Below are 245,055 nucleotides of genomic sequence, written 5' to 3' on the forward strand. Positions count from 1 at the left end.
CTTACAATAGGCTCATTCATCCCCCTCCTCTCCCCTGTAACTATTCCCCAAGTCATGGCTGTAAATGAGAATATTCTCAGTCAATTTACCTGGTAAACTAACGGTTAAATAAAAACAAATAATGGTCTTAACTGTGCTCCAAGGGACAAAACCTTTAATCTTTTTATATCCAGCCCGACTTGTGCCTTTTCACAATTTTATCTCATGGATCTTTTGACAGTATCTTTCCTACCATAGCAGACTCTTTGCTTTGAATTGCACTACTGAGCAGTGGAGTCCTCTATAAAAAACTGTTTTTATTCTGAACTGATCAAAGTCCTAAAATGGATCACAGATGGAAAACAAGTTTGCAATTGTAAGGGGTGGGGGGGTTCACTTATCCAAATAGGGTATTTTACTGTTTTACTTTGAGTTTAGAAGAGAAAGATTCACTTGGATGTTGTGGGTTATGGTGTGTAAATAAAGCTGGGAAAAGTCTAAATGTATGTGTTTACATTTCAGGCTGTAAAGCAACAAAAGGTGAACATTTTGAAAGGGGGTGGTGACTTTCTATACCCACTGTAGGCTTCAGTTCAGACTAATCACAATCTTACAGTTGAATCAAGTCACAAAACTATCATGCCGAAGTTGTGTACCTCTCAATATAAACCAGTGACTGTCAAATAAACTGATCACAACATAACAATAAGCAGATGTTTAATCGCTGAGCCGTCATTTCTATAGAAAAATAAAATGGTGCTTAAATAAGGTTTACAGTTGGTGTTAATCTCTTGGAATCTCTCAAATTCAAAATGATTATCATTTGATTCCAATTCACAGATTATCAAGCATATGATTTAGTCAATGGTATGGCAATGACTCATTGCTACCATAACATATGAAACCACTGTCAGTAGGCATTATGCAATGTTGCCCAATCAACAACAAAAAATGTTAAGGTGGACAGACCATCCATACAATAATCCGTTAATACACAAGACTTAGTGCAAACAATCATTCAAACAGTAGATGGGAAATGTTTAACAATGCATATGAAACACGTCTAGTAGGTTACATTTATTTATTCCCACTGTGGGAATAAATACAAACAATTCACTAGGACCCCCCCCGTCTGACACACTCAACTTTCTAGTAGTCACAGTCCACAGCCCCTTATTCCAATCTCTTGATTGTACCTGTTCGTGAGGGTGTTTGCTTTCCGGGTAAGCTTGGACAGAACCGTGTGTAGTCCGGTCAAATGATAATGAAATTGTTTCTCCAAATCATCATCATCGGATTCTATTCTGGATATGTCCAACGCGGTCACCCCCATTTTTTCTTTCCGCCTGTCGTCGGCTTGTAGGACCCCCCATTCGATGTCATTCCTGATCGATTTTAATAGCACATAGTAATTGTACATGTCCCCGTCCTGGAAATAGGTGGTTGACCCATTGCTGGCGGTCCTAATCGGTGATATCGTTTTCACCTCTTCTTCCTCGTATAGAGGCACGTCTCTTAGCAGACTAGGAACCATCACCGTCTGATCCATGTTATTCACAGCTCCAATAAATCGGTTCATTGCATTGAACAATGAATTCTTTTGATTGTACGAATCCGAAATGTGCATCATTTTTGCGAGAAACCTGACCGCGTACAGACAATCTAGTTACCTCCTGTCACCGATGATAATGCAGTTTTACTCTTCTGTCAGTCTGAAATCAACCTTAGCAAGCTAACTAGCTAATGCTCTTTATCGGATTACAATTACAAATTTAGCTGCTGCAAAAGCTTACTCAGCCCGAGGAAACGTCCAGACTTCTCAAACGTCTTGCCTGCCTTGTGAGACTGTACTACCTAACGTTACTCACTAATTGACTAACAAGTGTCTTTTTTCTAAGGGCGTTCCCGGATCTGTCTCAGTCGAATGTTTTCCCCTCAGGCCAAAGTAACAGGATTGCACGACCTGAAATATGAGACACCATACGGTTAGTTACTTCAAGTAACGTTATTTCAGTATCATTAGTTGCATAGTAGGCCTACCAAAAATTAAGAAATCGTCACACTGGCCAATAGATGCTTCCGTTCTCAACTCACTGAATTAACAGCTAACATTAGCTAGCCATATTTGTAGAATACATTTAGCTCAAGCAGTACAAACTCACCGTGATGTTATCGTCCCTGGTATTTTTCCGAATAACCACTTCACCTGTTAAACTTCTGTGGAAGGCATAAAGTCTTAATTTGACAACCTGTTGTGAGCAAAGCGACCGATTGCAGCTTGCTATCTTAATAAATCCTCAGCACCAGCAGGAGGACGGTGAGATGCAGAGTGGCGTACTTGCGTCAGCCCACAAACCGTAACTCCGTTTTCAGCCAATCAGATTTTAGCCCGGTCTCTCACCAACCCCGCTGATTTTCTGGCAAGTCAATTCCCGGTTAGAACATGTTTACTTCCTTCAACAAAAACACCTATCTTTACATTCCTTCCATACTTCCTCTTTTGGAGAGATTATGAAGAAAAGAACATAATGTCACTTCAATACTGATGACTCAAATGTGTACTGTGACAAACTTGCTTTCACAGTTTTAGTAAAACCAGGGCTCGTGTACGTTTGAAATTGAGGGTCTCAAATGACATCCTTTCAAAGAAATACGGAGGCGAGGAAGGAATCATAATTATGTCATTTGAGTTGTGGAATAGAGCAGGCACATCTGAGGAAACTGGCGACGTGTTGAAACAGGAGTTTAATTCAGGCGGGGGTTGCGTCATTCCTGCCCACAAAAACACTTTAAGTAGTAGGTGTACTAGTGACAATTTTAACAATGTATACACTATCAACAAAGTAGTTAGTTGTTTATGCTGTATCAACAAAGTATAGTTGCTGATGCTGTAACTAGATTCATGATCACGAATACTGATGTCCATTGTGTGAATACGTTACATTGTAACAAACGGTAAGGATTTCATTTGATGTTGTTCTTGTTCGTAAATTTTTTTTGTACAGTCAAGCCCATAAAAATCCTATTAAATGACTCTAATTAAATTATTCTAATAGCTAATTATATGGTCAAACCTGCCTCACGAACACCCTTTCTAGACGGGATCGCGAATACGTTTTTCATAGATGTGATAGTGACACCGTGGGGTAAAACATATTATTGCTACCTGTAAATTATATTGGATCTATCAGGGGCAGAATTAATTAATGACGATTAACTACCCACCTTATTATCAACAACAAAAAATACTCGGTTCTAGAAACAAAAGAGAGAGTAAATATCTCACAACTGAAACGATGTAATGACCATTTTATTCATAGATTCAAGATCACAATTGTTCACAATATCAACATATATTTGTTGGCATGCTAGCTGGTGATGCATTTTAAAACGTTCTCTTTGTTTTTGATACAGTCTTATTTCATCTGTCCAATTTTGGATTGAGAGATAAATTGATCATGTACATTGGTTGTATACTGATCCCCGAAAACACAGAGCTACTTCAGAATGCTCAAAACCCCAAAACAAACAACAAAAACCTAAAAGAATCCTAGTAATTACAGAAATAGAATCTTGGAACCAGTTTTCTGTACTCACATGGCAATTGAATGAAACCAGTTACAGTGTCAGTGACCTCAGTGGTCTGCCCCACTCCATTCTACCCCCAGGCCCTCGCTAAAGCGTAGTATTCCTACAGTCATTCCCACCTAAGTGGTTGCTGTCATATTACTGATTCTCCATTTAAGTAATACACAAAAGTGGCAAATCTTCAAAAAGTGGTATTTCATTTGATTGTTCCAAGCCAGAGCAATGACAGACCAAATCGAGCTCGAACACCTCAAGTCCTGCCACTGAGAATGAATCTCTCTCTCTTTCTATCACTGGACAGACATTAATTCATCGTCTATTCCACAAATTACGTGGAAACAACGTTGATTCAACCAGTCTGTGCCCAGTTGGCTCTCTCTCTGTCTACCAATCCCATATAGTGAGAAGCAAACGGCAACAACAAAAGACAGGAAGTAGAATAGTCTTCTCTCATCATCAGAAAGCAGTGCTGACTCAGTGAAACTCTAGTTTGTGCAGCGATATGCGTCAGTCAGGGGGGAGGGTGTTGGAACCGAATGTACTGGGGTGTGGCGGTGGAGAGAGAGAGAGAGAACTGGATGTGTTGGAGAACGGACAAGGATAGTCAAATAGAGTGGGATCTCAAGCAGAAGGTGAATGTGTAAAAACATTTGAACACCAAAACTGGGGTTTAAACCAGAAAAATGGCTGTGTCTCAGACTACTGTTATAGAAACACACATGACTAGTTAAGACTTTTAAGATGAAATGAAATATTACAACAACAAAACAACATTATGACTGATTATGACTGACAGACAGAGGGCACAGGGGAGGGAGTGGCAGAGATCACCAAGTACAGGACTGAATACAGAGGATCGAAACGCATCACAAATACACATCCACAGAGAGCAACTTGCACAAGGTCATTTAGAGTGATAGTCATTAGAAGCAGGATGTAGGTTTACTGTAGTCCATGTAGCAGCAAAAAGCAGACGGTGTGTGTGTGTGTGTGTGTGTCAGTTAGAGAGACTCAGTCCCTTCTGAGTGAGCTCAAGTTTCTTTCAAAAACCTCATATTGGAAATTCTGATGGCATCTCTAAAATGATTTCCAGGAAATTTAGACTGGGGAAGATAGCTCCTCATTCCACTGCTATGTTGCATCAAGGCAATTTCTTAGGAATATTGTCAACTTGTGTAAGTGAAGATTGGTAGTGTTTGAAGTAGGCATGGCATGCCTGGATCAGAGCATATGGCTGAGGCAGGTGCTAATCGACAACCATTCATTTTAGAAGAATTAAGGTCTTGAAAGGTAAATTTTTTAATTATGGCATGGTGGCATATTAAGGAATGTGTTCAAAGAGATGAAAGAGAGAAAACGAGAGTGATAAAGTAAGAAAGATAAGGAGTGGAAAAGTAAGAATGGAGTGTGCCAGCGTTTGGGTGTGTTCCTCCCCAGTTTCCAAGGTGTCGTGTACTCTCTCCTCCTGGTCTCCCTGGAAGGAAACAAGAACAAAGGTGCTGACAATCACAGAGAGACTCAACATGATTGTGTGGGTACGTGTGTCTCTGCGCATGTGTGACTACATTCCCTGAAAACACCATCACCTCCACCCATAATCAGTGACAACGAGGGGATCCTCTCTTTTGGAACTTGTCACCTGAAGCTTTTGGAAGACAGATCTCCCTGAGAAGTCTCTGCAGGGCCGCCACACAGCCAGAGGGATAGCCATTTGTCTGCTGTAATGAGCGGAGCCTTTGGACTGTGATGTGTGTAAGAAGCCTAAATGCCACTCTCTCTCTCTCTGCACCTGTGGAACGCAGTCTGTCGGTTAACCCTCCCGGAGCCTCCCGTGCCAGGCTTCTGGTCTATTTAGAGCCCTGAGGCTTCTGAAGTGACAAAACAGCCAACCAGTGTCTGGTGGATAGGAGCCAGTAACAGTTTCTGCAAGCTTCGAATTGACAATGACGCTCTGGTGAAGCTCGGCCATGCTAACCGCTAGCAGGCTAAACCCTATGAGGCTAAACCCTATGAGGCTAAATCCTATGAGGTTAAGCCAGTGTGTCATAGGGGGGAGAAGTGGGGGATTCTAACTCTTTAAGGCATAATCACGCCACACAGCCCTGCCAACACGGTATAAATCAGTGTTTAATTGCGAGCCAAACAGTTTTATTTATAATCCACAGCAGCACAGTCGGGGACGGCCAATTAGAGGGGCCTGCTGGGAAGGTGTGAGCTAGCGATAACCACCTTGCATAGTGAGATCACGATTGTGTGTGTGTGTTTGACTGTGACTTGCAGGGGGTTGTAGGGGTTCCAGCCATGGAGGTCTGTGACACAACCCCTTATTACACTGGATGCATTGCACTTAGTCACAGAGACAAATAGCACTACACAAGAGTGTGTGTGTGTGTGTGTGTAGCACTCTGGTACCCTGCAGATAATGACCCATTTTGTATTCTACATGAGTCAAATGAAATGGAGTCCATTGCCCATGTTGTGAATGGCTGGGGATCATACAAGGATTTATACATTGCTAGACATGACCGTCTTGTTGACCTGATAGCCAGCGAGGTGGGACAAGTGGTCTCACCAACAGCACGCATGCATAAACATTCTTGTGTGATGGAAGCTCATTTGATATTGATGACGATGGGTTTTCCTGTGTGCCAGATGTTGTTGTTGTGGGAGGAGACCAGGGGGAAGTGTTCGTTTTGGAAGTGGGCTGCTCATTGGATGGCTACATGGAGCAGGCCTTTGCTGAGAAGCTGCTTAAATACCAGCCCCTCGTGGCATGCTGGGACAGCCTGGGGTGGAGGTGCAAGCTGGTGGGGCTGATATTTGGGAGTCTCGGCCACGTACACAGGCTTGCAGTGCGTGGCCTCCAGATTGCAGGCCTGACAAAAACTAGGGCAAAGCAATTGGCTAGGTACTGCTCTGTTTCAGCTGTCATGGGCAGCCTAGCTGTTTGGAGAAGGATGTGCTTTCTGTACCCTTGAGTGTCATGTATACAGGGACCTTTGACATGTTTGGATCCTTTTTTTGTAAATTTGATTGGTGGATTGAAATAAAGTATTTGTGTGTGTGTCAGACTCACCTGCACCTCACTGCTACACCATCTCATATTGGTTGGCAGTGATAAGCCTCGACAGACAGCATGCCAACAGCATACCAATTGACTGGAGAGAAAGAGAGAGAGAGTGAAAAAGAGAGAGTGGGAGAGAGAGAGCGATAATGGGGGAGAGAGAGAGAGTGGGAGAGAAAAAGAGAGGGGGGTGGTGATGAAAATGAGTCAGTTCCAACAGCACACAATAAATCATCTCTCTTTGAGGTCCTGTCTTCCCTCCATCTTCCCTCCACCCTTCCCCTCTTCCCTCCACCCTCCCCCTCTTCCCTCCATCCTCCCCCTCTTCCCTCCATCCTCATTGCCGGGGGATGGAGGGTGCAAGGAGGGATCAGGGAAGGAGGAGAGGAGGGATCAGGGAAGGAAGAGAGGAGGGATCAGGGAAGGAAGAGAGGAGGGATCAGGGAAGGAAGAGAGGGGGGATCAGGGAAGGAAGAGAGGAGGGATCAGGGAAGGAGGAGAGGAGGGATCAGGGAAGGAGGAGAGGAGGGATCAGGGAAGGAGGAGAGGAGGGATAGGGAAGGAAGAGAGGAGGGATCAGGGAAGGAGGAGAGGAGGGATCAGGGAAGGAAGAGAGGAGGGATCAGGGAAGGAGGAGAGGAGGGATCAGGGAAGGAGGAGAGGAGGGATCAGGGAAGGAGGAGAGGAGGGATAGGGAAGGAGGAGAGGAGGGATCAGGGAAGGAAGAGAGGAGGGATCAGGGAAGGAAGAGAGGAGGGATCAGGGAAGGAGGAGAGGAGGGATCAGGGAAGGAGGAGAGGAGGGATCAGGGAAGGAGGAGAGGAGGGATCAGGGAAGGAAGAGAGGAGGGATAGGGAAGGAAGAGAGGAGGGATCAGGGAAGGAAGAGAGGAGGGATCAGGGAAGGAAGAGAGGAGGGATCAGGGAAGGAAGAGAGGAGGGATCAGGGAAGGAAGAGAGGAGGGATAGGGATAAGATACATTAAAGGGGTGGCTGCTCCTCTAAGAGGTGTCATTGATCTCTCTCTGCCACCCCTCCTTCTCCCCTCGCCGCTTCCCTCCATAACGTTTACGGTGCAATTAATGGGCTCGGGACTGCAGAAGAGCAGGCCGTCGCAGGTCACAGCGTCCACGGAGACACACACACACACTCTCACTCTCTCTACCTACCTCCTCCAGGCCCATTAAGCATAATGGAGGGGGTCGCTGTGACGACGAGCGGCGCTGTGGGGCTAATCGAGCATGTCAGCCGAGCAGGAGGTAACGACCACACTCGCGCAGAGTAAAGAGAGAGAGAGGAGAGAGGAGAAATGAGGAGAGAGCGAAGGAGGGAGAGGAGAAATGAGGAGAGAGGGAGAGAGAGGAGAAATGGAGAGAGAAGGAGGTAGGGGAGAGAGAGAGTGTGCGTGTGTCTGTATGCATATGTGGAAAAGCGAGAGGGATGGAGAGTGTGTGTGTGTGCTCTTGTACTCTGGTCTGCATAATAGTTCCCGAGGCGCGCCTGAATGGTATGTGTGTGATGGAACAGGCTCTGAGTGGCGGACTAGCTGATTGGGTCTGAAGGAGCAGTGGTGAACATCGCCCCAGCCGTGTGTAATCATTAATAACCTGCACTGGGCGCACGCTCACACACACACACACACACACACACACAGAAGGAGAGTGGAAGAACAGCTGGCCCATACTATTACTTACTTGTGAGACCGCTATTCCAAATGTCACTCCAGCAATGATCCCCATGTTAGTCTCAATGAAGTCAGTCACCAGCTCATAACAGCCCTGTAGAAGACAAGACAAGTGAGTGTGTTTGTCAGTGTGTACGGTGTGTGTCTGTCTGTCCGTGTGTGTGTCTGACCTGCTGGTGGACCTTGCTGGGGGCTATGGTGACATTGTGCAGGTCAGAAGCGTTACAGTCAGAGATGCTGGCACAGCAGCTGGGTGGGATGCCGTTGTTAGGGAACCAGATACTGGACAACCAGCTGGTGTAGTTCAACACACCACAGCATTTCAACTGGAGGGAGAGAGGGGGGATGGAGAGAGAGCGATAGAGGGAGGGGAGAGAGAGAGAGAGGGAAGAGAGAGAGAAAGAGAGAGAGAGGGGGAGGTCGGAGAGAGAGATTTATCACAGTCCGTTTTTAATCACAACCCTAATTTGGCTGTCAAAATGACCGTCACTCACACTGCGCTGCACATTGTCCACAGCCAGGCTCCTCTCGTCCTGGGAATTGTAGTTCTTCACTGCCTCACTGAAGGTCCTCTGAAAGGTTCCCTTTATCTGGGAACACAAACACAAAGTTCTTGTTGTGTTCATAGCTTCTTCTGTTGTGAACAGATGGACACTCTGACTGATGAATTCTGCCCACTGGGCACACACTGGTTGAATCAACATTGTTTCCACGTCAGTTCAACATAATTACGTTGAACTAACGTGGAATAGACGTTGAATTGACATCTGTGCCAAGTGGGTGGGTACTCATGATCCTGTGGGTGAGTGCCAGAGGCAGGTATGGCAGGGCCACCTACCTCATGACGAAAGACAAAGCCGGAGATGCCAGCCACAAGCTCTGCCAGGAAGATCAGGGACAGGAACATGGCATACTGCAGAGAGATGGCACACAGGGCGCCACAAAACGGACACTGAGTTACTGTGTATATTTTGCAGACTTTCTCACCCTTTACTCACAATAAGATTCTCGAAACACTGCAAGGAACGTTGAATGACAGTAGGAAAGGAAGACATTTTTAGAAGGAAATGAATCAAAAGCGAAACAAAGACAGAAACAAACCCACTGGGCACACACTGGTTGAATTCCACGTCATTTCAATGATATTACTTTGAACAAATGTGGAACAGATGTTGAATTCTGTTTCTTCCCCAGTGGGAAGAAATAGACAAATTTCAGTTACTCGGATGACAACTTCTCCTAGGTCTCACCAGCTTCTCCTAGCTCTCCCCAACTCCTCTAGCTCTCACCAACTTCTCGTAGCTCTCATCAACTTCTCCTAGCTCTCACCAACTTCTCCTAACTCTCACCAACTTCTCCTAGCTCTCACCAACTTCTCCTAGCTCTCAACAACTTCTCCTAGCTCTCAACAACTTCTCCTAGCTCTCACCAACTTCTCCTAGCTCTCACCAACTTCTCCTAGCTGTCATAATTTTCTCCTAGCTCTCATAATATTATCCTAGCTCCCATCAACTTCTCCTAGCTCTCATCAACTTCTCCTAGCTCTCATCAACTTCTCCTAGCTCTCATCAACTTCTCCTAGCTCTCATCAACTTCTCCTAGCTCTCGCCAACCTATCTTAGCTCTCGCCAACTTCTCCTAGCTTTCGCCAACTTCTCCTAGCTCTCATCAACTTCTCCTAGCTCTCATCAACTTCTCCTAGCTCTCATCAACTTCTCCTAGCCTTCATCAACTTCTCCTAGCCTTCATCAACTTCTCCTAGCTCTCATCAACTTCTCCTAGCTCTCACCAACTTCTCCTAGCTCTCACCAGCTTGAGCATCCATGGGCTCCCGCGGCAGGTAGCGAAGCATCCAAACAGTCCGAACACGATGATGCATGTTCCGGTGCCGATGAGAACATAAGGAGCGTTGGTGGAGCTGTCAGCGATGATAGATATGTACGCACCCAGCATAAACTTTCCCCATAGTCCCACAGCCAAGAGGATCGCCCCCGTGATCTGGACAGAGAGAAAGAGAGAGCGAGAGAGAGAGGGGCGAGAGAAGGTGAAAGAGCATTAGAGCCCTGTCACTAAAAAGTCATCAAGGGCATCACTGGAGGTTTCAGACCCATAGAGATGATCGGTGGCACAACTGTAACACAACCATCACAGCTTCATGCTAAATGACACGTTCATATGATATGAAATGTCAGTGGTCTGTTTAAGCAGTCGTCCATAAAACCAGTCAATTTCTCTGTGTAATAAACCATTAGTTACACTGTAAATGATACACTACCGATCTACTATAATGCTGTTAGTGGCACTGGAGATAGCTCTTTGCTGCCACCCAATGAAAGAAACTGAATCCTCACTGCATGGCTCATGAGACAGAAGAGAAAGCGAGATTATTTTACAGGCTCCTTTTCCGGTTAAAAATAACTAATACTTACTAAGTAGACCAGACCCAGCTGCTGTCAAGTTTTCAAGATATTTCACTTTCAAAATACAGAAATCATACCGTACGATGATTTCTGTATTTTGGAAGATACATATCGTGAAAACTTAAGTGCCGACAAGCAAAACATTGTGGGACAATGTCAACAATGGGTCAATGAAACAAATACCAATTCCATTAAGTAGATGGGAACTGTGAACATTTGTTTCAATGGAAAACAGCCTTTATGGGGTATCTTGATTTTTCCACCATCTTTGGCCCTACTCATGAATGATGACTGGTTCCTGACCATGTGTCGTGACCAGGAAAAACTCCATATTCATAAGGTGAAAAACATTTTTTTTTCCATAGAAGGTTAGTAGAACTTACGCCACAGGTTAGGATAGTTAATGTAGCGGGTTAGGAGACTGAGGTTAAGGTTAGGAAATGGGTTAGGTTTATCGAAAATGCTCTCCTAACCTACTAATGAAAATCACTTTGTATCGAAGTGGCGTGAAAAGAGTGACTGAGTGAATGCAGGCCTTCCAAAAGCCCACCCAACACCAGCATGCATTAGTCGCTGTGGACTGAACACTTTGCTCTCTCTGTGATATAAACACTAGATGACTAATAGGAGACGCTGTCTTGAAGCATCCGCACCTCCATCTTGGCTCTAACCCTGGGTTATGATGCATTTTGTCAGTGCATCATACAAAACAATCTTCATATTCTTTTATGTTGTTATATTTGTGTGTTTCTACTTGTGCTTATTATGTGCACCCAATGATGTATATAAACCCTGGATTGTGAGGTCTATGTATTGGCCATTGAGAGGCTTTGAAGCCACCTGTCGGCCATATTGGCACTCCCCAGTTGGACCAGTCCTCCATAGGAATAAATGGGATGCTACTCTATTTCAGTTAAATGTTTCAAGAACATGCATTTAAGTATTTTTTTGTTGACGTGGGGACAGTAACATTAGTAATAAAACAAATTATACTTATAAGGAAAAAAAAATCATATATTGTTATTTTATGTTTAGCTCAATATAATAGTATGCATAAATGTGTCTGTAACAGAATAAACGAGGCAAAAACAAATGTACACATTAATACATGCATTTCTATTGCTTCGAAAATGTGTTTTACAACAGTGAGGAATGCCAACACAGCGCCCCCTATCAGTCATCTAGTGTATAAATAAATAATTGTGTGCACCAGACTATTCTGTGTAGAGCCCTCTAGTAGTGTGTTCTTGAACCAGCAGATGGTGCTGTGGTTATTGGTAAAGACTGGAATTTGGTATTTGGTATTTTATTAGGATCCCCATTAGCTGTTGCAAAAGCAGCAGAAACTCTTCCTGGGGTCCAACACACAACATGAAACATAATACAGAATGACATAATACAGAACATCATTAGACAAGAACAGCTGAAGGAATACAGCAGTGGCAGGTCCACCTGTCCAGAGGAGAAGATGCCATTCCCTTTGATGAGGAAAAAAATCATACAAACTGTTCTGAACAGTGTGAGATTGTGGGTCTAGAAAGGTAGGCTACTACTGGTACTATCTAACCTCAACGTGTAGCTGGTAAATAATATATATATTTTTTTATATTTATATATCTTTAACCTGGCAAGTCAGTTAAGAACAAATTCTTATTTACAATGACGGCCTACCCCGACCAAACCCTAACAACGCTGGGCCAATTGTGCACCGTCCTATGGAACTCCCAATCACAGCCCATGGTGATACAGTCTGGAATTGAACCAGGGTCTGTAGTGACACCTCTAGTACTGAGCTGCAGTGCCTTAGACGGCTGCGCCGGGAGCCCCACATATACACATACACAAAAAACATGACAGATACAGTGGGGAGAACAAGTATTGATAAACTGCCCATTTTGCAGGTTTTCCTACTTACAAAGCATGTAGAGGTCTGTAATTTTTTATCATAGGTACACTTCAACTGTGAGAGACAGAATCTAAAACAAAAATCACAAAAAAAAGAAAATGTATGAATCTCCTCCATATCATTAAATTAATGTGGAGTGAAAAGTGGGTTAATGTATTCACTTTGGGGATTTGTGGTCCTTGTTCAAAGCAGGGGTTCCACTCAAGGACTGGGTTCTCCATGGAGTTCCTCTCTCTATCTCTCCATTATTATTAATATATGTATATTTTAGTCATTAATTAACATATGTGTGGTAGGGAAGATCAGGAATCAGGATTACATCTAAAATGACAATAACTGGAGTTCCTTTCTTTGTAAAACCAGTTAGCAGTTCGCAGGGTTAGGTCAAGGTTTTCTTCATTGTTAAGGCGGCTAGTCGTCCCTTACTAGCATAGCAATGACATCACTGATGACATCACTGCCCTCAACCGTAACTAAATATGCTTATCTTATCTCACCTTATAGCTTGTAGCCTCTGGTAGAAGCTCACTCCTTCCTTACACAAGCCAGAAGGCGTTGGCTCAGCTGGTGTGAGATGTGAACGCAGTATCATAAGACTCTTTGCCCACCAGTGCTCTGCCATAAATATCAGCCTATTCAAAATGTTCTTTAACCAGGCAAGACAGTTAAGAACAAATTATTATTTACAATGACAGCCTAGGAACAGTGGGTTAACTGCCTTGTTCAGAAAAAGGTTACCTAACCACTGATACAGGGTCAGATATTTTGTCATTCCCCTGATGGTTAAGCTTAGTATAGGAGTTAGAGAGATCTGATCCTAGATCTGTGGTAAAGGGCAACATCTACCTCGAGCAGTGGCACAGCGTCTGCATCCTAAATGGCACCCTATTCCCTACATAGTGCACTTCCCATAGGGCTCTGGTCAAAAGTAGTGCACTATATAGGGAATAGGGTGTCATTTGGGAAGTGTTACCTCCCTGTAGCCACCATGGGAAATGTTGTTGTGATTCTGAGCATGTCTGGCGCTGGCCGTGCGACGGAGGCCCGCTGACACATACAGAGCAGCCTGCCTGCCCCCTCCCGGTCTGCCGTTCTCCCTCCCTCCCTGGCTCCATCCCTCCCTGTCTACTTGCCTGCCTCCCTCCCTCCCTGTCTGTCTCCCTCCCTGTCTGTCTGTCTCCCTCCCTTTCTGTCTGCCTGATTACCCAAGAACACAGCATGAGAAGGAACAGCAACACTCTGACAGATGGAGTGAGTCAGACACAGACACAGACTGAGAGAGAGAGAGAGAGAGAGAGAGAGAGAGAGAGAGAGATGGGGAGAGAGAGTGAGATGGGGGGAGAGAGAGAGAGAGAGAGTGAGATGGGGGAGAGAGAGAGAGAGAGTGAGATTGGAGAGAGAGAGAGTGAGATGGGGGAGAGAGAGAGTGAGATGGGGGAGAGAGAGTGAGATGGGGAGATGGGGTAGAGAGAGAGAGAGTGAGATGGGGGAGAGAGAGAGAGAGAGTGAGATGGGGGAGAGAGAGAGATGGGGACATGGGGGAGAGAAAGAGAGTGAGATGGGGGAGAGAGAGAGAGTGAGATGGAGTGAGTTAGACACAGACACAGACAGAGAGAGAGAGACAGAGATGGAGAGAAAGGTAGAGTGAGAAACAAAGCACGAAAGAGAGGAAGACAAAGGGAGGGAAGAGAGAGTGTATTTAGTGTGAGATAGAAGAGAGAGAGAGAGAGATTAAAGAGAGAGAGAGATGAGTCACTGTCTGACATGTAGCATGACACTTAGACAGCGCTGTAGAACACATCTGAGAGATAGCATATGAGTGAGTTCTCGCTGTCCCCATCTCAAATCAAATCAAATCAAATGTATTTGTCACATACACATGGTTAGCAGATGTTAATGCGAGTGTAGCTAAATGCTTGTGCTTCTAGTTCCGACCATGCAGTGATATCAACAAGTAATATAACCTAACAATTTCACAACAACTACCTTATACACACAAGTGTAAAGGAAAGAATATGAATATGTACATAAAAATATATGAACGAGTGATACCCGAACAGCATAGGCAATATGCAGTAGATGGTATAGAGTACAGTATATACATATGAGATGAGTAATGTAGGGTATGAAAACATTATATAAAGTGGCATTGTTTAAAGTAGCTAGTGATACTTTTAATTACATCAAGATCGCAAGATGCAGTAGATGGTTTAGCGTACAGTATATACATACAGTATGAGATGAGAAATGTAGGGTATGTAAGCATTATATAAAGTGGCTAGTGATAAATTGATAACATCAATTTTTCCATTATTAAAGTGGCTAAAGTTAGTCACTTGTTGGCAGCAGCCACTCAATGTTAGTGATGGCTGTTTAACAGTCTGATGGCCTTGAGATAGAAGCTGTTTTTCAGTCTCTCGGTCCCCGCTTTGATGCACCTGTACTGACCTCGCCTTCTGGATGATAGCGGGGTGAACAGGCAGTGGCTCGGGTGGTTGTTGTCCTTGATGATCTTTTTGGCCTTCCTGTGACATCGGGTGGTGTAGGTGTCCTGGAGGGCAGGTAGTTTGCACCAGGTGATGCATTGTGCAGACCTCACTACCCTCTGGAGAGCCTTACGGTTGTGGGCGGAGCAGCTGCCATACCAGACAGTGATACAGCCCGACAGGATGCTCTCGATTGTGCATGCCGAATTTCTTCAGCCTCCTGAGGTTGAAGAGGTGCTGCTGCGCCTTCATCACCACGCTGTCTGTGTGGGTGGACCAATTCAGTTTGTCCGTGATGTGTACGCCAAGGAACTTAAAACTTTCCACCCTCTCCACTACTGTCCCGTCGATGTAGATAGGGAGCTGCTCCCTCTGCTGTTTCCTGATGTCTACGATCATCTCCTTTGTTTTGTTGACATTGAGTGTGAGGTTTATTTTCCTGACACCACACTCTGAGGGCCCTCACCTCCTCCCTGTAGGCCGTCTCGTCGTTGTTTGTAATCAAGCCTACAACTGTAGTGTCGTCTGCAAACTTGATGATTGAGTTGGAGGCGTGCATGGCCACGCAGTTGTGGGTGAACAGGGAGTACAGGAGAGGGCTGAGAACGCACCCTTGTCGGGACCCCGTGTTGAGGATCCCGCAGGTTTTGGTAGCGGGCCGTGGCAGTGGCACTGTATTGTCCTCAAAGTCTGTCTGGGAGCAAGGCATCGTGGTCCGTGACGGGGCTGGTTTTCTTTTGTAGTCCGTGATTGACTGTAGACCCTGCCACATACCTCTCGTGTCTGAGCCGCTGAATTGCGACTCCACTTTGTCTATACTGACGCTTAGCTTGTTTGATTGCCTTGCGGAAGGAATAGCTACACTGTTTGTATTCGGTCATGTTTCCGGTCACCTTGGCCTGATTAAAAGCAGTGGTTCGCGCTTTCAATTTTGCGCGAATGCTGCCATCAAACCATGGTTTCTGGTTGGGGAATGTTTTAATAGACGCTGTGGGTACAACATCACCGATGCACTTGCTAATAAACTGGCTCACCGAATCAGCGTATTCGTCAATGTTGTTGTTCGACGTTATGCAGAACATATCCCAGTCCATGTGATCGAAGCAATCTTGAAGCATGGAATCCGATTGGTCGGACCAGTGTTGAACAGACCTGAGCGCGGGTGCTTCCTGTTTTAGTTTCTGTCTATAGGCTGGAAGCAACAAAATGGAGTCGTGGTCAGCTTTTCCGAAGGGAGGGCAGGGGAGGGCCTTATATGCGTTGCGGAAGTTAGAATAACAGTGATCTAGTGTTTTGCCAGCCCTGGTAGCACAATCAATATGCTGATAGAATTTGGGGAGCCTTGTTTTCAGATTAACCTTGTTAAAATCCCAAGCTACAATAAATGCAGCCTCAGGATATGTGGTTTCCAGTTTACATAGAGTTGAATGAAGTTCTTTCAGGGCCATCGATGTGTCCGCTTGGGGGGGAATATATGCGGCTGTGATTATGATGGAAGAGAATTCTCTTGGTAGATAATGCGGTCGGCATTTAATTGTGAGGAATTCAGTCAGGTGAACAAAAGGACTTGAGTTCCTGTATGTTGTTATGATCACACCACGTCTCGGTAATCATAAGGCCTACACCCCCGCCCTTCTTCTTACCAGAGAGATGCGTGTTTCTGTCGGCGCGATGCGTGAAGAAACCAGGTGGCTGTACCGACTCAGATAGCGTGTCTCGAGTGAGCCATGTTTCCGTGAAACAAAGAACGTTACAGTCTCTTATGTCTCTCTGGAAGGCAACTCTTGCTCGTATTTTGTCTACCTTGTTGCCAAGAGACTGGACATTGGCGAGTAGTATGCTCGGGGGCAGTGCGCGATGTGCCCGTCTACGGAGCCTGACCAGAAGACCGCTCCGTCTGCCCCTTCTACTGCATCGTTGTTTTGGGTCGCCGGCTGGGAACCGATCCATTGTCCTGGGTGGTGGGCCAAACAGAGGATCCGCTTCGGGAAAGTCGTATTCCTGCTAGTAATGTTGGTGAGTTGATGTTGCTCTTATATCCAATAGTTCCTCCCGACTGTATGTAATAAAACTGGGGTAGCATTGTAAGAAATAACACATAAAAAAACAAAAAAATACTGCATAGTTTCCTAGGAACGCGAAGCGAGGCGGCCATCTCTGTCGACGCCGGAAGTGTTGCCCATCCACCATTTCTTTTCTAGTAATGTCTGGGAGCAGCGGTAGGTTCATTTCCCTGTAATGTACCGTTCCCCAGTCCCCAGTTTCCTCTCCTCTAAAGTGTTCATGTCTTATTCAACGTGACACTATGAATGATTCATGGAGCCATCTGCTGTAGCAAGCGAGGGGCTTCCCTCCCCTACATGCTCCATCAGCAGGGGGTACCATCCTAGGCAGGAGGGATTAAGGGGAGAGGTGTGTGTGTGTGTGTGTGTGTGTGTGTGTGTGTGTGTGTGTGTGTGTGTGTGTGTGTGCGCGCGCGCGCGTGTGAGGGGACTGACAAAAAGAGCACCGGCTAACATGAAGCAGAGGCCCTGTGGGGTGTGTTGCAGTCGGCGACCATATTGGCCTCAGTTAACTCAGCAGGGCTATGTGTTTAAGTATTTATGTGTACTATATATTATCTCAGCTGTGACGTTACACCACAGTCATGAGACATGGTCATAGGGTTTCAACCCTTTATTACCAGTTACACTGCACGTGTTTCGGGTTACAGTAGAAATAAATACAACATCTGAAACACAAATGTATACACGATCCTAGATGACGAAGTCCCTTTACAATGTGATGTACTGTATGTAGCCTATGTTGATTTTGAGTGAACTAGGGCTTTCAGAGTTGGAATAGGTAAGTCAGCCATTTTACCTATGAACACTGAAGTTCCCAGTCTGTTAAAGTGAGCCACTTTTATCAGAGTCCGTCGCGGATGGTGCACAGGAGCTAGTTTCATTTCAACACCAGATTGGAGTCTTCACACAGCCTGACAGAAGTAATGGAATTCGTCAGCTATGACAATTTTCCCTCCGGACATTCTCCTCATCCGTCTAGCGCCGCAGCTGCCGGCCTCGCAGAAATACAAAATGAGGTTTGTGAAGATAGTGGTACAACCACATGCTGTTTTTTACTGACGATGGGTTTGAGGTAATATTTATTGGCAAGCTACCAGCACCCGTATGCAGTCCCAATACATCTGGTTGATAGCAAACCATTTGTGGTTGTTATTAATATACAGAACAAGAAAGGAACTAGAAATAAGAGCACCATGACAACTACTCAGACTTTGAAAAAGGTCCATCCTGATGGGTAGATTCATGTTGTTTTCTGTGACAACAGAGTAAGGCAGACGACAGGACAGCATGGGGTCACCACTGTCACCACTCAGAGGATTAGGATGAACAGTTGGGGATTTTTATGTCATGACGTTGTTCCAAGCAGAGTTGCCACTGAAGGTTGAGCTCTAAATGTTTTTTGATGTCAGGATTGCTCATATCCAGAGACACTTGATGTAGATGAAATGTAATGTAGCGGCCTAGTTGGCTGAGCTAGCTTGAAAAGATCCACAACACCCCAAACTTTTCTAGACAGGACTAGACTTCCAAGAACTGAGGTGGCACGATATGTACTCTAGTGTGATTTCACTTCCACATCTCATAGTGTGATACGTAGAGGTGTCAGAATCCTGTCCTGGAGCTGAGGTATTGGGCCGACAGCAACAACTGTTCAACATGTTTGGATTGTCTTACTTATTGCTCTCTTCTAGCACTCTCCTGGCTCTCCTCAACAGAGTGGCTCAGTGATACCAAGAACATCCACAGAAAAACACTAACAGAAAGAGATTTGTCGCCAAACAATAATGAATAATTGATTAGATTTAGAGAGCTTTTCCAGATGCTCAGACTAGACGCTTCACATTGTGTAAGAGGAAACACACGTTATCCACCACCACTGGGCAGGGACTGTGATTGGAGGTGCCTCTATGTATAAATGAGAGGGCCGGGGCCGAGGGCTACCGAGGGCTGGGGCCGAGGGCTGGGGCCGAGCCCTGACTAATGGTCTGACCATCTGCCCTGGCAGGTGCACTGACGCTCATGCAAACATGAGACGACATCGCACCTTTATGCTGTGCCACTGTGAGCTGCAGGAAGAGCCTTTGAGATAGAGCTTTAGCTTCGGTAGAAATACAGTAAGGGGAACATGATGAAGAGACACACATGCACGGCATTTTGGTAGGAGACCCTCTTGGATCATTATTATTCTGTATCTGAAAGCCAAGCAAGGCACTTGTGTTTGCTTTGGTGTTGCATCAACAGGAATTGCTGCTCTGTTTTGCTCTGTTCTGTTCTGCTCTGTTCTGCTCTGTTCAGCCCTGTTCTGTTCTGTTATGTTCAGCTCTGTTGTGCTTTGTTCTGTTCTTTTCTGCTCTTCTCTGTTTGGTTCTGCTCTGTTTCTTTGGATCCTGATGTTCCTGGAGCAGGGAAGCAGGGGGAGCCACACCCCTATGTTCCCTATAGGATTCCAGCCACTCACAGCAGGATTACAGACACACTCCATCCTCCCCTAGGAGCCAGCTAAACAACCCTGAGCCACTTCCTGACAGATTAAACACAGCACATTAATGATGCCTGGAGGAAACCACCAACAACAACAGAGCAGACACCTTTTAACAAGCCGCTCATCTGGCTCACACCCTCATCCAGCCTTTTTCCTTTAAAAACAACACGGCTACAATCAAACCAGACAGACAAAAGAAGCTGTGGGAGATACAGGGACTCAGTGTGTCCCCAGAACAGTCGCTCACTGGATGGCAGAGCGGGAGAATTGGCAGGGAGGGTGATGTAGAAATGAAAAAAGCACTTTAGATTTCAAAGGGGAAGCGCACCCCTCCTTCTCCCCTTAGCAGAGACATGATCAAAGGTACTGTTGTTCTATGGGCGCTCAAAGCCAGGCTCTTATCGTTGAATCTTGTTCAAATAAAATAGTTTTTTGTTGTTGTTATTTATTTGTTTACTTTAGGATGGGGGGGTTAAAGGGGGACTAGAATCAGTGAAAACGAAACTCCAATCTGAATTCTGTTACAGAAATCTTGACACCTGACTGTGTTTTATTGAAACTCCAATGTGGTGTTCAAGAAATGTTATGTTGCATAACTGACAGCCCACATGAAGAAATACTTACTATGGATTTCTGTAGTACACTGTAGAATACTATACTACACATTGTAGTATCCCTCAATCATGTGTAGTACTTACTATAGAATTGTATAGTACACTGTAGAATACTATAGTTAATACTACAGTATTATCCCCCAAAAAACACAATGTCTGCAAAAACACAACAGTCTGTAAAAACACAACAGTTTTTTAACTGTAGTAACAGTACCGTTTTAATTTACATATAACTTGCCTATTCCCCTCCCCCATATCCCAATTTGTGCCAGACATAAGTGAGAAACCTACATGCCAAGTACAGTATAGACCATATATTGTGTTATAGAAAAGAACTGAAGCTCTCAACTATCCATTCAGACTCCAGTCCTACCTACCTACAGGTTATGGAAAATTTGCTATTTTAGAATTTGTCCAGCAGGATAATAAAAAATAATAAAATAAAAACACTATAGTAAATACTACAGCAATGACTACAAAACACTATAGCAAATACTAAAGCAATGACTACAAAAACACTATAGTAAATACTACAGTAATGTCTACAAAAACACTATAGTAAATACTACAGTAATGTCTACAAAAACACTATAGCAAATACTACAGTAATGTCTACAAAAACACTATATAGTAAATACTACAGTAATGTTTACAAAAACACTATAGTGATTACTACAGTAATGTCTACAAAAACACTATAGTAAATACTACAGTAATGTTTACAAAAACACTATAGCAAATACTACAGTAATGTCTACAAAAACACTATAGTGATTACTACAGTAATGTCTACAAAAACACTATAGTAAATACTACAGTAATGACTACAAAAACACTATAGTAAATACTACAGTAATGTCTACAAAAACACTATAGCAAATACTACAGTAATGACTACAAAAACACTATAGTAAATACTACAGTAATGTCTACAAAAACACTATAGCAAATACTACAGTAATGTCTACAAAAACACTATAGTGATTACTACAGTAATGTCTACAAAAACACTATAGTAAATACTGAAGCAATGACTACAAAAACACTATAGTAAATACTACAGTAATGTTTACAAAAACACTATAGTAAATACTACAGCAATGACTACACAAACACTATAGTAAATACTACAGTTATGTCTACAAAAACACTATAGTGAATACTACAGCAATGACTACAAAAACACTATAGTAAATACAACAGTAATGTTTACAAAAACACTATAGCAAATACTACAGTAATGTCTACAAAAACACTATAGTGAATACTACAGTAATGACTACAAAAACACTATAGTGAATACTACAGTAATGTCTACAAAAACACTATAGTAAATACTACAGCAATGACTACAAAAACACTATAGTGAATACTACAGTAATGTCTACAAAACACTATAGTAAATACTACAGCAATGACTACAAAAACACTATAGTGAATACTACAGTAATGACTACAAAAACACTATAGTAAATACTACAGTAGTGTCCACAAAAACACTATAGTAAATACTACAGTAATGTCTACAAAAACACTATAGTAAATACTACAGTAATGTTTACAAAAACACTATAGTAAATACTACTGTAATGTCTACAAAAACACTATAGTGAATACTACAGCAATGACTACAAAAACACTATAGTGAATACTACAGTAATGACTACAAAAACACTATAGTAAATACTACAGTAATGTTTACAAAAACACTATAGTGAATACTACAGTAATGTCTACAAAAACACTGTAGTAAATACTACAGTAATGTCTACAAAAACACTATAGTGAATACTACAGTAATGACTACAAAAACACTATAGTGAATACTACAGTAATGACTACAAAAACACTATAGTGAATACTACAGTAATGACTACAAAAACACTATAGTGAATACTACAGTAATGACTACAAAAACACTATAGTGAATACTACAGTAATGTCTACAAAAACACTATAGTAAATACTACAGCAATGACTACAAAAACACTATAGTGAATACTACAGTAATGTCTACAAAAACACTATAGTAAATACTACAGCAATGACTACAAAAACACTATAGTGAATACTACAGTAATGACTACAAAAACACTATAGTGAATACTACAGTAATGACTACAAAAACACTATAGTGAATACTACAGTAATGTCTACAAAAACACTATAGTAAATACTACAGCAATGACTACAAAAACACTATAGTGAATACTACAGTAATGTCTACAAAAACACTATAGTAAATACTACAGTAATGTTTACAAAAACACTATAGTAAATACTACTGTAATGTCTACAAAAACACTATAGTGAATACTACAGCAATGACTACAAAAACACTATAGTGAATACTACAGTAATGACTACAAAAACACTATAGTAAATACTACAGTAATGTTTACAAAAACACTATAGTAAATACTACTGTAATGTCTACAAAAACACTATAGTGAATACTACAGCAATGACTACAAAAACACTATAGTAAATACTACAGTAATGTCTACAAAAACACTATAGTGAATACTACAGTAATGACTACAAAAACACTATAGTAAATACTACAGTTATGTCTACAAAAACACTATAGTGATTACTACAGCAATGACTACAAAAACACTATAGTAAATACGACAGTAATGTCTACAAAAACACTATAGTGAATACTACAGTAATGACTACAAAAACACTATAGTAAATACTACAGTAATGTCTACAAAAACACTATAGTGAATACTACAGTAATGTTTACAAAAACACTATAGTAAATACTACAGCAATGTTTGCAAAAACACTACAGTAATTAATTTGTGCGTGTGTGACAGCATGGATCAGAAAGTTTGATTTTGCTTGATGGCAGCCCTAACAGTATTACAATGATTGCTTTGTTGCGGGCCATTAAATTAACTCAGTCTGTGTAGTGAGTGGTCAATAACATTCATCTCTGAAATACAAACATTCTACTCCAGAGAACTTTGGTGTTTCTAGAGTGAATCTGTGTTTCTAATGTAACCAACTGGAACTACAACAATGATAGAACTCCAAGATGACTCTGTAATGCATGTTGATGGGGGTCAACAACAGAATTATCTACATCATTGGAGGTAACGAACACAGACAAAGAAGACAAGACGGGAAGTGTTGTGCTCGTCAAGGTGGATAATGATATCCTAAAATTGTCCTTAAAGTGACAGCCATATTGTGCATCCTTGGCTGAGCACACTATAGGCTTCCTTCTCGGCACTACTCTTCAAACCCAGAGGGATTGACTGTGCTTCCGAAGTGGAAAAGGAAGATGGAAATGATTGCATTTATACTGTACATTGGGGTTGACTACTCTGAGCTATACAGTAGTAGCTGAAACAGCTAGCAGAGACTGAAGGTAAGGGTACCTCTCAACCATGGTTTATATGTAAATGTCTGTTCACTTTTGATTAATGAGAGGGAAGGAGAGGGAGAGAGAGGCGAAGAGAGAGGGAGAGAGAGACAAAGAGAGAGGGAGAGAGAGACGAAGAGAGAGGGAGAGAGAGACGAAGAGAGAGGGAGAGAGAGATGAAGAGAGAGGGAGAGAGAGACAAAGAGAGAGAGAGACAAAGAGAGAGGGAGAGAGAGGGAGAGAGAGACGAAGAGAGAGGGAGAGAGAGACAAAGAGAGAGGGAGAGAGAGACGAAGAGAGAGGGAGAGAGAGACGAAGAGAGAGGGAGAGAGAGACAAAGAGAGAGGGAGAGAGAGACAAAGAGAGAGGGAGAGAGAGACAAAGAGAGAGAGAAACAGGGACAACGAGAGAGGGAGAGAGAGACAAAAAGAGAGGCAGAGAAAATGTGAGAAACAAACGGAGATGGCAGAACAAGGGGGATAGAGAGATTCACATTATTCACTGGTGCTGGCAGGGTTTCTGAGTTGGACTGATCATTAGTTCACTAAAGGCTCAACATGGTGCCAAATAAAGTACGATGCTTGGGAATGAAACTATAAGCTCAACAAGGCTCCCTTGCTCCCTCAGCAAAGCTGTGGGTCCATTCTACAGTGAAGGCACCAAACTAAACCAGGCAATACACAGAACCAACGGGGGAGTTCATCTCCCTGGCAACGGCAGTCTCAGCAGCCCGCCTGCCTGCCAGCCAGCCTGCGTGGCCATGGAGTTACTATTGTGCTGTGTTGGTCTCACTATAACCTGCCATTGTCCCTGTTTTCACACCCAATACTTTTCTTCTGCGCCATGTTGTTATTGGATAGGTGTAATAACAGGCAGCCTGGCAGGCAGTATTGTTGTTATTGAATAGGTGTAATAACAGGCAGCCTGGCAGGCAGCAGTGTTGTTATTAAATAGGTGTAATAACAGGCATTCTGGCAGGCAGCAGTGATGTTATTGGATAGGTGTAATAACAGGCAGCCTGGCAGGCAGTATTGTTGTTATTGGATAGGTGTAATAACAGGCAGCCTGGCAGGCAGCAGTGTTGTTATTAAATAGGTGTAATAACAGGCATTCTGGCAGGCAGCAGTGATGTTATTGGATAGGTGTAATAACAGGCAGCCTGGCAGGCAGTATTGTTGTTATTAGATGGGTGTAATAACAGGCATTCTGGCAGGCAGCAGTGTTGTTATTGGATAGGTGTAATAACAGGCAGCCTGGCAGGCAGCAGTGTTGTTATTAAATAGGTGTAATAACAGGCAGCCTGGCAGGCAGCAGTGATGTTATTGGATAGGTGTAATAACAGGCAGCCTGGCAGGCAGTATTGTTGTTATTGGATAGGTGTAATAACAGGCAGCCTGGCAGGCAGTATTGTTGTTATTGGATAGGTGTAATAACAGGCATTCTGGCAGGCAGCAGTGTTGATATTAAATAGGTGTAATAACAGGCAGCCTGGCAGGCAGTATTGTTGTTATTGGATAGGTGTAATAACAGGCAGCCTGGCAGGCAGTATTGTTGTTATTAGATAGGTGTAATAACAGGCAGCCTGGCAGGCAGTATTGTTGTTATTGGATAGGTGTAATACCAGGCAGCCTGGCAGGCAGCAGTGTTGTTATTGGATAGGTGTAATAACAGGCAGCCTGGCAGGCAATATTGTTGTTATTGGATAGGTGTAATAACAGGCAGCCTGGCAGGCAGCAGTGTTGTTATTGGATAGGTGTAATAACAGGCAGCCTGGCAGGCAGCAGCGTTGTTATTGGATAGGTGTAATAACAGGCAGCCTGGCAGGCAGTATTGTTGTTATTAGATAGGTGTAATAACAGGCAGCCTGGCAGGCAGCAGTGTTGTTATTGGATAGGTGTAATAACAGGCATTCTGGCAGGCAGCAGTGTTGTTATTGGATAGGTGTAATAACAGGCAGCCTGGCAGGCAGCAGCATTGTTATTGGATAGGTGTAATAACAGGCAGCCTGGCAGGCAGCAGTGTTGTTATTAAATAGGTGTAATAACAGGCAGCCTGGCAGGCAGCAGTGTTGTTATTGGATAGGTGTAATAACACATAGCCTGGCAGGCAGTCTTGTTGTTATTGGATAGGTGTAATAACAGGCATTCTGGCAGGCAGCAGTGTTGTTATTGGATAGGTGTAATAACAGGCAGCCTGGCAGGCAGCAGCGTTGTTATTGGATAGGTGTAATAACAGGCAGCCTGGCAGGCAGCAGTGTTGTTATTAAATAGGTGTAATAACAGGCAGCCTGGCAGGCAGCAGTGTTGTTATTGGATAGGTGTAATAACACATAGCCTGGCAGGCAGTCTTGTTGTTATTGGATAGGTGTAATAACAGGCAGCCTGGCAGGCAGCAGTGTTGTTATTAAATAGGTGTAATAACAGGCAGCCTGGCAGGCAGTATTGTTGTTATTGGATAGGTGTAATAACAGGCATTCTGGCAGGCAGCAGTGATGTTATTGGATAGGTGTAATAACAGGCAGCCTGGCAGGCAACAGCGTTGTTATTGGATAGGTGTAATAACAGGCAGCCTGGCAGGCAGTATTGTTGTTATTGGATAGGTGTAATAACAGGCAGCCTGGCAGGCAGTATTGTTGTTATTGGATAGGTGTAATAACAGGCAGCCTGGCAGGCAGTATTGTTGTTATTAGATAGGTGTAATAACAAGCATTCTGGCAGGCAGTATTGTTGTTATTGGATAGGTGTAATAACAGGCATTCTGGCAGGCAGTATTGTTGTTATTGGATAGGTGTAATAACAGGCAGCCTGGCAGGCAGTATTGTTGTTATTGGATAGGTGTAATAACAGGCAGCCTGGCAGGCAGTATTGTTGTTATTGGATAGGTGTAATAACAGGCAGCCTGGCAGGCAGCAGCGTTGTTATTGGATAGGTGTAATAACAGGCAGCCTGGCAGGCAGCAGTGTTGTTATTAAATAGGTGTAAAAAACAGGCAGCCTGGCAGGCAGTATTGTTGTTATTGGATAGGTGTAATAACACATAGCCTGGCAGGCAGTCTTGTTGTTATTGGATAGGTGTAATAACAGGCAGCCTGGCAGGCAGCAGTGTTGTTATTAAATAGGTGTAATAACAGGCAGCCTGGCAGGCAGCAGTGATGTTATTGGATAGGTGTAATAACAGGTAGCCTGGCAGGCAGTATTGTTGTTATTGGATAGGTGTAATAACAGGCAGCCTGGCAGGCAGTATTGTTGTTATTGGATAGGTGTAATAACAGGCATTCTGGCAGGCAGCAGTGTTGTTATTAAATAGGTGTAATAACAGGCAGCCTGGCAGGCAGTATTGTTGTTATTGGATAGGTGTAATAACAGGCAGCCTGGCAGGCAGCAGTGTTGTTATTAAATAGGTGTAAAAAACAGGCAGCCTGGCAGGCAGTATTGTTGTTATTGGATAGGTGTAATAACAGGCAGCCTGGCAGGCAGTATTGTTGTTATTGGATAGGTGTAATAACAGGCAGCCTGGCAGGCAGCAGCGTTGTTATTGGATAGGTGTAATAACAGGCAGCCTGGCAGGCAGCAGTGTTGTTATTGGATAGGTGTAATAACAGGCAGCCTGGCAGGCAGCAGTGTTGTTATTGGATAGGTGTAATAACAGGCAGCCTGGCAGGCAGCAGTGTTGTTATTGGATAGGTGTAATAACAGGCAGCCTGGCAGGCAGCAGTGTTGTTATTGGATAGGTGTAATAACAGGCAGCCTGGCAGGCAGCAGTGTTGTTATTGGATAGGTGTAATAACAGGCATTCTGGCAGGCAGCAGTGTTGTTATTGGATAGGTGTAATAACAGGCAGCCTGGCAGGCAGTATTGTTGTTATTGGATAGGTGTAATAACACATAGCCTGGCAGGCAGCAGTGTTGTTATTGGATAGGTGTAATAACAGGCAGCCTGGCATGCAGCAGCGTTGTTATTGGATAGGTGTAATAACAGGCAGCCTGGCAGGCAGTATTGTTGTTATTGGATAGGTGTAATAACAGGCAGCCTGGCAGGCAGCAGTGTTGTTATTAAATAGGTGTAAAAAACAGGCAGCCTGGCAGGCAGTATTGTTGTTATTGGATAGGTGTAATAACAGGCAGCCTGGCAGGCAGTATTGTTGTTATTGGATAGGTGTAATAACAGGCAGCCTGGCAGGCAGCAGCGTTGTTATTGGATAGGTGTAATAACAGGCAGCCTGGCAGGCAGTATTGTTGTTATTAGATAGGTGTAATAACAGGCAGCCTGGCAGGCAGTATTGTTGTTATTGGATAGGTGTAATAACAGGCAGCCTGGCAGGCAGCAGTGTTGTTATTGGATAGGTGTAATAACAGGCAGCCTGGCAGGCAGCAGTGTTGTTATTGGATAGGTGTAATAACAGGCAGCCTGGCAGGCAGCAGTGTTGTTATTGGATAGGTGTAATAACAGGCAGCCTGGCAGGCAGCAGTGTTGTTATTGGATAGGTGTAATAACAGGCAGCCTGGCAGGCAGCAGTGTTGTTATTGGATAGGTGTAATAACATGCAGGCTGGCAGGCAGTATTGTTGTTATTAGATAGGTGTAATAACAGGCAGCCTGGCAGGCAGCAGTGTTGTTATTGGATAGGTGTAATAACAGGCAGCCTGGCAGGCAGTATTGTTGTTATTAGATAGGTGTAATAAAAGGCAGCCTGGCAGGCAGCAGTGTTGTTATTGGATAGGTGTAATAACAGGCAGCCTGGCAGTTGGTTGAGTATGACAAAAAACAACCCAATCTCTGAAATGGATCTAAATTCATGCAAACATAGTGTATCTACTACAAGGAACATATCATGTTTTAAAAGATAAAGAGGCAAAACAAAGGATTAAAGGCCAGGTGCAAGAGGTTTAAAGGTCTGCTTTCAAAGCAATACAGATTTGGATATATGGCTTTAAATCGTCAACAATGAAGGACATATGCTACAACAACACCGCGGTGCATATTGTCAGTAGGTCTACAGCTGAGTCTATACAGGTGATCACTAGTCTACAATATAATGCTCATCCTGAGTGTTGATTTGTGACAAGCAAACTGTTAAACTACTGTACATTTCCCATAATGACAATCGGTAGTGCTGTGAAAGAGTCAAATGACCCAGCCATTGAGAATGCGTTTGTTAGGTGAGCATCCAATCACCACATGCTGAACATAGCTGAGATGCTAACAGTTGCCTGCTCACTCTACTGTGTTCACTCACACATAGGGAATGATGGAAAGCGATCAAAGTCAATCCAAAGCATTCAGCACCTCCTCCCAGGCTGCAGGCTAAGTTTAGGCCATGTTTCATTACCGGCAACATGTAAAGCCCTGACTAAGAGTCAGAGACACTGTTTGTTCAACGTCTATTGGTTCTAAATCTAACACACCACACAATTACTGGAATTTTCAGCCATCTTGGAATTCCTCAATCACAGACTAATTGGTTGGATGGCCGGCACTGGATGACCTCTGTGGCTATTTCACCTTTGAACCCCACTCGGTTGGAAGTCTGAAGGGAAGTTCTTAATGAGATATTTTCTAGCTGCCTCAGTGATGGGCAGTATCCCGGCAGCTCGGAGAGATCTATACGCACCGAGACCAGAAGTCCATCACTCTAAATCCCTTACTTTCTTCAGTCTCTTGTGTAGTGTTACTGTAGTCCTTGGGCTCTTTTATTAATCATCTCTTCTGCAAGGGAGGCGAGGTCTTATTCATTCAATTCCCCTGTAACCTTCACTCTCCTTGTGTTTTACCCTTTAAATGGGCAATCTGCAGTTGAAACAATAACAAAGTGTGTTCCCCGCCACTGTTTTGGTAAAAAGCTGGGGGTGGTGCTGGAGAAATGTATAGACAGAGCTATGTATGCAAAATAACTCATATCAAAAGTATAATTTAAACCATGTTTTGAGGCTTTACAATGTTTGTTTACATTTACTTTGTTTACAAACATTGGAGTAAAACAAGGTTATATTGTGGTTTATGATGAACAAACCTCATGAGGCTTTTATAAGTTATATTCTTCACTAATCAATGGGTACATATCATTAATTTACAAGTTTAAAAAATGAATGTTGCAACTGCAGATTGCCCCATTTACGTTGTTTTCCCTTTCTGAGAAGAAAATAAATGACCTTTGGACCAGTGTAAATGCTGTCGCCAAGCAACCAATGTAACTAAGCGGTGCCAGGCCAGATCCAGATCAGATCCAGGCAGCTCCTATCAGGCAGATTTAAATGCATTACCCGTTCGTTAACACAGCCGCGGCTAAGCCTTGCACATTGTAAGCTTTAGCTGGAGCTTCTACAGCCTAGCTTTCAGCCTGGAGACCAGAGGTTGTTTCCTCTTGAGGCCTTCAGTAATGGGTTTCAGACAGAGGTGAGCTAGCTAGGCTAATGTCGGTCTGAGGAGGGAGTCCACCAGACGGTGGAGATGATGATAGTGTAGAGGGGGATTTGTAATGAATACTGAGAAACAGATACATGTAGGATCTTAATTTGATCAACCTGTTGCAGGACACCTTTCTTGTAGTGAATTTCAGGTTTAAAAAGGCTTCTGAAGTTTGTAATTTCCACTTTTCCCTTACGAAAAATGTATTAACCCCTACAAGAATTTCCATGAATTATAATCCACATAATAATGAACATGTCCTGTTGCTGCAGGATTATTTTCCTGCTGTAGCAAACTGGCTCAAATGAAGATCTGTATGAGCAGCGCTAACAGAGTGGACAAGGAGGTGACTACTGATACGGTTTCCTGGGAGATGTGTGCTGGGCTGGTGGAGTGTAACTGTTTGTCTCTGTTAACCATACTCCTAGCTGGCTGAAGTAGATGGGTAAAGGTTTTAACTCCTTGTTATTTCAACTTCTCTTGATGACATTTTAACCCATATTTTAACAAAGAATCAACATGAGTTTTTTTATAAAAGGATTTATTTGAAGTTTAATTCACATTTGTTGACAATGATATATGTGCCAAAATTGAATATTGATCTGATGTTTTTGCTCAGTTGGCAGCCTAGCCAATCTCCTATGATTATTTAGAAATAACATTTAAATGCTGTACAATAAGACGCACAATCACATTCTCAGCGGAATAAGCTCCAACAAAAGCCTGGTACAGAGGGAACACAAAACACACAAAACATTATGCTTCTTATTCCCATCTGGGCATTAATAATATGCCTCCACAGCATGAATTAGGCCAAGTCTTAGGGCGTCTGTCTGTTCTTGGCCTACTGAACAAGCTGCCGTTTCTACTACACAGAGAAGCCTAATACCAAGAGGCTATGGGATTGTCTATCAATGTACTGCATCTGTAGTCTTGTTTTAGCAAAGCTACACAGTCTTCAAGATACAGTTCAGAGAAAACATGTATATGAAGGGGAGAAACTCTGCAAACAGGTATGGCCTGAGTGGACTTGAAAACGTAGATGTTATCCATAAAATCAGACCATTTTACACTCTTGGAAAGAAAGGTTCCATAAGGGCTTTGCGGCTGTCCCCAGAGGAGAAACTTTTTGGATCCAGGGAGAACTCTTTTGGGTTCCATGTAGAACCCTCTGTGGAAAGGCTTCTACATGGAACCTAAAATTGTTCTACCTGGACCCAAAAGGGGATGTAGCCATTGTTGGGGTTGGAGCTCTTGGCATAGAAGTTAGAGACAAAAAGAGTAGGCACCCAGAGCAGAATGACAGCTGAGCTGGCCTCAAACAACCTCCCCCTGCCAAGCTCTCAAACAACCTCCCCCTGGTAAGCTCTCAAACAACCTCCCCCTGGTAAGCTCTCAAAACAAGTAAGACAGCAGGGAAGAGGCACTCTGTCTCATCCTGTCTCCTCCTGTCTCTGTTTATCTATCTCTCTCTGCAGTCCATCCTCGTACATCTGTCTGTCTGGCTAGGGAGGAAAACGGCCTCTAATATGTTTAGTTAAGCAGGCCATATGGCTTTCTTTGTCTAAGTGGCCCTCAGGTCAACATCAATGGAGTCTGCTTGTTGGAGAAGGAGTGGGTCTATTTTAATACACGAATAGCTGCAGCGGGTGGCTGGCTGGCTGGGTGGATGGGTCAGGGTGGCTGGGTGGATGGGTCAGGGTGGCTGGGTGGGTGCGTCAGGGTGGGTGGGCCAGGGTGGATGGGCCAGGGTTGACGGGCCAGGGCTAATGGGTCAGGGCAGATGAGTCAGGGCGGGTGGGTCAGGGCAGGTGGGTCAGGGCGGATCGGTCAGGGCGGGTGGGTCAGTGTGGGTGGGTGGGTCAGGGTGGCTGGGTGGGTGCGTCAGGGTGGGTGGGCCAGGGTGGATGGGCCAGGGTGGATGGGCCAGGGTGGGTGGATCAGGGCGGATGGATCAGGGCAGGTGGGTCAGGGCGGATCGGTCAGGGCGGGTGGGTTAGTGTGGGTCAAGGTGGGTGGGTCAGGGTGGGTGGGTCAGGGTGGATGGGTCAGAGCAGATGGGTCAAGGCGGGTGGGTCAGGGCGGGTCAAGGTGGGTGGGTGGGTCAGGGAGGATGGGTCAGGGCGGGTGGGTCAGGGCGGGTCAAGGTGGGTGGATGGGTCAGGGTGGATGGGTCAGGGCGGATGGGTCAGGGCGGATGGGTCAGGGTGGATGGGTCAGGGCGGGTGGGTCAGGGTGGATGGGTCAGGGCGGATGGGTCAGGGCGGATGGGTCAGGGTGGATGGGTCAGAGCGGATGGGTCAGGGCGGATGGGTCAGGGTGGCTGGCTGGGTGGATGGGTCAGGGTGGATGGGTCAGGGCGGATGGGTCAGGGCGGATGGGTCAGGGTGGCTGGCTGGGTGGATGGGTCAGGGTGGATGGGTCAGGGCGGATGGGTCAGGGTGGCTGGCTGGGTGGATGGGTCAGGGTGGATGGGTCAGGGCGGATGGGTCAGGGCGGATGGGTCAGGGTGGCTGGCTGGGTGGATGGGTCAGGGTGGATGGGTCAGGGTGGATGGGTCAGGGCGGATGGGTCAGGGTGGCTGGCTGGGTGGATGGGTCAGGGCGGATGGGTCAGGGTGGATGGGTCAGGGCGGGTGGGTCAGGGTGGATGGGTCAGGGCGGATGGGTCAGGGTGGATGGGTCAGGGTGGATGGGTCAGGGCGGATGGGTCAGGGTGGATGGGTCAGGGCGGATGGGTCAGGGCAGATGGGTCAGGGCGGATGGGTCAGGGCAGATGGGTCAGGGCGGATGGGTCAGGGCAGATGGGTCAGGGCGGATGGGTCAGGGTGGCTGGCTGGAAGGATGGGTCAAGGTGGTTGGGTCTGGTTTGGTTGTTTAAGCAATAAGGCACAACCGGGTGTGTTATATGGCCATTATACCACAGGTAAGGGCTGTTCTGGATACAGCCGTTAGCCGTGGTATATTGGCCATAAACCACAAACTCCAGAGGTGCCTTATTGCTATTATAAACTGGTTACCAACTTAATTAGAACAGTAAAATTTACTTTTTTATCATACCCGTGGTTTACGGTCTTTCAGACAATCAACATTCAGGGCTCAAACCACCGGGTTTATAATATTCAACAAGACAGGTACGTAGGTTGTTGCTGTTGCGCATCATCAAACATCAATCCAAAGCCCAACCCAACTTCAAGAAGCCAATGAACACAGAGAATAACATGTCAAAATTGAATGGGGAGAAAATGTGATCAGAACTACGATTACTGGTCCTATTGTGTCATGATGAATGAGCCAATTTGATTTGTATCCGACTCCCTCCACATTCTTGTATTGTAATGTTGCATCCCAGAGTGAACACAACACCGGTCCACTACATATAATCTGAGCAATTGATCTCATTGGAGTGGGTCTTTCTGTTCAATCACAGTCTAAGTGGTAATGCCCTGTAGTCCATGTACTCCTTAAAGACATCCTCCAGTGATTTTCTATCTTTTTCTGTTGAAAGGTGATAACCCAAGTATACATACACTACCGTTCAAAGGTTTGGGGTCACTTAGAAATGTCCTTGTTTTCAAACAAAAGCACATTTTTTGGTCCATTAAAATAACATAACATTTATCAGAAATACAGTGTAGACATTGTTAATGTTGTAAATTACTACTGTAGCTGGAAACGGCAGATTTTTTTATGGAATATCTACATAGGTGTAGAGGCTCATTTTCAGCAACCATCACTCCTGTGTTCCAATTGCACATTGTGTTAGCTAATCCAAGTTTATCATTTTAAAAGGCTAATTGATCATTAGAAAACCCTTTTGCAATTATGTTAGCACAGCTGAAAATTGTTGTGCTGATTGAAGAAGCAATAATAGTTTTACTTGAGACATTTTCTATTAGGGTATCTTTACTTTTACTCAAGTATGACAATTGAGTACATTTTCCACCACTGCTGCTATGCCTCGTGTAAGGGACTCCAGTCCCACTAACGTATGGGACTGACTGAACCACGCCTACTCTCATCCGTCACAAGCATATATTCCATATGGACCCATGTATGTAAATGGAGAGAGAGGGCATGCCTTGCCCTGTGCTAAAATAGATGTAGACCCCTATCCTTTGATTACATACTGGGTAACTTACTTACCCCTTTCCTTCCTGAAAAGCAATAAGATCATTCATCCAATACAGTGAGACAATTATAGGCTATCTCAATAAATAAGAGGCATAACACCCAAACAGTCTCACACACATAATTCAACCAATTGGGGTGGTGCTACAGGAGAGTTTGCGCCTTTGCTTTAATGTGCACAGTGTGCATCATGGTACTTTGAGAACCTGCCACCATTTGATGCATTGAACCTCCCACCATTGGGTATCACATTATTTGGATAGTCCATCTGGAGATCAGTAACATTTCAACTAACTATCTACTAACCCTAACCTTAGCCCTAGCCCTAACCCTTATCCTAACCCTGACCCTTATTCTAAGCCTAACCTTTAACGCTTATTCTAAACATAACCCTAACCGTAACCTTATGAAGCAGTTGCTTATCAACAGATAGTTTGTTGATAGCATGACCATCTTTAGAGCATCTACAGATGGAAAATCCGGACTATCCAAATAAAGTGTGACCAGATGTTGATTAGGTTACCTGTTGGACTATTCTTAACATTCTTACAACAGCATGTGAATGTTAGTGTCCACTTACAAAATCACAGGAAAAAGAAATGTAAAAAATATATATATAATAAATGATGGCTTCGTCAGTATTAGCGAAAAAAATGTAACGACATTTCACATAATCAACATTTGTTTCAATATTTATAGCCTACTTAATACAAATATATTTCCTAGTCTATAGAAGAAGAAAAAACTCTTCAAACGTTATAATAATGCTAGCCTATAATAAAGATAACGGTCCACGCAGCGCGCCCACTAATAAACATGCACTTGTTCCAAGGCAGCAGCCTGTGCGCACGGCACAACATCCGTTTTTTTCCAACGTAAACTATGCAATCATACCGTTCACAAACTAGATTATTACCTACATATGACATTTAGGACGACAATAAACTATCGCTTTGACATGTCTGCTTACCCAAAACACGAAGGAATAGACGACGAGGAGCGTTTTGAGGCAGGTTATCACTGGTTTGGTCTCCATTCTTCTTGATGCCATTCTACTGTAAAATGGGGCGCTGGGTTTTCAGCGGCGCTGCGTTGCTGTGATTCTCCACTGGGCTTTGTTGGTTCAGTTGATCCACCCGCAGTCTTTCACAGCGCAGTCGCTCTCTCCTCACTGGCCGTAAATGAATGAGCTGCAGGTGGTTCTACAGGTCTCGGACCTCTCCATGCGCCGTCTGGCGGGGTTCACGGGTTACTGTGAAAACCCCGATCAATGATTATTATGGGGTGTATATAACAGGTGTTACAAAGTCAATTAATCATTTTAAAATACGTGTTGCATTTTATGTGAAAGTCGTTACAAAAACATTATAATACTGGTTTAAAGACAAAGCCTACTTATTGCACATAATTAAAAAAAAAAAACGATTAGGGGTACAACTATTGGAAAGAAATTAATCCACAAATTAAGCCACAAGTCTTTTGCTCAATGTAAGATGGTTGGCTGCAAAGGAGGTATTGCCATTTGGAGAATGACTAAAGTTCATGTGATCATCTGACAAGGTGTGAAAAGTGTTCACAGACTGGTAACAGAATTGACAGGCTGGTGTTCCATGTGAGATGCTTGCGATTGCAACGTATCGTGAAACTGCAAGGGAAAGATCTTAGCAACCAACGGGGGCATAGGCTCCACAAACATAGTCTAATAGGCCAGTTAACCTCGTCCAGGCTAACTGTGAAGTCAGGAGGACTTCGAGAGTTAGGTGTTATAGCCAGACTAAGGGAAACCTAGCCACAGAGTTAAAAACCATATTTGGCCATGGGTGTATCATTAGTTGATTCAGTTGATTGTCTGTTGCAAAACCGGTTTGAACGAAACGGGGAGATGCCTAACTGAATTTGTCCAATAAAAACTATTGGTTTTACGTTTGGAGTAAACGGTATCCGACTAATGAATACACCCCTGGCACTGACCGCACAAAAGATACCGGTAACTACCTTACCCTCTTATCTGTCGGCACGTTCCTCTGCCCAGGTGTTCCTTACGCCTGCCACATCTTACAACGCCTGGATAGGTTTTTAACATATCAGCTAACCGCATCATAATGTTATAGCAATCTGTCAGTCGATGACACAATCGATGACGTTGCACGCAACCATTCGTTGACTAAGGGAACGTAACGTATAGAAGTTGATCCCTGCGCTGGTTTTCAGTTTATAATATGCTTCCTCCCCTCTGCCCTGCCTCATTCCCCTTCAGATCTGAGACCACTGGATGAATGTAAGCAAAAAGTGGACATTATTTCTGCCATTTGCTTTCAATAGACGCCCCAGATGTGCGAGGGGGACTGAACAAATGACACAGGGGAGGGTGCGACTCGAATCAAAATGAAACGCAGCCTTGGTTGCTACAGGTGAAATTTTGTTTACATCCGGGTTGTTTCGGACGAAAACAACACACAACACGCATAGAAGCAGCTAACCCTGTGTAGTGTAGTTGCTAAGCCGATTTGACACTACGATGGCAGGGGAGACAGAAGACGAGATACCTGGTAAGATAGCTCGCTATATAGCTAACGTTAACTAGTTAACATTATTCACCCGTTTGAAAATGTTTCGGAATGAACATGAAATATATCGCTTGCTAACGTTAGCTAGTGTGCTAGCTAACATAAACTATCACGCATGAGCAAAGTAGCCAGGCAAGATAACGCTAGTTAAAATTATCTAACAAGCTGGCAACAAGGGACAACCTCCATGTGCGCCGTTGTTTACGTCTGTCACGGAGAATGTCCCAGGAAAAGGGAAAAGTTATCAGTATCTTTGATAATGTGGTTAACAGGTAGTAAGCTATCTAAATTAGCTTCTAGTGGTGTATTATTGTTTGGACTAGATGGATATAGTTTATATCAGAGTGGACTTTGAGTAGCAGGTTATGAGAATTGGGTTAAAGGGCCAGTGCAACCAACAACGTGATTTCCCAGTGTTTTATTTATATATATATATATTTCCATACTATGAGGTTGCAATAATACTGTGAAATTGTGTAAATTATGACAATGTCCTTTTAGCTGTTTGAAAAAACACACTTGTAATTTCAGCCTGCTTTGGTGGGATGGAGTTTGGGGGTAAATTAGTTAAAACACCAATAAGAAAGAGTTCCAAACTTCTGCCAATAACAGCTAGTGTTTTCCCCTCCCCATTCAGACCACACCGACAGTCCTAGTAAAATTGTTTGAGAAATTGCTAGTATTTGCTAACTATTTTTGTCTATTTTAATTGAAAACAATCACATGAAGTTACTTCATTGTTACCCAGAAATAATTTGATAATGAGATAAATAAATAAAAAATGGCTGTATTGGAACTTTTTGGGCTCCCGAGTGGTGCAGCGTCCTAACGCAATGCATCTTAGTGCAAGAGGCATCACTACAGTCACTGGTTCAAATCCAGGCTCTATCACATCTGGCCGTGATTGGGAGTCCCATAGGGCAGCGCACCTTTGGCCCAGCGTCGTCCGGGTTTGGCCGGGGTAGGCGGTCATTGTAAATAAGAATTTGTAGTTAACTGACTTGCCTAGTTCAATTTTAAAAAATAAAAGGTTGGGTTAGGGTTAGCTAAAAATGCATCATTTGACGTCAATTTGTATCCCATCTAGCCATGACTGTGTATTATTAGCCGGCTATCTAGCTGTTTGAAGTGTGATCGATGTTGTTTGTGTTCTAACAGAAACGGGAGCAGTCTTCACCTTTGGAAAAAGCAAATTTGCAGATAACATCCCCAGTAAATTTTGGCTGAAAAATGATGTACCTCTGAAAGTCGCCTGTGGGGATGAGCACACAGCATTGATAACAGGTCAGTGACCGATTACGTTTTCAAATTGATGGTAGTGATCAGAGCCATATGAAAATGGGCCTGCAATTCTGAAGAACATGCAACATCTGAAGTAAGATAAAATAATTTTCTAACACACCTATCACACATTTCAAATACATTTTTATGCAAATGAAATGCTGCTCAACTGCAGCTTCTATTAGAATTAATGTCGCTGTTCCTGTAGCTTTCTCAAGTGGTTTTATTTATTTATTTTTCAACAGAGAATGGCAAGCTTTTCATGTTTGGCAGTAACAACTGGGGTCAGCTGGGTTTGGGATCAAAGACCATGGTGAACAAGCCCACTTGTGTGAAAGGTGGGTTTAAATTTGCTCTCCCTTTGTTTTGGGTCAAAAGCAGTACTCTCTTGTATTGCTGTCATACACAGCTGCTTATCTCCCCTTGAATGTACTAGACAAGAGGGAGTGGGGGACGACGACAGACAATATAGCTACTGAAATCAAATGTCCAATGAGGTTTTTCCCCCACAAAATTTGTTGGATTTCTGTGGCTTAAACTAAGTAATGATGCTGTTGTTTTGTAAATTGTGAATGGGTATTACTAGTAGCAGGAGACAAAGAGAGATTTGTCACTGCTGTAATCCCAATCTGGAGGGGTCTGTAATCTGGAATAATCTAATCTCCCGAGCAGGAGGGCAGCAGAGGAGAGAAAGAGAGGGTTGGCCTGCTATTGTGGCTGATTGCAATCTGAAAATGGGTGTCTTTCTCATTCTTGTTTTTCTCTAAGCTTTGAAGTCTGAAAAGGTGTGGCTTGCAGCCTGTGGAAGAAATCACACTATAGTTTACACTTGTAAGTACACAGTTATGACCACAGATACAATATAAATGATGACATGTACCAAATTATGATCATATTACTAAGTGAAAGTTGACTCTTTGTGTCCTGCAAGGACTATGCCTTTAAGTAAGGCCTTTTACCGAGTTTCAGAAGAAAGTTCTTTGTTTCTGGCCATTTTGAGCCTGTAATCGAACCTACATATGCTGCTGCTCCAGATACACAACTAGTCTAAAGAAGGTTAGTTTTATTGCTTCTTTAATCAGAACAACAGTAATGATCAATTAGCCTTTTAAAATGATAAACTTGGATTAGCAAACACAACGTGCCATTGGAACACAGGAGTGATGGTTGCTGATAATGGGCCTCTGTACGCCTATGTAGATATTCCATAAAAAATAATCAATTTCCACTTACAATAGTCATTTACAACATTAACAATGTCTACACTGTATTTCTGATCAATTTGATGATATTTTAATGGACACAAAATGTGCTTTTCTTTAAAAAACAAGGACATTTCTAATTGACCCCAAACTTTTGAACGGTAGTGTACATACATACATACATACATACAGTGGGGCAAAAAAGTATTTAGTCAGCCTGTAATTTTCATCATAGGTACACTTCAACTATGAAAGACAAAATCAGAAAAAAAATCAGAAAATCACATTGTAGGATTTTTTATTAATTAATTTGCAAATTATGGTGGAAAATAAGTATTTGGTCAATAACAAAAGTTTATCTCAATACTTTGTTATATACCCTTTGTTGGCAATGACAGAGGTCAAACGTTTTCTGTAAGTCTTCACAAGGTTTTCACACACTGTTGCTGGTATTTTGGCCCATTCCTCCATGCAGATATCCTCTAGAACAGTGATGTTTTGGGGCTGTTGCTGGGCAACACGGACTTTCAACTCCCTCCAAAGATTTTCTATGGGGTTGAGATCTGGAGACTGGCTAGGCCACTCCAGGACCTTAAAATGCGTCTTGTTTGGGATCATTGTCATGCTGAAAGACCCAGCCACGTTTCATCTTCAATGCTGATGGAAGGAGGTTTTCACTCAAAATCTCACGATACATGGCCCCATTCATTCTTTCCTTTACACGGATCAGTCGTCCTGGTCCCTTTGCAGAAAAACAGCCCCAAACCATGATGTTTCCACCCCCATGCTTCACAGTAGGTATGGTGTTCTTTGGATGCAACTCAGCATTCTTTGTCCTCCAAACAGGACGAGTTGAGTTTTTACCAAAAAGTTCTATTTTGGTTTCATCTGACCATATGACATTCTCCCAATCTTCTTCTGGATCATCCAAATGCTCTCTAGCAAACTTCAGACGGGCCTGGACATGTACTGGCTTAAGCAGGCACTGCAGGATTTGAGTCCCTGGCGGTGTAGTGTGTTACTGATGGTAGGCTTTGTTACTCTGGTCCCAGCTCTCTGCAGGTCATTCACTAGGTCCCCCCGTGTGGTTCTGGGATTTTTACTCACCGTTCTTGTGATAATTTTGACCCCACGGGGTGAGATCTTGCGTGGAGCCCCAGATCGAGGGAGATTATCAGTGGTCTTGTATGTCTTCCATTTCCTAATAATTGCTCCCACAGTTGATTTCTTCAAACCAAGCTGCTTACCTATTGCAGATTCAGTCTTCCCAGCCTGCTGCAGGTCTACAATTTTGTTTCTGGTGTCCTTTGACAGCTCTTTGGTCTTGGCCATAGTGGAGTTTGGAGTGTGAATGTTTGAGGTTGTGGACAGGTGTGTTTTATACTGATAACAAGTTCAAACAGGTGCCATTAATACAGGTAACGAGTGGAGGACAGAGGAGCCTCTTAAAGAAGAAGTTACAGGTCTGTGAAAGACAGAAATCTTGCTTGTTTGTAGGTGACCAAATACTTATTTTCCACCATAATTTGCAAATAAATACATAAAAAATCCTACAATGTGATACATACATACATGCATACAGTACCAGTCAAAGATTTGGACACCGACTCATTGCGACTGCACTTGAAGTAACTTCCAAAGTTCTTGAAATGTTCCGTATTGACTGACTTTCCCGTCTTAAAGTAATGATGGACTATCGTTTCTCTTTGCTTATTTGAGTTGTTCTTGCCTTAATATGGACTTTGTCTTTTACAAAATAGGGCCATTGTCTGTATACCACCCATACTGTGTCACAAAACAACTGATTGGCTCAAATGCATTAAGAAGGACATACATTCCACAAATTAACTTTTAACAAGGCACACCTGTTAATTGAAATGCATTCCAGGTGACTACCTCATGAAGCTGGTTGAGAGAATGCCATGAGTGTGCAAAGCTGTCATCAAGGCAAAGGGTGGCTACTTTGAAGAATCTAAATAGAACATATATTTTGATGATCTTAACACTTTTTTTGGTTACTACATGATTCCATATGTGTTATTTCATAGTTTTGATGTCTTCACTATTATTTTGCAATGTAGAAAATAGTCCAAATAAAGTAAAACCCTTGAATGCATAGGTGTTCTAAAACTTATGACCGTGTGTGTTTATATATATATATATATATATATACAAATATATATATATATATACAAATGAACACAGGAAAGTGAAGTTTTGCCTTTAATGTTTTATATTATATTGTGGTAGTAGAACTGAGACTGATTCATGTATGTGTCCTGTCCACAGCTCGGGGAAACGTGTACTCTACCGGTGGAAACAACGAAGGTCAGCTAGGTCTGGGAGACTGTGAGGAGAGGACAGCCTTCCAATTGGTGGACTTCTTCAGTTCACATGGACCAATCAAAATGCTTGCTGCCGGCTCCAACACCTCTGCTGCCCTCACAGGTAAGACTCTCCCGTTATAAGTCACAACCTCTGAGTTACAACTATGAGTGTCTTCTGGTTCATTTTGATGACAAACATTTTTACTTCATAGACCAGAGTTGCACTAATTTACTATCGACTGTCTATATTTCTGTTGCTCCTCCTCACCTGGTTTTTGCTGTAAATAATCACGGTGATGATGTCCTTGTTCTAGAGAGTGGGACGCTGTTCATGTGGGGTGACAACACTGAGGGGCAGATCGGCCTGGGGAAGGAGAGCAGTGCCCTGACCCCCCAGGAGGTCGCTGTGGGTCGGCCAGTGGCCTGGGTGTCCTGTGGGTACTACCACTCTGCCTTCGTCACTGGTGAGGGGACAATGGCATAGCCTACTTCAGCACTGTCAGTGTGGCAGGTCACATGATTCCACAACTTTGTAGGAATAGGGAGTTACCCCATTGTGTATGAACATGTCATTTTTCTCGGGTTGGTAGAATAATGTCTAGATATAGATATAAAAATAGGTAAATATGTTAATGCAATTAATCAACAGGGAATCTCTTTTGTCACAGTTGACGGGGGCCTGTACACATTTGGGGAGTGCGACAGCGGCAAACTGGGCCTGGCCACGGGTCAGCTCGATGGACACCGCATGCCCCAGCTGGTGAAGGGCATCACAGACCAGGTGACCCAGGTGGCATGTGGAGGCGGGCACACCGTGGCTGTGACAGGTAGGCAGCTTGGTGTCAACCAATGGACAGTTGACTCTCACAAGGCTGTGGCTTTCAGCATGTCCCATGAACAGGTTTTGGTTCCACTTTGAAAGTGTCCTTAAAATGCTCGTATTTATCCAAATAGTGAAGGTAGGTCATGTAAAGTCTAAATGCACATTGTTATAAGATTTTGTTGTACCTGTTTGTGGTTGTGTACTTCTTTTATGTTTTATATGCGTAATGAAACTGTCTGGGGTTTTTCTCTATGGCACAAAGCATCAGGAGATAGTGGGTTAACCATGTAGCGCTTGGTTTGATTTGACTCTAGAGGAGGACCTGTACACCTTTGGCCTGGGTCAGTTTGGTCAGCTGGGCCAGGGGACCTTCATCTTTGAGGAGAGTCTGCCCAGAGCGGTGGATCACTTCAGGAAGGGCCGAGTACGACAGGTGATGTGTGGGGAGAACCACACTGCTGTCATCACAGGTAAACAGGCTTAGCGGACACAATTTTCACCCCAAAACAGTTATAATTCAGAAAATGTTACAAAGACATTGTAAATGTGCAAACTTTTATACAACAGTGGTACTAGCATTTTATGGATAAACACCATTGCCATTTGCCATGATAACATTGCTCGTGTCTATTAAGTTGACTGACATGTAGTTGTCATGGTTTCAGACAATGGTCTTCTCTATACCTTTGGGGACGGGAGACATGGGAAGCTGGGTCTGGGAGAGGAGAACTTCACCAATCAATTCAAGCCCACTCTCTGTCCACGCTTCCTCAAGTACAACGTCCAAGCGGTATGTACAGTTGAAGTCGGAAGTTTAGATACACCTTAGCCAAATACATTTAAACTCAGTTTTTCACAATTGCTGACATTTAATCCTAGTAAAAATTCCCTGTCTTAGGTCAGTTAGGATCACCACTTTATTTTAAGAATGTGAAATGTCAGAATAATAGTAGAGAGTGATTTATTTCAGCTTTTATTTCTTTCATCACATTTCCAGTGGCTCAGGTTTTACATGCACTCAATTAGTATTTGGTAGCATTGCCTTTAAATTGTTTAACGTGGGCCAAACGTTTCGGGTAGCCTTCCACAAGTTTCCCACAATAAGTTGGGTGAATTTTGGCCCATTCCTCCTGACAGAGCTGGTGTAACTGAGTCAGGTTTGTAGGCCTCCTTGATTGCGCATGCTTTTTCAGTTCTGCCCACAAATGTTCTATAGGATTGAGGTTAAGGCTTTGTGATGGCTACTCCAATACCTTGACGTTGTTGTCCTTAAGCCATTTTGCCACAACTTTGGAAGTATGCTTGGGGTCATTGTCCGTTTGGAAGACTCATTTGCGACCAAGCTTTAACTCCCTGACTGATGTCTTGAGATGTTGCTTCAATATATCAACATAATTTTAAATTCCTCATGATGCCGTCTATTTTGTGAAGTTCACCAGTCCCTTCTGCAGCAAAGCACCCCCACAACATGATGCTGCCACCCCCGTGCTTCACGGCTGGGATGGTGTTCTTCAGCTTGCAAGCCTCCCCCTTTTTCCCCCAAACATAACGATGGTCATTATGGCCAAACAGTTCTATGTTTGTTTCATCAGACCAGAGGACATTTCTCCAAAAAGTATGATCTTTGTCCACATGTGCAGTTGCAAACCGTAGTCTGTCTTTTTTTATGTCGTTTTTGAAGCAGTGGTTTCTTCCTTGCTGAGCGGCCTTTCAAGTTATGTCGATATAGGACTCGTTTTACTGTGGATATAGATACTTTTGTACCTGTTTCCTCCAACATCTTCACAAGGTCTTTTGCTGTTGTTCTGGGATTGATTTGCACTTTTCACACCAAAGTACGTTCATCTCTAGGAGACAGAATGCATGAAGGCTGCGTGGTCCCAAGGTGTTGGTACTTGAATATTATTGTTTGTACAGATGAACGTGGTACTTTCAGGCATTTGGAAATTGCTCCCAAGGATGAACCAGACTTGTGGAGGTCTTCCATTTTTTTTCCGGAGGTCTTGGCTGATTTCTTTTGATTTTCTCATGATGTCAAGCAAAGATGCACTGAGTTTGAAGGTAGGCCTTGAAATACATCCACAGGTACACCTCCAATTGACACAAATGATGTCAATTAGCCTATCAGAAGCTTCTAAAGCCATGACATAATTTTCTTGAATTTTCTAAGCTGTTTAAAGGCACAGTCAACTTAGTGTATGTAAACTTCTGACCCACTGGAATTGTGATACAGTGAAATAATGTCTGTAAACAATTGTTGGAAAAATGACTTGTGTCATGCACAAAGTAGATGTCCTTACCGACTTGCCAAAACTATAGTTTGTTAACAAGAAATTTGTGGAGTGGTTGAAATACGAGTTTTAATGCCTCCAACCTAAGTGTGTTAACTTCCGACTTCAACTGTACCTCATGTTTTCAACTGAAGGCTGAATTGTAATTTGAGAATGTCACTGTGACATCATAGCATCATGGCTGATGCCAAATTGAAAGTTTTGCACATTTATCTCAAGTTTAGATTTTCCCTGAATGCGTAAAAAAGTGATGATAGTTGGACAGTCTTATCTTATAATTTTGTCTAGTGCAAGATTCAGGTCAATTACATGTTGTCTTTGTTCCAGGTGACATGCGGAGGTTGCCACATGCTGGTTCTAGCCAAGCCCAGAGACAAGAGCTGCCAGGAAGTGACTCTGGAGGAGAATGATGTCACAGAGGACTACCTGGAGAAGTCCTACACAGAGCTCTTAGGGGACACCCTCACCTCCACCCCTGCTTCCCTGAACAGTAGCCTCTCTGCCCGGGTCAGGAGGAGAGAGAGGGTGGGTACTGGGTACTGGCCTGGGGGTCCACACATGTAAAAGTGGGAGTGTTGGGAGTCTCAACATCCAGTCCCTGAACCGCCACATGTCCCTGGGATGTTGCGGTCTAGTTCCTCAGATAGTTGTCTGAAACTATTGAGTCAGTGTTTGTTTTAATGTTAGCGGACTGGTTCTCTAAGGAGATCCCTAACTAGACTTCCTTCACCTTTTAGCACTGTCAACAAGGAGCCTAATTATGGGCCTAACAGGTAGTGGAGATGAATAACAACATGGAGCTAACAAGTAGTGGATATAATCATGGGCCTAACAAGTAGTGGATATATAACAACATGGAGCCTAAATGGGCCTAACATGGAGCCTAATCATGGGCCTAACAAGTAGTGGATATAAGTAACAACATGGAGCATAATCATGGGCCTAACAAGTAGTGGATATAAGTAACAACATTGGGCCTAACAAGTAGTGGAGATAAGTAACAACATGGAGCCTAATCATGGGCCTAACAAGTAGTGGATATAACTAACAACATTGGGCCTAACAAGTAGTGGAGATAAGTAACAACATGGAGCCTAATCATGGGCCTAACAAGTTGTGGATATAAGTAAGCTAACACAGCTAACTAACCCTGTGTTCTCTGTTTCAGGAGCGTTCCCCGGAGCAGTTTGGGCTCATGTTCCGGACCCTGCCCCCCCTGACGTCCGGACACCTCAATACCTCCGCACCCCTGCCCGTGTCCAGCCAGACCATCCCCTCCAGTCTGCCCCCCAAGGAGCTAACCAACAGAAAGGTGCACAACGGCATTCACCAACACAGGAGCACTGGGTCTAACAAGAAGGGTATCTACACTGAACTACATTGCATTACATTACATTGCAGGCATATCTGTTTCAAATGTTGAACTATTTAGAAAACACGCATATTCCTTGGTGAAGCATTGCATTTTCAACAGCTAGCATGGTCCCTTTTTCATTATCACATCACAATGCAACTGTTCACCTTTCTCATAACTTCTCGTGAGCCTATATATTCCTTCTTAAGAAGTGAAAAGATTCTTGTGATATTTTGTTGGTGGCAGAAAAGAGGTCAGCTGAGAAGGGAAGGGATGAGGGAGACAGCAGCACTGTGGAGAACATGATGGACAACGAGAGTGTTAAAGATCTGGGAGACACCACGGACTTCCTCAACATGGTGAGTCACCAACCCAATTCTGTCCTGTACATTCTGTGGCGCTTTCATACAGAAGTTATCACAAACGTCTCTTCTTTGTGGCAGACTCATGTGATGAAAATGGACCCCAGTGACAAGACGTTGACGTTGTCCCCTGTACAGAAGGTAAGATGCACACACCGCATAACTGTCAACTAAGGAGTTTTCTTATTATGATCAAGCAGCCTCTGCGCACCGACCGGCAAGCTCCTTGCAAAATTACTCAGCACTATCAATATGTCTTCCTGAACAAGGGACGGTCTGACTGAGGAACTCAGGGCATACACTTTCATTTACGTCACGCTAGCCATTCTGCTTCTCTGTACCATTTACAGTGACTATCTACCATCTGTCTGTGTTTTTCTTTCAGCGTTGAGCTCTATTGAGTTCTTCACTCTGTTTTCTCTGCATGTTTACTATTTTCCTCTAACTCTTTCATATTTTCTTCATCCTCTGCTTCCTGGCGCTGGTGATAGAGGAAGGGTAAGCTTGTGAAAGGGCATGGTAAGGCTGGGGAACAGCCAGAACTCTGTACCCCTAGGAGGGTGGATCCCACCCCGCGGGGGTCACTGCCCACAGAGCTGCTGAGGAGCTCCAGTGACAGGTCTCTGGTGGTAGAGAAGAGACCGCGCCACAGGGCTGCCCAGGGCAAAGGCAGTGGCAAGGAGAACCTCGTTGTGGCTCTGGAGGCGATAAAGCCTGCTGAGCCGAAGGCTGGCCCTGCCAAGCCCTCCAGCATAGGGGACATTAGCAAGGCCAAGTCCAAACCCTGTCCATCCGCACAGAAAAAACAACTGTTTGTCGTGGATTCTAAGGCAATCCAAATAAAGGGCGCAGCCAAAGGTCAAAGTGCAGAGGTCAAAAAGACTCTCTTAGAGGTCAACTCTATATCTACAAAGGTGAAAAGTCAACATGTAGCTGTTAGGAGGACACCAGATAGAAAGAGTGGCAGACATTCACAAGCCCTTAAGCTAACTGATGCACTGCCTGTGGACAAGACAACTGAACCAGACCTGGTGTCTGAAGTGCCACAAAAAACGACGAATAAAAACACAGAAAGAGAAAAGAGCAAACCAAAGACTGAACCACCTGAACAGACACCGCTGCGCAGCTTACTGACCGGAGTGTCCTCTCTGGGGTCAGGTGTGGGACTAGTGACAGCCAGACAGTTTGGTTCTCCCTCAGACAGTGAGTCAGTCCGGAGTCAGAGCAGGGCCCAGAGGTTCAGCAGACAGAGTGCTGAGGATGCCCAGTCTTCCTGGAGCCAGTCATCTGCATCCATGGCCTCTGAACCAGGAGGCAAGAGAACAGCAGTCTGCATCAACATCATCCCCGCCCAGGGGAGCTCTGATCAGGGGGTGGAGGAGGAGCAATGCAGGTCCTACTCTGGTCCCCCAGACAACAGAGAACAGGAGGAGAGGAGAGGGGAGGAGAGTGGAGACGAGACAGGGAGCAGTGACGATCAGACACCGGCCAAGCAGGAGAGTGAGGGTGAAGAGGAAGAGAGTGAGGGAGGGGTTGGAATGAGGAGGGCAGAAAGTGGGGGTGGAAAAGAAGTGGCCAAGAGCCGTGATGAGGTGACAGATGAGGAAAACGTTGAGAATGATGACACAGTGAAGGTAGAGGGGGAGGATGGAGGGATCTCTGAATTAGAGGAGGAGAGCGAGGGAGGAGATGAGCCATGTAAGACTGAAACAGATCAGGGAGACGAAAGTGAGTTAGAGGATGCAGAGAAAGAGGAGAGTGGACTGGAGGAAGAGGAGGAGGGTGACGGGACAAGTAGCCCAGTGGGAGGAGAGGGAGAGAGTGTGGGAGAGGAGGAGGAGGAAGAAGGGGGGGGAGAGAGCAAGGAGGAGGAAGAGAGTGGGGAAGTATCGCATAGTGACACTGAGAGCAAGAGTAAGGAATCCAATTATGAAGAGGAGGATGAAGAAGATGGAGAGAAAGAGGAAGAAGGTGAGGATGAGAGTGTAGGATCTGTAGAGGAGGAAGATAAGAATGAGGCAGGCAGTGGAACAGAGGCAGAGGAGGAAGGAGAGGAAGAGAGCAGTACTGCAGAGGAGAGGGAAGAAGAGGATAAGAGTGAAGAGGAGGAGGAGGATGAAGAAGAAGAAGCCGGAGAGGAGGAGGAGAGTGAAGATGATGAGGAAGAAGAAGAACCTGGAGAGGAGGAGGAGAGTGAAGATGATGAGGAAGAAGAAGAACCTGGAGAGGAGGAGGAGAGTGTAGATGAGGAAGAAGAAGAACCTGGAGAGGAGGAGAGTGTAGATGAGGAAGAAGCTGGAGAGGAGGGGAATGAAGATGATGAGGAAGAAGAAGAAAAACCTGGAGAGGAGGAGGAGAGTGTAGATGAGGAAGAAGCTGGAGAGGAGGAGAGTGAAGATGATGATGAGGAAGAAGAAGAAAAACCTGGAGAGGAGGAGGAGAGTGAAGATGAGGAAGAAGCTGGAGAGGAGGAGGAGGAGGAGGAGAGTGAAAATGATGAGGAAGAAGAAGAACCTGGAGAGGAGGAGGAGAGTGAAGGTGAGGAAGAAGAAGGAAAAGAGGAGGAGAAAGAAGAAAATGAAGCCAGAGAGGAGGAGGAGGAGGAGGAGAGTAAACAGGAGGAGGAGGAAGAAGAGGTGGTTGACAAAGGAAAAGCTAATGAAGGCCAGGAGAGTAAACAGGAGGAGGAGGAAGAAGAGGTGGTTGACAAAGGAAAAGCTAATGAAGGCCAGGAGAGTCATCAGAATGCTGCGGCCAGAGGTAACGGGTCCAAACAGAGGTCAGGGAAAGGGGAAGAGTTCTGGGACAATGTTTTACCTCAGTACCTCAATCTCAAATGATAGCCCTATCTGTTCTGTTCCAAACCAGTGCTGTCTGTCATCTTCTCTCAGGAACACTCTTAATTGAGCATTTTAATGCCTTTTTACAACCCATACCTTTTTGTATAACTAGATTTTTCTCCTACTGTTTTTATTCACGACTTACATTTTGTTTTACTTTATCAACTGCCTTTACTGTCTCACTGTTTTTATTCACGACTTCCATTTTGTTTTACTGTATATCAACTGCCTTTACAGTCTCACTGTTTTTATTCACGACTTCCATTTTGTTTTACTGTATATCAACTGTCTCACTGTTTTTATTCACGACTTCCATTTTGTTTTACTGTATCTCAACTGTCTCACTGTTTTTATTCACGACTTCCATTTTGTTTTACTTTATCAACTGAATGTCCACAGCCTTGTCTTTCAATCTCCTTGTATAGTCCTTTACCATTTTACATGGCAGTTAAGATTTGATGCTAAAATGCTTTTTTTGAATACCCTTTTCAACTTTGTTCTTCTGTAAAGACAATTTACTAACACTAGCTACTATTTTCCAGGCATGCCCTCCAACGATTTTGTTCAATTTTTTCTTTATCGTGATTTGTTTGATATAATGAATATTCCAGAATAGTTTTATTTATGTTTAAATAAATATTTGTTGTTCTAAAACTATCAAAATCAGTGTCAAGAACTAGTCCCACCACGTATGATATCATTTGTGTTGAACACATTCTCTACACATGAATACATAGTGCTGTTTGCATTAAACTGTTCCAGTGGCAGGTGGGATCCCCTTTCTTCCTTTATCCCTGTCTGTAATCCCTTAGCTCCCTGTTGTGACTCCACTATCCATATCCAATGTGAAGCTCCCACCTCTAGTCTTCCTCACATCTCTTTAGTGCCGACTCTCCCTCGTGGGTGTGTGTGTGTGTGTGTGTGTGTGTGTGTGTGTGTGTGTGTGTGTGTGTGTGCGCCAGTGTGCAGTTTCTCCCCTGTGACTAAGTTGTATCTGTTACCTAACTTACTATTGCTTATTTTAACCAGTCTGCCCCACTCATTCTCATCCCTTTTTGCAGGATTTAAGAGCTGAAGAGGGGGAAGGACATAATGATGATGATGAAGAGGAGGAGGAAGAAGAGGAGGAGGAGAACAACAAAGCAGAGGAGAAAGAGAAATCTGAGGACATGGAGGGACAATCATTACAGGGTCAGAGCCAGTCCACAGCAGAACCCTCCAGGTACGCTACCCTACCGATGACCCTAATCTACAGGTCTAGGACCTGTATGTTTGTTAACTTCTAAAACAGAATTCCCTCTTTCTAGGGACCAGAGGGTGTGAAAGAAGAAACTCTCCCAGACGGTGAGCATAAAAGAGATTTTCTGAAATGTCTGACAGACAGGTGAACTTTGTCTTGAACTATGTATGTGGTTAATGCTTTACTGTTTCTGTGCTAAGGGTGGATGGATTATCATGAAGTGTCTGTTGTGTATAGTTGCAGAGGACTCAGGTCAGCCCAGTCCTTTGGCTCTGACAGAGGAGAGCTCTGCATCCAGCACTCAGCTGCAGAATCGAACAACAGAGGAGAAACCCAAGAACCAACCAAGGACCAACAGAAAGGTATGACAGAAAGTCATTGGAACAAAGAGGCATAAGCTAAACAACAGAAAACCACGTCATAAAGCTCTGTGATCGTCAGTGATTGAGTAGGTCAGATCTCACTGTGTTCTCTCCTCTCTACTGCCCTCAGCTGTTGCTGTTCAAACGCCTGTCCTCCAAAGCCAAGCAGACAGAGGACAGTGCGGAAGCCCCAGTAGAGGGGGGCACCGGCATGGGGGAGCTGCCTGCCAGTGCCAAGGGTCCCTCTGCAGGGCTGGAGAACAGAGATCCTTCAGGGACCAGCGCTAGTGGTGCGCAGCCCCCTCTGAGAGCACCCTCGGACTCTGGTGGTAGAGGTGCCCGCTCTACCACCTGCACCCTACTGTGACGCCACTCATTGGGTGTTGGAGAACTGGACTGGCAGCGCCAACAACCAATAAACCCTTGAAGAGGATGCACATTGACTGTACACAACAAACAACCACTCCACTTTGAACACTAGCGAACTTCTCACAAAGTGACCTATTTATTGACATTCAGTTCCCATACTTCCCATATACGAAACATGTATTATAAATGTGTATACTTGTATTTAACGTGCACAAAAATGTCTTTAGTTAACCACAGTGTGTTTTGATTGTGCTTTTATAACGTAGTTGTGTGTTATAAACTGTGAGGATATACTATTTATTGCTGACTGAAATATCCCAAATGCACAATTGCACTTTAAATGTAACCTTATTGTGTGTTTTTCAGGGAAATATGACATTTGTGTGTGTTCTGATATGTTATTTTCATCGTCTCATAAACCGTTTGAACTTGGTTCTGGTGTGACAATCATCTCATGATTTGGATACTAGTAAAACAACTTTATGTGAAAGCTTTGATAATTGTTCACTTTAATCCAACGAGATTGCTGGAAAGCGCCGTCCTCTTTAATCCTGTGTTATTTTAAGGCTCGCCCGCTAGGTGGCAGTGTTCACAGAACCTCAGGTCATTTCTTGGGGCTGTGACCTGCTTCCCTCCACTCGTTAACCACCTGTGACGGCAAACAGGAAATCTCAAACATTTATTAAGCAGATTTTCACTGGAAAAGCATCTATTTCTATCACTTTTAAGAAGGCGAGGATGGAGGAATTTTCTGGTGAAGAGGTACTGAATATGCTACCAACTATTTCGTTGCTATACTCTTGAGTATGAAATCCAAAATGTAGATAGCTAGCTAACTGGCTGGCACAACAACGCCTTTTAGCTAGCCGAGTTATCTTCTTAGCTAGCCAAATAGCCATAGAATTACAGTGGAAAAGACAACTAGCTAGATACTGTTTAAAGTTTAAACTACCTAGACGATCTCTGCGTTACAGCATTTACCGAACTACCTTGATATTACTGCATTTCAGTTTTAGTCCTAGAGTTTTGACCATTCTAACTGCAGTGAAAGGTGTGATGAGTTGAAGAGATGCCAGTGCAAGTCTGACACATCATTGTTTCTAGGGCTCTTTCAACTCTGAAGAGGCCAGTAACTCCGTGAAAGAGGTAACAACTAACGTTATCTATTGATTCAGCATCAATACGTTTGAATAACCAAATGGGAATATGGATATTTAAGATGGATTCTGAAATATAGATTTAGCTAGCTATTACTAAGTGTAAATTGACAGTGAGGTATCATGTGAAACAGTATCCAGTCTCGCAGTCTGTTTGTCCCCTGGTTACTCAAGACAAACACTCATATCCCCAGTATAGACGTGACTCTGAATACAGCACTGTTCACATCAGGTCCCATGCTCTCCCCACATGCCTAAAGGGGCCAGCCTTCTCAGATGTGTGTCTGTGTCCAAACTGTCTGTCTTGCAGTGTATTCAGAGTATCATTGGAGAAGAGAGCTACAGGCAGGACACTGTGAACCAGTGGACAGCCAAGATTGTGGAGCAAGCCCTCACCCTGCTGGTCAAACAGACTAAGTCATACAAGTACATTGGTATGGCTGCCTTCTTCTCCTATTGAACACAGACGTGTTAATTTTACTGTAAATCCAGCATGCAAACTTATTGTATGGTGCCAATGGTGAAAAATATGTGAAAAAAACACAATTGCTTACTGATATTTTGTTAACGATGATCATAATTTGACCCCTGCCTGTTCCTCTCTCTACAGTTAGCTGTGCTGTCATGCAGAAGAGTGGTGCTGGTCTCCACACAGCTAACTCCTGCTACTGGGACACTGTTACTGATGGTAAGATAACAGTCACCACTGCTCAATTCAAAGGGTTTCCTAGTTACAAAATCTTACACCAGATAATGATATTTAACCAAAGATTTTTGGTATCGATTACTGGGAGTTACAGGTTAAGTACTGTTTGGTAGCACAGAGAATTTTTTATGACCTTAAGTTGGTAATACTTCATTCTTGATTCAGCCAAACATGTATATTATGTCCAGTGGCAGGTGGTGTTTTAATTTAGAAAATGCGCCGTCATTAAAAATAAAAAAATGTACTCCAAGTAATCGTCAATGTGTATGTCGCCATCTTGTCTATCTCAAATCTTCTTTCATTCAACAAAACAGGTGTCATCATGACATGGGGCACTTTGGGGTGGGAACCACATGTCTCTTCACTAAACCAGCCCTCCCCAGCTGCCTAGGAAACACTGCTTATCAAACTGACTCATGCACTGTCTGTTCCTTTCTCTCAGGGAGCTGCACAGTGAAATGGGAGAACCGCACCATGTACTGTGTGGTCAGTGTGTTTGCTGTGGCCTTAACCCCCTAGACCAGGACCAACCCTGATACTGCTTATAGAAGGTGCAATGCTTCACCCATCCTGCAGGGGAGGTATTCAGTCATCAGTAGCTCACTGTACATTCTATGCTGAATGGGACAAGCAGCGATACGGCTATAGATGTGGTAAAGGGGTCAATGGAACTCGACCAAAACAATGGAAATGCGTGTAGGAAAGATCCCGACTCTCCTAATTACCCTCCAGAAAAATGTGGTTATTTGTATATTTGACAAGACATGATCATGTCATCGAGTCACATTTTTTATGTCACATGCACAAGTACAGTGAAATGCCTTTATTGCAAACTCAAAACCCAACAATGCAATAATCAAAAACAATGTAATACTAGAAGAAGAAAAACGGACTGACGACCACCACTGATTTCTGTATGCTAGCTATGCTACCAGCTTATAGGAATGGGAGTTAGCATTTAGCGGTCACTTCTTCTAAACCTGAAACGGGACAACTTCTAAATGTTATGCAGTGAAAACAGCCAAATAAATCCACATCGAACTTTAGTAACCACATTGTGGGCCCGTTACAATACATCAATCATAATGGATTTGACAAATATCTACTTTGTTAGATCAGATTTGTTGAATGTGTGCCAATCCTGCGTCCTTCAATCCCCACGGTCTGCGTTCCATTGACTTATTTAATGCATCTATTGAAATGCTCTGGATGGGCTGAAATGCTGTCTACCCTGAAGACACTTTATTCATTGACTTTAAATGCATCAGTTGAAATCTTCCTATTATGACAGCTTGTCTTCGAAGCTACTACCTTACGATACCAATGTTCCAACTATAATGTTGGCTTTACTTATAATGAATAAATAATCATTTTGGTGGGTGCTTATATTTGTCCTGTTGTCCCACTTCCTTGATATAGGGTGAGGAAAAGCAGTGTTTATTATGTACATTATTTTACATCACAGATCAGATGAACTTGCTTTAGGAAATGCTATGTAAACCGATCACAGGATATTGTATACAGACACGATTTCAAGTTGCAATCATTGTTTAAACAAATGAAGAATAAAATAACAAGTTCCATAGAAATATGCCTGCAATTTTGTGGGGTGGAAGGTGCCATCAATAGACTGTAGGACCCATAGCTGAATGTCATTAAACGTTCAAATTAAACCTTTTTATGATGTCCGTGTATAACTTATCAAGTAGCACAAATACAACACCATGCAGAACAACTCTAGCCAAGCGTTATCACAATACTTTATGCATTCTAGTTGATCAGTCACACGCTGCAAGACTTTTCCTCACCAGCACTTTAGCTTTATTTGACTGTGACCTCAGTAAAAAGAGACGCTGAACTCCATGTACACACATAGGACTGACTCAGTGTCTGTGTGCTCACTGGTCGCTGAAATGTATCACTCACTTGGCCAGCCTACAGAAACTCTCAGCTGCTATTGAGTCCAGCAGGAGAAGCTGCAGCTGGGATAACTAGAATATCACATCCCAAACAGCTGCTATTGAGTCCAGCAGGAGAAGCTGCAGCTGGGATAACTAGAATATCACATCCCAAACAGCTGCTATTGAGTCCAGCAGGAGAAGCTGCAGCTGGGATAACTAGAATATCACATCCCAAACAGCTGCTATTGAGTCCAGCAGGAGAAGTTGCAGCTGGGATAACTAGAATATCACATCCCAAACAGCTTTTTGTTGCTGCTCATTTTCATTTTAGACAAACGTTTGCTGTACCTACACACTGAAGAAAGCTGCAAAGGCTAAATGTCTGGTAGACTATCCCCGGTGCAGTGAAAAGAAAATATGATTTTAAATGAAGTAAACTTTATGCATATTATTTTGCTTATACAAACTTGTAAATACAACACCAGAAACAGGAGGAAGTGGAACTAGAGAGTTTTGACACTAGAGTTTCTGTGTTTGCATGTTGTATTGCAGAACAAGAATAACGTTCTAGCCTCTGTGGTAAATGCGGGTAGGTTTGGTCATTTCTTCACAGATTTGTGCAAGAAACCCATTGTGAAATGTCACTGAGGAGGGGTGTGGAAGGTCATGATTAGAACAGTGAAGTTTACTTACATTTTTGTTGCTATGATCTGATGAACTTGTGTGAGATAAGGGCACTTAAGTTTAAAAAAAAATGTGATTCACCCAAAGAATCCATATAAAAACCATTGATTGTTTATGTTGGGGATAACAACACAACAGTTTAGGAATGTGAAACGGCTTACAAGCCAGAGGATACTCTGGGTCTGGGCAATATTGAAAGCTAACTTTGATAAAGTATGAATAATTGGTACTCTTGGAGTGGTGTTGGGGTCTCAGAAGTTTTCCTTGTTGAAGATGAACTTGACACCAGCCTCAGAGTGAGACAGGCACTGCTTCTCCAAGACGTCAGCCAGCTGGGTGGGACCGCACAGGAACACTCCTACTTTTTTCCTGGACACACACACATTAATTACGAATAGTCCACAAGTTGTGAACTATACATGTAACACATTTTACAATCTAAGTACATCTAACTCATGTGTCTCTGGAATATGCCATTTCTGTTGGCTGTAATTTGGATTAGAAGAGGCTGAAAGGCACTCACTCTGGATGCTTTGTCCCAATAGTAGTAAACTCATTGTCCCAGTTAGGTTTCCCATACAGAGTCTTCTGCTTCAGCCCTGTGATAGGGTCATTCTCTGCCTCATGGTGAACTCTGAAGTGAGCAGCCTTTTGTAAAAATAAAAAATAACACTTTTTGAGATTCATTTTGTGATTATGCATTGTCCCACTCTCATCTATGGGCAATAGTTATTCAGTTTGAGACAACGCAGATTTTTTAGCTTTCATCCTTGTACATACAACATAAATATGTGTGTGTTAGTGCTGTGTATCTGTACATCGATGTGTCTTTTGAGTTTAAGAAAATGTTAGTTCTCTTCAGTATTACTCTGAAAAGCAGGGGCATAACTTTCTCTGGGGACGGGGGGAGGACCACATTCTGAAATTGGATTTTTGTCCACACAGTTTTATCATTGGAATGTGATACAAAATGTGGCGAAGGTGTGCTTTAGGACCATGCGGACATCTCCGAGCGGTCGGGTAGGCTGGTTGGAGTGTTTGGAGTGTTTTTTCCGACTGGATATATATACATTTTTTAAAGATGTCCCCCCTGCTTCTAAAACCAAAGGTGCGCCCCTGCTGAAAAGTGTGGTGTGCTGACCTCGGTCTCTTTCCAGCGGGTCAGGTAGATGTTGTAGCTGAGGAAGTCCACCATGCCTTTCTCTGTCATCTGTCCCTCCAGAGACTGCAGCAGGTCAGCAAACCACTCAAACGCCTGGGTCTCAGGACACAGCCAATAGAAGTAGATCTGGCATCGAGGAGATGGAAGAAAGATTGTCCGTTTCACATATTGGACAAAACAAAGCTCTGACGAAGGCCTTGAGGCCGCAGCGTGAAGCTTAATAAAGAGCAGTGATACTATCAAGAGCAGTGTGCGGGTTTCTCCTTTTTCCTCATCTTATTCAACTGTTACCGTGCACCTGCAACAAAGATAGCTCAGATGTGCGAGTGCCTTTTGAATTTTGAATCACAAATTGGACATATAACAAGAAGTAAAGAGCAGCCTAAAAGAACGACGTCAACGTTGAAATAAATTAACATTGCACTCATAGCAGTGAGATTTTCCCTCACTTGATGAAATGAAATAGAAAAGCAAATCACAATGCAATGAAGAACATTTTAGTTGAAACATTGGTGGAATGAAATGGGGAAGTACCCTACACTGCAATTTAGAAAGACAATAAACCAGACAGACAGAGCCCCTCTCTCACTTTCTTGGTGAAGACGTTCTGGTTCTCCTGGATGTGTTTGTACCACACTGACTTGAGGACGGAGGCGAAGGGGGTGACCCCGATGCCAGCACCCACCAGCATGACCACCTCATAGCCGAACACGTCCTCACTGGCCGTACCAAACGGGCCATCTATCGCCATTCTGCATCCAGGGAGAGAGTTACAGTCATATAACAGTTTAAAAGTCTTCTAATTACATTTATATGGTAAAAACATGACAGGATCTAATATACTGGATACTTTCTGGTTAAACACTTACACAATGTTGCGATTATTGAAATGAACTACTGCTGAAAACCACGTTTCCTCTCTTGTGGCACTTCCCCTCACCGTTATTTCACAGTACAAAGAAAACACTACTACCCCTTGGTCACATTCTAAATGACAGCCCACTAACTATACTATGATGTCAAGTAGGGACATGAAGTGCAGAAATAGCAGTACAAAAACCTAATTGACATTCAACCTAATGGATATTTAACCGAAGATTAGTTAAGGGGACGGGGTCGTAGAAAATGTTAGCTCTGCATTCAAGCACATACTTGGGCAGTTTCCATGCCTCCTGGGTCTCGTTTTTGTCCCCCCCACAGGCCTCGTACAGGCCCTGGGTCCAGTCGCCCACGATACGGATGTGGACGCTGAAGTGATCCTCCTCGGGGGCGGAGGTGAGGGTGAAGGGATGCCACTCCAGCTGGGAGACGCAGGGACACTGCATGAAGACGTACTGGCCCACCTCCATGCTGAAGCCCTTCCTCTTCATCTGGAGCTCCAGGGTCTTGGACGGGTGCATCACCACCTGGAGTGGAGAAGGACGGGAGAAAAACAAGATGGAGTCCAAAAGAGACAACTAACTGTTGGATGAGTAGACGTGAACTGCATAGCGCATGATTCTGGTTCTTGGCCAGGGCTGCCTTCTAACAAGGACGACTGTCTCAATCACGCTGGCTTTAAATCTAAAAGAAATGGTCCGTTAGAGAAATTGCCTGTTGGGAGTGTACAAGCTGTCTTGAAGTACAGCACTGACCTTGGTGATGACCACCTTCTGTTGGGAGCGGTAGAATCGGACCAGTCTCTCACACACATACAAGATCATAGGCCCCACCACCCACTTCCATGTCTGAAGAGGAAACCGACAGAGAAAATGTTCTTTACAAAAAAGAAGCAGCACACTTAAGTCATGTAAAAAGAAAAACAAGCTGTCATAGCTCACCATAGGAGGGTTCCCAGCAAACTCTGGCTTAGGGCAGAAGGTCCCGTTCATTCCCCATGACTCAAACTGATCTGCACACTGCGATGGCTTGTTCTCCAGGAGACTTGTAGCGGTCTGCCCTCGGACAATTCGCCTGTGGCAAATCGTTTTAGAGAGATTTAAAATAAAACGGTAGGGCTTTACCTGCAGGTATAACACTTATATTACTTGTTATAAGCATGTATGAACCCTTTTAATATCTTAAAATGAGGCTAATAATATGTTATGTCTCTGTAGGTAAATGTTCAACTGACTCAAACGGGGTATTATGGAGAAACAATGAATGTGCACACATTTTTGTGAGTTTTAACTGACTCACCCGAAGCCGTGGAAGACGAGTCCGATGAAGAAGATGATGAAGAGGTGATGGGTGTACCAGAAAACCTCGAAGTATGACCTGCGGATGACCTCCATGGATGATGTAATGATGAGGATGAGGGCCAAGGTGATGACCACGCCCGTTAACCCCGCGATGGTAGTGAACATCACTATGGTTGGGTTCTGACCCAATCAGAGAAGGGGGATTTCAGAGTAATGCAGTCATGTTGTTGCCTCGGAGGGAGTGTGGAGGCTGTGTTTGGGACTATCTGCTCAACCTATTTAGGGAAGTCGGTAATGTTCAGAAATGCTTCCTTCTGACTTAGCATAATGAACTTGCTTTAATATTACAAGAAGTGGGACATTTGCTGACCATTTTACGATCTGTTTTATTCATATATTATATTTCTCTGTTCAGAGGAGGCAGCCAATGAGTAATGAAGGAGTCATAGTGTGTTATGGGCTGAGGAACATAGAAATACATGATCATTCTATTCATTCTATTTCTATGCTGGGAGATTCCTCTCTGTCATAATCTGCTATCAATTGTCAACATTCTGTCCTTGGTCAGAACTGACCTCTTGACGTAGCTACATTAAATACAGAATACTCTGTTACACATTATGCATTCCTAAAGCCTTTATAGCACTACATTAGAGCGTGTCCTAGGCAGTCATAAACATAATGAACACAGTGTCCTAGACAGTTATCAACATAATGAACACAGTGTCCTAGGCAGTTATAAACATAATGAACACAGTGTCCTAGACAGTTATCAACATAATGAACACAGTGTCCTAGGCAGTTATAAACATAATGAACAGTGTCCTAGGCAGTTATAAACATAATGAACACAGTGTCCTAGGCAGTTATAAACATAATGAACACAGTGTCCTAGGCAGTTATAAACATAATGAACACAGTGTCCTAGGCAGTGACAGACATAATGAACAATGTGTCCCCGGCAGTCATAGACATAATGAACACAGTGTCCTAGGTAGTCATAGACATAATGAACACAGTGTCCTAGGCAGTCATAGACATAATGAACACAGTGTCCTAGGTAGTCATAGACATAATGAACAATGAAAATCTGTAGCTAATAGAATACTCACGGTCTGGTCAGTCCTGATGGGGTTTAGGTAGGAGGCATTGTCTCCGGTGCCAATCTGGGACAGCACAAAGGGCAGAGAGCTGCTGTTCCTGTACAGCTGGGCTCCCATGAACCACTCAAAGTTAAACAGGTGGGCGATGATGTGGACCGCTAGGCAAGGACAAAGGCAAAGTAAAGATTACAATCTGTACAGAGACATCTGCTTGATGAACAAGGAAGACGAATGAAGACGATCAAAGGCAAATGTAAAGCAAACTAAGTGAGTAGGGTACCTGTGTGAAATGCTATCATGTAAGCTACCAGCTTGTGAAAGGTGATGTTTCTGTCCAGTTGTCGAGCAGCTGTGCGACTGCAACACTGAACGTGTAGGAAAAGTTTGAAAAAATGTGATACAGCTATTATTTATAGATGACTACCCATACACATTTGAATGAAACAGGGTCGGGTGTGTCTGTGTTACCTGAATGGAGCCGCGCAGGAAGGACAGAAGGTTCCGGCAGACTGGCAGCAGAATAAGCATACAGTTGAAGTTGAGACAGGCTGCAGGAGCCCTGGCCCAGGAGAGGGCATCCTGAGGGGAGTGATAGTAGGGTTAGATAGAGAGGGAGAGGAAGTGGGAATAATTAGTCGAACAACACCATTTTTTACAGTTTGAATCTGGGGTTTTTTAACTTCTGGTTACTGGTTTCAATTGAAAGGGGCCCTCAGGGACTGAGCAAGAGTGAGAGGAGCGTAGAGTAAAGTGCAGACTCAGTTTCACTTCTGGTCATTGCTACTTTTAGTTTAGCCACCTGGGCTTCCTGTGAGGAACACATAGTCAGTCATACACACAGCTGTAACCACAGAGTAAAGATATCACATCAACTTGTGATTCCTCTTTTGTTTCAATCTCTGTCAGACAAGAGGGGTTAGGCATAATATGGACTACATATATTCAATATGAATGACCTACTAACTGTACAATATACATGTAAATATAAAATCAAATAAGGATAAAGGTCTACGTGCTAAATATGTAGTACAGCAGGCCCTGCTGACAGATGACAACAGTTGGCCAGAGGCCAGCACTCCATATTTGGTTCTGGGTTGCCAAGATGCCTAATACACTAAGAGCAGAGTATGAAATCTTAAATAATTTCTTAAACAGAAAATCTACGGACATTGGTTCTCAAACTTACCCCAAGAAGGACCCGTGTGTAGAACCATCTCTCAGTCAGGAAGTTCATGTAGAACTGGACAAACAGGTAAGCGTTGATTCCCAGCCATACCAACTAAAACAGACCCAATTCACCTGGTTAGATCAGTAGCACATTACACCCCAAAAGAGAAATGTGGAGTAATTATAGAATTGAATTTGACAGACTTACAATGACAAAGACCGAAAGTCCCTCGTTGGCAGCAAAGTTGCCCATGGTGAAATGATGATTGAGTGTGTGTGTGTGTGTGTGTGTGTGTGAGAGAAAGAGAGAGTGAAAAGTGGAAGGGGGACAGTGATGTGCTGAGTTATATAGACTAGAGACCAGGACATGTGGTTTCCACCACTACCCCTGTGAGTGAGGGTGCATCTCAATAGTCTAATGCTGCTTCCTCTTTTCTTCTCAACTTCCTCATCTGTACTGATCTGAAAATAAAGCAAAGGTGAAAGCAACATGATGATTAACTTCATCAGGTATTTGCTTTAACCTGTCCAACTCTATCCAACGACATATGTGCAGACCCACTGGGCACAGACGTCAATTCAACATCTAATCCACTTTGGTTCATTGAAATGACATGGAAACAGCGTGGATTCAACCAGTGTGTGCCTAGTTGGGATGAAGGAAAAGAGGAAAGGAAAGGAAGCCACTTCAGTATGAGATGCACCCATACTGCATGCTATTTCATTAGGGAAGTACATGTAGCAACCTCTTTTGTCATCCCAAAGTATTGCACCATGACAGTCTTTTCTTTCTTTATTTGACCATCGGCTGGACCGCTTTCTCTTCCAAAAGGAAGTCATCTCTCCATGGCGACACAGTGACTTTTATGCAGCAGAAGTGAACGATTTCCACAGGAGAAGTGAAATCTCTAATCAACTTGTATGTAGTTTTTCATTAAAAAAAACAAGTATATATTTAAATGTGTATGTAATGTATGTAAATATATAAAATATGAAAGACAAACTAAACCTACATCAGATAATGATGTCTAGTCATTATGCTTAACTAGTTTGATTGCATTGCTTTTTCAGTCAGACTAAGTGAAAATATCATGAAATATTAAGTATTCCAAAGAAGTAGGCCACAAATGGTGAGCCGTTGATCTAACTCAAGCAGACAACAACCCTGTGAGAGCCCCGTATGACCACAAGAGGTCGCTATACCACATCAGTTTTTCAATGGACTTATCCTACTCTTACAAGTACATGTTCTTGATTCATTTGGACAAGACGTTAAAAAGGAATGGTCAAAGTAGACCTAATTCATTTCACAATTTAGAAGTGTTAATAACTGATGCAAAATTAGATCATCCAATGTCTGTGTATTGATACCTCTCAGCAAAACCCCTGTAGAATTGTCTACTGCGTGTGTCCTAGTAAGATATAGTATATTGACTTAATGTGATTCTACAGATTGATGAAAGGGAAATGGAGGACGGACAGAAAATCATTCATCATCATCTCTTTGCCTTTGAAACCTCAATATAGTTGGAGCCAGTCACACTGTGAGTCACTTAACAGACTGTCATTAGACTCATTTACAGTAACCCTACTTCTATGAGCTGTTACCTGACTGTATTCTTATACTAGTCTGCCATAGCGATAGCATTCAGTCCAGCTGTAGCGCAACATTGTGAAGACTATGACGTGAAAGCACTAGTATTTGACTTTGTACGCATGCCCAACAAAACAATACAGCCTCTGAATCAGCGGAGGCTGCTGGGGGGAGGACGGCTCATAATAATGGCATCAGAGCAAATGGAATGGAATCAAACACCTGGTTTGTTTGATGTATTTGATACTATTCCACCGATTCAGCTCCAGCCATTACCACGAGCCGGTCCTCCCCAATTAAACATTTTTTCAATTGCTAACATGCATTGTCAAAACTTTTCACACAGTCAGCGAAACAGAAATGTATGTGGACCAAACTGTGAATCATTTTTCATTGCTTTCACACAAAATGCATTCAATGATGTCATGTGTGCTCCCTCTCCGGCCTCTGGGTCACCAGGCTGCTCGGTATGGCGCACACCTGTCACCATCGTTATGCGCACCTGCGTGTCATCAGACTCACCTGGACTCCGTCACTTCCCTGATTACCTTCCCTATATGTCACTCCTTTTGGTTTCTTCCCCAGGCGTTATTGTTTCTGTTTGTTTCTTGTTTGTGCGTTGTTAATGTTTCTTGTTTTGTATTATGTTGTGTTTATTTGTTAAAACCCTCACTCCCTCAACTTGCTTCCTGACTCTCAGCGCACATCGTTACAAATGACCACATTCTCTGAAATCCATGAACTCTTTTCTCATTCATACTCATTCATACATTCATTTCTCATTCAAAACTATATATTTGCAGCACATGTTTTCAAATGCAAACACACTGTTTCCAAAACTGTTAAAAACACATTCAAAACAGAATGATGGCAAATGCTTTTCATTTCTGCAGTAACCAGATTGAAGCATATAGAACATCTCAGCAGAATATTTTATAATTCCAAACACAGCTGACTGCAATTTCAGCTGAAAGCCGACCCAAGTGTCCTGTTTTTAGTCTTGTTACCAATCAGACAAAAGAGGACGGCTTGGGAATGATTTAATTTGGAAACATGGATCAAGGAAGACAGGTTGTTGGGGAAAGAAGAGTGTCAAGGAGAAGGAGAATGTGTGGAGGACAAAGGAGAGGAAGAAAAGAGCGGTGGTCTCTGATGAGATGAGACACAATTATTGACCATGTTGTAAACCATGGTCTCTCCTTGAGATGCAACCGTTGCATCAATAGTATACATTTCCCGGCAAAACAACAGGTGAGTTGTGCATCATTCAATGATAATTGAACTACATATTACAGTGCAGTACATTATTTTCACATTTTTACATATACTGACATTTTGAAATATATTGATTCTTTTTGTGTTTTTCAGTAGGATACAAAGGTTGCCTCCCACAGGAGGGAGAGGCAGAATATTATCAGATGTGCAGGAAATTGCCATTGTTGACATGGTAATGGGCAACAATACAATAAAACTGCGGGAAATTCGGGACAGAGTGCTGGCAGACAATACCACTTTTGGGAATGTGAATACGGTCAGCACAACGTCAGTAGAGTCCCAGAGAAACATCCAATAAGGATGAAGCACTGTACACTTTGAGAGAAATGGTGAACGTGTGAAAGAACACCGGTATCAACATGTCCAGGTAAGATGTCTGTTCAAAAACCAAACAGGGTACATACACAGCTATGCATAATGTAAAGTACTGTAAAACTGTGGATTTACTCTATTTTAGAGAGTAATGGAGATGAAAGCCAGGCAAACTGCACACACATCCATCTTTGTGGATGAAGCTGGATTCAACCTGGCAAAAACACGCCGCAGGGGAAGAAATGTGATTGGACAGAGAGCAGCTGTGGATGTCACCGGCCAGAGAGGAGCTAACATCACAATGTGTGCTGCACTGTCCTGTGATGGTTTGCTGTTACACAAACCATTTATTGGCCCCTACAACAGAGAGGCTCATTTATTTTCTGGATGACCTGCATAATCGACTTGTGCCAGCGGAGGAGAGAAGGGCAAGAAACTCCCCTACCTTCGTTCTGTGGGATAATGCGCCATTCCATCACTCTGCTGCAGTCACAGACTGGTTTGCTGCACATCCCAGGATGTCAGTACGATTCCTGCCTCCATACTTTTTCTCTGCATGGAGGTGGAAGGTTTATGACCACCATCGACATGACCAGATGTCCTTACTGGATGCAATGAATGCAGGGTGTGGAGACACTTCTCCTGAAGACTGCCAGGATGTGGAGAGACTTCTCCTGAAGACTGCCAGGGTGTAGAGAGACTTCTCCTGAAGACTGCCAGGGTGTAGAGAGACTTCTCCTGAAGACTGCCAGGGTGTAGAGACACTTCTCCTGAAGACTGCCAGGGTGTGGTGAGACTTCTCCTGAAGACTGCCAGGGTGTGGAGAGACTTCTCCTGAAGACTGCCAGGGTGTAGAGACACTTCTCCTGAAGACTGCCAGGATGAGGAGAGACTTCTCCTGAAGACTGCCAGGGTGTGGAGACACTTCTCCTGAAGACTGCCAGGGTGTGGAGACACTTCTCCTGAAGACTGCCAGGGTGTAGAGACACTTCTCCTGAGAATGCCAGGGTGTGGAGACACTTCTCCTGAGACTGCCAGGGTGTGGAGAGACTTCTCCTGAAGACTGCCAGGGTGTGGAGAGACTTCTCCTGAAGACTGCCAGGGTGTGGAGAGACTCTCCTGAGACTGCCAGGGTGTGGAGAGACTTCTCCTGAAGACTGCCAGGGTGTGGAGACACTTCTCCTGGAGACTGCCAGGGTGTGGAGACACTTCTCCTGAAGACTGCCAGGGTGTGGAGACACTTCTCCTGAAGACTGCCAGGGTTGGATTAGACATTACATGTTGATGAGAACTAGAACCCTCACAGTACTGTACAGTATGAGTGATTTATACTATACATGTTGATGAGAACTAGAACCCTCACTGTACTGTACAGTATGAGTGGTTATACTATACATGTTGATGAGAACTAGAACCCTCACAGTACTGTACAGTATGAGTGATTTATACTATACATGTAGATGAGAACTAGAACCCTCACAGTACTGTACACTATGAGTGATTTATACTATACATGTTGATGAGAACTAGAACCCTCACAGTACTGTACAGTATGAGTGATTATACTATACATGTTGATGAGAACTAGAACCCTCACAGTACTGTACACTATGAGTGATTTATACTATACATGTTGATGAGAACTAGAACCCTCACAGTACTGTACAGTATGAGTGATTATACTATACATGTTGATGAGAACTAGAACCCTCACAGTACTGTACACTATGAGTGATTTATACTATACATGTAGATGAGAACTAGAACCCTCACAGTACTGTACAATATGAGTGATTTATACTATACATGTTGATGAGAACTAGAACCCTCACAGTACTGTACAGTATGAGTGATTATACTATACATGTTGATGAGAACTAGAACCCTCACAGTACTGTACACTATGAGTGATTTATACTATACATGTTGATGAGAACTAGAACCCTCACAGTACTGTACAGTATGAGTGATTTATACTATACATGTTGATGAGAACTAGAACCCTCACAGTACTGTACAGTATGAGTGATTTATACTATACATGTTGATGAGAACTAGAACCCTCACAGTACTGTACAGTATGAGTGATTTATACTATACATGTTGATGAGAACTAGAACCCTCACAGTACTGTACAGTATGAGTGATTTATACTATACATGTTGATGAGAACTAGAACCCTCACAGTACTGTACAGTATGAGTGATTTATACTATACATGTAGATGAGAACTAGAACCCTCACAGTACTGTACAGTATGAGTGATTTATACTATACATGTTGATGAGAACTAGAACCCTCACAGTACTGTACACTATGAGTGATTTATACTATACATGTAGATGAGAACTAGAACCCTCACAGTACTGTACACTATGAGTGATTTATACTATACATGTAGATGAGAACTAGAACCCTCACAGTACTGTACACTATGAGTGATTTATACTATACATGTAGATGAGAACTAGAACCCTCACAGTACTGTACACTATGAGTGATTTATACTATACATGTAGATGAGAACTAGAACCCTCATAGTACTGTACACTATGAGTGATTTATACTATACATGTAGATGAGAACTAGAACCCTCACAGTACTGTACACTATGAGTGATTTATACTATACATGTAGATGAGAACTAGAACCCTCACAGTACTGTACACTATGAGTGATTTATACTATACATGTAGATGAGAACTAGAACCCTCACAGTACTGTACAGTATGAGTGATTTATACTATACATGTTGATGAGAACTAGAACCCTCACAGTACTGTACAGTATGAGTGATTTATACTATACATGTTGATGAGAACTAGAACCCTCACAGTACTGTACAGTATGAGTGATTTATACTATACATGTTGATGAGAACTACTAGAACCCTCACAGTACTGTACAGTATGAGTGATTTATACTATACATGTTGATGAGAACTAGAACCCTCACAGTACTGTACACTATGAGTGATTTATACTATACATGTAGATGAGAACTAGAACCCTCACAGTACTGTACAGTATGAGTGATTTATACTATACATGTTGATGAGAACTAGAACCCTCACAGTACTGTACAGTATGAGTGATTTATACTATACATGTTGATGAGAACTAGAACCCTCACAGTACTGTACAGTATGAGTGATTTATACTATACATGTTGATGAGAACTAGAACCCTCACAGTACTGTACACTATGAGTGATTTATACTATACATGTTGATGAGAACTAGAACCCTCACAGTACTGTACAATATGAGTGATTTATACTATACATGTTGATGAGAACTAGAACCCTCACAGTACTGTACACTATGAGTGATTTATACTATACATGTTGATGAGAACTAGAACCCTCACAGTACTGTACACTATGAGTGATTTATACTATACATGTTGATGAGAACTAGAACCCTCACAGTACTGTACACTATGAGTGATTTATACTATACATGTAGATGAGAACTAGAACCCTCACAGTACTGTACACTATGAGTGATTTATACTATACATGTAGATGAGAACTAGAACCCTCACAGTACTGTACACTATGAGTGATTTATACTATACATGTTGATGAGAACTAGAACCCTCACAGTACTGTACAGTATGAGTGATTTATACTATACATGTTGATGAGAACTACTAGAACCCTCACAGTACTGTACAGTATGAGTGATTTATACTATACATGTTGATGAGAACTAGAACCCTCACAGTACTGTACACTATGAGTGATTTATACTATACATGTTGATGAGAACTAGAACCCTCACAGTACTGTACACTATGAGTGATTTATACTATACATGTAGATGAGAACTAGAACCCTCACAGTACTGTACAGTATGAGTGATTTATACTATACATGTTGATGAGAACTAGAACCCTCACAGTACTGTACAGTATGAGTGATTTATACTATACATGTTGATGAGAACTAGAACCCTCACAGTACTGTACAGTATGAGTGATTTATACTATACATGTTGATGAGAACTAGAACCCTCACAGTACTGTACAGTATGAGTGATTATACTATACATGTTGATGAGAACTAGAACCCTCACAGTACTGTACAGTATGAGTGATTTATACTATACATGTTGATGAGAACTAGAACCCTCACAGTACTGTACACTATGAGTGATTTATACTATACATGTTGATGAGAACTAGAACCCTCACAGTGCTGTACAGTATGAGTGATTTATACTATACATGTTGATGAGAACTAGAACCCTCACAGTACTGTACAGTATGAGTGATTTATACTATACATGTTGATGAGAACTAGAACCCTCACAGTACTGTACAATATGAGTGATTTATACTATACATGTTGATGAGAACTAGAACCCTCACAGTGCTGTACAGTATGAGTGATTTATACTATACATGTTGATGAGAACTAGAACCCTCACAGTACTGTACAGTATGAGTGATTTATACTATACATGTAGATGAGAACTAGAACCCTCACAGTACTGTACACTATGAGTGATTTATACTATACATGTTGATGAGAACTAGAACCCTCACAGTGCTGTACAGTATGAGTGATTTATACTATACATGTTGATGAGAACTAGAACCCTCACAGTGCTGTACAGTATGAGTGATTTATACTATACATGTTGATGAGAACTAGAACCCTCACAGTACTGTACACTATGAGTGATTTATACTATACATGTTGATGAGAACTAGAACCCTCACAGTACTGTACACTATGAGTGATTTATACTATACATGTAGATGAGAACTAGAACCCTCACAGTACTGTACACTATGAGTGATTTATACTATACATGTAGATGAGAACTAGAACCCTCACAGTACTGTACAGTATGAGTGATTTATACTATACATGTTGATGAGAACTAGAACCCTCACAGTACTGTACACTATGAGTGATTTATACTATACATGTAGATGAGAACTAGAACCCTCACAGTGCTGTACACTATGAGTGATTTATACTATACATGTAGATGAGAACTAGAACCCTCACAGTACTGTACACTATGAGTGATTTATACTATACATGTTGATGAGAACTAGAACCCTCACAGTACTGTACACTATGAGTGATTTATACTATACATGTTGATGAGAACTAGAACCCTCACAGTGCTGTACAGTATGAGTGATTTATACTATACATGTTGATGAGAACTAGAACCCTCACAGTACTGTACACTATGAGTGATTTATACTATACATGTTGATGAGAACTAGAACCCTCACAGTACTGTACACTATGAGTGATTTATACTATACATGTAGATGAGAACTAGAACCCTCACAGTACTGTACACTATGAGTGATTTATACTATACATGTTGATGAGAACTAGAACCCTCACAGTACTGTACAGTATGAGTGATTTATACTATACATGTTGATGAGAACTAGAACCCTCACAGTACTGTACACTATGAGTGATTTATACTATACATGTAGATGAGAACTAGAACCCTCACAGTGCTGTACACTATGAGTGATTTATACTATACATGTAGATGAGAACTAGAACCCTCACAGTACTGTACAGTATGAGTGATTTATACTATACATGTTGATGAGAACTAGAACCCTCACAGTACTGTACACTATGAGTGATTTATACTATACATGTAGATGAGAACTAGAACCCTCACAGTACTGTACAGTATGAGTGATTTATACTATACATGTTGATGAGAACTAGAACCCTCACAGTGCTGTACAGTATGAGTGATTTATACTATACATGTTGATGAGAACTAGAACCCTCACAGTACTGTACAGTATGAGTGATTTATACTATACATGTTGATGAGAACTAGAACCCTCACAGTACTGTACAGTATGAGTGATTTATACTATACATGTTGATGAGAACTAGAACCCTCACAGTACTGTACAGTATGAGTGATTTATACTATACATGTTGATGAGAACTAGAACCCTCACAGTACTGTACAGTATGAGTGATTATACTATACATGTTGATGAGAACTAGAACCCTCACAGTACTGTACAGTATGAGTGATTATACTATACATGTTGATGAGAACTAGAACCCTCACAGTACTGTACACTATGAGTGATTTATACTATACATGTTGATGAGAACTAGAACCCTCACAGTGCTGTACAGTATGAGTGATTTATACTATACATGTTGATGAGAACTAGAACCCTCACAGTACTGTACACTATGAGTGATTTATACTATACATGTTGATGAGAACTAGAACCCTCACAGTACTGTACAGTATGAGTGATTTATACTATACATGTTGATGAGAACTAGAACCCTCACAGTACTGTACACTATGAGTGATTTATACTATACATGTAGATGAGAACTAGAACCCTCACAGTGCTGTACACTATGAGTGATTTATACTATACATGTAGATGAGAACTAGAACCCTCACAGTACTGTACAGTATGAGTGATTTATACTATACATGTTGATGAGAACTAGAACCCTCACAGTACTGTACACTATGAGTGATTTATACTATACATGTAGATGAGAACTAGAACCCTCACAGTACTGTACACTATGAGTGATTTATACTATACATGTAGATGAGAACTAGAACCCTCACAGTACTGTACACTATGAGTGATTTATACTATACATGTAGATGAGAACTAGAACCCTCACAGTACTGTACACTATGAGTGATTTATACTATACATGTTGATGAGAACTAGAACCCTCACAGTACTGTACAGTATGAGTGATTTATACTATACATGTAGATGAGAACTAGAACCCTCACTGTACTGTACAGTATGAGTGATTTATACTATACATGTAGATGAGAACTAGAACCCTCACAGTACTGTACACTATGAGTGATTTATACTATACATGTTGATGAGAACTAGAACCCTCACAGTACTGTACAGTATGAGTGATTTATACTATACATGTAGATGAGAACTAGAACCCTCACAGTACTGTACAGTATGAGTGATTTATACTATACATGTAGATGAGAACTAGAACCCTCACAGTACTGTACACTATGAGTGATTTATACTATACATGTTGATGAGAACTAGAACCCTCACAGTACTGTACAGTATGAGTGATTTATACTATACATGTAGATGAGAACTAGAACCCTCACAGTGCTGTACACTATGAGTGATTTATACTATACATGTTGATGAGAACTAGAACCCTCACAGTACTGTACAGTATGAGTGATTTATACTATACATGTTGATGAGAACTAGAACCCTCACAGTACTGTACAGTATGAGTGATTTATACTATACATGTAGATGAGAACTAGAACCCTCACAGTACTGTACAGTATGAGTGATTATACTATACATGTTGATGGTTTTATTGCAGCACTGGAATTTTAGGAATTTGTTTTTTTGTTTCAACTTTTCATTTATTTACAAGTAAATTACTATATGCAAAGATATAGAAAATATACAGGCTATTGAAGCAAATGGCTTTGTTTCTGATTCATTCTTGTTACATATACATTACTTTAGTACAGTCAATAAAGTGAAAAGGTGTTATTCTTATTCTATAATTAAATATGGATTTATGTGAAAAATCATTCAAACTTCAAAGAGAAAAGTTCATGATTTATGTAATGCTCACTGTTCTTAGTGCCCTTTTAGGTCAGTGTGTTATGAGTGACAATGTATGCTTTCTGAGTGAGAATTGTTGCCAGTGTTATGGTCGAACGAGCTTATTTTGAGACATGTATGAAGTGCTTTGGAGGTGAGATGAACTGCTTGGCCAAGATGCATGTTGGTAAGGCAGACTGTGTGAAGTGTTTTGTTGGTAAGGCAGACTGTGTGAAGTGTTTTGTTGGTAATGCAGACTGTGTGAAGTGTTTTGTTGGTAATGCAGACTGTGTGAAGTGTTTTGTTGGTAAGGCAGACTGTGTGAAGTGTTTTGTTGGTAAGGCAGACTGTGTGAAGTGTTTTGTTGGTAAGGCAGACTGTGTGAAGTGTTTTGTTGGTAAGGCAGACTGTGTGAAGTGTTTTGTTGGTAAGGCAGACTGTGTGAAGTGTTTTGTTGGTAATGCAGACTGTGTGAAGTGTTTTGTTGGTAATGCAGACTGTGTGAAGTGTTTTGTTGGTAATGCAGACTGTGTGAAGTGTTTTGTTGGTAAGGCAGACTGTGTGAAGTGTTTTGTTGGTAAGGCAGACTGTGTGAAGTGTTTTGTTGGTAATGCAGACTGTGTGAAGTGTTTTGTTGGTAAGGCAGACTGTGTGAAGTGTTTTGTTGGTAAGGCAGACTGTGTGAAGTGTTTTGTTGGTAAGGCAGACTGTGTGAAGTGTTTTGTTGGTAATGCAGACTGTGTGAAGTGTTTTGTTGGTAATGCAGCCTGTGTGAAGTGTTTTGTTGGTAATGCAGACTGTGTGAAGTGTTTTGTTGGTAAGGCAGACTGTGTGAAGTGTTTTGTTGGTAATGCAGATTGTGTGAAGTGTTTTGTTGGTAATGCAGACTGTATGAAGTGTTTTGTTGGTAATGCAGACTGTGTGAATTGTTTTGTTGGTAATGCAGACTGTGTGAAGTGTTTTGTTGGTAATGCAGAATGTATGAAGTGTTTTGTTGGTAATGCAGACTGTGTGAAGTGTTTTGTTGGTAATGCAGACTGTGTGAAGTGTTTTGTTGGTAATGCAGACTGTGTGAAGTGTTTTGTTGGTAATGCAGAATGTATGAAGTGTTTTGTTGGTAATGCAGACTGTGTGAAGTGTTTTGTTGGTAATGCAGACTGTATGAAGTGTTTTGTTGGTAATGCAGACTGTGTGAATTGTTTTGTTGGTAATGCAGACTGTGTGAAGTGTTTTGTTGGTAATGCAGACTGTGTGAAGTGTTTTGTTGGTAATGCAGACTGTGTGAAGTGTTTTGTTGGTAATGCAGAATGTATGAAGTGTTTTGTTGGTAATGCAGAATGTATGAAGTGTTTTGTTGGTAATGCAGAATGTATGAAGTGTTTTGTTGGTAATGCAGACTGTGTGAAGTGTTTTGAGAAAGTGGCTTCAGTATTAACCGATGCTTGTTAGCAATTGAAAAAAATCTGTAAGGTGACACCAGCCTCCTGTGGTCTGAATGGGAGAGATTGTCTTGAGAAGGGCCATGCGACTGAAACACGTTCAACTCTCCATTCTATCTAAAGGACATATACTGCCCAGAGCCTATACATAATGCAGGTATGTTTTAGAGGTCAAACTAATCCTGCCTTGTGATTGCTTCACATGTTTTGCCATGGTAACGTGTGTTCATGATGTGTAACAACACTGCTGCTGTCTCCTAGCTCTTAGGCCACACACACACACACACACACACACACACACACACACACACACACACACACACACACACACACACACACACACACACACACACACCCTCTCTATCTCTCTCACCCCTTCTAAACCATGCTACTATAGCAATATACTACAGTTCTGCAGCTGAACGCTGTTTGTCTCTCCCTGTATAGACGGCTCAGTTGTAGCCGTGATACGACAACGCTCCATCTGTCTATGAGCCATATCATCTAGGCCTCCAGCTGCTGTTGTGTCTGCCACTTTCAGGTGAACGAGGCTTATCTACCCTCTGCAGAAAGGACACCCCATCTGTAGCAACATGAGACTAATGTCTTCCTCTCTCCATCTCCCTTCCAGTCAGTCTGACCTGACAACTTCCAAAGCTAGAGATTACTCTGTGCTCTTTTCCCTTGACCCCTGTGATGTGTGTGAGATTGTGTGTGAGTGAAAGAGATTGTGTGTTTATGTCCATGTGTCACGAGTCCAATTATCAGTTTAACTGTAACCCACTAGGTTCTGGTACACTATGATGCAGTCCTGCATGAAACATTTCCTAACTTTATCTCAGTAACCCAGTTACTGGATTTAATCAAATAGGGCTTGTACTCTCTGAGTTAAATTGGATTAAATAGGGTACAAATGTCAGTTTCCCAATCAATGCTAAATGACTTATCTTCAGTCTACAACATGGAGGCATTCATTTAGCAAATTAACATTAAGTGCTCCGTGCTCTGTCCTAATTGGTTTCTGATTTGCTCTGATTGGTGGAAGTGGATTCTGATTGGTCATAAGTGGGTCCCTGCTGTAGTAAGCTGGCTGTTTTGATCACGGTGATGAGGAGTACTAGAGATACTGTAGAAGGCATGCTAATCAGCTGGTTTCCAATATGTAGCCATGTTGGGGCCAGGCGTGGGCACAGTTGCACTGAATTCAATGAGTTATTTAGCGTTTCCTAGCGCCGTCTGAAGATATGAGCCACAGAATATGGGAAGGGGCAGGGGGATATTTATGAGAAGAAAGTACTGGAAATGTCTCAATAATTTCTCCCAAATAATCTCACACTATGAGATGTAATGTGCCCACATGTGACTGATTTCTTTCCATTGATATAAACCTACAGGGCTTTTATATCCATGTGTTTTACTAGGTAAATTGGTCTTGGTGCGAGTAATAAGAAGTGATTAACAAGCACTTAAAATTTCATTTCCATGTCATACTGAGATGGGTCATGGCTTGCCGGGGAAATTCCCTAAAGTTTTGTTAAATTCAAAGTTCTTAAAGGTAAAGCAGTCACACAAGGCAGAGGTAAAGCAGTCATACAGGACATCATGTAGACAGAGGTAAAGCAGTCACACAAGACGTCATGTAGGCAGAGGTAAAGCAGTCATACAGGACGTCATGTAGGCAGAGGTAAAGCAGTCACACAGGAAGTCATGTAGACAGAGGTAAAGCAGTCACACAAGACGTCATGTAGACAGAGGTAAAGCAGTCATACAGGACATCATGTAGACAGAGGTAAAGCAGTCACACAAGACATCATGTAGGCAGAGGTAAAGCAGTCATACAGGACGTCATGTAGGCAGAGGTAAAGCAGTCACACAGGAAGTCATGTAGACAGAGGTAAAGCAGTCACACAAGACGTCATGTAGACAGAGGTAAAGCAGTCATACAGGACATCATGTAGGCAGAGGTAAAGCAGTCATACAGGACGTCATGTAGACAGAGGTAAAGCAGTCACACAAGGAAGTCATGTAGACAGAGGTAAAGCAGTCATATAGGACGTCATGTAGACAGAGGTAAAGCAGTCACACAAGGAAGTCATGTAGACAGAGGTAAAGCAGTCATATAGGACATCATGTAGACAGAGGTAAAGCAGTCATATAGGACGTCATGTAGGCAGAGGTAAAGCAGTCATACAGGACGTCATGTAGGCAGAGGTAAAGCAGTCATACAGGATGTCAGCGTGCATATAGACAGAGAGAAAGCAGGACATCATCAACATTATATATATGTAGCATGGATCACCTACCATAACAACGCTCTGGATCTTCTCTATGTCATTAATGCTGTTTGAATCCCTGGTTGTGTCCCAAATGCCCCCTAATCTCCTTTATAGTGCACTACGAAGGCCCACCTGCCTCTAGTCAAACGTACTACAGGGAATCGGTTGCCATTTCAGACACACTCCCTGTATGACCAAAGCCAGAGTATAGACTACAGCAGAGACCACAGCAGAGACCACAGTATAGACTACAGCAGAGACTACAGTATAGACTACAGCAGAGACTACGATATAGACAACAGCAGAGACTACATCTGAGACTACAGTATGAGACTACAGCAGAGACCACAGCAGAGACCACAGCAGAGACTACAGTATAGACTACAGCAGAGACCACAGCAGAGACTACAGCAGAGACTACAGCAGAGACCACAGCAGAGACAACAGCAGAGACTACAGCAGAGACTACAGCAGAGACCACAGCAGAGACTACAGCAGAGACTACAGCAGAGACTACAGCAGAGACTACAGCAGAGACCACAGCAGAGACTACAGTATAGACTACAGCAGAGACCACAGCAGAGACCACAGCAGAGACCACAGCAGAGACTACAGCAGAGACCACAGCAGAGACCACAGCAGGGACTACAGTATAGACTACAGCAGAGACTACAGCAGAGACCACAGCAGAGACTACGATATAGACAACAGCAGAGACTACATCTGAGACTACAGTATAGACTACAGTATAGACCACAGCAGAGACTACAGTATAGACTACAGCAGAGACCACAGCAGAGACTACAGCAGAGACTACAGCAGAGACCACAGCAGAGACAACAGCAGAGACTACAGTATAGACCACAGCAGAGACCACAGCAGAGACCACGGCAGAGACTACAGTATAGACTACAGCAGAGACTACAGTATAGATTACAGCAGAGACCACAGCAGAGACTACAGTAGAGACCACAGCTGACTACAGTATATACTACAGCAGAGATCACAGCAGAGACTACAGCAGAGACTACAGCAGAGACCACAGTATAGACTACAGCAGAGACTACAGCAGAGACCACAGCAGAGACCACAGCAGAGACCACAGCATAGACTACAGCAGAGACTACAGTATAGACCACAGCAAAGACTACAGTATAGACTACAGCAGAGACCACAGCAGAGACCACAGCAGAGACTACAGTATAGACTACAGCAGAGACTACAGTATAGACCACAGCAAAGAATACAGTATAGACTACAGCAGCGACTACAGCAGAGACTACAGCAGAGACTACAGTATAGACTACAGCAGAGACTACAGTATAGACCACAGCAGAGACTACAGTATAGACTACAGCAGAGACCACAGCAGAGACCACAGCAGAGACCACAGCAGAGACTACAGTATAGACTACAACAGAGACTACAGTATAGACTACAACAGAGACTACAGTATAGACTACAGTATAGACTACAGTATAGACTACATCAGAGACTACAGCAGAGACCACAGCAGAGACCACAGCAGAGACTACAGCAGCGACTACAGCAGTAACTACAGCCTTTGAAGTGATCAGGTGGTCATGCATGAATGTGTTGCAGCTCTAATCTATATTAATGCAACAGCTCTGTGGTTCCAAGTCCTTATTGGCTCCTGACACCCAGTAAAAGGTCACCCTTGATTTTAATTTGCCTCAGTTTAACTCAATACCCAGTCGAAAAGATAAGGCTATTTTTGAGAGGTGACGTCAGTCTGGTATGAGATATTACAGTCCAAGGGTGTTGAAATCCATCATGTGTACAGTAATCACATGTTAATTCTGTGTAAGGTTCTGTATTTGTTTTTTTCAGTCAACCTTATGTTCTGTTTCGTTGTGTTCTTGAACGTAGCCCTGTTTCTTTGTGTTCTGGAACGTAGCCGTGTCTTACATTTTTGTTCATTGATTTCACCTGTATTCGTTTCTCATCTGGTCTCATCAGCTCCCTATTTAGTTCAGTTCTTTCTGTTTGTGTCTTTGTGAGATATTGTTCGTTTTGACTCCACTAAGCCTTTTCCTAGCTCGTTTGTGAGAACCAGTTATAGCCTTCAGTCCTAGTTTTGATTCACCTGCCTGTTTGCCTACTTGTGTATGACCATTGCCTGCCTGTGACCACGATTCTTGCCTTCTGTGAAGGCGAAATTAACACCTGCCGTGCTCTGCTCGTGAATCTACACCTTTTTCTCCCTGAGCATTTATTACGTTCTGCATACAAGCTGTAATGATTGAAGAGGAGCTTTATTCAACCTACGCTGTAACCTTGATCTTAAACGCTAAAAGCTGACATGTAAATGTAATCTAAATGACTGGACCTAATGTTCCCCGAGTAAAGTTATACAGTTACAATTTCATTAATGTTTGGTGCTGAATTATCTGGCTCTTCATTTATTTTATGGAGGTAGAGTAATAAAGTTGACTTGACGCATAACTCTCCTTCCTCGTTATGTTCACGTTTCTCATTGTCATGAATATTAACTCTGGTCAGCTCCTAAGAAAGATCCTGCTGATGTATCTTAGCTGACTGACAGAACAGGGCCTGTAAATATTTCATGTCCAGTCACTAACGACTGGAGGATGTCTTTGATGCACTGGAATGTAATGGTCCCCTTGGCACGTTAAAAATTCATTAACACGGGGGGAAACTCCTCTCTGCATGATTAGAAGACCTATCGAGTGTTTCCTCTCATATTGTCTCATATATATTATCTTCTTTCAAATGTTATGTTAACTTGGATGTTTGTACAGTACAGTGCATCCATTGTGTGATTGAGTGTTCAGAAGACGCTCGATACATCACTATCTGTGACCTGGTATGTCTCCACTTTCTAGGAAGAAAATGCCTTGATTTCTCCCCGGTGGTATTTATTAAAACCGGGTTCTGCCTTTTTGACTGCATGGAGCCCCTGCAACATTCTAGCGCATGATGACTATTATCCTGAGGACTCATTAGTATTAGTAGTACCCGCTGTCCAGAGAAACACACCCTGAAGTTCTCCCTTCAGCACCTCCAGGCCTCTACACATGACAGGAACCTGGACGGTGGCACCAGGCATGTCCTTTACCACCGTCTACCTCCGGTTTCTCTGAACTAGCCATTCCTCCTGAGGCTACTCTGCAATCACCATTACAGGGGACTTTGCCCTCCACTGTTGCAGATCTGTCGATAGCTCCAAACCATTTCACCTGAAGCCACTCTACAGACTGCAATCATCAACCCAGCAATCAGCCTGGCATGGCTAAAAGGCTGCCTCCGGCTCCATCCCAAATGGTACCCTTCTCCAGTCTAAAGCCTGCGTTCTGTTCTCTGTTATGTTGTATTTTCCCCCTGTGCCTCTTCATAACCCCATGGACTGCTCTCAGTAGCCATGAGCCTTGATCAAGTCCCACTCCGGTGCCTCCCTAACCTTTGGTCAAGTTTTGCTTATCAGTACTTTCTATTTTAATGTTGGCTCATTACACTCAACAATGTTGGTTTGTGTTTCTGTTGTGCATCCACTAGTACTGGGTCACTGGCCTATCACGCAGTGCCACAGAGTAATACAAGACAGATCAGGTTTGTACCAAATGTGATGAAAAGTCACAAAATCTGGTGATAAGTGCAGTGGTGAACTTTTGAAGCTGTACATTTTGCCCCTTGATTCTTCATCCCTTAAACAATATACGCAATGTAAACACACACATTTACCCCACACTCTCATCTCTACCACTACCACGGTTTGTGTCCAGAACTGAAACGATCTGACTGAAATGAAAAGACCTGAATCCCCAGAGCTTACTTTCATCTGGCCTCCTTACTCCCTCTCTCTTCTCTCCTTACTCCCTCTCTCCTCCTTGTCTCCTCTCTCTCTACTCCTTCTCTAATCTCTCCTTACTCCCTCTTTCCTCTCTCTCTACTCTCTCTCCTCTCTCACTCCAGAACATCTTCCTGATGTGAGAGAATTTCATCCATTCTGACAGCCGCTACAGGGCAGAGAGAGGGGGAGAAAGAGAGAGAGGAGGAGACTGGGAGAGGGGGAGAGAGAGAGAAGAGTACTTTCTGTACAGAAACAAACCAGGGTTGAACATAGATTTAATTATTATGGCAGTCTATTTTTAGAGGGCTTCCACTATCCCAAAACAGCACCAGAGGCCCTACATGGCCAATAGAACCTGGTGATCCAACATATGATCTCTGTGTCCCTGAGCAAGTCCCTGCTGCTGCCCTTGGGAAGTGTGTGTGACCTTCGACAGCAAAGACTCCATCCTTCTCAAGCATTACGAGGGCAGGCACCATCTTAAAGAGAGAGATGGAGAGAGTGAAGGCAACACATCAGGCATTTTATGAGGGAGAGAGAGTGAAATAGGGGAGGAAAGAGAGAGAAAGAGGGGAGGAGAGAGAGAGAAAGAGGGGGAGGATAGAGAGTTTACTCCCTAATGAATCAGAATGCATTAGATCTATCCCCTACTTGCTTTCATCTGTAACCGAATCAATGTCAGCCTCAGGTGTGAAGATTCTCCACAGGTGAGAGAGTGAGATGATGAACAGGACTATATTTGTTGGACTATATTTTAATCTTTCCATAATTACATTCTCCGGTGTCATGTATCATATGAGTGTCTGTTCTGGACACATTGTGTAATAAGAGACTTGCATAGAAAAGCAGCCAAAGCCATTCTGAAAATTGAAACTGTTTTGCAAGCACATACATGTAAGCAAGCTGGTGTCTGCTCCTCCCAATGTCAATGGAGAAAGTTGCATAACTGTACCAGACACATTAGTCATTGTACACGTTCCATTGCTCTTCATGTCTAAAACACAGCGTTCATTTGTTTCTCCATCTAAGCTTCTATTTTGGGGTATACTCTAGGCTGTGCTCTGTATCCCCACACCTTTGTTTACAGACGCTCTATTCCCCACGTATCCTCGTCCAGCAGTAAGCACTAGCCACTGTGTAACCTTAGCGACTCCGTGTTGGGCACTTTAAGTAATCACTCTAAATCCCTGCGTTGATTAAAATCCTTGTTGGAGCAATTGGAGAGAGAATTTGCTACCTGTTTTTTTGTATTTTTTTTGTATGATGAGCCCTGTAATGATGTCCATTGAAATGGTGCATGGTGATAGTCCTAAAGCAGCAGCTGCCCTCTGGAGCATCCTGCGGTCAGAAGGCCTCCCCAAGGCAGACAGGGGAGCACCAGTATATACATCTTGTACATGTTATGTTTTCACATTAATGATTTTGATGAGAGAACTCATATATCTGATTGTTTTTTACATATAAAATACCCACCCTATTTTGATGGGAGTACTCCTACAATGAATAAAATTAAATCAAATCAATGTTTATTTGTCTCATGAAAGACTACAACAGGAGTACACCATATATTGAAATGTATATGTGTGTGACCTATATATATATATATATGTCACGTCCTGACCTTAGTTCCTTATTTATGTCTCTATTTTAGTTTGGTCAGGGCGTGAGTTGGGGTGGGCATTCTATGTTTTGGTTCTGTGGGTTATATTTCTAGGTGTTTGGCCTGGTATGGTTCCCAATCAGAGGCAGCTATCAATCGTTGTGTCTGATTGAGAACCATACTTAGGCAGCCTGTTTTCCCACTATGGGTTGTGGGTAGTTGTTTTCCGTTTCAGTGTTTGCACCATACGGGACTGTTTCGCTTTTCATTTATTCTCTTGTTCTTTTGTGTTTAGTGTTCAGTTAATTAAAGGAAATATGAACACGTACCACGCTGCATTTTGGTCCGATCCTTCATATTCCTCATCAGACGAGGACGAGAATCGTTACACTATATACAATGAAAATAAATCCATCTGTTTTTGATGACCATGAAAGAGTACTAATCTCTCCTATGTATTAAAGAATATTGCGCTATAATACATGACATGGGAAAACTGTTTTTTATTAAATATTGCTGAACCTGCATTCCCCCCTCCCCCACCCCTCCATGTGGTGGAAGCCTTGTGTACAACCAAGCAGGTATGTACTGCAATATCTTATGTATTGTTTTCACAGGAAAACCTGTTTTTGATGACCATGAAATGACGCCAATCTCTCAAAGAAATACATTATTATTTTTTTACTCTGCACACTCCCCCACCTCTCCCTGCTTTGTTTTGAAAGCCTCTTGTACAACCAGACAGTGTCTTTCACCTATTGGAGGTATAGTATATATCGTTAACCAAGCTGAAATGCTATTCGCAGCTTAAAAAGGGAAAAAAATTATGTTTTTAAACATCATCAGGCCTAGAGGACAGGACAGGACATCCGCTCCCTCATTAGCTGGCCTTGTCTCTCGCTTGGCTGCATTCCCATCTCGCACAGGCCCACCAGAGAGCTGGATGTCTTGGATAGGCCCCATGAATCATTGAGCAAAACGCTCTATATCTCATTGGAGTCACATGTCTTTAGACGAATGCCTTGCGTCATTGGTTAATTGGAGTCTGCAGGGATCTCATGACTAGTGGTGCTGAATGTGTGGGTTTGAATATCTTACCTACAGACCATAATAGCTGCAGTGTGGATAGCTCGCAGAATCACGGAACTGTAGGAGATGATTATTTTGTTCACACACCATAATAATGTAACAATTCTCACTATGTGAGCCTAGTGGGTGGCCTTGTGGTTAGAGCGCTGGGCCATTAACCAAGAGGTTGCTTGTTCAAATCCCCAAGCCAACAAGATAAAAAATCTGTCAATGTACCCTTGAGCAAGCAGGTAATTGCTCCACGATCACTGTTGATAATGGCAAACCTACGCTGTGACCTCTCAGGTAGAGTTGGGATATGCAGAGAATATATTTCCTATTCACGCATGCATGTAAAGCGCTCTTGTAAATTGGACAAATATAAGCACTCACCAATTTACTATTCATTTGTTCTGAAATGGTTGTGATGATGATATTGGGTACTATATTTATTGAATATTATATGAATCCTATACATTTAAATGAACAATTTAGGTGCTATCAATTAGCTATCTTTATCAGAGTTAAAATAATCTTTCCACAAAATAATGTTTCAGTTACGCTAATCTTATCTGTTTCTAACTACAGAAACAATTTCAGAAAAATCTGAGATGTTGGCTGTTGAAATCTTTCTTGTGCTTTTTGAGGTGGAACAACAATTTATTATTATATTACAATTCCCACCAACAGGGTTAACGCTATTAGTGCGATACGTAGGATGTTCGCCTTTCATCCCACTCGACCCGGGTTTGCTTCCCTGTCCCACTGTTTGCTACAACAATACCACATCCTGGACTTAATGTACTCAATCACATGAATACACTCAATTAACCTAAAATAGTTAGCAAATACCTATTTCGACAAACACCCGTGATTATCCTCACTGATATGACTGTTATACCATCTGCTTGTATCGTCTTACTTTAATTTCCCGCTTTCGTTGAGTGTGGACAGTGCACAGGATCTTTCATCTTCACCCATTGCAGTTGATTAAAAAAAGACGAGAAAAGTGGGACGTCTAACAAGCCGCCATGCCGGTTTAGCCCACTAGGGCACATTCTCTTATCATTTCATGTAACCACATTTACCTTGTTTGTTTGTTTGTTTATGCATTTCTGTGAATTACTTAGTTAGTAATAAATAAATAATTTAAGACAATTGATGTATGGATGACTCATAGTGAAGACTGGGTTCGTGCAGATAAACAACCATTTACAAAGTTTGTAATGAGACTAATGTGAGGTAAATTAAATAACTCATTAATTCGAAGAATAATTGATCAGATAAAATATCTGAAAAGTTATTTTAGGAAAAGATTGCTTTGTAATCTGAATATTTTTCCTTGGTGCCCCGACTTCCTAGTAATTACGGTTACATGATTAATCAGTCTAATCTCGTAATAACTAATTACAGAGAATCTTTGATAAAAACTATCAGTCTTCAGTTAATAATAGTAAAGACACAACATTTATGGTGCCCCCTGTGAGGAATCTAATATAGAATTAGACTTTGCTGTGGAATTGTGCAAACAATTGGGCAAATGAATTGTGCAAACAGAAGTGTACGAACAGACTGCTTTGTATACATTCAAATTGGTTGTATCCAGTAGTATTCTTTAGCGTAAGAGCAATGAGTGATAAATTCCAGATTTAATCCATTAGGCCAAACGGTACTATTTCTGTCTGTCAATATTAACTTCTAGAGTCAGAAAGGTTAGAGGATAGATCTTCAGCGTTCGAGCTGCTGACTACAGGCATATCCGTATTATGTAGCGTGTCGTTCCGGTCAACATAATGCTAGCAAAGTATGCCGAATGGGTTAATGTGAGACGTCACTAGTAAACCCGCCCTTTCCATGGTGAGAGGACCCTATTTCGTGCTTAGAACATGATATAGCTGGAACGAGAGGCTAAGCTAACAGAGAGGGAACATTTTTCACTTCCTGTGTTCCGTTTAAATTCCTCCGCCTTGCGTGATGGAAGTCCCGCCCTTTGTACTTCAGTTTGATTTCAGCATTCAGCATCACTGGTGGTGAAGAATCGCAAGTACATCTCTTAAAAGAAGTGTTGGAAATCCAAACGTGGATCATGTTCAAATAATCCAGCAATCTCAATTGCTTGGGTCTCATTCCATTTATTTATTTAAATTGTCGGACATACCTTTCTAGGTTCTTCCAATTAAATGAGACTCCTTAAGCTTTGCAATAGTAACCTAGATGAACCAACTTCCCAGGTGAATTTAAAGTTTAATACCCAGATAGCCTATCCAGGTATGATTAATCATTATCATTGATTAATTCAATTTGCTTTTGCAAATTCATTCACGTCCAACTTCCACAGTACTGTCCAGTACTGATGGTGCATTAACGTCTATAAATAGATTAAAATCGTCTTTGCAGCTCCCAATATATTCCAAAACCAAACTTTGGAAAATTAGGAAAAACATTTTTCCTTTCAAAATGTTCTAATAATGTTCTAATAATGTGCAAGCTATCAGAGGGGGTAGGCCCCACTCGCCCGCTAATTAGTGAACCTACACCTGCAAATGGATTAATCTCTGACCTCAGCAGCGATACCAACCCTAACTGTGCCATTAGTGGAAAAGCAGACAACAACGCTTTCCAAAACCAACCATCGGGCGCAGGCCTCGTAAAGATTTTCTCCAGTCTAGCCCTGATGTCTTGCCACCCGAGATTGGCAACTGTCCAATACCGCGGTGCACAGCTGAAGCACGAGCACGTAAGGGTAGACATAGAGGAACAGGTGGAGAGAACCGGGAAACCAATAACAAATGCAGAAAAGGGACAAATTCTGCTAGCTATGGAACTGCGCTTGTAAACTGAACAATTAAATGTAATTGCAAAAACACATGACGATGAACAAGCACAAGCTCTTCAACAAAATCGTCTTCTACAGGAACAAAATCATATGCTACAGGAACAACTCGATTTAGCCAAAAGTAAATATGATGATGTCCACGCCAAACTAGATAAATCTGAAGAGTTATCTACAAACAGGAGCGCTCAACTTGATAACATGCATGCAGTTTTGTTGAACGTTACTCAAAGTAACACGGCTCTACTCAAAAACTCTGCAGACCAAAGACGATCAGTTAACCTGTTAAGCCCACCCAGGCGTCCCATCTAGCCATCTGGAAATGCAAATGCGCTACGCTAAATGCTAATAGCACTCGTTAAAACACAAACGTTCATTAAAACACACATGCAGGGTACTGAATTAAAGCTACACTCGTTGTGAATCCAGCCAACAAGTCAGATTTTTTAAATGCTTTTCGGCGAAAGCATGAGAAGCTATCTGATAGCATGCAACACCCCGAAATACCTGAAGGGGACATAAACAAAATAATTAGCATAGCCGGCGCTACACAAAACGCAAAAATAAAATATAAAACATTCATTACCTTTGACGAGCTTCTTTGTTGGCACTCCTAGATGTCCCATAAACATCACTATTGGGTCTTTTTTTCGATTAAATCGGTCCATATATACCCTAAATATCGATCTATGAAAAGTGTGTGATCCAGGAAAAACACCGTTTTAAAACGCAACGTCATTTTTAAAAATTAAAAAAGTTGACGATAAACTTTCACAAAACACTTCGAAATACTTTTGTAATCCAACTTTAGGTATTAGTAAACGTTAATAATCTATCAAATTGATCACGGGGCGATGTGTATTCAATAGCTCCACGTCTTGAAATCATGTTCGGAAATTTCTCCTCCAAAACATCCTGTCGGAGACCGGAAGGAATGGGCTCTCTCTTACTCGTTTGACCAAGAAACAAAGCCCAGGCAATTGACAAGACTGGCGACATCGTGTGGAAGCTGTAGAACTTGCGATCTCAGCCCTATGTAATTTGCTTTCCAATAGACAATACATGCAAGTGGCGCATTGATATATTTTCCAGATTTTGGTGATCAGTTTTTCTTCCGCTTTTCGATGAAACACACGTTCTGTTATAGTCACAGCCGTGATTTAACCAGTTTTAGAAACGTCAGAGTGTTTTATATCCACACATACTAATCATATGCATATACTATATTCCTGGCATGAGTAGCAGGACGCTGAAATGTTGCGCGATTTTTAACAGAATGTTCGAAAAAGTAGGGGGTAGGCTTAAGTGGTTTTATTGAACACAATGACAAAGTTGGATGACAAATCAGCAGAACTCATTGAAGTCGCTGACCAAATGAATGATGAGAGAACTCAGGTGATGAAGATGGAAATATTGATTTCTAAGCAAGCGGAGGAAATCTTATCACTAAATCTCTCGCTCCGTACTCAAGACCTCTATCTGCAAACCATGACAGATAAGTCTGAGACCGAAAGGAGCAAGTGTGACACTCACGTCTCCAAAATCAGCACTCTAAGCGCTCAAGTGGACTCTGCAATGCAGCAGAATACCACCCTTAGGTACCATCTGGAAGCGTGACTACCAATCCAAGCAACAGGAGCCCTGTACTCACAGGAGTAAAGACGATAGGTTTCAGACCTTGCCTCCCTCGTGTGTCCCTCAGTCTTTTCCTCTTGGCCATTCGGCACTGAGTAATATTGTGCCTCTTGGCCAACAACAACAAGGCTTGGCTTCTCCTCTTGGCCTTTCGGCCCTAATCTCTCCACAGGATGAAGCCAACCCTCTCCGCCCGCTTGGCGCGGAATACCTTGACAAACCCATCAAGAATTTCCCCACCTTTGACCCCGTTCCAGGTCAGCCAAATGATACTGAGACGTTCCTAGCTTACATAGAGGACGTATGATGGCTACTCGAACGCTACGGGTTCTGACAGGGTTTACCTGTTGAAGCGAACATCGAATAGACACGTGACAAGGTTCATTTGTCTACAACAGCAACACGTGCTAAATGACTACGCTAAACTTGCCACAGCTTTGAAAGTAGAATTCAGTGGTTCTGCGACTCGCAAACACGGTAGCTCACTGGCTAACACCGCAAACAAGCTCGGAACGAACCCTCACAAGCTTACTATCATAGGCTTTGTTCAGCTTACTTTGGCCTACTCACTGAAACAGGCATGGAAGACCTGTTACCATTTAAACAAATGTTCCTGTCGAACATGTATCCTACCTTCATTACCTACTTGGGCCCTGCAGCCCACGTTGGCTTGCCTATCTTACAATTCAGAGAGCTTGCAAGCACAGCTTTTGAGGCATCAAAAGCTCGCAACGCTAAGAGCCCTGACCAATCGGTTTTGAAGTTTGACCAGGAGCACTCACTCCAGTTAGAGGGTGCATTATCAGGTATTGGAGCGTTGAGAGATGACGCACAACAACAGTTTCTACCACGAAACTATAATTCCAATAACCTCCGCGGTCTAAATAACTGTGAAGTACGTTGCCATCAACATGACTACCGCTACAATCAACCTGTTCACTACGTTCCTGCACCCAACCCACACAAAGTGTCAGAGCACAAGGGTAACAAAGGGGTGAAGGACGATCAAAACATAGACCAATGTTCTCCAGAAGTTCCACTACGGGAAGAACTAAAGCGAGAACAATTTGAGAAAAGGGTAAAAGATAAGTCACAAGGACTAGACGGGGAATTACCGGACACCAGGTCCGCAGGAATTAACACCCATAGCAAGGACGTTAAAGTTCTAATTTCTCCCGCTCTCAAGACCCAATTCAGGGCCTGCTTGATCAAGAAACAAGCCCCCGGGCTTTGTCTATAGACTCTGATACAAAGGTTACGAAGAAAAAGGTCAAACGCTTCGTTGAAGCCAAGCGCACTCAAAATCGGAAAAGTCAATCTGCTTCCACCTTGAACAGAAATGGCACATCACGTCGTTGCGAACGACCACTCCACTTTGTGGTGAATATGTCCACTAACCACGAATTTAAACGGCCATACCTGGAAACAGTCCTGGAGGACTGCTTAACTCCTCATGCGCTAATTGATTTGGGTGCGACAATATCACTCATATCTCAAACATTGTTTGATGATCTCAAAAGGGTTTTGAAGCCAACTAAACGTTGGTTAAAAGTGGAACGATGCGACACTACACTTCGAGGGGTCACTCAGACTACCTCGTCTCTCACATTGAGAGTCATGCTGAAACTACACTTCAAGGACCTATCGCTCGTTCACCCTGTGTATGTTACCAGCCTCGAAACTGTAACCCTGCTACTAGGAGCAGACTTGATGGATCGGTTACTACCATTGATGGATTGGAAAACCAACCAGGTATGGTCACAGGCCACCGTGCCTCCTCCACTGACCACACTGTCCTCCCCTAACGCTAGCTGCAACGCAGTCATTCACGAGGGGTATCTGTCGAAAGCACCACTTTGGAAAAAGACGTTTAGAAAACACTTGGTGCAGAATCCGATCCAAGGAGATATTACGATATCTCAACACATTCCATCAGCCAACTTGATTGACCATTCTTTTCATGATTTCGACACAGCTGTCTCTGTGAATGAGCAACTTCCCTCCTCCTTGCAGTCGTGCAATACGGTAGTTGAGATGAACTCCTCTTGCCCTTCGGACACTTCCGCAAGCACTCCAGCCGTCTCAGCAAGAAAAACATTGATACGCAGAGTATACTCTGCATCCAATGATACACCTTCCACTTTGTTGGGGACTGTCACCGCTTACAATGACACTAATGGCGTCAGTCCAGCAACCGACCCGATGACTCCCACTGGTGAAACACATATCACAGACCGATGTCCTCGTCTCAGTTCGGAGGTACTGAAGAGGTTGCCACACGCGGACGCGGTGGTGACTGACAGACCTCGACAGCCACTGAGCGTTTTGAAGCACAAACACCAGGAGATTTGGTTGAAAGGTTACAGCCATTCTCATAACAACGCGGCCGCTGACAACTCGTACATAGGGTCCGACCTTTTCGTTTGTGCCTCGGACACCAACACCACCTGCTGGTGGGGGGGTCCGGAGACACAAAGGGGGGGAATAGTAGCCCAGACCCATGATGAGGCTCATCGAGGCCGGTGGGGGGGTCGAGACTAAGGACAACACCGTACGAGGCCGCCAGAGCATAAATCAAATCTAGTTGTAAACTCCCCTATGATAACAGTGTGGAGCAGACAGGCCCCTAGACAGGGATTATCTTAGAACACATCTAAGATAGTACTGAGGTGTTCCACACTGGTCGTAAAGGAAGTCCAGTGGACTTGTCCACCTCCAAAACAAATGGCAACAATAATCATTCCTTGCCATGTGTAGGTTCAACTACAATACAACTAGTAAAATGCTCCAATCATGTGTTCCGGTAGTATAATATTTTGAGAATAAACTTTAATCATTCGATGAACAGTCGTCACATTAACTAATACAACGTCACGACAACACACATGTCACTAATAAATAGCCACACAGTAGAGAGAGAGTAGATTTTCATGGAGAACAAAGGAAATCTTTCCACCTCACAGAACTTGAGGTACGAACAAATTTCATGTTCCGGAGAAAGTATAAAAGATCGGTGAAGAATCCAGCTACGAACTGGTCCGTTTGTCACAACTTGGGAAAGCTCATGGGAGACTGTGTGGCCACATTACCATAACAGCCCTTCATATAATAGCCCCAGATATAAGGTTTACATCTAATTGTTGTATAAGATGAATGAGTGAGTATGATACTGTTTACACAATTTTACAATGTGATTTTGGACTGTTTAATGAAGGAAAACTCAAAAAGGGAATTGGATTTGAACTAAATCAGAGGACCGCCCCTGAGCCCAGTTAGGGTCAGACATCTTGGGACAGCCTTTTCTGCCATTCCAAATAAAAACCACACTCGGGTTTTCGATCAGAAGACCGAGCTTACCTCAATTACGAGATGGCTAAAGGTTGCAGACCATGTTTTTCTCCATTAGGAGGACAAAGGTTGTAGACCATTGCTGAATCTTTTAACCATACCACGTGGTTAAACTCTTAGACTATCGATACCGACAGAATAAGAACAAGTCTTTGATATTAATTACTAGTCTGCAGCTAGGAATTCGGTATCATTGAACGCGAAGAACGACAACCGCCGAAACATCTATTCTATAACGAATGTCACTCTGAACAATCCCCTTTAACCACAACCGAGAGAGAGGGGAAGAGAGAATTCTACAAACGAAATGAACTTTTCACCAGCGATCAAGACGACACACTGAGCGTAAATATATATATTGATTGCAATTGTTCCCGAATGAGTGAGCGTTCATGTGTAAAGGATTAGCATTTCAATTGTTATAATTATCACTCTGTAGTGACTTCTTAGTCGACCCCCACTTCCCCTTTTGTCTAACAAGCCACCATGCCGGTTTAGCCCACTAGGGCACATTCTCTTATCATTTCATGTAACCACATTTACCTTGTTTGTTTGTTTGTTTATGCATTTCTGTGAATTACTTAGTTAGTAATAAATAAATGATTTAAGACAATTGATGTATGGATGACTCATAGTGAAGACTGCGTTTGTGCAGATAACCAACCATTTACGACGTTTGGAATGAGACTAACGTGAGGTAAAGTAAATCATTAATTAATTGGAAGACTAATAGATCAGATAAAATATCTGAAAAGTTATTTTCGGAAATGATAATTTTGGAATCTGAATATTTTTCCTTGGTGCCCCGTCTTCCTAGTAATTACGGTTACATGATTAATCAGTCTAATCTCGTAATAACTAATTACAGAGAATCTTTAACTTCAGTTAATGATAGTAAAGACAAGACAATTACATAAGTGTTATATCATAGTTTTGATGTCTTCACTTTTATTCTACAATGTAGAAAATCGTCAAACTATAGAAAAACCCTGGAATGAGTAGGTGTGTACAAACTTTTGACTACTACAGTACTGTACATATTGTATAAGTTTGTCCAACATGTTTGTCCAAAATGTTTCCAACCAGCCTCTATTAAATTATATAAAGTATGTGACATAATGTAACAATGTGATTATCTCTTGATAATCATGTACTGAGTAAAACTATACTGATTGAGTAGAAAATTCAATTTTCCACATTTCTTATTGTCTGTGCTTTCCCATACTGTGTCAATTATGTTTTTTAACCTAAACACGAATACTTTCTAACCTTTGAACTATAGCCCCAAACATACATATCGTACAAGTTTGTCCAAAATGCTTCCAATCTTATTTCCAGACAAAACAGCCAAATTCCACTGTGAAATTATATAAAGTATGTAACATAATGTGATAATCTCTTCATGATCATGTACTGAGTAAAACCATACTGATTGAGTGGAAAATTCAATTCATCCACAAACGCATCCATAAACTAACCTTGTGAGGACACATAATTCAGTCCCATTCAAAATCCTACTTCCTACTTCCCCTAACCCTTAACCTAACCGTAATCCATACTCTTACCCTAACCCTAACCTTAATCCTAACCATAAACCCAAAACCTAACTTTAACCCTAACCCTAAACCTAACCCTAGCTCCTAACCCTAAACCTAACCCTAAAACTAACCCTAGCTCCTAACCCTAGCTCCTAACCCTAACCATTAACGTAATTCTAACCCTAACACTAATTCTAACCTTAACCCTAAACCGGCCAGATATAGTATTTGACCTTGTGGGGACTAACTAAATGTCCCTAGCTGGTCAAATTTTTGTTTGTTTACAATTCACACACACACACGCACGCACACACACAGGTCCCTACACAATCCCAACACTGTGAACAGTTTGAGAAACAAACCGTGGTCTTTCTCAGAGTTGAATCCTCACTCTCTCAGTGTGGGAGCCTCTGACTGCATCTGTGTGGACTGGAGTGTGCTGCTAGCTGGCCTTGCTGGGACCAGCGCTGAAACAAGAGAGAAGTTCTATCCTAATTACATTTAACTGCCTGGTGTAATCTGCTTTATCTGTTTCAACCAGAGACAAGGGTCTAATTGTGTCCCCCGCAGACGGTGGCAGGGTGGGGGCCGCTCCCTACCAGCCAGCAGCCTGACCCATGACCAGAGAGAATCAGCCAGAGTCAGGAGACTCTCCCCAGGGATACAGGCTTTTTATGAGCCTCCCATTCATCTGACTTACATCTAGACATGTGTTAAAGCACATGTGGTTATGATAAAGCCATCGGTGTGGGGTTATGATAGGTTAGGGTAGGCCGATTCTGTTCCTACTGCTGCAGGGGGACAGATACTGTATCTATACTGTAGCATATATAACCTACCAAGCTTTAAACTTTAAACCCAGCGCTGAAATGTAGGACTATTCCCTCATTGATTTCGGCTACTTTGTGTGGAAGAGAGAGCACTCAGCCTTAGGGTGTTTGTGTGGGAGATGAGAGCACTCAGCCTTAGGGTGTTTGTGTGGGAGAGAGAGCACTCAGCCTTAGGGTGTTTGTGTGGGAGAGAGAGCACTCAGCCTCAGGGTGTTTGTGTGGGAGATGAGAGCACTCAGCCTCAGGGTGTTTGTGTGGGAGAGAGAGCACTCAGCCTCAGGGTGTTTGTGTGGGAGAGAGAGCACTCAGCCTCAGGGTGTTTGTGTGGGAGAGAGAGCACTCAGCCTCAGGGTGTTTGTGTGGGAGATGAGAGCACTCAGCCTCAGGGTGTTTGTGTGAGAGGGAGAGCACTCAGCCTCAGGGTGTTTGTGTGGGAGAGAGAGCACTCAGCCTCAGGGTGTTTGTGTGGGAGAGAGAGCACTCAGCCTCAGGGTGTTTGTGTGGGAGAGAGAGCACTCAGCCTCAGGGTGTTTGACCAAGAAGAAATCCGCCTGCAACTCCCCATTATCACCAGACCTGGGCTCTGAAGCACCCATTCAGTAGAAGCTCAACTGGTTGGACTGATGAGGGATGAATACTTCACATCTATAATGACGAGATGACCTCTGCTTCAACAGCACCGTGGGAATCAAACTGATTGCCATAGCAATGGTCCTGGAAAAAAGGGTCAGGGAACAATATTTCCATACCCAAAACACTTCTATCCAACCCTTTTGCTGACCACAGAGTCCCTTACTAAGGGTGAGGATTACAATATCAACCATCTCAATACCGATCTGTATAAAATACAAAACCTGTCTGTATTGTGTTGTATAGATGTTGATGTTTATATCATGTGTGGACAGTAACACCAAGACAAATTCCTTGCAACTACTTGTTGCATGGCAATAACATTTTCTCATGAATTGAGATTCTGATTAATTGCAAAAGGTGTTATATAAAGATTGACATGATCTAAATTGATTGGATAAGGGTGTCCTTGTCCTCGCCTGCCTGCCAACATGTAAGTCCAATACAAAGGACTTCACCACAGTGTGTGTGTGTGTGATATCGATCTGCCAGGCTGCTGTGTGGTCGTGGAGGTGTATGTTTATCTCAGCAGATCCTTTGTGAAGCAGTGTGTGGCTCTGCATTAATTAGTAGGTGTCTAATGGCAGAGGACTGCAGTGCTTCTCTGGTTAATCATGTGTCAGCACATTGAATTAGTCTCATCTGCTCTGCAGGGAGTGTGTGTGAGTGTGTTAGTGATGACACCATGGTATTTCAGGTATGGTGCACTGTGTGTATCATACGTTTGAAAAGCGCTTTACACCTGAAGTTGCAGTTGTGGTAGCCTATGTCCTGTGCGGTATGTTCATGCCTACACATGTGGACACATGTCCAGACAACGCGGAGACATCCAGGGAGACAGCTATTCATTAGGTTTCACTTCCCTGTCAACTCCCTGAAAAGATGAACCATGACATTCCATAATGTTTTAGTCCATTTGAAACACCTGCTCCCCTCAGAATCAGAACTGATTGGCACTCCCTGCAATCCCCGGTCGTTGATGTATAGAATAGGCCTTAGCTACAGTATGCCATGCGTCTGTATACTAAGCACCTGTCTGTGTACCCTGCTCTGTCTCTCTGTACTCATGCCATGGTGGAATTTCACAGGAGAGCGCTCCAGAGTGTATTCATATGTGTTTTGTGATCAGACAGTCTATTCGAGGTAGACTGAGCGATATGGTACACAAAGTAAACAGCATAGCGGGTCAATTTCCGCAACAACTAAGAGCATTGAATCACGAGGCTAAACTTCTGTGCTGTTTTGGTCTCGTACCTACCACACTCTAGCAGCGTGAAGCGAACCCGCGCACCATCGTGTCTGTGAGAGTGAAGTCCTGTATCTCACTCATCTCAACATCTGCGGTGCTGCTCGTTCTCACTCATCCCAACATCTGTGTTGCTGCTCGTTCTCACTCATCCCAACATCTGTGTTGCTGCTCGTTCTCACTCATCCCAACATCTGTGTTGCTGCTCGTGGCAACGTCATTTTGCTGAGTCTATCTTTAAGGAAATTGTTTGTTTCATGGCCATATGTAGTATAGGTAGTGTGTGACTTGACATGGCCACATTATCTCCCTGTAGTAGGGATCATGGGTTGACATGGCCACAGTATCTCCCTGTAGTAGGGATCATGGGTTGACATGGCCACAGTATCTCCCTGTAGTAGGGATCATGGGTTGACATGGCCACATTATCTCCCTGTAGTAGGGATCATGGGTTGACATGGCCACAGTATCTCCCTGTAGTAGAGATCATGGGTTGACATGGCCACAGTATCTCCCTGTAGTAGGAAATCATGGGTTGACATGGCCACAGTATCTCCCTGTAGTAGGGATCATGGGTTGACATGGCCACATTATCTCCCTGTAGTAGGGATCATGGGTTGACATGGCCACATTATCTCCCTGTAGTAGGGATCATGGGTTGACATGGCCACAGTATCTCCCTGTAGTAGGGATCATGGGTTGACATGGCCACAGTATCTCCCTGTAGTAGGGATCATGGGTTGACATGGCCACATTATCTCCCTGTAGTAGGGATCATGGGTTGACATGGCCACAGTATCTCCCTGTAGTAGGGATCATGGGTTGACATGGCCACATTATCTCCCTGTAGTAGGGATCATGGGTTGACATGGCCACATTATCTCCCTGTAGTAGGGATCATGGGTTGACATGGCCACAGTATCTCCCTGTAGTAGGGATCATGGGTTGACATGGCCACAGTATCTCCCTGTAGTAGGGATCATGGGTTGACATGGCCACATTATCTCCCTGTAGTAGGGATCATGGGTTGACATGGCCACAGTATCTCCCTGTAGTAGAGATCATGGGTTGACATGGCCACAGTATCTCCCTGTAGCAGGAAATCATGGGTTGACATGGCCACAGTATCTCCCTGTAGTAGGGATCATGGGTTGACATGGCCACAGTATCTCCCTGTAGTAGAGATCATGGGTTGACATGGCCACATTATCTCCCTGTAGTAGGAAATCATGGGTTGACATGGCCACAGTATCTTCCTGTAGTAGGGATCATGGGTTGACATGGCCACAGTATCTCCCTGTAGTAGGGATCATGGGTTGACATGGCCACATTATCTCCCTGTAGTAGGGATCATGGGTTGACATGGCCACAGTATCTCCCTGTAGTAGGGATCATGGGTTGACATGGCCACATTATCTCCCTGTAGTAGGGATCATGGGTTGACATGGCCACAGTATCTCCCTGTAGTAGGGATCATGGGTTGACATGGCCACAGTATCTCCCTGTAGTAGGGATCATGGGTTGACATGGCCACAGTATCTCCCTGTAGTAGGGATCATGGGTTGACATGGCCACAGTATCTCCCTGTAGTAGGGATCATGGGTTGACATGGCCACAGTATCTCCCTGTAGTAGGGATCATGGGTTGACATGGCCACATTATCTCCCTGTAGTAGGGATCATGGGTTGACATGGCCACAGTATCTCCCTGTAGTAGGGATCATGGGTTGACATGGCCACATTATCTCCCTGTAGTAGGGATCATGGGTTGACATGGCCACATTATCTCCCTGTAGTAGGGATCATGGGTTGACATGGCCACAGTATCTCCCTGTAGTAGGGATCATGGGTTGACATGGCCACAGTATCTCCCTGTAGTAGGGATCATGGGTTGACATGGCCACAGTATCTCCCTGTAGTAGGGATCATGGGTTGACATGGCCACATTATCTCCCTGTAGTAGGGATCATAGTTTTACATGGCCACATTATCTCCCTGTAGTAGGGATCATGGGTTGACATGGCCACTGTATCTCCCTGTAGTAGGGATCATGGGTTGACATGGCCACATTATCTCCCTGTAGTAGGGATCATGGGTTGACATGGCCACATTATCTCCCTGTAGTAGGGATCATGGGTTGACATGGCCACAGTATCTCCCTGTAGTAGGGATCATGGGTTGACATGGCCACATTATCTCCCTGTAGTAGGGATCATGGGTTGACATGGCCACAGTATCTCCCTGTAGTAGGGATCATGGGTTGACATGGCCACATTATCTCCCTGTAGTAGGGATCATGGGTTGACATGGCCACAGTATCTCCCTGTATTAGGGATCATGGGTTGACATGTTCTCTGGTTTTTAGACGGATTTTGATTGCCTGTTAGAACCTAATGGTTTGATAAAGCCTGTGTTGTTTAGTGCTGCTAGAAAGGGATACACACACACACACACACACACACACACACACTGACCCATTTTGTTTCTGATCTGTGTACTGTATGGTCCCTAGAAAAAACGTTCAGGGAGTAAAGTTGGACCCCAACATTTCAGCGTTGGGTTTAAAGTTTAAAGCTTGGTAGGTTATATATGCTACAGTATAGATACAGTATCTGTCCCCCTGCAGCAGTAGGAACAGAATCGGCCTACCCTAACCTATCATAACCCCACACCGATGGCTTTATCATACCCACATGTGCTTTAACACATGTCTAGATGTAAGTCAGAGGAATGGGAGGCTCATAAAAAGCCTGTATCCCTGGGGAGAGTCTCCTGACTCTGGCTGATTCTCTCTGGTCATGGGTCAGGCTGCTGGCTGGTAGGGAGCGGCCCCCACCCTGCCACCGTCTGCGGGGGACACAATTATACCCTTGTCTCTGGTTGAAACAGATAAAGCAGATTACACCAGGCAGTTACATGTAATTAGGATAAAACTTCTCTCTTGTTTCAGCTCCGGTCCCAGCAAGGCCAGCTAGCAGCACACTCCAGTCCCAGCAAGGCCAGCTAGCAGCACACTCCAGTCCCAGCAAGGCCAGCTAGCAGCACACTCCAGTCCCAGCAAGGCCAGCTAGCAGCACACTCCAGTCCCAGCAAGGCCAGCTAGCAGCACACTCCAGTCCACACAGATGCAGTCAGAGGCTCCCACACTGAGAGAGTGAGGATTCAACTCTGAGAAAGACCACGGTTTGTTTCTCAAACTGTTCACAGTGTTGGGATTGTGTAGGGACCTGTGTGTGTGTGTGTGTATTTAAGCAATAAGGCCCGAGAAGGTGTGGTATATGGCCAATATACCATGGCTAAGGGCTGCTCTTACGCACAACGCAACGCGGAGTGCCTGGACACAGCCCTTAGTTAGCCGTGGTATATTGGCCATATATCACAAACCGCCGAGGTGCCTTATTGCTATTATTAACTGGTTACCAACGTAACTAGAGCTGTAAAAATTAATGTTTTTTTTATACCCGTGGTACAGGTCTGATATATCATGGCTGTCAGTCAATCAGCATTCAGGGCTCAAACCACCCAGTTTATAATATAGTACATAGGAGATGGGACACACACACGTGAACCATCTATAGATACCTAACCTAAATACAGGCTAACGTTGACCTGTCATGCCTGCGAGCCATAAAGTATGCTAACAAAAAATTCAATCCATGTAAAATTATTATTAGGCTACAGTAAGTGAACTGGCTTCAGTCATATTTTACTGAGTGAGTGTGTAGGGAGCTGTCATATTGCCAAGACCAAGTGTGTCAATTTGCAATCAGCAGCAGACACGTTTACTTGACTCCAATTGCACAGATTTGTAATTATGTGTAGACTAATAACTTGGCCGCAGGTCACTCGTAAAAATAAATGGGAGAAAGCCATAACAATGTGTCAAGGTATTGGAAAACACCAGGGGGCCGGGCAATAATCCGTGAGGCGCGCGCCAACCAACCGCCAACCGGTGCGCTGGCTGCAGAGGGATAACGTGCAAATGAAGCAAGGCAAGACACGAACATAGCGAACAACGGTTGACCGCGTACAGACACCGATGGTTTGAGGAGTTTGGCGTATGCGTTACATATTTTGGCATGTCACTGTGACTCGTTATTATTTGAAGAATACATATCTTTAGGACTTCACCTTCAAGGCATAATTACATGAGCGGGTGACTAGACATGGTCTTCTGTCTAACTACCCGAAGATTTCCTCGAAGGTCTCTTTGATAATTCCGTGCGCCATCACTGAGCAAAATCCGCGTGAGAAGCAGACGGTCGCTCAGAGTTTGGGACCAGGGAGATTCCGAAGGAGAGAGGGAACATTCATGTTATTTCTCAGGTAAATTCCCACATCCGGGTGTCACTTTTAAATCCATTGTTTTTGTTTTCATTGCTGTAGTCTAGCCTATTCTTATTTTCTGTTTTGTTTTATCTGTGTGGAGTTACTATTACTGACTGTGCATTGTATTGGCTACATTTTTGCAATGGATTAATTAGTTCTCTGCATTTGTCTAACGCATGCAATAGCCTAACACCAAAAGCAGGCTACTACATACAATAGCCTAACACCAAAAGCAGGCTACTACATACAATAGCCTAACACCAATAGTAGCCTAGTCTACTACATTTCATTGCAGGCGGCTTATAAATTAACAAAGTTGTTTGGTAGAATAGCCTATATTTGATGCAGAATGTTGTTTAAAAATGTGAAATATTTGAAATATGTGAATTTGCATATGAAATCATTTGGAAAGGCATCACGAGCTGGAGCATAGCTATTTAAATGAAGTTAGTATAACATCTGAAAGCTGCCTAATCAAATTCCATCAATATTCATTATGAGATGCAATGCTCTGGTATGAAGCCCTGATGTGAATTGAATGTTTTTGATAGGCTACAATATGTGATTTATTAAGGCAGAGTTCATGTAAATGAGTTTGTAATAGATTTTGTGTGGAAATCAAAAGGTTTCTTCTCTTCAAGAAACAACATATGGGTCCATCCAAATTGATAAGCAGCAACACCGCCGACCAGGGATGGAAAGGAAGCTAGTCCATCGCCAGTGCTTTTCAGACTGGGCTTTTGGACCCTTGGCTACAGAGAATGTCACCTGGGCTAGTAGAAATGTCATTCTACTAACCTGGCTGGCCAGTACCCAAAATCATTAAATTCCCTTCCTGGCGCCAGTATGTGACAATAAAAACACAATAAACTCAAACCACAGCCTACCCAGCTGTATATACCAGCTCCTCAGCTCAGCCAGACTTTAGCACCACATCATAATGTCAAGGAGTTGTACTTGGGTCATGCTAAAACACTTCCTTAACACGGCAGAAAAGTTGCTTTTTCTATGACTTAAATAGCATTTCTTAAAGAAAGGAATCACCTGAACACAATTTAGAGGTGCAATCTGCAACTTCTCTGTCTCGTTTGGCAATAACATGAATAAAAAACACAGCCTGAAATAAATAACATAAAATAACAAACAAACAAACAAAAATTCACAATATGCAGTTAAGTACCTCTTCTCCCATTTTGGAGGACAGAGAGACCCTTTTCAAATCACCTTTAAAACATACCTATTGCAGCAACTTGATATGAAAGAAGGTTACAACAAAAATGTACAATTTCTCAATAATTAAGAGGGAAATAAATGTGCTTGTTTCTTATTTGTAATTCTTTTCAGGGATGACTTCTATCTCTTTGTCAAGCATGTATTCACAGTCCCATGAAGCGTATCAGTAACCAGTTCACAATGGGCCAGGTTGACTGGAGTGATCATGCGTACGATCGTCAACATATGTCTTATACAAGCTGGAACTATGGAACTCTGGGTCAAACATTCATCTTGTTGACACATGGACTATTGAAACACACTACACCCTCAACGTCATATAAATACTTATCTCCATATCATATCCTGTTAGTAAAACATGTAGCATATGATAAGGGTGTCTGTTTAATCACAAAGGGTGATTGTGATCAAGAAGCCTTACAGCTGTTAATACATAACTGATTCAGTAAAATAAGGAGAAAAATAAGTTATTCCAAGGTTTATGTATTGAGTGAGTATAGATCATGTTTGTGTGTGTGTGTGTATGCATGTGTGTGTGTGTGTGTGTATGCGTGTGTGTGTGTATGCGTTTGTCCATCCGTCCGTCCGTGTGTGTGAATATACATATTCAATTGGACAAAAAATATGTGCATCGGAATGCTAGTATATGTGTGTCGATCTATCTACCCACTTGATAAGGAGGCCTATTTTGTCAGCATCAGTGACCCCAAGTTTCTCTGTTATGCCGATCGAATGCCTCCGTGCCTCTGTCTGCCTGCCTGTGTTAGTACACTGCCCGGGGGGGCTGTCACCGTGCTATGGGCTGTGGTTTCTCAGAAACCAGGTGGATAGAGATTGGGTCAATCCGGAGCTCCGTGCTAGTACGTAGACACACACACACTTGTGTGCTAAACCTAACCAGCGGTAGGTCAGCCATGGCAGTCAGGAGAAGGCCAAAGATAGCTGCGTGTAATGTTCCTCTCCAGACTTTTTGGTCTGAGCTAACGGCAGCTCAAGTGAAAGAGTTGGCCATGACAGAGTCCTTTTGCCGGATTCTAACAGACCTGAAGTGTGTGAAGAATAGCTACTGGTCTACTGCAGGACTGATGAGGCTGATGTCCTGACTCTTTCTCTGTCAGTGAGGACCGAGGAGGAAATGATCATTCAACCAATGTGTGTAAGTAAAAAGTGGGAAAATGTGTTGCACATCACGCAATCGTCAATTGTAATATTTGGAACTGGCTTCTGATGATGTGCTGCTATCTCCTCTAGTTACAATGATATGGGGGTTTTGATCTCTGATTGTTTTTGCATGAGCAAAATGGGAAAGTAAACGTGTGAATATGCATGTTTAAACATACTGTACATATATACACGTACACAATATACACATACACACATATATATACAGAGGATACACAGTATACACGTACACATATATATACAGAGGATACACAGTATACTCGTACACACACACATACACACACACACACTTTTTCTAGTCAGGTCACATGGTCAAAAAAGGAGTCTACATATGAATACTAAAACTAATGCACAGACACTAACATTACATTGTAGTTACAAGGCCACTAACATACTCCTTGTCCTGCATGTGTGTGAGCGTGTAAAGCCTTTGAGGGTGTCTTGGGATTACCGTTGGACCATATGTTTAGGTCAGAGACTTATCTGGACTGTGAAACACTTGTTGACCTTCCAAAGGAGCAACTTTCTGTATCAATCAATCAATTGATCAATCAATCAATCAATAGTTTGATTGATTGAAATTCTATTGACAAATCTCTTCAGAGCCACTGTAAATTGAACTTGCCATTTTCCCTTCAAACATTGTTTGAGTCAGTACAACACCTCATAGGTTTGATGGCTGAAAGAAAATCTGTGTGGCTGACATGAAAGTGAATGCCTGATAGCATTGATTCTTAATTGAACTAATGCATTGGCTGGACTTATCAGGTGTAATGCAGGAGTGATAACAGGCATCAGGTCTGTATGTGGTCGGCCTACTCCGTTCTGTACCATCTTAAGCATTGAAATAGCCAATTGCTGTCCAGATAGGAGCTTATTTGATTGGATTGATTGGGTGCTGATTGATTGGATGTATGTGCATTCTCCAGCCAACCCGTGACATTGATTGGTCAATTAAGTGCCAAGGAGGAAACAATTTTATTTTTTAAATTTTTTTAACCTTTATTTAACTAGGCAAGTCAGTTAAGAACAAATTCTTATTTTCAATGACGGCCTAGGAACAGTGGGTTAACTGCCTGTTCAGGGGCAGAACGACAGATTTTGTACCTTGTCAGCTCGGGGATTTGAATTTTACAACCTTTCGGTTACTAGTCCAATGCTCTAACCACTAGGCTACCCTGCCACCCCAATGATAACTGATCTTATAAATACTGTACCTGTGTACACAGTATACTATAGTAACAACATTATAATGACATTTGTATTTGTATTTATTCTTCTTAGTATTTACATGGTAATGGAGTCAAGTGTTTATAGCAGTATAGCAGGGATCATCAACTAGATTGAGCCGCGGGACGATTTCTTTCTTGAGCGGATGGTCGGAGAGCCAGAACATAATTATAGATCAATTGTAGACTGGAAATTGACTGCAAGAATCCCAAACAGATATAATATTTGACTGAAACATAATAATTTCAAACCTTGCTTACATTTCTATACAATCATGCGTCTTTATTATGCGTGGGAATACATGGGAACAGATTTCTAAAAATTAAAATCAATTGGAGCTGATTTCCTGGTGTTTTTAAAGTCTTTTATGTCCAACAATGACAATGTACATTTTTTTAAATAATAATAATAATCTTATTTTTGCTCAGAAAACTTGGGGGGCCAAATAAAACCGTGCTAGTTGGGGAACCCTGCAGTAATAGTAACAAACATTGTAATGCCATTTATATTTGTAATTATTCTGCTTAGTATTTACATGGTAATGGAGTCAAACCTTTTACTCTTTTAGCCTTGTGTTTTTCAGTATGAATATCATGAATAAGATTTAACAAGGAACTAAACATGGGCTTTTTAGGGATTTGATCAAGACTGACAGCTGAGCTGATTCCTCTCCTTGGTCTTGTGGAAGAATGGTTGTTGCTTCCCAAATTTCTGACATTTACAAATAAAATGTCAATAACCAGAGGAGGGATAACAATCTTGTATTTCTTTATTGTTGTTGTTTACATATGAGTTATGCTGCTGGGTGGCCATGGAGGTGTGTTTATCTCAGTAGTTCCTTTGTGAAGCAGTGTGTGGCTCTGAATGAATTAGTAGGTGTCTAATTAATGGCAGAAGACTGCAGTGCTTCTCTGGTTAATCACGGGTCAGCGCACTGTGTTAGTTAGCTCTGCAGGGAGTGTGTGCTTTGGTGTGTGTGTGCCCATATGCCTTTTTTTGTTGGGCTTTAGCATTAGTTTGAGTGTGTGCCTAGCTTTCAGTGTGTATATGCAACCTGTGGTGCATGCGTGCATGTGTGTTTACTGGTTCAGTGCAGCTCTCTGACCCAGACCGGTATGCGTACTGGGCACTGGCTGCTTGCTGGCTGATCCACATGCCTCAGTGAGCTGTGAAATCCCTTCGTACCATATCGATTTGGCTTCCACCTATATTGACAGAGCTCAACAGAGCCGCTGTAACCCCCCCCTGCAACGGCAGAAAGCAAGGCACCCAGATCTCTGATTGGTCAGCCCTGATATCAGTTGGGTACCAGGGGATTTAAGGTCAAGGGTTAAATTGGTCCGGGCCCGCCGAGAAAAAACACATTTGAAAGCAGTTTTAATGGCCATTGTTAAAAGTGGAGTATCACACCTACATCTATGAGCGAACTGAGCAAGCTGCACCAGAGCTTTTAGAGGTAACATGATTTAGGCTCCACGATTCACCATGAACACATACTGTAGTGAAGACTGGGGTTAAGTGTAACACTACATTATAGTGTTTAAACCAGAGTTTATTTGTGACATTGAAGTCATCAATATATTGCAAACTTTTAGCAAGATATTGTTTAGAGTTTGTGATCTAGGTCATGATTAGCCTAATAGTGTAAATGCAGATAGGCAACCCTATGGTTCAGTCTATTTCTTTATCAACCCTATGGTTCAGTCTATTTCTTTATCAACCCTATGGTTCAGTCTATTTCTTTATCAACCCTATCCTTCAGTCTATTCCTTTATCAACCCTATGGTTCAGTCTATTTCTTTATCAACCCTATGGTTCAGTCTATTTCTTTATCAACCCTATCCTTCAGTCTATTCCTTTATCAACCCTATGGTTCAGTCTATTTCTTTATCAACCCTATGCTTCAGTCTATTTCTTTATTGACGGTATGCTTCAGTCTATTTCTTTATCAACCCTATGGTTCAGTCTATTTCTTTATCAACCCTATGGTTCAGTCTATTTCTTTATTGACGGTATGCTTCAGTCTATTTATTTATCAACCCTATGGTTCAGTCTATTTCTTTATCAACCCTATGGTTCAGTCTATTTCTTTATCAACCCTATGCTTCAGTCTATTTCTTTATCAACCCTATGCTTCAGTCTATTTCTTTATCAACCCTATGGTTCAGTCTATTTCTTTGTTGACGGTATGCTTCAGTCTATTTCTTTATCAACCCTATGGTTCAGTCTATTTCTTTATCAACCCTATGCTTCAGTCTATTTCTTTATCAACCCTATGTTTCAGTCTATTTCTTTATTGACGGTATGCTTCAGTCTATTTCTTTATCAACCCTATGGTTCAGTCTATTTCTTTATCAACCCTATGGTTCAGTCTATTTCTTTATCAACCCTATGGTTCAGTCTATTTCTTTATCAACCCTGTGGTTCAGTCTATTTCTTTATCAACCCTATCGTTCAGTCTATTTCTTTATCAACCCTATGGTTCAGTCTATTTCTTTATCAACCCTATCCTTCAGTCTATTTCTTTATCAAACCTATGCTTCAGTCTATTTCTTTATCAACCCTATGCTTCAGTCTATTTCTTTATCAACCCTATGCTTCAGCCTATTCCTTTATCAACCCTATGCTTCAGTCTATTTCTTTATCAACCCTATGCTTCAGTCTATTTCTTTATTGGCAGTATGGTTCAGTCTATTTCTTTATTGACACTATGCTTCAGCCTATTCCTTTATCAACCCTATGCTTCAGTCTATTTCTTTATCAACCCTATGCTTCAGTCTATTTCTTTATCAACCCTATGGTTCAGTCTATTTCTTTATCAACCCTATGCTTCAGTCTATTTCTTTATCAACCCTATGGTTCAGTCTATTTCTTTATCAACCCTATGGTTCAGTCTATTTCTTTATCAACCCTATGGTTCAGTCTATTTCTTTATCAACCTTATGCTTCAGTCTATTTCTTTATCAACCCTATGCTTCAGTCTATTTCTTTATCAACCCTATGGTTCAGTCTATTTCTTTGTTGACGGTATGCTTCAGTCTATTTCTTTATCAACCCTATGGTTCAGTCTATTTCTTTATTGACACTATGCTTCAGTCTATTTCTTTATCAACCCTATGCTTCAGTCTATTTCTTTATCAACCCTATGGTTCAGTCTATTTCTTTATCAACCCTATGCTTCAGTCTATTTCTTTATCAACCCTATGGTTCAGTCTATTTCTTTATCAACCCTATGCTTCAGTCTATTTCTTTATCAACCCTATCCTTCAGTCTATTTCTTTATCAACCCTATGGTTCAGTCTATTTCTTTATTGACACTATGCTTCAGTCTATTTCTTTATCAACCCTATGCTTCAGTCTATTTCTTTATCAACCCTATGGTTCAGTCTATTTCTTTATCAACCCTATGCTTCAGTCTATTTCTTTATCAACCCTATGGTTCAGTCTATTTCTTTATCAACCCTATGGTTCAGTCTATTTCTTTATCAACCCTATCGTTCAGTCTATTTCTTTATCAACCCTATGGTTCAGTCTATTTCTTTATCAACCCTATGGTTCAGTCTATTTCTTTATCAACCCTATGGTTCAGTCTATTTCTTTATCAACCCTATGGTTCAGTCTATTTCTTTATCAACCCTATGCTTCAGTCTATTTCTTTATCAACCCTATGCTTCAGTCTATTTCTTTATCAACCCTATGGTTCAGTCTTTTTCTGTCACGCCCTGACCTGAGTATTCTTTGTTTTCTTTATATATTTTGGCTAGGTCAGTGTGTGAAATGGGTGATACACTGTATGTGTTTTTGTACAACCCTATGCTTCAGCCTATTTCTTTATCAACCCTATGCTTCAGTCTATTTCTTTATTGACACTATGCTGCATCAGTTGGGCTACAGGTGATAATGCTTATTGCTAAATAGCACACCTTTCTGATCAAATGGACCAATATGTGACTTGGATGATTTCTGGATGGATAGATTATATTTTAGATTGGTGTCAGCATAATTTAATAGTTATTCATTTACCTTTTAAAAAGTCTGCAGAACCGACCATCTCACAGTTGTTCAGTATGACTTGGTCCACTGCAGCTATAGGAAAGTCTCCAAGTTTTCCTGTTGACACTTTGATTTAGCTGGTATGCCTGATGTATCTTCAACCACACAGTGGTTTAATAATCCATTTTTTAATTGTTTTGAATTCAGTATGGCTGATAAAAATGTTAAAGGTGATCTGGGGTAAACATAAGGGATAAAAACCCCTCCAGGCATCTTTGGTCTGGATTACAACCTGTTGCTGAGACCAGAGCCATGTTGGAGAGTTTGGATTCATAAATCTTTGTCGTCTATTTCTTTAATTCTTTATTGATTCATTAATCTGTTTGAACACACACATGTGTAAACATAATGTTAAAATAACAAATAATTGAACAAATAATTAAGATTTTTGTTAAATAATAATATTGATAGAAACTTACATAAAAAAATTATCCTTATGAAATAGTCAAAATCCATGGAGAAAAATGATTAGCAGAGAAGAAGATTACTAAATGGGAGAATAGAATATTGATGAATTAGCCGTCCCCGGCCCCATGAGGAGCAGCTAACAGAAAAGCTCTGCTTCATTAGATATGTCGGCATGACTACAGCTAACACACTGTGTGTGTGTGTGTGTGTGTGTGTGTGTGTGTGTGTGTGTGTGTGTGTGTGTGTCAGTGCTAGGCTCTGGCGTTGTCATGGGTTCTGATCCCCTCTCCTCCACCTTCTCAGTGTCTCTGATACATACTGCATGTGTGAACTGAGTACAATATGGACGGTTTATCTGTCAGCCAGGTATTATCATAATGACTACCTATAGAACTCCCTCCTACCCATAGGGCACCTTTACCGAGCCAGTAATTTGAAAATAGATCCACAAACTACGTTTGAGATTGTACCTAGAGGCCAGAGAGACAGAATTACAGTGTGCTCCAGGTGGTGCATCAGTACACATAGAGGACCTCACTTCAACCCATATCCACATGTAAGACCGGCCTAGTCATCATAACAGGTTTAGGATGACTAAAGAGCCCAGAGGGTCAAGTGTCTTGAACTTGATACTAATTTACAATAACAAAAGAACAGCGTAAGATGATAATAATAATATGACAGAGATAATAATGATATGATGATACTGTCTGTATCTGAGGTGATTGGCAGGTGGCCACTGGCCATGCTAGTATTTATAACTATTATTGGCTTTTTATTTATTTATCCAGGAAGTCCCATTGAAGTCAGGCTAGTCTTTTACGAGGGAGACCTGAAATGATTGTATCAAAAGCCCAATAGAACATCTACTCCTTCACTCATTTGCCAATGATCAGATTACTAGACATTTTGTTGCTCTTGCCTCACCCAACCCCTAATACAACGGGTCCCACTCTTCTTTCCCAGTATTTGGCCGATGGCCCTGTTCCACTAGGTGGTATGTCTGTTTTCACACATTTATCTTAGATGATCGTGTTCCTCCTCTCCAGCCATCTGATCACATTACATCATCACTTATAAAACACCAAATACCCTGCAGTTCAGAGGTCACCGAGTTCTGAATGGCATGTGCAGGGGGACTTTGAGCTGGGGCCTTATCATGGACAGAGTGTGAGATAAACATGTGAAAAAAGAGAGGGAGAAAGGAGAGAAAGGGAGAGGGACTTTACAAGAGCTTTAGTGCCACGTGCAGCCAGGCTCCAAGGACATTCCCTCAACTGTCAGCACGTTGTGTAAATCCCTGGCCTTCCAGAAACAGAAACACAGGGAGACAGACAGACAGCAGGGTTATTATAAACAAAATAGAACCACATGTACAGTGCTTTGCAAAAGTAAATTTTTTAAAAACAGATTTAAGTCAAAACTGTAACTTGGCCACGCAGTAACATTTACAGTCTTCTTTAATAAGCAACTCCAGTGTAGATTTGGCTTTGTGTTGTAGGTTATTGTCTTTCTGAGAGGTGAATTCTGTGTCTGGTGTAAATCAGACTGAACCAGGTTTTTCTTTAGGATTTTGCCTGTACTTAGCTCCATCCTGTTTATTTTTATCCTGAAATGTTTTGATGTTTTGTGTTGGATTTGCCCCAAACATAAGGATTTGCATTCAGGCCAAAAATTGTATTCCTTTGCAGCATTTTTTGTTTGTTTGCAGTATTACTTTAGTGCCTTGTTGCACACAAGATGCCTTACTTTGAATCTTTTTTTCTGTATATTTGTATTATTTTCACTGTCATTTGTCATTATCGTGGAGTCACTACAATGTTGTTAATCCATCCTCAGTTTTCTCCCATCACATCCATTGAACTCTGTAACTGTTTTAAAATCACCAATGGCCTCATGGTAACATCCCTGATCAGTTTCATTCCTGTCCTGCATCTCAGTTCAGAAGGACGGTGGTTTGATACATCATCCACAGCATAATTATTAACTTGACCATGATTAAAGAGATATTCAAAGTCTGATTTGTTATTGGTACCCATCTACCAATCACTGCCCTTCTTTATGAGGCTTTTGAATGCTCCCTGGTCTTTGTAGTTGAATCTGTGCTTGAAATTCAATACTTGACTGAGGGACCTTACAGATGTATGTATGGGGGACAATAGCCCCCCCCTCATCAATCATAACACAATACCCCATCATGACAAAGCAAAACTGGTTATTAGACATTTTAGCAAATTGATCAAAATAAAAAAACAGAAATGTCACATTTACATAAGTATTCTTACCCTTTACTCAGTACTAGTGATGCATATGACATTTTTGGCTGATATTTTCCTTGCCAAAAAAACCCAGATACCGATAACCGATATTTAACATTTTAGGGGCCTTTTAAGCATTCTAGTACAGTTAAATAGTTAACACACACACACATGGACGTAGCGGTCTAAGGCACTGCATCTCAGTGCAAGAGGCGTCACTACAGTCCCTGGTTCGAATCCAAGCTGTGTCACATCCGGCCGTGATTGGGAGTCCCATGGGGCGGCGCACAATTGGCCCAGCGTCGTCCAGGTTTGGCCGGGGTAGGCCGTCATAAGAATTTGTTCTTAACTGACTTGCCTAGTTAAATAAAGGTTACATACACACACTGACCAAAAAGTTATTTTGTTGGCATTTATGTTTGTCCCCATTACCTGTAAAACATAATCAAAACCTATTTCTTTCACTTACTTGCTGTGCTGTTTCATTGTTCATTTGTTCAGTCATTTCATTCTCAACCAGGATTTCTATGGAACACCGTTTGGGTCTTTGCGTGTCAATAACACTATTTGATGAGTCAAATAACACTATTTGACTTGCCAAATAAGCTTGTTGACCAATCAGGACCTGAATATGACTGCACATCACATAATAATTTAGCGCGTTCATTAATTTCTTACGTAGTTATTACACATTGATTACACTATCACTCATATTTCATATGTCACAACGATTCATGCTATGATACTGGTAAAGTTGTCTCGCGCACCTACAGTGCTGGTCATAAAAAAAGCTCACAAGTGAAAAATAGCGAAACACAGTTTAGCCTTTTGTTAATCACCCTGTCATCTCAGATTTTGAAATTCTGCTTTACAGTGAAAGCAATACAAGCGTTTGTGTAAATTTATCGATAGCCTAACATAGGATTATGTACACTTAGCATCAGGAAGCTTGGTCACGAAAATCAGAAAAGCAATCAAATTAACCGTTTACCTTTGATGATCTTCGGCTGTTTTCACTCACGAGACTCCCAGTTAGACAGCAAATGTTCCTTTTGTTCCATAAAGATATTTTTTTATATCCAAATACCTCCGTTAGTTTGGTGCGTTATGCCCAGGAATCCACCGGAAATAGCGGTCATGACAGCGCAGACAAAAATTCCAAATTATATCCATAATGTTGACAGAAACATGGCAAACATTTTTTATAATCAATCCTCAAGGTGTTTTTCAAATATCTATTAGATAATATATCAACCAGGACAGTTGGCTTTTCACTAGTGTCACAGGCCGGCTCTTAGCCTGTGGCAAAAATGAGGGGACGCGAACAACAGGTATAGGTCAATTAAAAAAAAATCTTTATTGTAAACAAAACTATTAACTTTAAACTAAGAAAAGGGAATGAGGTGTGGAAGTATCATAATGTAAGGTGTATGTAAAGTGCATGGATGCGTGAATCTGTTTGTTTGAATGACTGAGTGAAAACTATTTATTTTTATTTTTAATTTATTTCACCTTTATTTAACCAGGTAGGCTAGTTGAGAACAAGTTCTCATTTGCAACTGCGACCTGGCCAAGATAAAGCATAGCAGTGTGAGCAGACATCACAGAGTTACACATGGAGTAAACAATTAACAAGTCAATAACACAGTAGGAAAAAAAAGGGGAGTCTATATACATTGTGTGCAAAAGGCATGAGGTAGGCGAATAATTACAATTTTGCCGATTAACACTGGAGTGATAAATGATCAGATGGTCATGTACAGGTAGAGATATTGGTGTGCAAAAGAGCAGAAAAGTAAATAAATAAAAACAGTATGGGGATGAGGTAGGTAAAAATGGGTGGGCTATTTGCCGATAGACTATGTACAGCTGCAGCGATCGGTTAGCTGCCCAGATAGCAGATGTTTGAAGTTGGTGAGGGAGATAAAAGTCTCCAACTTCAGCGATTTTTGCAATTCGTTCCAGTCACAGACAGCAGAGAACTGGAACTAAAGGCGGCCAAATTAGGTATTGGCTTTAGGGATGATCAGTGAGATACACCTGCTGGAGCGCGTGCTACGGATGGGTGTTGCCATCGTGACCAGTGAGCTGAGATAAGGCGGAGCTTTACCTAGCATGGACTTGTAGATAACCTGGAGCCAGTGGGTCTGGCGACGAATATGTAGCGAGGGCCAGCCGACTAGAGCGTACAAGTCGCAGTGGTGGGTGGTATAAGGTGCTTTAGTGACAAAACGGATGGCACTGTGATAAACTGCATCCAGTTTGCTGAGTAGAGTGTTGGAAGCAATTTTGTAGATGACATCGCCGAAGTCGAGGATCGGTAGGATAGTCAGTTTTACTAGGGTAAGTTTGGCGGCGTGAGTGAAGGAGGCTTTGTTGCGGAATAGAAAGCTGACTCTTGATTTGATTTTCGATTGGAGATGTTTGATATGAGTCTGGAAGGAGAGTTTACAGTCTAGCCAGACACCTAGGTACTTATAGATGTCCACATATTCAAGGTTGGAACCATCCAGGGTGGTGATGCTGGTCAGGCGTGCGGGTGCAGGCAGCGAACGGTTGAAAAGCATGCATTTGGTTTTACTAGCGTTTAAGAGCAGTTGGAGGCCACGGAAGGAGTGTTGTATGGCATTGAAGCTCGTTTGGAGGTTAGATAGCACAGTGTCCAAGGACGGGCCGGAAGTGTATAGAATGGTGTCGTCTGCGTAGAGGTGGATCAGGGAATCACCCGCAGCAAGAGCAACATCATTGATATATACAGAAAAAAGAGTCGGCCCGAGGATTGAACCCTGTGGCACCCCCACAGAGTCTTCCAGAGGACCGGACAGCATGCCCTCCGATTTGACACACTGAACTCTGTCTGCAAAGTCATTGGTGAACCAGGCAAGGCAGTCATCCGAAAAACCGAGGCTACTGAGTCTGCCGATAAGAATATGGTGATTGACCGAGTCGAAAGCCTTGGCAAGGTCGATGAAGACGGCTGCACAGTACTGTCTTTTATCGATGGCGGTTATGATATCGTTTAGTACCTTGAGCGTGGCTGAGGTGCACCCGTGACCGGCTCGGAAACCAGATTGCACAGCGGAGAAGGTACGGTGGGATTCGAGAGGGTCAGTGACCTGTTTGTTGACTTGGCTTTCGAAGACCTTAGATAGGCAGGGCAGGATGGATATAGGTCTGCAACAGTTTGGGTCCAGGGTGTCTCCCCCTTTGAAGAGGGGGATGACTGCGGCAGCTTTCCAGTCCTTGGGGATCTCAGACGATATGAAAGAGAGGTTGAACAGGCTGGTAATAGGGGTTGCGACAATGGCGGCGGATAGTTTCACAAATAGAGGGTTCATATTGTCAAGCCCAGCTGATTTGTACGGGTCCAGGTTTTGCAGCTCTTTCAGAACATCTGCTATCTGGATTTGGGTAAAGGAGAACCTGGAGAGGCTTGGGCGAGTAGCTGCGGAGGGGGCGGAGCTGTTGGCCGAGGTTGGAGTAGCCAGGCGGAAGGCATGGCCAGCCGTTGAGAAATGCTTGTTGAAGTTTTCGATAATCATGGATTTATCGGTGGTGACCGTGTTAGCTAGCCTCAGTGCAGTGGGCAGCTGGGAGGAGGTGCTCTTGTTCTCCATGGACTTCACAGTGTCCCAGAACTTTTTGGAGTTGGAGCTACAGGATGCAAACTTCTGCCTGAAGAAGCTGGCCTTAGCTTTCCTGACTTCCCTGAACAGTTGCATATCGCGGGGACTGTTCGATGCTATTGCAGTCCACCACAGGATGTTTTTGTGCTGGTCGAGGGCAGTCAGGTCTGGAGTGAACCAAGGGCTATATCTGTTCTTAGTTCTGCATTTTTTGAACGGAGCATGCTTATCTAAAATGGTGAGGAAGTTACTTTTAAAGAATGACCAGGCATCCTCAACTGACGGGATGAGGTCAATGTCCTTCCAGGATACCCGGGCCTGGTCGATTAGAAAGGCCTGCTCACAGAAGTGTTTTAGGGAGCGTTTGACAGTGATGAGGGGTGGTCGTTTGACTGCGGCTCCGTAGCGGATACAGGCAATGAGGCAGTGATCGCTGAGATCCTGGTTGAAGACAGCGGAGGTGTATTTGGAGGGCCAGTTGGTCAGGATGACGTCTATGAGGGCGCCCTTGTTTACAGATTTAGGGTTGTACCTGGTGGGTTCCTTGATGATTTGTGTGAGATTGAGGGCATCTAGCTTAGATTGTAGGACTGCCGGGGTGTTAAGCATATCCCAGTTTAGGTCACCTAACAGAACAAACTCTGAAGCTAGATGGGGGGCAATCAATTCACAAATGGTGTCCAGGGCACAGCTGGGTGCTGAGGGGGGTCGTTAGCAGGCGGCAACAGTGAGAGACTTATTTCTGGAGAGAGTAATTCAATTTAATTCAGTAATTTCAAGATTAGTAGTTCGAACTGTTTGGGTATGGACCTGGAAAGTATGAGATTACTTTGCAGGCTATCTCTGCAGTAGACTGCAACTCCTCCCCCTTTGGCAGTTCTATCTTGACGGAAGATGTTATAGTTGGGTATGGAAATCTCAGAATTTTTGGTGGCCTTCCTGAGCCAGGATTCAGACACGGCAAGGACATCAGGGTTAGCAGAGTGTGCTAAAGCATTGAGTAAAACAAACTTAGGGAGGAGGCTTCTGATGTTGACATGCATGAAACCAAGGCTTTTTCGATCACAGAAGTCAACAAATGAGGGTGCCTGTGGACATGCAGGGCCTGGGTTTACCTCCACATCACCCGCGGAACAGAGGAGGAGTAGTGTGAGGGTGCGGCTAAAGGCTATCAAAACTGGTTGCCTAGAGCGTTGGGGACAGAGAATGAAAGGAGCAGATTTCTGGGCATGGTAGAATATATTCAGGGCATAATGCGCAGACAGGGGTATGGTGGGGGGCGGGTACAGCGGAGGTAAGCCCAGGCACTGGGTGATGATGAGAGAGGTTGTATCTCTGGACATGCTGGTTGTAATGGATGAGGTCACCCCATGTGTGGGAGGTGGGACAAAGGAGGTATCAGGGGTATGAAGAGTGTAACTAGGGGCTCCATTGTAAACTAAAACATTGATAACTAACCTGAACAACAGTATACAAGGCATATTGACATTTGAGAGAGACATACAGTAATCACAGGTGTTGAATTGGGAGAGCTAGCTAAAACAGTAGCTAAAACAGTAGGTGAGACAACAACAGCTAATCAGCTAGCACAACAACAGCAGGTAAAATGGTGTTGGCTAGGCAGGGAGGGTCGGATTAACTACACACAGAGCCTGAGTGCGGCTGGGGCCGACAGATAAACATAAACAAGCAGAATGGAGTACCGTGATTAATGGACAGTCTAGCATGCATCAGCTATGTAGCCAAGTGATCAGTGTCCAGGGGGGCAGCGGTGGATGGGGCAGGGAAGCTGGACTGGCGAGTGTAGCTGGTTAGCTTCTGGAGGTTCTTGAGTGTGTTCTAAAAATGAAAAATAATGGCGATTCCGTATCACATTGGGTGAGTCAGGTTACCGGAAGGTATAAACAAATAAAAAATCGAAAAGAGATAGAAAGTAAATATGGGTCCAGTGAGTGTTGGGGACGCGGCGATTCAGACGGTTAGCAGGCCTGTGCTAACAAGCTAACAGTTAGTAGGCCAGGGCTAAACAAGGTAGCAGTTAGCGGACCGGGGCTAAACAAGCTAGCAGTTAGCAGGCCGAGTTAGCAAGCAAGGAGATAGCAAGGGCTAGAAAGTTAGCCTTTGGGGGACGTCGCAATGGGGTGAGTCTGTTTATTCCTCTTCATGCGGTGACATCGATAGACCGGTCGTGGGTCCGGATATTGTAGCCCAGGAGTATGCTTCGGTGGTTGCACAGGAGCTCTGGCGCTAGCTTCAAGCTAAGTGGGTGGAAACGCTAGCCAGGAGTAATCATCCGGGGTTGCGGTTAGCTAGATAGCTAGTTGTGAAGAATCCAGCTGAAAATGTTCCGTTTGCGGTGGGAATCCGGGGATAAAAAATAATAGGTCCGTTATGCTCTGGTTAGAGTTGCGTTGTTCGAACTGGCGAGAGCTTTCCGAGCTAAAGGTTAGCTGATGACCAGTTAGCTGAAGACCGCTAGCAATGGTTTGCTGACTGATAGCTGGTAGCTAGCTGGCTAGCTTCAGTTGAGGGGTTCCGGATCCAAAGTAGATAAAGTATATATAAATACCTTAGAAGAAAATAGCTACATTGGGTGAGGCGGGTTGCAGGAGAGTATTTAGAAGTTGAGGTTTAACAAAATGTTTTAAAAGATATGCGAAGAAAAATATGTTAAAAAAATATTTTAAAAACGATATATACAAGGGACACGACATGACAAGACGTTCGACTGCTACGCCATCTTGGAATCACAAAACTACAAAAGAACAAACAAAACAGGTTCATACCTGGAGGAGCGGAGTGAGTGAGAGAGAGAGAGAGAGAGAGGTGATTAGTGACAGTTTAAATACTCTGATCCCAGGTGACTCCAATCACTAACGACCCTCCTCTGCCTGCAGGAGGAACCGCCCCTGCAATGCAGAGGTGGAGCCATGACACCCCCCTCCTTAAAATGAGGGTCCCACCCTCAACCCAACATCCTCCAACATATTCAAAACAATTCAAATTTCCCCAAAAACAAAAAAAAAGGATAGCAGTCCCGGCTCCTAGTAGTAGCCCTGTGTCCCCCAACTGACTGTCCACCCCTCAAACTCGGCAGCCCTGGTACATGGGGAGCAATTTTTAGAGGAAAGAGGCGCAGACAGCCCGTAGGGTTCAGCAGAGAGAAGATACAAACTAGGTTAAAGGAGCACGGGATACTTGGCATTCAGGCCACAGAGTTCAATCTTGGTTTTATCAGACCAGAGAATCTTGTTTCTCAGGGTCTGAGAGTCCCTTAGGTGCCTTTTGGCAAACTCCTTCCTAGCGGGCTGTCATGTGCCTTTTACTGAGGAGTGGCTTCTGTCTAGCCACTCTACCATAAAGGTCTGATTGGTGGAGTGCTTCAGAAATGGTTGTCCTTCTGTAAGGTTCTCCCATCTCCAAAGAGGAACTCTGGAGCTCTGTGTGACCATTGGGTTCTTGGTCACCTCCCCAATTGCTCAGTTAGGCCGGGCGGCCAGCTCTAGGAAAAGTCTTGGTGGTTCCATACTTCTTCCATTTAAGAATGATGGAGGCCAGTCTGTTCTTTGGGACATTCAATGCTGCAGACATTTTTTGGTACTCTTCCCCAGATCTCTGCCTCGACATAATCCCGTCTCGGAACTCTATGGACAATTCCTTAGACATAATGGCTTAGTTTTTGCTCTGACATGCACTGTCAACTGTGGGACATTATATAGACAGGTGTTTGCCTTCTAAATCATGTCCAATCAATGGAATTTACCACATGTGGACTCTAATCAAGTTGTAGAAACATCTCAAGAATTATTCATGGCAATAGGATCCACTAGAGCTCAATTTTGAGTCTCATAGCAAAGGGTCTGAATACTTATGTAAATAAGGTATTTCTGTTTTATATGTTTAATACATTTGCAAACATTTCTAAAAACCTGTTTTCGGTATTGTGTGTAGATTTGATGAGGAAAATGTTTTATTTAATCCACTTTAGAATAAGGCTGTAACGTAACAAAATGTTGAAAAAGGGAAGGGGTCTGAATACTTTCTGAATGCACCGTATATTGCTGTATATAGTTAATACTTTTCACCAAAAGTCCTTGCAGCAAAATACACGTTCAAAACATGGGACATTTGCAGGCTATAATTTTGTAGAGCCAAATCTCACGTAAACACTGGCCAGCTATGTTAACAGCCTGTCACGAGAGACGAGCCTGTCACGAGAGACGAGCCTGTCACAAGAGACGAGCCTGTCACTAGAGACGAGCCTGTCACGAGAGACGAGCCTGTCACGAGAGACGAGCCTGTCACGAGAGACGAGCCTGTCACGAGAGACGAGCCTGTCACGAGAGACGAGCCTGTCACTAGAGACGAGCCTGTCACGAGAGACGAGCCTGTCACGAGAGACGAGCCTGTCACGAGAGACGAGCCTGTCACGAGAGACTGTGTCTGTGTTTGTGCGTGCATCTTTATAATCTTTGGATTATAGGTTAAACGAGTGCAAGACGTTGAGCAGCTTTCCGTGTCAGATGCTGTCCCAGTAACCCTCATATGCTTAATAGAATTAGCACTAGTGGATTGCACCTGAGGCCATGTATTAACCCCCCCCCCCCCCCCCCTCCCGTACTGTACAAAGTGTCCAATCAAAGCACACGATCTTTACTGCTGATTCACAATGCTTAATCGTCATGATACAGAATATGACTAGCTTACTGACTATGGAATAGCATTGTAATAGCAGTTTAGTAACGTCAGCTGCTCCAGCTCTTGGTACTTGTTCCTGGATTTGATTGGTGATAAATAACTTACTTATTGGGGAGGAAAATCAATGTGCTGGTGCGCTTGAATGTATAATAACTATAAGATCTTTGAGGCTTGTTATAAGGTGCTCTTTGGCTAGTCTATGACGTGATAAATTATTATATTCCAATATAATTCACTAATTCAGAATCTTGGAGAAAAATAAAGGGAATAATGACCACTACTTAGTAAATAAAAAAATGTAGAAAAATGTATTGTGGGACTTAATTTTTTTTCTCATCAAGGCACTCTTGTTTTTCTTCAAGATTGCCTTGATATGAAAATAAGCCTCATGATAATTATTTCAAAATGTTTTGTTTACTTAGTGGTGGACATTATCCCTTTTGTTTTTCTCCAAGATGCTTATTGAATTATTGGATTATATTGGAATTTAATCATTTATCCAGAGCGAAATGCCTAACACAATACATAACACAGGACGCATTCCAGATGGGCATTTAACCATATCACTCCTCAGCTTAAATTGTCTCCACCCAAGCTACCTAATAGTTTATCGGTGGCGTATATGTCTAAGACGTCATCAATGGGGCAGTCACATGTGTTTGTGAGACAAAGGTCCTGAGTCCCAGTCTAGATGTGAGCTGGTAAGGGAAGAAGATGTCCGTTAAACAAGCCCAGTGACCTCCTTCACATTATGCACAATGACCTCCTTCACATTATGCACAATGACCTCCTTCACATTATGCACAATGACCTCCTTCACATTATGCACAATGACCTCCTTCACATTATGCACAATGACCTCCTTCACATTATGCACAATGAACTCCTTCACATTATGCACAATGAACTCCTTCACATTATGCACAATGACCTCCTTCACATTATGCACAATGACCTCCTTCACATTATGCACAATGACCTCCTTCACATTATGCACAATGACCTCCTTCACATTATGCACAATGACCTCCTTCACATTATGCACAATGACCTCCTTCACATTATGCACAATGACCTCCTTCACATTATGCACAATGAACTCCTTCACATTATGTACAATGACCTCCTTCACATTATGCACAATGACCTCCTTCACATTATGCACAATGACCTCCTTCACATTATGCACAATGACCTCCTTCACATTATGCACAATGAACTCCTTCACATTATGCACAATGAACTCCTTCACATTATGCAAATGACCTCATTCACATTATGCAAACCTCCTATAACACATTCACAGATAGTAAGATGACCTCCTTCACATTATGTCACAATGACATTATGAGAACCATTCTAGCTAACTCTATAACACATTCACAGATAGTAAGATGACTACAAAGGTCCCCAGGCATTATGAGAACCATTCTACTAAAAACAATCTTCATAGTAATGACAGGTCTGTGATCTCACTACCCTCAAGGACCATCATTATAGTAATGACAGGTCTGTGATTTCTCCAACCTCAAGGACCATCATTATAGTAATGACAGGTCTGTGATTTCTCCAACCTCAAGGACCATCATTATAGTAATGACAGGTCTGTGATTTCTCCAACCTCAAGGACCATCATTATAGTAATGACAGGTCTGTGATTTCTCCAACCTCAAGGACCATCATTATAGTAATGACAGGTCTGTGATTTCTCCAACCTCAAGGACCATCATTATAGTAATGACAGGTCTGTGATTTTAGGATATTGTCCATATATCCAATATTGTCCTACAGTATATCCCATATTGTCTCTATATCCCATATTGTCTCTATATCCCATATTGTCTCTATATCCCATATTGTCCCTATATCCCATATTGTCTCTATATCCCATATTGTCTCTATATCCCATATTGTCTCTATATCCCATATTGTCTCTATATCCCATATTGTCTCTATATCCCATATTGTCTCTATATCCCATATTGTCTCTATATCCCATATTGTCTCTATATCCCATATTGTCCCTATATCCCATATTGTCCCTATATCCCATATTGTCTCTATATCCCATATTGTCTCTATATCCCATATTGTCTCTATATCCCATATTGTCCCTATATCCCATATTGTCTCTATATCCCATATTGTCCCTATATTCCATATTGTTCCTATATCCCATATTGTCCCTATATCCCATGTTGTCCCATATCCCATATTGTCCCTATATCCCATATTGTCTCTATATCCCATATTGTCCCTATATCCCATATTGTCCCTATATCCCATATTGTCTCTATATCCCATATTGTCTCTATATCCCATATTGTCTCTATATCCCATATTGTCTCTATATCCCATATTGTCCCATATCCCATATTGTCCCTATATCCCATATTGTCTCTATATCCCATATTGTCTCTATATCCCATATTGTCTCTATATCCCATATTGTCTCTATATCCCATATTGTCTCTATATCCCATATTGTCCCTATATCCCATATTGTCCCTATATCCCATATTGTCTCTATATCCCATATTGTCCCTATATCCCATATTGTCTCTATATCCCATATTGTCTCTATATCCCATATTGTCTCTATATCCCATATTGTCTCTATATCCCATATTGTCTCTATATCCCATATTGTCTCTATATCCCATATTGTCTCTATATCCCATATTGTCCTATATCCCATATTGTCTATCATATATCCCATATTGTCTCTATATCCCATATTGTCCTATATCCCATATTGTCCCTATATCCCATATTGTCCCTATATCCCATATTGTCCCATATCCCATATTGTCTCTATATCCCATATTGTCCTATATCCCATATTGTCTCTATATCCCATATTGTCCCATATCCCATATTGTCTCTATATCCCATATTGTCTCTATATTCCATATTGTCTCTATATCCCATATTGTCTCTATATCCCATATTGTCTCTATATCCCATATTGTCTCTATATCCCATATTGTCTCTATATCCCTCTATATCCCATATTGTCTATATCTATATCCCATATTGTCTCTATATCCCATATTGTCTCTATATCCCATATTGTCTCTATATCCCATATTGTCCCTATATTGTCCCATATCTATATCCCATATTGTCTATATCCCATATTGTCTCTATATCCCATATTGTCTCTATATCCCATATTGTCTCTATATCCCATATTGTCCCTATATCCCATATCCCATATTGTCTCTATATCCCATATTGTCTCTATATCCCATATTGTCTCTATATCCCATATTGTCTCTATATCCCATATTGTCTCTATATCCCATATTGTCTCTATATCCCATATTGTCTCTATATCCCATATTGTCTCTATATCCCATATTGTCTCTATATCCCATATTGTCTCTATATCCCATATTGTCTATATCATATTGTCCATATCCCATATTGTCTCTATATCCCATATTGTCTCTATATCCCATATTGTCTCTATATCCCATATTGTCTCTATATCCCATATTGTCTCTATATCCCTATATCCCATATTGTCTATATCTATATCCCATATTGTCCCATATTGTATATCCCATATTGTCTCTATATATCCTATATCCCATATTGTCTCTATATCCCATATTGTCTCTATATCCCATATTGTCCCTATATCCCATATTGTCTCTATATCCCATATTGTCTCTATATCCCATATTGTCTCTATATCCCATATTGTCCCTATATCCCATATTGTCCCTATATCCCATATTGTCTCTATATCCCATATTGTCTCTATATCCCATATCCCTATATCCCATATCCCATATTGTCTCTATATCCCATATTGTCTCTATATCCCATATTGTCTCCATATTGTCCTATTCATATTGTCTATATCCCATATTGTCTCTATATCCCATATTGTCTCTATATCCCATATTGTCTCTATATCCCATATTGTCTCTATATCCCATATTGTCTCTATATCCCATATTGTCTCTATATCCCATATTGTCCCTATATCCCATATTGTCTCTATATCCCATATTGTCTCTATATCCCATCCCTATATCCCATATTGTCTCTATATCCCATATTGTCTCTATATCCCATATTGTCTCTATATCCCATATTGTCCATATTGTCTCTATATCCCATATTGTCTATATCCTATATCATATTGTCTCTATATCCCATATTGTCCCTATATCCCATATTGTCTCTATATCCCATATTGTCTATATCCTATATCCCATATTGTCTCTATATCCCATATTGTCCCTATATCCCATATTGTCTCTATATCCCTATATCCCATATTGTCTCTATATCCCATATTGTCTCTATATCCCATATTGTCCCTATATCCCATATTGTCCCTCTATATATCCCATATTGTCTCTATATATCCCATATTGTCTCTATATCCATATTGTCCCTATATCCCATATTGTCTCTATATCCCATATTGTCTCTATATCATATTGTCTCTATATCCCATATTGTCCCATATTGTCTCTATATCCCATATTGTCTCTATATCCCATATTGTCTCTATATCCCATATTGTCTCTATATCCCATATTGTATATCCCATATTGTCTCTATATCCCATATTGTCCCATATTGTCTCTATATCCCATATTGTCTCTATATCATATTGTCTCTATATCCCATATTGTCTCTATATCCCATATTGTCCCATATCCCATATTGTCTCTATATCCCATATTGTCCCATATCCCATATTGTCTCTATATCCCATATTGTCTCTATATCCCATATTGTCTCTATATCCCATATTGTCTCTATATCCCATATTGTCTCTATATCCCATATTGTCCATATTGTCTCTATATCCCATATTGTCTCTATATCCCATATTGTCTCTATATCCCATATTGTCTATATCTATATTGTCCCTATATCCCATTGTCTCTATATCCCATATTGTCTATATCTATATCCCATATTGTCTCTATATCCCATATTGTCTCTATATCCCATATTGTCTCTATATCCCATATTGTCTCTATATCCCATATTGTCTCTATATCCCATATTGTCTCTATATCCCATATTGTCTCTATATCCCATATTGTCTCTATATCCCATATTGTCTCTATATCCCATATTGTCTCTATATCCCATATTGTCCCTATATCATATTGTCTCTATATCCCATATTGTCTCTATATCCCATATTGTCCCTATATCCCATATTGTCTCTATATCCCATATTGTCTCTATATCCCATATTGTCTCTATATCCCATATTGTCTATATCCCTCTATATCCCATATTGTCTCTATATCCCTATATATTGTCTCTATATCCCATATTGTCTCTATATCCCATATTGTCTCTATATCCCATATTGTCTCTATATCCCATATTGTCTCTATATCCCATATTATATCATATTGTTCTCTATATCCCATATTGTCTCTATATCCCATATTGTCCTCTATATCTCTATATCCCATATTGTCCCTATATCCCATATTGTCTCTATATCCCATATTGTCTCTATATCCCATATTGTCCCTATATCCCATATTGTCTCTATATCCCATATTGTCTCTATATCCCATATTGTCCCTATATCCCATATTGTCTCTATATCCCATATTGTCTCTATATCCCATATTCCCAGCTTTATTATTACATTTCCTGGATCTGAAAGTCCTCACTAATCTCAGAAAATATATGTTGGTTTGTTATGTAAGTGAGAGAAAGTAGAACAGGGGATTAGTTGTTTCCAAGTCCATGGAAAATCATCTGTTACATTGATTTAATCTCCAGGTGTAATTGTGTGACCCAGCAATCGCCTTTTGTCCAGATCAGATAAGCCATGTGCCAAAACCTCTAAAAGAGAACATGTTGGCTCCCTGTTGTTGCTGCACAAGAGAGAGTTGTATTTGTAACCATGGAGAGCCTTCTCTTGGTACCAAGGTGACCACTTCTCTTCTTTTGTTTTGCTGCTGGACATGAAAAAAACAAAGATGTTCCATCAAAGTGGAGCAGCTTTACAGTCCAGTAACTCTTCTGGTGAAAGAGAGGCAAATAATACTCTGTGGGCAATATCAACTCCTTCTATCTTATTCAGAGAGGCTGAATGACGTGATGAATAAGGCTAAGTCTGTTTACCAGTGAGTTTTAAAGTGCAGTGGCAATGGTCAATCATTCTCTATAAGGCGTCTTTCATTACTGTCCTCAACTGCCGTTTGTAGAGTTAACTGGGGATGACAAGTTAAGATGGAATTGACTCCAACATACACTGTGTACTAAGCATCCTATGTGATGGCACAGAAAAATTTCAATGTCAGTTGCACATATGTAGTGTATTGGCTTGGACACTCTACACTGGGCCATGACCCTATGCCTTAGGGTCACAGTACTGCATCACTAGACTGTCTACCTGCGTTCTAAAAAGAGATTAAAGGTTTCTGAGTAGGAGGCTATTTTGAGGAGTCTTCAGGCAGAGGGCCATTGAAAGAGTTTTAGTGGGTCAAAATGTCATCAGAGATTTGTCTGAGGACAAAGAGCTCTAATGGAATGTTGGCAGAGTTCCAGTGTTCCCTGAAGTGTTCTATTTGCAGCAAACATGTTACTTAGTTACAATTTCAGTTGAACATTCCAAAATGTCACGGTTAAACGTCAAACAGCCAACATCAGTTGGACTGCTAGTGGTAAGGACCGGCGGTAAGGACCGCTAGCCAACATCAGTTGGACTGCTAGTGGTAAGGACCGGCGGTAAGGACCGCTAGCCAACATCAGTTGGACTGCTAGTGGTAAGGACCGGCGGTAAGGACCGCTAGCCAACATCAGTTGGACTGCTAGTGGTAAGGACCGGCGGTAAGGACCGCTAGCCAACATCAGTTGGACTGCTAGCGGTAAGGACCGGCGGTAAGGACCGCTAGCCAACATCAGACTGATTTTGAGGGGATCAAATAAAACTAATTTCATGTGTCTGCACGCCAAAAGATCTCTCATAAATCTTACTTCATTTTCATTTTCTTTTCGTTATTATTTTCACTGCATCTGGGATAGCGTACACAGACGTTTTGGCTCTGCAGCCTTCTTCAGTGTGTAGGTACAATTTTATTTGAGTTGAGAACCACATTTGCAGGGAACACAAGTGAGCAACTGATGAGTAGCAGGTGCTTCTAATCAGGGTTGCCACTCATCTTCCAATCAGTGATGTAGCTTTTCTGGCCTACCTGTATACACATTACTGTCAGAAAGAAATACAGAATTATAGGGTATTGGAGTGGGCACGATGGGCAATTGAGGGCATCAGGCGTGACCATTCAGTTGAAGAATGCTCATGTTTCTTGCTGTGGAAATCTCTGGCAGACATGAAAGCAGGCTAGCAGATATGATGACGATGATCGATGGCTGGAGACTGAAACAGTTGCAGTAGCCTAAGCAACTATTGGAAAGGTTACCCAATCTCCGAAAAGTTCACCCAGTCTCTCTAGGAAATTGTGGAACTTCCCTACCGCAAAGAATTCGAATAAACAATTAAACAAAATAAATAGGTGAGTGCTTTTATTTGTCCTGTTTCACACGTTTACACATGTCTCATGGAACACCATGACAGACTGACCAGGTGAATCCAGGTGAAATCTATGATCCCTTATTGATGTCACTTTTTAAATCCACTTCAATCAGTGTAGATGAAGGGGAGGATTTTTAAGCCTTAAGACAATTGAGACATGGATTGTGCATGTGCCATTCAGAGGGGAATGGACAAGACAAAACATATGTGTCTTTTGAATGGGGTATGGTAGTAGGTGCCAGGCGCACCGGTTTGAGTGTGTCAAGATCTGCCACGCTGTTGGGTTTTTAACACTGAACAGTTTCCCATTTGTATCAAGAATGGTCCACCACACAAAGGACATCCAGCCAATCTGACACAACAGTGGGAAGGATTAGAGTCAAAAGCATCCCTGTGGAACGCTTTCAACACCTTGTAGAGTCCATGCTCTGACGAATTGAGGCTGTTCTGAGCGCAAAAGGGGGTGCAACTCAATATTAGGAAGGTGTTCCTAATGTTTTGTATAGCACAGGGTCAAGGAGCTAGTTCTGTTCCTGTGACAGTTGTCTGGGATGTTCTGCCGTCTCAGACATTAAGTCCCTGCATAGTTCATCATTTTAACCTACTTAACCATGCAAACCTCATGTGAGCGCCTCCCTCCGGACCACAGTCAAGCGGAGTTACTCATATATACAGTAGCAATACAGTACACTGGTGTCTGGTAGAGCTATGCTTTTTGAATGAAATCCAACTGTTCCAAGGTTCAACTCAACCAACCATTGGCTTTGTGGCCAATGAGTAGACATATTTATAAATCAGTCATAACGCACAGTAATATTCAGACACAGGATTTTTTTTACAGTGTAACTGTTGTCTTTACTAATTGGTCTGTTGAGTCAGGTGGTCAGTTGATCAGTTGACCAAAAAGACATGGAGAGCCCATAGCACACGGCGGAGGGGAGGGCATGAACAGGTTCACTTGAAAAGGATTCCCCTTTCAGGGTAGCGGGTTATTGTGCATCCCTGTGGTTGGCTGAACACTAGCTGTAGGTCGCTGTCACTCATAAGGTGTTACAGGGTGACCAGATAGAGAGACCATATTTCCCTCAGATTACACAGACCCACAAAGAATTTGAAAACAATTACAATTTTGATAAACTCCCATATCTATTGGGTGAAATACCACAGTGTGCCATCACAGCAGCAAGATGTGTGACCTCTTGCCACAAGAAAAGGGCAACTATCAAGGCACAAGGCGAGACCCAAATAAAGACACAGGAGGCAGATGGTTGGAGTCTTAAAATGTTTATTAATCCAAAGGGTTAGGCAAGAGAATGGTCGTGGACAGGCAAAAGGTCAAAACCAGATCAGAGTCCAGGAGGTACAGAGTGGCAGACAGGCTCGTGGTCAAGGCAGGCAGGCTCGTGGTCAAGGCAGGCAGAATGGTCAGACAGGCAGGTACAGAGTCCAGGAGGTACAGAGTGGCAGACAGGCTCGTGGTCAAGGCAGACAGGCTCGTGGTCAAGGCAGGCAGAATGGTCAGGCAGGTGGGTACAAAGTCCAGAAACAGGCAAAGGTCAAAACTGGGAGGACTAGAAAAAGGAGAATTGCAAAAAGCAGGAGAAGGGAAAAATGCTGGTTGACTTGGAAACATACAAGACGAACTGGCACAGGGAGACAGGAAACACAGGGATAAATACACTGGGGAAAACAAGCCACACCTGGAGGGGGTGGAGACAATCACAGGAACAGGTGAAACAGATCCGGGCGTGACAGCAACCAGTGAAGAACAAACACCATTGTAAATACAACACCATGTTTATGTTTATTTATTTTCCCTTTTGTACTTTAACTATTTGCACATCGTTACAACACTGTATATAGACATAATATGACATATGAAATGTCTTTATTCTTTTGGAACCTTTGTGAGTGTAATGTTTACCGTTCTTTTTTTAATTGTTTATTTAACTTTTGTTTATTATCTATTATGTAAACATATGTTTCCCAGGCGAGTAAAGCCCTTTGAATGAATTGAGAGAATGAGAGACAGCCGATCCTTTCTTATCCTCCAGCTCCCGAGGGCAGCCCAAGCTGTGAGGCTGCAGCTTGGGAAGGAGGGGGAGAAGGAAGGGGCAGCTTGGGAAGGAGGGGGAAAAGGAAGGGGCAGCTTGGGAAGGAGGGGGAGAAGGAAGGGCAGCTTGGGAAGGAGGGGAGAAGGAAGGGGCAGGAAGGAGGGGAAGGAGGGGGGAAAAGGAAGGGGCAGCTTGGGAAGGAGGGGAGAAGGAAGGGGCAGCTTGGGAAGGAGGGAGAAGGAAGGAAGGGTCCAGCTTGGGAAGGAGGGGGAAAAGGAAGGGGCAGCTTGGGAAGGAGGGGGAAAAGGAAGGGGCAGCTTGGGAAGGAGGGGGAAAAGGAAGGGGCAGCTTGGGAAGGAGGGGGAGAAGGAAGTGGCACAGGCTTGGGAAGGAAGGGGGGGAAAAGGAAGGGGCAGCTTGGGAAGGATGGGGGAGAAGGAAGGGGCAGCTTGGGAAGGAGGGGGAGAAGGAAGGGGCAGCTTGGGAAGGAGGGGGAGAAGGAAGGGGCAGCTTGGGAAGGAGGGGGGAAGGAAGGGGCAGCTTGGGAAGGAGGGGTCAAGGAAGGGGCAGCTTGGGAAGGAGTAGGGGGAGGAAAGGAAGGGGCAGCTTGGGAAGGAAGGGGAAAAGGAAGGGCAGCTTGGGAAGGAGGGGGAAAAGGAAGGGGCAGCTTGGGAAGGAGGGGGAAAAGGAAGGGGCAGCTTGGGAAGGAGGGGGAAAAGGAAGGGGCAGCTTGGGAAGGAGGGGGAGAAGGAAGGGGCAGCTTGGGAAGGAGGGGGAAAAGGAAGGGTCAGCTTGGGAAGGAGGGACAAGGAAGAAGGAAGGGGGAGAAGCTTGGGAAGGAGGGGAAAAGGAAGGGGCAGCTTGGGAAGGAGGGAGAAGGAAGGGCAGCTTGGGAAGGCTGAAGAAGGAAGGGCAGCTTGGGAAGGAGGGAGAAGGAAGGGGCAGCTTCAGGAAGGAGGGGGAGAAGAAGGGGGCAATTTTGGGAAGGAGGGGAAAAGGAAGGGGCAGCTTGGGAAGGAGGGAGCTATACAAGGAAGGGCAGCTTGGGAAGGAGGGGGGAAGGAAGGGGCAGCTTGGGAAGGAGTCTTAAAAGGAAGGGGCAGCTTGGGAAGGAGGGGGAAGGAAGGGGCAGCTTGAGGAAGGAGGGGGAAGGAAGGGGCAGCTTGGGAAGGAGGGGGAGAAGGAAGGCAGGCAGCTTGGGAAGGAGGGAAGGAGGAGGAAGGGGCAGCTTGGGAAGGAGGAAAAGGAAGGGCAGCTTGGGAAGGAGGGGGAAAGGAAGGGGCAGCTTGGGAAGGAGGGGAGAAGGAAGGGGCAGCTTGGGAAGGAGGGGGAAAAGGAAGGGCAGCTTGGGAAGGGGGAGAAAGGAAGGGGCAGCTTGGGAAGGAGGGGAAAAGGAAGGGGAGCTTGGGAAGGAGGGGGGAGAAGGAAGGGGCAGCTTGGGAAGGAGGGGACGAAGGAAGGGCAGCTTGGGAAGGGCTTGGGAAGGAGGGGAGAAGGAAGGGGCAGCTTGGAAGGAGGGGACAAAAGGAAGGGGCAGCTTGGGAAGGAGGGGAAAAGGAAGGGGCAGCATTAGGAAGGAGGGGGAGAAGGAAGGGGCAGCAGGAAGGAGGGGAAGGAAGGGGCAGCTTGGGAAGGAGGGGGAGAAGGAAGGGGCAGCTTGGGAAGGGGAAGGAGGGGAAGAAGGAAGGGGGCAGCTTGGGAAGGAGGGGGAGAAGGAAGGGGCAGCTTGGGAAGGAGGGGAAAGGAAGGGGCAGCTTGGGAAGGAGGGGGAGAAGGAAGGGGCAGCTTGGGAAGGAGGGGGAGAAGGAAGGGGCAGCTTGGGAAGGAGGGGGAAAAAGGAAGGGGCAGCTTGGGAAGGAGGGGAGAAGGAAGGGGCAGCTTGGGAAGGAGGGGGAGAAGGAAGGGGCAGCTTGGGAAGGAGGGGGAAAAGGAAGGGGCAGCTTGGGAAGGAGGGGAAGGAAGGGGCAGCTTGGGAAGGGAGGGGGAAGGAAGGGGCAGTTTGGGAAGGGGGGAGAAGGAAGGGGCAGCTTGGGAAGGAGGGGGAAAGGAAGGGGCAGCAGGAAGGAGGGGGAAAAGGAAGGGGCAGCTTGGGAAGGAGGGGGAGAAGGAAGGGGCAGCTTGGGAAGGAGGGGGAGAAGGAAGGGGCAAGGAAGGAGGGGAGAAAGGAAGGGGCAGCTTGGGAAGGAGGGGGAAAAGGAAGGGGCAGCTTGGGAAGGAGGGGAAAAGGAAGGGGCAGCTTGGGAAGGAGGGGGAAAAGGAAGGGGCAGCTTGGGAAGGAGGGGAAAAGGAAGGGGCAGCTTGGGAAGGAGGGGAAAGGAAGGGCAGCTTGGGAAGGAGGGGAGAAGGAAGGGGCAGCTTGGGAAGGAGGGGAAAAGGAAGGGGCAGCTTGGGAAGGAGGGGGAAAAGGAAGGGGCAGCTTGGGAAGGAGGGGGAAAAGGAAGGGGCAGCTTGGGAAGGAGGGGAAAAGGGCAGCTTGGGAAGGAGGGGGAAGGAAGGGGCAGCTTGGGAAGGAGGGGAAAAGGAAGGGGCAGCTTGGGAAGGAGGGGAAAAGGAAGGGCAGCTTGGGAAGGAGGGGGAAAAGGAAGGGGCAGCTTGGGAAGGAGGGGAGAAGGAAGGGGCAGCTTGGGAAGGAGGGGGGAGAAGGAAGGGGCAGCTTGGGAAGGAGGGAGAAGGAAGGGGAAGCTTGGGAAGGAGGGGGAGAAGGAAGGGGCAGCTTGGGAAGGAGGGGGAGAAGGAAGGGGCAGCTTGGGAAGGGAGGAAGGAGGAGAAGGAAGGGGCAGCTTGGGAAGGAGGGGGGAAGGAAGGGGCAGAGGAAGGAGGGGGGAGAAGGGCAGCTTGGGAAGGAGGGGAGAAGGAAGGGGCAGCTTTGGGAAGGAGGGGAGAAGGAAAGGAAGGAGGGGGAGAAGGAAGGGGCAGCTTGGGAAGGAGGGGGAAAAGGAAGGAAGGAAGGGCAGCTTGGGAAGGAGGGGGAGAAGGGCAGCTTGGGAAGGAGGGGGGAAAAAGGAAGGGGCAGCTTGGGAAGGAGGGGAGAAGGAAGGGCAAGGAAGGGGCAGGAAGGAAGGGGCAGCTTGGGAAGGGGAAGGGGGAGGAAGGAGGGGGAAGGAAGGGCAGCTTGGGAAGGAGGGGGAGAAGGAAGGAGGGGGAAGGAAGGGGCAGCTTGGGAAGGAGGGGAGAAGGAAGGGGCAGCTTGGGAAGGAGGGGGAGAAGGAAGGGGCAGCTTGGGAAGGAGGGGAGAAGGAAGGGGCTTGGGAAGGAGGGGGGAAAAGGAAGCTTAAGGAAGGAGGGGGAGAAGGAAGGGGCAGCTTGGGAAGGAGGGGAGAAGGAAGGGGCAGCTTGGGAAGGAGGGGAGAAGGAAGGGGGCAGCTTGGGAAGGAGGGGAGAAGGAAGGGGCAGCTTAGGAAGGAGGGGGAAGGAAGGGGCAGCTTGGGAAGGAGGGGGAAAAGGAAGGGGCAGCTTGGGAAGGAGGAAAAGGGGGAAGTTTGGGAAGGAGGGGGGGCAGCTTGGGAAGGAGGGGGAAAAGGAAGGGGCAGCTTGGGGAAGGAGGGGAGAAGGAAGGGGCAGCTTGGGAAGGAGGGGAGAAGGAAGGGGCAGCTTGGGAAGGAGGGGAGAAGGAAGGGGCAGCTTGGGAAGGAGGGAAGGAGAAGGAAGGGGCAGCTTGGGAAGGAGGGGGAAAAGGAAGGGGCAGCTTGGGAAGGAGGAAGGGGAGAAGGAAAAGGAAGGGCAGCTTGGGAAGGAGGGGGAGAAGGAAGGGGCAGCTTGGGAAGGAGGGGGAGAAGGAAGGGGCAGCTTGGGAAGGAGGAGGAAGGGGCAGCAGGAAGGAAGGAGGGGGAAAAGGAAGGGGCAGCTTGGGAAGGAGGGGGAAAAGGAAGGGGCAGCTTGGGAAGGAGGGGGAGAAGGAAGGGGTTGCTTGGTGATGGATGTGGGCGGGGGCAAAAAGCACCAGCCTCTGAGCGGATCAGGGGTTTGAGCAGTGACGTATACTCTTGAAATGGTTCTTCGGCTGTCCCATATGAAAACCCTTTGAAGAACCCTTTTTGGTTGCAGGTAGAACCCTTTTGAGTTCCATTTAGAACACTTTAAACAGATGGTTCTACATAGAACCCCAAATAATTCTACCTGAAACCAAAAAGCGCTATATTTGGAACAAAAAAGGTTTATTCTATGGGGACAGCCGAACAACCCTTTGGAAGCCTTTTATCTAAGTGTGTAGCTCTGGGGATAGGACGGGGGCTGGGGCTGGGGATAGAGGCCGGGGCAGGGGCTGGGATAGAGGCAGGGGTTGGGGGCAGGGGCTGGGGATAGAGACGGGGGCAGGGGCTGGGGATAGAGGCCGGGGGGCTGGGGATAGAGACCGGGGGCAGGGGCTGGGGATAGAGGCCGGGGGCTGGGGGGGCGGGGCAGGGGCTGGGGAGAGGCCGGGGGCTGGGGATAGAGACCGGGGGCAGGGCTGGGGGGGCTGGGGATAGAGGCGGGGCTGGGGATAGAGGCCGGGGCTGGGGCTTGGGATAGAGGCCAGGGACAGGGGCTGGGGAGAGGCCGGGGACAGGGGCTGGGGATAGAGGCCGGGGCTGGGTATAGAGGCCGGGGGCAGGGGCTGGGGTTAGAGGCCGGAGTCAGGGGCTGGGGTTAGAGGCGGAGTCAGGGGCTGGGGTTAGAGGAGGAGAGGCAGGTGACTTGCTTCAGCCACAGATCAAAATCTCATTATCCCCAATGACTGATGACATAGGGACCGGTGGGAGTTGATTGGAGCAAATCTCTTGTCTTTCTTGATGTCCGTTTTAAGCTGTTAAGCTTTTTTGGTGCAGTATTTGTCTTTAGAGTATAGTTCTAAAAAGGTTGATATCTAGGGCTCAAATGCTCACACTTTACTGGGCTTTGTCGGAACACGTGTCACCATGTTCTGACTGCTGTGTCACCAGATGACCCTCCAAACAGCCTCAAACAACCCCCAACAGTCCACCACCAACTGAAACAGTAAACTAGGAACACTGAAATCACCTCAGAATCACAAAACCTGTCCTTAAAGTGAAAGTTTAGGAAATTAGAATGAGCACCTTTGAGTAATATTACAAATACATTTACTTTGCTTTTATTTACCGTTTTATATTTACTTACCGCTGATAACCAGACAGCCAAATTAAATAATTAGCCCCTCGGCGCTAACATTGGACAATGATGGCTTTGTGGCTGGCCGGTCCTACATGACTAAGTGAGCTCTGTGGTCTTTTCCAAGGGGCTTCTATAACTGAATAAATGTACACTAGTCTTGATTAGTAGAATAAGCTACTACTCTCTAGCTCTATTTAACTCCCAGTCTGCCATCATGAATAGTCTTGAGATGAGAGGCACTGGCTTGGGCTTGTCAGACTTGACCCAGGGAATTATACACAGGCACAGGAACACACACACCCACACACACACAGGTCCATCTGTCCCCAGGGGGATTTGAATCAGGGTGTGAACCTAGATGTTCACAGTAGGCCCACAGTCAGATGTGTAACTGTAGCTTGTGTGTGTGTGTGTGCGTGCGTGTGTGTTGGCAGATCGTTGGAGAACAGCTGTGTGATGCTGTGGCTGCTGGTCCTTGTCCTGCCCGGGGTAGCATGCAGTGCCCTGACCCAGAACCTTCTACAGCCAGACAATGACCACAGAGACGGTGAGTCACACAGCCCACTACACCCTGACCTCAAAGTCCACTAGATAGACTGTCTCTGTGGGTGCCTCTGTGTATCTCTGTGGGTGCCTCTGTGTATCTCTGGGTGCCTCTGTGTATCTCTGTGGGTGTCTCTGTGTATCTCTGTGGGTGTCTCTGTGTACCTCTTTTTTCCAAGATGGCATAGCAGTTCAGACGTCTTTTGTCCTCGTCTTGTCGTGTCGTGTATATATATATATTTACAACTTTTTTTTTCACATACATTTTATTTTTATTTTCCATCAACTCATCTTCAATACACTCTCCTGCAACCTGCCTCACCAATTGATATGTATAAATACGTATTATTTACCTCAAATCTGCAATCAAATCTGCAATCCTCCAAGAAGCTAGCCAGAAACTCCAAGAAGCTAATCAGAAGCTAGTTAGCTTCTTTACTGGCAACTCGTTCGTATTCAGCTAACCACGGTTTGTGGTCATTAGCTATCCTTTAACTCGAAAATCTATCGCCAGTTTTGTACGGCGCAGCGGCTCGGAACGGAACATACCGGACCCGATTTTTCTCTCCATGTCCCTGGATTTCAACTGCTCTCTGGACATTCACTCCCCGGATCTCACAGCTAGCTGGCTGCTATCCGTGTGTCTATCTGCTTTCGTCGATTCGGAGCAAACATCAATTACTCGGAGCTAGCGAGCTCCGTCAACCACTCCTGAGCTCCGTCAATCACTCCTGGGCTGCAGTCACCTATCCGGACCCGTTTTACTGCCTACGGGCCCCTCCGGGCCTTCACAACTGGACTGCCGGCGTTATCTACCCGAAGGAGATCCGGCTGGCTCCTCCCGTCGCGGCGTTACCTGAATGCCCATCTGCGGCCTGCTAACCGTTAGCTGTCTTACCGGATGCTCTCAGAATAGACAATCGGACAATTTATTTATTTTTATTATTAACATGTTTCTTCTTGGGCCTCTATAACTATATCTATTGTTTTTATTTTTTGTTGTTGTGTGATTTGGACTAATCCCTCTACAACACGGAACTCCACTAATCTACTGACGGAGCAAGGTGGCTAACAACAGACCTCCATCCTATGCTAGCTTGCTACCGATGTCCTGGCTAGCTGTCTAAATCGCCGTGACCCCCAAACCAACCTCTCCACTCCCTGGACCCTTTTGATCACTCGACTAAGGATGCCTCTCCTTAATGTCAATATGTCTTGTCCATTGCTGTTCTGGTTAGTGTTTATTGGCTTATTTCACTGTAGAGCCTCTAGTCCTGCTCACTATACCTTATCCAACTTATTAGTTCCACCACCCACACATGCAATGACATCTCCTGGTTTCAATGATGTTTCTAGAGACAATATCTCTCTCTTCATCACTCAATACCTAGGTTTACCTCCACTGTACTCACATCCTACCATACCTTTGTCTGTACATTATACCTTGATGCTATTTTTATCGCCCCCAGAAACCTCCTTTTACTCTCTGTTCCAGACGTTCTAGACGACCAATTCTTATTGCTTTTAGCCGTACCCTTATTCTTCTCCTCCTATGTTCCTCTGGCGATGTAGAGGTGAATCCAGGCCCTGCAGTGCCTAGCTCCACTCCTATTCCCAGGCGCTCTCTTTTGATGACTTCTGTAACCGTAATAGCCTTGGTTTCATGCATGTTAACATTAGAAGCCTCCTCCCTAAGTTTGTTCTTTTCACTGCTTTAGCACACTCTGCCAACCCGGATGTTCTAGCTGTGTCTGAATCCTGGCTTAGGAAGACCACCAAAAATTCAGAAATTTTAATTCCAAACTACAACATTTTCAGACAAGATAGAACTGCTAAAGGGGCGGTGTTGCAATCTGCAAAGATAGCCTGCAGAGTTCTGTCCTACTATCCAGGTCTGTACCCAAACAATTTGAACTTCTACTTTTAAAAATCCACCTCTCTAAAAACAAGTCTCTCACCGTTGCCGCCTGCTATAGACCACCCTCTGCTCCCAGCTGTGCTCTGGACACCATATGTGAACTGATTGCCCCCATCTATCTTCAGAGCTCGTGCTGCTAGGCGACCTAAACTGGAACATGCTTAACACCCCAGCCATCCTACAATCTAAACTTGATGCCCTCAATCTCACACAAATTATCAATGAACCTACCAGGTACCCCCAAAGCCTTAAACACGGGCACCCTCATAGATATCATCTAACCAACTTCCCCTCTAAATACACCTCTGCTGTCTTCAACCAAGATCTCAGCGATCACTGCCTCATTGCCTGCATCCGTAATGGGTCAGCGGTCAAACGACCTCCACTCATCACTGTAAAACGCTCCCTGAAACACTTCAGCGAGCAGGCCTTTCTAATCGACCTGGCCGGGGTGTCCTGGAAGGATATTGATCTCATCCCGTCAGTAGAGGATGCCTGGATATTTTTAAAAATGCCTTCCTAACAATGTTAAATAAACATGCCCCATTCAAGAAAATTAGAACCAGGAACAGACAGCCCTTGGTTCTCCCCAGACCCTGACTGCCCTTAACCAACACAAAAACATCCTATGGCGTTCTGCATTAGCATCGAACAGCCCCGTGATATGCAGCTGTTCAGGGAAGCTAGAAACCGTTATACACAGGCAGTTAGAAAAGCCAAGGCTAGCTTTTTCAAGCAGAAATTTGCTTCCTGCAACACTAACTCTAAAAAGTTCTGGGACACTGTAAAGTCCATGGAGAATAAGAACACCTCCTCCCAGCTGCCACTGCACTGAAGATAGGAAACACTGTCACCACTGATAAATCCACCATAATTGAGAATTTCAATAAGCATTTTTCTACGGCTGGCCATGCTTTCCACCTGGCAACTCCTACCCCGGTCAACAGCACTGCACCCCCAACAGCAACTCGCCCAAGCCTTCCCCATTTCTCCTTCTCCCAAATCCATTCAGCTGAAGTTCTGAAAGAGCTGAAAAATCTGGACCCCTACAAATCAGCCGGGCTAGACAATCTGGACCCTTTCTTTCTAAAATTATCTGCGAAATTGTTGCCACCCCTATTACTAGCCTGTTCAACCTCTCTTTCGTGTCATCTGAGATTCCCAAAGATTGGAAAGCAGCTGCGGTCATCCCCCTCTTCAAAGGGGGACACTCTTGACCCAAACTGCTACAGACCTATATCTATCCTACCATGCCTTTCTAAGGTCTTGAAAGCCAAGTCAACAAACAGATTACCGACCATTTCGAATCTCACCATACCTTCTCTGCTATGCAATCTGGTTTCAGAGCTGGTCATGGGTGCACCTCAGCCACGCTCAAGGTCCTAAACGATATCTTAACCGCCATCGATAAGAAACATTACTGTGCAGCCGTATTCATTGATCTGGCCAAGGCTTTCGACTCTGTCAACCACCACATCCTTATCGGCAGACTCGACAGCCTTGGTTTCTCAAATGATTGCCTCGCCTGGTTCACCAACTACTTCTCTGATAGAGTTCAGTGTGTCAAATCGGAGGGTCTGCTGTCCGGACCTCTGGCAGTCTCTATGGGGGTGCCACAGGGTTCAATTCTTGGACCGACTCTCTTCTCTGTATACATCAATGAGGTCGCTCTTGCTGCTGGTGAGTCTCTGATCCACCTCTACGCAGACGACACCATTCTGTATACTTCCGGCCCTTCTTTGGACACTGTGTTAACAACCCTCCAGGCAAGCTTCAATGCCATACAACTCTCCTTCCGTGGCCTCCAATTGCTCTTAAATACAAGTAAAACTAAATGCATGCTCTTGTGATCGCTACCTGCACCTACCCGCCTGTCCAACATCACTACTCTGGACGGCTCTGACTTAGAATACGTGGACAACTACAAATACTTAGGTGTCTGGTTAGACTGTAAACTCTCCTTCAGACCCATATCAAACATCTCAATCCAAAGTTAAATCTAGAATTGGCTTCCTATTTCGCAACAAAGCATCCTTCACTCATGCTGCCAAACATACCCTTGTAAAATTGACCATCCTACCAATCCTCGACTTTGGCGATGTCATTTACAAAATAGCCTCAATACCCTACTCAACAAATTGGATGCAGTCTATCACAGTGCTATCCGTTTTGTCACCAAAGCCCCATATACTACCCACCATTGCGACCTGTACGCTCTCGTTGGCTGGCCCTCGCTTCATACTCGTCGCCAAACCCACTGGCTCCATGTCATCTACAAGACCCTGCTAGGTAAAGTCCCCCTTATCTCAGCTCGCTGGTCACCATAGCATCTCCCACCTGTAGCACACGCTCCAGCAGGTATATCTCTCTAGTCACCCCCAAAACCAATTCTTTCTTTGGCCGCCTCTCCTTCCAGTTCTCTGCTGCCAATGACTGGAGCGAACTACAAAAATCTCTTAAATTGGAAACACTTATCTCCCTCACTAGCTTTAAGCACCAACTGTCAGAGCATCTTACAGATTACTGCACCTGTACATAGCCCACCTATAATTTAGCCCAAACAACTACCTCTTTCCCAACTGTATTTAATTTATTTATTTATTTTGCTCCTTTGCACCCCATTATTTTTATTTCTACTTTGCACATTCTTCCATTGCAATACTACCATTCCAGTGTTTTACTTGCTATATTGTATTTACTTTGCCACCATGGCCTTTTTTGCCTTTACCTCCCTTCTCACCTAATTTGCTCACATTGTATATAGACTTGTTTTTTTTTTTTTTTTTTATTTTTTTTTTTTTTTTTTTTTTTTACTGTATTATTGACTGTATGTTTGTTTTACTCCATGTGTAACTCTGTGTCGTTGTATGTGTCGAACTGCTTTGCTTTATCTTGGCCAGGTCGCAATTGTAAATGAGAACTTGTTCTCAACTTGCTTACCTGGTTAAATAAAGGTGAAATAAAATAAATAAAAATCTCTGTGGGTGTCTGTGTATCTCTGTGGGTGTCTGTGTATCTCTGTGGGAGTCTCTGTGTATCTCTGTGGATGTCTCTGTGGGTGTCTGTGAATCTCTGTGTATCTCTGTGGGTATCTCTGTGTATCTCTGTGTATCTCTTCTGTGTATATCTGTGTCTCTGTGTATCTCTTTGGGTGTCTCTGTGTATCTCTTTGGGTGTCTCTGTGTATCTCTTTGGGTGTCTCTGTGTATCTCTGTGTATCTCTTTTGGTGTCTCTGTGTATCTCTTTGGGTGTCTCTGTGTATCTCTGTGGGTATCTCTGTGTATCTCTTTGGGTGTCTCTGTGTATCTCTTTGGGTGTCTCTGAGTATCTCTGTGTATCTCTTTGGGTGTCTCTGTGTATATCTGTGTATCTCTGTGGGTGTCTCTGTGTATCTCTGTGGGTGTCTCTGTGTATCTCTTTGGGTGGCTCTGAGTATCTCTGTGTATCTCTTTGGGTGTCTCTGTGTATCTCTGTGTATCTCTGTGGGTGTCTCTGTGTATCTCTGTCAGTGTCTCTATGTATCTCTGTGTTTCTCTGTGGGTATCTCTGTGTATCTCTGTGGGTGTCACTGTGAATCTCTGTGTATCTATTTGGGTGTCTCTGTGTGTCTCTGTGGGTGTTTCAGTGTATCTCTGTAAGTGTCTCTATGTATCTCTGTGTTTCTCTGTGGGTGTCTCTGTGTATCTCTGTGGGTGTCGTTGTGTATCTCTGTGTATCTCTGTGGGTGTCTCTGTGTATCTCTTTGGCTGTATCTGTGTCTCTCTGTGCAGTAGTCGCAACATTGCGGTCCAATTGACATTGGATTCTATTTCTGGTGCCTCCCGTTCCACTTTGTTTGGGCAAAGGAGGTAATTCCTGTCGTTCCATGGGTTCAGTCTGTATGGCACCCATTTGTTGTTTGTTGAGCAGTGTTCAGTTCAAGAGAAAAATGTCTAAATTCTCAGAAGTGGACACAGAGAGCCCAGTGTGCATCATTGAATCAGCCACTGCCATGCTTAAGACCAAATGTCTTGCTGGTGGCTCTCTCTTTAGAAACGGTCCAGGGACTTCCGATGTTGTTTGTTCTTTTGTAGTGTGGAATACTTTACAACAGTGTTCTTCAGTCCAGGTGGTACCCAGGTTTTAGTTACAGTCAGTGCATCACCACTTGATTAAACTAATCACGGGCTTGCTGATTAGGTAAACCAATAGATAACTAGATAACTAGTTACATTTATAATACATTGTGTTTATTCTAGGATGTAAAAATGCCTCCACAGTCCACACCCTTGTCGACCAGGACTGAAGAGATTTCCTTATTCAGTCAATTGTGTTTATTATACAGCATTTTCATCCTTTCTGAGGAAAACATTTAACTGAAACAAAAGTAGGCAGTGCTCCTAATTATGTTGTCTCGTTCCCCTCCAGTCTGAGTAACAGATGTGGGGCAGGCAGCAATCCTCTCATTGTGGAACCTGGTCGTCAGCTTGTCATTTGTGTGATACCCTGCTCTTCGCTGCTTGTTCAGTGAATAAAACAGAACATGAGTTGTGAATGATATATCAGGACTACCTGCCTGCCGGCCCCCACGGACATAGCAACGCTGCCTCTACAGAGGGAGGAAGACAGCTGGTCTGGATAAACCTTGATATCGGTTTATGGAAGCGACTGAATAATCATATATTTAGCTGAGCTGCCGAAGTACCAGTTTGTTCCTGGTTAAGCCATCTGCTTAGCCTGCTAGTTGTTAAAGTAAGGCAGCAGTTGTTGAGCTAAGGTAACGGTGTATTAGACTATTTCCACCATCTTCCCCTTACATGAGTTTATCATCGTCAGATAATGTGTCTGCATGTAAACTCATTCAGGGAGAATAGGGTGGAGAGAAGGACATGAAGTCTATTCTACTACGTCCTACACGGTCTGGTCTGTGTACCCTGCAGCTCTTCAGAACTCACAGTGGGAGACTCATCATGGACAATGTGGCCAGTACAGTACAGTACAGTACAATACATTCCCTTTTGACAGAACAGAAGCTTGATCAAGGACAGAGGGGAACAAATGAGTGACATTTTCAGTGTGCTTCATTTAGTAAGATGAATATTCAATTGATATTCAATTTGCCGGTGCTAAAAATGCTAGTGTTTTTGTTGCACTTTGGATAAAACATTATGCAGTCAAGAAACCAATCTTAAGACTTACTTTATATATTTATTTTACTAGGCATGTCAGTTAATAACAAATTCTTATTTTCAATGACGGCCTATGAACAGTGGGTTAACTGCCTGTTCAGGGGCAGAACGACAGATTTGTACCTTGTCAGCTCGGGGATTTGAACTTGCAACCTTTCGGTTACTAGTCCAACGCTCTAACCACTAGGCTACCCTGCCGCCCCAGGGCATGTATGTATGTATGTATGTGTGTATGTGTGTGTGTGTGTGTGTGTGTGTGTGTGTGTGTGTGTGTGTGTGTGTGTGTGTGTGTGTGTGTGTGTGTGTGTGTATGTGTGTGTGTGTGTGTGTATGTGTATATGTATATGTATATGTATGTATGTATGTTTGTTTGTTTGTTTGTTTGTACAAAGTTTGCACACACCTACTCATTCAAGGGCTGTTCTTTATTTTGACTATTTCCTACATTGTAGAATAATAGTGAAGACATCCTAACTATGAAATAACACATGGAATCATGTAGTAACCAAAAAAGTGTTAAACGAATATATGTATTTTAGATTCTTCAAAGTAGCAAAGCTGATGACAGCTTTGCACACTCTTGGCATTCTGTCAACCAGCTTCATGAGGAATGCTTTTCCAACAGTCTTGAAGGAGTGGAATTTCTTTCCTTCTTAATGCGTTGGAGCCAATCAGCTCAAATAAGCAAAGAGAAATGAAGGTCAGTCAATGTGGAAAGTTTCAAGAGCTGTAAAGTTTCCATTTTTAAATCTAGGCAAGTCAGTTAAGAACAAATTCTTATTTACAATGACGGCCTAGCAGTGGGTTAATTGCCTTGTTCAGGGGCAGAACAACAGATTTTTACCTTGTCAGCTCGGGGATTTGATCTAGCAACCTTTTGGTTTCTGGCTCAAAGTTCTAACCACTAGGCTACCTGCCACCCCAAGTGCAGTTGCAAAAACCGCTTTGATGAAACTGTCTCTCATGAAGACCGCCACAGGAAAGGAAGACCCAGAGTTACCTCTGCTGCAGAGGATAAGTTCATTAGAGTTAACTGCACCTCAGTTTGCAGCCCAAATAAATACTTCACAGAGTTCAAGTAACAGACACATCACAACATCAACTGTTCAGAGGAGACGGCGTGAATCAGGCCTTTATGGTCGAATTGCTGCAAAGAAAACGACTACTAAAGGACACCAGTGAGAAGAAGAGACTTGCTTTGGCCAAGAAACACGAACAATGCCTAGCCAGTCTCCAGATCTCAATCCCATAGAAAATCTTTGGAGGGAGTTGAAAGTCTGTGTTGCCCAGCAACAGCCCCAAAACATCACTGCTCTAGAGGATATCTGCATGGAGGAATGGGCCAAAATACCAGCAACAGTGTGTGAAAACCTTGTGAAGACTTACAGAAAACGTTTGACCTCTGTCATTGCCAACAAAGGGTATATAACAAAGTATTGAGATAAACTTTTGTTATTGACCAAATACTTATTTTCCACCATAATTTGCAAATAAATTCATTAAAAATCCTACAATGGGATTTTCTGGATTTTTTTTCTCATTTTGTCTGTCATAGTTGAAGTGTACCTATGATGAAAATTACAGGCCTCTCTCATCTTTTTAAATGGGAGAACTTGCACAATTGGTGGCTGACTAAATACTTTTTTGCCCCACTGTATATGTTGTAGTTACAGTAAGTATCATGATGGGTTGCCTGCTGTATATGGTGTAGTTACAGTAAGTATCATGATGGGTTGCCTACTGTATATGTTGTAGTTACAGTAAGTATGTTGATGGGTTGCCTGCTGTATATATTGTAGTTACAGTAAGTATGTTGATGGGTTGCCTGCTGTATATGGTGTAGTTACAGTAAGTATCATGATGGGTTGCCTACTGTATATATTGTAGTTACAGTAAGTATGTTGATGGGTTGCCTGCTGTATATGGTGTAGTTACAGTAAGTATCATGATGGGTTGCCTACTGTATATGTTGTAGTTACAGTAAGTATTATGATGGGTTGCCTACTGTATATGTTGTAGTTACAGTAAGTATTATGATGGGTTGCCTACGGTATATGTTGTAGTTACAGTAAGTATTATGATGGGTTGCCTACGGTATATGGTGTAGTTACAGTAAGTATTATGATGGGTTGCCTGCTGTATATATTGTAGTTACAGTAAGTATTATGATGGGTTGCCTACGGTATATGTTGTAGTTACAGTAAGTATTATGATGGGTTGCCTACGGTATATGTTGTAGTTACAGTAAGTATTATGATGGGTTGCCTACGGTATATGGTGTAGTTACAGTAAGTATTATGATGGGTTGCCTGCTGTATATATTGTAGTTACAGTAAGTATTATGATGGGTTGCCTACGGTATATATTGTAGTTACAGTAAGTATCATGATGGGTTGCCTGCTGTATATATTGTAGTTACAGTAAGTATTATGATGGGTTGCCTACGGTATATATTGTAGTTACAGTAAGTATCATGATGGGTTGCCTGCTGTATATATTGTAGTTACAGTAATGATGTTGATGGGTTGCCTGCTGTATATATTGTAGTTACAGAAAGTATTATGATGGGTTGCCTGCTGTATATATTGTAGTTACAGTAATGATGTTGATGGGTTGCCTGCTGTATATATTGTAGTTACAGTAATGATGTTGATGGGTTGCCTGCTGTATATATTGTAGTTACAGTAATGATGTTGATGGGTTGCCTGCTGTATATATTGTAGTTACAGTAATGATGTTGATGGGTTGCCTGCTGTATATATTGTAGTTACAGTAATGATGTTGATGGGTTGCCTGCTGTATATATTGTAGTTACAGTAAGTATTATGATGGGTTGCCTGCTGTATATATTGTAGTTACAGTAAGTATTATGATGGGTTGCCTACGGTATATATTGTAGTTACAGTAAGTATCATGATGGGTTGCCTGCTGTATATATTGTAGTTACAGTAAGTATTATGATGGGTTGCCTACTGTATATGTTGTAGTTACAGTAAGTATTATGATGGGTTGCCTACTGTATATATTGTAGTTACAGTAAGTATTATGATGGGTTGCCTACGGTATATATTGTAGTTACATTAAGTATCATGATGGGTTGCCTGCTGTATATATTGTAGTTACAGTAAGTATTATGATGGGTTGCCTACTGTATATGGTGTAGTTACAGTAAGTATTATGATGGGTTGCCTACTGTATATATTGTAGTTACAGTAAGTATTATGATGGGTTGCCTACAGTATATGTTGCAACACTACTACTGAAGTCAGTGATGCTTATCTGGTGAACAGCTCACATGAACAAGGACCTTACTCTGACTGGACCCATCTAATTTGTCTAAGGTATTCTGTATCCTACTCAATTAAGCACTGACCATCTCTAACTAGTGTTATGACTACTGCACCTAATAGTGCTAATGCAGTGGAGGTAAGCTCTCACAGCATAGCCCCTCTATGACCACAGTCATAGCACTAATACAGTGGTAAGCTAGTCGCTTACTGTAGTAAGCTAGTCGTTCATAGTCTAATACATAGCGGAGGTAAGCTCTCAGCTGGTTGTTCATAGTCTAATATGTAGTGGAGGTCAGCTCTCAGCTGGTTGTTCATAGTCTAATATGTAGCGGAGGTCAGCTCTCAGCTGGTTGTTCATAGTCTAATATGTAGCGGAGGTCAGCTCTCAGCTGGTTGTTCATAGTCTAATACGTAGAGGAGGTAAGCTCTCAGCTGGTTGTTCATAGTCTAATATGTAGCGGAGGTCAGCTCTCAGCTGGTTTTTCATAGTCTAATACGTAGCGGAGGTAAGCTCTCAGCTGGTTGTTCATAGTCTAATATGTAGCGGAGGTCAGCTCTCAGCTGGTCGTTCATAGTCTAATATGTAGCGGAGGTCAGCTCTCAGCTGGTCGTTCATAGTCTAATATGTAGCGGAGGTCAGCTCTCAGCTGGTTGTTCATAGTCTAATATGTAGCGGAGGTCAGCTCTCAGCTGGTTGTTCATAGTCTAATATGTAGCGGAGGTCAGCTCTCAGCTGGTTGTTCATAGTTTAATATATAGAGGAGGTAAGCTCTCAGCTGGTTGTTCATAGTCTAATATGTAGCGGAGGTCAGCTCTCAGCTGGTCGTTCATAGTCTAATATATAGAGGAGGTCAGCTCTCAGCTGGTTGTTCATAGTCTAATATGTAGCGGAGGTAAGCACTCAGCTGGTTGTTCATAGTCTAATATGTAGCGGAGGTAAGCTCTCAGCTGGTTGTTCATAGTCTAATATGTAGCGGAGGTAAGCTCTCAGCTGGTTGTTCATAGTCTAATATATAGAGGAGGTAAGCTCTCAGCTGGTTGTTCATAGTCTAATATATAGAGGAGGTAAGCTCTCAGCTGGTTGTTCATAGTCTAATATGTAGCGGAGGTAAGCTCTCAGCTGGTTGTTCATAGTCTAATATGTAGCGGAGGTCAGCTCTCAGCTGGTCGTTCATAATCTAATACGTAGCGGAGGTAAGCTCTCAGCTGGTTGTTCATAGTCTAATACATAGCGGAGGTAAGCTCTCAGCTGGTTGTTTATAGTCTAATATGTAGAGGAGGTAAGCTCTCAGCTGGTTGTTCACAGTCTAAATGTAGTGGAGCTCTCAGCTGGTTGTTCATAGTCTAATATGTAGAGGAGGTAAGCTCTCAGCTGGTTGTTCACAGTCTAATATGTAGTGGAGCTCTCAGCTGGTTGTTCATAGTCTAATATGTAGTGGAGCTCTCAGCTGGTTGTTCATAGTCTAATATGTAGCGGAGGTCAGCTCTCAGCTGGTTGTTCATAGTCTAATATGTAGCGGAGGTCAGCTCTCAGCTGGTTGTTCATAGTCTAATACGTAGCGGAGGTAAGCTCTCAGCTGGTTGTTCATAGTCTAATATGTAGCGGAGGTCAGCTCTCAGCTGGTTGTTCATAGTCTAATATGTAGCGGAGGTCAGCTCTCAGCTGGTTGTTCATAGTCTAATACGTAGCGGAGGTAAGCTCTCAGCTGGTTGTTCATAGTCTAATATGTAGCGGAGGTCAGCTCTCAGCTGGTCGTTCATAGTCTAATATGTAGCGGAGGTCAGCTCTCAGCTGGTTGTTCATAGTCTAATATGTAGCGGAGGTCAGCTCTCAGCTGGTTGTTCATAGTCTAATATGTAGCGGAGGTCAGCTCTCAGCTGGTTGTTCATAGTCTAATATGTAGCGGAGGTCAGCTCTCAGCTGGTTGTTCATAGTTTAATATATAGAGGAGGTAAGCTCTCAGCTGGTTGTTCATAGTCTAATATGTAGCGGAGGTCAGCTCTCAGCTGGTCGTTCATAGTCTAATATATAGAGGAGGTCAGCTCTCAGCTGGTTGTTCATAGTCTAATATGTAGCGGAGGTAAGCACTCAGCTGGTTGTTCATAGTCTAATACGTAGCGGAGGTAAGCTCTCAGCTGGTTGTTCATAGTCTAATACATAGCGGAGGTAAGCTCTCAGCTGGTTGTTCATAGTCTAATATGTAGAGGAGGTAAGCTCTCAGCTGGTTGTTCACAGTCTAAATGTAGTGGAGCTCTCAGCTGGTTGTTCATAGTCTAATATGTAGAGGAGGTAAGCTCTCAGCTGGTTGTTCACAGTCTAATATGTAGTGGAGCTCTCAGCTGGTTGTTCATAGTCTAATATGTAGTGGAGCTCTCAGCTGGTTGTTCATAGTCTAATATGTAGAGGAGGTAAGCTCTCAGCTGGTTTTTCACAGTCTAAATGTAGTGGAGCTCTCAGCTGGTTGTTCATAGTCTAATATGTAGTGGAGCTCTCAGCTGGTTGTTCACAGTCTAATATGTAGTGGAGCTCTCAGCTGGTTGTTCACAGTCTAAATGTAGTGGAGCTCTCAGCTGGTTTTTCACAGTCTAATATGTAGTGGAGCTCTCAGCTGGTTGTTCATAGTCTAATACGTTTAGTAATACGTTTAGTAAGATATTGCACACACCCACATGTACACACACCCACATGTACACACACACCCACATGTACACACACACCCACATGCACACACACACCCACATGTACACACACACCCACATGTACACACACACCCACATGCACACACACGTCACCTACAGACAGCTAGTCTCGCTCAGACAATGAGACCCCACCCACAAACACTGGCATATAGCTCTACTACATTTTGACATCCTAGGAGGATGGTGGGAGGAGTTATAGGAGGATGGGCTCATTGTAATAGAGTCAAAGTTCCATGTATTCCATTGCAGCCATTACAATGAAAGGAACTGGAAAGAGGGATACCTAGTCAGTTGTACAACTGAATGCATTTAACTGAAATGTGTCTTCCACATTTAATCCAACCTGACATCCACGTCATCAATGAGACCGTCCTCCTATCGCTCCTCCCACCAGTATATTGACCCTCTGGTTGACACACCAGTATGTATGTTGACTTGGTATATTGACCCACTGGTTGACATACCAGTATGTACAGTATGTTGACTTGGTATATAGACCCTGTTTTCATCTTGTTCGTTGTTGTCATATAACTCATTATATGCCTCAAATTCATACTTAGAAGATAAGTAAGTAAGATATTTCAGTTTTTTATTTTTGATAAATTAGAAAAAAAATCTAAAAAGCTGTTTTCGGTTTCTGTTGTGGGGTATTGTGAAGATTTTTATTTATTTAATTATTTTAGAATAAGGCTATAACATAACAAAATGTGGAAAAAGGGAAGTGGTCTGAATAGTTTCTGAATGTACTGTTCGTGTGCCTCAAACACTGCCAAGCCCCTATGAATAGGAAACTGCCAATATCATATCTATCTAAAGTACAGCACAGTGTCTGTACTGTTATATATGCCTGTCACATGTAGTCAAATAGGCCAGTTTCCAGAGTGGTCCTGTTTTCCTAGTAGGATTTGTGATTCTGAAAAAATCCATTGACAAGATTCTTTGCTTTTGTTTAATTTGCTGACTGACTGAGATTACTGGTCCATTAAGAAGTACAGTATGTAGTAATACTTCTCAGTGGACCAGTAATCTCAGTCAGTCATTAGACAATGGGTAGGTCAAGGCCTGTTCTCTCTAGTGACCTGTGTGTATGTGTGTGTGTGTGTGTGTGTGTGTGTGTGTGTGTGTGTGTGTGTGTGTGTGTGTGTGTGTGTGTGTGACAGTCAGTCTGTCACTACCGTACTGCCTCAGAAATACTGTATTTCCTGACATGGGAAATACATAGAACATTAACTGTCAATTGAACAGCCTTATTCAAGACGGTCATGTTTATTAGCCTTATAAAACTTGTCATGGTGTAATAGCCTCATAAAACATAACATGGGTTAATCATTAAAGTGAAAGGTATTGTCTATACAATGTTTAAATCATAAGTGTCCACCTCACTGTAAGTTACATAATGTGCTTCTTCAGGGAAATAAATGGATTTAAACAGTAACTGTTTGTTCCAGTCAGCCTGAGTATCACTGTTGGAGATGTAATCCTTCTCACGAGGTCCTGCTGTTTGATTTGGGGTTCAGTTCAGTTTCCTACCAGCTGCTGCTCTCAACAAGAGTCGTAAGACCAACCTGTATATTAGCTTCAACTTGTTTTTGGTGCAACTAGACCCCCTCTTCAGTGTGTGTGCTATTCTTTACAACTGTTTGTTTTCAAACATATGAGATCTCTGTTTCGAGTTCAATGACATAAGAAGAAAATAACTTCACAAAACACTTGTGTTCAAACTTCCTTAGTTTGTATCACATGGGCTTGTTCCAGCATCGCCATCCAGACAAACTCACCTCACCCTTTGTGAGCTTCTATACTGGTTAACGGTTTAACAGTTATTAGCGTTCACCCAAATGTCATAAACCTGGATTTGAGTTGCCCTGACAACCAAGGCACCTGAGAGGCCTGGTGAAATGTTAAGAGGCTGATGTTTTATAATATGGATTATTTTGATACCTGAATGATTTTGGCATGTATTTCTTCATGTTTATAAATTGTTGAGCTGTGTATTCAAACTAAGCTTGATGCCCTCAATCTCACACAAATTATCAATGAACCTACCAGGTACAACCCCAAATCAGTAAACACGGGCACCCACATAGATGTCATCCTAACTCTAGACCCAAACTGCTACAGACCTATATCTATCCTACCCTGTCTTTCTAAGGTCTTCGAAAGCCAAGTTAACAAACAGATAACTGACCATTTTGAATCCCAGCATACCTTCTCCGCTATGCAATCTGGTTTCAGAGCTGGTCATTGGTGCACCTCAGCCACGCTCAAGGTTCTGAATGACATCATAACCGCCATCGATAAGAGACATTACTGTGCAGCCGTATTCATCGACCTGGCCAAGGCTTTCGACTCTGTCAATCACAACATTCTTATTGGCAGACTCGACAGACTTGGTTTCTCAAATGATAGCCTCGCCTGGTTTACCAACTACTTCTCTGATAGAGTTCAGTGTGTCAAATCGGAGGGCCTGTTGTCTGGACCTCTGACAGTCTCTATGGATGTGCCACAGGGTTCAATTCTCGGGCCGACTCTCTTCTCTGTATACATCAATGATGTTGCTCTTGCTTCCGGTGATTCTCTTATCTACCTCTACGCAGACGACACCATTCTGTATACTTCTGGCCCCTCCTTGGACACTGTGTTAACTAACCTCCAGACGAGCTTCAATGCCATACAACTCTCCTTCCGTGGCCTCCAACTGCTCTTAAACGCAAATAAAACTAAATGCATGCTTTTTAATCGATCGCTGCCCGCACCTGCTCACCCGTCCAGCATCACTACTCTGGACGGCTCTGACATAGAATACGTGGACAACTACAAATACCTGGGTGTCTGGTTAGACTGTAAACTCTCCTTCCAGACCAACATTAAGCATCTCCAATCCAAATTAAATCTAGAATCGGCTTCCTATATACAAAGCATCCTTCACTCATGCTGCCAAACATACCCTCGTAAAACTTCGGTGATGTCATCTATAAAATAGCCTCTAACACTCTACTCATCAAACTGGATGCAGTCTATCACAGTGCCATCCGTTTTGTCACCAAAGCCCCACACACTACCCACCATTGCGACCTGTACGCTCTCGTTGGTTGGCCCTCGCTTCATACTCGTCGCCAAACCCACTGGCTACAGGTTATCTACAAGTCTCTGCTAGGTAAAGCCCCGCCTTATCTCAGCTCACTGGTCACCATAGCAGCACCCACTCGTAGCACGCGCTCCAGCAGGTATATCTCACTGGTCACCCCCAAAGCCAATTCCTCCTTTGGTCGTCTTTCTTTCCAGTTCTCTGCTGCCCATGACTGGAACGAATTGCAAAATCTCTGAAGCTGGAGACTCACATCTCCCTCACTAGCTTTAAGCACCAGCTGTCAGAGCAGTTTACAGATCACTGCACCTGTACTTAGCCTATCTGTAAACAGCCCATCTATCTACCTACCTCATCCCCATACTGGTATTTATTTATTTTGCTCCTTTGCACCCCAGTATCTCTACCCGCACATTCATCTTCTGCCGATCTACCATTCCAGTGTTTAATTGCTATATTGTAATTACGCCGCCACCAGGGCCTATTTATTTCCTTAACTTACCTCATTTGCACTCACTGTATAAAGACTCTTTGTTTTCTTTTGTTCTACTGTATTATTGACTGTATGTTTTGTTTATTCCATGTGTAACTCTGTGTTGTTGTATGTGTTGAATTGCTATGCTTTATCTTGGCCAGGTCGCAGTTGTAAATGAGAACTTGTTCTCAACTAGCCTACCTGGTTAAATAAAGGTCAAATAAATAAAAAATAAAAAATTCACTAAAAAAAGTGCATAGAAAAATATATCAGTCTGTTAGAAAACAAATGACAGTGAATGCAGATATCCATAGAGATGGTTAGAGTCATTAACCTCTCGTTTTATCCCCCAGGTGCTGTTGCCGTGACGACCCGGCCCCACATCTACTACTGCCGCTCGCCCAACATGGAGGTCTTCACCTGCTGGTGGCATCCCCTTGACAACAACTCCGAGAGTGACGACAACATCACCTACAGCCTCACCTACTCCTTAGAGTACGTACTATTACTGTACAATGCATTTGTATTCAGACCCCTTGATCCACATTTTATTAAGTTACAGCCTTATTCTAAAATGGATTACATTTGTAAAAATCCTGCTCAATCTACGCACAATACACCATAATGACAAAGTGAAAACACAGCTATTTTCAGGTCTCTCCAGAGATGTTAGATCAGGTTCAGGTCCGGGATCTGGCTGGGCCTCTAAAGGACATTCAGAGACTTGTCCCCAAAGCCACTCCTGCATTGTGCTTAGGGTCGTTGTCTTGTTGGAAGGTGAACCTTTGCCCCAGTTTGAGGTCCTGAGTGCTCTGGAGCAGGTTTTCATCAAGGATCTCTCTGTACTTTGCTCTGTTCATCTTTCCCTCAATCCTGACTTGTCTCCCAGTCGCTGCCGCTGAAAAACATCCCCGCAGCATGATGCTGCCACCACCATGCTTCACCGTAGGAGTGATGCCAGGTTTCCTCCAGATGTGACACGTGGCATTCAAGGCCAAAGAGTTCAATCTAGGTTTCATCAGACCTGAGAATCTTGTTTCTCATGGTCTGAGTCCTTTATATGGCTTTTGGCAAACTCCAAGCAGGCTGTCATGTGCCTTTTACTGTGGAGTGACTTCCGTCTGTCCACTCTACCATAAAGGCCTGATTGATGGAGTGCTGCAGAGATGGTTGTCCTTCTGGAATGTTCTCCCATCTCCACAGAGGAACTCTGGAGTTCTTTCAGAGTAACCATTGGGTTCTTGGTCACCTCCCAGACCAAGGCCCTTCTCCCCCGATTGCTCAGTTTGGCTGGGCGGCCAGCTCTAGAAAAAGTCTTTGTGGTTCCATACTTCTTCCATTTCAGAACGATGGAGGCCACTGTGTTCTTGGGGACCTTCATTGCTGCATAAATGTTTTGGTACCCTTACCCAGATCTGTGCCTCGACGCAATCCTGTCTCGAAGCTCGACCTTATATCAACAGGTGTGTGCCTTTCCAAATCATGTCCAATCAATTGAATTAATCACAAGTGGACTCCAATCAAGTTGTAGAAACATCTCAAGGATGATCAATGGAAACAGGATGCACCTGAGCTCAATTTCGAGTCTCGTAGCAAAGGGTCTGAATACTTATGTAAATAAGGTATTTCTGTTTTGTTTTTTATGAATGTGCAAAAATGTGTGATTATGGTGTATTGTGTGTAGATTGCTGACGGATTTTTAAAAAATTTAATCAATTTAAGAACAAGGCTGTAATGTAACAAAATTTGGAAAAAAACCAGGGGTCTGAATACTTTCCAAAGGCACTGTATATACACACACCAGGTACTATATACTGTATATATACACACACCAGGTACTATATACTGTATATATACACACACCAGGTACTATATACTGTATATATACACACACCGGGTACTATATACTGTATATATACACACACCGGGTACTATATACTGTATACATACACACACCATGTACTATATACTGTATATATACACACACCAGGCTTTATATACTGTATATATACACACACCGGGTACTATATACTGTATATACACACACCATGTACTATATACTATATATATATATATATATATACACACCATGTACGATATACTATATATATATATACACAGTACACACCTTGTACTCTCCTTGTTGCAGGATTGGTAGAGGATAAAATCCTGCATTCGTTAAAAAACGCCTTGAAATACTCCAAGATTCATTTTTAATTTCAAGGCTTTTTCCACAGTAAATGCAGGTATTTTCATTCTATCACATCGTGTAGTAACAATGTATCCGAAGAGTCCGTCTTCATTAAAATAAATTAGTTGAATTGAATTGAATTGACCATATCATTCCTTTGTTGTTTGTTACAGAAAGGGGCCGAGGCATGAGTGTCCAGACTATGTAACGGGCGGCCCCAACAGTTGTCACTTTGACAGCGGCCACACATCCATCTGGACCAGATACTGCATGAACGTGGTGGCCAGGACCTCCCACGGAGTGTTCAGCTCCAAGGACCACTGTCTGGAAGTGGCTGATATAGGTACAGCGAGATATAAATCACTGTCTGGGTGTGGCTGATGATATAGGTACAGGGTGATATAGTTCACTGTCTGGGTGTGGCTGATGATATAGGTACAGGGTGATATAGTTCACTGTCTGGGTGTTGCTGATGATATAGGTACATGGTGATATAGACCACTGTCTGGATGTGGCTGATATAGGTACAGGGTGATATAGACCACTGTCTGGATGTAGCTGATATAGGTACAGTGTGATATAGACCACTGTCTGGATGTGGATGATATAGGTACAGGGTGATATAGACCACTGTCTGGATGTGGATGATATAGGTACAGGGTGATATAGTCCACTGTCTGGATGTGGATGATATAGGGTGTAGTCCACTGTCTGGATGTGATTTAGGTACAGGGTGATTTAGGCCACTGTCTGGATGTTGCTGATACAGGTACAGGGTGATATCAACCACTGTCTGGATGTGACTGATATAGGTACAGGGTGATATAGGCCACTGTCTGGATGTTGCTGATATAGGTACAGGGTGATATAGGCCACTGTCTGGATGTGGATGATATAGGTACAGGGTGATATAGGTACAGTGTGATATAGGCCACTGTCTGGATGTGGATGATATAGGTACAGGGTGATATAGGTACAGGGTGATATAGTCCACTGTCTGGATGTGGATGATATAGGTACAGGGTGATTTAGGCCACTGTCTGGATGTTGCTGATACAGGTACAGGGTGATATCAACCACTGTCTGGATGTGACTGATATAGGTACAGGGTGATATAGGCCACTGTCTGGATGTTGCTGATATAGGTACAGGGTGATATAGGCCACTGTCTGGATGTGGATGATATAGGTACAGGGTGATATAGGTACAGTGTGATATAGGCCACTGTCTGGATGTGGATGATATAGGTACAGGGTGATATAGGTACAGGGTGATATTGACCACTGTCTGGATGTGGATGATATAGGTACAGGGTGATATTGACCACTGTCTGGATGTGGATGATATAGGTACAGGGTGATATAGACCACTGCCTGGATGTGGATGATATAGGAACAGGGTGATATAGACCACTGCCTGAATGTGGATGATATAGGTACAGTGTGATATAGACCAGTGGTTCCCAAACTGGGTCAAATTTGGGTAGTACATCATCAGTTCCTCTTATCATGTTCGTCATTACATAACTTAGAGAGCTATTTATAACTTGTCAGAAATGTCCAGCTCAACTAGCCCATGTTTGCTAAAGTTGATTTATATGTTTTTAGCCCATAGATATTGTTGTACGTTTTTAGTCACTCAAATTTAACATGAATACACATTAGACATGGCAAAATGAATACAATTGCAATAAAATTAGCTTTAAAACTGTTAAATGTTCTTCTGACCCCATGACAAAATGTGTAGAATTACAGAAACCTGCAAAATTCTCTCCACCAACAAGAAGGGTGTGAACAGTTTGTGTCATGAACAGAGCTTGTGCCCATAGAAATAGATGATGCGCATGCGAGGGGGGGCAGGCTGTTCCCCAATGCTGGAATGGGGGAACGGTTTGGGAACCCCTGATATAGACCACTTGGGGGCTCCACTCAGTCTGGAACGGCATCCTGCTCCCGAGATCAAAAACCATCTGGCTAGTGATTTCTCTTGCCCCCCCAAAAGAAGAAAACTGTCAAATCAGCAGCAATTCAGCTAAAATTAAGTTTAATTTAGGAAATCTGCTCCCAAGTATTTACACAAATAAAGAAGTAGAAATATGTGATGTTGTCTCAATGTAATCAAGGTATGAAATTACTGTTCTTTTCAAATACGATCTCTTTTGGGGCTTAGTTGTGGTCAATTTGCAGTGTACAAATTATTATCATTATTTTCCAGCCCCTCAACCATTAGCTCCAACAAAAGTCGCCCTGCAGCTGAATCTAGTTGCCCTAGATAGTGTGCTACTTTTGACCAGAACCTAAGGGGAATAGGGTGCTATTTCAGTACACTATATTATATGGAATAGGGTTCTATTTCAGTACACTATAGTATATGGAATAGGGTGCTATTTCTGCTCAACCTATGACTGTTGTGTTAACCAACTGTTGTGTCTGATATTTGTGATGTCTCTTCCTGTGTGTCTGGCGTCGGCCACGCCTCCTCTCCCTGTTTGTGTGACGTCAGCTCCTCCTCATTTCAACTCAGTCCAATGGGAGTTAGTCCCCTCCTAGCAGGGCACATCTGATCCCATCAGATACATTCTGTCCCCCTTACTTCTCCATCAGTGAGTGCACTCCCAAAGCCGATGGAAAGAGCACCCTGATTTGTGTGTGTGTGTGTTTGTGTACATGTACACGTGCATGTGAATGTTCAATACTCTATGCACATTGCAAACAGTCATCACTCATGTCTACATTGTGCTTCTGTATACACAGAGAATAGTAACGCATGTGAAGGAAAATAGAAGGGTTCCTCTCCAGGCTCTAGGCTTTTTCTCACGGTAACAATAGAGATGTGTCATTCAGAAACTATTCAGCTTCCCCTTCTTACTCTGAAACCCCTTCCAACTGGCCTTTCTCCATGTTCATTATAAAAGATAACCCCATTCACGTGCCATTACCTCAGCATGTTGCTTGTTGTCCCTCCACATCCTGTTTGCTGTTCATTGTGTATTCTCCCCTCCCCCTGACTGCCAGCCTAGGCCTTTTCCTTTCACCATCCTCCCATCTCATTGTTTCTCTATTTACGTTCTAGCTCTTCTTCTCTCCCTGTGAAGCTAACAACCATAACAAGCCCACACGATGCAGTTTTCTTGTCTGTCTGTCTGTCTGCAGTGGAGACAGAGGCTCCGGTTAACTTGACCTACACCCTGTTGAATGAGACGGAGGAGGAAGCTGGCCGCACCGCCATGGTGTCCTGGGTTTACCCCAATCCCTCCCACATCCAGTACGGTTGGATCACCCTGGTCTTCGAGCTGCAGTACCGACACATCGCCGAGCCCAACAACTGGAAGGTAGAGAGAGAGGGGGGGGGGGGCAGAGAGAGCGCGAGATGGAGAGGGGGAAATAGAGAGAGAGAGAGACGGAGAGGGAGAGACGGAGACGGACAGAGAGAGAGGGAGAGGTGTAGGTGCAGTGTTTATCAACACCATTTGAGGGTGTTAAGCGTGTGACTTGGGAAGCATGTCATGTCCATGATTGATTCTTTAGGAAGATGTGCTTATTTCACAGTTAAACCGGGAGTTTGTCTGTTACCCACGTTACGACCGATGAGCCTGCCTCTTTGTCAGATGAGAGAAGAGAAAGAACAGAAACAAATAGAATTGCAGCAGCTCTCTATGGCTTCATGGTTTAGTCTGGCTGAACGGTGAAAGATCTTTTTTAAACAGTACCATATTATTGCAACAGTATCGAATTTTTAAACTGTCACTTTAACCAGTATCATACTACTCTATCACCTTCTGGTACCTCTATCCCGTGTAGCTCAGTTGGTAGAGCATGGTGCTTGCAACACCAGGGTTGTGGGTTTGATTCCCATGAGGGACCAGTATGACAAAATGTATGAAAATGTATGTACTCATTACTGTAAATTGCTCTGGATAAGAGCATCTGTTAAATGATGTATGTGTACTGTAACTGCTACTGACAGCTCACTATCGCCCCCTGTGTGTCTGCAGGTGAAGGGCTTGCTGAGAGAGCCTTGTCTGGAGCTGCTGGATCTGCCGGTAGGAGAGTACATTGTCAGGGTGAGATGCCGTTCCCGCAACAACGGCCTCTGGAGCAAGTGGAGCACCCCTGTCCTACTCTGCGTCCCAGTCAAATCTACCCCCGGTAGGGACTCTTAACTGTCTGATGATTCAGTTACTGTCAACTCCTATTCTGAAGCATTAGGCTATAACATAACAAAATGTGGAAAAGGGGAAGGGGTCTGAATACTTTCTGAATGCACTGTTCGTGTGCCTCAAACACTGCCAAGCGCCTATGAATAGGAAACTGCCAATGTCATATCTGTACTGTCTGTACTGTTATATATGCCTGTCACATGTAGTCTATAAGGCCAGTTTCCAGAGTGGTCCTGTTTTCCTAGTAGGATTTGTGATTCTGAAAAAATCCATTGACAAGATTCTTTGCTTTTGTTTAATTTGCTGACTGACTGAGATTACTGGTCCATTAAGAAGTACAGTATGTAGTAATACTTCTCAATGGACCAGTAATCTCAGTCAGTCATTAGACAATGGGTAGGTCAAGGCCTGTTCTCTCTAGTGACCTCACCTCATTATAAGTCTCTCAACAGATGTTACCTGGATGCACCTCCACAGCAGGGAGTGTGTGTGTGTTTGAGTGTGTGTTTGAGTGTGTGTGTGTGTGTGTGTGTGTGTGTGTGTGTGTGTGTGTGTGTGTGTGTGTGTGTGACAGTCAGTCTGTCACTACCGTACTGCCTCAGAAATACTGTATTTCCTGACATGGGAAATACATAGAACATTAACTGTCAATTGAACAGCCTTATTCAAGACGGTCATGTTTATTAGCCTTATAAAACTTGTCATGGTGTAATAGCCTCATAAAACATAACATGGGTTAATCATTAAAGTGAAAGGTATTGTCTATACAATGTTTAAATCATAAGTGTCCACCTCACTGTAAGTTACATAATGTGCTTCTTCAGGGAAATAAATGGATTTAAACAGTAACTGTTTGTTCCAGTCAGCCTGAGTGTCACTGTTGGAGATGTAATCCTTCTCACGAGGTCCTACTGTTTGATTTGGGGTTCAGTTCAGTTTCCTACCAGCTGCTGCTCTCAACAAGAGTCGTAAGACCAACCTGTATATTAGCTTCAACTTGTTTTTGGTGCAACTAGACCCCCTCTTCAGTGTGTGTGCTATTCTTTACAACTGTTTGTTTTCAAACATATGAGATCTCTGTTTCGAGTTCAATGACATAAGAAGAAAATAACTTCACAAAACACTTGTGTTCAAACTTCCTTAGTTTGTATCACATGGGGTTGTTCCAGCATCGCCATCCAGACAAACTCACCTCACCCTTTGTGAGCTTCTATACTGGTTAACGGTTTAACAGTTATTAGCGTTCACCCAAATGTCATAAACCTGGATTTGAGTTGCCCTGACAACCAAGGCACCTGAGAGGCCTGGTGAAATGTTAAGAGGCTGATGTTTTATAATATGGATTATTTTGATACCTGAATGATTTTGGCATGTATTTCTTCATGTTTATAAATTGTTGATCCGTGTATTCACTAAAAAGTGCATAGAAAAATATATCAGTCTTTAGAAAAAAAACGACAGTGAATGCAGATATCCATAGAGATGGTTAGAGTCCTTAACCTCTCGTTTTATCCCCCAGTTGCTGTTGCCGTGACGACCCGGCCCCACATCTACTACTGCCACTCGCCCAACATGGAGGTCTTCACCTGCTGGTGGCATCCCCTTGACAACAACTCCGAGAGTGACGACAACATCACCTACAGCCTCACCTACTTCTTAGAGTACGTACTGTTACTGTACAATGCATTTGTATTCAGACCCCTTGATCCACATTTTATTAAGTTACAGCCTTATTCTAAAATGGATGACATTTTTTAAAATCCTGCTCAATCTACACACAATACACCATAATGACAAAGTGAAAACACAGCTATTTTCAGGTCTCTCCAGAGATGTTAGATCAGGTTCAGGTCCGGGATCTGGCTGGGCCTCTAAAGGACATTCAGAGACTTGTCCCCAAAGCCACTCCTGCGTTGTGCTCCTTCAATCCTGACTTGTCTCCCAGTCGCTGCCGCTGAAAAACATCCCCGCAGCATGATGCTGCCACCACCATGCTTCACCGTAGGAGTGATGCCAGGTTTCCTCCAGACGTGACGCATGGCATTCAGGCCAAAGAGTTCAATCTCGGTTTCATCAGACCAGAGCATCTAGTTTCTTATGGTCTGAGAGTCCTTTAGGTGCCTTTTGGCAAATTCCAAGCTGGCTGTCATGTGCCTTTTACTGTGGAGTGACTTCCGTCTGTCCACTCTACCATAAAGGCCTGATTGGTGGAGTGCTGCAGAGATGGTTGTCCTTCTGGAAGGTTCTCCCATCTCCACAGAGGAACCCTGGAGCTCATTCAGAGTAACCATTGGGTTCTTGGTCACCTCCCAGACCAAGGCCCTTCTACCCCGATTGCTCAGTTTGGCTGGGCAGCCAGCTCTAGAAAAGTCTTTGTGGTTCCATACTTCTTCCATTTCAGAACGATGGAGGCCACTGTGTTCTTGGGGACCTTCATTGCTGCATAACTGTTTTGATACCCTTCCCCAGATCTGTGCCTCGACGCATCCTGTCTCGAAGCTCTACAGAAAATTCCTTAGACATCATGGCTTTTGCTCTGACATGCACTGGCAACTGTGGGACCTTATATAGACAGGTGTGTGCCTTTCCAAATCATGTCCAATCAATTGAATTTTTCACAAGTGGACTCCAATTAAGTTGTAGAAACATCTCAAGGACGATCAATGGAAACTGGATGCACCTGAGCTCAATTTCGAGTCTCGTAGCAAAGGGTCTGATTACTTATGTAAATAAGGTATTTCTGTTTTGTTTTTTATGAATGTGCAAGTATTTGTGATTATGGTGTATTGTGTGTAGATTGCTGAGGGATTCTTTTTTATTTAATCAATTTAAGAACAAGGCTGTAACGTAACAAAGTGTGGAAAAAGACAAGGGGTCTGAATATTTTCCAAAGGCACTGTATATACACACACCAGGTACTATATACTGTATATATACACACACCAGGTACTATATACTGTATATATACACACCATGTACTATATACTGTATATATACACACACCAGGTACTATATACTGTATATATACACACACCAGGTACTTTATACTGTATATATACACACACCGGGTACTATATACTGTATATATACACACACCAGGTACTTTATACTGTATATATACACACACCGGGTACTATATACTGTATATACACACACCAGGTACTATATACTGTATACATACACACCAGGCTTTATATACTGTATATATACACACACCAGGTACTATATACTATATATATACACACACCAGGCTTTATATACTGTATATATATATATACACACCATGTACGATATACTATATATATATATAGTGTAGTGTAGTAACAATGTACTCTAAGAGACCATCTTCACTTAAATAAATGAGTTGAGATGAATTGAATTGAATTGACCATATCATTCCTTTCTTGTTTGTCACAGAAATGGGCCGAGGCGTGAGTGTCCAGACTATGTAACGGGCGGCCCCAACAGTTGTCACTTTGACAGCGGCCACACATCCATCTGGACCAGATACTGCATGAACGTGATGGCCAGGACCTCCCATGGAGTGTTCAGCTCCAAGGACCACTGTCTGGATGTGGCTGATATAGGTACAGGGTGATATAAATCACTGTCTGGAGAGGTACAGGGTGAAATCACTGTCTGGGTGGATGATATAGGTACAGGGTGATATAGACCACTGTCTGGACGTGGCTGATGATATAGGTACAGGGTGATATAGTTCACTGTCTGGGTGTGGCTGATGATATAGGTACAGGGTGATATAGTTCACTGTCTGGGTGTGGCTGATGATATAGGTACAGGGTGATATAGTTCACTGTCGGGATGTGGCTGATGATATAGGTACAGGGTGATATAGTTCACTGTCTGGGTGTGGCTGATGATATAGGTACAGGGTGATATAGTTCACTGTCTGGGTGTGGCTGATGATATAGGTACAGGGTGATATAGACCACTGTCTGGATGTGGAGGATATAGGTACAGGGTGAAATAGTTCACTGTCTGGATGTAGCTGATATAGGTACAGGGTGATATAGACCACTGTCTGGATGTGGCTGATATAGGTACAGTGTGATATAGACCACTGTCTGGGTGTGGATGATATAGGTACAGGGTGATATAGACCACTGTCTGAATGTGGATGATATAGGTACAGGATGATATAGACCACTGTCTGGATGTGGATGATATTTGGGAAGTACATCATCAGTTCCTCTTATCATGTTCGTCATTACATAACTTAGAGAGCTATTTATAACTTGTCAGAAATATCCAGCTCAACTAGCCCATGTTAGCTAAAGTTTATAGCCCATAGATATTGTTGTATGTTTTTAGTCACTCAAATATAACATGAATACACATTAGACATGGCAAAATTAATTGAATTGCAATAAAATTAGCTTTAAAACTGTTAAATGTTCTTCTGACCCCATGACAAAATGTGTAGAATTACAGAAACCTGCAAAATTCTCTCCACCAACAAGAAGGGTGTGAACAGTTTGTGTCATGAACAGAGTTTGTGCCCATAGAAATAGATGTGGTGCATGCGGGGGGGGTGCAGGCTGTTCCCCAGTGCTGGAATGGGGGAACGGTTTGGGAACCCCTGATATGGACCACCTGGGGGCTCCACTCAGTCTGGAACGGCATCCTGCTCCCGAGATCAAAAACCATCTGGCTAGTGATTTCTCTTGCCCCCCCCCCCCCCCCAAAAAGAAGAAAACTGTCAAATCAGCAGCAATTCAGCTAAAATTAAGTTTAATTTAGGAAATCTGCTCCCAAGTATTTACACAAATAAAGAAGTAGAAATATGTGATGTTGTCTCAATGTAATCAAGGTATGAAATTACTGTTCCTTTCAAATACGATCTCTTTTGGGGCTTAGTTGTGGTCAATTTGCAGTGTACAAATTATTATCATTATTTTCCAGCCCCTCAACCATTAGCTCCAACAAAAGTCGCCCTGCAGCTGAATCTAGTTGCCCTAGATAGTGTGCTACTTTTGACCAGAACCTAAGGGGAATAGGGTGCTATTTCAGTACACTATATTATATGGAATAGGGTGCTATTTCAGTACACTATAGTATATGGAATAGGGTGCTATTTCTGCTCAACCTATGACTGTTGTGTTAACCAACTGTTGTGTCTGATATTTGTGATGTCTCTTCCTGTGTGTCTGGCGTCGGCCACGCCTCCTCTCCCTGTTTGTGTGACGTCAGCTCCTCCTCATTTCAACTCAGTCCAATGGGAGTTAGTCCCCTCCCAGCAGGGCACATCTGATCCCATCAGATACATTCTGTCCACTTACTTCTCCATCAGTGAGTGCACTCCCAAAGCCGATGGATAGAGCACCCTGATTTGTGTGTGTGTTTGTGTACATGTGCATGTGCATGTGAATGTTCAATACTGTATGCGCATTGCAAACAGTCATCACTCATGTCTACATTGTGCTTCTGTATACACAGAGAATAGTAACGCATGTGAAGGAAAATAGAAGGGTTCCTCTCCAGGCTCTAGGCTTTTTCTCACGGTAACAATAGAGATGTGTCATTCAGAACCTATTCAGCTTCCCCTTCTTACTCTGAAACCCCTTCCAACTGGCCTTTCTCCATGTTCATTATAAAAGATAACCCCATTCACGTGCCATTACCTCAGCATGTTGCTTGTTGTCCCTCCACATCCTGTTTGCTGTTCATTGTGTATTCTCCCCTCCCCCTGACTGCCAGCCTAGGCCTTTTCCTTTCACCATCCTCCCATCTCATTGTTTCTCTATTTACGTTCTAGCTCTTCTTCACTCCCTGTGAAGCATACAACCATAACAAGCCCACACGATGCAGTTTTCTTGTCTGTCTGTCTGTCTGCAGTGGAGACAGAGGCTCCGGTTAACTTGACCTACACCCTGTTGAATGAGACGGAGGAGGAAGCTGGCCGCACCGCCATGGTGTCCTGGGTTTACCCCAATCCCTCCCACATCCAGTACGGTTGGATCACCCTGGTCTTCGAGCTGCAGTACAGACGCATCGCCGAGCCCAACAACTGGAAGGTAGAGAGAGGGGGGGGAAGAGAGAGAGCGAGACGGAGAGGGACAGAGAGAGAGGGAGGGGTGTAGGTGCAGTGTTTATCAACACCATTTGAGGGTGTTAAGCGTGTGACTTGGGAAGCATGTCATGTCCATGATTGATTCTTTAGGAAGATGTGCTTATTTCACAGTTAAACAGGGAGTTTGTCTGTTACCCACGTTACGACCGATGATCCTGCCTCTTTGTCAGATGAGAGAAGAGAAAGAACAGAAACAAACAGAAACGCAGCAGCTCTCTATGGCTTCATGGTTTAGTCTGGCTGAACGGTGAAAGATCTTTTTTAAACAGTACCATATTATTGCAACAGTATCAAATTTTTTAAACTGTCACTTTAACCAGTATCATACTACTCTATCACCTTCTGGTACCTCTATCCCGTGTAACTCAGTTGGTAGAGCATGGTGCTTGCAACGCCAGGGTTGTGGGTTTGATTCCCATGGGGGACCAGTATGAAAAATGTATGAAGATGTATGTACTCATTACTGTAAATTGCTCTGGATAAGAGCATCTGCTAAATGATGTATGTGTACTGTAACTGCTACTGACAGCTCACTATCGCCCCCTGTGTGTCTGCAGGTGAAGGGCTTGCTGAGAGAGCCTTGTCTGGAGCTGCTGGATCTGCCGGTAGGAGAGTACATTGTCAGGGTGAGATGCCGTTCCCGCAACAACGGCCTCTGGAGCAAGTGGAGCACCCCTGTCCTACTCTGCGTCCCAGTCAAATCTACCCCCGGTAGGGACTGTCTGATGATTCAGTTACTGTCAACTCCTAATCTGAAGCATTAGGCTATAACATAACAAAATGTGGAAAAGGGGAAGGGGTCTGAATAGTTTCTGAATGCACTGTTCGTGTGCCTCAAACACTGACAAGCGCCTATGAATAGGAAACTGCCAATGTCATATCTGTACTGTCTGTACTGTTATATATGCCTGTCACATGTAGTCTATAAGGCCAGTTTCCAGAGTGGTCCTGTTTTCCTAGTAGGATTTGTGATTCTGAAAAAATCCATTGACAAGATTCTTTGCTTTTGTTTAATTTGCTGACTGACTGAGATTACTGGTCCATTAAGAAGTACAGTATGTAGTAATACTTCTCAGTGGACCAGTAATCTCAGTCAGTCATTAGACAATGGGTAGGTCAAGGCCTGTTCTCTCTAGTGACCTCACCTCATTATAAGTCTCTCAACAGATGTTACCTGGATGCACCTCCACAGCAGTGTGTGTGTGTGTGTGTGTGTGTGTGTGTGTGTGTGTGTGTGTGTGTGTGTGTGTGTGTGTGTGTGTGTGCGTGTGTGTGTGCGTGTGTGTGTGTGTGTGTATTTGCGTGTGTGTGTGTGACAGTCAGTCTGTCACTACCGTACTGCCTCAGAAACACTGTATTTCCTGACATGGGAAATACATAGAACATTAACTGTCAATTGAACAGCCTTATTCAAGACGGTCATGTTTATTAGCCTTATAAAACTTGTCATGGTGTAATAGCCTCATAAAACATATCATGGGTTAATCATTAAAGTGAAAGGTATTGTCTATACAATGTTTAAATCACAAGTGTCCACGTCACTGTAAGTTACATAATGTGCTTCTTCAGGGAAATAAATGGATTTAAACAGTAACTGTTTGTTCCAGTCAGCCTGAGTGTCACTGTTGGAGATGTAATCCTTCTCACGAGGTCCTGCTGTTTGATTTGGGGTTCAGTTCAGTTTCCTACCAGCTGCTGCTCTCAACAAGAGTCGTAAGGCCAACCTGTATATTAGCTTCAACTTGTTTTTGGTGCAACTAGACCCCCTCTTCAGTGTGTGTGCTATGCTTTACAACTGTTTGTTTTCAAACATATGAGATCTCTATTTCGAGTTCAATGACATAAGAAGAAAATAACTTCACAAAACACTTGTTGTTCCAACATCGCCATCCTGACAAACTCACCTCACCCTTTGTGAGATTCTATATTGGTGTAATGCCCGGGGTGTAGTGGAGGAAGAAGTCAGACGCAGGAAACAGAGAGTTCAGAGTAGCGCTACTTCTTTAATCACCACACATTTGAAACGACGCCACTCAAACAAATGCCCCAAAACACAGGGGAACTAAACAGTCCCGAATAACACACGTACACGAACAACCGTGACTTACAGGCATGTACACGAGTACACATAAAACAATCCCGCACACCCAGCCGGCTGGATAATAAAGCCCAGCTAATTAACCTAACTAAACACAGGTGTAACTAATAAACAGACAAGTAGGGGGAGAAAAAGATCAGTGGCAGCTAGTAGACCGGTGACGATGACCGCCGAGCGCCACCCGAACAGGAAGGGGAGCCACCTTCGGTAGGAGTCATGACAGTACTCCCCTCCCCCTGCCGCGCGCAGACACCGGCCTCGAGGGCGACCCGGAGGGCGAGGCGCAGGGCGATCCGGATGGAAGTCCCTCAACATTGACGGATCCAAAATGTCCCCCACCGGTACCCAGCACCTCTCCTCCGGACCGTACCCCTCCCAGTCCACGAGGTACTGCAGGCCCCTCACCCGGCATCTCGAGTCCAGAATGGCCCGTATCGTGTACGCCGGGGACCCCTCGATGTCCAGAGGGGGAGGAGGGACCTCCGGCACCTCATCGTCCTGCAGGGGACCAGCTACCACCGGCCTGAGGAGAGACACATGAAACGAGGGGTTAATGCGATAATAGGAAGGGAGTTGTAATCGATAACACACCTCGTTTATTCTCCTCAGGAAGAAAGCCTTGGGGCGGAGTTTTGGTGGCGTACCAAAGCGCTGTGACAGCACGGCACCCACCTCAGCCTCGGACGCGTCCACCTCCACTATGAATGCTAGAGAGGGGTCCGGATGCGCCAACACAGGTGCATCCGTGAACAGCGCCTTCAACCCCAGATAAACCTCCGGTAGTAATTGGCAAACCCCAAAAACCGCTGCACCTCCTTCACCGTGGTAGGAGACGGCCAATTACGCACAGCCTTAATGCGGTCACACTCCATCACCACCCCCGAGGTGGAAATGCGATAACCCAGGAAGGAGATGGCTCGTTTGGAGAACACACACTTCTCAGCCTTGACGTATAGGTCATGCTCCAGCAGTCTACCAAGCACCTAACGTACCAGAGACACATGCGCAGCGCGGGTGGCGGAATAGATCAGAATATCGTCGATATAAACAACCACACCCTGCCCGTGCAGGTCCCTGAGAATCTTGTCTACAAAGGATTGAAAAACGGCTGGAGCATTCTTTAACCCATACGGCATGACGAGGTACTCATAGTGGCCCGATGTGGTACTAAACGCGTTTTTCCACTCGTCTCCATCCCGAATACGCACCAGACTATACGCGCTCCTGAGATCCAGTTTTGTGAAGAACTGTGCTCCGTGAAATGATTCCACCGCCGTAGCGATGAGAGGTAGTGGGTAACTAAACCCCACTGTGATGGCATTTAAACCTCTATATTCAATGCACGGACGCAGACCTCCCTCCTTTTTCTTCACAAAAAATAAACTCGAATGAGACAGGTGAGATGGAGGGCCGAATGTACCCCTGTCCCAGAGACTCCGTGACATATGTCTCCATAGCCAACATCTCCTCCTGTTACAATGGGTACATGTGACTCTTGGGAAGTGCAGCGTTTACCTGGAGATCTATCGCACAATCCCTTCCCGGTTGATGATCTGGTAATTTAGTCGCTCTCTTTTTACTGAAAGCGATTGCCAAATCGGCATATTCGGGGGGAATGTGCACCGTGGAACCCTGGTCTGGACTCTCCACCGACGTGGCACAGATGGAAACTCCCAGACACCTTCCAGAACACTCCTCTGACCACCCCTGGAGAACCCCCTGTCTCCACGAAATCTTGGGATTGTGACTAGCCAGCCAGGGAATCCGCAGCACCACTGGAAACGCAGGCGAATCGATAATGAAGAGACTTATACGCTCCCTATGATTCCCCTGCGTCACCATGTCCAGTGGAACCGTAGCCTCCCGGACCAAACCTGACCCTAATGGCCGGCTATCTAGGGAGTGCACGGGGAAGGGAGAATATATCGGCACGAGCGGAACACCCAGCTTGATGGCGAGTCCGCGATCCATAAAGTTCCCAGCTGCACCTGAATCGACTAGCGCCTTATGCTGGGTAGAGGGGGGAAAAATCTAGGAAAAAAATCAAGACAAACATGTGACCAACAGGGGGTTCTGGGTGAGTTTGGTGCTGACTCACCTGGGGTGACGAGAAGTGTTCCGCCTGCCATCTCGACTCCCAGACGGACCCCCCCAACACCGATCGGCCGTGTGTCCTCTCCGACCACAGCTGGTGCAGGGGGAGCCTCCTCCTCCAGTACCCCTCGGCACGGCCCCTCCCAACTCCATAGGAATGGGAGCGGGGGCGCTGGGTGGTGGAACGCACAGGACCCTCTCCGAACGCCCGCGGGCAGCCAGCAGATTGTCCAGCCGGATAGACATATCAATAAGTTCATCTAGGGAGAGAGCGGTGTCCCTACACGCTAGCTCCCTGCGGATGTCCTCCCGGAGATTACACCGGTAGTGGTCTATAAGGGCCCTGTCGTTCCACCCAGACCCAGCGGCCAAGGTCCGGAACTCCAAGGCGTAATCCTAGGCGCTTCTCTTCTCCTGCCTAAGGTGGAACAGTCACTCTCTGAATTCTGGTTATTTCCAGGGTGAATTCGTGACCATTCCAGACCGCGTTTGCCCACACCAGAGCACGACCCGTCAGGCAGGAGACGAGGACACTCACCCCCTCCGCTCCCGAGGGAGTGGGCCTCACGGTCGCCAGGTACAGTTCTAGTTGGAGTAAGAACCCCTGACACCCCGCCGCCACTCCATCAAAATCCCTCAGGAGCGCAAGACGGAGAGCGCTGGAGCCGGGGAAAGAGGAGAAGGGAAATCCTGGGCTGGGGAAACCGAAGGTGGAGAGAGGAGAAGGGAAATCCTGGGCTGGGGAAACCGAAGGTGGAGAGAGGAGAAGGGAAATCCTGGGCTGGGGAAACCGAAGGTGGAGAGAGGAGAAGGGAAATCCTGGACTGGGGAAACCGAAGGTGGAGAGAGGAGAAGGGAAATCCTGGACTGGGGAAACCGAAGGTGGAGAGAGGAGAAGGGAAATCCTGGGCTGGGGAAACCGAAGGTGGAGAGAGGAGACCACTCTTCTCCCATCGGTCCATTCTCTCCATCATTTTTTTATTTTGTTTTATTTTACCTTTATTTAACCAGGCAAGTCAGTTAAGAACAAATTCTTATTTTCAATGACGGACTAGGAACAGTGGGTTAACTGCCTGTTCAGGGGCAGAACGACAGATTTGTACCTTGTCAGCTCGGGGGTTTGAACTCGCAACCTTCCGGTTACTAGTCCAACGCTCTAACCACTAGGCTACCCTGCCGCATCTGGTCCATCGCGGATCCGATCCGATGGAGGACGGTGGTGTGGTGGAGGACACGTTCCTCCATCGATGGGAGGGGGTTGGCTGCTGCTCCTGCTGACTCCATTCAATAGGTGCGGGATTCTGTAATGCCCGGGGTGTAGTGGAGGAAGAAGTCATACGCAGGAAACAGAGAGTTCAGAGTAGCGCTTCTTCTTTAATCACCACACATTTGAAACGACGCCACTCAAACAAATGCCCCAAAACACAGGGGAACTAAACAGTCCCGAATAACACACGTACACGAACAACCGTGACTTACAGGCATGTACACGAGTACACATAAAACAATCCCGCACACCCAGCAGGCGGGCCGGCTGGATAATAAAGCCCAGCTAATTAACCTAACTAAACACAGGTGTAACTAATAAACAGACAAGTAGGGGGTGAAAATGATCAGTGGCAGCTAGTAGACCGGTGACGACGACCGCCGAGCGCCACCCGAACAGGAAGGGGAGCCACCTTCGGTAGGAGTCGTGACAAATGGTTAACAGATTAACCGTTTTTAGCGTTCACCCAAATGTCATAAACCTGGATTAACAGTTTTTTGCATTAGTCCAAATGTCATGGATTTGAGGATGTCAACTGGATTTGAGTTGCCCTGACAACCAAGGCGCCTGAGAGGCCTGGTGAAATGTTAAGAGGCTGATGTTTTATAATATGGATTATTTTGATACCTGAATGATTTTGGCATGTATTTCTTCATGTTTATAAATTGTTGATCCGTGTATTCACTAAACAGTGCATAGAAAAATATATCAGTCTTTAGAAAAAAAACGACAGTGAATGCAGATATCCATAGAGATGGTTAGAGTCATTAACCTCTCGTTTTATCCCCCAGGTGCTGTTGCCGTGACGAACCAGCCCCACATCTACTACTGCCGCTCGCCCAACATGGAGGTCTTCACCTGCTGGTGGCATTCCCTTGACAACAACTCCGAGAGTGACGACAACATCACCTACAGCCTCACCTACTCCTTAGAGTACGTACTATTACTGTACAATGCATTTGTATTCAGACCCCTTGATCCACAATTTATTAAGTTACAGCCTTATTCTAAAATTGATTACATTTGTAAAAATCCTGCTCAATCTACGCACAATACACCATAATGACAAAGTGAAAACACAGCTACTTTCAGGTCTCTCCAGAGATGTTAGATCAGGTTCAGGTCCGGGATCTGGCTGGGCCTCTAAAGGACATTCAGAGACTTGTCCCCAAAGCCACTCCTGCGTTGTGCTTAGGGTCGTTGTCTTGTTGGAAGGGTTTTTGCCCCAGTTTGAGGTCCTGAGTGCTCTGGAGCAGGTTTTTGTCAAGGATCTCTCTGTACTTTGCTCTGTTCATCTTTCCCTCAATCCTGACTTGTCTCCCAGTCGCTGCCGCTGAAAAACATCCCCGCAGCATGATGCTGCCTCCACCATGCTTCACCGTAGGAGTGATGCCAGGTTTCCTCCAGACGTGACGCATGGCATTCAGGCCAAAGAGTTCAATCTTGGTTTCATCAGACCAGAGAATCTTGTTTCTTATGGTCTGAGAGTCCTTTAGGTGCCTTTTGGCAAATTCCAAGCGGGCTGTCATGTGCCTTTTACTGTGGAGTGACTTCCGTCTGTCCACTCTACCATAAAGGCCTGATTGGTGGAGTGCTGCAGAGATGGTTGTCCTTCTGGAAGGTTCTCCCATCTCCACAGAGGAACTCTGGAGCTCTTTCAGAGTAACCATTGGGTTCTTGGTCACCTCCCAGACCAAGGCCCTTCTCCCCCGATTGCTCAGTTTGGCTGGGCAGCCAGCTCTAGAAAACGTCTTTGTGGTTCCATACTTCTTCCATTTCAGAACGATGGAGGCCACTGTGTTCTTGGGGACCTTCATTGCTGCATAACTGTTTTGGTACCCTTACCCAGATCTGTGCCTCGACACATCCTGTCTCGAAGCTCTACAGAAAATTCCTTAGACATCATGGCTTTTGCTCTGACATGCACTGGCAACTGTGGGACCTTATATAGACAGGTGTGTGCCTTTCCAAATCATGTCCAATCAATTGAATTTTTCACAAGTGGACTCCAATTAAGTTGTAGAAACATCTCAAGGACGATCAATGGAAACTGGATGCACCTGAGCTCAATTTCGAGTCTCGTAGCAAAGGGTCTGATTACTTATGTAAATAAGGTATTTCTGTTTTGTTTTTTATGAATGTGCAAGTATTTGTGATTATGGTGTATTGTGTGTAGATTGCTGAGGGATTCTTTTTTATTTAATCAATTTAAGAACAAGGCTGTAACGTAACAAAGTGTGGAAAAAGACAAGGGGTCTGAATACTTTCCAAAGGCACTGTATATACACACACCAGGTACTATATACTGTATATATACACACCAGGTACTATATACTGTATATATACACACACCGGGTACTATATACTGTATATATACACACACCGGGTACTATATACTGTATATACACACACCAGGTACTATATACTGTATATACACACACCAGGTACTATATACTGTATATACACACACCAGGTACTATATACTGTATATATACACACACCGGGTACTTTATACTGTATATATACACACACCGGGTACTATATACTGTATATATACACACACCAGGCTTTATATACTGTATATATACACACACCAGGCTTTATATACTGTATATATACATACACACCATGTACGATATACTATATATATACACAGTACACACCTTGTACTCTCCTTGTTGCAGTATTGGTAGAGGATCAAAACGCCTTGAAATACTTTTAAGATTCATTTTTAATTTCAAGGCTTTTTCCCCCAGTAAATGCAGGTATTTTCATTCTATCACATTGTGTAGGAACAATGTACCCTAAGAGACCATCTTCACTTAAATAAATGAGTTGAGATGAATTGAATTGAATTGACCATATCATTCCTTTCTTGTTTGTCACAGAAATGGGCCGAGGCGTGAGTGTCCAGACTATGTAACGGGCGGCCCCAACAGTTGTCACTTTGACAGCGGCCACACATCCATCTGGACCAGATACTGCATGAACGTGATGGCCAGGACCTCCCATGGAGTGTTCAGCTCCAAGGACCACTGTCTGGATGTGGCTGATATAGGTACAGGGTGATATAAATCACTGTCTGGGTGTGGCTGATATAGGTACAGGGTGATATAGTTCACTGTCTGGGTGTGGATGATATAGGTACAGGGTGATATAGACCACTGTCTGGACGTGGCTGATGATATAGGTACAGGGTGATATAGTTCACTGTCTGGGTGTGGATGATATAGGTACAGGGTGATATAGTTCACTGTCTGGGTGTGGATGATATAGGTACAGGGAGATATAAATCACTGTCTGGACGTGGCTGATATAGGTACAGGGTGATATAGTTCACTGTCTGGATGTGGCTGATATAGGTACAGGGTGATATAGTTCACTGTCTGGGTGTGGATGATATAGGTACAGGGTGATATAGTTCACTGTCTGGATGTGGCTGATATAGGTACAGGGTGATATAGACCACTGCCTGGATGTGGATGATATAGGTACAGGGTGATATAGTTCACTGCCTGGATGTGGATGATATAGGTACAGGGTGATATAGTTCACTGTCTGGATGTGGCTGATATAGGTACAGGGTGATATAGACCACTGCCTGGATGTGGATGATATAGGTACAGGGTGATATAGTTCACTGTCTGGATGTGGCTGATGATATAGGTACAGGGTGATATAGTTCACTGTCTGGGTGTGGCTGATGATATAGGTACAGGGTGATATAGTTCACTGCCTGGATGTGGATGATATAGGTACAGGGTGATATAAATCACTGTCTGGACGTGGCTGATATAGGTACAGGGTGATATAAATCACTGTCTGGATGTAGCTGATATAGGTACAGGGTGATATAAATCACTGTCTGGATGTGGCTGATATAGGTACAGGGTGATATAAATCACTGTCTGGACGTGGCTGATATAGGTACAGGGTGATATAAATCACTGTCTGGACGTGGCTGATATAGGTACAGGGTGATATAGACCACTGCCTGGATGTGGATGATATAGGTACAGGGTGATATAGACCACTGCCTGGATGTGGATGATATAGGTACAGGGTGATATTGACCACTGCCTGGATGTGGATGATATAGGAACAGGGTGATATAGACCACTGCCTGGATGTGGATGATATAGGAACAGGGTGATATAGACCACTGCCTGGATGTGGATGATATAGGTACAGGGTGATATAAATCACTGTCTGGGTGTGGCTGATATAGGTACAGGGTGATATAGACCACTGTCTGGGTGTGGATGATATAGGTACAGGGTGATATAGATCACTGTCTGAATGTGGATGATATAGGTACAGGGTGATATAGACCACTGTCTGGATGTGGATGATATAGGTACAGTGTGATATAGACCAGTGGTTCCCAAACTGGGTCAAATTTGGGTAGTACATCATCAGTTCCTCTTATCATGTTCGTCATTACATAACTTAGAGAGCTATTTATAACTTGTCAGAAATGTCCAGCTCAACTAGCCCATGTTAGCTAAAGTTTATAGCCCATAGATATTGTTGTATGTTTTTAGTCACTCAAATATAACATGAATACACATTAGACATGGCAAAATTAATTGAATTGCAATAAAATTAGCTTTAAAACTGTAAAATGTTCTTCTGACCCCATGACAAAACGTGTAGAATTACAGAAACCTGCAAAATCCTCTCCACCAACAAGAAGGGTGTGAACAGTTTGTGTCATGAACAGAGTTTGTGCCCATAGAAATAGATGATGCGCATGCGAGGGGGTGCAGGCTGTTCCCCAGTGCTGGAATGGGGGAACGGTTTGGGAACCCCTGATATGGACCACCTGGGGGCTCCACTCAGTCTAGAACGGCATCCTGCTCCCGAGATCAAAAACCATCTGGCTAGTGATTTCTCTTGCCCCCCCCCCCCAAAAGAAGAAAACTGTCAAATCAGCAGCAATTCAGCTAAAATTAAGTTTAATTTAGGAAATCTGCTCCCAAGTATTTACACAAATAAATAAATAGAAATATGTGATGTTGTCTCAATGTAATCAAGGTATGAAATTACTGTTCCTTTCAAATACGATCTCTTTTGGGGCTTAGTTGTGCTCAATTTGCAGTGTAAAAATTATTATCATTATTTTCCAGCCCCTCAACCATTAGCTCCAACAAAAGTCGCCCTGCAGCTGAATCAAGTTGCCCTAGATAGTGAGCTACTATTGACCAGAACCTAAGGGGAATAGTGTGCTATTTCAGTACACTATAGTATATGGAATAGGGTGCTATTTCAGTACACTATAGTATATGGAATAGGATGCTATTTCGGCTCAACCTATGACTGTTGTGTTAACCCACTGTTGTGTCTGATATTTGTGATGTCTCTTCCTGTGTGTCTGGTGTCGGCCACGCCTCCTCTCCCTGTTTGTGTGACGTCAGCTCCTCCTCATTTCAACTCAGTCCAATGGGAGTTAGTCCCCTCCCAGCAGGGCACATCTGACCCCATCAGAGACATTATGTTCCCCTTACTTCTCCATCAGTGAGTGCACTCCCAAAGCCGATGGAAAGAGCACCCTGATTTGTGTGTGTGTGTGTGTGTGTGTGTGTGTGTGTGTGTGTGTGTGTGTGTGTGTGTGTGTGTGTGTGTGTGTGTGTGTGTGTGTGTGTACATGTGCATGTGAATGTTCAATACTCTATGCACATTGCAAACAGTCATCACTAATGTCTACATTGTGCTTCCGTATGCACAGAGAATAGTAACGCATGTGAAGGAAAATAGAAGGGTTCCTCTCCAGGCTCTTGGCTTTTTCTCACGGTAACAATAGAGATGTGTCATTCAGAACCTATTCAGCTTCCCCTTCTTACTCTGAAACCCCTTCCAACTGGCCTTTCTCCATGTTCATTATAAAAGATAACCCCATTCACGTGCCATTACCTCAGCATGTTGCTTGTTGTCCCTCCACATCCTGTTTGCTGTTCATTGTGTATTCTCCCCTCCCCCTGACTGCCAGCCTAGGCCTTTTCCTTTCACCATCCTCCCATCTCATTGTTTCTCTATTTACGTTCTAGCTCTTCTTCACTCCCTGTGAAGCATACAACCATAACAAGCCCACACGATGCAGTTTTCTTGTCTGTCTGTCTGTCTGCAGTGGAGACAGAGGCTCCGGTTAACTTGACCTACACCCTGTTGAATGAGACGGAGGAGGAAGCTGGCCGCACCGCCATGGTGTCCTGGGTTTACCCCAATCCCTCCCACATCCAGTACGGTTGGATCACCCTGGTCTTCGAGCTGCAGTACCGACGCATCGCCGAGCCCAACAACTGGAAGGTAGAGAGAGGGGGGGGGAGAGAGAGAGAGGGGGACAGAGAGAGAGGGGGAGGGGAGAGAGAGAGCGCGAGAGAGCGCGAGATGGAGAGGGGAAATAGAGAGAGTGGGGGATAGAGAGAGGGGGGACAGAGAGAGAGAGGGGAAAGAGAGAGAGGGGGTAGAGGGGGACAGAGAGAGAGAGGGAAAGAGAGAGAGGGGGTAGAGGGGGACAGAGAGAGAGGGAGGGGGGAGAGGGGGACAGAGAGAGAGAGGGGAAAGAGAGAGAGGGGGTAGAGGGGGACAGAGAGAGAGAGGGGAAAGAGAGAGAGGGGGTAGAGGGGGACAGAGAGAGAGAGATGTAGAGGGGGAAAGAGAGCGGGGAAAAGAGAGAGAGAGAAAGAGAGCGGGGAAGGAGAGAGAGAGAGAGAGGTAGAGGGGGAAAGAGAGAGAGAGGGGAAAGAGCGAGAGGGGTAGAGGGGGACAGAGAGAGAGAGGGGTAGAGGGGGACAGAGAGAGAGAGGGGAAAGAGAGAGAGGGGGTAGAGGGGGACAGAGAGAGAGAGAGAGGGAGGGGGAAGAGAGAGAGGGGGATAGAGAGAGAGAGGGGAAAGAGAGAGAGAGGGGAAAGAGAGAGAGGGGGTAGAGGGGGACAGAGAGAGAGAGGGGGGGAGAGAGAGGGGAAAGAGAGAGAGGGGGAAAGAGAGAGAGAAAGAGATGTAGAGGGGGAAAGAGAGAGAGAGATGTAGAGGGGGAAAGAGAGCGGGGGAAAGAGAGAGAGAGAGAGGGGGACAGAGAGAGAGAGGGGGGATAGAGAGAGAGGAGGGGGAAGAGAGAGAGAGGGGGATAGAGAGAGAGGGGGACAGAGAGAGAGAGGGGGAAGAGAGAGAGGGGGGACAGAGAGAGGGGGGGACAGAGAGGGGGAGAGAGAGAGAGAGCGCGAGATGGAGAGGGGGAAATAGAGAGAGAGAGAGAGAGAGAGAGAGAGGTGGTGGGGGAAAGAGAGAGAGAGGGAGGGGTGTAGGTGCAGTGTTTATCAACACCATTTGAGGGTGTTAAGTGTGTGACTTGGGAAGCATGTCATGTCCGTGATTGATTCTTTAAGAGGAAGATACAGTTAAACCGGGAGTTTGTCTGTTACCCACGTTACGACCGATGATCCTGCCTCTTTGTCAGATGAGAGAAGAGAAAGAATAGAAACAAACAGAAACGCAGCAGCTCTCTATGGCTTCATGGTTTAGTCTGGCTGAACGGTGAAAGATCTTTTTTAAACAGTACCATATTATTGCAACAGTATCGAATTTTTAAACTGTCACTTTAACCAGTATCATACTACTCTATCACCTTCTGGTACCTCTATCCCGTGTAACTCAGTTGGTAGAGCATGGTGCTTGCAACACCAGGGTTGTGGGTTTGATTCCCATGGGGGACCAGTATGACAAAATGTATGAAAATGTATGTACTCATTACTGTAAATTGCTCTGGATAAGAGCATCTGTTAAATGATGTATGTGTACTGTAACTGCTACTGACAGCTCACTATCGCCCCCTGTGTGTCTGCAGGTGAAGGGCTTGCTGAGAGAGCCTTGTCTGGAGCTGCTGGATCTGCCGGTAGGAGAGTACATCGTCAGGGTGAGATGCCGTTCCCGCAACAACGGCTTCTGGAGCAAGTGGAGCACCCCTGTCCTACTCTGCGTCCCAGTCAAATCTACCCCCGGTAGGGACTCTTAACTGTCTGATGATTCAGTTACTGTCAACTCCTATTCTGAAGCATTAGGCTATAACATAACAAAATGTGGAAAAGGGGAAGGGGTCTGAATACTTTCTGAATGCACTGTTTGTGTGCCTCAAACACTGCCAAGCGCCTATGAATAGGAAACTGCCAATGTCATATCTGTACTGTCTGTACTGTTATATATGCCTGTCACATGTAGTCTATAAGGCCAGTTTCCAGAGTGGTCCTGTTTTCCTAGTAGGATTTGTGATTCTGAAAAAAATCCATTGACAAGGTTCTTTGCTTTTGTTTAATTTGCTGACTGACTGAGATTACTGGTCCATTAAGAAGTACAGTATGTAGTAATACTTCTCAGTGGACCAGTAATCTCAGTCAGTCATTAGACAATGGGTAGGTCAAGGCCTGTTCTCTCTAGTGACCTCACCTCATTATAAGTCTCTCAACAGATGTTACCTGGATGCACCTCCACAGCAGGGAGTGTGTGCGTGCGTGCGTGTGTGTGTGTGCGTGTGTGTGTGTGTGTGTGTGTGTGTGTGTGTGTGTGTGTGTGTGTGTGTGTGTGTGTGTGTGTGTGTGTGTGTGTGTGTGTGTGTGACAGTCAGTCTGTCACTACCGTACTGCCTCAGAAATACTGTATTTCCTGACATGGGAAATACATAGAACATTAACTGTCAATTGAACAGCCTTATTCAAGACGGTCATGTTTATTAGCCTTATAAAACTTGTCATGGTGTAATAGCCTCATAAAACATAACATGGGTTAATCATTAAAGTGAAAGGTATTGTCTATACAATGTTTAAATCATAAGTGTCCACCTCACTGTAAGTTACATAATGTGCTTCTTCAGGGAAATAAATGGATTTAAACAGTAACTGTTTGTTCCAGTCAGCCTGAGTGTCACTGTTGGAGATGTAATCCTTCTCACGAGGTCCTGCTGTTTGATTTGGGGTTCAGTTCAGTTTCCTACCAGCTGCTGCTCTCAACAAGAGTCGTAAGACCAACCTGGTTAACGGATTAACCGTTTTTAGAGTTCACCCAAATGTCATAAACCTGGATTAACAGTTTTTTGCATTAGTCCAAATGTCATGAAACTGGATTTGAGTTGCCCTGACAACCAAGGCGCCTGAGAGGCCCGGTGAAATGTTAAGAGGCTGATGTTTTATAATATGGATTATTTTGATACCTGAATGATTTTGGCATGTATTTCTTCATGTTTATAAATTGTTGATCCGTGTATTCACTAAAAAAGTGCATAGAAAAATATATCAGTCTTTAGAAAAAAACGACAGTGAATGCAGATATCCATAGAGATGGTTAGAGTCATTAACCTCTCGTTTTATCCCCCAGGTGCTGTTGCCGTGACGACCCGGCCCCACATCTACTACTGCCGCTCGCCCAACATGGAGGTCTTCACCTGCTGGTGGCATCCCCTTGACAACAACTCAGAGAGTGACGACAACATCACCTACAGCCTCACCTACTCCTTAGAGTACGTACTATTACTGTACAATGCATTTGTATTCAGACCCCTTGATCCACATTTTATTAAGTTACAGCCTTATTCTAAAATGGATGACATTTTTTTAAATCCTGCTCAATTTACACACAATACACCATAATGACAAAGTGAAAACACAGCTACTTTCAGGTCTCTCCAGAGATGTTAGATCAGGTTCAGGTCCGGGATCTGGCTGGGCCTCTAAAGGACATTCAGAGACTTGTCCCCAAAGCCACTCCTGCGTTGTGCTTTGGGTCGGTGTCTTGTTGGAAGGTGAACCTTTGTCCCGGTTTGAGGTCCTGAGTGCTCTGGAGCAGGTTTTCATCAAGGATCTCTCTGTACTTTGCTCTGTTCATCTTTCCCTCAAACCTGACTTGTCTCCCAGTCGCTGCCGCTGAAAAACATCCCTGCAGCATGATGCTGCCACCACCATGCTTCACCGTAGGAGTGATGCCAGGTTTCTTCCAGAGCTTCGAGACAGGAATGCGTCGAGGCACAGATCTGGCGAAGGGTACCAAAACAGTTATGCAGCAATGAAGGTCCCCAAGAACACAGTGGCCTCCATCGTTCTGAAATGGAAGAAGTATGGAACCACAAAGACTTTTCTTAGAGCTGTCCGCCCGGCCAAAATGAGCAATCGGGGGAGAAGAGCCTTGGTCTTGGAGGTGACCAAGAACCCAATGGTTACTCTGAAAGAGCTCCAGAGTTCCTCTGTGGAGATGGGAGAACCTTCCAGAAGGACAACCATCTCTGCAGCACTCCACCAATCAGGCCTTTATGGTAGAGTGGCCAGACGGAAGTCACTCCACAGTAAAAGGCACATGACAGCCAGCTTGGAATTTGCCAAAAGGCACCTAAAGCACTCTCAGACCATAAGAAACAAGATTCAAGAACTCTGGAGCTCTTTCAGAGTAACCATTGGGTTCTTGGTCACCTCCAAGACCAAGGCCCTTCTCCCCCGATTGCTCAGTTTGGCTGGGCAGCCAGCTCTAGAAAACGTCTTTGTGGTTCCATACTTCTTCCATTTCAGAACGATGGAGGCCACTGTGTTCTTGGGGACCTTCATTGCTGCATAACTGTTTTGGTACCCTTCGCCAGATCTGTGCCTCGACGCATTCCTGTCTCGAAGCTCTACAGACAACTCCTTAGACATCATGGCTTTTGCTCTGACATGCACTGGCAACTGTGGGACCTTATATAGACAGGTGTGTGCCTTTCCAAATCATGTCCAATCAATTTAATTTTCCACAAGTGGACTCCAATCAAGTTGTAGAAACATCTCAAGGACGATCAATGGAAACAGGATGCACCTGAGCTCAATTTCGAGTCTCGTAGCAAAGCGTCTGATTACTTATGTAAATAAGGTATTTCTGTTTTGTTTTTTATGAATGTGCAAGTATTTGTGATTATGGTGTATTGTGTGTAGATTGCTGAGGGATTCTTTTTTATTTAATCAATTTAAGAACAAGGCTGTAACGTAACAAAGTGTGGAAAAAGACAAGGGGTCTGAATATTTTCCAAAGGCACTGTATATACACACACCAGGTACTATATACTGTATATATACACACCAGGTACTATATACTGTATATATACACACACCGGGTACTATATACTGTATATATACACACCAGGTACTATATACTGTATATATACACACCAGGTACTATATACTGTATATATACACACACCGGGTACTATATACTGTATATACACACACCAGGTACTATATACTGTATATACACACACCAGGTACTATATACTGTATATATACACACCAGGTACTATATACTGTATATATACACACCATGTACTATATACTGTATATATACACACACCAGGTACTATATACTGTATATATACACACCATGTACTATATACTGTATATATACACACACCGGGTACTATATACTGTATATATACACACACCGGGTACTATATACTGTATATATACACACACCAGGTACTTTATACTGTATATATACACACACCGGGTACTATATACTGTATATATACACACACCAGGTACTTTATACTGTATATATACACACACCGGGTACTATATACTGTATATATACACACCATGTACTATATACTGTATATACACACACCAGGTACTATATACTGTATATACACACACCAGGTACTATATACTGTATATACACACACCAGGTACTATATACTGTATATATACACACACCAGGTACTATATACTGTATATATACACACACCAGGTACTTTATACTGTATATATACACACACCGGGTACTATATACTGTATATATACACACACCAGGCTTTATATACTGTATATATATATACACACCATGTACGATATACTATATTACATTTTTTTACATTTAAGTCATTTAGCAGACGCTCTTTTCCAGAGCGACTTACAAATTGGTGCATTCACCTTATGACATCCAGTGGAGCAGCCACTTTACAATAGTGCATCTAAATCTTTTAACCTGTTGCTTCTACTCGGGACGCTTGCGTCCCAACTAGAGCTCTGGAAATGCAAATGCGCTACGCTAAATGCTGATAGTATTAGTTAAAACTCAAAAGTTCATTAAAATACACATGCAGGGTATCGAATTAAAGCTACACTCGTTGTGAATCCAGGCAACAAGTCAGATTTTTAAAATGCTTTTCGGCGAAAGCATGAGAAGCTATTATCTGATAGCATGCAACACCCCAAAAGACCCACAGGGGACGTAAACAAAATAATTAGCATTTCGGCGTTACACAAACCGCACAATAAAATAGAAAACATTCATTACCTTTCACCATCTTCTTTGTTGGCACTCCTAGATGTCCCATAAACACTATTTGGGTCTTTATTTCGATTAAATCGGTCCATATAAAGCCTAGATATCGTTATATGTAGACTGTGTGATAAACGAAAAAAACATCGTTTCAAAACGTAACGTCATTTTTTTAAATTCAAAAAGTCGACGATAAACTTTCACAAAACACTTCGAAATACGTTTGTAATGCAACTTTAGGTATTAGTAAACGTTAATAAGCGATAAAATTCATCAGGAGGCGATGTAAAGATCATTAGCTGTCCGTCTGGAAAAATGTCCGGCTAGAAACTCAACGAAAATATCCGGTCCTAGACCGGAGGAGATACTGGTGTCCTGTATGTGTTTGACCAAGAAAAAACTCGAAGGGAAATGACAAGACTCTAGACACCGTGTGGAAGCTGTAGGTACTGCAACCTCAGTCAATTAATTGTGGTTCACGTTTATCAATTGGTTCAAGTAGCGCATGGATATATTTTCCCATTTTCAGTGATCAGTTTTTCCTGTGCTTTTCGATGTAAATGCCGTTCTGGTAAAGCCACAGCAGTGATTTAACCAGTTTTTTAAACGTCTGAGTGTTTTCTATCCACACAGACTAAGCAAATGCATATACTATATTCCTGGCATGAGTAGCAGGGCGCTGAAATGTTGCGCGATTTTTAACAGAATGTTCAAAAAAGTAGAGGGTCGACTTAAGAGGTTAAGGGGGGGGGTGAGAAGGATTACTTTATCCTATCCTAGGTATTCCTTAAAGAGGTGGGGTTTCAGGTGTCTCCGGAAGGTGGTGATTGACTCCGCTGTCCTGGCGTCGTGAGGGAGTTTGTTCCACCATTGGGGGGCCAGAGCAGCGAACAGTTTTGACTGGGCTGAGCGGGAACTGTACTTCCTCAGTGGTAGGGAGGCGAGCAGGCCAGAGGTGGATGAACGCAGTGCCCTTGTTTGGGTGTAGGGCCTGATCAGAGCCTGGAGGTACTGAGGTGCCGTTCCCCTCACAGCTCCGTAGGCAAGCACCATGGTCTTGTAGCGGATGCGAGCTTCAACTGGAAGCCAGTGGAGAGAGCGGAGGAGCGGGGTGACGTGAGAGAACTTGGGAAGGTTGAACACCAGACGGGCTGCGGCGTTCTGGATGAGTTGTAGGGGTTTAATGGCACAGGCAGGGAGCCCAGCCAACAGCGAGTTGCAGTAATCCAGACGGGAGATGACAAGTGCCTGGATTAGGACCTGCGCCGCTTCCTGTGTGAGGCAGGGTCGTACTCTGCGGATGTTGTAGAGCATGAACCTACAGGAACGGGCCACCGCCTTGATGTTAGTTGAGAACGACAGGGTGTTGTCCAGGATCACGCCAAGGTTCTTAGCGCTCTGGGAGGAGGACACAGTGGAGTTGTCAACCGTGATGGCGAGATCATGGAACGGGCAGTCCTTCCCCGGGAGGAAGAGCAGCTCCGTCTTGCCGAGGTTCAGCTTGAGGTGGTGATCCGTCATCCACACTGATATGTCTGCCAGACATGCAGAGATGCGATTCGCCACCTGGTCATCAGAAGGGGGAAAGGAGAAGATTAATTGTGTGTTGTCTGCATAGCAATGATAGGAGAGACCATGTGAGGTTATGACAGAGCCAAGTGACTTGGTTTATAGCGAGAATAGGAGAGGGCCTAGAACAGAGCCCTGGGGGACACCAGTGGTGAGAGCACGTGGTGAGGAGACGGATTCTCGCCACGCCACCTGGTAGGAGCGACCTGTCAGGTAGGACGCAATCCAAGCGTGGGCCGCGCCGGAGATGCCCAACTCAGAGAGGGTGGAGAGGAGGATCTGATGGTTCACAGTATCGAAGGCAGCCGATAGGTCTAGAAGGATGAGAGCAGAGGAGAGAGAGTTAGCTTTAGCAGTGCGGAGCGCCTCCGTGATACAGAGAAGAGCAGTCTCAGTTGAATGACTAGTCTTGAAACCTGACTGATTTGGATCAAGAAGGTCATTCTGAGAGAGATAGCGGGAGAGCTGGCCAAGGACGACACGTTCAAGAGTTTTGGAGAGAAAAGAAAGAAGGGATACTGGTCTGTAGTTGTTGACATCGGAGGGATCGAGTGTAGGTTTTTTCAGAAGGGGTGCAACTCTCGCTCTCTTGAAGACGGAAGGGACGTAGCCAGCGGTCAGGGATGAGTTGATGAGCGAGGTGAGGTAAGGGAGAAGGTCTCCGGAAATGGTCTGGAGAAGAGAGGAGGGGATAGGGTCAAGCGGGCAGGTTGTTGGGCGGCCGGCCGTCACAAGACGCGAGATTTCATCTGGAGAGAGAGGGGAGAAAGAGGTCAGAGCACAGGGTAGGGCAGTGTGAGCAGAACCAGCGGTGTCGTTTGACTTAGCAAACGAGGATCGGATGTCGTCGACCTTCTTTTCAAAATGGTTGACGAAGTCATCTGCAGAGAGGGAGGAGGGGGGAGGAGGATTCAGGAGGGAGGAGAAGGTGGCAAAGAGCTTCCTAGGGTTAGAGGCAGATGCTTGGAATTTAGAGTGGTAGAAAGTGGCTTAGCAGCAGAGACAGAGAGGAAAATGTAGAGAGGAGGGAGTGAAAGGATGCCAGGTCCGCAGGGAGGCGAGTTTTCCTCCATTTCCGCTCGGCTGCCCGGAGCCCTGGTCTGTGAGCTCGCAATGAGTCGTCGAGCCACGGAGCGGGAGGGGAGGACCGAGCCGGCCTGGAGGATAGGGGACATAGAGAGTCAAAGGATGCAGAAAGGGAGGAGAGGAGGGTTGAGGAGGCAGAATCAGGAGATAGGTTGGAGAAGGTTTGAGCAGAGGGAAGAGATGATAGGATGGAAGAGGAGAGAGTAGCGGGGGAGAGAGCGAAGATTGGGACGGCGCGATACCATCCGAGTAGGGGCAGTGTGGGAAGTGTTGGATGAGAGCGAGAGGGAAAAGGATACAAGGTAGTGGTCGGAGACTTGGAGGGGAGTTGCAATGAGGTTAGTGGAAAAACAGCATCTAGTAAAGATGAGGTCGAGCGTATTGCCTGCCTTGTGAGTAGGGGGAAGGTGAGAGGGAGAGGTCAAAGAGGAGAGGAGTGGAAAGAAGGAGGCAGAGAGGAATGAGTCAAAGGTAGACGTGGGGAGGATAAAGTCGCCCAGAACTGTGAGAGGTGAGCCGTCCTCAGGAAAGGAGCTTATCAAGGCATCAAGCTCATTGATGAACTCTCCGAGGGAACCTGGAGGGCGATAAATGATAAGGATGTTAAGCTTGAAAGGGCTGGTAACTGTGACAGCATGGAATTCAAAGGAGGCGATAGACAGATGGGTAAGGGGAGAAAGAGAGAATGACCACTTGGGAGAGATGAGGATCCCGGTGCCACCACCCCGCTGACCAGAAGCTCTCGGGGTGTGCGAGAACACGTGGGCGGACGAAGAGAGAGCGGAGAGTAGGAGTAGCAGTGTTATCTGTGGTGATCCATGTTTCCGTCAGTGCCAAGAAGTCGAGGGACTGGAGGGAGGCATAGGCTGAGATGAACTCTGCCTTGTTGGCCGCAGATCGGCAGTTCCAGAGGCTACCGGAGACCTGGAACTCCACGTGGGTCGTGCGCGCTGGGACCACCAGATTAGGGTGGCCGCGGCCACGCGGTGTGGAGCGTTTGTATGGTCTGTGCAGAGAGGAGAGAACAGGGATAGACAGACACATAGTTGACAGGCTACAGAAGAGGCTACGCTAATGCTAAGGAGATTGGAATGACAAGTGGACTACACGTCTCGAATGTTCAGAAAGTTGAGCTTACGTAAGAATCTTATTGACTAAAATGATTAAAAATTATACAGTACTGCTGAAGTAGGCTAGCTGGCAGTGGCTGTGTTGTTGACTTTGTAGGCTAGCTGGCAGTGGCTGCGTTGTTGATTCAGGGGCTAGCTGGCTAGCTAGCAGTGTTGATTACGTTACGTTGCGTTAAAGAACGACAATAGCTGGCTAGGTAACCTAGAAAATCGCTCTAGACTACACAATTATCTTTGATACAGAGACGGCTATGTAGCTAGCTATATATATATATGTGTGTATATATATATATATATATATATATATATATATACACATTGTACTCTCCTTGTTGCAGGATTGGTAGTGGATAAAATCCTGCATTCATTAAAAAAAGTTTTTTTTTTCAGTAAATGCAGGTATTTTCATTCTATCACATCGTGTAGTAATAATGAACCCTAAGAGATCGTCTTCATTCAAATAAATTAGTTGAGTTGAATTGAATTGACCATATAATTTCTTGTTTGTCACAGAAAGGGGCCGAGGCGTGAGTGTCCAGACTATGTAACGGGCGGCCCCAACAGTTGTCACTTTGACAGCGGCCACACATCCATCTGGACCATATACTGCATGAACGTGGTGGCCAGGACCTCCCACGGAGTGTTCAGCTCCAAGGACCACTGTCTGGACGTGGCTGATATAGGTACAGCGAGATATAAATCACTGTCTGGGTGTGGCTGATGATATAGGTACAGGGTGATATAGACCTCTGCCTGGATGTGGATGATATACTGTAGGTACAGTGTGATTGTAACATGCGTTGTTTGAAGCAGACCAAGGTGCAACGTAATTTGTGGTCATCATATATTTATTTAAATGAGAACCAGCAACAAAATAACAAAGTGAAACCAAAACGAACGTACCGTTCCGTAGGCTACAATAGCTGTACAAAAACAATATCCCACAACATAGGTGGGAAAAAGGCTACCTAAGTATGATTCCCAATCAGAGACAACGATCGACAGCTGCCTCTGATTGGGAACCTGTAATGGCAGATTTCCTCCTCTTTGTCTGAAGAGGAGTAAGGATCGGACCAAGATGAGGCGTGGTAAGTGTTCATGACGATTGTAATAAGAAAAGCACTGAACACTATGAAATACAAAAACAATAAACGAATACGTGAAATAACCAAACCGAAACAGTACCGTGTGGCGACAAACACACACACGGAAACAAACACCACAAACCAACATTGAAACCTAGGCTACCTAAATATGGTTCTCAATCAGGGACAATGATAAACAGCTGCCTCTGATTGAGAACCATATCAGGCCAAACATAGAAATGAAAAAACATAGAAAAACACACATAGACTGCCCACCCCAACTCACGCCCTGACCATACTAAATCAAGACAAAACAAAGTAAATAAAGGTCAGAACGTGCAGTACCTCCCCCAAAGGTACGGACTCCGGACGTAAAACCTGAACCTATAGGGGAGGGTCTGGGTGGGCGTCTGTCCGCGGTGGCGGTTCTGGCGCGGGACGTGGACCCCACTTCACCATAGTTTTAGTGCGCCTCTTCGCCCGCCTCCGTTGCCTCTTTAAAGCGGCAACCCTCGCCACCGACCTTGGACTGGGGACCCTAGAAATGGGTCCCGAATAGGCGGGAGACTCCGGCAGCGCTGGAGAGAAGGACGCCTCCGGCAGTGCCGGACAGGCGGGAGACTCCGGCAGCTCCGGAGTGAATGGCGATTTTGGCATCGCCTGGCTTACTGACGGCTCTTGCAGCTCCTGGCTGACTGCCGGCTCTGGCAGCTCCTGGCTGGCTGGCGGATCTGGCAGCTCCTGGCTGACTGGCGGCTCTGGCAGCTCCTGGCTGACTGGCGGCTCTGGCAGCTCCTGGCTAACTGACGGCTCTGGCAGGTCCTGGCTGACTGACGGCTCTGGCAGCTCCAGGCTTACTGACGGGAGACTCTAGCAGCTCAGGACAGACGGGAGACTCTAGCAGCTCTGGACAGATGGGAAACTCTAGCAGCTCTGGACAGACGGGAGACTCTAGCAGCTCTGGACAGACGGGAGACTCTAGCAGCTCTAGACAGACGGGAGACTCTAGCAGCTCAGGACAGACGGGAGGCTCTGGCAGCGCTGGAGAGGAGGAAGGCTCTGGCAGCGCTGGACAGGCGGGAGACCCTATAGGCAGAAGACGGAGAGACAGCCTGGTGCGGGGGGCTGCCACCGGAGGGCTGGTGCATGGAGGTGGCACTGGAGCTCTTGAGCACCGAGCCTGCCCAACCTTACCTCTCTCTCTCCGGTAAGCACGGGAAGTTGGCGCAGGTCTCCTACCTGCCTTCGCCACACTCCCCGTGTGCCACCCCCCAAGACATTTTTGGGGCTGCCTCACGGGCTTCCTTCCGCGCCGCCGTGCTGACTCCATTCGCCGGTATCCCTCCTCACACTGCTCCAGAGAATCCCAGGCGGGCTCCGGCACTCTCCTTGGGTCGACCGACCACCTGTCTATCTCCTCCCAAGTAGTAACATAGTCCAGATATCGTTGCCTCTCCTGCTGCTGCTGCTGCTGCCCATTACCACGCCGCTTGGTCCTCTGTTGGTGGGTGTTTCTGTAACGGCAGATTTCGGACCAAGATGCGGCGTGGTAAGTGTTCATGACGATTTTAATAAGAAAAGCACTGAACACTATGAAATACAAAAACAATAAACGAATACGTGAAATAACCAAACCGAAACAGTACTGTGTGGCGACAAACACACACACATGGAAACAAACACCCACAAACCAACATTGAAACCCAGGCTACCTAAATATGGTTCTCAGTCAGGGACAATGATAAACAGCTGCCTCTGATTGAGAACCATATCAGGCCAAACATAGAAATGAAAAAACATAGAAAAACACACATAGACTGCCCACCCCAACTCACGCCCTGACCATACTAAATCAAGACAAAACAAAGGAAATAAAGGTCAGAACGTGACAGAACCACACTCAGCCAAACACAAAGAAATACAAAACATAGAATGCCCACCCTACATCACACCCTGACCTCACCAAATAGAGAAATAAAATGTCTCTCTATGGTCAGGGCATAGACCCCGCTCCACCTCTGGTTCCCCCCACTTTGGTGGCGCCTCTGGTGCGGGGACCCTCGTCGCCGATCCCGGACTGGGAAACCTCTGGAGTCTCCGGCCTGGGGACCGTCGCTGGAGGCTCCGGACTGCGGATCATCCCTGGAGGCTTCGTGCCATGGATCATCACTGGAGGCTTCGGGCCATGGATCATCACTGAGGGCTTCCTACGTGGAGCCGGAACAGGTCTCACCGGACTAAGGAGACGTACTGGAAGCCTGGTGCATGGAGCTGCCACAGGGCTTACCAAGCTGGGGAGACATACTGGAGGCCTGGTGCGTGGAACTGGAACAGGTCTCACCGGACTGGGGAGATGCACTGGAAGCCTGGTGTGTAGAGCAGGCACAGGATACACTGGGCCATGGAGGCGCACTGGAGGTCTCAGGCAGAAAGGGGAATAGGGTGCTATTTCAGTACACTATAGTATATGGAATAGGGTGCTATTTCAGTACACTATAGTATATGGAATAGGGTGCTATTTCAGTACACTATAGTATATGGAATAGGGTGCTATTTCAGTACACTATAGTATATGGAATAGGGTGCTATTTCAGTACACTATAGTATATGGAATAGGGTGCTGTTTCGGCTCAACCTATAACTGTTGTGTTAACCCACTGTTGTGTCTGATATTTGTGATGTCTCTTCCTGTGTGTCTGGAGTCGGCCACGCCTCCTCTCCCTGTTTGTGTGACGTCAGCTCCTCCTCATTTCAACCCAGTCCAATGGGAGTTAGTCCCCTCCCAGCAGGGCACATCTGATCCCATCAGAGACATTATGTGACATTATCTGTCCCCCTTACTTCTCCATTACCTCAGCATGTTGCTTGTTGTCTCTGTTGTCCCTCCACATCCTGTTTGCTGTTCATTGTGTATTCTCCCCTCCCCCTGACTGCCAGCCTAGGCCTTTTCCTTTCACCATCCTCCCATCTCATTGTTTCTCTATTTACGTTCTAGCTCTTCTTCACTCCCTGTGAAGCATACAACCATAACAAGCCCACACGATGCAGTTTTCTTGTCTGTCTGTCTGTCTGCAGTGGAGACAGAGGCTCCGGTTAACTTGACCTACACCCTGTTGAATGAGACGGAGGAGGAAGCTGGCCGCACCGCCATGGTGTCCTGGGTTTACCCCAATCCCTCCCACATCCAGTACGGTTGGATCACCCTGGTCTTCGAGCTGCAGTACAGACGCATCGCCGAGCCCAACAACTGGAAGGTAGAGAGAGAGAGAGGGAGAGAGAGATCGGGGGAGGGGTAGAGAGAGGGGGAGAGAGAGGGAGAAAGAGAGACAGAGGGACAGAGAGAGGGGGGAGCGCGAGAGAGCGCGAGATGGAGAGGGGTAAATAGAGAGAGGGAGAGGTGGTGGGGAAAGAGAGCGGGGGAAAGAGAGACAGAGAGGGACAGAGAGAGAGGGAGGGGTAGAGGGGGAAAGAGAGAGAGAGAGACGGAGAGGGACAGAGAGAGAGGGAGAGGTGTAGGTGCAGTGTTTATCAACACCATTTGAGGGTGTTAAGCGTGTGACTTGGGAAGCATGTCATGTCCGTGATTGATTCTTTAGGAAGATGTGCTTATTTCACAGTTAAACAGGGAGTTTGTCTGTTACCCACGTTACGACCGATGAGCCTGCCTCTTTGTCAGATGAGAGAAGAGAAAGAACAGAAACAAATAGAATTGCAGCAGCTCTCTATGGCTTCATGGTTTAGTCTGGCTGAACGGTGAAAGATCTTTTTTAAACAGTACCATATTATTTCAACAGTATCGGATTTTTAAACTGTCACTTTAACCAGTATCACACTACTCTATCACCTTCTGGTACCTCTATCCCGTGTTGCTCAGTTGGTAGAGCATGGTGCTTGCAACGCCAGGGTTGTGGGTTTGATTCCCATGGGGGACCGGTATGAAAAATGGATGAAAATGTATGTACTCATTACTGTAAATTGCTCTGGATAAGAGCATCTGTTAAATGATGTATGTGTACTGTAACTGCTACTGACAGCTCACTATCGCCCCCTGTGTGTCTGCAGGTGAAGGGCTTGCTGAGAGAGCCTTGTCTGGAGCTGCTGGATCTGCCGGTAGGAGAGTACATCGTCAGGGTGAGATGCCGTTCCCGCAACAACGGCCTCTGGAGCAAGTGGAGCACCCCTGTCCTACTCTGCATCCCAGTCAAATCTACCCCCGGTAGGGACTCTTAACTGTCTGATGATTCAGTTACTATCTGCACCTACCCACAGTCAACTCCTAATTTGAAGCACTGTTATATGACCCATATTACAGTGTTGGCATACGGAATGATCTAGACGTGTGCTGTCTTTGTCCCTTACAGATAAGCTGCTGGCTCTGCTTTTGGTGACCGGTGTTGGGGTCATGTTGTTGCTAGTCATCGGCTTTGGAATGATCCTACAGGGCAAGAGGTAGGGAAGTAAACAACAATGTAAACAATTATGTAAACATCAAATGCATGTTTGATTTCTTTCAAAGACTTAAGATACCGCGTTTTATTCATCACATAAAGGATGTAAAGGAGATAAATGTGTGTAGTAGTGATCTTGTATTGATATATAAACCTTTCTATATTAAACACACATGCTGTATAGGCTGTAATATCATGAAATATACATGTAGAAAGTGTATTGATTGTTCTCTCTGATCCCTGTCTTTGGTGTAGGATAAAAGCATTCCTTCTGCCTCCAATTCCCAAACCACGCATCAAAGGCATCAATCCCCTGCTTCTGAAGGTAAATACACACACACATACTCAAACACACACACGCACACACATGCACACACACACACACACACATACTCAAACGCACAACACACACACACACACACACACACACACACACACACACACACACACACACACACACACACACACCAGCCTGGTGACTTATAACAACTCACTGTTCACTCAAGCTTCACTGAGTCATTTGTTGTTTTTGTTTTTTTATCCATCAATCCCCTTCTTATCTTCTCTAACCCCTCCCCTTCCTATCCCCTATCTTCTCTAACCCCTCCCCTTCCTGTCTTCACTGTCCCCTCCCCTTCCTATCTTCTCTGTCTCCTCCCCTTCCTATCTTCTCTATCCCCTCCCCTTCCTATCTTCTCTTTCCCCTCCCCTTCCTATCTTCTCTGTCTCCTCCCCTTCCTATCTTCTCTATCCCCTTCCCTTCCTATCTTCTCTTTCCCCTCCCCTTCCTATCTTCTCTATCCCCTCCCCTTCCTATCTTCTCTTTCCCCTCCCCTTCCTATCTTCTCTATCCCCTCCCCTTCCTATCTTCTCTTTCCCCTCCCCTTCCTATCTTCTCTATCCCCTCCCCTTCCTGTCTTCTCTTTCCCCTCCCCCTCCTGTCTTCTCTGTCCCCTCCCCTTCCTATCTCCTCTGTCCCCTCCCCTTCCTTTCTTCTCTATCCCCTCCCCTTCCTATCTTCTCTAACCCCTCCCCTTCCTATCTTCTCTATCCCCTCCCCTTCGTATCTTCTCTAACCCCTCCCCTTCCTATCTTCTCTATCCCCTCACCTTCCTTTCTCCTTTTTTCCTCCCTCCTTTTTGTCTTTCTCCTCCCTCCTTATCTCTCAGAAAGGGGGCTTCGATGAGATCAACCGTCATTTCATCTCCTTCCATGGCTATAAGCCCCCAAGCTACAGCGAGGAGGAGGTCTGGGACTCTGTCAGCATGGACGACAACCAGTCTCTCCAGGCTCCCCTGGGGATCCTAGCAGTCCGGAAGGAGGATTATGATATGGCCATCCACAGCCAACTACTGGTCCAGACCACCTCCAGCCACGCCCCTTATACCCCAGTCCCCGCCTCTTACACCCCAGTCCCCGCCCCTTACTGTCAGGCTCCAGTGGAAGCCTTCCCGACCCCGTGGGAATGGCCAACAGCAAACCCCGACCAGCCGGAGCTTCTGGTCTTCCCGGGCACTGACTACAGCATGATGGTGGATCCCACCCCTGTCCCGCCTCCGAACCAGCAGGCCCCACCCCCATCATCCACCCAGGGCTTCTACACGTGCGTGAACATGCTGGGTGACAACGGACAAGTGCATCTGGTGCCCTGCCTGCCCACCCACCTAAAACACAGCCCCTACGTACAGCTGGAGGAGGAGCTAGAGGAAGGAGGGCTGGAGAAGAGAAGCCAGTTAGATGACTACCTGGCTAAGAAGATGGAGGCAGTAGCCAACGGGAGTGCTCCGGGAGAGACAGTGGTAGAGACAGAGGTGGAGACAGAGTGAAGTGAGAGTGTGGAGCAGAGTGAAGTGGCTGTGCCTTTACTGCCTGGAACCACAGGCACACAGGGCAACATGGTGTGACCAGTTAGCACACATACTCACTCACACACACACACACACACACACACACACACACACACACACACACAGCAACAGGAATTACTCCAGGCTAAAATGAGGATGTTAACTCATGGATGTACCTTTTTATATACCTCCTTAATATACTAACATAATGATGTGTTTTTGTGAGTGCACCGGCCTGGGACATGAGTCCTTTGTGTCTACCCCCCTCCCTTGCCTGGACAGACACTGCTGCCACCTCTATTCACTGCTGATATGGCAGGGACCATGTTCTGACTACATTCTCTCTGTGGGGAATCAGAGATGCAGCATTTGACTGTGAGGTTTTCTTTCAGAGCAGAGCCGAGGTCGGGATACAAGATGGATTCCTTTTGACGCAGAAAATCTGACAAGATGAAAAAAAAAAACTTGCAAAGTGTCTTGAACAATAACAATATATTCTCTGTAGAACTACAACTGTTGTTGTGTGGACTGAGTCACTGAAAGGTCAATATACTCACCTGTACTTCGGTCCAATCTTGTTAGATAATAATGCCTGCGAACTCTCTTGTTGTTGGATGTAGAATTAATGACCAACCACTCTGTGAAAGACGCTTTGATTTTTAACAGTCAGGTTTTAGGGCTCTGTGAACTCATTTAATTGGATTTAGGTGAAAAGTTTGACGAATGCAAGAATAGCAGTTGTACTTCACTGAGACCAGTCATAGCCATTCTGAGGCCCTGGCAGAAGTTAACCTGCATTTAGAGAACAGTGGAGCACACCAAAGATCTGAACACCCAGACCAAGAGAGCAGTACACTTCTTCAAATATAAATGTATTTTTAGAGAGAAATTATTGTAATTATTAGAATGAATGAATTACAGAGGAAATACTTTAATATATCAAATGCACTATTGACGAGAAATATAACGAGGCAATGTTATAATAATAACAATAATAATGATAACAGTAAAGTACACTTAGAAAGTGAACTGTCTGGGTTCAATCCATGAACTAAGTCCCAGATTTAATACTCAGGAACTCAACCAAGCATACAGTAGGAAGTCAACCCAGTAAAGGTGCAATCTACTTTCAGTCCCGTGTGACGGCACAAACATACATACACTCAAAACTTGTTTTCCTTTTCTTGAATGAATGGTCAGAGATTAAACTACAGATTGCACTGTATTCAAAACAAGTGATGGTCATTTTTGGTAACATTTATCATTTTCAGTCTGTAAAACAGCCTTCACTATGCAGTGCTACATGTGCTCTGACTATTAACTACATGCTGGATTTGAAAGCACTTATTTACCAGAACATAACACACACTCTCTCTCAGGGGAGAAAAGAGAGGAGGCTAAAGAAAAGAGCACTGTGATCATTTGATTGATTTTTACATAGAAAATGAGGCGACCAGACGAGTAGGGAGAAAACACATCTTCTGAAGTGGACAAACAAGGTTAAAGTGTCTAATGTTATGTACAGGAACAAACAAGGTTAAAGTGTCTAATGTTATGTACAGGAACAAGACATTTTCACCACACCCACATACTTGAGTAGATGTGTTTTTCACAGTGATTTCTTCATAAAATCTTCTTTGACAAGCTTTCCTGGTGAATAGGAGGGCATGTATGCTATTTAGAAAATGGAGGCTTTTATAATGACAAAAGTAAGACGCTCCCCGTTGCTAGGAAGATAACCTTGAAGGTGTGTGGATGGCAGTCTAATATTTTCAGAGGATTTTTACACTAAATATATGCATTGTTTTCTGAAAGAAACATGGAGAAACAAATAATATGCATCACCTGTTTAAATAAACCAGTCTCAGAGCATTTTAAATGTCGGGGTACAGTTTAATTACATCGGAAGCAGTTCATTAGCCATTTAACACACTGGATAACGATGATAACACACACAGTACGATATGATGCAACGAGTAGCTTAAATACTGTGTTCCTATTACACTGGCCCTGTGGATGGACCTTGGTTAGTCTGTTACACTGGCCCTGTGGATGGACCTTGGTTAGTCTGTTACACTGGCCCTATGGATGGACCTTGGTTAGTCTGTTACACTGGCCCTGTGGATGGACCTTGGTTAGTCTGTTACACTGGCCCTATGGATGGACCTTGGTTAGTCTGTTACACTGGCCCTGTGGATGGACCTTGGTTAGTCTGTTACACTGGCCCTGTGGATGGACCTTGGTTAGTCTGTTACACTGGCCCTGTGGATGGACCTTGGTTAGTCTGTTACACTGGCCCTGTGGATGGACCTTGGTTAGTCTGAAACACTGGCCCTGTGGATGGACCTTGGTTAGTCTGTTACACTGGCCCTGTGGATGGACCTTGGTTAGTCTGTTACACTGGCCCTGTGGGTGGACCTTGGTTAGTCTGTTACACTGGCCCTTTGGATGGACCTTGGTTAGTCTGTTACACTGGCCCTGTGGATGGACCTTGGTTAGTCTGTTACACTGGCCCTGTGGATGGACCTTGGTTAGTCTGTTACACTGGCCCTGTGGATGGACTTTGGTTAGTCTGAAACACTGGCCCTATGGATGGACCTTGGTTAGTCTGTTACACTGGCCCTGTGGATGGACCTTGGTTAGTCTGTTACACTGGCCCTGTGGGTGGACCTTGGTTAGTCTGTTACACTGGCCCTTTGGATGGACCTTGGTTAGTCTGTTACACTGGCCCTGTGGATGGCCCTTGGTTAGTCTGTTACACTGGCCCTGTGGATGGACCTTGGTTAGTCTGTTACACTGGCCCTGTGGATGGACTTTGGTTAGTCTGAAACACTGGCCCTATGGATGGACCTTGGTTAGTCTGTTACAATGGCCCTGTGGATGGACCTTGGTTAGTCTGAAACACTAGCCCTGTGGATGGACCTTGGTTAGTCTGTTACACTGGCCCTATGGATGGACCTTGGTTAGTCTGTTACACTGGCCCTGTGGATGGACCTTGGTTAGTCTGTTACACTGGCCCTGTGGATGGACCTTGGTTAGTCTGTTACACTGGCCCTGTGGATGGACCTTGGTTAGTCTGAAACACTTGCCCTGTGGATGAACCTTGGTTAGTCTGTTACACTGGCCCTGTGGATGGACCTTGGTTAGTCTGTTACACTGGCCCTGTGGATGGACCTTGGTTAGTCTGTTACACTGGCCCTGTGGATGGACCTTGGTTAGTCTGTTACACTGGCCCTATGGATGGACCTTGGTTAGTCTGTTACACTGGCCCTATGGATGGACCTTGGTTAGTCTGTTACACTGGCCCTATGGATGGACCTTGGTTATGGTCTGTTACACTGGCCCTGTGGATGGACCTTGGACCGTTAGTCTGTTACACTGGCCCTGTGGATGGACCTTGGTTAGTCTGTTACACTGGCCCTGTGGATGGACCTTGGTTAGTCTGTTACACTGGCCCTGTGGATGGACTTTGGTTAGTCTGAAACACTGGCCCTATGGATGGACCTTGGTTAGTCTGTTACACTGGCCCTGTGGATGGACCTTGGTTAGTCTGTTACACTGGCCCTGTGGATGGACCTTGGTTAGTCTGTTACACTGGCCCTGTGGATGGACTTTGGTTAGTCTGAAACACTGGCCCTATGGATGGACTTTGGTTAGTCTGAAACACTGGCCCTATGGATGGACCTTGGTTAGTCTGTTACACTGGCCCTGTGGATGGACCTTGGTTAGTCTGTTACACTGGCCCTGTGGATGGACTTTGGTTAGTCTGAAACACTGGCCCTATGGATGGACTTTGGTTAGTCTGAAACACTGGCCCTATGGATGGACTTTGGTTAGTCTGAAACACTGGCCCTATGGATGGACTTTGGTTAGTCTGAAACACTGGCCCTATGGATGGACCTTGGTTAGTCTGTTACACTGGCCCTGTGGATGGACTTTGGTTAGTCTGAAACACTGGCCCTATGGATGGACTTTGGTTAGTCTGAAACACTGGCCCTATGGATGGACTTTGGTTAGTCTGAAACACTGGCCCTATGGATGGACCTTGGTTAGTCTGTTACACTGGCCCTGTGGATGGACTTTGGTTAGTCTGAAACACTGGCCCTATGGATGGACTTTGGTTAGTCTGAAACACTGGCCCTGTGGATGGACCTTGGTTAGTCTGTTACACTGGCCCTATGGATGGACCTTGGTTAGTCTGTTACACTGGCCCTATGGATGGACCTTGGTTAGTCTGTTACACTGGCCCTATGGATGGACCTTGGTTAGTCTGTTACACTGGCCCTATGGATGGACCTTGGTTAGTCTGTTACACTGGCCCTATGGATGGACCTTGGTTAGTCTGTTACACTGGCCCTATGGATGGACCTTGGTTAGTCTGTTACACTGGCCCTGTGGATGGACCTTGGTTAGTCTGTTACACTGGCCCTGTGGATGGACCTTGGTTAGTCTGTTACACTGGCCCTGTGGATGGACCTTGGTTAGTCTGTTACACTGGCCCTGTGGATGGACCTTGGTTAGTCTGTTACACTGGCCCTATGGATGGACCTTGGTTAGTCTGTTACACTGGCCCTATGGATGGACCTTGGTTAGTCTGTTACACTGGCCCTGTGGATGGACCTTGGTTAGTCTGTTACACTGGCCCTATGGATGGACCTTGGTTAGTCTGTTACACTGGCCCTATGGATGGACCTTAGTTAGTCTGTTACACTGGCCCTGTGGATGGACCTTGGTTAGTCTGTTACACTGGCCCTGTGGATGGACCTTGGTTAGTCTGTTACACTGGCCCTATGGATGGACCTTGGTTAGTCTGTTACACTGGCCCTGTGGATGGACCTTGGTTAGTCTGTTACACTGGCCCTGTGGATGGACCTTGGTTAGTCTGTTACACTGGCCCTATGGATGGACCTTGGTTAGTCTGTTACACTGGCCCTGTGGATGGACCTTGGTTAGTCTGTTACACTGGCCCTGTGGATGGACCTTGGTTAGTCTGTTACACTGGCCCTGTGGATGGACCTTGGTTAGTCTGTTACACTGGCCCTATGGATGGACCTTGGTTAGTCTGTTACACTGGCCCTATGGATGGACCTTGGTTAGTCTGTTACACTGGCCCTGTGGATGGACCTTGGTTAGTCTGTTACACTGGCCCTATGGATGGACCTTGGTTAGTCTGTTACACTGGCCCTATGGATGGACCTTGGTTAGTCTGTTACACTGGCCCTATGGATGGACCTTGGTTAGTCTGTTACACTGGCCCTGTGGATGGACCTTGGTTAGTCTGTTACACTGGCCCTATGGATGGACCTTGGTTAGTCTGTTACACTGGCCCTGTGGATGGACCTTGGTTAGTCTGTTACACTGGCCCTGTGGATGGACCTTGGTTAGTCTGTTACACTGGCCCTATGGATGGACCTTGGTTAGTCTGTTACACTGGCCCTATGGATGGACCTTGGTTAGTCTGTTACACTGGCCCTGTGGATGGACCTTGGTTAGTCTGTTACACTGGCCCTATGGATGGACCTTGGTTAGTCTGTTACACTGGCCCTATGGATGGACCTTGGTTAGTCTGTTACACTGGCCCTGTGGATGGACCTTGGTTAGTCTGTTACACTGGCCCTGTGGATGGACCTTGGTTAGTCTGTTACACTGGCCCTATGGATGGACCTTGGTTAGTCTGTTACACTGGCCCTGTGGATGGACCTTGGTTAGTCTGTTACACTGGCCCTGTGGATGGACCTTGGTTAGTCTGTTACACTGGCCCTGTGGATGGACCTTGGTGAGTCTGTTACACTGGCCCTGTGGATGGACCTTGGTTAGTCTGTTACACTGGCCCTGTGGATGGACCTTGGTTAGTCTGTTACACTGGCCCTGTGGATGGACCTTGGTTAGTCTGTTACACTGGCCCTGTGGATGGACCTTGGTTAGTCTGTTACACTGGCCCTGTGGATGGACCTTGGTTAGTCTGTTACACTGGCCCTGTGGATGGACCTTGGTTAGTCTGTTACACTGGCCCTGTGGATGGACCTTGGTTAGTCTGTTACACTGGCCCTGTGGATGGACCTTGGTGAGTCTGTTTTACGTGTTGGTACATTTTTTTTTTTTTTTTTAAGGTTTAAATGACTGATGTTTTTAATGTCTCTCTCTTGGGTTTTCTCGCTCCCCCCCTCTCTATGAAGTCAGGTGGTTTCTCTACCATCAGTAGTCCTGTACAGTGCTTTTCTCTGTGTTGTCATACTGTTCTGTTCACTGTTGTACTCTGCTGTGCCGCTTCAAGTTTGTGCCTTGACTTGACTGTGTGGAACTCTCCTGTCCTTATAAGTGCTCACACTGGTAGACTGAAATTATATATTTTTCTAACGAGATAGACACACACACACACACGATAACACAGACAACAGCGGTATTTGTGAAGGCCATATAGGACACGTAGAAGCAGTCAGGTCAAATAGTTTCTGTTCTGTACATTGGATACGGTGGGGTGGGTGAGTTATGTTGTTTGTTTTGGAAGCTATGTCCCCTGCTGCAAGATCTTTCCCATACAGTGAATAAAGCCTACTGCTGACCTGTCTCCACTTCAGCCTCGTCCATTCTCCTGAACACTCTGACACACGGACACACCACTACCTCTGATCGACTCTGGCACCAATTCCCTAGTAGCGAGTCTTGCACTTCACTGAAAGCTAAAATAACCATCATCTATCGCAGCTGGGATTCAAATATTTAAAGGGCAGATGCGGTTCCACGTCATTATCCAATGAAAATGTCAGTGAAATGCCAACCTGTCGACAGAAAACTGTATGTGTGTCTGTGTGTCTCTCTCTGTATTTGTGTGTGTGTGTGTGTGTGTGTGTGTGTGTGTGTGTGTGTACTATACCAGTCAAAAGTTTGGACACACCTACTCATTCAAAGGTTTTTCTTTATTTGACTAATTTCTACATTGTAGAATAATAGACATCAAAACTATGACATAATACATATGGAATCATGTAGTAACCAAAAAAAGTGTTAAACAAATCCAAATATAATTGAGATTCTACAAAGTAACCACCCTTTGCCTTGATGACAGCTTTGCACACTCTAGGCATTCTCTCAACCAGCTTCAACCTGGAATGCATTTGGTCTCCGTGAGGTTGTGGCCCATCTGCGGTTGGCCTGGGATCCTTACTTGGGTATCTTCACAGATGGATCAAAGGATCCAGGCAGTGGGAGAGCAGGTTTTTTTTCCGGATATACAAGGGGAGGTGGCTGTCTGATGAAGTTTCAGTCTTCTCTGCTGAAATGCTAGCACTAGTGTGGACATTGGGATGGGTCGAAGAAGTGGGGCCTAAAATAGTAATTTTGTGTTCAGACTCTGCTGCCAGCCTGGTTGCACTGAAAGAAAGGAAGTTAAAGGCACACCCAGACCTGATAATAGATATGTTGATGGTTCTTCATAGGGTGAGGCAGAAAGGGTGTAAAGTACAGAACCAAAGTTTGGACTCACCCTACACACCTCATTCCAGGGTTTTTCTCTATTTGTACTATTTTCTACATTATAGAATAATAGTGAACACATCAAAACTATGAAATAACACATATGGAATCATGTAGTAACCAAAAAAGTGATAAACAAATCAAAATATTTATTTTAGATTTTAGAATCTTCAAAGTAGCCACCCTTTGCCTTGATGACAGCTGTGCATACTAAACAAATAAAAATATATTTTAGATTCTTCAAAGTAGCCACCCTTTGCCTTGATGACAGCTTTGCACACTCTTGGCATTCTCTCAATCAGCTTCATGAGTTAGTCATCTGGAATGCATTTCAATTAACAGGTGTGTCTTGTTAAATGTCTTTCCTTCTTAAAGCATTTGAGCCAATCAGTTGTGTTGGGACAAGGTAGGGGTGGTATACAGAAGATAGCCCTATTTGGTAAAAGACCAAGTCCAAATTATGGCAAGAACAGCTCAAATAAGCAAAGAAAAATTATAGTCTATCATTACTTTAAGACATGAAGGTCAGTCAATACGGAAAATATCAAGAACTTTTAAAGTTTCTTCAAGTGCAGTTGCAAAATACATCAAGTGCTATGATGAGGACTGCCACAGGAATGGAAGACCTGCTGCAGAGGATAAATTCCTTAGAGTTACCAGCCTCAAAAAATGCAGCCCAAATAAATGCTTCACAGAGTTCAAGGAACAGACACATCTCAACATCAACTGTTCAGAGAAGACTGTGAATCAGGCCTTCATGGTCGAATTGCTGCAAAGAAACCACGACTAAAGGACACCAAAAGGTGAAGAGACTTGCTTGGGCTAAGAAACACGAGCAATGGACATTAGACCGGTGGAAATTTGACCTTTGGTCTGATGAATCCAAATTTGAGATTTTTGGTTCCAACCGCTGTCTTTGTGAGATGCAGAGTACATGTGTGGTTCTCACCGTAAAGCATGGTGAAGGAGGTGTGATGGTGTGGGGGTGCTTTGCAAGTGACACTGTCTGTGATTTATTTAGAATTCAAGGCACACTTAACCAGCATGGCTACCACAGCATTCTGCAGCAATATGCCATCCCATCTGGTTTGCGCTTACTGAGACTATAATTCGTTTTTCAACAGGACAATAACCCAAACACACCTCCAGGCTGTGTAAAAGCTATTTGACCAAAACGGAGAGTGATGGAGTGCTGCATCAGATGACCTGGCCTCCACAATCACCCGACCACAACCCAATTGAGATGGTGTGAGATGAGTTAGACCGCAGAGTGAGGGAAAAGCAGCCAACAAGTGCTCAGCATATGTGGGAACTCCTTCAAGACTGTTGGAAAAGGGGGTTCTGGTGACACAACTTAGGAATGGCTGCCTAGTTTTTCACACTGCACATCGGTTGGGTATCCCCCCCCTCTAAATTCAAGTATTTACTCTGAGCATTGTGTAATAACTTACGCAAAAAGGAAAGGGGAAAATAGGAAAAGGTCGCGGAGCTACAGCAACAGCCCGTAACAAGACAGCAGAAGATATAATCGTCGATGAACCCGAGATGGCTAATGCCAGCGCAAATAAGATAGCAGCAGCAAAAGAACCCTCATTTCGTGAGGTGATAAAGGAGGAATTGCGCGAGGCGCTCACAGGCTTACGAGAGGAACTTCGAGAAGATGTAAGAAAATAACTAAATGAGTTCAAGAAGGACATTAACCAGAAACTTGGAGAAAACAAAGAAGAACTTCACAGCATATCTACAAGAATGGGTGTTAGGAATTTTATGAATAATGACTAAACAATATCCCCATTTTAAATAGAACTGTAACTAAGTAAACTTATACTCTGTTTTATTATATCGTATTAACAATATGAATTCACAAGTGAGGGATTGTGGAGCCTGAAACAGGGGGTAATTACATTAAATAAATACCATTCCAGCCAGGTTGGAGAAGATTGGAAGTGTTTTTTTTTTAAGTAATCAGAAAGGGTAATTAACATATGGTTGAACCGAGTCAACTTAGCTCTAGAATGTTCAGATAAGGCAGTATGTGTCTTCTTAGGTTTTCCATTAGCTGGAACTGTCTGCTGAATGGTGATGGATGAAAACTTCGGAAGGTTTATCTCGAATCAACTTTTGAACTGTTGGGAGAAAGAATACCTATGACGTCATATTTTGTATATAAACTGTTGTTTGTGGTTACATGGCAGTGCGCTCCGAGAATAAATACTATTATCTATTTTTGATAAGACTGGTCTCTGTCTATTTTATACAAATAAAAATCTTACAAATTCTCATAAAATAGACTAAGTGAATTCATCAATTAATGAAAACATATTGGAATAATGAAATTATACTAACAATGGGGGAGGCAGAACAGCGCATTGGGCAAACAGACACATGGAACTCCACAGTCAAGGAAATACTTGAACAGTCACTGAAAAACCAACACGCACTACAGGCAAAAGTGACAGAACTCGAGGGTTTCTCACGTCGAAACAACATTAGACTTTATAATGTAGTAGAGGGCGCAGAAAAAGACTCTATGCCCAAATTCGTGGATGGTCGATTCAAAGACATACTTGAAGACGACACTGACGACACTGGGAATTGAGAGAGCACACCGAGCTCTGGCCCCAAACCCTCTCAGTAGCGCCCCACCAAGACCCATAATAAAATTCTCAGTCAAAGAGAAAGTCTTACATGCAACCTGGAAAAATCCTGTTAGCTTCCAAGGCCAACGAGTGTTCTTTGATCATGACTAAGCGGGAGAGATACTGAAAAGAAGGAAAGATTACACCCCCATTAAGAAAGCACTTAAAGAGTAGGGTATACGCTTCCAAACACCATTCCCGGCAAAAATGCAGGTATTTCTGGAAAATGGCATGGTGACATACGAGCATGAAGACGAGGCGGCTGAGGATCTGAAGTCGAGGGGCATCCCAGTGGAGTATACCGCCAGGAGAAAGGCGACATCACCGGCGGAAAGACTCGAGCAGGCTCTCCTGAGGATCTGAAGACGAGGGGCATCCCAGTGGAGTATACCGCCAGGAGAAAGGCGACATCACCGGCGGAAAGACTCGAGCAGGCTCTCCTGAGGATCTGAAGACGAGGGGCATCCCAGTGGAGTATACCGCCAGGAGAAAGGCGACATCACCGGCGGAAAGACTCAAGCAGGCTCTCCTGTGGATCTGAAGACGAGGGGCATCCCAGTGGAGTATACCGCCAGGAGAAAGGCGACATCACCGGCAGAAAGACTCGAGCAGGCTCTCCTGTGGATCTGAAGACGAGGGGCATCCCAGTGGAGTATACCGCCAGGAGAAAAGCGACATCACCGACGGAAAGACTCGAGCAGGCTCTCCTGAGGATCTGAAGTCGAGGGGCATCCCAGTGGAGTATACCGCCAGGAGAAAGGCGACATCACCGGCGGAAAGACTCGAGCAGGCTCTCCTGTGGATCTGAAGTCGAGGGGCATCCCAGTGGAGTATACCGCCAGGAGAAAGGCGACATCACCGGCGGAAAGACTCGAGCAGGCTCTTCTGTGGATCTGAAGACGAGGGGCATCCCAGTGGAGTATACCGCCAGGAGAAAGGCGACATCACCGGCGGAAAGACTCGAGCAGGCTCTCCTGTGGATCTGAAGTCGAGGGGCATCCCAGTGGAGTATACCGCCAGGAGAAAGGCGACATCACCGGCGGAAAGAAGCAGGCTCTCCTGTGGATCTGAAGTCAGGGGCATCCCTACCGCCAGGAGAAAGGCGACATCACCGGCGGAAAGACTCGAGCAGGCTCTCCTGAGGATCTGAAGACAAGGGGCATCCCAGTGGAGTATACCGCCAGGAGAAAGGCGACATCACCGGCGGAAAGACTCGAGCAGGCTCTCATGTGGATCGTTGTCGACAAGCAGGGTCATGGAGAAAGAGGGAAACCACCTCGGAGAGAGGACGTTCACATCCGACAAAGACTCAGGCATTTCCAACGGGAAGGTGGAAGACACTGAATCGGATTTAACCGAATGAATAGTTACCGCGAGCTGTTAAGATGTTGGGTTGTTACGGTTGACATGGCAATAGGTATAATATGTCCCCTATTTTCCCCCCAATGCTGAACAAGGGTGAGTAGCCAAAAGTGTGTTCTTTATGAACACACTAAGTAGCGTCACGTTAATAACATATATATATTAGCTAAGGATTAATGACACATTGACAACGGGGCGACAGAAGGGCGTATCGAGGGGAGGATTCATGACATGCAAGCATGACCGATATACTTTTAACTTGTAATTAACCGATGTGTATAAGCAAAGAAATAGACGCCTTTATTATTTTCAGTTCCACCAGGTCTTGTTTGTGACTACGTCACGCATTTTCATATCTGAGCGAGGGGCCCATCCTGCGGACAGACTCATCTCCTCAAACCCCAGAGGCAAGAGACAGTCCTCTGACATGGGAGTCCAAATACCAAAGTATTTTTCCACTTTGGTTTACTTTATTATCGCTCTTGAATTTTAGTTCATTTTCAGGCTCATGATGAGCAGGCAGATATGGTGCACAGGTTTTTATTTATTTATATTGATGCATCATGGGGAATTTAAGGTCATAATAAGTCTCAATGTAAACGGACTGGGGAGTGCCATCAAGAGAAGTAAGGTCATCAGTCTCAATGTAAACGGACTGGGGAGTGCCATCAAGAGAAGTAAGGTCATAAGTCTCAATGTAAACGGACTGGGGAGTGACATCAAGAGAAGTAAGGTCATCAGTCTCAATGTAAACGGACTGGGGAGTGCCATCAAGAGTAGTAAGGTCACCAGTCTCAATGTAAACGGACTGGGGAGTGACATCAAGAGAAGTAAGGTCATCAGTCTCAATGTAAACGGACTGGGGAGTGCCATCAAGAGAAGTAAGGTCATCAGTCTCAATGTAAACGGACTGGGGAGTGACATCAAGAGAAGTAAGGTCATCAGTCTCAATGTAAACGGACTGGGGAGTGACATCAAGAGAAGTAAGGTCATCAGTCTCAATGTAAACGGACTGGGGAGTGACATCAAGAGAAGTAAGGTCATCAGTCTCAATGTAAACGGACTGGGGAGTTACGTCAAGAGAAGTAAGGTCACCAGTCTCAATGTAAACGGACTGGGGAGTGACATCAAGAGAAGTAAGGTCACCAGTCTCAATGTAAACGGACTGGGGAGTGACATCAAGAGAAGTAAGGTCACCAGTCTCAATGTAAACGGACTGGGGAGTGACATCAAGAGAAGTAAGGTCATAAGTCTCAATGTAAACGGACTGGGGAGTGACATCAAGAGAAGTAAGGTCATCAGTCTCAATGTAAACGGACTGGGGAGTGACATCAAGAGAAGTAAAGTCATCATTGACACCAAATTCAGTTAATTTAGAGTTTATGTCAGAAATAAAAGACAAGGAGGAGTAGATTTATACTTGTTAAATATAAACTGGATAACAAGGAAGTTACATTATTTAATGTATACGCACCCCAGGGAGTGACATGGTCTTCTACAGGAAGTTACATTATTTAATGTATACTCACCCCCAGGGAGGGACATGGTCTTCTACAGGAAGTTACATTATTTAATGTATACGCACCCCCAGGGAGTGACATGGTCTTCTACAGGAAGTTACATTATTTAATGTATACGCACCCCCAGGGAGTGACATGGTCTTCTACAGGAAGTTACATTATTTAATGTATACGCACCCCAGGGAGTGACATGGTCTTCTACAGGAAGTTACATTATTTAATGTATACGCATCGCCAGGGACTCCCAGGGAGTGACATGGTCTTCTACAGGAAGTTACATTATTTAATGTATACGCATCGACATGGTCTTCTACAGGAAGTTACAGGGAGTGACATGGTCTTTATTTACAGGACAGTTACATTATTTAATGTATACGCACCCCCAGGGAGTGACATGGTCTTCTACAGGAAGTTACATTATTTAATGTATACGCACCCCCAGGGAGTGACATGGTCTTCTACAGGAAGTTACATTATTTAATGTATACGCACCCCCAGGGAGTGACATGGTCTTCCACAGGAAGGTGTTTGATTTAATTGCCACAGAAACCTCTGGCACTCTTATCTGTGGAGGGGATTTTAACACAATTTTAAACTCAAAATTGGACAGCACAAATCAAAATAGGAAAATGAGTCTAGTTGCTAAAAAGATCAATAGGATACTGCAGGATCTAGGACTGCTCGATGTATGGCGTGACACCCACAAGACCGATAAGGAATATACTTTTTACTCAGCCCACCACACCGAATACTCCAGGTTAGACTGTTTTTTCATGTACAGTGCAGATAGACACAGGCTTAAGGATTGTAGGATCTGGCAGAGCGACTTATCAGATCATAATAGAGTTTACCTTACTCTACACATTGATAGCAAACCAAGAAATACTCTATGGAGACTTAATACAAGCATGCTGAATGATCCAGCATTCAAGGAATCAATAAAGACAGAATTGAACATCTATCTGGAGAATAATGATAATGGGGAAGTATCTCCTGCTACATTGTGGGATGCAGCTGAGGCGGTAATTAGAGGAAAGATCATAGCCACATCATCTCTCAAGAAAATTATTAAAGCACAGAAACTGCTGAAATGACAGGAAACCCTGTTCTAAGAAACTTAGAACGATCTCATAGTCAATACAAAGACCCTCTTATACTACGAGAGATTCAAAAGGTAAAACAGGAAATTGACCAGATTTATAGAGAAGAAGTAGAGAAAAAGCTCAGGTTCCTGAAACAACGATATTATGAAGCAGGCTCAGAAGCAACCAAATTACTAGCATGGGGACTCAACAAGCACAGAATACCATTTTCAAAATAAAAGACCCCAAAACAAAGAAAATCACATGCAAATTAGATGAAATACAGAATGCATTTGAATCATATAACACAAATCTGTACAAGCAACCAGAGAGGGCAGATGCACAGACAATAAAGCATTTTTTGAACTCACTTGATCTCCTCTCAATTGGGACAGAGCAACATGATGGACTACCTTGAGAAATATCCACCGAAGAAATGAATAAACAATATCTCAACTAAAAGTAAACAAGTCTCCAGGCCCTGATGGCTTCCCTTCAGAATGGTTCAAGACCTTCAGAGAACAACTAACACCTCTACTTAAGGCCCTGATGGCTTCCCTTCAGAATGGTTCAAGACCTTCAGAGAACAACTAACACCTCTACTTAAGGCCCTGATGGCTTCCCTTCAGAATGGTTCAAGACCTTCAGAGAACAACTAACACCTCTACTTAAGGCCCTGATGGCTTCCCTTCAGAATGGTTCAAGACCTTCAGAGAACAACTAACACCTCTACTTAAGGCCCTGATGGCTTCCCTTCAGAATGGTTCAAGACCTTCAGAGAACAACTAACACCTCTACTTAAGGCCCTGATGGCTTCCCTTCAGAATGGTTCAAGACCTTCAGAGAACAACTAACACCTCTACTTAAGGCCCTGATGGCTTCCCTTCAGAATGGTTCAAGACCTTCAGAGAACAACTAACACCTCTACTTAACCTCTTGGAACACTAGGGGCAGTATTTCATTTTTGGATGAAAAAACATTCCCGTTTTAAACAAGATATTTTGTCACGAAAAGATGCTCGACTATGCATATAATTGACAGCTTTGGAAAGAAAACACTCTGACGTTTCCAAAACTGCAAAGATATTATCTGTGAGTGCCACAGAACTGATGCTACAGGCGAAACCAAGATGAAACTTCAAACAGGAAATGAGCAAAATTTTTGAGGCGCTGTTTTCCATTGTCTCCTTATATGGCTGTGAATGCGCCCTGAACGAGCCTACACGTTCTGCCGTTTCCCCAAGGTGTCTGCAGCATTGTGACGTGTTTGTAGGCATATCATTGGAAGATTGGCCATAAGAGACTACATTTACCAGGTGTCCGCCCGGTGTCCTTTGTCGAAATTGGTGCGTAAACTCCAGCTGCAAGCATTCGTCCATGTGATTCAAAGGAGAGAGGAGACTTCCACGAACGATATATCATCGAAGAGATATGTGAAGAACACCTTGAGGATTGATTCTAAACAACGTTTACCATGTTTCAGTCGATATTATGGAGTTAATTTGGAAAAAAGTTTGGCGTTTTGATGACTGAATTTTTGGGTTTTTTTGGTAGCCAAACGTGACGAACAAAACGGAGCGATTTCTCCTAGACAAAGAATCTTTCAGGAAAAACTGAACATTTGCTATCTAACTGAGTCTCCTCATTGAAAACATCCGAAGTTCTTCAAAGGTAAATTATTTTATTTGAATGCTTTTCTTGTTTTTGTGAAAATGTTGCCCGCTGAATGCTACGCTAAATGCTACGCTAAATGCTACGCTAACTATCAATAATCTTACACAAATGCTTGTTTTGCTATGGTTGAAAAGCATATTTTGAAAATCTGAGATGACAGTGTTGTTAGCAAAAGGCTAAGCTTGAGAGCTAATATATTTATTTCATTTCATTTGCGATTTTCATGAATAGTTAACGTTGTGTTATGCTAATGAGCTTGCAGGATAATTACACTCCTGGATACAGGTTTTTTTCATAGCTAAACGTGATGAACAAAACGGAACGATTTGTCCTAAACAAATAATATTTTTGGAAAAACTGAACATTTGCTATCTAACTGAGAGTCTCCTCATTGAAAACATCTGAAGTTCTTCAAAGGTAAATGATTTTATTTGAATGCTTTTCTTGTTTTTGTGAAAATGTTGCATGCTGAATGCTACGCTAAATGCTACGCAAGCTATCAATAATCTTACACAAATGCTTGTTTTGCTATGGTTGAAAAGCATATTTTGAAAATCTGAGATGACAGTGTTGTTAACAAAAGGCTAAGCTTGAGAGCTAGCATATTTATTTCATTTCATTTGCGATTTTCATGAATAGTTAACGTTGCGTTATGGTAATGAGCTTGAGGCTGTATTCACGATCCCGGATCCGGGATGGCTTCCCTTCAGAATGGTTCAAGACCTTCAGAGAACAACTAACACCTCTACTTAAGGCCCTGATGGCTTCTCTTCAGAATGGTTCAAGACCTTCAGAGAACAAATAACACCTCTACTTAAGACCTGTTTTAACTGGACTCTGCGGGAGGGGGGTCTCCCACCGTCATGGAGAGAGGCCATCATATCTGTAATCCCAAAAGAGGGTAAAGATAAGAAGGAATGCAGTTCATATAGACCTATCGCAATTCTTAACACGGATTATAAACTATATGCATCAATAGTAGCCAAAAGAATGGAGAACATAATCCCAGAATTTAATGATGGAGATCAAACTGGTTTCATACAAAATAGGCAGACACAGGACAATATAAGGAGAACACTACATGTCATGGACCACATTACTCAGAATAAGACAAGTGCAATATTAATCAGTCTAGATGCAGAAAAAGCATTTGATTCAGTGGGATGGGATTACCTATTCCAAGTTATGGAAAGATTTGGTTTCAACAAAGAAGTGACACAGTGCATCAAAACACTATATTCGTGTCCGACCGCTAGAAGAAATGGACATTTGTCACGAACAATAAAATTAGAGCGAGGGGCAAGAAAAGGCTGTAATCTTTCACCCACGCTCTTCTCCTTGTACCTCGAACCATTAGCACAGGCAATAAGACAGGACCCAACTTTAAAGGGAGTAACAATACGAGGCAGTGAACATAAGATATGCATGTATGCTGATGACGTTCTGTTATTCCTTAAAGACCCAGGCTCAAGTGTACCTGGATTGATGGATGTTTTATAAACATTTGGAACATATTCAGGGTATGTGCTTAAAGTACACAAGACCCAAGCCCTAGTATATAATTATACCCCACAGGAAGAGCAGGTATAACTTCCACTGGACCTCTTCATCCATTAAATATCTTGGAGTATATCTACCAAAAGATACACCCAAACTTTGACATGACAATCACATCAACAAGAAAATATATGATGACCTAGACAGGTGGATTCAGTTCTCTTAGATCTTAGTAGTAGAATTGAAACAATCAAAATGAACATCCTGCCGAGGTTACTGTATTTGTTCTAATCACTGCCCATAGAAATCGTGCCTAAACAGTTTAGGTATAAATGGATATCAAGGTTTATCTGGAACAGGAAGAGACCAAGAACTAGATATACAACCTTACAATTACCAAACAACTGTGGGGGTATGGCCTTACCAAACCTAAAAGATTATTATGTGTCAGCCCATTGAGACCTCTGGTGTGTTGGTGCAATTCAGAATACGAATCCAAATGGAAAGACATGGAGACTACTTTGACAGAGATACTCATACAGTCAGTTTGGGGAAATAAGGACATGGAGACTACTCTGACAGAGATACCCATACAGTCAGTTTGGGGAAATAAGGACATGGAGACTACTCTGACAGAGATACCCATACAGTCAGTTTGGGGAAATAAGGACATGGAGACTACTTTGACAGAGATACTCATACAGTCAGTTTGGGGAAATAAGGACATGGTAATAAAAATATACAGTAGACAAAATCAGTGGATTAATTTCTCTCTGAAGACATGGTTTAGGGGAGTTAAGCAAAATAATTTAGACAGAGAGATCAAACTGCTGAGTTGGCCCGTATACGACCCCAGCTTCATCCCTGCAACTCAGGACAGCAGATTTCAACAATGGACGCAGAAAGGCATCACATCATCCATTACAATTATAAGGAATGGGGACCTAAGTAAAAAACATGGCTCGGATAAACAAGATTTTTACAGATACCTACAAGTTCGACACTATTTCTCAAGGGAGATGAAAGTGACTGACCCTCGAGCACTTCCAAAATTAATCCAAGTATTCACTAACGCATACAACTTGGGGAGTAACAAAAAAACTCTCAAATCTCTACTTTGGTATTCAATCCTCAAAGAAACATTCTAAAAACTATAATAAAAAGAAATGGGAGGAGGAACTTAAAATTGAAATAACTGATGAAACATGGTTGAACATATTAGAGACTCAACAAAGCTCCACCAACTCAAGGTCATGGAGAAAATTCTGTTGGAAGAATGTTATACGTTTCTTCATAACACCTAAACTGAAATCAAAACTGACTGGTTCCCTACATCCTTGTTGGAGAGAATGCGGCCTATCGAGGGTGGATCACTCTCATATCTTTTGGACTTGCCCCGCAATCGAAACCTACTGGGGAGAAATAAGATCTATCATTGGAAAAAATAATGGGATTTGACATAGAACAAACATTAATTTCTTTGTACTTGGGTGAAATACCTGATAACTTACACAATAGAGAAAAGTACCTCTTGAAGGTCCTACTGGCAGCCAGTAAAAAGCCTATCACTAGGAAATGGCTACAAAAAGACCCTCCCACAGTGACACAATGGATAGACATTGAAGACACCGCATGGAGCATATGACCTTTGAACACAAGAGGAGAGAGGTCAGGAATACTGGGAAAATGCATTTCGTACTTGAAAAAGGTCTAATTCAAAGATGTCAATGTAACTAATATGATGAAGGTATGACGTGCACTGTAACTGACAGATCTTTTTTGTTGTTCTTTTGTTTTACTTTATTTGTACTTCCGTTGTGTTCCTACAATAAAAACAAAGTATATAACATTTTTTTTTAAGACTGTTGGAAAATCATTCCAGGTGAAGCTGGTTGAGAGAATGCCAAGAATGTGCAAAGCTGTCAGCAAGGCAAATATAGAATATATTTTGATTCGTTTAACACTTTTTTTGGATACGACATGATTCCATGTGTTATTTCATAGTTTTGATGTCTTCACTATCATTCTACAATGTAGAAATTAGCTAAAATAAAGAAAAACCCTTGAATGAGTAGGTGTGTCCAAACCTTTGACTGCTACTGTATGTGTGTGTGTCTTGGTGTGTGTGTTTCTGTGTGTATCTCTCTGTGTGTGTGTGTGTGCGTGTGTGCGTGCGTGTCCTTGTGTGTCTCAGTGTGTGTGTGTCTCAGTGTGTGTCTCTGTGTGTCCTTAGGTAGGTGTAAGAGCCCGATCCAGTGACTAGCCTGCATTCTCTCTCTCTATATATATATATTTAGAGCCAGACATTGTCAGCTGGAGATAACACAGACTGCAGACCCCCTAAATAGAATGACAATCAAACACACACACACACACACACACACACACACACACACACACACACACAAATAATAACAGATTTACAAGACGAATCAGACGTGCATCCATTGTCCATCTAAATAAACAGATATTTGTGTGTGTTTAACCAATTGCTGCACCTTTGTATCTGGACTTGGCTGGACCCCAGGCTCACAGGGTTAATAATGTTCCTCTGAGAGAAGCTGTGGTGATGTCACAGGGGTGTAAGGTGTCAGGGGGAGTGTCCACAAAGGGGTAAGGGTGGGGGAGGGGGCGGCAGATAGGGTTGGGGACTCTCTTATAAGTTTGGTTTAGGTCTCTCTCTCGGCCCCCTACAATCCCACAGTCCCAACGTCCCGACAGTGAAAGGCGGACCACAGCTAAAACCAGCTCAGGTAAGAGACAACGTCTGAGGTTAGGGGTCGAGGTTAGGTTCACCTTTGTGGGGGGAGGGGAGGTTATGGGACATAACTGTGGTATCTTCACCCTCTTTTCACTGCTCTGTCACACCACTGGGCCTGAAGGCTCTGTGCAGCTGTCCTTGTTGCTAAAAATAAATACTCAGGCTGACATACACACACACACACACACACACACACACACACACACACACACACACACACACACACACACACACACACACACACACACACACACACACACACACACACACACACACACACACACACAAAACACATACACACATTCATGCTTTCAGTATAATCTCAGATGATTGCAGTTTTTCAGATGTGACAGTAAGTGACTGCCTGTTGACTATCAGTAGGGTTAAGAGTGATGAAGCATACGTACCTCATCATATTTATTGGGTTTATGTGATGAACAGTTGATACAGCCCTTTTCATCTCTCTAGTCTGTCATGATCCACAAATGGAGGCTGTGTGTCTTAGATGTTTATGTGGCTGTGAAGAAATAGCAATATCTTAGAATGATGCACTTCTTATGAGGCAAGGTTTGCACTTAATGTTATGGTAATGACAGAGACATTCAGGTTTCCTTAATGTTATGGTAATGATAGAGACATTCAGGCTTTAATGTTATGGTAATGACAGACATTCAGGTTTCCTTCATGTTATGGTAATGACAGAAACATTCAGGTTTTAATGTTATGGTAATGACAGACATTCAGGTTTTAATGTTATGGTAATGACAGAGACATTCAGGCTTTAATGTTATGGTAATGACAGAGACATTCAGGTTTCAATGTTATGGTAATGACAGAGACATTCAGGTTTTAATGTTATGGTAATGACAGAGACATTCAGGTTTCCTTAATGTTATGGTAATGACAGAAACATTCAGGTTTTAATGTTATGGTAATGACAGACATTCAGGTTTTAATGTTATGGTAATGACAGAGACATTCAGGCTTTAATGTTATGGTAATGACAGAGACATTCAGGTTTCAGTGTTATGGTAATGACAGAGACATTCAGGTTTTAATGTTATGGTAATGACAGAGACATTCAGGTTTCCTTAATGTTATGGTAATGACAGAGACATTCAGGTTTCCTTAATGTTATGGTAATGACAGAGACATTCAGATTTCCTGGAACATCTTTCCAGGATCAAGAACTAGATTTTTTAATGTCTGCTTTCATAACACACATAATTGTGTTTGGGAATCCAGTGAAAACACAGTAACTATCAACCATATTCTGTGTGTATTTGTGTCTGCAATAGTTTGTGTTTTGTCCATTAGTACATTCCATGAATTCTAATCTGAGCTTGTTTCACCAATGAATTTCCTCTGTGAATCAGAGGAATTTCTGTTTCCCACAACCTTGAAGACAAGAAAGGAAGGATTGCGTTGCCATGGCGTCACCGAGCGAGGGCGATCAGACGGTGCCTGATGGAGAGAGAGAAAAGGAGGCGACTAAGGTCAAATCTATTCAGTCCCACTATCTCCGCTGTCCCTCCCCCAGCAGGTAAGCATACGTGGAGACCCACTGTTCTTGTAGTTCTGTAATGGGAAATGACCCACCCAGGGCTGTCACGGCTGTTGAAGGAACTGGACCAAGGTGCAGCGTGGTGAGCGTACATTTTCTCTTTTATTCGAAAGGACGCCGAAAAAACAATAAACAATACAAAACAAACCGTGAAGCTTCAGGCTGTGCCATCAAACAAAGTTAACTTCCCACAAACACAGGTGGGAAAAAGGAACCTAAGTGTGGTTCCCAATCAGAGACAACGATAGACAGCTGTCCCTGATTGAAAACCATACCTGGCCAAAACATAGAAATAGAAAATCATAAAAACACAAAACATAGAATGCCCACTCCAACTCACGCCCTGACCAAACCAAAATAGAGACATAAAAAGGATCTCTAAGGTCAGGGCGTGACAAGGGCTCTAATAGTGTGTTAAATAAATGTATTGTCCAACTTCAATTCAGCTTCCAAGCACAATTTGGTAAATTTATAGAGAGTATAGCCATGGCAATTTTATAGCATATGGAACGTCTTTCATCAGAAGTGCTCACAAGAACTGATTACTACTGTCACACACTATGATGCACACTAGACCTCGATCAAATACATACAGTTGAAGTCGGAAGTTTACATACACCTTAACCAAAAACATTTAAACTCAGTTTTCCACAATTCCTGATATTTAATCCTAGTAAAATTCCCTGATTTAGGTCAGTTAGGATCACCACTTTATTTAAAGAATGTGAAATGTCAGAAAAATAGTAGAGAGAATGACTTATATCAGCTTTTATTTCTTTCATCACATTCCCAGTGGGTCAGAAGTTTACATACACTCAATTAGTATTTGGTAGCATTGCCTTTAAATTGTTTAACTTGGGTCAAACATTTTGAGTAGCCTTCCACAAGCGTCCCACAATAAGTTGGGTGAATTTTGGCCCATTCCTCCTAATAGAGCTGGTGTAACGGAGTCAGGTTTGTAGGCCTCCTTGCTCGCACACGCTTTTTCAGTTCTGCCCACAAATTTTCTATAGGATTGAGGTCAGGGCTTTGTGATGGCTACTCCAATACCTTGACTTTGTTGTCCTTAAGCCATTTTGCCACAATTTTGGAAGTATGCTTGGGGTCATTGTCCATTTGGAAGTGTCACGACTTCCGCCAAAGTCGTTTCCTCTCCTTGTTCGGGCGGCATTCGGCGGTCGACGTCGTGACCGGTCTTCTAGCCATCGCCAATCCACCTTTCATGTTCCATTTGTTTTGTCTTGTTTTCCCACACACCTGGTTCCCCCATGTCTGTGTGTGAAATTGTTTGATGTATAGTGCTTGTGCACTTGTGACTGGTTCGCGACGGGATATTTTGTACCCATATTTTGTTGTTCTGGGTACCGTTGGTTTTGCTTATTAAACTGCTCTGGTTATTACCCAGTTCTGCACTCCTGTGCCTGACTTCCCTGCAGCCAGTCACGCGCCCCTTACAGGAAGACCCATTTGCGACCAAGCTTTAACTTCCTGACTGATGTCTTGAGATGTTGCTTCAATATATCCACAGAAATTTCCTCCTTCATGATACCATCTATTTTGTGAAGTGCGCCAGGCCCTCCTGCAGCAAAGCACCTCCACAACATGATGATGCCACCCCCTTGCTTCACGGTTGGGATGGTGTTCTTCGGCTTGCAAGCCTCCCCCTTTTTCTTCCAAACATAACGATGGTCATTATGGCCAAATAGTTCTATTTTTGTTTCATCAGACCAGAGGACATTTCTCCAAAAAGTACGATCTTTGTGCAGTTGCAAACCGTAGTCTGGCTTTTTTATGATGGTTTTGGCAGGTGGTTTCTTCCTTGCTGAGCGGCCTTTCAGGTTATGTCGATATAGGACTCGTTTTACTGTGGATATAGATATTTATGTACCTGTTTCCTCCAGCATCTTCACAAGGTCCTTTGCTGTCGTTCTGGGATTGATTTGCACTTTTCGCACCAAAGTACGTTCATCTCTAGGAGACAGAACGCGTCTCCTTCCTGAGCGGTATGGCGGCTGTGTGGTCCAATGGTGTTTATACTTGCGTACTATTGTTTGTACAGATGAATGTGGTACCTTCAGGCATTTGGAAATTGCTCTCAAGGGTGAACGAGACATGTGGAGGCCTACAATTTTTTTCTGAGGTCTTGGCTGATTCCTTTTGATTTTCCCATGATGTCAAGCGAAGAGGCACTGAGTTTGAAGGTAGGCCTTGAAATATATCCACAGGTACACCTCCCAACGACTCAAATTATGTAAGTTAGCCTATCAGAAGCTTCTAAAGCCATGACATAATTTTCTGGAATTTTCAAAGCTGTTTAAATGTCCCAAAAGTGCCAACTCCGCTCACCCTGCATGTCAGGCTAAATCAATCACACCTCCAGTATTTGACATTACATATATTTGCCCCCCCCGGTCTGCTTAGTAATTATATTTATATGGTTATGACTATGTCTCTATACTTTTGCAGTTTCTCCGTGATCTCTGAGTCCAGATTCTCCATGATATCAGGGTCGGATGCCGAGAGCATCTATATGGAGCCCATTCACCTGTCCTCAGCTATAGCTGCCAAACAAATCATCAACGAGGGTGAGACACAGATTCATTCCACCAACCACACATAACTCACATGCTGTTTTTTGTCTTGGTGAGTGGATCTGAACATTATGATTTAAAACATCTAAATGAAAGCTTTTTTGGCAGAATACAATGTTATAAATGCTGTTCACCTAGAGAAGCATGGCTGTCGACAAAGTGAACGCTTGGGACTATAAGGTTCTATCTAGAAAAAGATGATTCTGAGATAATTGGCTTTGAAGTTCTGAACCCTCATTGGTTTGAATGAGTAGTTTGAACTACTTTTATCTTGTATTCTTTTGAACTTAACATGAACTGAGGTATTTAGACTACTGTATAGGTAGAGAACATTGAACAGAACAAGGCTGTCAATAACTACATGTTGACTAAAATACAGATAGAACCTTATAGTCCCAAGCTCTCGAAAGGTTAAAGAAAGTTGAAGGGTGGAACCACAAAGAAAGCCGGGGAAAAACAGCCACCACTAGTCCTGTTTGCAGGTTCACCTTATACAGAGCAGCTTGGGGCAGCAGGTAGCCTAGTGGTTAGAGTGTTGGGCCAGGTAGCCTAGTGGTTAGAGTGTTGGGCCAGGTAGCCTAGTGTTTAGAGTGTTGGGCCAGGTAGCCTAGTGGATAGAGTGTTGGGCCAGTAAACAAAAGGTTGCTGGATCAAATCCCAGAGCTGACCAGGTCAAAATAACACACTGTTCCCTGGTAGGCTGTCATTGTAAATAAGAATTTGCTCTTAACTGACTTGCCTAGTTAAAAAAATACTGTACTGGTGCCAAGCACATTGCGTGTGCCTGTCTCCATATACATATTGTATTTGTCCCATAGAGATAAAGCTGTGGTTTGTCCCCGAATGGCCATTCGGTTGGTTACACAATGTCTCGGACAAAGCTACTTCTCTTCGGCCTGACAAAGATATTACATACAAGGGTTAATTGTAACAGTTCAATAATCAATCCAAGACAGTCCAGAGAGGCCTTGTATACATACAGCATGCACTGCAATGCTCTATTATCCAGGACCTATATAATAGGCGGTGTCAGAGGAAAGCCAATACAATTGTCAGAGACTCCAGTGACCCAAGTCATAGACTTTCTGCACGGCAAGCGGTACCGGAGCACCAAGTCTTAATAGCTTCTACCCCCAAGCCATAAGACTGCTGAACAATTCATCAAATGGCCACCGGACTATTTACATTGACACCCCCCACCCTCCATTTGTTTTTTACACTGCTGCTACTCGCTGTTTATTATCTATGCATAGTCACTTCACCCCTACTAACTACATGTACAAATTACGTCAACTAACTTGTACCCCTGCACACTGACTCGGTACCCCCTGTATATAGCCTCGTTATTGTTATTTTATTGTGTTACTTTAAAAAACATTTTTACTTTAGTTTATTTGGTAAATATTTTCTTAACTCTTCTTGAACTGCACTTTTGGATCAGTGGGTCTGAGCTAACGTAGGCTAATGCGATTAGCATGAGGTTGTAAGTAATGAGAAAGTTTCTCAGGACATAGACATATCTGATATTGGCAGAAAGCTTAAATTCTTGTTAATCTAACTGCACTGTCCAATTTACAGTAGCCATTACAGTGAAAGAATACCATGCTATTGTTTGAGGAGAGTGCACAGTTTTGAACTTGAAAAGTTATTAATAAACAAATTAGGCCCATTTGGGCAGTTTTCATTCAACATTTTGAACAGAAATTCAATGGTTCATTGGATCAGTCTAAACCTTTGCACATACACTGCTGTCATCTAGTGGCCAAAATCTAAATGGAACCTGTGCTGGAATAATACATTATGACCTTTCTCTTGCATTACCAGATTTAATGTGTTATATTCTCCTACATTCCTTTCACATTTCCACAAACTTCCACAAACAAAGTGTTTCCTTTCAAATTATATCAAGAATAGCCCTATCCTTGCTTCAGGGCCTCAGCTACAGGCATTTAGATTTGGGTATGTCATTTTAGACAAAAAAAATAAAAATTAAAGGGGCGGATCCTTATGAGGTTTTAAGGGCTTGTAAGTAAGCATTTCATGGTAAAGTCTACACTTGTTGGATTTGGCGCATGTGACAAATAAAGTTTGATTTGATTATACTGTAGCGTTAGAGTAATCACCTCTATCTCTTACCTGAGAATACAATGTGTTCATTATGGCAATATCCAGCTAGAGACGTCCAAGCCATTATCCATAGCTAGACTGTCTGATTGGGGTAATGCGTTCGCCAACACACCACAATTATGCTCCTAACTAACTTTGAGTAGGTTACTTTGCTTTCTAACAGTGTGTCCCTGCAGCAGCTGTCTATCCTTAACGGATGCTGTCTGCAAATGTGACATACTCCTGGTATGGTTTGTAAAGACTGACACAGAGGGTGGGGAGTTTTGCAGCACAAAGTTATTTCCTTCAATCTAGCCACTGTCTGTAGCCTACTTACACGTTTAGATGCAATGAATTATGTAATATTGTGGATTAGGCAGTAGGTGTGTGTGTGTGTGTGTGTGTGTGTGTGTGTGTGTGTGTGTGTGTGTGTATCTGAATAGTCTGCTCTTTCCTTTCCTCAGAGCTCCCACAACGGGGTATCAGGGTAGAGAGTACCCCAGACAGCATGTTGGAGACAGCGGAACAGCTGATGGTGGAGGACCTGTACAACCGGGTGAAAGACATGATCGATGACCGCAGCCCCTATAACACCCCCTGTGTGATGGACATCCAGCGGGCCATGGTACAGGACCGCCTGGTGGCCCCCAACAACCCCGTGGACGAGGTGTGGAACAACATATTCATCGCTGAGAAGTGAGTCACTCACTGTGCCGTGGGAGTTACTGTATGCATTACATATCCCCATACACCCATCACACACAAGCACACACACACACACACACACACATGCTCCGCCCTTCAAAATACAGTGTTATATGCATAGCTCATGGAACATCATTCCAACTAGATTTACCCCCACCTCACTTTCACCATAGACAACTTCACTGAGTGTCAATAGAATGACAGATAGATAGCTGTTCACCTCCTATGGTATAATTAAGCAACAAGGCCCGAGTGGGTGTGATATATGGTCAATATACCATGGTTAGGGGCTGTTCTTACGCACGACACAACGCAGAGTGCCTGGATACAGCCCTTAGCCGTGGTAATATATATATACTATAATATACTATACTACAAATCCCAGAGGTGCCTTATTGCTATTATAAACTGGTTATCAACGTAATTAGAGACGTACCCGTGTTATATGGTCTGATATACCACGGCTGTCAGCCAGTCAGCATTCATCCCTCGAACCACCCAGTTTATAATACTTTGTAAAAGAGGCCTGTGCATTGCAGTCTATTTCGGGTCAGTAAACTTGTCCATGTTCTTACCAGCCATTTCATAACCGTGACTCTATGACCACAACAACAACAGCGTTGCTTGTTCCTTCCTCTGTTTTGCAGATCCGTGGCTGTCAATAAAGCTCGTCTGAAGCGCATGGGTATCACCCACATCCTGAACGCTGCCCACGGTACCGGGGTCTACACAGGGGAGGCCTTCTACGCTGGCATGAACATCGGCTACATGGGTATCGAGGTAGATGACTTTGCAGAGTCTGACATCTCCCCTCACTTCAGAACCTGCGCTGAGTTCCTGGATGAGGCCCTGTTGACACACAAGGGTGAGTCAGTGTTCTTTTGTGTGTTCTTATTGGTGGATCAAGGCCCAATTCTCAATGGACCCACCTCAGACCCTACACCCTATACATTTGTAGATCTACCTGGATTTGATTGATGAAAGTAATATGGTGAAACTTCCACCTATCCTACCAGACAGCGAGCTATTACCAGGATATTTAATGGCTACGATATGAACGTCTTCTTGTGTGATCTCATGTTTTTCTCCCATTTCCATTGACCTTGAGTCTGGGCTGACCTGGGCATAGTAGAACCAATCTCTGGATTGTTTGCTTTGGCTTAACTGGACCCAGTGATGATGAGGCTTGAAATTCCATATCTAGACCAATCCAGAGACTACTTGGAGTTCCATCTAGATTCTAGACTAATCTATAGACTACTCCTAATTACTCATCATAACCAGGGGTGGCCGTCAGTCTTATTTTAGGGAGGTCACTCAGAGCCAATGGACAGGGATAGCCTAGCTATATCTGGACTCTGTTTAGGCGGGTGAATCATCTTCTAAAGCTTTTCAACCCCCCCCCCCCCCGCCCCAACTCTAATTAAACCCCAGATAGATTAGATCCACTGACCGCTTGAGTTAAATAAACACATATTTGTTAAGAATTAGGTTAAATGTCAGGCAGTAGTAACTAGTATTCATGTCATGGGTTTGGGTCTGCGGGGCCTCGCGGTCCTTTCCGCTACAGGGAGGGAGTAGGCAACGTATCACATTTCAAACCTGGCACCTTGGGGGTTATCATATCATGGGTTATGATGTCAGAGTTTATAACTGGGGGGGGGGTACAGTGTTTAGGAGTGATACAGTCACAACTGGAAGGGAATACAGCCCTCTGCTGGTTATAGAGTGTCTTTGCAGAGGAGCAGACGTCACACGCTGGCTTTACCTGCACATAAAATGTATTAGCCTCCTACAGCTACAGCTGTTATCATCAAACTGGTACCTAATACTTTCAGATTCATGAAATCAGTATTGTCATTTGCTTATCCCTTACGTTGCAAATGTATCTTTAATTAACTACATATAAACCCTGAAAAATAGTTATTTCTTATGTCAAGTGTAACCAATGGGAAGTGTGTTTTTGTCTTCTTCTCCTGCAGGTAAGGTCCTGGTGTCCTCTATGATGGGTGAGAGCCGCTCCGCTGTGCTGGTGGCTGCCTACCTCATGATTTTCCAACACATGACCATCATGGAAGCACTGACCACTCTGAGAAAGAAGCGACCCATCAACCCCAACGAGGGATTCCTAAAACAGCTGCGTCAGCTTAACGAGACGCTACTAGAGGAGCGTGATGACGATGATGACGACACCCTCAGTCAATGCTCCGTCATCGACGCCCACACTCGTGCCCACCTGTTTGACGACGAAGAGAGCATGATGGGCGTGAAGGCCCACTCCATCATGATGGAGGAGGAGGAGGACAGCCAAAGCGTGATGAGTAGCGTGGCCTCGTCTGCCGCAGCCGCCGCCCTCAGGGACGGTGTTTTTGGAGGGCTGCGGATGGGCCTGGAACGGGCAGAGACGACAGAGGGCCTGGCCCTGCCTGGAAAAGACGCTGGCGACGGTGGGGAGGATGCAGAGGATGGGGATGAAGATGGCATGAGCATGATCCGCGAGTGGCAGAGGAGGAACGAGAAGTACCAGAGCGAGGAGTGGTGGGAGCAACAGCTGATGAGCGAGGCTGGGGACGAGGAGTCTCTCCTGGGGGGCATGCGGGGTCCTGGGGCAACAGAAGACCTGGAGAGCGTGACCAGTGAGGACGTCCAGGCCATGAAAGAGCGCCTGAAGCGGCGCCCGCGGCACTCCCCCTCAGAGTCAGTGTCCACGGCCAGTTGCAGCAGCTACTCTGACCTGTGGAAGCAGCGTCTGAAGGAGATTGAGGAGCAGGCGGCAGCGCGCTACCGCAAGAAGGACGACGACAACAACAGTGAGAGCACGGCGATGGAGGGGATACAAAATAAGAAGCAGACAATCAAGGATGACGTGGAGAGCGTGCTCTCGGACACCAGCTCCATGTACAACTTCTGCAAGAGGAACAAGGAGAACCTAACTCCCCTGGAGCGCTGGAGGGTGAAGAGGATCCAGTTTGGCTGGAATAAGAATGACGAAGGGAGGGATGGGGAGAAAAGAGGGGGCAGTGGGGAGCAGGGAGATGGCGATGCTGAGGCCCGCACTCCGGCACTGGAGGACGTCAACCTGACAGCCTACCAGACCTGGAAGATGAAACAGGCGAAGCGGCTTGGAGAGGACAACAAGGCAACAAAAGATGACATTGTGGAGATGAGCCGTGGCGAGGACTCGGCCACAGCCAAGAGGAGACAGAGGCGGGAGGAGCTCCTGGAGCGCTCGCGGAAGACGCTGGAGGAGAGTCAGTCCATGTGTGGCTGGGAGACGGAGAGCTCCATGAGTGGAAGCACCCTGCCGCTCTCTGCCTTCTTCGCCCAGCCTGACGGCTCACAAGCCGGACGTGTTGCCAATGATGACAACATGTCCATGCTGAGTGGCAGGTCTTCTGTATCCCAAGCCCGCAGCACCAGATCTCAGGCCTCTATGGGCTCAGGAATTCCACAGGGCATTCCCCAAGTCCCCATGATCCCTGTGCCCACAATGCAGGGACCTGGTGGGGAGCCCATGGTCGACCTGTCCAGCATTCAGAACTGGATCGCCAATGTGGTGTCCGAGACCCTCATCCAGAAGGAGCGTGAGATGAGCCTCCCCCCGTCCCAGGCTGGATCGGTGCTAAGTTTCGGTGGGACATCTAGTGTGGTAGGGCCAGCAAGACGTGGCTTGGACGATGACAAGGCTTCTATGCTGAGTGGAGCGTCCTATTCGAGCTCGCTGGCTCATCACGGTGTCAGTGCTGGCAGGGCCGAGTCTGTGCTCTCTGGTAGAAGTGCTGCTTCTTCTACCAGTAATCTCTCCAGCATCTCCGGTCTGGGCTCCCGCAGGAGCAAGATCACCACCACCAGCGTGCCCCTCTACAGCCTTTTTGCCGATCAGGTCAACCTACAGAAGCTGGACTCCATGGACAAGGAGATGCAGTCGGAGATGAGGAACAAGATGGCCTGCTACGGGGTGAAGAAGATCGTCGAAGATAACAAGCGCAGCACACTCTACAAGAAGAAGAAGCCCAAGGACGAGGGAGAAGAGGAGGAAGAGAAGGAGGATGACTATTTAACGGGAAAGATAAAGACGTCTCTCCCACCTGCACCAGAGAAAAAGAAAGCACCTACGCGAAGCTATGGCCTTTCGGGCTGCCTAAATCTCTCCACCGCTCTGGAGAAAGAAAAGAACACCAGTGTTGATGATTGGCTAACCAACGTCATGCCTCCTTCAAGGAAACCAGCGTCCTATAGTGCAGAAGACGAGACTGATCCAGGGCCATCTGCCTCCGTGTATAACTTCGGAGGTCGGAGGGACTCGTCTGAGGAGGAAGAAGAAGAGGAGGAGTATGAAGTCGCATCCAGATATCGCTCCAGATTCCAGGCAGACACAGAGTCACGTGTACTTGGCAAATTCTCTTCCAACAGCGCGGATTCCAGCAGCTACAGGACTAGAAGATCCTACACAGCCACTGAGGAAGAGGAGGAAGAAGAGGAGAGTTATACATCGAAGAGGAAGTTTACTCATCACTCACAATATGAGAGTGGAGGGGAGACGGAGGGGAGGATAGAAAGGAAGGAAGAAAAGGAAGAGGAAGAAGATGTGGACAGATTCCTCAGCGAGCTTAGGCAGAGGTCTCGGGCTCGGGCTGAGGCAGAAATGCAGGACGATGACATCGTTGCAGCTTGGAGGGCACAACAAGAATCCAAGTCAAATGGTTAACCAATCAAAGTCTGACATCTTAACCAATCAAAGACTGTGTCACACTTTTATTTTGAAAGAAACTCAATCCAATGTTAATATGTTTCTTCAGCTAATAAAAATTGCACACTTGCTACACAAGCCACCTTTCTTAGAACATCGCTTGTGGTCTTTTTATTTTCAGAAGTGGGGTGACCTTTATAATTCTATAGGTAGTTGTTGTAGATCATTCTGACATGTAAATGCTCATCTAAATCAAATATCTAAGCTTTATTATAATGGAAAAGGGAAAATGTGCACTTTGCTTTCTAAACTCAAACGAGTTTATTTCTCATAGTCAATTTTATAATCAAATGGACGCAAACTATGAATATTTAAATATTTCCTCAGCCTAACTGCATTGCTTGTGTAGTGCAAGTAGAGTAACACACGCCTGCTGTTTGTTGCATTGATTGTAAAATGCAACAACTAACCTACAAAACAATCTAAACTAGATTACTGTTCAAGACAAAAAATATTTATGCTGTACAATTTTTGGAGCACAAACGCAATCCATTTCAAAGCATTTATAATTGCAATAAATGTTAAAGCAATTATCTGGTTGTTTATTTTTTATTTTTTTATCTCATTCCTCATGCCTAAGGACACTGACCTGGATTCTAGTTGATCACATCTTTAACGAAAACATGAGACAGAGTAGAAGAAGAGAAGACAGAATAAAAGGAATTATGATAATCAAATCGCATAGCACTTAACATTGTAAGAGGAACTCAACATATTCATCTCTACTGAACTGGGTGCTTTTTATCACAATATTTTACCCCATACATACTATCTACTTGTTATATTATGGATAGAAGACTACAGCAAGACACACTTTGACAAGGCAGTCAATATCCTATTGTCTGTCTATCCCTACAAGTATGGGCATGTACTGTATGCACTCGCACAGTTCAAGCCAGAAGACATACACGCGCGCAAATAACATAGTCAATGCTACTATTCCACTTTGCGAAAGAAAAACGTCATTACTACTCTCTGCCATGGTTTATTTGTAGTGGTGTTATTGTCTCAATTGATGCCAGGTGAGTGTTAGGCTAGTGACTAGATGAACATGCTAGACGGGCAAAAGTTTTTTTTTAAGTATATGCAGAACTGAGCTAGAACAGACGATATCTGTTCTAAAACGAACTGTAGGACTATGTTAGGGTTGGTGGTTAGTCGGGTCTAAGTGTTTAAAATCGTGTTTGAGGTTTTTGAAGCGCTGTAGGCCTACTTCCGTCGGTTCTAGCGTGGTCAAATAGTGACGACCTGGGTGGGAGGGCTTCTATAGTTGACTGAATGCATTTGTTTTAAATATTCAATATGGCTGACGGAGGAGTAATGAGCCAATATGAAAGTTCAGGACCAGGTAATCATTACTACATTTTACATATTCATTTGCAGATTATATTTTATTATGTCTGACTCCGTGACAAATAAACGAAAAGACCAGCACCATATGGTTGCTCTAGTTTACAATCTTACCCGGCGCGTGTAGGAGGAAAAAAGCTGACCAGGATTGTTGTTGTCGTTCGAGGAGAAGACATTCCCTCCTTTGTGTGGTGCGCGTTCCATATTCATAGCCAAAAGTCACAGCGATTTAACATATTTGATCTGTAATCGGCAACGCTGTTGCGTTGTTTGCTCTAGCTATTTAACTCCTTTAAAAAAAATATAATGGAACATAGCTACAGAAAAAAAGGCAATAGTTAACGAGCTAGCTTCGCTTGCATGGACACTAGCTAGCAAATAGCTAGTGTTACTTCGTGCTAACTAGCAGCTAGCTACATTTTGCATATTCATTTATCTCAGAAGTATGTTTAGAATTAATTTGAAAGAATCTAGCGAGGATTTGATACAACAATTGCAGTAAATCTAATAATATAGTAAATCTATTATTTGCAATGCAGTTGGGGGGGGGGGGGGGGGTTACCGCTAGGAGGAGATCACTTATTTTCATTACTAGCTGGCTACAGTAACTTGACTGTAGCAATGAACACAGTCAACGTTATGGGTACTGTATCAATGAGATCGCACCAACGAAAAACTCTGAAAATCCATGGAAACGTTGACATCTTTATAGCGTAGTTCTCCTAACTTCTCTTCGTCATTTGAACGAAAACTTTTTGATAGAATGTTAAACAGCTTGGAGTGGAGTTTGCCACCACGTTTGTAACTCTGGTTACAGGCAAGTACCTGTTCCAGGCCAAGGTCACAGACTAGCTATCAGGTTGAATACTTTTTGTGCAAAGAGGGCTACTGTTCCCAACTGGTTTGTTCTGTTTGCTAGTGAAAGCAGACTGAAATTGAAATGGCCACGTTTGTCATTGTTTGTGTCTTCCCCGCTAGGCCTACAGGCATGCCAGTGGAATAACTTTTATAGTTCTACTAACTCAGCCTGTTTTCTGAAGAGTACATGTGACACAGTAGGGTAAAGAGACCCCTCCCTAGCCACCCCACGGTGTACTAGTAGTACTAGAGGTTGATGGAAGAACAAGGTCTTCTGTGGATCTCATGTAGACTACTCATCACATCAGTTAGTCTCTTTGAAAACAATCACAGTTTTGACTTAGCCTATTCCTTTCACACTTTTCCTTTTACTACCATCTAGTCCTGTAGTTGTCTACCTGAAGGTAAATGACCTCTGATAGAATGTTACGGAGTGTCGTAAAGCCCTGCGTCAAGGCCTCCAATGGTCAGGAGGAATCTTATGCAGTGTTTTTCAGCTCCAATTTGACAGAATATGATCAATGTTTTGCATATTTTGGATGTCTGTTATTTGAATAAGCTGAATTTTCATTTTCTCTGCCATCTCCTCTCTCTGTCCCCTCTCTCCTGTGCGCTCTCTCTCCCTTATCTACTTTGCATTATGCATTTAGGCTTTCAATAACATGAAAGCATAATTCATTGCTAATCTGAAATTCTATTAATTGAATGATTTGCATAATGCATTGTGTGCCAATTAGATTTATGGAACTCAAGGCTCTTATCCACAACTGTCTGCTGAAGCTCAAACATTTTCAGTGTAGGCCTACAGCCATCAGTCTCGTATACAAATTCAATGTCATATATGTTTTGTTTTGGAGATTTGCCATTGAAGAGAAGGCCATGATAAGGGTTTGCGTAGTCCTACACTCACGCCTTCATGTCTTGGATTGGAAACAAAGTTTACTATCAGTTTGCTATCAAATGGCAAAGTGGGGCCTACAGCTTGGAAGTCATTTATCCCCCTCGCCCTCAAATTATAAGAGTTGCGAGGGAGAGAGTGCGCACAAGAGTGAACTTATTTGGCACATGCCACGTACTCCTTAAAAGCTATCCAATTAATATGCAAATTAGCTAATAAATATTTATAGAGATTTTTTGAATTATGCAGAAAGCTTTCGGAGCTCTGTGTGAAATGAATTGCTCTCTGCAACTTCAAAGCAGCCTTGGCTTAATGAGAAACGGGGGGCTGAATTTGCATACGGCTCTAATCAGCTGAATACTGATTACGCTGCTTCGTTATGGGCGCTACGCTGCCAGCTGCACTCTTTGTTTCTGTTCCATTCCACAGGGAGGGAGAGAGCGAGAGAGAAAATGAGGAGAAAAAGACAGGAATACTGTTTTGCCACACTCTTGTTGATTTGTTTCAGTGAGAGAGGCGGTGTGCTGAGCAGCTAGTTGTTACAGTGAGAGAGGCGGTGTGCTGAGCAGCTAGTTGTTACAGTGAGAGAGGCGGTGTGCTGAGTAGCTAGTTGTTACAGTGAGAGAGGCGGTGTGCTGAGCAGCTAGTTGTTACAGTGAGAGAGTTACAGTGAGAGGCGGTGTGCTGAGCAGCTACAGTGCTGAGCAGCTAGTTGTTACAGTGAGAGAGGCGGTGTGCTGAGCAGCTAGTTGTTACAGTGAGAGAGGCGGTGTGCTGAGTAGCTAGTTGTTACAGTGAGAGAGGCGGTGTGCTGAGCAGCTAGTTGTTACAGTGAGAGAGGCGGTGTGCTGAGCAGCTAGTTGTTACAGTGAGAGAGGCGGTGTGCTGAGCAGCTAGTTGTTACAGTGAGAGAGGCGGTGTGCTGAGCAGCTAGTTGTTACAGTGAGAGAGGCGGTGTGCTGAGCAGCTAGTTGTTACAGTGAGAGAGGCGGTGTGCTGAGCAGCTAGTTGTTACAGTGAGAGAGGCGGTGTGCTGAGCAGCTAGTTGTTACAGTGAGCGAGAGAGAACACTAGACGGATCTCCTCCTGTTGTGTTCTGTTTAACACACCTGGCTGTGCCAGTCTTCTGGGTTCTGATTGTTCCTGGTCAGTGGGCCCAACTGAGCGGGGTCAGTGCCAGCTGGCCTGGATGTGCCAGCTGGCCTGGCATGCCGGTGATGCCACAGACTGTGGACTCTGCAATAGCCGGTGAGCAGAGCAGTGTGAGAGATCTGTTCCAATATCCACACTAACATACCACATACCACTTGAATGAAGCAATGTTTTGGGTTTGGATACAGTGCTATTCAATTGGTATGCTAGTAGTATGGGTATTGGACCGCGTGTCATGACAATAGAGTATTCCAGAACACCTGTGATGGTTTGTGGAATTCTACACTTGTTGATCCTTTGAATTTGCCATTTTCTTTTGTTTTCTGAAGGAATAAATTGAATTGTCATGTGCTGTTTCTGAGCCGTCTGGTTTACAAGCTTCTATTTTCCTCTCTGTTTCAGACTCGATAATCAACCTGTCAGTGTCCAGTAAAAGCACCATGGAGAACGGGGACTTAGTCAAAGGTGAGTTTCTACAGCCTTTCTTTGACTACAACTAGAGCCTTTAGTATGTCATGGAATATGTGTTTCTTGGAATGAGCTTGGCCGTCTTTATATAGTATGGCCTGTTTCATTTCCATCACAGAAAATGTAGTCCTGAACTGACTTGAGGTTCGATGGTGTTGTCCTCGGTGCTGTACTGTGGTAACAGAGTAGTAACAACTTTGAGTCTGTATATTTGGTCCAATGTAAAGATGAATGTTGGAGGATTTTGACTGTGTTGTTCTGACTGACCTCCCGTCTCTAGGCGTGCTGACCAATGGCCGGGACTCTCAGAAGCAGACTGTCATGTCCCACACCAACGCACAGTCACAGGCTCTGCTGCAACAGGTAACACACACACTCCCACGCATTACTCATATTCTTCTTATTATTTTTTAACAAAAGCCAGAAATGCTAATTTGCATACTTTTAGTCTCTAATACTCTACAAGCCATCAGTCAGTTAGCTCCATAGCCAACATGATGCTAACACCAAGGCAAGACGGATAAGATCCCGTCCCCTTGGCTACTCAAGGGGTCCATTCATTGCGTCCAGCGTTGCCATGGTGACGCCTTTAGCCCGCTACCCTGGCGCCAGCTTGGAACTAGCCGTTAAAATGGAAGTACAGCAGCCTGCTGCCTGGCATGCCTCCTCTCGCTGAAACAAAAAACCAGCGCGCTGTCTGCTGCATGCTAATTAGCCCACTCCAACTGTCGCTTAGAAACAGGTGGGGGTGGATATGCAAATGTATGCCAATTTACATGTGCCTCATAACCAGTCTTTGATTATAATACTCCCACCTTCTCTCTGCAGTCATATCCCCATAGGTTGCACTGGCTTTTTATAATTTAAAAGTAGTAGGGTTTAAGCCACAGATTAAATCTCTGATACACACCTACACGCCCCCTTTTATCTCTTAGTCACACACACACTCTCTCCTTCAATCTCTTCTCTTGTCTCTCTCCCTCAATCTCTTCTCTCTCTCCCTGTTTGTGTTTGTTTGTGTAGTTGACCTTGTCTCCAGCGCAGCAGCAGCTGTTTCTCCAGCAGGCTCAGGCCCAGCTCCTTGCAGCAGCCGTTCAGCAGCACTCCGCCAGCCAGGCCCAGAACAGCAGCACCACGGGGGCCGCCATCTCTGCCTCCGCAGCCACCCCCATCACCACCCAACTACCACTGTCCCAGCCTATACACATCACTCCTGTAAGAGATCTACTGTAGTGTTATATACTCACTCACACACAGTGACTCATACTTGTCTAACACTGTCTCCTCTCTCTCTCTCTCTCTCTCTCTCTCTCTCAGCTCCAGCAGCAGGGCCTGCAGCAGTTTGTGTTGGTCCAGCCAGGTCATTCCATGGCCACCCAGCTACAGCCTCAGTTCTTCATCTCCCAGACTCCACAGGGACAGCCCAGTATGTTTCAGTATCATAGTAAGCTATACACCAGCACTGAAGTAGTTTCATGTTTCAGGACCTTTCACTAAACCATCTCTCATTTGACAGATCTTTTGCAAGCCCAAAATCTTCTCACTCAACTACCTCAGAGCCAAGCCAACCTCCTACAGACTCCAACTATCACAATTGCCCCACAGGTCAGGGGAAACACTTTTTCACAATAGCCTAATTGTTAGTGGCTGTGGGTTGTTTCAGGACAGGAACACAGACCATGCACATCTCTTCCTCCCTCTATCTTTCTCTCCTATCGCACACAGCCGGCCACTCCCACGCGGACCGTAACTGCCACCCCTGGCCAGCTCCTCATCCACAGCCAGACCCCGCCCCCTAAGGGTCTGGGCACACCCACTCTGGAGGATGCCAATGATCTGGAGGAGCTGGAGATTTTCTCCAAGGCCTTCAAACAGAGGAGGATCAGACTGGGCTTCACACAGGTATGGCCCAGGGACTGGTTTCCGCTGTAATACGCTCATAATAGATTACATTTTATTTTTTGTGTTTGTGATAAATTATTTAATCCAAAACGGATTATTTTGCCATAGAAACAAGATATGAAAGAGTTCCAGGGATTGCATTTATATTGTACTTGAGCTTTTTTTCCTAAATAGTGCTTCAAACTACATTTTTAAGGAAGGGAACTCACCCTATATACTACCAACCTGGTTGATGTCAGTCTTCCTTTCCCTGCCCCTTCTCTTCTCCCTCCAGGGTGACGTGGGGCTGGCCATGGGGAAGCTGTATGGTAATGACTTCAGCCAGACCACCATCTCCCGCTTTGAAGCACTCAACCTGAGCTTCAAGAACATGTGTAAGCTGAAACCGCTGCTGGAGAAGTGGCTCAACGACGCAGGTAGGTCCTCATAAAGGAGGTGTGTGTGTTATTTTTTTTTATTTTTTAAATGCTGTCATTGTGTACATTTTTATATTTGGGTAGTGTATCTGAGAGTTTTTCTCCCTCTGGGTTTTCTGACCCACTCTCCTTGTCCCCCTGGCTGCAGAGAATGTGAGCTCAGAGTCCAGCCCCAGCCTCAGTCCCCTGGGCTCTGGTCACGGGTCACCCAGCCTGGCGTCTGACCTCAATAGCCGGCGCCGCAAGAAGAGGACCAGCATCGACACCAACATCCGTGTGGCCCTGGAGAAGAGCTTCCTCCAGGTAAGACCTGGTTCTAACAAAGAAGATTGTACCTGTTCAGATGAGATTTAGAAGAGCTCGACCCAAATAAGGGATGTTTGACTGTACACCGTGCATTTAGAAGTAGTCGGGGCGTCTACAGACCACTGCCAGCACTAGGTGTCTACTTTCCCTCACTGAGTCTGGTGCTCTTTGTCCCCTTGCAGCAAAACCAGAAGCCGTCGTCAGACGAGATCTCCCTGATAGCAGACCAGCTGAACATGGAGAAGGAGGTGATCCGGGTGTGGTTCTGTAACCGCCGGCAGAAGGAGAAGAGGATCAACCCTCCCAGCAGCTCAGCTTTCCAGAAGTCCATCTTCTCGTCCCCTACTACTGCCAGCCTGGTGAACACTGTACCCCAGACCACTGTGACTGTCACCCCCTCTCTGCCTGTCACCAGCTTCAGCCTCACAGGTACGTGTGTGTGTTTTCTAGTCTTGGGTGTACTCGTCTGATCTTTCCATTGATAGTTTCTGTGATGGCAAAGCCCAAAGAGGGCTTCACCGTCTAGTGGAAGTGTGTCCTCTGCATCTCTATGGGTCCATATACGTGCAGGCTATAACCACAACTGATAGCTGATGTTTGGCTTACATTATATATGGCTAATTAAGCAGCCCATATAATGTATAGTGCAGCACTTGTAGACTGACACAGGAAGGCAGCGCCACGGATGAAAGGAGAAACTAGTGATCAAAGCCGAGGTAGTAAGTAGAGCGAGCTGCTCGCCTTCCTCTCTCCCACAGTCAAACTGAGCTTTTGAGATATTTTTCATGAAAGTAACGCAAAGTAATATAAACCGTTACTTTTGTTAAATGTAATGAGTAATATTACTTTTTCAAGTAACTAATCCCAACACTGATGGGTAGTAGCAGTTCCGCATTAGTTTATCCAGACTAAGATCGTGGGAATTGCCAGGGACCTCACGATACCATATAATCACCATACTTAGGTGCCGATAGCATATGTATTGCGTTTCTCAAAGTATTGCGATTTGATACTATGATTTTTATTGCGATTTCGATGTTCCAAACATGTTGCTCACCATATGTCTGCTGCAGAGGGACGAGGGAGAGACATGAGAACTGCTTTTGATCAGTCAGGGAAATAAAAGTGCTGAAAACAAATAGTCTTCCTATTTAAATAGAAGATGGAGAACAAACATTTCACAACATCTATTAAACACGTGTATGTGACAAACAAAATTTGATTTGAAGCTATGAAGGAAAAATAGTGCTGGTACAGCAAACTAGCGCAAAAAATATATTATCAAAACGATACGATATGCCGTCAAAAATAATATCCAGACTAACTATTGATAGTTTTTTTCCCCTCATCGCTGAAGGTGATGCAGACTTGTCTTTTGTCCTGTAGCTATTTATTTGATGTTGATAGTACATTATTTATATGGTGTAATGTTGACTATCCTGTGTTCTAGACAGGACCCTAGTGCCAGCCACCGGCAACACAGCATCCGTCATCTCCAGTACCCCTACAGTCCCCTCTATGTCCCTCACACCCTCCTCCTCCGTGACAACCATGTCACAGCCAGCCGTTACCATGACGCAGGCGGGGCAGATGCTCTACAGCAACGGCGGGGTCTGGCTGCAATGGCAGCTGCAGCGGCGGGAATCAGCCCGGGTCTCATGTCTTCATCGCAGTTCAACACAGGGTGAGGCTCACACAGACACAAAGTGCTGTTTCCACTGTATCTAAGTGAAAAGATGTGTTGTCCATTATCACATAAGTGACTCATTGCTCCTCCAGGGGGGCCTTACTGAACCTAACTACTGCAGGTTTTGGAGGAGCGCTAGCCACCATCCAAGGTGTGTTGAGTGGCAAGTACACCCTGCTACTATGCACCTTTATATACATACTTAAATGTGCATTTAATGTGTTCTTTTCTGGCTTGTTTAAAAGTCACTAGAGCTCTGAAATGGGGTTGTTTTGGTTACAAGAAGGGATGTGGAACCCTTGCTTTCTCTTGTCTTATCAGGGAGAAATGATCCCCAGTCACTATGCTAGTCTAACCTTCCCTCTTCCTCCTTCCTCACAGCTCTGGCCTCCAGCGGGTCCTTCCCCATCACCACCCTGGACGGGAACGGGAACCTGCTATTTGCCAACACCAGCATGTCTGGCTCCGCCCCCAGCATGGTGAACACGCCACTCTTCCTGAACCCCCAGAGCCTGTCCTTATTGGGTAGTAACCCTGTCAGCTTCATCCCTGCCAGTGCCCTCAGCCTGCAACTCACCGCTGGCACCAACCCCATCACCACGGCAACCACACCAGTCAACACCATCGTCAGAGCCTCTAAGGCCCAATGAATGAACTCGGGGTGGATCGCTCCCCATTTCTTCCTCTTCATTGGTCGTTATTTAATCTTTGTTCTTTTTGCTACCACCAAAAAGTTGTTGTTGGAAAAATATTCTTAAGATGTTTTCCTCCCTATCTCTGCCACAAGGGGTCCTAACGGTCCTTTCAAAGATTGATTGAGATTTGGCAATAGAATCTCTTTTTCCTCAGAACCGCTTCTAAAACCAAAAATGTGCGTTTGATTTTATTTTGCTGAGTATTGAATGAAACTGACATGGTTGAACTTTCTAGAGAGATTTCATGATGATCTGTGTGTTAGGTTCTCTAATTTTAAGTTTTACTTGAGGGCGTGTTGTACAGGCCTGGACCGTTGACATCAGATTTACAACTAAAGATTCGATTTCTCTGCTTGTTTTTCCATGTTACCTAAAATGTTCTTTGTGCGGTTAGTTGTGTGCTCTGATATTTGCCGTTTGTACATTTTTCAAAACTTTTATTAAAAGTTTTGTTGCTTTAACATGTTTTTCAACATAGTTCCAACTCTTTAAAAAGAATCGCTAGGCCGTGAGAGAGCCTGGGTGCAGACTTGCTATGGAAGAGCTTTACTGCAGTCTCTGGGAAGAGTTACAAACAGCGGACTTCAAGGGAACTTGGAATGTCCTTTATCCAACCCAAAAATATTAGTGTACTAGACTTGGCTCTATATTATCATCACCCTAGTGTAATGTAGCATAGGGATGTATCTAATGGACCTCTCCAGAGCGGGAGAGATTAATGCAATATTTTGAAGGGGACTTTACAAAGACTAACAAAGATGTTTCTCTCTGATATTCTCCTCCCTTATGCCGAGGTCTATAGAAGACAGGTAGGATACCAAAAAGAGCGTCTGGAGAAGGTAGGGTAAGGTGTCAGTAGTATAGTGGAGTTGCATGGCCTATACTGAATCTGCCTTGGATTACATGAGTTCAAGAAGGTATTTACAAGAGTAATGATCTTGAAGTAATTCTCAGGACAGCCATTTCCCAGTTAAAGGAGATTGTCCAGGTCTGGCCTTCTCTGAGTTTATTCTTTCTCGTAAGACCAATATGCTGCCACTAGAGCCCCGGGTACTGCAATCAGTACTGACTCAACATAATATATTGAAATACCTCAGCAGCAAGAAAACAATATATATATATAGTCAAGCAAAACTGAAACCATAAATTCTAAGAATGTAGAAATGTTTACCTGTTTTTTTTTTGTAGCTTTGCTGTACGTTTGAAACGGTGACGACAGCAGAGAATCATATCTTGATACACAACATGAGCTGACTCCACATGCACTGTAACTGCAGTGTCCAGTACTACTGCTATTATTATGTCATATAGTCACCCAAATGGTACTTTATTCTTGTCTGATCCTACATACCAAAGCATTAGCGTTTTCATTTTGTAGCTGGTTAGATCTTCTTTTCTTGGTGGTGTGTGTTTTGTTCTGGGGGTTTCCTGCAAAGCCTTATGGGAAATGTAGTATCTCTGCTTGAGTCTTTGTTGTGGGTTTGCTCTGCTATATTGAGAAGTTTTTGAAATATGTATCCGAGGGCCATTTTTACTTTACGTCTAGCGCTCGATATTCACATGCAAGTAATATATATACATGAAATATTCCTGTTTTCTATCTGAACTAGTAGGTTCTTGTAATTGAATGTAGTGCATTATCTTTAACATCCTCTGTAGGATAGAAATGTTTAAGTGTGACTCTGGACCAAAGTAAACCACAGGGTGTGGACTGATCCGTTTCTGGCCTGTTGACTTGCAGTTTAATGATTTGATTTGACAATTTAAAATCCATGATTTTTTTGTTTGACCTGGCAACAGATACACAAAGTCCAAATGCTTGTTTCCATTATGGTCCTCTTGTAACTAAGGAAATGTACTGCGTTCTGTTTTTTACTTTTGTGTTGTGTGCTGTTTTATCAAAAATGTAAAGCCAGAAGTTTTCACAATGTGTACTTTTCATGCCTTTATGTTCACATCACAAGGGAGAAAATGTTTTATTTTGTGGCCTTAATGGATGGGATATGCAAATGACTACTTGTTAATGCAGGTTAGAAAACCTGTTTGTAAAACTTTACTGACATCCTAACTGATGGTTCCAGTCTTGGGGGGGGACAGGCTGTCTAGTGCTGGGTTCATCTGGGACAGGCTGTCTAGTGCTGGGTTCATCTGGGACAGGCTGTCTAGTGCTGGGTTCATCTGGGACAGGCTGCCTAGTGCTGGGTTCATCTGGGACATGCTGTCTAGTGCTGGGTTTATCTGGGACAGGCTGTCTAGTGCTGGGTTCATCTGGGACAGGCTGTCTAGTGCTGGGTTCATCTGGGACTGTTGGGCCTATTCAACACCAGGAGGCAGCATCTCAAAAGAAACCAAAGACATAACGCTCTACCACACACACACACACACACACACACACACACACACACACACACACACTTAGATCAGTGGTGCTGCTGTCCTTTGTAGTCGCTTTACCTGAATGTTGTGCAGTTAGTCATCACATCTCTTACACATTGTCTTAGTTTTATTTGTACGCCAAGTAATGCAGGGGTGGGCAACATACGGCCAGAGGGAAAAAAACACTCCAGGAAACGTTTGAACGTTTAACATTTTTAATTATAATGGACCTTTTACGTTTTAAAATAACTGCCCTTTTTCTGGCCCACAAATTGCTTTTGTCCGAACAAAATCGGCCCCCAAAAAAGTGCGGCCCTCCACTGAATTTTGAAATCCCGATGTGGCCCTGGAGTTTAAATGATTGCCCGGCCCTGGAGTCTAAATGATTGCCCGGCCCTGGAGTCTAAATGATTGCCCGGCCCTGGAGTCTAAATGATTGCCCGGCCCTGGAGTCTAAATGATTGCCCGGCCCTGGAGTCTAAATGATTGCCCGGCCCTGGAGTCTAAATGATTGCCTTTCCCTGGAGTCTAAATGATTGCCTGGCCCTGGAGTCTAAATGATTGCCCGGCCCTGGAGTCTAAATGATTGCCCGGCCCTGGAGTCTAAATGATTGCCCGGCCCTGGAGTCTAAATGATTGCCCGGCCCTGGAGTCTAAATGAGCCCTGGAAATGATTGCCCGGCCCTGGAGTCTAAATGATTGCCCGGCCCTGAAGTCTAAATGATTGCCCGGCCCTGAAGTCTAAATGATTGCCCGGCCCTGGAGTCTAAATGATTGCCCGGCCCTGGAGTCTAAATGATTGCCCGGCCCTGGAGTCTAAATGATTGCCCGGCCCTGGAGTCTAAATGATTGCCCGGCCCTGGAGTCTAAATGATTGCCCTGGCCCTGGAAGTCTAAATGATTGCCCTGGAGTCTAAATGATTGGCCCTGGAGTCTAAATGATTGCCCGGCCCTGAAGTCTAAATGATTGCCCGGCCCTGGAGTCTAAATGATTGCCCGGCCCTGGAGTCTAAATGATTGCCCGGCCCTGGAGTCTAAATGATTGCCCGGCCCTGGAGTCTAAATGATTGCCCGGCCCTGAAGTCTAAATGATTGCCCGGCCCTGGAGTCTAAATGATTGCCCGGCCCTGGAGTCTAAATGATTGCCCGGCCCTGGAGTCTAAATGATTGCCTGGCCCTGGAGTCTAAATGATTGCCTGGCCCTGGAGTCTAAATGATTGCCTGGCCCTGGAGTCTAAATGATTGCCCTTAACGTTTGCTTGTTTTGTTTCTACGTCAAGTAGAGGGCAGATATTTTCCTCCAGCTGTATTCCAAAGCAAAAATCCTGCTAAATGTTTCATCTCCACAAATACCAAAGAATACTCTGGCCGGGATTCAATCCGATCGCAGGGTTATAGGTGTTGTGGCTTTTAAAGGCCATTTCTGATTGAGCTGAACATATGCAGCATTTATCGTGAATGGGACCTCTGCAAAAGCAGGGAACGTTGCCTTTAAAATACGTAATACCTTTATAACCTAGGAGCGGATTGAATCCCGGCCTCTGACGGTCTTTTCCAGTCTCTTCACGCTTCCCTTTCTACTCCCAGCGTATTTATACTGTAGTAGACCGATACAGAACCAAGCACTGGCATCCAAAGCGCAATGTATATTATGGTACATTTCAGGGAAGATATAGTCAAGCAGAAAATGTGTTTTGAAAAGAGCTTAATTGTTGTTTCTCATTCAGTATGGATGTCAATGCAGAATGATCTTACTGTTGGTAGATGGTCAAATGTAAGGTATTTTTGTATGTTTTAGGATTCAGTGCCTCGATTCACTGCCTGTGTATTGTGATTTAATACTTTTAACAAAAAAAAGAAAACGTGTCGGCCTGCATATCTTTTTCTAACACCCACACAGAGTTGGGTAGGTTACTTTCTAAATGTAATCCACTACTAGTTATCTGAAATTGTAACGTTAATTAACTTAGATTACTCAGTATCAATCTGATTACTTTTAGATTACTTTCCCCTTAAGAGGCATTAGAAGTTGACTAAAATGATCCAAACAACACATTTGTTGTGTCTCTGACTTGTGATCAGACTCGCTCAGTGGAAATAAACGTAAATGCTTTTCAATGCCTAATTTAATGTCATTGATAAAACAGAAAGGTGTCAATGTAACATTTTTGTAAACCAAGAAGTAATCATCTAGTTTTTCAAAAGTATAATCTGATTACAAGATTTTAGCTGATAACGTAACGGATTACAGTACACCACTCCAAAATCTGGTCCCTACTTCCTCCTGTCTCGTTTAGTGAGGTAGCAGTTGTCACACTAACACTAGGTGGTGACACCCATGGTTGTGGCAATGCAAGGTGTGATGTCACTACTTGGCAGACTACATAGATGATGAACACACCCACTCAACAGTATACTAGCTTACTACTGCTATATGAACTACTATCACGCCACACTGTTGTCACGGGAACAACGTAGGGAGACCGTAGTCGTTTAACTATGTCCCATCTTATCGACCTGTTTGTCTGCTGTATTTGGGGGATTACGTTTTTTTTTTTTTTACTTACAAATGTATATGAAAAATCTCTTACTGTAACTTTGTTATAAACATCATTAAAAGTAGTAACATTGTTGCCATTGTGTCTCTCCTTTGCAGAAGAAAAGGACAAACCTGATAATCAGATCTTTAATGGCTTTATTATAGTGCTGAGGCACATTATTTCTTATAAACATGAGGGGAAAGTTTACACTGTACACTGTATGCAAAATAACAACCTACATATTTATTCTTTAATTACATTACTCCAGGTATAAACTAGAAAAGCAGTAGCCAATGAGGAAGGGTTGGTAGAATGAGTGTCAGGGTCAAAGGTAAACATGAGGGGAAAGTACACTGTACACTGTATGCAAAATAACAACCTACATATTTATTCTTTAATTACATTACTCCAGGTATAAACTAGAAAAGCAGTAGCCAATGAGGAAGGGTTGGTAGAATGAGTGTCAGGGTCAAAGGTTACAGACTGGGGGTGTATGGGGAGAAGAGGCGAGCTAAAGTCATAAAATAGTGATAAAATATAATCAAGTACATATATTAAGACAGTTATGAAATTGTTACTGGCGCAAAAGTCTACAGATTTTCCAACAAAAGCCTGAAAGATAAATAGGAGTAACACAACTGCCAACATACTTTTTACACAACAAGGACTGTTGTAGATATCAGTGATTATTAGATGTTGCTGGGTAAATAACTAACTATTCACCAATGGAAAATGATTTGAGAAGAGGGATATGTAACTTTTGCATACAACAACGCTGTAGCAGTATACTAGTTGCAGATAGAAAGGCAAGCAGGACAGACCGCTGGACGAGGCGTGATCCTCCATGATGTTTCTGTTAGTATACTGGTTGCAGATAGAAAGGCAAGCAGGACAGACCGCTGGACGAGGCGTGATCCTCCATGATGTTTCTGTTAGTATACTGGTTGCAGATAGAAAGGCAAGCAGGACAGACCGCTGGACGAGGCGTGATCCTCCATGATGTTTCTGTTAGTATACTGGTTGCAGATAGAAAGGCAAGCAGGACAGACCGCTGGACGAGGCGTGATCCTCCATGATGTTTCTGTTAGTATACTGGTTGCAGATAGAAAAGCAGGAAGCAGGACAGACTGCTGTTAGACGAGGCGAGATCCTCCATGATGTTTCTGTTAGCGAGGAGGGAGAGGCTGCATCTGGAGAGAGTCATAGGTATCCTTGGTGGCGGCACTCAAACCCTGATAGAGAGATGGAGAGGGACACAGTCAACTAGGATTGATCCCAAATCTCTCACTAAACCCTTGCCTCATCCACTTTGTTCCAAACCCCTCACTGCACACTTCCTTCCCTCTCATCTACTTCCCTACCACTGTCCCCTCAGAGAGAAACTAATAGTGAAAGGGCTGTTGTTTGTGTATTCGGGCCTTGTTAATTGGTTGGTTTCAGCGGTGGGGCGTGGTCAATAGGGAACGTGCAAGTAAGCGTTTCGTTGGACTGTGTGAACCATGTGTATCCTGTGCATCCCACAAATAAACTTCAACTACACACCTGGTACACCTGGTCGTTCTTGTTCCTGCGGCGCTGCTTGTCCTTCACAGCGATCTCCCTGTACGTGTCGTCTGTTGGTTTTTTAAGGGACTGCGGAGGGAAACAGTGAGTTATGAGAAACATCCATATCTATTATAATATCTAAACTAACATGAAATGATACTGTATGTTGGGTAATGCACTTACCGTGTAAGTGTCGTCATTATTCCTGCGATTCTGTGAATAATATAACAAGGTACACAGAATCAGGCTTTTGATGCATGATTGGGGTAATAGGAATCTCATTCTTCTACACGACATATAGATCCACACACACTTACATCGCGTGCCGTCGCACTCTCTGGATCTTTTCTGTTTATTCGTCCATAACCGCCCCCGTCCGTAGGTTTCAGATCCTACAAAACACAGGGACAGTGTTCCAGGATCATCAACACAAACCCCCCCCCCCTCCCTCTGCCACACACACACACACACACAACTACTCACAGTGTAGGTATCGTCATCCTCCAATATCTTGCCCTTGGACTTGAAGAACTACAAGACAGAGATCAGCCAAATATGTTGAGACAATAACTGGTCCTAAAAAAAACTGGTACCCGTATATCCAGTCAGAGGTTAATCTGCATCTGTGGTGTATAAACTTGGACTCACTTTCTCTCTGAGCAACAGTCCAGTGATGACGAGACCGTAGAGAAGGAGGAAGCCGTCCAGAATGTAGCAGAGTTTAGGGTCGTACAGTGGGGTAATCGCCTCTGCAGGGGAGAGGTTGACATTAATGAGAACACACACAAACACCCCCGGTAAAACCCACCCCTCACTGGTAGAAAGATTATGTCAGGAAGGTGAATGGAAGTAGGTGTGTGTGTGAGAGTGGGTATGTGTCTATGTACACTCACTTTCTCACACACACACACGTATAGAACAGAAACAGTTTGTTAACTTTTTCATTTCTCTCTCTCTGTGCGTCTCAGGAAGACAGTCATATGACAGTCAGGCTCAGTGTGGTTGCTGTGACTCTAAGCCTTTTTGTGGTGGGGGTGAGTGGAGCTGTATCTAGCTCAGTGGTTTCCTCAGCTGCAACACGTTCTGAGTCTGAGGTGGTATAACTGCCTATGTGAGCCCCAGGTGTGTGTTTCTGTTACTTATATGGCATCAGCAAAGACCTATTTCCAACTTACTTTGTACCAGGACTGACTAAAGCTTAGAGACCAAATCAGCCACATCCAAACGATAGGTATCGGTCCATGGACTGCAAAATACACCCTCCCCCTCCTTATCTGTCATTTCCACTAGGACATATCTGATCTAGAAACAGTTTGGCCTCCAAGAGAGAGACTGACGATAAGGACGCAGTCAGGATTACAGAAACCGATGAAACCCTGTGGTCAGGCCTCAGGATGGCTGAGACACTGAAACCCTGTCGTCAGGCCTCAGGATGGCTGAGACACTAAAACCCTGTGGCCCGGCCTCAGGATGGCTGAGACACTAAAACCCTGTGGCCCGGCCTCAGGATGGCTGAGACACTGAAACACTGTGGTCAGGCCTCAGGATGGCTGAGACACTGAAACACTGTGGTCAGGCCTCAGGATGGCTGAGACACTGAAACACTGTGGTCAGGCCTCAGGATGGCTGAGACACTGAAACACTGTGGTCAGGCCTCAGGATGGCTGAGACACTGAAACCCTGCCTCAGGATGGTCAGAAACCCTGTCGTCAGGCCTCAGGATGGCTGAGACACTAAAACCCTGTGGCCCGGCCTCAGGATGGCTGAGACACTAAAACCCTGTGGCCCGGCCTCAGGATGGCTGAGACACTGAAACCCTGTGGTCAGGCCTCAGGATGGCTGAGACACTGAAACACTGTGGTCAGGCCTCAGGATGGCTGAGACACTGAAACACTGTGGTCAGGCCTCAGGATGGCTGAGACACTGAAACACTGTGGTCAGGCCTCAGGATGGCTGAGACACTGAAACACTGTGGTCAGGCCTCAGGATGGCTGAGACACTGAAACACTGTGGTCAGGCCTCAGGATGGCTGAGACACTGAAACACTGTGGTCAGGCCTCAGGATGGCTGAGACACTGAAACACTGTGGTCAGGCCTCAGGATGGCTGAGACACTGAAACACTGTGGTCAGGCCTTGGGGTGGCTGAGACACAAACACTGTGGTCAGTAAGCTCTCAAGAAGTGTATACAGTATACACTGAGTATACAAAACATTAGGAACACCTGGCCTTGAACTGAGTTTACCTTCAGAGGGACAATAGGAGGAGACCTTCAGCACGGTGAATACAGAGGCAAGTGTGTGTGTGTGTTTCCACATTCAGAAAAGTTCACAATTCTCCTTTTTTCCTGATCTGTGTGTCTGGATGATCATGTGACCTCCAGGTAACTGTCTACATGCACAGAGCCCTTGCTGTTTAGTAATAATACATGTATTTGTAGATGTGGAGATGTTTTCTCCTGCAATCTGCTGTCTACTTGCACCTGCAGTGAATGAGAGAGGAGGCTGTGCAGTAGTCTACAGTCTACGAGAATCTGTCTCCTCACCACGTGCTCTCACCACTGGTGTCCCCCAGGGCTCTGTTCTAGGCCCTCTCCTATTCTCGCTATACACCAAGTCACTTGGCTCTGTCATAACCTCACATGGTCTCTCCTATCATTTCTATGCAGACGACACACAATTAATCTTCTCCTTTCCCCCTTCTGATGACCAGGTGGCGAATCGCATCTCTGCATGTCTGGCAGACATATCAGTGTGGATGACGGATCACCACCTCAAGCTGAACCTCGGCAAGACGGAGCTGCTCTTCCTCCCGGGGAAGGACTGCCCGTTCCATGATCTCGCCATCACGGTTGACAACTCCATTGTGTCCTCCTCCCAGAGCGCTAAGAACCTTGGCGTGATCCTGGACAACACCCTGTCGTTCTCAACTAACATCAAGGCGGTGTCCCGTTCCTGTAGGTTCATGCTCTACAACATCCGCAGAGTACGACCCTGCCTCACACAGGAAGCGGTGCAGGTCCTAATCCAGGCACTTGTCATCTCCCGTCTGGATTACTGCAACTCGCTGTTGGCTGGGCTCCCTGCCTGTGCCATTAAACCCCTACAACTCATCCAGAACGCCGCAGCCCGTCTGGTGTTCAACCTTCCCAAGTTCTCTCACGTCACCCCGCTCCTCCGCTCTCTCCACTGGCTTCCAGTTGAAGCTCGCATCCGCTACAAGACCATGGTGCTTGCCTACGGAGCTGTGAGGGGAACGGCACCTCAGTACCTCCAGGCTCTGATCAGGCCCTACACCCTACACCTCTGGCCTGCTCGCCTCCCTACCACTGAAGAAGTACAGTTCCCGCTCAGCCCAGTCAAAACTGTTCGCTGCTCTGGCCCCCCAATGGTGGAACAAACTCCCTCACGACGCCAGGACAGCGGAGTCAATCACCACCTTCCGGAGACACCTGAAACCCCACCTCTTTAAGGAATACCTAGGATAGGATAAAGTAATCCTTCTCACCCCCCTTAAAAGATTTAGATGCACTATTGTAAAGTGGCTGTTCCACTGGATGTCATAAGGTGAATGCACCAATTTGTAAGTCGCTCTGGATAAGAGCGTCTGCTAAATGACTTAAATGTAATGTAAATGTACATGTGTCAGTCAGTGAATGAGAGAGGAGGCTGTGCAGTAGTCTACACGTGTCAGTCAGTGAATGAGAGAGGAGGCTGAGCAGTAGTCTACACGTGAATGTCAGTCAGTGAATGAGAGAGGAGGCTGTGCAGTAGTCTACATGTGTCAGTCAGTGAATGAGAGAGGAGGCTGTGCAGTAGTCTACATGTGTCAGTCAGTGAATGAGAGGAGGCTGTGCAGTGAATGTGTCAGTCAGTGAATGAGAGAGGAGGCTGTGCAGTAGTCTCATGTGTCAGTCAGTGAATGAGAGAGGAGGCTGTGCAGTCTCAGTGTCAGTCAGTGAATGAGAGAGGAGGCTGTGCAGTAGTCTACATGTGTCAGTCAGTGAATGAGAGAGAGGCTGTGCAGTAGAGGTCAGTGAATGAGAGAGGAGGCTGAGCAGTAGTCTACATGTGTCAGTCAGTGAATGAGAGAGGAGGCTGTGCAGTAGTCTACATGTGTCAGTCAGTGAATGAGAGAGGAGGCTGAGCAGTAGTCTACATGTGTCAGTCAGTGAATGAGAGAGGAGGCTGTGCAGTAGTCTGAATGAGAGAGGAGGCTGTGCAGTAGTCTATATGTGTCAGTCAGTGAATGAGAGAGAGGAGGCTGTGCAGTAGTCTACATGTGTCAGTCAGTGAATGAGAGAGGGAGGATATGCAGTAGTCTACATGTGTCAGTCAGTGAATGAGAGAGGAGGCTGAGCAGTAGTCTACATGTGTCAGTCAGTGAATGAGAGAGGGAGGATATGCAGCAGTCTACATGTGTGTGCAGTAGTCTACATGTGTCAGTCAGTGAATGAGAGAGGAGGCTGTGCAGTAGTCTCACATGTGTCAGTCAGTGAATGAGAGAGGAGGAGTCTACATGTGTCAGTCAGTGAATGAGAGAGGAGGCTGTGCAGTAGTCTACATGTGTCAGTCAGTGAATGAGAGAGGAGGCTGTGCAGTCAGTGAATGAGAGAGGAGGCTGTGCAGTAGTCTACACGTGTCAGTCAGTGAATGAGAGAGGAGGCTGTGCAGTAGTCTACACGTGTCAGTCAGTGAATGAGAGAGGAGGCTGTGCAGTAGTCTACACGTGTCAGTCAGTGAATGAGAGAGGAGGCTGTGCAGTAGTCTACATGTGTCAGTCAGTGAATGAGAGAGGAGGATGAGCAGTAGTCTACATGTGTCAGGCACCTGAAATTGTCCAATAATAAACACTGGTTTTCGTTTCCTGTTGCAAAATGTTTTGCTAATGTGTGCGCTAATGAAGACGACCCTGTTAGGACCTTGTAAGAGGGGCCTCATCGAAACACTACAACAGGAAATGCTTTCTTAATCTAATCAAGTAATAATGTAGTCATTTGGTGAATGCGTTTATCCAAGGAGACTAAAATATATACTCAATTCAAAATGTTTGCAGCTTGATGATTGAGTTCAGAATTTAACATTCGGCTGGTTTTCCTTGCCTTTCAGAATCCAAAAAATGTATTTAATTAATTGTGCAAATAATAAAACCTACAGCAACAGCTATAGAACACAGCTAGATTGTATGGTCATTTGTGAATTGTTTCATTGAGGTCTGCTCTGTGTAAAGACTACAGCATCACAATGTCAAAGTTATTTCCATTTAAAATGTATTTCCTTCATCCTTCCTGACCCTTTGTCTGTTCTGTCGTTTACCCTCAGAAAGTGGGACGGAGGCAGAGCTGTTGAAAGTGTGACGTAGGCAGAGCTATTGAAAGTGTGACGTAGGCAGAGCTATTGAAAGTGTGACGGAGGCAGAGCTATTGAAAGTGTGACGGAGGCAGAGCTATTGAAAGTGTGACGCAGGCAGAGCTATTGAATGTCTGGAATCAGAAGCATAAAGTTGTACCCTGACCCTTAAAACAAAGTCCTACAGGTCCTGTGTGGGATTGTTCCTGCAGTCTTAGGTCAACATAATATACACTGAGTGTACAAATATTAGGAACACCTTCCCAATATTGAGTTGCACCACCTTTTGCTCTCAGAATCGCCTCAAATCGTTGGGGCATGTCGAAAGCGTTCCACAGGGGTGCTGGCCCATGTTGACTCCATTCTTGATACACACAGTAAACTGTTGAGCATGAAAAACCCAGCAGCATTGAAGTTCTTGACACAAACCGGTGTGCCTGGCACCTACTACCATACCCTGTTCAAAGGCACTTAAATGTTTTGTTTTGCCCATTCACCCACTGAATGGCACACAGACACAATCCATGTCTCAATTGTCTCAAGGCTTAAAAATCCTTCTTTAACCTGTCTCCTCCCCTTCATCTACACTGATTGAAGTGGATTTAACAAGTGATATCAATAAGGGATCCCAGCTTCACCTGGTCATGGAAAGAGCAGGTGTTCCTAATGTTTTGTACACTCAGTGTAAACGGTAGAGACTAAGGCACGGTGCACAGCTTCACCTGGTCATGGAAAGAGCAGGTGTTCCTAATGTTTTGTACACTCAGTGTAAACGGTAGAGACTAAGGCACGGTGCACAGCTTCACCTGGTCATGGAAAGAGCAGGTGTTCCTAATGTTTTGTACACTCAGTGTAAATGGTAGAGACTGAGGCACGGTGCACAGCTTCACCTGGTCATGGAAAGAGCAGGTGTTCCTAATGTTTTGTACACTCAGTGTAAACGGTAGAGACTGAGGCACGGTGCACAGCTTCACCTGGTCATGGAAAGAGCAGGTGTTCCTAATGTTTTGTACACTCAGTGTAAACGGTAGAGACTGAGGAGCACAGCACTGGTCATGGAAAGAGCACATGTTTTGTACACTCAGTGTAAACGGTAGAGACTGAGGCACGGTGCACAGCGTTGCGCACCGCATCAACTGTATTCACTTGACTTTTTTGTATAATGCATGTAAACTCTGGCTTCAATCAGATCAAGGGTTAACCGGCGA

The 245,055-nt window shown here is 44.1% G+C and overlaps 8 protein-coding genes and 1 pseudogene across 9 annotated transcripts; 6 read left to right on the forward strand and 3 right to left on the reverse strand.

Annotated features, from left to right (window-relative positions):
• Window positions 1–679: 679 nt before the first annotated feature.
• LOC115119076 (mid1-interacting protein 1-B-like) lies at window positions 680–2,386 on the reverse strand. The gene is made up of 2 exons (XM_029647811.2): window positions 2,142–2,386; window positions 680–1,942 (listed from the first exon to the last, which is right to left on the reverse strand). Exon 2 carries the CDS (start codon window positions 1,607–1,609, stop codon window positions 1,136–1,138), a length of 474 nt encoding a protein of 157 aa, XP_029503671.1. The 5' UTR covers window positions 1,610–1,942; window positions 2,142–2,386; the 3' UTR covers window positions 680–1,135.
• An 885-nt stretch (window positions 2,387–3,271) lies between these two features.
• LOC115119080 (tetraspanin-7-like) lies at window positions 3,272–36,284 on the reverse strand. The gene is made up of 9 exons (XM_065023644.1): window positions 36,197–36,284; window positions 35,167–35,448; window positions 10,124–10,312; window positions 9,153–9,227; window positions 8,809–8,904; window positions 8,485–8,640; window positions 8,325–8,408; window positions 6,644–6,725; window positions 3,272–5,041 (listed from the first exon to the last, which is right to left on the reverse strand). The coding sequence occupies exons 2-8, from the start codon at window positions 35,245–35,247 to the stop codon at window positions 6,657–6,659; spliced, it is 750 nt and encodes a 249-aa protein (XP_064879716.1). The 5' UTR covers window positions 35,248–35,448; window positions 36,197–36,284; the 3' UTR covers window positions 3,272–5,041; window positions 6,644–6,656.
• Window positions 36,285–36,482: 198 nt separating this feature from the next.
• On the forward strand, window positions 36,483–49,717 carry LOC115119077 (X-linked retinitis pigmentosa GTPase regulator-like). The gene is made up of 14 exons (XM_029647815.2): window positions 36,483–36,745; window positions 37,922–38,047; window positions 38,290–38,382; window positions 38,813–38,875; window positions 41,536–41,694; window positions 41,888–42,037; window positions 42,242–42,400; window positions 42,711–42,866; window positions 43,062–43,186; window positions 45,015–45,212; window positions 45,856–46,048; window positions 46,288–46,400; window positions 46,485–46,544; window positions 46,895–49,717. Exons 1-14 carry the CDS (start codon window positions 36,715–36,717, stop codon window positions 49,241–49,243), a joined length of 3,975 nt encoding a protein of 1,324 aa, XP_029503675.2. The 5' UTR covers window positions 36,483–36,714; the 3' UTR covers window positions 49,244–49,717.
• Window positions 49,718–49,934: 217 nt separating this feature from the next.
• Window positions 49,935–51,647, forward strand: LOC135572524 (histone H3.v1-like). Its single transcript, XM_065020630.1, has 6 exons — window positions 49,935–50,011; window positions 50,128–50,146; window positions 50,305–50,465; window positions 50,551–50,560; window positions 50,684–50,845; window positions 50,976–51,647. The coding sequence occupies exons 1-6, from the start codon at window positions 49,935–49,937 to the stop codon at window positions 51,210–51,212; spliced, it is 666 nt and encodes a 221-aa protein (XP_064876702.1). The 3' UTR covers window positions 51,213–51,647.
• A 186-nt stretch (window positions 51,648–51,833) lies between these two features.
• On the forward strand, window positions 51,834–54,755 carry LOC115119079 (dynein light chain Tctex-type 3-like). Its single transcript, XM_029647819.2, has 5 exons — window positions 51,834–51,976; window positions 52,319–52,360; window positions 52,682–52,805; window positions 52,982–53,059; window positions 53,520–54,755. Exons 1-5 carry the CDS (start codon window positions 51,953–51,955, stop codon window positions 53,594–53,596), a joined length of 345 nt encoding a protein of 114 aa, XP_029503679.1. The 5' UTR covers window positions 51,834–51,952; the 3' UTR covers window positions 53,597–54,755.
• Window positions 53,886–61,590, reverse strand: LOC115119078 (cytochrome b-245 heavy chain). Its single transcript, XM_065023649.1, has 13 exons — window positions 61,483–61,590; window positions 61,294–61,386; window positions 60,576–60,686; window positions 60,388–60,472; window positions 60,117–60,265; window positions 59,003–59,184; window positions 58,645–58,777; window positions 58,459–58,551; window positions 57,977–58,230; window positions 57,414–57,576; window positions 56,804–56,950; window positions 56,186–56,310; window positions 53,886–56,031 (listed from the first exon to the last, which is right to left on the reverse strand). The coding sequence occupies exons 1-13, from the start codon at window positions 61,525–61,527 to the stop codon at window positions 55,914–55,916; spliced, it is 1,698 nt and encodes a 565-aa protein (XP_064879721.1). The 5' UTR covers window positions 61,528–61,590; the 3' UTR covers window positions 53,886–55,913.
• A 36,674-nt stretch (window positions 61,591–98,264) lies between these two features.
• On the forward strand, window positions 98,265–191,809 carry LOC115127219 (uncharacterized). Its single transcript, XM_065023646.1, has 21 exons — window positions 98,265–98,659; window positions 132,488–132,600; window positions 149,590–149,731; window positions 151,601–151,770; window positions 154,580–154,758; window positions 155,422–155,575; window positions 157,106–157,247; window positions 159,004–159,173; window positions 161,443–161,621; window positions 162,235–162,388; window positions 167,928–168,069; window positions 170,025–170,194; window positions 173,264–173,442; window positions 174,981–175,134; window positions 176,501–176,642; window positions 183,718–183,887; window positions 187,365–187,543; window positions 188,352–188,505; window positions 188,651–188,738; window positions 188,993–189,062; window positions 189,907–191,809. Exons 1-21 carry the CDS (start codon window positions 98,646–98,648, stop codon window positions 190,561–190,563), a joined length of 3,522 nt encoding a protein of 1,173 aa, XP_064879718.1. The 5' UTR covers window positions 98,265–98,645; the 3' UTR covers window positions 190,564–191,809.
• Window positions 191,810–210,459: 18,650 nt separating this feature from the next.
• Window positions 210,460–222,852, forward strand: LOC115123401 (serine/threonine/tyrosine-interacting-like protein 2). 2 transcript variants are annotated; one of them, XM_065023656.1, is made up of 6 exons: window positions 210,460–210,583; window positions 211,968–212,134; window positions 214,622–214,740; window positions 217,317–217,548; window positions 218,205–218,422; window positions 219,540–222,852. In XM_065023656.1, the coding sequence occupies exons 2-6, from the start codon at window positions 212,022–212,024 to the stop codon at window positions 222,263–222,265; spliced, it is 3,408 nt and encodes a 1,135-aa protein (XP_064879728.1). In that variant the 5' UTR covers window positions 210,460–210,583; window positions 211,968–212,021; the 3' UTR covers window positions 222,266–222,852. The 2 variants fall into 2 exon arrangements, with proteins under 2 accessions (XP_064879728.1, XP_064879730.1); XM_065023658.1 differs by having other exon boundaries at window positions 211,997–212,134.
• A 692-nt stretch (window positions 222,853–223,544) lies between these two features.
• LOC115123397 (POU domain, class 2, transcription factor 1-like) lies at window positions 223,545–233,969 on the forward strand (annotated as a pseudogene).
• Window positions 233,970–245,055: the final 11,086 nt, after the last annotated feature.

This window comes from Oncorhynchus nerka, linkage group LG2 (genome assembly GCF_034236695.1).
Source record: "Oncorhynchus nerka isolate Pitt River linkage group LG2, Oner_Uvic_2.0, whole genome shotgun sequence".
Lineage (NCBI taxonomy): Eukaryota > Metazoa > Chordata > Actinopteri > Salmoniformes > Salmonidae > Oncorhynchus > Oncorhynchus nerka.

Coding starts and splice junctions, on each gene's coding strand:
- LOC115123401 (XM_065023656.1), top strand. CDS start 212,022: ATGGCGTCACCGAGCGAGGGCGATCAGACGGTGCCTGATGGAGAGAGA. Junction 217,549..218,204: donor AACATATTCATCGCTGAGAA/GTGAGTCACTCA, acceptor TCTGTTTTGCAG/ATCCGTGGCTGTCAATAAAG. Junction 218,423..219,539: donor GGCCCTGTTGACACACAAGG/GTGAGTCAGTGT, acceptor CTTCTCCTGCAG/GTAAGGTCCTGGTGTCCTCT.
- LOC115119078 (XM_065023649.1), bottom strand. CDS start 61,527: ATGGGCAACTTTGCTGCCAACGAGGGACTTTCGGTCTTTGTCATT. Junction 60,473..60,575: donor TCCTGCGCGGCTCCATTCAG/GTAACACAGACA, acceptor CTACACGTTCAG/TGTTGCAGTCGCACAGCTGC. Junction 56,311..56,803: donor CCCGCTGGAAAGAGACCGAG/GTCAGCACACCA, acceptor TTTTTACAAAAG/GCTGCTCACTTCAGAGTTCA.
- LOC115119079 (XM_029647819.2), top strand. CDS start 51,953: ATGGAGGAATTTTCTGGTGAAGAG. Junction 52,806..52,981: donor TAAGTCATACAAGTACATTG/GTATGGCTGCCT, acceptor CTCTCTCTACAG/TTAGCTGTGCTGTCATGCAG. Junction 53,060..53,519: donor CTGGGACACTGTTACTGATG/GTAAGATAACAG, acceptor CCTTTCTCTCAG/GGAGCTGCACAGTGAAATGG.
- LOC115119080 (XM_065023644.1), bottom strand. CDS start 35,247: ATGGCATCAAGAAGAATGGAGACCAAACCAGTGATAACCTGCCTCAAA. Junction 10,313..35,166: donor TCTATTCCTTCGTGTTTTGG/GTAAGCAGACAT, acceptor CTCTCTGTCCAG/ATCACGGGGGCGATCCTCTT. Junction 8,409..8,484: donor CCAGCAAGGTCCACCAGCAG/GTCAGACACACA, acceptor TGTCTTCTACAG/GGCTGTTATGAGCTGGTGAC.
- LOC115127219 (XM_065023646.1), top strand. Junction 151,771..154,579: donor TCTGGAAGTGGCTGATATAG/GTACAGCGAGAT, acceptor GTCTGTCTGCAG/TGGAGACAGAGGCTCCGGTT. Junction 154,759..155,421: donor CCGAGCCCAACAACTGGAAG/GTAGAGAGAGAG, acceptor GTGTGTCTGCAG/GTGAAGGGCTTGCTGAGAGA.
- LOC135572524 (XM_065020630.1), top strand. CDS start 49,935: ATGATATCATTTGTGTTGAACACATTCTCTACACATGAATACATAGTG. Junction 50,846..50,975: donor AACCAAGGACCAACAGAAAG/GTATGACAGAAA, acceptor TACTGCCCTCAG/CTGTTGCTGTTCAAACGCCT.
- LOC115119076 (XM_029647811.2), bottom strand. CDS start 1,609: ATGATGCACATTTCGGATTCGTACAATCAAAAGAATTCATTGTTCAAT.
- LOC115119077 (XM_029647815.2), top strand. CDS start 36,715: ATGGCAGGGGAGACAGAAGACGAGATACCTG. Junction 41,695..41,887: donor CACCTCTGCTGCCCTCACAG/GTAAGACTCTCC, acceptor TCCTTGTTCTAG/AGAGTGGGACGCTGTTCATG. Junction 42,867..43,061: donor CCACACTGCTGTCATCACAG/GTAAACAGGCTT, acceptor TCATGGTTTCAG/ACAATGGTCTTCTCTATACC.